Source organism: Anolis sagrei, chromosome 1 (genome assembly GCF_037176765.1).
Source record: "Anolis sagrei isolate rAnoSag1 chromosome 1, rAnoSag1.mat, whole genome shotgun sequence".
Classification (NCBI taxonomy): Eukaryota; Metazoa; Chordata; class Lepidosauria; order Squamata; family Dactyloidae; genus Anolis; species Anolis sagrei.
Window position 1 is genome coordinate 70,620,462 of NC_090021.1, and position 272,811 is coordinate 70,893,272.

Genomic DNA, 272,811 nt, shown 5'->3' on the forward strand with positions numbered 1-272,811 from the left:
CTCCGCAAGCAAGCGTCCAAAAGTGACAGGCTAAAGCTCGGAACCTCAAGCCATGGCTGATATCAAATGAGAGACTCCCCCCTGGGCACACAGAAGACCGGGTGACTTGAAAGGTACTGAACAGACTGTGCTTTGGCACCATGAGGTGCAGAGCCAACCTTAAGAAACGGGACCACAAAGTGGAGTCCATGATATGCGAGTGTGGAGAAGAACAAACCATAGATCACCTGTTACAATGTAGTCTGAGCCCTGCCACATGCACAACGCAGGACCTTCCTATATCAACACCAGAGGCACTCCAAGTGGCCAGCTATTGGTCAAAGGACATTTAATATAATGCCAAGTTTTTAAACTTTGTGTTGTTAAAATACATTACAACTGCACCCTTGGTTCGCTTCTGATACAATAAATAAATAAATCTTCTGAATGATTTTAACAACTTTGTCTGAAGAACAAGCTAGTGGAGCTTTGAAAGCCTGCAAGATGTATTTAGTTGTTTTTGTGGATATGGAATATTGTTGTTGGATTTTGCTATTTAATTCGTAATGGGTACCCCAGATATGCTTTCTCATGCATCATTTGTACTGTAAAGTAAGGGCAATGCAGGCTGTAGCCAGAATGGCAACAACTTTCCTGGCAACTTTAGCATGGCAGAAAATATTAAGTGTTGGCTTTACAGTCTCTTTTTACTTTTCTGTTCTGAATGCAGCCAGAGAGATAAATGATCACAATTTTTGGCACTAGGAAGATTTACTATAAGATTAGTGATTTGACAGCCTTACAATGAATAAGTAGTATTTTATTCTAAAGTTACATTTTTGAAAACTGCAAATTGCAAGAGAATCTGAATCAAAACAACTACATTAATATCCTTTTTGCCAAACCACATGTGGCTTTTTTATATCAAGTAACTGGAGATCTGCATAACAGGCAGTTTGGAGCTCCAAAACAGAGGACTTTCTGGCAAGAATTTACTGCATTTTTGAAAACTAGGCACTTTAGTCACATGCTCTCGCAAATCAAAAGCAGAGTTTTGATTTATGCAGTTTTAGGCACATTCCTATGCAGAAAGTATATACAAAAGTAAGTCTGCCATGGAATTCTTAATGGATTTTTAAAATTCATGTGTGCATCTGTGTTGGGGTGTGTGTGTGTGTGTACGTGCAATATACATTTCTCTCTATGTGTTATACACCATGCAAAAAATTAATAGTTAAATAATTTAAATGACTGTGACTGTTGATATTACCACATGTTTTTTAATTTTAATTTTCAATTACTCTATTTAAAGTGAAAGCTCAATATCTATCCATACTGTTACTTCATATGGCAGCCATCACAAAAATTTCTTAAGTTCAAAATTTACACTACATTCACATATAAAGAAATCTCAGAAATATAACATTAATGAACAGGGAATGGCATAAAATGGACAAACAGCATTTCAGATGCTACTAGACTGGAATTAAAGTTGAAATTGGAGAGTATCTAGGACAGTGGTTCCCAACCTTTGGGCTTCAACTCCTACAAATCCCAGCCAGCTTACCAGCTGTTAGGAACTGTGGCAGCTGAAGTGCAAAACACCTGGAGGTCCAAAGGTTGGGAACCACTGATGTAGGAGAATCCACAAAAGACAGGAGAAATGCAACATATATTGTTATGTGTCCATCTGAAGACTTCTTCGGGGGGCTACAATGAATCAAAGTTCAGACATTTCTGTATCAACAAATTCTCAAACTATGTGTAGCAGAGAAATGAAAAATAAACAAGAATAGTACACATGTGCAGAGTAGACACAGGCCAAAATATGCTGGGTTTCTTTTTAACCAACTAACATTCATCTTTAGATTATCTCGAGATATATCTCTAGTTTCTTCTACTAAATTACAATAGCCAGAATTCATCATTATTAGGTATGCTGGCTACAGGGCAATTATATCACATGGAGGTCTAAAACTACAAGACAGAACCTAAAGGCATAGATGACATTTTATTCTTTTTATACATAACCTGGTGGTACAGTAGGTTAAACTGCTGAGCTCCTGAACTTACTGACTTGCAGTAGTTTGAATCCGGGGAGTGGGGTGAGCTCCTGTTAGCCCCAGCTTCTGCCAACCTAGCAGTTCAAAAATTGCAAATGTAAATAGTTCAATAAGTACTGCTTTGGTGGGAAGTTAACTGTGCTCCATGCAGTCATGCCAGCCACATGACCTTGGAGGCATCTAAGGACAACGCTGGCTCTTCAGCTTAGAAATGGAAATGAGCACCACCCCCCAGAGTCGGACACGACTGGACTTAATGTCAAGGGGAAACCTTTACCTTTTATACATAAATCTGTTTTGATCTTTACTTTGGGGATCTACTGTTCAAGCAAAGACATAAAATCATTTTTTTTATTTTCCAGGTTAATTAATCCATAGAAGGTATTACCTGATTCTGTAATCCATTGCTATGAAAAATTGAATCCAACAGATGCCATTTACATTCAAGGGAAAATAAAAGCACAAGATGACCACTTTACTACAGTCTGCCTCAAGTGATGTACAGTTGTTACCTTGGGTACCCTCCGAACTTTGGGACCCAGAAGATGAAATAAAGGAAATGGCACACGATAGGATAATATTGTAGCCAAGCCATGACAGAAAGTACAGGATTATTAAGCTAATACTTAGCAACGGCACTAACTGATGAATTTTACAATCCGAATGAAGTTATAGCAGTAAGAGAAACTGTGGAACTTCAGTACAGAAAAACTAAAAACACATCACTTTCTTTTTTAAAAAAAGGATAACTCAGTTTCATTAGGCTTGCCACCATGCTACCTAGAAAAACCAATAATGCACATTGCAATGTGCACAAAAGTGTAATGTGTATTATTAGTCTGGCAATGTATATTATCAGTCTTTAAATGTGCATTATTTGTCTTTCAAGGTGACAAACCTTATGAAATGTCACCCCATTCAGGGCTATTGGAAAGCCACCAATTGACTTAGTACAGGCATGGGCAAACTTTGGCCCTCCAGGTGTTTTGGACTTTAACCGATAGGCTGTTAGGAATTGTGGGAATTGAAGTCCAAAACACCTGGAGGGCCAAAGTTTATTCATGTCTGACTTAGTAGGTGTCTGAAGACTCACTTAATTTCCTTCCACCATCCCTTCTGTGGTTAACTAGTACAAGATTCAGAGGCACCCCCCCCCAAAAAAAAATACTTCAATTCTTTGGCAGAACAAAATTGATTATAAAAAGGCATCAATTTGTGTTTACTCTTCTTTCCTCATCTTGGGAGTTAAAAATCACTGACCATATCTCCTCCACTACTTTCTTGTCAAAGCTAATATGTCACTCCTTCCTGCAACACTGCTGATGTGGCCTGGAATGTTACCACTGGTCCAGGCAACAGTTAACCCTGGGCTAAAAAAGAAATGTGGCTCCTGATACATCAATCTCTGTGATCTCTCATGGAAAGTTAAGTTGAAATACACATTTTCACCTATTACAACTGTCTCATAAGCTCCTACTTTATCATTTGACTTAAAATTTTAATTTTAAATGTAATTGGAACAAAATGCCAAAAGTGAATAATAGTGTACAGAATAGGGGTTGGCTGCCCGGAAGAATGAAACTACACACATGCATGCCCTCAACATTTTAAAAATGCAGGTGGGATTAATCATTTAACAAGTATCTTTCATTATATAGAAATATCAGTAAAAAATAGTTTTCTAAGATCTACAGAAACACTCGCTGGAACACCTCAGCAAGCAAGTGTCAGGCTAAAACCCAGAACCTCAATCAATGGCTGGTATCGAATGAGAGACTCCCTCCTGTGTTGGGGTTTATACGAAACGCAAACCCAGCATGCGCACAGTCCTGTCCAAACTTCCCAGCCCTTTATTCATCCACAATGAGTAAATATGAGCCAAGTAAATGGGAAAATCAAAATTTACTCTTAAGTAACCGAGTCAAATCAGCAGCTTCAAAAACACAGCAGCTTCTTGAAATAGCTCAGTCCATCCGCAGAAATAAAACTCACATAAAGTCCTTAGTCTTAAATTCATGCATCTTCTTTGTAGATTTCTTATTCCTTCAATGGGACAAGGATACAAGCATAATAGGCTCTCAGCCTGGAACTTACTCCGTGTAAGTTCTGAAGTAAGTGTTTCAGTAAGTCCCAAAAAACATTACAAAACACCCCCCAAGTTATACCCCATTCAGGGAGTGGTTCAACCTTGTTAACCTTGATTGCTTCAATTACCCAGATATTTTTCCCTTAACACATGCACACTGGAGACGATCCTTACAGAAACTTAGTCATATACATGCATATACCGTAATATCCTGGGCATACAGAAAACTGGGTGACTTGGAAAGCACTGAACAGACTGCGCTCTAGCACCACGAGATGCAAAGCCAACCTTAAGAAATGGGACTATAAAGTGGAATCTATGACATGCGAGTGTGGAGAAGAGCAAACCACTGACCACATATTACAATGCAGTCTGAGCCCTGCCACGTGCACAATGGAGGACATTCTTATAGCAACACCAGAGGCACTTTCTTTGTTAAAAAACTATTTTATAAGAATACAAACAACATCACTGGATCATGCCAAAATTATATCTAAACCAGCCCTGTGATGCTAATAGTGGCCAGTCTGATAGCTTTAGTATGAAGCAAAAATTATAGAATAGTTATATAGTATGCCATAGGAACAATATTCCATCTGAGAAGCTAAATAGTATCGCAAGATATACCCTAGAAGGAAAGAGAAATCAGGAAGCCTCTCTACTTTATTTTAAAAACATGTCATTAATATTATACCAACTTCAGACTGACGTTTCCATCCCATATATAACTAACAGTAAGGAAGTACATTTTCCAGCATTAAGGACTGCATTTTTCCACTGCAAAATTACAAGGCAGAACAGACCAAAAGTAGGGGGAAATTTCTGCATTAGTCATAGCGTGTGTAGTATTACAGACAGGATAGAGAGCTCTACCACAGGAATCTGTCCTATAAGAAAATTCTGTAGTTCTTTTCAGTATTCAGGCTGTACATCAATTGGTGTACAACCTATTCAATAGTTTCAAAATAACCAATTAGCAAATTTAGCAAAGTAGCTAACAAGAATGCACTAAGAAAAAGGCTGCCTGCGTGATCTGTTTGGAAAAGAAAGCCAAACATCAAAGCCAAGAGGAAATAACTGTATGGCCGGCTCAGAACCCCTTCCCAACCTTTGCTTAACTGAGCAGGCTGCAAATCCCACAAAGCTCCTTACCCTGGTTACTGATGCCCAAGCTTCCTTCTTGCAACTGCTTCTGTTCCTCCAAATGTGTCACAAAAGTCTTTTAGCATACGTATGTACATATTCTTTCTTTCCTCTGTTTCTGCTAAGCCAGGAAACTGTGTCTAACCCTCCAAAATGTTCAGGAATTATGCACTAAAAACAGATTCTGTGCTACGCTGGATATATTTTTGTCTTGCAAGTTACACCCTCCTCATGTTCAATTTTTTCCATTGGTGGAACTGGATGATGTAGACTTAACCAGAAAGTGGTTTTCCATGGGCTGCTTGAAATGATTAGCCCAGACAGCTTGCCATAATGCCTCCAAGCCATCAGGGAATACTCCATGACTGGGCTGTTGTTTGACCCTGCATTCCTGAATTACCACCAAAGTGCCACAGCAAAGCTACTAAAAGGCTTGCTGAATAAAAAATAGCCTGCTTAAATGACAGGACTTCAGTGTATTTTTAAAAGTTAATTAGTAATGCATAATTCTTAACAGTCTTCCTTTTCAATATAGCAGTCAGGTAATTCTCCAAACCACAGCAAAGTATTATACACATTAATGTTTTGATTAAATATGTTTGAAAAACTCATTTTATCGTATCAAATAGATAGAGCTGTTTCCTGATTAGTCCACTGACTATATCAACAATAAAAGACAAAAACAAAGATACACAGATAAATAGACACTAATCACTAAAACTCCTGTAATAGTTAACTAAAATAAATTAAAACACAATAAAACTTGATTAAAAATAAGTTTGGTAAAATGGGATTAAACTACAAGATGAATGCAGAGGGCATTGAGTGATGAGTGTACATAACAGAATGTAACAGACTAAATTTGAGAGATACATTTGTTTGTTTTATAAAATAAAATAACATCTGAAATTTTAAAAATAATGTTTCATTGTGCAAATAAGATTCAGCATAATAAAGTTTAATTTCTCACAATTTTTAAAACAACAAAGGTAGCTCTCAATTAGTTTGTTATATGAGCCTGAGACTTCAGAGGGTACACTTATCTAACAGAAAATTGTTTAGCACCAAAACAGCTTCCTTCAAATTAGAAAGAAAGAGAAAGTTGGTTGTGGTTAGCATATTAATACCATCTGACCCATAAACTCCAGATAACCTCTCCCAGTAGTTTTAAGTATATGTTGATAGTGTGGGAGGAGGTGCTGCTCCAGGATGCCCCACCGACCAACAAACACACATTTGGGTCTACCATTTCAAAAAGGATTGAAACCAATGTAAAACAGTGCTCCCAAGTCCTATCCCAAGGATTGCAAGGTCCGGTAGAAGAAACAGAAGAACAGTCACGCACTCATTTTCCAGGCACATCACCTATCAACACAACGAATACCATCTTTGTCCCATAGTAAACTTGAAATGGATCTAGAGCAGGAGTTATCAAAGCTTTTCAGCTGCGGAGCTCTTTTTGAAGCAAAAGGTTCTCTTGGAGCCCCAAGAGATGTTTATATATTATATTATAAATTATATATAATGTATATCAGGCATGTGCCAGGCTACTGGCAGATAGATGGAGAGTGATTGTGTGAACTAATTCACACAGTACAAAAAAAAAAAAAACAACAATTTTAACTAACATGAACTAAAAAGTATTTCAGTGGAAAACCTCTGGAGCCATCCAGTTCAATCCCTTTTTACCATGCAGGAAAAGCATAATCAAAGCAACCCCAACGGATTGTCATTCAGTCTTAATAATAATAACAACAACAACAATAATAATAATAATAATAATAATAGCAGCAGCAGCAGCAGCAGCAGAAACCCCAGAGGCCATCCGGTCCAACCTCGCTTCTGCCATGCAGGAAAAACACAATCAAAGGGGCCTCTGAGTAGTGGGAGGGAAATAGGGTTTTGGAAGCAAAGAAAATGAGAGTGAGTTCTGGGCAGCAAGAAAAAGAGTTTGGGCAGTGAGGGAGGTGGAAGGAAAGAATCTGGGTAGCAAGGAGAAGCGAGGGCAGTGAAAGAGGCGAGGAGAAAGGTCTGTCCCCCAGGAGGAGGATGCTGCTGTTCATTCCAGCATCTCAAAAACTTCAATTTCCCTACATTTCTCAGGAGAAGAAAAGAGGAGGAGGCAGGAGGCAGCATGGTGCCATGGAGCCCTTTACTATCACCCTCTAAGGGCTCTGCGGAGCACAGTTTGAGAACCCCTGATCTAGATTATCCCGGAACCGGTATGCTGTTTTCTTAACATTGCTATATGTTTCTATGCAATATTAAGTTTGTCATCTATCAAACAGAGAGTATCAAACACCAGCCCGGAAACTACACAACACTCCAAAAAGATAATAGCTTTCCTTACATTTTAATCCATCTGCATCCAGAATTAGTAACAAATAAAGAAAGAAACTGTGTTACAAAACTAAAAGTTCTTCAATAATTCCTTTGACTTTGTTGTTTAATAGGCATCCAGTAACACTGTGAGTTTTTGCCTTGATTTTTTCAATTATTTGATTCCTATTGATTAGTTTCCTTAAATACACACATCTCTTTTACACTTCCATTTTCCTACAAATTTTGTACTTCCTTCTTAAGACTTTTTTTTGTACCTGATTATGATTATGTACGTAGTTATGTTCAGAAATACTAACTGCTGTGAGGCAGATTGGAGGGGTACATGTTGCTCGGGCGAGAAGATGGAGGGAAAGTTCTGGGTTCTGGTGAACTAAGAGAAGTCTACTCTGGCAATGTTGGATTTGACTAATAGTTCTCTTTCTGTGGAAAGAGTTTATCGTTTTAATGTACTACAGGCTACAACTTTAAAGTTTTGAAGTATCTACTTGTGCTACCTACCCAAAGATGGAGAATGTAGTGGAATTTACTGTCACAAGAAAAAGTGGCAAAGGTAAATTAATGACACAGACAAGTTCAACATCTGCCATGGCATCTAGTCACCCTCTACCATTTTGTCTCTTGAAGATGCCTTTGTTCAAACTGACAGGTTCTTAATGGCCTGACTTATTCAGTACTTCTCAGAGGACTCTTTCGAATCATTGGGGCGGGGGGGGGGGGATAAAATTGGCACACTGGGACTCTTTTACTCTCTTACAGCGCATCATGCTAATCAAGGGGAATGTCACCATGTGGTCCATTTCAATCATGCAAGTTAAATAGGCAAGAAACTTCTTTTATCCAAATGGGAGGAGGGAGGAGGAGGAGGGAGGAGGAGGAGGGGGAGGAGGAGGGGGAGGGGGAGGGGGAGGGGGGAGGGGGAGGGGGAGGGGGGAGGGGGAGGGGGGGAAGGAGGAAGAAATAGAAAAAGAAAGGAACAGACATTTATTTCAGCAAACATTTCTCTAGCTGAACACATTTATTTTCTGAAACTTCTAAAAAGCAGAGAAATTGTCCATTATATGCAAAAATTCTGTCTGTCTGCTTTTCCATTTGTGTACATGCTATTTTGCAAATCATAAGTGGAGAGATCCCTATTCCAAAATAGCTTATAGCCTAAGATTTGACATGTGGATGGAATGAGGAGGAGGAAGAGGTAAATTGAGATGGAATATGTAACAGATTTTCTTAAACATTTGTTTTTCTGAAGTACAATAGAGCATGTGAATAGGACAAAGGGGATGTGAAGGGTGAAAGACTTCACATGAAAATTACAATTTGCTAGATTTGAAGATGGCACTGCACAAATATTTGGGGAGGTGGCTCCATATATATGGAGCAAGAAGACAGAAAGGGTGAAGATCTCTGAGGTAGAATTTGAGGAAGCAGATGCCCTTTCAATTTTAGAGAACAGTGAACAAAAATGTACAAGAGAGAAAATCATAAGACAAGAATAAAGGTGATGGAATCTCAACATGTGTTACCATATTATAAAAAAACCCGTGGTGCAGTGGGCTAAACCCTTGCGCCAGCAGGACTGATGACGTGAAGGTTGGGTTGCTGACCTGAAGGTTGCCTGTTCAAATCCAACCCAGGGAGAGCGCGGATGAGCTCCCTCTATCAGCTCCAGCTCCATGTGGGGACATGAGAGAAGCCTCCCACAGGGATGGTAAAAACATTTTAAAAAACCAAACATCCAGGCGTCCCCTGGGCAATGTCCTTGCAGATGTCCAATTCTCTCACACCAGAAGCAACTTGTAGTTTCTCAAGTCACTCCTGACATGAAAAAAAATCATATTAAAAGAAAACTGTGTAATATAATAATATTGCTAATGGCGATATTTATTTATTTATTAACATAAAAAGAAGAAATATAAACTCATGGAGTTGAAAAAGATTCCAAGTACCATCGACTCCAACCACATATCAGTGCATGAATCCATAGGCTAACTTATCCTTGACTATTTTAATCAGGGAAGGGTTTAAAAACTTGTGTTTAAAAACTTGTGTTTAAAAACTGCTTGTGTTTAAAAACTTTCAATGAACATTCCCATCAGATGATCCTGCCATGTCACAACCCTTTCCCCATACAGTGTATTCCTAAATACAGTGTAGTATCAAGAAAGCTGCAGATAAGCAGAGGGTTAGAGGAGTCACCATGATTTCTAACAAATCATTGTATTTTATCAGGGATCAGAAACAGCACTGGCAGGCTAGTTTGACCTCTCCTTAGGAAAGGAATGGAGATTCCCAGCCTATGATTGTAGAACAAAGAAATTATAAGATTTGTTCAAACAACTTTCCAAAATTCAAAGGTTATCTTAAGTTATCCTTCAGTGACCACTCAATTTTTTAAAAAAGTACTCCAGAGATTGCATATAACAATGTAAGTATAAATGGTAAGCATGTTAAAAATCACACAAAAGAAACTGCTCATTCTTTAGTTAAAATTCTATGGAGCAAATTAGAAAATAGTTCATTCTATATTTTCCTCATGTTTGTTTATAAATAACTGCATGTGAACTATTCCAGTAACCATTCTGGCTGAAAAGAATCCATTTAAAACACAAGCCAGAGTAGCCAATGAGTAGGCTTTTCCTCCATGAGCCCTGCATACATATATCCAATTTAAATTCCCCTTATAAACATTCTACAAGGGAAGTAAAAATGTTGGTAACATTACAACATAATCTTAAACTGAAATCATCCTCACAACTAAGACTCGCTGTAGACAGTGGCTCATTCTCACGAGAAAAGCGGGAATAGCACTGAAGATAATCTAAGCAAAATGGGTGAAAAATCCCTTTCAAATATTATACAAACAAGATAAAGCCCTGTGTTTACCACCAACAGTTCACATTGTTTTGGATACTACTGAATTGGAAAAAGATGGTATTAATCAATTGTGTAATACTTTTTTTAAGAATATATGTTTTGCCACCAAAATAGTATGAGCCATCAGGCAAGCACATTAAAAAAATATATGAAAAGGGGGGGGGGGGGGGACACAATAGTCATTAACCCAGATCTATAACTATATAATGAACCTAGAGATTTGCAGCTACTACTGTCATTTCTACGTACTCTTTTCAAATACTTCAAGGCTTGCAATTATCAGCACAGGTCTAGGTGAAGTTGGTAACTAACGTGTGAGAGTTTAAAATGCTAGTTAGCTTCAAATATGCTAAAAATATTTCTGGCGATAGAAGATATTTAAAATATATATATTAATAGTTAAAATATTTAGTGTAGAGATCCTTAGACTTCCTCTTGCAGGATGCAGAGGAAAACAGTGCTAGCAAAGGATTACAATCACAAGATATTTCCGAGTTAGTATTCCAAAAGAACCACACTGCTTGTCTAACACTGTATAAAATATAGCATTCTTTCTACCAACTTAGTCAGAAATCCAACATATTGCTCTTAATCCAAAGCATCTGGTAGTTAAAATAATGCTACCTTTGAAGTTGCAGTGCATTATTCCAAAGTGGATAAAGCAGGAAATGGTGACACTGATGGATTTTTTGTCTGGGTCCTCTGAAGTATCAATGAATCCATATAGGCACCTACAGAGAAATAGCATCCGTTTGGGGATATGACACATGTAGACTCTTCTTTGACACAGACCAAAGAAGAATTTACAGTATTTCCCTTCGGTTTGAATGAAAACTGACTGACCTTATGACAACTATAAAACCACACAAAAATGGCCTACGTTTCTACATTTTGATTTTGAATTCTGGACGTCTTCTCTGGGGTATTGACTACTACTCCTAATTTGGTGTCATCTGCAAATTTGCTCAGTATGTCCTCTATTCCATCATCCAAGTAACTGATGAAGATCTTGAATAGCCCTGAGGCCAGGACAGAACCCTGTGGCACTTTGTATGTCCTATCCCTCCAGGATGAAGAGTAGCCATTGGCAAGCATCTTTTGAGGTCAATCAGTCAACCAATTGCGAATCAATCTATTGGTTGCATTGTCTAGCCCACATTTTAACTAGTTTATTTGCAAGAGTATAATGAGGGGGTGGCTTCAAAAGTCTTACTGAAACCAAGATATGCTATATCCACATAATTCCCTTCGTTTACCAAGTATATCAAGCAAGAAAGGGAAAGAAAGGGAAGATTACTAGTCTAGCATGACTTGTGTTAAAGAAATCCATGTTGACCCTTAGTAGTCATTGTATTCCTTTCTAAGTGCTCATTATATAATTATCTCGACTTTTTCCTAGTACTGATGCCAGACTGACCAGAAAGTAATTATTTAGGTTCTCTGGCCACTTTTTATTTTGGAAGATAAGCAACAGTTGCCCTCCTCCAGTCTGTTGGGACTTCTCCTGTTTTCCAGAAATTCTCAAATAATAATGTGAGCAGTTCTGAAATTACTTCAACTGGTTTGTTTAGTAGCCACTTTGTGTCTCTTTGTTGAGAGAAAAAGCAGCAGCAGCAACACCCTTGGGTGTAGTTAAACTGGCCCTGGAGAGGAGTAACCAGGTATTCCTTTACCATCTCTTTACCTTAAATGTATTATAGTCACCCAACTTCATTACAGTATTGATGGGGAGATAAGTGGTTCCAACATAACACTATTTAGGAATGAGCAATAAGCATAGGACAAAACAGGCCATTATGTGGTAGGTAGGTGATTCAATTCAGGTGTGATGTGATGAGATGTCATCAGGGTACTAAAAAGCACACAGAGAGCGTTATTTTATGGAAACAACTTTTCCTTCAGTTTTCAAAGAAGAAAATTAACTCTTATTTTGTTTGGTTTGCTGCTCAAGAGTTTCCGTTTCGAACACTTTCCTAATTTTCTAGGAATGCAACACTTGTGGAATGCTAATAGTACTTTGGGCCAGAAAGAACGGAAACCCCCTCCTACAGAAACACAGATCATTAATCAGTTCATAAAACTGTTGTCAAGCATTGAACATAATTCCCAATCAGAGCAAGTGCATATAGAACATTTCTTACTGGATTTTTTAATAGTTCAGGATGACAAACCTAGTTTTGAAGCCAGATAACTTGATTTATCCTTCTCATCGTTTGGGTTCCCAGTAACTTTTCTCCATTTGTTAACATTTTGGCAACATACAAATACAGCCTTTCATATTCTTGAATCTCCATTACAGGCTAGGCCAATGGTTCTCAACCTGTGGGTCCCCAGGTGTTTTGGCCTACAACTCCCAGAAATCACAGACAGTTTACCGGCTGTTAGGATTTCTGGGAGTTGAAGGCCAAAACATCTGGGAACTCACAGATTAAGAACCACTGGGCTAGATCAAAACACAGTGAAAGTTAGATCCCACTGACTTTAAAATAACTTGTTCCCAGTAAGTGTGGTTAGGGTTAGAATTTATTTACCTGAATACACATACACAACAGTCATAAGTAAGTTAACTTTATTGGTAGGAGTTCTAAGGGCTCTCTTGAACTTTTCCGAGACCTTATATGTTAATTTGATTTGTTATGACATAATGTTTCATACACAAGAGACTACCTTGTTAGATACATCTTGAACTGAACCCAAAAGCTAAATAAAGAACTATTGCGGAGGAGCCAAAACCGTAGTATTATTTTTCTCCAGTGAGTATCATTACCGGATGCAGACTTTTCAAGAGGGAAATGCCCAAGGACAGTGTAATGTTTGTGTAACAGCAGATAATCCTGTTCTGTGTACATTATTAAACTCATCAACATGAATGTCTTCTGTCTAGATTCTGTTCATTTTATCATCATCCATTTAATAGCAATATTCAAGCTTAGACTGACGGTAGACACCAATAGATCTTGCTCAGTGGATAACATACAGAACTCATTTGTTGGCAATAAAAAGAAAGAAAGAAAGAAAGAAAGAAAGAAAGAAAGAAAGAAAGAAAGGGAGGGACCTGGAAACTGAGACTAAATAAACTGAACACTCATTTTCTGATGATTCTATACCAGAACCCTCACATTGATATTATATACAGGATATTTTAAAGAATCTGATTTTTTTCATCTTTTTATCCATATCTGGTTGTTGTTTAGTCTGGCTGGATTATACTTGTTTTTATAATAATAATAATCATCATCATCGTCATCATCATCATCATCTTTATTTATAACCCACCACCATCTCCCCAAAGGGAACTCGGGGCGGCTAACATGAGGTCAAGCCCAAAAATAATACTACATAATTAAACACAAAACAGCAAGGAAAAAAAAACACACACATCATAAGAAAATATACGAAATAGCAAATAAAACAAAACAGTATAACGTAACATAGTATAATCAACACAATGAGGGGCTAGATGTATGGGATAAAATGTTAAAAGGTTAAAACCTTGGGTGTGATAGGAGCACAAAGTGTATTTGTAAGAAGGAGGAGCAGTGGGGTTTAGCCTTCTTAAAGGGATAGCTGCTTTATCATGAGGGCAAACTGTAGGTGGGAACAAACAAAAGGCACACCGGAAGAGCCAGGTTTTTAGCTCTTTCTTGAAGGCCGCTAGGGTAGGGCCTGATGGATCATATCCATTATTAAATAATAGAGTATTTAAAAATATTTCAAAATCATAGAATCATAGAATCATAGAATCAAAGAGTTGGAAGAGACCTCATGGGCCATCCAGTCCAACCCCCTGCCAAGAAGCAGGAATATTGCATTCAAATCACCCCTGACAAATGGCCATCCAGCCTCTGTTTAAAAGCTTCCAAAGAAGGAGCCTCCACCACACTCCGGGGCAGAGAGTTCCACTACTGAACGGCTCTCACAGTCAGGAAGTTCTTCCTAATGTTCAGATGGAATCTCCTCTCTTGTAGTTTGAAGTATTGTTTAAAGTAAAAGTTTTGTATAGATGTGCATGAAAAATGCAGAATGACTTTTATCAACAATGCAATCTAACCCTGGGTTGCCAAAAAGATTTCCAGGCATCCTGAAAGCGTCTTTCTTTCTGAGTCGCCTTCGGGCTGAAATGGCAGGATAAAAATGATGTAAATAAATAAATAAATAAATTATATGCCTACTGGGCCTTTTTACCTGTTTCACAGACCCTTCTCCAGATGCCCCAAACAGACTAGGTGAAGTGAATAGCTACTACATACAGGTCTGTTTCAATTGTGGGGCCCTAGATGCATAAACTTCTGACCTAGAGAGGTGGAGAACACTGGGACCAAGAGCCTCAGGCTTATATATATATATATGGTCTACAACAATATTAACACTGTGCGTTGTTGCCAGCTCATTTTTCTCACACCTCAACCTGCTTAGACTATATAAACTTATTGGAAAAGGAGACAATATAAAAGGGCATGAAATCAACATTTTGTTTCAGATTTCCTTGTGTTCTTACAAGACACTGTCCTCTTTTTTAAATCTCAAGGAGGATCCTGTGGCTTTAAAACTCTGTTGTTGTTGGGTCTTCAAAATATTGATCTCATTTCAATTCTATTTTAAATTATTTTATACTTGTACTTTATTTCACTTAGGTACATGCAAATTATGTAGATGGAATAAATTGCATAAACAATGCAGTGGGGAGAAAGGACAAAGCAAGAAGAACACAAAAGCAGCCATATACCTATCCAATCTCCTAATAAACATGAAAAAGTTACTCATCCATTGAAAAGTAATGCAGGGGATGGAGGGTGGATTGTACATATTTATTCTCATGCTCTCTCTCATACACAAACATATATAGATATATACACAACCTGTTTCAATGTGACAACCAAACTTGGGGGAAAGCTATTTAAAGCACACCTGTGTATAATCAGGGAAGTTAGGAACTGAGATTTATCTAAGATGGGTGGAAAAATGAAGCTGGCAGGCAAAGTTTGGTTCCCAAAGGCTGGTTTGGAGCCTGCCAAACCCCAGCCCCTCCTCCCAATTTTTTAAAGTTTTTTTTAAAAAAATAAATAAAACAAGACCCACACACCTTCTCGAAGATTTGGTGCAATTTCCTCATCCTTGCTTGATCTGTTTCAGGCATGGAATTTTTATACAGAACCACACAAGGGCAAACATGTACAATCCACCCTCCACCCCTGCATTACTTTTCAATGGATGAGTAACGTTTTCATGAAGTAACATACTGAGAGTACAAATTGTTCTCAAAAACAGCTGCACTCCTATTGGAAGTTCCTTTTCACTGGCCTGTTAATATGCTTTCTCCCTTCCTTAGCATACATGCATATCCTATATCTCTTTTATTAAAAAAATGAGAGACAACCCACTGTAGAACTGTTGCACTGAGCCTCTAACTTTCATTGTTCATTTCTAAGCAAGACACAAAGGTACAACTTCTTCAGTTTTAGGAAGTTCACCTCAAAGCAAAAGGAAAAAACTGACTGAAAATCTCCAGTTGCTACTATATAAAATACTTGATTTGTTGCTGCAAAGACTCTACTAGATCTATTAGTCATTTGTGCACCACAGCTCACCCTCCACTCTTCTCTGAATCCACTTTCTAGCTAGAAGGAAGTAGGCAATCAAACTCCTGAAGTAAGTGAGAAGGCATATCTGTGTGTATACCTTGACCCGAAAACATCCCTGGCATGAAAGATCTCTGTCTTTCCAAACAGGAAAGTATATTGTGTGTGTCTTATGGCAAGCTGTTTGCAACAGTGGTTGGTACTTAATACATAATGCGTAATGACATCGGGTTGTTGTAGTTTTTCGGGCTATATGGCCATGGTCTAGAGGCATTCTCTCCTGACGTTTCGCCTGAATCTATGGCAAGCATCCTCAGAGGTAGTGAGGTCAGCATCAGGAAGCACCATAGGTTTTGGTTTGGAAACCTCAAGGCTTGGGATGATCCTGAACTGGCAAGAATTTTGAGAGTGGTAAGACAGCTAAAAAATGAGGGGCCAGTTTTTCCCAAAAAATAAAGGAATGATCTGGTTTGACAGAAGGGCCATCCTATTTCAGTGTAGCCCAACTCTGAACTCATCCTATTTCATATCAAAGGAGACATGCAACACTGAACACAGCAAATAAATAGCCCCAATTGCCTCAAGGCTACTTTTAAGATACGCCTATACCCATTGTTTTATCAATCTGGATTCTGGAAAAAAAATTCCAGGGTTTATCTGTCTTCAGTGTAAACAGAAAGAAGAGGGAGTAGGACAAGCATCCACTTATCTGTTTTGCAACTTCAGTCTTGGGTGAAGCCATTGTGTGCTGCAGTAGCCAAAGTTTAAAAACTGGAGTTGACACACACTCTCTTTTATAGCTAAACAGAGATTACACAAAGCTAGCTTGCCCTTTGGTGAAAAGTTCATCCCACATCAACAAACAGTTGACAAACCAGGGTTACAAAAATAGAAGATACAGAGCATATCTACTATGCATTAGTAGCAGATGCCTGAACAGAGAAGGAAGACAAGAGGTATTAGCAAAGCAGGAACCCCACACAATGTGAATTTTTATAGTGCAGTTATGATGAAGTATGACTAGGACTAGACCTTTCTACTGCCCGTTTTTATCAAATCTCTCTTCACATTATAACTCCTGTGGTGTATTCCTGGCCTTTTGTTTTTTGACATAGGTTTTTGGAGAAGTGTGAGTATTAAAGCAATGTCCTACTGAATGACAGGGAACTATGGTTATAACTGATCTGCTTGTATAACCTTCACACACAGGCCACTGCAAAACTTAACTACATAATACATTGTGGTTAGTGTGTTCTAGACCAGAAGTTAGAACCTTCAAAACTAGAGACTTCTGGTCTAGAACACACTAACCTAAAGCACCTCGACCTAAAATCTCTTAACAATAAATGTTGTTCACATTGTTTTATATAATAATTTGATCTGTTACTTATTTTGTTTTATGTTTATCTACTGTGTTTTTATGACTGTAAGTCGTTTCGAGTGGGGCGGGGTATAAATAAAGTTTATTATTATTATGATTGTTACTTTTAAACATGAAAGACTCATCAAAAAAGGAGCAAAAAGGGTAAGATGGCCTGAAATAACCAGACTCAGCTATGCGTCCACCCAACAATAGAATTCTATTGCATGTTTACTCAGACGTTCAATGGCACTTACTCCCAGGAACAAATGTCTGCGATTGCTGGCTCAATGCTCTCTAAAACTAGCTTTTAAGACTGTCAAAATCAAGTTACTTATAAAAAGGCTGGAAAGGCATACACTTATTCCCCAAAGGCACACATAAAACACATGCCTGAGGAAGAAGCCTCAGCCTAACAGGAAAGCATTCTACTAAAATACCTCATTAAACAATCACAAAAAAGAGCATACCAAGGCTCCTGAAAACCGCTTCCAAATTGTGCCTAAGCCTCTTGAGCCTATTCAGAGGAAACAGACAAAATTACTTCTTCTGACATGTAGGAAATCACTAACAGGAAAGAAGAAAATAAAGCAGGACGCCAAGCTTTATCTGGAGAACTGTTTGAGACTGAGCAGAAGTTGGTATTTTATATAACAGTTTTGTGTCCTTTTCCTGTAACCAAATGCTTATTTTCACTACACTGATCTAGTAATATTTTGAGAAACAATAATGTAGAATGAGGAAGCAGATGAAAATTGAGATAAATGGATTGAAAATTTAATTATTGCGAAAAGTATGTATAGAGATGAACTTTATAAGCTTACTACATTTAGACCATTTAGCACCAGCACAGGACGTCTAACACCAGACGGCCAATGATGACACAAAGAACCAGTTCATGTGCTTTCACCATATTCGGCCACCTGTATGGAATTTGATGTTGCATTGCTGCAAGTGAGCTAAGAATCTATTAGATAGCCCAAACTTGGAACATGACCCCAAATTTGTGGAGAATATTTTTAGATATGGTACTAATTATATAGGCATCTAATACATGCCCTCTGTATATTCTTATCTGATCAAAGTGAATGTTTACTTGGGCTTTTTATATCTATTCACTTTTTATCCACTGAATGTTAGCTTTTGCAATTATTGATGTGCATCTTATATGATTCTACCTGCTGCTAGAAATTCTATTGTTGTTTTATTGTTCATTACTAGGAGTCAAAGAGATAACAGAATCAACTGAGTTGTCACTGTGTTTTCCAGTAAACCTGAGATTGAAAACCTTTCCATATAAAAGGTCACTGAAAATTAATTTAGTGCTGGACAGGACTATAGCCAAAACTAACAAGGATGGAGATGGGTGTGTGAGAGAGAACATCGGCAGGCAAGGGGGAGCATATAAACCCCTTTAAACCCTTTTCCTTCACACCCCATTTTAGGGAGAGGAAGACAATTTCTGAAAAACACGGTACAAAGGGGGATTTTTAATTTTTTTACTTTCTTGGGCATTGCTGAGGAAAGCTGGTCCTTCAGATTTGCAAGTAAATTTCCCAATGATACCAAGTGGATGATTACTATTCAAATTAAGCAGCAGCCTCAGAAGGAACAATTTTAAGACTGAAATGGAGATTTAAAGATGGGCTTAAAGCCAACCTTAAAAACCTGTGGCATAGCCACTGAGAACTGGGAAGCCCTGGCCCTAACTAGAAGTCAGCTTTGACCTGCAGTCCTGCAGAATTCGAAGAGGCACAAATGGAGGGTGAAAGGGAGAAATGTGCCAAGAGGAAGCGTGCGTCAAGCTAATCCTGACCGGGACCTCCTTCCACTTGGAAACCAATGTCCTCACTGTGGGAGAACATGTGGATCAAGAATAGGGCTCCACAGCAACCTATGGACCCACTGCCAAGACACTTCACTTGGAGGACCATCATCCTCGAGCTGCAAGGGATCGCCTAAGGAAGTCAATCTGAAATAAATGAGGAAAGGGTTAAATGTGTCCCTCTGCCTGCCACAATCCTAAGAATTGTGTGCCTTCCTTGCATGGGAGGTAGGATTTAAAAAACCAAAAAAAAATCTCCAAAAAAATTCCTTGAATTTTTTAGAAAACACATGAACATTTAATGTAGCATGTTATTCATAAACAACATATCAAATTTGCCCTGTTGTCAGCAAAGGGCAATAAACATCCTTAATTGTGATGGTAATTATCAGAAAATCTATCAGATTGAATTTAGAGGACCCTACTTACAAATAATTATATTGAAGCTTGGGCTTTAAGCATGGCATCACAGTGTGACATCTCCTGCCATTAGTGTAGCCTATGCCCTTCCTTCTCCATAACAATTCTGACAAATATTCAACACTTGTGCTTGCCTTCAATGAGTATCGCCTACATTCTCCTTGAGAAATTATGTACCTTTCAGTTACTTTGTTCTAAGCATAATATATGACATTCAGTCCAGCTCTTAACCCCTCATTCAGCATACCATCCTCTTTATTATGAACACTGAAACACAGAGACAGCTCAGACTTCGTCTGATTAGTGCATCTTAGCTTAAATCTGCTTGTGCTGATGCAGACTATAAGCAAATTAGCTTTCCAAAAAGCTTTGCACCCAGAAACTCTGCAAACAAAAAAGTCATGCCATGACTCGCCAGCCACCAGGAAGAAAGATACATACGTATGTATTTACAATGAGGTTTGTGAATCAACACTATTTAATTTGTTATTGTTTGGCTTTTAGCTTCTCAGCTAGTTACCCTTAAACAAGATAGATAATCATGCGTGATCCATGGAAAAACTCAGAGGAGACTTAATGCTTCTAACTGCTAGACAGCCAGATGGGTCAACTATCTAACATACACACTCTCTCAAATGTGTGTATACACACACATACACACACACGCACGTGCACACACCCTCCTCCAAGCTTTTCATGACTTATGAATGTCTGAGGAAACAGATCACCTGTTCATCTTTTTGTCTACATTTTGGGATTTGCCTAGCAAAACAAACAGACAAAACGAGCAAACAAGCACAGGAATTCATATAAAAATTAAGATTACTATAGCAAAAGATAAATGATCCAGAGATTTCTTTTCCAGACAGCTTATTTTTCCTAATGAGCTTTTTGGCATGTCTGTTTGTAGAACAGGATGGTTTGAACAGAACTGATGTTTTTAATTCCAGACACCAGACAACAGGGTGAATTGCATTGACATAAACTATTCAGCTCCTATAAAAAAAGAAGTAAATATTTTCCATCTACCAGTATTTAGGTATTTAAGAAGGGAGAGAGACAATTTGAAATAGACTAGGTATGTATGAGGGATCTTAACAGAAAAGTGAATTATGGAAAAACATGGATTAAAGCATTTATATGCCTCAGGCTAAAACCTAGGAATGAAAAACAAATGGAAAGCTCTAATGTTGGAGGGCACTGCAACATTCAAAATCCTGCTGGGCCTCTTTCTGGCCATAATAAAAAAAATACAGCTGGTTTAATTGTGAAGTTCATTTTCTTCTATACAGGAACTGCCCCTAACTTCTTAAATTAAACAGATGGTTAGGCACATCTAAATTAAACTCCAGTCTTTTTTAGGAAGAGGCCGATCCCAAACCACATTCGTTTCACCAACTACTACCCATTTTTGCTAATCTTTAAGGTCAATTTTGCTCCACAAGAAGTGGACCCACTGTTGAAAACATGTTCATAACTGGGAAAGGCCAGGAGATGAAATCAAACATGGAATCTCCCCCTCCAAGGTTAGCGCATCACTGAAAAAATTGGAGATGGAGAGCCACTCCTTCGCAAGGTCCTTCAGATACACTCCTCGAACTAAAAGATTATAGGCCTACATAATTGACTTCTTGGTTAAAAACTGAAGTAATTTTTCTCATCACACATTACTGTAGCTCCACATGAGTTTAAAATACAGTATAACACAAGCATACATAAGTTAACAATGCTGCTGGCAATGAAGCTCATTTTTACAGAGTTTTTTAAAAAAAATGCCTGTCCAGGTCCCTCTTCATCTTGCTCTTTATCTATATGGAAGTTTTTTAATTTGTTTTAGCAAGATTGGCATTGAAAGGATAGTACAAGATGGCTGGACACTGAAAGTAATACAATAAGCTTAAGCAGGGAAAGAATATCTATCTATCCAATGTGACTGTCATTGCGGCTGCCTGCCTGCAACAGGGAATGTAAATAGCAGCAACCTCCATAATCCCTTACTGGGCATGGATGAACAACAAATGAGAGAGAAAAGATGAAAGCAGGTAATCTTCACCAATTACCTCTCAAAATGTTTTTTAATGTGTATGATTCGGATTTCCAAAAAGGAAAGCCAAAAAAAATGCAAGCTGGTCTTGGAAGATGCTATAAGATTCAAAATGGTTTTGTTTACTTAAGTTAGGTTTATCTGACCTGGTTGTTTCCTTTTACATATGCATACTGTGAATTTTGAATAAAATGACTTAGATGAAGGACTAGAAGGCATGATCATCAAGTTTGCAGACGACACCAAATTGGGAGGGATAGCCAATAGTCCAGAGGACAGGAGCAGAATTCTAAACGGTCTTGACAGATTAGAGAGATGGGCCAAAACTAACAAAATGAAGTTCAACAGTGACAAATGCAAGATACTCCACTTTGGCAGAAAAAATGAAATGCATAGATACAGAATGGGTGACGCCTGGCTCGAGAGCAGTACGTGTGAAAAAGATCTTGTTGGACAACAAGTTAAACATGAGCCAACAATGTGATGTGGCGGCAAAAAAAGCCAATGGGATTTTGGCCTGCATCAATAGGAGCATAGTGTCTAGATCTAAGGAAGTAATGCTACCCCTCTATTCTGCTTTGGTTAGACCACATCTGGAATATTGTGTCCAATTCTGGGCACCACAATTCAAGAGAGATATTGACAAGCTGGAATGTGTCCAGAGGAGGGCGACTAAAATGATCAAGGGTCTGGAGAACAAGCCCTATGAGGAGCGGCTTAGGGAACTGGGCATGTTTAGCCTGAAGAAGAGAAGGCTGAGAGGAGATATGATAGCCATGTATAAATATGTGAGAGGAAGCCACAGGGAGGAGGGAGCAAGCTTGTTTTCTGCTTCCTTGGAGACTAGGACGCGGAACAATGGCTTCAAACTACAAGAGAGGAGATTCCATCTGAACATTAGGAAGAACTTCCTGACTGTGAGAGCCGTTCAGCAGTGGAACTCTCTGCCCCGGAGTGTGGTGGAGGCTCCTTCTTTGGAAGCTTTTAAGCAGAGGCTGGATGGCCATTTGACAGGGGTGATTTGAATGCAATATTCCTGCTTCTTGGCAGGGGGTTGGACTGGATGGCCCATGAGGTCTCTTCCAACTCTTTGATTCTATGATTCTATGATTCTATGAAATGTTTTTCCCCATGTTATTTCTGACTCTAGGGCTAAAGAAGTTATGCCTACTAAGTGATGTTTACTTATATATTTAAATCAGGAGGTATTATCTTTTCTAAAGTGCAAATAACATCTATCTAAATACTTGGATAATGGCTTTCTCCTCCACAGGTCCAAACCCACTTACTAAAAATCTTTCTTTGTGAAAGAACAAGCACCTTTAATTAGAATAACAGGGGAAAATACATCTCTGTGTTGATTTGGGGGCAAATATACTTGCCTTGGCATAATTTTTACAAAGCTTCTTTTTATTCCCCATCTCGGCTGCTTATTTAGGAGTAATAGTATACTTGCTAATGAAGTGCCAAGGTGTTTGTAAAAAGGAAATCACATTATTATTATTAAATGGAAATATATATTTTAAATGTCTCCACTTACTGAATGAGATATTCTTTAAGTTTAACCTGTGACGAGGCATGTCTCCCAAACTTTTCATTTCTTTGGGCTCTTCTGAGAAGCCCAGTTTTTGCCATTCAGAAGCCAGTAAAAACAACAATATACAAAACATTTCCCTTTTCTCCCTTTACCCTCTTCTTCCAGCTGGGTTTTTAGATTTAAAGTAAACCAGTGCCAATCAAATCTTGACAGCCAACTGCGCAAATTCAAAATTTGGCAAGGAAAGCTGCCATAATCCTATAAAGAAAGTTAAACTGTAACATAAAAAATAAACTGAAGAATATGGAGAAAGTTGAAAGAAGAGAAGGAAGAAGCCCATTGCTATCATCATCATCATCATCATCTTGGGGCAAATACAGATAAATGTGTGAAAATCACTGTCATATTCTGAGATCACACTCAAATCAGAATTTGGCAATTGTGACCTAAGCTGCTCCAACCTCACTGCTCATGGTGATTGTCTCTTCCATTTCCCACGTAGCTCAAAACAAAATTCAGTACTACAGACAACATGATTTGAGCACATTAGGAAAAGGAAAATAGAACATACTAGAGATGTTTGGGAAGAATTCACGATGATTTATAGGAGTTGTAGATACTGGGATGTACAGTTCATCTGCAATCTAAGAGCACTCTAAATTCCACCAACTTTAAGTACTGATGGGAGTTTTTCAGGGTTAACCTGGCATGATGCAGGATAACCGTATGCATTTTGTACAATTAAAAATGACTTTTTCAAATAACCCAGGTAATGCCAGGTAGCCAAGCTAGTGTGAAATAAAACCACAGTTCACCAAGTGAAAGGTTCAGTGGTAGAACATAAGCAGGGTTTGCTGTATTGATGATCCAGGGCATCTTGCTGAGCAGAGATGCTAGGTATCAGTGATGACACCATTCTTCTGAGCTGAGCCCCAGTCCCACAATAGCTGTTTGTCTTATAGCTGTTTATGTATTAGAAGAACAACAGCACATAACACAGAACACAAGTGCTAAATGTTATCAGTTATTTCAAAAACATATTAAAATCACAACACAGTCCTTTGCATAACCAAGTATCAGGAGAGCTCTCTAATTTGTAAATTTTGTCAGTACTTCCAAATTTTGCAAGCTTTGTTAGATTTTCTACCAATGGAACACAGTTAGAGAAAAAAATCTTTTTGCTAACAAAGTATTAAAATTTTAGCAATCAAGGGGGCTTAAAAATCAACTTTTGGTGGTAAATTTGTTAATTTCAAAGAAACAAGCAAATAATTCAGAAGAACATGAAATGTCACTGAATTTCAAGCAAAATTCCAAAACCAAATTTACTTTTGTGATTATCTCTTCCCAAAATGTAATTACTATAGGACACTTCTAAAACATATGCACTAAAGAAGACTGGCAATGTTACAATTTCTTGATTTAGAAAGCTCTTTCTTGAACAGATGTTGCGCTTGGCCAAAAGATAACCAATGTTTACTATATAAGGCATATTTGGACATCTACAAGCATATTAGTTACAGATGTTAAAACTGATAGCTACTGGTTAATTAGAATTGGGAAGTCCAATTCTGTATTTAATTTTTGCTTTAAACCTATCATTTTTACTTATAAATAACAAAAATGTACACATATGAATTGTTGCTCTCAATGCCTGGATGGCATCAAATAATGTCTTTTTTATTAAGTGAACCTCAGATGAACTTAATCTGCATTGTAGCGTATGTTTCAGTTGTAAATATTGCCATTTAGCTGAAAGAGAATTTTTAAACTGCTTCTGCAAAAGTGAAAAAGGTATCAAACCAAATCCTACTTCAATCATTCATTTGCCATCTGCTACCCAGCAAAAAATAAGCAGAAGAATGAGCAAAATGATGCAGTATTTGAATTATTCTGATTAGAATTGTTTCCTTATTACTTTTAGCCACATCCTGTTTCCTTTTCAGTGAGTAGACCTCCGCTATGGGAGCTTTTGCTATTGTATTCATAGAAGTGCCAGCTCTGGTTTCATCCCAGAAATATCTGCCCACTCTAATAATACACTTTTGAAAATGGCTTCTCTCAGACATCACTTTTAAGTGAAAGTCATGTAAATTACTCTGATGCTTTTTTCATTTAAACATTGTTATTATGAAGTACACATCTCCTCAACTCAGTCTTGTCCACAAAGGGAAAACTGCTTTAGAGTAGTTCATTTGTGAATGGTATTGCATATACGATGACTTTAAATCACACAAATGATAGTCAGCTAATATGACCCTCTGTCTGACTTTAACAAATTACTTCCTTTTTACCTGTATCATTTCTTGAGCTTTTTAGCTTCAAAATGTCATGTAATAACTTTTCAGAGAATGGATTAAAGAAAGAATATGTGTAGAAGACAATTAATGTGTTAAAGCTGGGCAAGGGGTCATGTTAATTGTACTTTCACCCTGTGTGTAATCCCCACCTCTTAAAACATATAGATATCAGTTACCTGCACAATGAAATATTTAATAAGACATGAGACTTTAAAATCTGAGATTGTACAAGCGCCATGTAACTGACTGAATCTTAATGTATCATACACAAACATAGGACATTTGAGTTCTGCGATCATATTTTATTGAAGACTACACATAGAACTAAACCTAAAATGCAGGCAATTCTACTGTATTATCACTTGCCATAGTCATTAATTGTATCCTTAAATTTTAGACATTTGCTTTGTGTGCCCTTTCTCCCTAAAAATAAAAAAGTATGGAAGAAAAATGTGTTGCTATTTGGATTTGTTCTTGCCATTGCAACACATTGGGATGCAATATGTCCTGTATCATTTCCCAATTAATCATAATGCATATAATCTGTGGTTGCCCAGTACATTCAGAGGAAATGAAAATTCCTTCCACTATGGAAGCTGGAGAACGCTAGAGTTTACTGCAGTGATGAAACACACATACACTCTCGTTTATTTATTTATTTATTCATGTCAGGAACGACTTGAGAAACTGCAAGTCGCTTCTGGTGTGAGAGAATTGGCCATCTGCAAAGACATGCCCAGGGGATGCCCGGAGCGACTTCTCTCATGCCCCTGCATGGTGAGCTGGAGCTGACTGAGGGAGCTCAACCAGCTCTCCCCGGATTTGAACACTCAGCAGTCCTGCCGGCACAAGGGTCTAACCCATTGCACCACCAGTGGCTCCATACACTCATGAAAGAATGGAACATTTTATCTTATTATTTATTTTCTAAGCGAGTACTTTCTAGCTTTGTGTATTTGGATGACGTGCATTCAATACTCCATAGAAAATCATTCATTCCTACATTGGTATGTGTATGCCTTGGAAAATATCCTACAGGTTACATAATGCTTGTTTTCTACTGTTAATACTTTGGATTAAAATGAATAAGTTGGCAAATTTCATACCATTCTAAGCAAAGTAATGTTATAACAAAATCAAAACATACTGCATTTGACAAAAATCAAAGGAAGTTATGTAGCTTTGAATATTTGTTTTTAACTATGTATTTTGCCTGAAGTTTTTCTAGTCAACTGAATAAAATAAGCTATAACCTTCATAGCTCCTGATCCTTAATATATCCTTTCATAGATTCCTGAATGTCATTAACACTCAATTCATATCCCAAGAGTAAATTTCTGCTTTAGCATCAGAGATCAAGACTTAGGGGAATGCAAGGACACATAAAACTTACTGAGTTGAACACAAACAGTGAGATTTGAAATATTTCACGATCTTACCTCCCAGTAATATCCTTGCTAGGTAGCTGAGAATGCACTCAGAAACAATGGAGCTCAAAAAGTAGGAGGCCAAACACTTCTAAGGGATACTGTTTATAGTACTCAGAATTATGAAAGGATCCATCATTGCTCAGAAAATTGATGGGATGAGCAAAAAGGTCACTCTCCCTCACCAAGAATTCTTGTATAATTATCTAAACATATAAATGTCAGCTATTAATAAGAAAAACCATAAGAGAAAGCATGAATCACCTAAACTCTCTGGCCATACACTCAACCTAGCTTCTACAAATTACAAAAGACTACCTGAAAATGCTGAGGGAAGGCTGAGCGAAGGAAGATAGATGCTTTTGAACTGTGGTGTTGGAGGAAAGTTCTGAGAGCGCCTTGGACCGCCAGAAGATCCAATCAGTCCATACTTCCGGAAATAAAGCCCGACTGCTCATTGGAGGGAAGGATAGTAAAGGCCAAGATGAAGTACTTTGGCCACATCATGAGAAGAAAGGAAAGCTTAGAGAAGACAATGATGCTGGGGAAAATGGAAGGAAAAAGGAAGAGGGGCCGACCAAGAGCAAGATGGATGGAAGACATCCTTGAAGTGACTGGATTGACTGAAGGAGCTGAGGGTGGTGACTGCTGACAAGGAGCTCTGGCGTGGGCTGGTCCATGAGGTCACGAAGAGTCGTAAATGACTGAACGAATGAACAACAAAACCTGAAAATGCAGTTAAATAAACTTTCTATCTGTGACCTATATATTCTAAAGATACAGATAGAAATGACTTTGCATGGCTCATATTTTGATTAAGGGAAATTTTTTCCCATGCACACTGAAGCTTCAGGAGGTAGGGATACCAAAGAAAAGAGGCAACATATTGCTGATTCCTGATTCAATCCAAATAATTATCATATCCTCTGAAGATCTTATTTGCACTTTTAGAAATGTACAGATTGGAGAAGCAGAGTTACATGTAATGTCAAGTCTGGTTTAGAAATGAAGTTGGATCCTAGTAACACTAAATTTACTCTATGGTAGATACAACAGATGGACATCCATCTGGTTAAATTTATCAGATATACTTTTTTTAAAAAATAGCTAGCAATCAGTCATCTTGTTTTGCTCTACATTTTCAGCATAAAATATATGCATTACTCCTTGGAAAGCATAGATATAATGTGTTCTATCAGTAACCCTCTGAACCTTGAGTTTTAAAGTTATCCTCTGGTGAATACTACATTGTGATGTAGTATCGTACTTTAAAATAGTCTGTTAAACCTGTTTAAAATGTAACAGTTGATATGGTACAGCACAAAACTAAGGCTAGGGAGACAGAGCTTCCATGTCCCACACTTCAGGATGATACATACTAAGTATTTAATCATGAATTTTAAATATGTGTCCTTTGTTTACTCTCTATTTTGTGTATTTTGATATGTATTTTATAGAAACACATTTTAATATGTAGCTTTTATAAGAATGCCTTTTAATATGTGTATCTGTATTGTTTTTGCAATGTTTATGTGTTTTAATTATTCTGTAACCCACCTCGAGCCATGAAGAGAGGCGGATAAGAAACAAAATTATTATTATTATTATTATTATTATTAGTAGTAGTAGTAGTATTACGTGATTTTCGCTGGGATAATCCCTCAGTGTAATTCCTTTTCATAGGGCTGATGGAAAGATTTATTTTGAAAAGGGTACAATAGTGGTAAGGAGAACTGTACAGGCTCTCCTGAACTCCTTGAAGCAAACAAAGGGGGGGGAAATGACCAACCTTAAAATAAAATAATTGTATAAAGAACACTATATCAATGGTTTACAGTACCTGGTTTTTGTTTACAATGCTTCAGTTCTGGGTACTAATAAAAGTAACTCTTTAAAGCCTTTAAAATCGTCAACACTAACTTGGAAACTATACTATAATGGAAAATAAACACAACACACAACACATTTTGATATGTTCTCTCCCACACACTTATAAGACGTTTCTCCTTCATTTTATAATGCCATATTCAGATTATCATTTGAGGTCTCATAAACCCATCGTATATGAATCCAGCAGTTAAACAACTCAAGCACATCTATTATGGTAAACATGTCATTTCAGTCATTTATTCAGTTTTTGAACTAGTCTCTTAGGCAGTATGCAGCACAATTAACTACACCGTATCCTTGAAGAATATATTTCCGGTTGTACAAAATGACCTACAGAACATCCTACAAAATATTCTATTTAAAAGAGTCACTAAATTCCAGCACTCTCACATTTCTAAGACAAGGCCTTCTTGAAGAGGTCTGCTTCTAATTATTACGTATAATAGTTGTGTATTATGAAGAACCTTCTAACATCCTCAAAATCAAAATTGGGAGCTCATATCTACTGCATTACACAATGAACGTCAGGTGCTCAGGAATCCCACAATTCTTTCTGCATTTTTTTCTTGTACTTCTTTTTATAAAGATTAAGTATTCCTTATCTAAAATGCTTGATACCAGAAATGTTTCGCATTTTGATCCCCACTCCCACCCCAGGATTCTGGAATATTTATATATACATATTGAGATATATTGGAGATGAGACCCGACTCTAAACGTTCATTGATGTTTCATATACACACTGCACACATCTGAAGGTAATTTTATACATAATATTTTAATACTTTTGTATTTGAAACAAAATGTGTATTCCTTGAGTCACCAGAAAGCAATGGCATTACTCTCCAAGCTACCAATGTGGATAATTTGAGATTTTGGAATATTTTGGTTTTTGAAATTCTAAATGAAGGAAACTGCATTTCAATCTAAATTTCCACAGTTGGGCAAGGAACAGAATAACAGTTTTGCTTTTAAAAAACTGATCAAGTAAATTTGGGCAACTTATATACATATATTTCTTCCTCTTAGTTTACCCATTTTATTGTATGATTTGCATACCCATGGAATGCCATAATATAAACACATCAAAACAAAATACGAAAACCGAGCAGTAACTGAACAACAAAAACACCAACCAAATAATATATAATGATGCTTACATATTTTTTCCTTTAAGACACTAACAAAATAATAGAAAACTATTGATTATATAAAACAAATAATGAAAAACTAGCTGAAATAGAAAATATATATGATCAATGCCTTTGTATACTACTATTCAATGAAAACTATGATGATGTTACAATATTGGACATGACTGAAGAATTTAATGTCTTATACTATTAGTAGTAATGCCACTGCTTGAGAACATAGTATTAGGGTTACACCTGTTGTAATAAAGCCAAAAAGTTCTACAGCTGCTTAATTCTTTGTGCTGTAGGCTTTCTGCACACACATAAGCGAAATGTAATCAACAATCAAATGCCTTCCAATGCTTCACTGGTCAATTACTTTTTTTCTAAAACGTGAACAGATGGTACTTGTAGGCTCACTATCTTGGAATCCTTTTAATTAGATTAACATTCATGTTTGCCTGCTGGTACAACATGCCTGAAATCCACAAAAGAATTTAGCAACAACAGAACATGGAAATATCATTGAGCAATCTGCTCCACCAAAAACCATGCTTGGTAGAATCATCTCATAACAAAACAATCAAACAAACTTTTATATTTATTAAAAGATGCATATGAAAACCACTTTAGTTTCCAAATTGTAAGCATATCATTGCTATAATTGCATCAAGTATTACCCTTGTATCCAGAAGAAATACATTTCCAGACTTCCTCATGGAAGTTTATCATAAATTGCACTTGGAGAAACACAGACAGGCTCATAAATACTTCAGAAAGGGATATTTTTTGTAGTGTGGGTGAGTGAAATCATGGCTATCAAATCTGTAGATAAAGAGACTGCACTGTAATTCACAAACTTTTTACCTTTCAAATCTTTTAACGTTTTCAAAAGGAGGAGGAGGAGGAGTAAAGGATGGAGATAATATGAGGAACAATGTAATACAGTGGCTTTGCCAGTGATTTATACTGGACTGGGACTTCAGAAAACCATGTTCTAAAGCTAAGTTATGGAACTCAACAGGCAGCCAAAGAACACTTTTTCTCTTTCTCTTTTCCTCTCCCCCCACCAAGCTACAGTGGGCTCCTGTAAAGAGAGAGAACCATGTATTTTATCTGGAATTCACTAGAGAAAATATAGGATAAAACGTAACTAACATATATAAATAAATTCAACATTACGTTCTGGAGAAGCTTCACTGCAAATCCTCTCACTCAGTGGTGTGACAACTGCCTGAGATAGAGCCACAACTCCAAAACATTACTTTTTAAGGAATATATCTCCCAGCACATGACATATAATCTTGATCACTTTGCCAAAAATCAGAAATATTTAGGAGCATCCACTTCATGCAGCTCAGCTATGTACAGCTGAGCAATATAATGGATTCATTATGGTATATCTTCTGATGACCAAGTCATGTGTTACTTCTCAAAGAGAGATATAAGGAAAGAAAGCTACAGTTTGAAAAGGTTATGCTGCTTTACTAGGGAGACTAAAAGGTGGCTAATCAGTGAACACAGACCAAAACACTCAGGTATTTCTCGTAAAGTTGGGTCACTTTACAAACTAATTGCAAGTTTAGTTACTACTCTTCCATTGAACTCAGTTCAGAGCACATTATTTAAGAAAACAATAAAACTCTAATTAACATAACAAAGGAAAATTTTTACAGCTGCAATTCTATTACAACATACATTAGAAAAACATTGTTAAACATCAAAGATCAACTGATATGACATAGCTCGTATCCTTCTATAGTTTTGCATAGTTACACAACCAGACAAAGCAGAATGTGAACATAGAGCCTTCCCTCCAGCTGTGCTATTTGTCAGAGAGCCATTAACGGTCAAGAGAATAAATATCTAAGTTGCGTAACAACCCAACTATCGCTCCAAGTGGCGTTTTTTCTGCTCTTGACATTGCTACTATAATTCAAAGAATTTCCAAAGCTCTTCTTCCCTTCTTATGGCAAACTCTTAGCAATATGATATTTCCAGAGACAGAGAACATGGCAGATCATATTTGTGCTTGATGAGGCAGACACACACGGGAATACCTGGAATACTTCATTCCTGTGTGCATAACTCCAGGGACAAAGTAAAGGAGAAAGGAGGAAAGCATACAGTATAGTCCTTTAAGCCTAAATTGTCCACCTCTGTGCCAAGTTTGAAAGAGCAGTGATTGTCACAATTCGAACCCTCCAACTGGAATTCTCTTTTTCTCCCTCTTTGTGGTTTTTTCTTCCACGCTCTTTCTGCTTTAATTTCTTCCACCAAGGAAAGAAGTTCAACTAGAGCAGTGGTTCTCAACCTGTGGGTCCTCAGATGTTTTGGCCTTCAACTCTCAGAAATCCTAACAGCTGGGAAACTGACTGGTATTTCAGGGAGCTTTAGGCCAAAATACCTGGGGACCCACAGGTTGAGAACCACTGAACTAGGGGCTCAGCTCCTCCAGGAGGAAAAAGGAGGAGCCTTATTCAGACTCCACCAAGCTAGCTTACCTCCAAAATTCAAGAGAAATAAAATACTGTAATGTGATATGTGGTTAAATTTCCATCTAAAGAGAAACTAGAAACATCTTTGCACATGTAATTCCATTATTGTTGCCATGGAATATATAGCTTGGAGAAAAAGAACCACACAAAATGTCAGTTGTGCACAAAAGACATTTTCTTCTTTCAAAGAGCAAAATCTGGAGTTATTAATTCAACCTAGAGAAACAGGTTGTCACATTAAGGAGAAATTATATATATATATATATATATCTCCAATCTGCTATTCATGCTAAAATACCAATGTGGTAAAACATGCACAACCTAGATATGATATAAATACAATACATAAACGTTTTTCATACAACAAAGCCATTAAATATTTAAGCACAAAATAAATAATTTACTTGTCTCTGAGATGAAGAAAACACAGAAATAAGTATTGACTGATTCAAAGTTTAAATATTGTTAAACTGTATCCCACTAAAAATACCAGAGTAAAATCTTTGTTTCAGCAAAACATTTGAACATTAAAAAAAACATTTTTTTAAAAACCAACCTTGATGGTTCTGTTCTACTGGTTTTTTATTTATTTCCAGAACTACTTAAATTGATACTTGTTAGTGTGGTAAGGCCATTGTGCTGTCTTCATCTGTCCAGCAGATAGGGTGCGCTTCTGAAACAAACAAGCCAAATATTTGAATAAGTTGAGAATAAAATCAGAAAATTACTCTCTGATATCTGTAGCTGTTTAGATGAGATTCCAAATCAGCACACAACATCACTAGTTTACAGCAGTAAAGCACACTGCTTTGACATAAGACATGTGAGTCTTCCTAAGAAAGGCTAGTACTGTATAATCACTCCTGAAAGCAACAAATCCTATAAGCAATGCCTTGCTTCTCCAGTTTCTGTGGTATGGGTCTGTATGTGTTTTCAAGTGGCCTGCTGACTTATGGCAATCCCATGAATGTCATAGTTTTCTTGGGCAGGAAGTACTCAGAGGTAGTTTTGGCAGATTCTTCCTTTGAGCTTTGCCTACAGAAGGCCTCTTCAACCTGTGGCCTTCCACATGTTTTGGACTTCAGGTCCCAGAATTCCTGACCATTGAACAAGTTGGCTAGGGCTTCTGGGAGCTGGAAAATCAAACACCTGGAGGTCCGCAGGTTGAAGAGGCCTGGCCTACAGCATCTAGCATTCACTGCCAGTTCCCCATCCAAGTACTAACCAGGGTTGACTCTGATTAGCTTTCAAGGTCAGATGGATCTAGTGCCTTTGGAGGTTTTTTTTTTGTTTTTGGTTTTTTGTTTTTTTTTGAGGTTAGCAGTTGCAGACACTGTCATTCAGTATCTCTCCTAAAACAGTAACAGTCATGAAGATACATCTATTATGATATAGTGCAGGGATCCTCAAACTTTTTAAACAGAGGGCCAGGTCACAGTCCCTCAAACTGTTGGAGGGCCGGATTATAAATTGAAAAAAAAAACATGAATGAATTCCTATGCACACTGCACATATCTTGTTTGTAGTGCAAAAACCAATTTTAACAAATATAAATTTATTCATATTTCAATGGGAAGTGTGGGCCTGCTTTTGACTGACGAGATAAGATTGTTGTTGTTGTTGTTGTTGTTGTTTCTGCTGCTGTTGTTGTGCGCTATCAAGTCATTTCAGACTTAGGTTGACCCTGAGTGAGGGCCGGGTAAAGGACCTTGGAGGGCCGTACCTGGCCCCCGGGCCTTAGTTTGAGGACCCCTGATATAGTGGAAGTAACGTAAGCCAACAAATTATTATTCACCAGTGAGTTTTGTGAAAGGAGTTGTACTCTGAGAAAGATGTACCTGCACAGGTAAACCAATGGTTTACCTGTGTCTTTATTATCTTAAATTACACAGCACGATCTTATTTCATGGCCCTTCCGTTTTCCTAAGAAAGTCAGATAAAACTAATGAAGAGATTATATCAGAGAGGATACCCACCACAGATGTTTTGTATAAATATTCTAGTCACGGGAACAGTACAATTTTTTATAAGGTGGTTCTTTTTAGTGGGAACAGATTTGCGATCTAATGTCCATCCAAGATGTGCTGTGTTACTCACACAATGAGCTGCTTCAACTCCAATGAATATCGTCACCTTTACAAAATGTTACCCTGTGAATGTTATTTATATTTTAAGAATACAGTTGTGTCTAGAACAATATTAAACCTTGTGTTTGCTATCAAGTGTAATTTAACCTTAATAACAAATGGAAACACTCATGATATGGCTCCCCCTCCAACAAAAATATTTCAATTGCAAGGAGAGATTTTGAAAAAAGCATCCATGTCCCATGAGCTCATTCCCAACCGCTGATATTAAATAGTAGTGGGAAAATACATTATAGAAAGTTTATACAACATATAGGTAACATTAGAAGGGACCACTTTCATTAAGAGATACCAGAAATGTTTCGTCAGGTCACCTGGGCCAGTCCACTTGTATTTCTTTTAACAAGAATCACATTTCCTCCACGCTGCATGAGCAACATGATGAGGATTGCAAGAGAGGATATTGAATGACTTCATTCTGTAGAAGGGACAACCCTGTCTGTCTTCTCAGTATATTCCTACATACAGTATGATTTTCTGGGAGGAATGTTATATTCATCTTTGCATCACAGACAGTGCTTGGCCACACAAAGCTTAGCCACATTTCTTATGGTCTGATCATTGTCACCATCATCTCTTCTATAGAAATTCAAGCCTGCAAAACACTCTTTCAGCTTCACATATATTGTATGTATCTGTAAATTATTTCTTCCTAGGAGGCTCTCTCTTTCCTGTGTTCTTTTTCTTTCATTATCTTTGCAAGAAGTAAACTGAAAACATTACTGATTTGATTCACTATCCAAATAAAGCAAGTTAAATAACAAAGCTTTCAATAGCTGAATGGAGTGTTTCAAGCCTTACAGTTGGTCAAACATCTGACAATGTTAGGATTACTGAATATGAAACTGAAATTAACATGCTTTTCAACATTCTCTTACCAAAATTTAGTGCCTTGCTGAAGGAGACCTTTATTTGTGCAGTAGTTTCAGAGTGAAAGATGAATGAATAGTTTTCTTTCAAGGAATGGAGTGTTACATAAATAATTTTAGAGTTGTCAGAATGCTTACTACAGAAAACTGAGAAATAGGAAGCTACTACTTAATATTGGTGATAAAAGCTGCTGCACAACAAAAATAGCAGCACCTAATATTTGAGTGTCAGTGAAAGAAGATACAGAAGATTACTACAATGAGAGTGAAGTCGTAGATTAAAGAAATATGTACTCTGTCATTCCTGTTATAAAGTTATCCAAGTAAAGCCAACATGTCTCTTCAGCTGAAGAACATCACTCTGCCATACTGCCATTAAAATTCAATCTTACTCAAGTTGCTACAACACATCAGTGTCAGATGGAGCTAACTCTAAGACAGGTCAAGATAATAGATATCATAAAACCTGCTAAAATCAATGCGAAGAAACACTATTCCTGCAAATAGGGACAAATAACAGGGGTTCTAAAATAAAACACATTGTGCATCCCACCCATATAACAGCTTCTGTTTCCCACAAGGAAGCATTTTCAAATTGTGGCAGGATGAGCTGTCTTTAAGTTGTCTTTAAACTGTCTTTTGAAGCTCCACACTCTTGCTCTAATCTAGAAAATATGGCCAAACATGGACTATGCAACTAAGGCCCATCCAGACAGGTCCTATATCCAGGGATCTGATCCCAGGTTTTCTGTTTATCCTAGATTATCTGGTAGTGTGGACTCATATAATCCAATTTAAAGAAGAAAACCTGGGATTAGATCCTGGGATACAGGGCCTGTTTGGAAGGGCAGTGAGAACACCTTTTGTTATGATATTAGTTGAGAGTGGTGTGAAGGCTTAGAAGCATATTATCCTACAACTTCAAATAAAAAGTGGCACTCTTGTGATAACATAAGGCAGAACAGAATTAGTACACCAATCACACCCAAAGGAAACATGAGTAATAAGATTTGAGAGAGATTGTTTGTTTCCAGCTATTATAACATAACTGTTTGCATTGCTGTCACATGCTTCCTCAAAAGCAAAACAATTCTCCATTTCACAGTGGAATCTGATCAAATACTCAAGATTTCAACCCTTACAATACTGTAAAAAAAGAAAAAACCCAGGACATTACACCATCTTGAAGAAGATGGCAGATTTATTTGTAAAAATCTAATCAAAGAACATCAAACATTTTCATAAGGATGTATATTTATTATTAGAACTGCTAGGAGAAAGACACATATTTTGCATTTTATAATAGCACAGTTACAACAACACACAGACGATATTTTTGAAGAAGAAAAAATAGCTTAGAATCATAGACTCATAGAGCTGTAAGAGACCTTGTGGGCCATCCAGTCCAACCCCCTGCCACGAAGCAGGAAAATCACATTCAAAGCACCCTAACAGATGGCCATCCAGCCTCTGTTTAAAAGCCTCCAAAGAAGGAGCCTCCACCACACTCAGGGGCAGAGGGTTCCATTGCTGAACTTAGGAAGTTCTTCCTAATGTTCAGGTGGAATCTCCTTTCCTGTAGTTTGGAGCCATTGTTCCACGCCCTAGTCTCCAGGGCAGCAGAAAACAAGCCTGCTCTCTCCTCCCTGTGACTTCCCCTCACATATGTATGCATGGCCATCATGTTTCCTCTCAGTCTTCTCTTCTGCAGACTAAACATGCCTAGCTCTTTATGCCGCTCCTCATAGGGCTTGTTCTCCAGAGCCTCGATCAGTTTAGTTGCCCTTCTCTGGACACTTTCCAGCTTGTCAACATCTCCCTTCAATTGCAGTGCCCAGAACAGGAGACAGTGTAATTCCAGATGTGGCCTGACCAAGGCAGAATAGAGGAGTAGCATGACTTCCCTGGATCTAGACACTATATTCCTATTTATGCAGGCCAGAATCCCATTGGCTTTTTTAGCTGCTGCAATCTTAAAAAAATAAGAGCTGGTCACGTTCTCTGAAAATTATGGTTCATGTCACAAAGACAATTTGACTTTTTTGCAAGTATGCAGAATGAGAATAGCATCCAGCTATGTCTTTCTGACAATGGAACAAGTGCTGCTAGCCCATGTTTTTCATTGTTTTTCTACAGCATCCTCCACTCCTGCCTTCTTATCAAATTATACAAGAAGAGGGAGCACCTTGGACTGCAAGGGGGAAAGATCAATATATGACCAAGGGTCCAACCCACCTAACATTGGTTATCTTGTTATTATCCTGATCGGCTAGATCTCACATTACTGTGTAACCAATAGATATGCTCTTTATTAAAGAAGAGTGCTCGCCAAGGCAGCACACATATCCCATTAGTTTGTAACGGGAAATATGATGTTACATTGTAACAACTAAATCAAACCAGCACACAGAAAAGACAAACTAGTCTAGGAACGGACAGCCGCAAAGTGTTGGCCTAGATTTCACCTAGTCCTAAAGACATTTCTATCTGTCTTTAATAGCTTGTAATAGGGAAACCTATGTTTGAAGTGTAAACATTATCAAGCCCAGTTTTATGCTGCAGTAGTGATAAGAGATCACTGAAAATGAATGCATCATGGATAGACTCATTGAACTTCTTGATTTTTCTTTTCAAGGTGCCAACCCATCCCAGTGCAAAGAGCAAGCTCACTTACAACAAATAGCTACTTAGAAAGCATGATTGTTCAGTGAGAACTATCCAATCTGGTACATTAAAGTCATAAACTAGAATATGCATTCAGCCAGGAATTACTCAAAAGCATCCTATATAGTGATTTGGAACACGAAGTGAAGAAGGAGACTTAAGAAAGAGAAACATAATACACAGTTGGCTGAAACCAATTACCTATCCAAATACTTATTGCAGTTTAATGTGTATCATGTGGCAGATCTTGACTGGATAAGTATCTCCCATCCAGCTCCATGACAGAATAAAAACAGACAGGTTATAAACAAACTATGACAAATATGTTGGTTTCAGTCTTAACCCAGCTGTCTCTTTTTTCTTTTGACAAAAGTTGCTATACAACTTTTGTTGTATAGCCCCCGTATGCTCTACTAGGATATTGTATCACTGTATTCACTAGGATAAGAAGGAGCCCCCAGTGGTGCAATGGGTTTAACCCTTATGCTGGCAGGACTGCTGACCGAAATGTCAGCGGTTCGAATCCAGGGAGTGGGGTGAGCTCCCATCTGTTAGCTTCAGGTTCCCATGATGGGACATGAGAGATACCTCCCACAAGATGGTAAAACATCCGGGTGTCCCCTGGGCAATATCCTTGCAGACAGCCAATTCTCTCACACCAGAAGCGACTTGTAGTTTCTCAAGGCAGTCCTGGCATGGAAAAAAAACTAGGATAAGAGTTCAGCAAGGTAAGAGGACTTCTCTTTGCAAAAGAGGTTTTCCTTGTGCATGCAAAGTGAAGTACCTAAGTTTGTTCAAATATACTTTTCAGGTTCAGAGAACTTTAGCTTTTTTAAAAAAAGGATGAAAGAGATGCCCTTACTCCATCCAAATTCAAGAATTTTGTAGCTGGCTAACAAACATGATGTTAATTGCTTGCTACTGCTATTTTCAAAAGTAGCTAGCATCCTGTACTATTTATTATCCATTTTAACGGTTTTAGTATCCAGTGTGGCTCTATCAACAAATATACACTACTACTAGAAAAAAGGAAAAAATCTGACAGTGGTATTTCTTCCAAAATCATGAATTTGTTTTGAATCACTGATTCCAAGTTCCATAATGGAACTTTATTTTGAGTGATGTTTCCACAGACATGAGCAATGAGCATACAGGGGCAATAACATTTTTTTCCCTTCATTCCTGTAACTAAAATGAGGTCGACTGTTTTAAATATATTAAGAAAAATATTATTAATATGTTCCTCAAATTGAAAAATTATTAATATGTTCCTCAAATTATTAATATGTTCCTCAAATAAGAAAAATATTATTAATATGTTCCTCAAATTGAGGGAGGAGCAGCCCCGCGTGGCCCACTCGCGCGTAAAAGCACCTCGCGAGGTGCTTTACGCGCGAGTAGGCCATGCGGAGCAGCTGCCCTTGGCTGGCTCACGCTATCTGTCAGGCCCGATGGGCAGCGTGAGCCAGCCAAGGGAGGGGCACTGTATGGGGGGCGCTCCTCCTCCGCGGGCTGGATAAGTGTCCTTGGCGGGCCAGAAGTAGCCCACAGGCTGTAGTTTGGGGGGCCCTGGTTTAGGCTAACAGTGCTGATTTTAATATAATGAACATATAAATAAAACGCTGATTATTTGCTTTTGCTTAGGATTTTAGTATAATAGGATCTTGCCTTTGGTTCCAGGAACTCTTGTGGATATCAAAAGCCATGGATGTTCCTGATATAGACAACAGCCCAGTAGAACGGTGTCTCTTATATAAAACAACAACAAAAAGGTTTGTTTTTTTGCATTTTAAAAATTTGTATTTTTGAATGATGAGCATTTGAATATATGGATACAGAGGGTCAACTGTACGTATGAGAATATTATTCTTAATTTTGCTTGATCACTGAATCATATTTCCACAGATTACCTTTACCTGTTCCAGCATGTTAACCCTCAAGTACACCCAGGCCCTCAAGAGCTCTAACTGGAGGTCGGCTATTACCAACAGTGTAATGGATTGTGAAGAGGTATGAACAAAAGGCAAAAAGAGGAAACATGCCAAGAGGAAGGAGTTCCAAGCTAACCCTTATGACCAACTTCCATTTGGAAATCTATGTCCTCATTGTGAAAGGCTATATGGGTCCAGTATAGGTCTTCACAGTCACTTACGAACCCACCACCAAGACTCTACCTCTGGAAGACAATCATATTCAGCTGCAAATGATACCTATGATGATGACACAATCTGTCTTCCATTTTTGGATAACTTGTTTATAGTGTAACATCCATGAATTGTTAGTTTGATCCAATGGGAAGCTGTACTTAACAATTTGATTGCAAAAGATGAGGAAGGTAAGAGGAACGGCAGTTAAGGAATATGCCCTTTTCACCATAAACAGGGTCGTAAGGTTTTCTCTAATTTATTATGTTATGAATTTCATTGGTCTAGAAAATATACTTGTGATTGTATTGGCAATATCAAATTATAGTTGGCCCTATAAAATAATGTAAAACAGCAGAGACCCCAGAAAGTGGTAGATATGTGCAATGTGCATAGGTAGATAGACCCCAGAAAGCAATACAAAAGAGAAAAAACCTTTTGATTCATCTACAGTGCTGAATCCAGGGGTCCTTCCGGGGTCAGCACTGAACCTAGAAGTCCAGGTGTCAGCAGTGGCCAGGAGGGCCTTTACAGAATTAAAACTTGTGTGTCAAGTCTGCACCCATTCCTTGAGAAGGCAGATCTGCCCACAGTGGTACATGCCTTAGTTACATCCCAACTGGAATATTGTAACACACTCTACGTAGAGCTCTCTCTCAAGAGCGCTCAGAAACTTCAGACAGTCCAAAGAGCTGCAGCCAGGTTGCAAAATGAGGCTGACTACAGGGAGTGCACAACTCCCCTGTTCAGTAGCTCCATTGGCTGCCAGTCTGTTTCTGGGCACAATTCAAAGCACTGGTTATGACCTTTAAAGCCCTAGATGGTTCAGGTCCAGGCTATTTGGCTGACCACATCCCCTTGTATGAACCTGCCCGGGTCCTGAGATTTTCAGGAGAGGAGGCCCTTCTCTCAAGCTCAGTAGGTGGGAATGACAAAGAGGGCCTTCTCAGTGGCAGCCCCATGACTCTGATACTCCCTGCCCAGGGAAGCCAGAATGGCCTCCTCCCTGCTGTCCTCCTAGTGGCAAGCTAAAACCTTTTAATTCAGACAAGAAGGTTTATAAGATCAATTCAGGGGGTACTATGGTTTTATATGTTGTTATGGATTTGATCTGAATTATTTTTAATACTAATTATGTTTAATTCTGTTTTAATATTTGTACATTTTAAATTGTATGCTGATGTTTTTATGTTAAGCCAGTTTGAGTCTCCTGTGGGAGAGATAAAGCAGAGTATAAATAAATGTAATAATAATAATAATAATACACACTGTTAGATTCAAGACAAGTGTGGGAACAGTACACAGTCTATTTACAATGTATTATTTACAATTATATACTTTATGATGTTGATATAGACTGGTTCACACTGTCTATACTTCCTAGTTAGCTGGTACAGATCCAGGACTTTCCTTTTAAAAATCATTAATCTGGCTTCATGAAGAAAGAGCACAAGAATTCAAACAGAATTTTAAACTGATGACTTGTTATCAAAATTAAAGACAAATTTCTTTACTAACTACAAATTCTTCTGAGAAACCTAGTAGATAAGCTATCATCACTTTCATTGTCTTTGCTGAAGACATGAAGACAAGCTATCCTCAAAAACAAACTTTATTTCATTTTCAAATGTGGCAATGAAAGTTGTTGGGACGTGAGGAATTATTATCTCAGCTCTCAACACTAAGTAAAAAAATGTCAAGTAAAACTTGTTAAATGGTTCTAACTTATCAAAGAGACTGACTGGTAAACTGACATGTTAGAAACAAGCTGTGTTGAACAAAGTACTACACTGAGGCAGATAAACAGGATTATAGACAAAAATAGCTGGTCACTCACACTTCCAAATGCAAATCACTTTTTCTTTAAAAGTATGCCATGACTTAGGTTACCTCTGCTAATTCAAACATGTCGTATATCCCTCTACATAAATAGCTCAGTTACCAAGAGACACACTTTTTAAAAAAAAGATTTGAAAACATCTTTCCTAGATAAAGAAGGAATATTGTTTTTTTTAGTATTTGAGGACAAAGAAAAATATGAAGATTAGGAGACAAGAACTAACTGTAAGGTGGAAAAGACTTGAATATTTCAATATGTGTGCGAGGGAGAGAGAGAAAGCAACAGAGAGCTAACCATGGAAGTTTCTCCTATCCTTTTCAAATCTGAATCTTGAACAGAATGCTAATATGTCAACAATAACTATAAACAGAGATTTTGAAAAACCAGGGTAGTGGAGTTTGTGCAAGATTTCCTTCGTCCTGCATATAACATAACTGGAAAAAACAAACTAAGTGACTGAGCCTATTTAATCCATATTTGTAAAAACCCATCTGCAAACTCTCTAGATAAAGATGATCTAGGATCAGGACTAGAGAAATACTGGAGATGTGTTTTCCTAATAGAACATGCAGTACAGTACTCCTTTATCTATGGATTTGATATCACAATTTCACTTATCCATGCTTTAAAGTGGTTAATAGTTGTTTGTAGGCCTTGTTAGGGCTTCCAGTGCAATTCTATATTATGCTTCTGAACTAAATATAGTCAAAATATAAGATCCATTATTATCCATGGATTCAGATATCCATGGGAGGTCGTGGAATGTGTCCACTGCTGATATGAGGGCCTTACCGTATGTTTATTTGGCAAAAGACAGTCTCTTTTATTCATGATCACCTGTGGCAAAGGAGTCCATACCTGAGGACCGATCTATGTGAAAGTCCTAACACAATGAATTGAAAATGTTTAATGTAAATCTGAAATAAGAAAAACTGCTTTGTGCCCTGATTTTGTGTCCTAATTCAATTCTATGCATCAGAATGCTAAAAAGACAGCTAGTATTTAAAATATGAATATGTTGGTACTCTAATTATACAGTCTGCATGCCAGCAGAAACATTAGTCATTTGCTTAGTAACAAACCATAATGATACCCTTTGGAATTTGGTTTCCATACAATATCATTTACTTCTATAGCTAGATTTTTCAAAAGGCAAGTTATCTTTAAGACAAAGTTGTGCACAACATTTTAATTTACCACTTTTCCTATATATAGACTTCATGGTACTAAAATAGCAATGCTCAAGCCTATGGCTGAAAAACCAAGAGTGAATAGAAACACTTTAGAAATCTGAATGAATTGTACAAAAGGATTTCACGTACACAAAGCTCAGAATATCAAGCTCAACAGGGACAGATACTCAGCGTCCTTCCATTTTCTACACAGGCAGGATTACCGCCATTTTCAAAGCCAGATGGGCAAAAGACACAATCCCACTAAATCTAAGTTCACCTAGGTCTACAGATTTTGAGGGTAGAAAGCCAAACAAGTACTAGTTTACAATTGAACATACTTACACTGAGTTTGAATACATTTAGAGATGGGAGAGAATTTTGTTTTGTAAATATTTCAATTATATCTTACCAAATTCACACTCACTCAAATAATAACATGCTAATTGACATGATGTTATTTGAGAGTGACACTTCTCAGAATTCTGCAATCAGCTTTTAAAAATAACATATTATTATAATTATATATATATTAAGGAAAACAGGTTGTGGAAAATGTTTCTATTAAGGAAAATATACAAAAGATGCATGTTTGTGCCAATAGGGGATAGAACAAATTTTAGCTAAGACAAAATAGATAATGAAATTGACACATCCGTGCTTGATGAGTTTCCAACAAATTATACCAGAATATAAAATAATGGCTATGGTGAGTTTTCTTGCTTTGTTGTATTAAATTTTGTACATATTTGAAAGCTGAGATAATTTAAACTCGTGATCAAGGTTAGATTAAGGAGCTTGTAGGTCTTGGAGTGATTTTCAAAACTGTATCAGCTGTGTTAATGAGGAGTGGCAAAAAAAATTAACTATTAGAAAAGCAGGGAGTAAAAGGAAAAAAAGGAAGATCATATTACAAGTAGGCTGATTCAATCAAGAAAATCATGGCCATGAGTATGCAAGGGATCCCGGAGGTCTGCCATTGTTCAGGTCACCATTTCGTGAAATCAAGTTGATGCCAAACAACAAAGACACTAAAAAGTTCATATGCAAACCCATTTTCAGTCTTGAAACTTTGATGAAACTGCCCAAACTGACACATTTGCACTCAATTATCCATCTAACACAATAATGTTGTGTTTGAGAGATACATGAAATTACTAGGGAATAAGTGGAAACAGAGTCCACCTTTGCCTCTGTCTTATGAGAGTACTTTAAGGGTAGGAGAAAAATGGTGTGCATGTCGGAGGGTAGATGCTCATTTTGCACTAATGCATTTTTCCCAAACTCTGGGTGTTTTGAGTTCAGCTCCAATCACTGCCCATAACAGCTAAGGCTCCTGGGAGCTGACGTCCAAAACATCTGGAGGACATGGGGTTGGGAATCATCATACAAGCAAAACCATTGATAATGCAGTCCGAGTATGTCCTGCAATAAGATGGAGAAAATTCATTTCAAATAATATTTTTTCCATACGGAGAGCAAAGAACAGTTTTCACAGGCATTAATTCAGAACAAAAACCATTGCAGGCTTTAGTCCCTGTCGGTGCCTAAGGGATATTACTGACTGCTAAATAAGTGTGGCATAATTGCATAATGAACCTAAGGAGTTTACCAGCAGGGCATATGGGAAACAATTTCCTCTTTTAATTTTGGAACTGCTCAAAAAGTTAACATTTCATTTATTTAACTCGGCTAATTAGAATAGGCTGTCATGGACAACAATGGAGTGGAACAGGAAGAAAGGGCACAACCTGGAGAAGATGTCATAGGAGTGACGTGGCAGGTTAAATGGGATTTGGGATATGCACATGGAGAGGCCCTGTAAACAGGATCACAAATTTAGTTTCACCACTCAAAGAAAGATAAGGAAAAAATCAACTACCATACCAATGAAATACAACGGTATCTTTTTAAAGAAGAGTAATAGATCAGAGCAACAACTAGAACTAAATTGGCCAAAAGCAATATTGAACTAGAAAAAAAACTCAACAAACTTTACCAGAAAAAATATGGCATTTCTTCCATATGCAATGAACGTAACAGCTGCAAATATTACTTCTGCCTGACAAATTACAGACGCCTTTCCATATAAGGTGAAAAATGTACTAAGCTGTTCATGCCATACTTTTGCATCTTCCCAGACCGACCATACCATTCTATTAAATATCTACACCTAAATAATTACAGACAAAACATAGCAACATACATAATGAACAAATCTGGTAAGGGGAGATGAGTTCTAACTAAAGTATGACAACACATTGTGTCTTATTAAAATTTAGTAGCAAAACATAGATCTCAGATGAAGGCTCTAACAGCACTACATTTCATAATCTGAGGGACACATTCACCATTAAGGGACCAAAAACGTATCAAAGGAAAGCATGGATAGAAAGGGGAGCTTTATAAACTTTGAACCTAAGAATCACATAGCACACTGAATTATCAGTGTTGTATGATCTCTAAAGCAAAGTCCAGATAGTGCTTTCTCCACCACATTTTGCACTTCAAGAGTGCCCCATATACAGCATGTTACCACAGGGTGAGGGAGACAGGGGAATGAATCACTGTAAACCAGTGGTTCTTAACCTGTGGGTCGCCGACCAGCAGTGGGCTGCGAGGACAGAAATCTGGTCTGCGAGCCTCCTTCCTCTTTATTTATTTTATTTCTGCTCCTTTCATGCCACCTGCCACTCCTTCCCTGTCGCTGACCAGTCCCGCACCCTTGGATAGACCACATCAGCTATAGATTATTAAATGTGATTTTCTATGGGCGAGCAGATGTCAACTACTGGATGGCATATGTTCTCCAGAGCAGATGTGGTCTATTCAATGCAATATTCTGAATCAGCACCCCATATAACCAAAAACTGATTCACAACCCTTTTGGTACTAATGCTGGAGAGTGGTCCCTGGTCAAGTGGTCTGTGGTTAAAAAAAAAAAAGGTTGGGAACCACTGCTGTAAACAAATCCACTTTATTTAAGAAGAGGCAATGGTGCCATAGACAAAGACAGTCTTGCCTGCAGATGTCAGGTGACCAATCTAGAAACAAATGTTTAACCCAAGAACACCTGTGAAAGGTGAACTTGATCTTTAGGATGCATACAGAATTGGCTATTAAGTTCACAGTGGGTTTATTATCTTACTGACTAACTGCAATTCTGTCTTGTCTGGATCAAACTCAATTTATTCAGCCATATTCAATTCACCACAGCACTCAGACAATGATTCAGGGCATGTATACAGGGCATCCTTGGTATTAGTTAAGAGAAAGACATAGAGTTGGATATATATCATCAGTAGGGTCATGATACTGTACATGATCTCACCCAGTGGTTTTTTTTTGGGGGGGGGGGGGAAGCATAGCATTACTATTGGTCTTACTGGGGCAGAGACCAACAGCTATAACCATTTCCTATTTCCACCTTCCACCAACTTTCACCCAAGTAAAATCTTAGCAAACCATGTCCTAAAATCTCACAGCAGCTAAATGAACTAAAATAACACTTTTGTTGTTTATTTGTTCAGTCCCTTCTGACACTTTGTGACCTCATGGACCAACAAAGAACACTACGATAAATTATTATCATCCTGTTGTTGAAGGTTTTCATGGCTGGAAACAATCAACAGCAACCCAATTATCATCCTATTTTCAACACGCTAAATCATTATTTTTGAAGGAAATGTCAACTCTGGAACTCTCTGCCCAGGGAAGTCGAATTTGCCTCCTCCCTGTCATTCTTCCAGAGGCAGTCTAAAACCTTTTTATTCAGGCGGGCTTTTAAAGAACCAAGTTTTAAAGATCAGTCCGGGGGGGGGGGGGGGGAGCTGTGATTTTTAGCTATGAATATGTTTTGAACTTTTAAAAAGTTTTTAACTGTTTTGAGGGTTTTAACTGTTTATCTTTAATACCATAACTATCTTATTTTATTTTTATGTTTGCATATTTTTAGGTTTTAAATTATATTGTATTTTACTGAAAGCCATTTTGAGTCTCTCTTTGTTTAGAAATGAAAAGCGGAGTATAAATAATGAGAACAACAACCCAGAAAATGTGTGAAGTGGAGAAATATATAAACATGAAAATATTTGTATAGTTTATGAATCTGGTTATTAAAAAAGAAATGAGAAAATAATACCTATTAATAAGTTTTGAGATTTATTTAATAGTCAACAATCCATATGGCCGTTACATATGGGCTTTGAGATCAGCACGGACTTTAAGATTGGCAGGGGAGGCCCTTCTCTCATGTTAAGTGCAGTTGGTGGGAACAGGAGAGAGGGCCTTCTCTGTAAATGCTCCCTGGCTCTGGAATATCCTCCCAAAAGATCTCGAAGGAGAAGACGAAGAGGAGGAGGAGGAGGAGGGGAAGGCCTCCATCTACCTGTCGGGCCCGCCGATCTCTATCCTTGAATTAGCCTCTATCCTTGAATTCTTCCATTCCAGCCTAAAAACATGGATTTTTAAGCAGTTCTTTGACCTCAAGTAGGCTGAAATGGGCCTAAATTAGATTGGCACTTTGGCACTTTAGTTGTACATTCATGGTGGCTAGTTTTAACCATTGATAGTAAGTATTTTTAAATTGCACATATTATCTTATTTTATGTGTTGATAGTGGTTGTTTTTGAACTGTAGTGTTGGAGGAAAGTTCTGAGAGTGCCTTGGACTGCCAGAAGATCCAACCAGTCCATACTTCAGGAAATAAAGCTCGGCTGCTCATTGGGGGAAAGGATATTAGAAGCAAAGATGAAGTATTTTGGCCACATCATGAGAAGACAGGAAAGCTTAGAGAAGACAATTATGCTGGGGAAAATGGAAGGAAAAAGGAAGAGGGGCCGACCAAGGGCAAGATGGATGGATGGCATCCTTGAAGTGACTGGAATGACCTTGAAGGAGCTGGGGGTGGTAATGGCTGACAGGGAGCTCTGGCGTGGGCTGGTCCATGAGGTCACAAAGAGTCGGAAGCAACTGAAGGAATGAACAACAAAAGTGGTTGTTTATAACTTTTATGTGATATTGTTTTATATTCATGTTCTGTTGATGTTTATACTGCACTTGCAGTGCTTTGTTAGCAGCCCTGTGTCTCTTTTTGGGAGATGGAGGTGGGATACAAATAAAGTTTATTATTATTTATTATTATTATTAATTCTGTTTGCATCCTAAATTATGTTAAGTACATAATGCTGCTAATGCCAACTAACTTTTCAGGCAGAGGTTGTTTGAAAGTGTTAATAGTAGAGGAAATTTCTGGCATTTTGTTCATCTAAAGCACTGAATGCTGTTCAAATCACTGCTATGCTTTTGTGATTTATATTACTTTTAAAAATATCTGGTTTATTAAAATAACAACATATGAGGCATGGTTCCATTTTCCTTAACCGAAAGCTTACATTTTATTCATAATTGAGCTTTCAGAATCCCGTTTACTTATAGATTTTAATGCATGATCAGAATTTTAAGAAACAGTATGTCTCTGTGTGCTAATAAAACTAAGACCACGTGATGGGTGTGCCAGTAAGCTGGAATTCCTGTATAAACAAGAACCAAACTTTTTAGAATAACTGAAGCAAAATTGGCAAATCCTGTGTGCAGTATTAAATATGCCTGATGATGCTCTGCCAAAATGGTACAATTGTTCAGCAAGCAGTCACATCTCTCATGCACTTCACATCTTTTGTAATCCAGAAGAGTGCACGTATGTCTGTGTGAACATACAAACAAACATGCATGGATATGTTATATGTGCATATTTCTGTGGATGCTTATAAATATTTGTTTGCACACATTTATGAAAAAAGAGTATAGGGACCCCACTTCATCTTTATTATGTGGAGTTTGCTCATCTATGGCATTGGCCTCTAGTAAGGAATAATTTTCTCACACCAAAAAATACTCATCATTCAGAACTATGCAGATACAGTGGAAAGAAAGTACATTTTTGGTGAGTATTACAGAGACCAACTAAAAAAACCCTCATGCCAATGTAAAAGAACAAAAAGATGCTATTATTTGAAGTTCTGTTCTGCATCAATTGAAGGAAATCTATTTTGTCGTTGTCTAAAAATTTCCTCCACTAAGCTCTCTGATATATCAAAAACTTTCAGTAAGTTAGTATTCTTGATATTTGACTTGTCATGTATACATAGGCTATAACTAGGAAATCAAAAGTATCTTCTTCTCAAGGAGACACAATTGAGGCTCACAATGCAAAGCACTGTGAAGTCAGTACTCTCCCCCCATGCCCTGGAAATGTCAATATAATGGCTAGTTCCAAGTTGTACCTTCATTGAGTTTATTGCTTAGCCAGTGGTCAGTAGAGCTTATTAAAAACATACTTTTTATGGACTCTGATCAAAATGGCCTCTTCAGAAGAACAAGAGATAGATGTCTTTTGCAACTCAACATCTTCCACTACCACACTAGAACATTACATTTTTATTTATATATATATATATCCCAATGGTATAAGATATGAAGATGCATTGGGGCCTAAGTCACTCATAGTTTTCATAAAGGAAAGATACTTTGTTATACTTGTTGATGGGAAGCTTCCCACCGGAGTGGAAATCATCTATCGGACAGATGGCAAGCTATTCAACCTCAGCAGACTGAAAGCCAAAACCAAGGTTACAACAACATCTGTTATAGAACTCCAGTATGCTGATGACAATGTCGTCTGTGCGCATTCAGAAGAAGATCTACAAGCCACTCTAAACACCTTCGCAGAAGCATATGAGAAGCTCGGCCTGTCACTGAACATTGAGAAAACCAAGGTGCTGTTCCAGCAGTCGCCAGCCAATCCCTCTCCAATGCCAGTAATACAGCTTAATGGTGTCACATTAGAAAATGTGGACCATTTCCGCTACCTTGGCAGCCACCTCTCCACCAAAGTCAACATCGACGCCGAAATACAACACCGCCTGAGCTCTGCAAGTGCAGCATTTTCCAGAATGAAGCAGAGAGTGTTTGAGGACCGGGACATCCGTAGGGATACCAAGGTGCTTGTTTATAAAGCTATTGTCCTCCCAACCCTGCTATATGCCTGTGAGACGTGGACTGTCTACAGACGTCACATGCAGCTCCTGGAACGTTTCCATCAGCGCTGCCTCCGGAAAATCCTGCAAATCTCCTGGGAAGACAAGCGGACAAACGTCAGTGTGCTGGAAGAAGCAAAGACCACCAGCATTGAAGCAATGGTCCTCCAACATCAACTCCGCTGGGCCGGCCACGTTGTCCGGATGCCTGACCACCGTCTCCCAAAGCAGTTGCTCTACTCCGAACTTAAGAACGGAAAACGGAACGTTGGTGGACAGGAAAAGAGATTTAAAGATGGGCTCAAAGCCAACCTTAAAAACTCTGGCATAGACACTGAGAACTGGGAAGCCCTGGCCCTTGAGCGCTCCAGCTGGAGGACAGCTGTGACCAGCAGTGCTGCAGAATTTGAGGAGGCATGAGTGGAGGGTGAAAGAGAGAAACGTGCCAGGAGGAAGGCGCGTCAAGCCAACCCCGACCGGGACCGCCTTCCACCTGGAAACCAATGCCCTCACTGCGGAAGAAGATGCAGAGCAAGAATAGGGCTCCACAGCCACATACGGACCCACAGGGAAATCCATAATGGAAGACCATCTTACTCGTCCAACGAGGGATCGCCTAAGTAAGTAGACTACAACTGCCTCCATTTCTAGTAAGCATACTTGCTGGGAATGACAGGAACACAATTGGAGGGCATCTTACTGGATAGGTTAAGCAAGATTTAAAAAAAAACACAAAACAAAACAAAAACAGAGCATCCCAAATAATACCTTTATATTACCCAAATTTCCATCTTAACTTATTACTTACAACATTTTTATATATATCTATAAGACTTCAATTATTACTGCTATAAAATCATAATAAGAAAGCAGAAAGATGATCTATTTGAAACGTATCACAGTCTCTCAATACACAGAATCAACCATTTAGAATGCATCACTGAGTGTGTCCTCTGTTAAGATCACCTCTACTGTGTTGCTGTGCAGTCATTATCTCTCTTGAATGATAAAAGGGTTTCTGCATGTCTGTGGCAGCCTTTATTCATTGGGGCATTGTACTGGACACCTTTAATGTGCTTTTGATTGTTGCTCAAGTAACAATGGCAAGTTTCAAACTGAAATTCCAAACTGAGACCTGGGGTGGATTTTCTAGGAGCAAATAAGGGGATATTCACACCTCACTGGGAATTTGTAAAGGGGCTATAAAGTAGAAAGAGGCTCTTTTGAATATTGCTGATAAGATTGCTGAGTTTAGAAGCTGTCAGGAAAATGGAAAAGAGCTCTCACAGGAAAAAAGAGTAAGATTCGTGATGTTAAAAGGAGTGAGAATTGGTTTAAAAGAGTCCCTTTGTAGGTTATTAGATAAGCATTCAGACAAGTTGTATGAGCATCTCGCATTAGAAAGTAACTTAATTCCTACCAACCTAGGAATGGAGTAGGAAGACTATTCTTCACATGGCTGCGGGGCTCTACTGTGGCAAAGTCTGTGGATGGCAATATCAAAAGGTATCACCTCACTAAAAAAAATGGGCACAATGTGTCCAAGTCTTGCTTTACAACTAAATAACTGCATTTTCAGTTGCTCTTTTATGTATCAAACTAATGAAGTCTGAACAACTTAAAAGATATTGCAACCTGTTGTTTTTGTGCAGAGGTAGTGGCTATTGACAACTGGGGAACAGAGGGAGAAAACGTGGAGGCAGTGACAGACTTTGTATTTCTAGGTGCACAGATTACTGCAGATGCAGACGGCAGCCAGGAAATCAGGAGACGCTTACTTCTTGGAAAGAGAGCAATGTCCAATCTCGATAAAATAGTGAAGAGTAGAGACATCACTCTGGCAACGAAGATCCGCACAGTTAAAGCAATGGCATTCCCCATAGTCACCTACGGATGTGAGAGCTGGATCATAGGGAAGGCTGAGCGAAGGAAGATAGATGCTTTTGAACTGTGGTGCTGATGGAAAGTTCTGAGAGTGCCTTGGACTGCAAGAAGATCCAACCAATCCATAATTCAAGAAATAAAGCCCGACTGCTCATTGGAGGGAAGGATATTAGAGACAAAGTTGAAGTACTTTGGCCACATCATGAGGAGACAGGAAAGCTTAGAGAAGACAATTATGCTGGGGGAAAAGGAAGGAAAAAGGAAGAGGGGCTGACCAAGGGCAAGATGGATGGATGGCATCCTTGGTGACTGGCTTGACTCTGAAGGAGCAGGGGGAGGTGACGGCCGACAGGGAGCTCTGGCGTGGGTTGGTCCATCAGGTCACGAAGAGTTGGAAACAACTGAACGAATGAACAACAGCAAAGTGTCTATTCATTAAGAAGTTATAAAGAAAAAAAAGAAATAAGTATTAATAATATTTTTGTACTTGCTTTTAAGCAAATGCCATTTTTGCCAGTTGAAAGATCTATTAGAAAGTAAAGGCACTACTCTCAAACACTGAAATCGCTTGGTCATTGTCTATTTGACAGGAACTGCATTGGCGCCTAAAGTTAGCACAACATGCAATACACATAGAAACTTATCTGTCCCTGGAATTTAGAATCTTAAAGCTCCAGTAAATCTGCATAATGCAAATATAAACATAACAATTTTCCCCCTCCTCATATCCTTGCACAAAAAGAGGACTCTTACTGCTGCCTGAAGCTTGAGTCTTTACAATAAAGCTCTTTGGATTTTGCTGGCTGTTATCATCACTATGGAGCCCCTGATGACACAATGAGTTAAACCCTTGTGCTGGCAGGACATGTTTTGGATGTACATTAAGAGTCTTCCAAAGATTTAAGTGTTATGGAATTACAATACAAAAATTCAGTGATGCACCACAGCACTATAAATCTAAAAATTTAAAAATAAGAGAATAAAGGAGGGAATGCATTTTCCAATATCTCTTGCAATTAAAAAAATAAGATTAAGAGTGTCTTTGTAATTTACACACCATGCATATTTGCCATTCATATCCTAGAGTTGCACTGGCATTCCCTTCAGCAAATACAACATATCAATGAAGTGTTTTTGAGTAAGTATCAGTGAAACACAGAGTAATCAGAATTCTTAGGCATACTAACATAGACATTTTAAAATGTGCCTCTATCAATTACCCTCAGGTGTTCCTTGAAGGAAAACACCTGTAGAAAAGTTGTTTGGTGTACATTAAGATGTTTTGACTAGCACAACTGCTCAGGTATACTGCTGTGACTAAGCTGAGAGGAAACTACACTTAGCAAACAGTCTGAGAATGAGCAAAGCTCAGTAGGGTGGAGGTACAGTCAAACAAAAAAAGGGTCGAGATGAAAAGTACCTCCCAAAGTACATGATCATCATATTCATTATGAAAAGCAGATGACAGATGATGCAAAGAGACTCTTCAGCATGGTTCATGCAGACAGAAATATATTCTATGTACAAGCAAGATGAATTCAAAGCTTTTGTCATGCAAGTATCCAAGAAACGCAGCAATTTGGAACACGTGGCATCCAACAAGCAATAACGTTAGTTTATGTATTTAAAGGTTACTACAACCATCTGGTATAACAAGAATTAAATTCACATGACAATGACAATCACTGGTGCCAACCCCATTCCATTCTGATTTTAATAGAGTTGGGTTGCATAGTATCTACAATTCCTGGTTGATGTTTAAAAGGAGCATATACATTTGGTGCCCTAATCATGTAAACTGACTGAAATAATTAGAAGAAAATGTTCCTTTCTTTGGCTAGTCTCCCTTTCTCTGTAAAACACAATTTTGCACAATTAGTGCATGCAAGAAAAATGATTACTGCAAAGAATGTGGAATACATTTTCGCAAGACAATAAACAGGTCTAACTTCTTTATACTGTGTTTCAGTTATTTTCTATTTTCTAAAGATTTATTCACAAACCAAGAGGTTACAGTCAATAAATCTAAATGGTAAAATTACTAGAATTATAATGTATAGATTATTTATACATTTTCTCTCACCTCCAATAACTTTGCCTTTCTATACCAGTTCATATCTTTCCAAGGGGCAGGCTCTCACTGGGACACCGAGTTGTGCAAGCAAATCATACTTTTTTTCAAGGTTCTGTTAAGAAGGCATCTGGTTACTCCACGTCTAATGCTGGAGCTCAATTCCCTTCTCAGTAAAGCCAAGGCAGCCAATGACTAGGCCGAAGGGTTTTTCCAGGAAGCTCATAGCTGGATGCTGGAACTGTCCACTGTACTACTCTCGGACTGGCAACTTCCATCTCCCCACCGGTCTTCCGCCCTTCAAATCCAGCCTTGTAGCACTCATGCAAGACTTTTACCTCCACTGGTGTTTCAGACCAAGAACTCCACAAAGCATATACAGTAGAAGTAGGTCACTTTTCCTTATACTGTACTGCACTGGGCAAATCCAGGCCCTCCTCTTGGTCCCCTTCATGAAAACTACAGTCCATGCATTAATCATTTCCCTTGGTTTTTCTGGCCATTGTTACCGCATAGCTGCCTCTCATCTCTATTGACAACTCTGCCACTCTCATCATTCAGACCTCATGTAAACCCTAAAACTGGCCTCCTTCCAGTCCATGCTACAGCCTGACGAAGTTCCTTCTGCTTACTTCAAACAGCCACGGTCTTGTCTGCCCACACTGCACTTTCTTCTGAGAGCTCTACCACCTAGTCTCCCAAATGTCACCAAATGCAATTCCTTAAAATTCTTTCTTGACTGGAAGAAGCCTCTTTCCCTTCCAATTCCATTGCAAATCAAATCTCTTTAGTAGAATCTTTGTTTCAGTCCCTCCAAAAATTAAATTTACATAAAATTCAACTAGATATATTTGCCCATATTTGAAAGAACTGCAAGATCAGTTGAACAGGAGTTCTTTTTAAATTATTCTTATGCAATAAAGCTCCATTTTTGTAGGTAGCACAAAGAAACTCATCTTCTTCATCATCACGATCATCATGGGACGTAATGTGATATGACTGTCCAAGGCTACCAATTATTCAGACTTTAATTGTTTTACTCCCTTCCAAACATATGATTTCTGTTGTTAAGGAAGTAGTGTAAGTATGACAACACACAAGGAAAGAACTTTAAAAGAAGTACTGTAAGGTTTATAATTAACTTTTCCGCACAGAAAACACTGCAATCTTTTACTTTGTCAGGAGTATGTATATTTTCTTTTTGTGCATAACATCCATTTCAAAGACATTGTTAGAACAAAGATACTTTTTAATGACAGCACTAGAAAACAAACCATTTTGCAACTGATAAGTGGCTAGCTGCTAATTATTCCTGCTAACATAGTACTTGGAAACAATTTATTGAAGGGAATATGCTATTTTGTAGTTATACAGCATAACAAAGGAGCAGAAGAAGTGGGTAACTTCAACACAAGTGATCTTTTGCCTCAGAGATATTTAACACATAAATAATGCATTTTGTATTAATGCCATTATAGTTTAACTATGCTTTCCAATAACTTTCTATTTTTGATACATCATAATATGGTAAGAATAATAAAGCAGCAAATAGATCTCCAGACCAATGCAGAAATGTAACATGCATGAAGACACAATACAGACTTCTAACACCCTAGTAAAGTAGGTGAAGATTTTCCCTTGACATTAAATCCAGTCGTGTCTGACTCTGGGGGTTGGTACTCTTCTCCATTTCTACGCCGAAGAGCTGGCGTTGTCCTTAGACACCTCCAAGGCCGGCATGACTGCATGGAGCGCTGTTACCTTCTTGCTGGAGTGGTACCTATTGATCTACTCATATTTGAATGTTTTCAAACTGCTAGGTTGGTAGAAGCTGGGGCTAATAGCGGGAGCTCACCCTTATCCCCAGATTCAAACCAGTGACCTTTCGGTCAGCAAGTTCAACAGCTCAATGATTTAACCCACTGCATTACCAGGGGCTGCCTCTAACCCCCTAAGATTCTTGTATATGCCTCCCCTCAAGATCGATAAAAGTCACATCTCCATGTGCTGGGGCCAGAATTTTAACTTAAATAGTTTACTGCTACTAAGTTCAAACACTCCTGTTACAAACTTGTCTATATACTCCTTGTCCTACATTGTTGTTTTTCCAAAAAGTGATATATGGGAGGTGCATATGTCAGATTTAAAGGAAAGGATTTAGAAAAGCAGGTGCCTCTTGTTTTAATAAGTAGGTCACCAGCTGGGGGGAAGGGTGGCTCCATCCACCAAAGAGGAGAGAAGTAGGGTGGCAGACACATCTTATTTATCCATAGCAGACTTAGAACAACATTCAGCTGCCTTCATCATCACAAATGGAGCAGACTCCAAGTGCCTAAGGCTATCAAGACCTCCAGCTGCACAAGCGTTAAGAGCAAGACCTCATATCTTCAGAGAAAGCCCAGTTTCCACTGAACATGTGGTGGAGCCAACAGTAAGGAACTGAATTGCCCCTTTTGTACTTAGCCTTCTTTTGTCCAAAAATCTTCTAAGCTGGTTCTTTGGTTTCTAGCCACATTTCTCCGATCAATAAAAATAGAAATGAGACCAATCTTCTTTTGATGTTTACCTAACTACACAGACTTGCGAAAGCTACATTCCTGTGAGACAGCTGCCTTTAAATCCCCCATGTGTCTGGTTTAATGCTCTGGTTTTCTTTACTGTCTCTTAGGTAAAATTAATTTACTTATACAGGCCAAGTTGCAACACAAGAGAGAGATCAGAGTCTGATTTTAAGATGCTTGAAAATAATTTGAGAGATGCATTGCTTTGGATGGTGCGCAAGGTTATCGTGCTGTGCACTTTTCTTTTGTTCCCCTTTGCTGCTGATCCAAAGCGCAGTCCCATACAAAACCCATTTACCAATGTCAAAAGTGGAATGAAAGGTACACACTATAGGAAGACATTCCTCTTTCACAGTGAACGCCATTCTTTTCGGGGAGAAGGAACTTAAGTACCACCATCTGTCTGCCTCCTTTGTTTAGGGAAAACTCACTAACAAACTTAGAAAGTATTTACAAAACCAACTCATTTCTCTTTGCTGGTACCCCCACAATGTCTGTTACACAAGGGAACCATTACACATTGTAAGAAAAGAAGTATTTATGAGCCAATGTAAACCAGGCTCCCTGTGAATCTGTATTTGTACAGCACAGCCGCCCTGGACTTCCCATCAGTAAAAGTTCAGGAACATTTTCATAACAGCTAACATGCTTATTTTTAGTATCCTCTTGGATACTTTCTGACCAAAGGGCTACAGTGAAACTAACCAGACATACTGTTTGGGAGTGTCTCTCTGTGTGTGTCTCTCTCTTTTTCTCAGACAACACAGCTCACACATACATACACAAAGAGACAATGTGTAACCACCAAAACCAAGGCATTTAAAATCACTGCAGAAACATGCTCTTTTTAAAATGCAAAGGGGTGTGTGGCTGGGCTAATGGACTTTAATGCTACCCATAAAGCCTTGTATTCTAAACTACAACGAGGTATTAAGACTCTGCTTTTTGTGTGTGTCAGGAGCAACTTGAGAAACTGCAAGTCACTTCTGGTGTGAGAGAATTGGCCATCTGCAAGGATGCCAAGATGTTTTGATGTTTTACTATCCTTGTGGGAGGCTTCTCCCATGTCACCACATGGGAGGCTGGAGCTAACAGATGGAGCTCATCCACCCTATCCCTGGATTCGAACTTCCAACCTGTCAGTCTTCAGTCCTGCCAGCACAAGGGTTTAACCCACTGCACCACTAGGGGCACCTTAGTTTCTCTGCTGAAAACCACTAACACAATCTGAGACCTATGGTGAAGGAGAAATCCTCTTCACTATTGGTGTGTCCACACTGTAGAATTAATTTCAGCTCAACTTTAACTGCCATGGCTCAATGCTAGGGAGTTGTAGTTTTACAACATCAGACTTTTCTGCCAAAGAGGGCTGGCACATCACAAAACTATAAATCCCAGGATTCCATAACATTGAACCACAGCCGCTAAGGTGGCATCAAACTTAATTAATTGTACAATGCACCCTAAGATTCAATTGCTCTTATTGAAAATCATTTCAATACTAGACAGTGGTAACTAACTACAAACATGCCACACGAGTCTTGAGGATGGGTAATTTGGGAAGTTCCTGTCTCTTTCCTGGACCAGGAAACGGCACAAAAGAAAGTTACCCCACAGAGGTACTATCCTTGCAGCCTCCCCAAGCAGGGCCTGTGTCAACTGGGGGCTACCAACCAAGTCCTTCCTGAGCAGGCTAGCCATTCGCTGATGCTTGCAAAAGGACATCCAAAGCTCAAAACTCTTCAAACTGACATTTCCAAAAGAATCCCATTAAACAACAGAATAGCTTCTTTGTCTCCTTTGTCCTCTTTGGAACTTGCAGCTTAGTGTAAGGATGATTCCTGAAGATCATCCTGGATCAGACAATGTCAAGAGCACAGCCAAAGTTGGCAGAGGATCCATGTCTTTAGAGCCACCCTTCCAGATCCATTTAAGCCAGGCCTGGGCAAATTTGGGCCCTCCAGGTGTTTTGGACTTTTAACTCCCACCATTCCTAATAGTCTCAGGTCTTTTCCTTTTCCCCCTCAGCCACTTAAGCGAAAAAGGGAAAGAAAAGGAAAGGTCCTGAGGCTGTTAGGAATGGTGGGAGTTGAAGTCCAAAACACCTGGAGGGAGGGCCCAAGTTTGCCCAGGCCTGCTTTAAGCCTTTTTACTTAACAGCTCCCCAATTGATCGGACTTGGAAAATCAATAGGAGTAAGGCCCCATCCATACTGGCATATAATGCAGTTTGAAACTCAATTCTATGGTCACAGACTCATACAATGCAGATTAAAGTAAAGGTGTTCCGCTGACATTAAATATAGTTGTGCTCGACTCTGGAGGTTGGGTGCTCATCTCCATTTCTAAGCTGAAGAGCCAGCGTTGTCCGTAGACATCTCCAAGATCATGTGGCTGGCATGACTACATGTTGCACTGTTACATTCCTGCCAGAGTGGTACCTATTGATCTACTCACATTTGCGAATCAGGGGCTAACAGTGCGAGCTCACCCTGCTCCCTGGATTCGAACCTGCGACCTTTTGGTCAGCAAGTTCAGCAGCTCAGCGGTTTTACCCACTGCACCACCAATGCAAATCAATGCAAAGTCCCCACTGATTGAGGAGAGCCACTTGAGTTGGAATGAGTGATCTGTGCTGGAGTCTAATGTCTCCATTCTTCTTCCATCTTCAAATAGTTCTTGGTCCAACTTCCATGACAAGCCTGTGAGGGCTGCATCTATACCAGGCATGGGCAAATTTCGGTCCTCCTGGTGTTGTGGACTTCAACTCCCACAATTCCTGGCCTCAGGCCCTTTCCTTTTCCCCCTCAGCCACTTAAAGAGGCCAGGAACTGTGGGAGTTGAAGTCCAAAACACCTGGAGGACCGAAGCTTGCCCATGCTTGAGCTACCCTGTCGAAACAATACATTCTGATCCCACTTGAACTGTGATGGAATCTTGGGAGTTGTAGTTTGGAGAGACACCACCGCTCTTCTTTGGCTGAGACTTGGCAAAACTATAATTCCCAAGACCCCACTGCATGGAGCCACGGCAGTTCACGAATTCGACAGTGTGGAGGGAGAAAGGGAAGCGCGGCAGATGTTTGCTTTTTGCCTGGAGAGAAGAAGTTGGGTGGCGGCGGCGGCGCCTGAGCCTCGTGCCCGACTCCTTCCCCGGCTGGCTCGCGCTCTCTCTCTTTCTCTCTCTCTCTCTCTCTGCCCTTGGAAGGACTTACTCACCGAAGGCAGGAGCTTCCCCGGGACCCTGCGTCGGGGCGCTGTGCTTTCCCAGCCCTTCCAAGGCCACGCTTGCCTCTCGAGGGCCGGGCTCCCTCGTCACCTGGAGAGGAGAGGAGAGGAGAGGAGAGGAAAGGCGAGGAGGTCCTGCCTTGCCACCCTGCCAGCACCACAAGTCCCGCCGGCTGCAAGGAGGAGGCGACCGCTCCGAACAAGCCAAGCCTCCCAGGCTCCTCCTCTGGAGGCAGCCACTCTCGTGCACGCGGGCGCGCGCCCGGGCCCTGGAGGGCGGGGGACAAGGCGCTCCCTTCCCGTTGCCTTGGAGCTGAGCCCACCCCCCACCCCTTGAAAACTCGCCTCCCTCCAAACTCGCAAGGAAGGAGGAGGGACTTATGGCCCTCCAGATGTCCTTAAACTAACTACATCAGACCCAGCCAGCACAGCTAATGTTGAGGGACTGCTATACTTAAAAGTCCATTAACATGTGGAGGGCCACACTTCTGCTTTGCTATAGATCAGGCCTGGGCAAACCTGGGCCCTCCAGGTGGTTTGGACTTCAACTCCCACCATTCCTAACTGCCTCAGGCCCTTTTCCTTTTCCCCCTCAGCCGCTTAAGCGGGCCTGAAGCAGTTAGGAATGGTGGGAGTTGAAGTCCCAACCACCTGGAGGGCCCTAAGCGGCTGAGGGGGGAAAGGAAAAGGGCATGAAGCAGTTAGGAATGGTGGGAGTTGAAGTCCCAACCACCTGGAAGGCCCAGGTTTGCCCAGGCCTGTCTTAGGTACTTTCTAAAACATCATAACAGGACGACAGTTTCACCTATAAGAGTAGTAAATTATACGAAAGTATTTTTGTAATTCACAGATACACGTTTGTAACCCCTGAGCTAAATAAAATTGAAATCAAGAGGTTGTTTCACACTCTCATACTGAATAACAAGCACCTGAGGCATCCATAGTACTGTAGAAATAAAGACACTTCTCCCTGCTCTTGTAATATATAGTACCGCCAATCTCCGTGATCGCATTTCCTTCTATGAACCGGCGCGAACTCTAAGATCTTCCTGGAAGGCCCTCCTTTTGCTCCCACCACTGTCACAAGTACAGATTGTGGGAATGAGAGAGGGCTTTCTCGGTGGTGGCCCCCTGCCTCTAGAATGCCCTTCCAAGGGAAATAAGGCAGGCCCCTCTCCTCCATTCATAAGAGCTTGAAAACTAGGTGGTTTCAACAAGCCTTTGAGAATGACTAGTTCTAGCCCAGATCCAAACGTTGTTGAATATGGCCTTATACTTTCTACCTATTATCCAGGCCATCCCTCTAATAGGCCCTAGAAATGAACAACCACAGACCCGTACTTGCTATTGTTGTTAGCCTGTTATAGCACTGTACTTAATTCCCGGTCCCCTCATATTTTGAGTTTGCATTAGCCTCGGCCTGGCTTTTTAATTGCTCTGAACAGGCAGGATTATTTTTATATATGTGTGTGTAATTGTGATAATTTAATGCTTATGTTGTTTTGTTAATTTTGTTATGCTGTTTACTCTGTATGTTTTGGTGATGTGGCTTGGAAACCACCCTGAGCCCCCCTCGGGAAGATGGAACGGTATATAAATAAAGTTTTATTTATGTATTATTATAGGCATGGGCAAACTTTGGCCCTCCAGGTATGTTGGACTTCAACTCCCACCATTTCTAACAGCCTCAGCCTTTCCTTTTCCCCCTCAGCCGCTTAAGAGGCTAAGGGGGTAAAGGAAAGGGCCTGAGGCTATTAGGAATGGTGGGAGTTGAAGTCCAAAACACCTGGAGGGATGGCCCAAGTTTGCCCAGGCTTTCTAAAACAACATAACAAATATTAGAGCTACAGTAGAGTCTCACTTATCCAACATAAATGGGCTGGCAGAACACTGGACAAGAGAAAATGTTGGATAATAAGGAAATATTAAGGAAAAGCCTATTAAATGTCAAATTAAGTTATGATTTTACAAATTAAGCACCAAAACATCACATTACAACAAATTGACAGAAAAAGCATTTCAAAACACAGTAATGTTATGTAGTAAGTACTGTATTTAGCACCAAAATATCACAGCTGTGGATCCAGGTGGGAGACAGACTGCGTTGGACAATACAGAACATCGGATGAGCGAAAGTTGGATAAGAGAGACTCTACTGCATATCTAATGCTACATATATACACAATTGTCTCTAATATCAGATTGGAGTGCTATCAAGATCTGGGTGCTGCTAACATGAAACCTAACAAGATCTGGGTGCTGCTAACAGGAGGACAGTTTCACTTAGAAGAGTAGTAAATTATACGAAAGTATTTTTGTAATTCACAGATACATATTTGCAAGCCCTGAGCTAAACAAACTTGAAATCAAGATGTTGTTGCACACCCTCATACTGAATAACAGGCATTTCAGACCTCAATGTGTTGTCGAGGGTTTTCATGGCTGGAATCACTGGGTTGCTGTGAGTTTTATGGTCTGTATGGCTATATTCCAGAAGCATTCTCTCCTGATGTTTTGCCCACATCTATGGCAGGCATCCTCAGAGGTGGTGAGGTTTATTGCAAGCAAGTCAGGTGGGGTTTATATATCTGTGGAATGTCCAGGATGAGAGAAAGAACTCTTGTTTGCTTGAGGCACGTGTGAATGCTGCAATTAATCATCTTGTTTAGCACTGGATGGCCTTGCAGTTTCAAGGCTTGGCTGCTTCCTTCCTTTGGTGAGAGGTGATTAGCTGGCCCTTATTGTTTCTTGTCTGAATTTCCCCTGTTTTTGAGTTTGAGTGTTGAGTGTACACAGATAAGCCATTGAAATCCACAAGCATGTGGACAATTTCAACAGAAAGGAGGAAACCATGAAAATAAAGAAAATCTGGCTACCAATATTTTTTTAAAAAAACTATAAAATCAGGACAGTAAAAAACAACTCAAAAACAGAGAATTCCAGACAAGAAACAATCAGGGCCAGCTAACCATCCCCCAACAAAGGATTCCCCCAGGCAGGAAGCAGCCAAGCCTTAAAACTGCAAGACCATTCAATGCTAATCAAGATGATCAATAAGGTTTTAGTGGACCGCAATGGACTGATTTGGATGATGATTTGAACTGGTAAACTGTTTTAATGTATATTTATAACTGTTTTTAATGTATGCTAATTGTATTTTATCTTATGTTATTATATTATGTCAGTATTGAATAGTTGCCTGTTGGATGCCGTCCTGAGTCCCTATTTGGAGGTTGAGAAGGATGGGATATAAATGTTCTAAATAAATAAATAAATAAATAAATAAATAAGGGAATTATTCCCACTGAAGAGCAATTATTTGACTACATACACGATTTGTTTTCTTATCTGCTGTCCTACATTGCAGAGGCAATATTATGGCTTGTCTTTGGCTAGCAGAATTTCTGCTGGCTCTTACTAACTAGTTCTATGTTGGTGAAAAAATGACTCTCAATATACTTCCTACAATGACTCTGGCTCAACCAATAGTGTCACCATACTGTAACATCGTGTACCAGGTGGCCTAAGTTAACATTTCTCTTCAAAGGATATGATGTGTAGAAGCTCTGTACTATCACCACAAGCCTATGACATATTTTCATGGTTAATTTGGCTTATTCTGCCAGAATGGTCTTTTTTTGTTGTTGCTAATTTGTTCAGTTGCTTACGAGTCTTCGTGACCTCATGGACCAGCCTACGCCAGAGCTCCCTGTCGGCCTTCACCACCCCCAGCTCCTTCAAGGTCAAGTCAGTCACTTCAAGGATACCATCCATCTATCTTGTCCTTGGTCGGCCCCTCTTCCTTTTTCCTTCCATTTCCCCCCAGCATAATTGTCTTCTCTAATCTTTCCTGTCTTCACATGATGTGGTCAAAATACTTCATCTTTGCCTCTATAAGACCTATAAGAATAGTCTTATAACTTTTTTTAATTGTGTCAGAAGTGACTTGAGAAACTGCAAGTTGCTTCTGCTGTGAGAGAATTGACCATCTGCAAGGGCATTGCCCAGGGAACACAGGATGTTTTACCATCCTGTGGGAGGTATCTCTCATGTTCCCACATGGGAAGTTGGAGCTGACAGATGGGTGTTCACCCCATCTTGTAGATTCGAACCGTCAGCCTTCAGGTCAGCAGTTCAGCTGGAATAAGGGTTTAACTCACTGCACCACCGCAGCTCCTTATAACGGAACTTTTTTTTTTTGTTGTGTCAGGAGTGACTGCAAGTCACTTCTGAACTGAAAGAGATGTTAACCAGTAGTATGATCAATTCATGGTATGTAATATGTGTGTAAAATTGCACAACAAATATAACTGATATGATTCAAAAGGTAGCCAGTTTATGACTCGTTTCCTTGTTGTCAACCTTTAAGTACTTTCTAAATTCAATCAATCACTTCAGGTTCATTCTTACCCTGATGTTTTTGTGCCCCAAGACTAGATGTCACAGTTTCTCCAATGGTTCATGTTGTCCAGAAACAGGAAGACAATGTGTACATTCAGCTCAGTGATGCCAACGAAGTTCTATACTTTGACTTTAGAAGAGCTTAATCCAATGTCATGTTCAAAAACATACTGTTCTTCTCTGTTTGTTTAATGAATTATACATTAAAGAACACTTTCAATGAACACCCATTCAGGAGTTTCCAGCACTGTTACTTCATTTGTATACTTCATCCTGGATGTTCCCACATGACATTTCTAGCTACTCTGTGTACATTAATGTACGCACCTAGCCTTTACCTCACAGACATCCATCTCTGTACAGGAGCAAGGAGAGGAACTGTTTGTTTGTTGACTGAATACTCTCACTAACGTCTCTCCATCAAGTTTCAGACACAAAAGTGCAATAAGTAGCATTGTGTGGGATAAAATAATACCCTAATGGCAAATACTATGAATTATTAGGAACAGTTTTTACTCCACTTATTTTAAATAATTGAAAAAGGATAAGCAGTAAGGTGGAATCTAGAGACACCTTTCTCGAGATCACAGTTTTTGAAACTGCTTCCCTTATTAATGTAGTTCTCAATTAATTCTACAACAAATGTGGCTCTGTGGTACTAAAATAACAAACATCCAACTTATAAACAACTCTTAGTTAAGACAACAAGAATTAAGAAAAATCTGTCCCTCAGAAGGAAAATGCACTCCTGAGAGTTATCATGGGGAAAAAGTGTTTTCACTGATGTTTTACCACCAATCCTTGTTTCCACAACAAGCCATTTTTTTTCAAAATTCAATTATCAGAGGGACAGAAAGTGAGGTGAAATCTTCTGAACCTGGGCACAGACAGCAAAACAAACACCACAGGAGTGTTAATACAGAACCTATCTTGTTCATAACTCGGGGACTATTTCTACTGTGTTTAATATGGATTTCTCACAGATAAGTGTTCATAGGACCGTAGTTTCAGGTAGCACCAGGGGCGGCTCAACCCATTACGCAAAGTAAGCATTCGCAGTATAGTTGATTTTGCCCAGGGGCACTCTTGAGGCGCTCTTGGGGGAAAATAGACCTTGACATATGCAAGTTGTAGTTACTGGGATGTATAGTTCACCTAAAATCAAAGAGCATTCTGAACTCCACCCATGATGGAATTGAACCAAAGATGGCACACAGAACTCCCATGACAAACAGAAAATATATATCAATGATTGGTTGGGGGGGGGGGGACCAAAATACTGTTTGCTTACCGTTGAAAATTACCTAGGGCTGCCTCTGGGTAGCACTAAAACTATTTCCCATTTATTTGGTGATAATATCTCATTACTCAAAGTTGGACTTGTTTCTGAATAGACATGGAAAAATATTCACTCAACCTACCAGAGCAGATATGCTCAAAACCCACCCGAAAAAGCTAGTTTTTTCTTGGCATTGGCTCGAGTTGTAGTGGCATACCTTGAATTTCATCAGAAGCACAAATGACAGGAAATGTGTTTGCATTACAGAGGATCCGCTCCTTTGGTTCCTTGAGATGAGGTGGCAAATGTCACCCTCACACTCAAGGCAAAGTGCACAGCAACCAGAGGGAATCAAGTTATTTTAGCACAGGAAGCAGAAAATCCTATAATTCCCTACTGACAAAAAATATAGTCGCAGATAGTTCCTCACACTAAAACTCTGCTGCCCCGTGCACCATACTCTGAAAAGGCAGTGAAAATTTGCTCCATCTTGTTATCTGGGAAATCATTGCAGACGCCATCCTTTTGTTAGGAGTGGGCTCAGTTTTATGCCCGGCTCTGCAGCTGCTGGGGACTCAAAGACCTGTTGAATAAATGCCTTACAAGGCATTGAAAGAGAAAAATTTGCATGAAGCAAAATAGATGTGAGCTTTGTCACACATTTATGGGGCTTGTATAATAGGCAGGCATGGTTTCAGTGTAGTGCATCAGGAAAATGAAGTGATCCTATGATAAGCTTGTTTAGTTCGTGACCCACTTAGCCAACTACAATTTGCTATCAACGTTTTGTGCCCCTCTAGATGCCTGACAATCTTTGTTTCTACAGTCTTGGGTTTTCAAATATTGCAGGTGGCTGAAATTTACACTGTGCTCACAAACTGTGCAAACAACAGTGCAAACTATTTTCTAGGGTTGTGCAATCCAGGTAAACCTTGACCCGTTTCATGTCCCCGCTTTCGGTGGGGGTACCAACCCATTTTTTGGGAGGCTTTCGAACTCAAGAGGGCAGGTATCTGTTTTCGCTCTGGGGTGCTGAAAGATCCTTTTTCTATTGGCCCATTATTGGGGGGGGGGGGGCTTCCCAGGCTCTCCTTCCTGTCATAGTCATTTAAATGGTTTCTACTCTAGAAGAGAGGTGCTCAGCTGCAGGCAGGTGTGAGTGGTTCTTGGGTTTGCATGCCGCACACTCACTCTCCAAGGCAAGGAAGAAAGTTCTGTTTCTTACTCTAGAGGAGATGCTTGGCTGCAGGCAGGCACATGTACTTTCTGGGCCTGTATGCTACACATACACATTCTTTCCAAAGCAAGGAGGCTGCTCACGAAAAGCAGGCAAGGAATCGGGGTTGGCTCCTGCTTACTTTCATGTCGAGCCGATTTTCATACCGGGCGTTAGCTTCCCGTTACATGCTCTCGAAGGTAACAAAAGAACAGATGTAACAAAGGGAAACGGATCCAAGCACAACTCTAGTATTTTCTGTGTGCATGAATTCATGTGTGCCTGCACACAGAGTGGAACAGGAACAGATGTACCATTTTATAATAAAATGTTACATGTCTTCATTTTTCTAAGTATGAGATGAAAATCAAAGTTAACTACAATCTCCCACTATAGATGTATGGAATAGGTGGGATTTTTTCAAAGGCCATGGATCACATGTTTCATGCATCCTCACAAACACATCTATAAAAACAAAACAGTATGCTAACACTCAACAATTCCTTTGAAAATTAAGTCTGGAAGTCCAGGTAGCCAAGGGGTTAACAAGCAACACTTTCTGTATAAATAGTTATTACACAGTTTAGCCCCATCTAAACTGCCATATAATACAGTTTCATAATGCATTTAAATTGCATTGTTGTTGTTGTTGTTGTTATATTTATTTATATCCCACTCTATCTCTCCCAAAGGAGCCTCAAAGTGACTTAACATAAAAGCACTAGCATACAATTTAAAATATACAAATATGCAATCATTAAACAGAATTAATTATAAACAGTATTTAAACATTCACAGTTAAAATCCATTAAAGCATATTCAAAGTTTTAAACCACAGCACCCTTGACTTGATATTAAAAACCTTCATCTTTAAAAGCCTGTCCGAATAAAAAGATTTCAGCACTGTATGGCAGTGTAGATGGAGCCTTTGTAACATGAGTAGGACCACAGTCTGCTTGCTCACTCCATTTCTGTCACTTTCAGTCACTCACTATCAAATATATACAGTTAAGATCCCAAATGGAAATCAGGCCAACAAAGGAGGTTCCTGGTAAAAAGAGAATTAAAAGAGAGGCTGTTTCTCATTACTGGTTTAACTTATTGGATAAATTTGCTTGGACCAGCTTTTCCTTGTATCCCCCAGCTGATAGAGCCCATGATGGTGGCAAATTCATGAAAATCAATGTGAAAGAGACCAGTAGAAAGAACAAAAAAGTTGCAGACATTGAATAGGAGTGATGAAAGATGCCTTATGTTCTTCATTGCCGGATTTTAGAGAAGATAAATGCCTGGAAATTACCAAATCGTTCTGTTTTGTGAGCACTGAAGTGTAGAGCAAAACATAACCTCTGCTGCTGGATTAGATTAGTATGTCTTTCCTCTTTCTATGACATAATCATGCATGTATGTTTTCATCTTGCTAAACCACTCCTGCCGCTGTGTTGTGTTGAGGGCAAGTCTGTCTCTCCATTTGAATATCTTGGTCTTCAACATAACCACTAAATGATCTAATTTCAATTGAGCCTTTATCAAAAATGTTTCTGGCTGTCACCCCCTCTTGTCTTTTCTTCCACTGTATTATGTGTGTGATTTAGCCATACCACTAAACTGGTGTCCTACATTCTTTGAAAATTACTTGACAGGACAAAAACATTATTATTGTTTCAGTTTTTTCTTTTGCTTTGCAATCATGCCAAAAGTATGAATAGTTGTTAAAAGCTCCTGGATTTGTGCATGGCTGCCATGTGCTATGCCACTGAACTGCAGATGATGGCTTTGTAACAAAAGGCTTCAGGTCCTGCCCATAAATGACTGATATTTAGATTCTCCTCGACAGGAAGGTGTATATGAAGTTTTTTTGTTCAAATGGAAACCCCAGGTTTTCTAGGACTTTGGCACAATCTTGTTCTGTGGTTATTTCTTATGATCCTGTAGGTGGTTTCTTGATCATAATATCCTGGCATGAGCTTTGGTCCAACTTTTAGCAGGTAAATAATACATTTCCTAATTTATTCTTTGCTTCTCATTCATTGTTTGTCCTGAATTGTCCATTCATTGTTTGTCCAGAAATAGCGGCATGGAGGAGGGGAGGTGTTCCACTAGCCGAGGGGCCCCCATAGAGGTCGTGGTGGGAAGGAGGAGATGCGGGAAAAGGAGACCTCAAATTCGGCCAAATTCGGACCACTTATCTATAATCAAAATTCCAAATCGGTCTCCTAAGGTAAATTGGTGTAACCAGGTGAGCGGACCCTCCGGTCTGAAGGTGGTGCTGTTGAACGCCAGATCTGTCAACGGAAAAACGACCTGGATCCAGGACTTAATCCTGGACGAACGGGCAGATCTGGCGTGCATCACGGAGACCTGGTTGGATGAAGCTGGAGGAGTACAGGGTGGCGGTGTGGAGGAGTTGTCCATCTCTCCGTTGCCATGGACCGACCACTTCCTGATCAGATTTAGGCTCACTGCGCCCCCTAACCTCTGCAAAGGTGGAGGACCCATTAAGATGGTCCGCCCCAGGAGACTGATGGATCCGAATGGCTTCCTGACGGCTCTTGGGGATTTTCCCGCCACCTCGGTAGGTGACCATGTCGAAGCCTTGGTGGCTCTCTGGAATGGGGAGATGACCAGGGCTATTGACATGATTGCTCCGGAACGTCCCCTCTCAAGTAGCCGAGCTAAACCAGCCCCTTGGTTTACTGAGGAGCTGGCAGCTATGAAGCGAAGGAAGAGGGAACTAGAGAGCGTGTGGCGTTCGGAACCGAGCGAGTCAAACCGAGCACGGTTTGTGTCCTTTCTTAGGGCATATGCCGCGGCAATAAAGACCGCAAAGAAAACTTTCTTTGCGGCCACTATTGCGTCTGCAAAGAACCGTCCGGCGGAGCTGTTTCGGATTGTCAGAGGTCTTTTAACTCCCGCCTCTGCAGGTGGGAGCCCTGACAATTCGGTCGCGCGCTGTGAAGCATTTGCTCGGTTCTTCGCAGACAAAGTCGCCTTGATCCGTTCTGGGCTGGACGCCGCGTTAGATGCAGACTCTGTGGATGTAACGAGAGCACCTGCTTGTCCTATTTTGTTGGATTCTTTTCAGTTTGTGAAACCCGAGGATGTGGACAAGATACTTGGAGGAATGAGGCCCACCACGTCCATCCTAGACCCCTGCCCATCCTGGCTTCTGAGAGAGGCCAGAGGGGGATTGGCCGAGTGGGTAACAGTGGTGGTGAATGCCTCCCTTCGGGAAGGCAAGATTCCAGCGAGCCTAAAACAGGCTATTATAAAGCCGCTGTTGAAGAAGCCATCACTGGACCCCACTAAATTGGACAACTTTCGGCCTGTTTCCAATCTCCCCTTTTTGGGCAAAGTCATGGAAAGCGTGGTGGCCTCACAACTCCAGGTATTCTTGAGAGACACGGATTATCTGGATCCGGCACAGTCTGGTTTCAGACCGGGGCATGGTACCGAGATGGTCTTGGTCGCCTTAGTGGATGATCTGCGCCGGGAGCTAGACAGGGGGAGTGTGTCCCTGTTGGTGCTCCTGGACCTCTCAGCGGCCTTCGATACCGTCGACCACGGTATCCTTCTGGGGCGCCTTGCGGAAATGGGTCTTGGAGGCATTGCTTTGCGGTGGCTCCGGTCATTTCTGGAGGGTCGCACCCAGAAGGTGTCATTGGGGGACTCCTGTTCCGCACCACAACCTTTGACTTGTGGGGTGCCACAGGGTTCCATACTGTCCCCCATGCTGTTTAACATCTACATGAAGCCGCTGGGTGAGATCATCCGGAGTTTCGGGGTGCGGTGTCATCTGTACGCAGATGATGTCCAACTCTGTCACTCCTTCCCACCTGCTACTAAGGAGGCTGTCGAGGTCCTGAACCGGTGCCTGGCCGCTGTAACGGTCTGGATGAGGGCGAACAAACTGAAACTAAATCCAGACAAGACAGAGGTACTCCTGGTCAGTCGCAAGGCCGAACGGGATATAGGGTTACAGCCTGTGCTGGACGGGGTCGCACTCCCCTTGAAGGCGCAGGTTCGCAGCTTGGGTGTGACCCTGGACTCATCGTTGAGCCTGGACCCCCAGGTGTCAGCGGTGACCAGGGGAGCATTTGCACAGCTCAGGCTCGTGCGCCAGCTGTGCCCGTATCTCGGGAAGTCTGACTTGGCCACGGTGGTACACGCTCTTGTCATATCCCGCCTGGATTACTGCAACGCTCTCTACGTGGGGCTGCCCTTGAAGACGGCCCGGAAGCTTCAGCTGGTCCAGCGTGCGGCAGCCATGTTACTAACTGGAGCGGGTAGCAGGGAGCACACAACGCCCTTGTTGTCCCAGCTTCACTGGCTGCCGATTTGCTACCGGACCCAATTCAAGGTGCTGGTCTTGGCCTACAAAGCCCTAAACGGTTCCGGCCCAAAATACCTTTCTGACCGCATCTTGGCCTACGAGCCCACGAGGACCTTGAGATCGTCTGGGGAGGCCCTTCTCTCGATCCCGCCTGCATCACAGGCACGGCTGGCGGGGACGAGGGAGAGGGCCTTCTCGGTGGTGGCCCCCCGGCTGTGGAACACTCTCCCGGCACACATCAGACAGGCGCCCTCCCTCATGTCCTTTCGAAAAAGCCTTAAGACCTGGCTGTTCGAGAGGGCATTTAATTAAGTGCTAAGCAACAACATTACGGTAATGAGAACTGGAATGGTATAAGGAAAATGAGACTGGCTATGATTCTACTAAGAGACGAAGCGGATTTTTATGTAGTTTGTATTTGTTGTATAGTCATATGTTGTTGATACTGGCCTCTGTTACTGTCTTTTTATGTGTACTGTACACCGCCATGAGTCGCCCGTAAGGGCTGAGAATGGCGGTCAATAAGTGCATCTAATAAATAAATAATAAATAATGAATATAATCGGGCCCAATGATCTTTGGTTCCATATTCCCGATTGACTACAGATGGGCGATCAATGGTCCAGCTTTCATAAAAATATAATCATATCATTTAGTGAGGTACTGGAATTAGTTGTATCTATCTAGATAGAGTATGGAGTTTGCCTGAGTTTTCTGTTCCTGTTGGAAAGGCTCAATACATGACTAATTTAGCTTTTTTCCTGGCATGTACCATAAACATCCCATTCCTTAGTGTCAGAAACTAACCTTTAAACACACGTATTCTTAACAAGTAAAGAAGATGGCACAATTCCTTGTACCAGAAACTTTCAGCTTGAATAGCCTCTGAGTGTAGCATGAATTAAAAGAAATACTAGCTTTATGCTAGTAAGTTTACTCCTTTGGGCTATGGGAAAGTCAGGTGGCAGAGCTTGTAAATGATGAACAGCATAAACACAACTCTGAAAGATAGTTTTGCCATTGCAACCACAATGGGGTGCATCACAAGGCCTGTGTCTTTCAAAGAGTTCCAATAGTTGAGCAATTTCTAAGGACTTTCTACAAAGAAGCTCAACACTGTTTTCTGATAACAAGGCGAAGACTTTTGTGACAGATGCTTGAAAGTCTAGATAAAGAACTTTCTGAAAGAATGGCACCAATAGAGAAGTTATCCCCCTTTCCAGGGATGTAGAGATAGGAAGGCAATCTCAATTGATCAAAACCTTGCTAAAAGTATGAGGGAGTAAAATAGAGGAAGAAACATCTGCTCTATGAACCAATAAAAGTAATTTCAGCAGCTGTATTAGAAGTAGTAAATCCATTTCTCATGTCTCTGCAGAAGCAGCTTGAAAGAAAGTTCTGAAAAAAACCACAACAAGCCCTTCAAATACACAAAACACACCAGATCCTGTTAATCTTAGAAGCTAAGCAAGGTTGACCCTGGTTAGTATTTGGATGGGGGACCATCTACGAATACCACGTGCCCTGTGCTGTATTTTAGAGGGGAAAACTGGCAAAATCACTTCTGAGTATTTCTTGCCTATAGAACCTCTATGACATTTGTGAAGTCTCCATATGTTGACTGGTGACATGAAAGCATATACACACGTCGAGGAGAAGGTATGTATAGTAAGTCAATTGAAGGCACCAAGGTGACACTATATAATTTAGATACTTTCTGGAAATGGTAAACTATCCAAGTTAATATGTGCAAAATATTTCAACAGAAGAACTGAATTGTTAAATACAACACTAATAATCATTATATTGTTTCTGAGGACTCGAGCAAGAAGCAATCTTCAGCACTGTACTTGTTCTATGATGCCGACAAACCTATAAACATTAGCATTGATTCAGCAGCTACATTCTGGAGAAAATTCAACTGTAATGGTGTCGTTCACAATAAATGGAAGTTGCAATCTGGAAGTTGTACCAAAGGAAAAAAAAGAGTGTTCTTTTTAGCTTTTTTAAAGACAATGTTACAGTTATATATGTGCCATCTTAGACTCTTCAGGAATCCCTGGTGATCTATATTTTAAGAAAATGAGGAATAACAATTATTATTATGAAGACTTCTAATCAAAATAAGGAGACCTGGTTTGATAGTCAAAAGTGCTCCAGTAAAAAGGTTTGCTTTAGCAGACACCGTTCCTGAGAGCCCATAGCCCAAACAAGATGCACACGGGCAAGAGGAGAACCGTTTAGCTTTTGTAATATTTAGAACTCTTACATGATAATAAATTAGCATCGCCTAAAGATATTGGCTGTGATTCAGAGATGATTAGAAAGTACTTCATCTGTGGACAACTAAATGAATGTAATGGCTTATTAACCAAAGAGAGTCATGTTGTTGTACCACAGTCTATGAAGAATGAAGTTCCAATTTCTACCCACCCATCAGATAATCAAATGCCATGAGTAAAACATGAGTAAGCATCAGGAAGTTGATAGAACTGGGAATGATTAAAGAATGAGCTCTTATCTTGTGACTACACCAAAAGGAAAAGATTAAGGAATCTTTAACCATCGCTTACCTAGTAGACCTTGAAAAAGGTGAGCAGCTAACCTTTGTGAAATACACAGTATTTGGCTGGCACAGATAATCTAGATATATTGAGGAACTGACCTTATAATCCATAATATAATTGTAGAACTTTGCCTTTATTTTGGAATATCAAGAGCAAGCCATGGATGACAATACAAGCAGCCCTTTGTATCCATGGATCCTGCACCCACTGATTCAATCATCCACGGCTTGAAAAATTGTATATTTTTAAAGAAATTAAAAGAAAACCCTTTGGTCTGCAATTTTATATAAGTCACCATTTTACTATCCCATTGTATATAATGGGACTTGAATAGATAAAGACTTGTAGAACTATAAATGAGAAGAACTCCAAATCTAAACCAAGAGCATAATCTAAAGTGGTCTGTTTGGGGGAAATGGTTACTGCTTCAGATGTTAATTTATAAGTAATATGTCAGCTTTCAAATAGCTGGTACAGTTTGGTTTAAGAACAATCAGATTTAGAACCAGAAGCAAGTACTCGATGAAAAGAATACATGGAACACTTCAGCAAATATACAAAGGAAAAAATTAATGCCCGTGTTTTGGTCTTCCGAATCCTGAAAGGTCTTCCTAACACAGTAAACTACAAGCATCTGATACAAGTACCTAAAACTACCTGTAGGAGAAAGAGAGCTATTACTGCTCAAATATTATCACGAGCTCTGGTTGTATTGTTCAGAAGCTTTGGAAATAGTACACCACCCCAGAGGCCCTGCAGACTTTAAGGAGATAAATAAATGCTTTGAATAAATAACAATAAATTAACCAATAAGAATTAGAGATAAGTGACTGGATTATAATTGGCTGTTTAGGTATTGGGATATTTTTTAGTAAACATGCCAGTTCTGCTCATTTCATCTTCATGTATAAAGAGTTATAAAATATTGACTTTACGACAGAATACTGAATTCAGGGAATGACAAGTGACAACAACAACAAATAATTTGATTTGCTACCTGCCTGTCATCATGACTCCAGGTGAAGAGTAACATAGTTAAAATACATAGATAAAGAACCTAAAATATGTATATGTATTAAAAATATTGAATATAAAGATTAAAATACCAATACCAATAAAATGCCAGAAGAAAGAGGTCTTTAACTGTGTTTTAAATTCTGACAGCTTGTTTAGCTGTTGAATCTCTTCTGGCAGGCTATTCCACAGTCAAGAACCTCTGATGGTTTGGATATAGAGAGGGTCTCTCTCCTTCAGACAAATGTTATAAATTAATGCCCTCAATGTCATGTGTTGGGTTTCATCCCTGACTGCACAAGTCTCCAGCCCTCAATGAGTAGTTACCCTAGATAGATTAGAGTAGGGGATTCCTTCCCCAAATTCCCTATTTATGCCTATCTCAAAAAGGGGCTTAGAAGGGGCATTGTCTTACTCCTCCTGTATGCCACTATCTCCTCCCTTTTTGAATACCTAGCAATATGCTATCTTGAAGGATGTAATTTCCTCTTTTAAAGGTATTTTTATTGCCCTGGGTGGGCCATGCGGCCTACTTCCATTTTGGCATCTCTCTCTCTTGTCTTTGTTCTCCTTGAGTGAGGACGCATCTTGCCATTCTCCAGGCAAGATGTAATTCCATGGATACTATTTTGTTATTTTTCCCTTTTTCCTTTCTTTAGAAAATAGCTCAGTGAAGCTACTTAGCTCCAAGAGTCTTTTCTATCCAGAATGGATTTCTTTTGACTTTAATAAACATATTATTTTTAGAACCGATGAAGTTGTGGCTCTACAATCCTCTCCCATCCTGCTGAATGGAAACTAATCCTTGCTCTCTGCACATAAGCTTCTGCTAGTTATGAATTGTGCTTCTAGCACTCCGCTATATTTTTGTGGAATCACCCCCAAGTGAGGGTTATTTTTGAGCCTAACAGTTCTTGATTCCTAACATCAGGAAATCAAAGGAAGGCACTACACCCATCTATAGCTGATGGCCTGAAAGCACCCGCAAAGTACTTGATTCACTACAGAAGCTGCCTTGCCTAAAAATCATGATGGTTTTGAGCCTGTGGTAGACCAGCTAAAACTCTTTATATACTGCTGTAAATCAGCATAATTTTGTCTGAAATCCACCAGTTTTACAATGGATATCCTCAAAAATTAAGACATGATACTATTAAGGACCTCAGCACATTGATGAGCCCCAGCATTGCAATTTGCGTGCCTCCGTGGTGAATCGACAAGACAGTGGGGTAATCCCAGTGCCCGCCTCACCCGCAGCGCTTCCCCACCACACATGAGGAAACATCACTGCGCAGCTCCCCCCCCCCCCCACACACACACACACTGGCCCCATTGTTCCTTATGGAACCCAGGAAGCATCCCATATTCTGGGTGCAGCATCGTAGGATACTTGCACCACAGTTGTGCTATGGAGTCTTTGCCAGAAGTGACTGTGCATTGTGTGATGGGTGGTGTGGAGCTCCGTAGATCAGCTATGACACTTGCAGTAACCCATGCGATGAAATCATAAGAAAAACAAAACATGTGACATGGTTGAGTCCCAGACTTCATTCCAAACTGGAGGCAATCTAGTTGCAGCAAAGCCACTGGAATGTTATACCAGAATCTCTAAATGCTTCATTGTATTCCCTAAACAGAACCACAATCACAACAGGAAAACTTCCTGGGAGATACACATCACCAGGCAATAGCTTCCTCTTTTGATTGACATTGCCCAATTTATTCAATCTGTAGTATGCTACCCAAGAAATAGGGGATCATAATGCTGCTACTTGTATCCTGTCACTGCTTAAGTTCTTTTCCCCGCAATATCCCAGACAACACAAGCAAAGATTCCATCCTAAAAGCACTATCCATTCAGATGCAGGGAATGTATGTTGCCAGAAGCAATGCGATTATCAGGATGTCCTTATCCCTTTGGCCTTACCATCCTCCTGCAGGGATGATAAATTTATTGTCATGCAGTCAACGGAAGGAAATACAAATGTTCAAATCTTGCACAATAAGTTCAGTTTAGCAATGACAATTCTTTAAATGAATTTAAAGCAAGGATGGTCTTCAGGAAATCCATGAGGATGGAACTGTAATGTGTATCCACACCCCACTGGACACATTCTTGTGAAAGGAAAGCAGTATCATTTTCCCCAATAAATAAAATAGAGTCCAAGGATGGAGAAACTGAACTCTCAAGGTCATTCCTATCTGTGATTTGTAACTATATTGAGAATGAACAATACACAGTGGTGGAATAGGTGTGTGTGTGTTTCCTTCTGGGATGTATTTCAGCAAAAGAGCATAGTATTGGTTTTAGAAAACTTAGCTAAACAATTAATTTATGAGGAACAATTATCATGCCAGAGTTACACTTCAAGCAGTAAGATATGCTAAGGTAAAGGTAAAGGTTTTCCCCTGACATTAAGTCCAGTCATGTCGGACTCTGGGGGTGGGTGCTCATCTCCATTTCTAAGCCAAAGAGCTGGCGTTGTCCTTAGAAAATTCCAAGATAGTGTAGCCGGCATGACTGAACCATTACCTTCCCGCAGAAATGGTACCAATTGATCTACTCACATTTGCATGTTGTCAAAATGCTAGGTTGGCAGAATCTGGGGCTAAGAATAGATTATTCATGTATTTTTGATCAATGTTGAGCTTGGTTAATAATTTAGTGTATGTTTATTTAGGATAGTCACAAATCTTGTCTTATGTGTTAAAAAAAACCCCTAAGTGCACTGATTTTCAGTATTTCACACAAAGTTTCACTTTCCACAGTTGGCAAGAATATTGCCTTTCAGAGAGAAGATTGCATGGAACACAAGGATAATCCATGAGCAACACAGGTCAAGTGCACGTTCTTGCTGAGTTTTAGTATCTGATTTATCTTATTTAAAAAGCAATAATAATATAGCAGATGAGGAGAAAAACTGCTACCCGAGACCTCTGATGGCCACCGAGGCTCGAAGTAGGCAATATTGGGCTAGTTGAGAAAGAGTACCTTATATGAGGCACTTCTGATGCAAATTGAAGTATGCTTCCATACCTCTTAAGCATTTTCTCAAAATCCCAATTTAGCAGATTCAATATATCCTTTGTGGTTGTTCTCTATAACACGATACAAACAGAGCATTCTTTTCCATTAGCTTTTCTTCACAGTTATTTTTCTACTCTGTCACCATCTGAATATTACAGGAAAGTAAACAAACAAAAAACCCCATAGTGTTATTTATAAATGTGACTGTCACAGTGTTCCGTACATATGTTCCTTACTGCTCACATCAGTTTGGGTTCTCTGTGCTCAATATTTTCCCTCTCAACAGGTAGGATGGAAAATTGAGCTCTCTGTTTGCCTTGCAACCACACAGAGAACCTTTCTGAATAGTCACATGGTTGCTGACTCTCAATGAGGAGACTGATCATAGGATGTGCTTCTGGCACTTTGTATCATGAAAAGCATCTGTAAATATCTAAGAGTGAGTGTGGAATGATTCATGGTCACACTTGCACTTTTCCTGCATAATGACTTGTGGCCTAAAAATACCAAAACAGAACATCCTTTGTATTCATTAGGGACAGCTTAGTCAAGTTAGGTGTGAAAATAAGCTGGATCAGAGCCAGTGTTATATTCTAGAGCTGCTTATTCTTGGATTTTTCTGTAATGTTTCTGCTCCATATAAATTCATTTTTTTGTTTGCTTGGTTTTTCAGAGGATGCCAGTCATATAGTTAATACCAATCACACCTTGATTACTTTGGTGACTAATGCTGTTAAAACTGCTCATCTTGTTTCATTGATTTGCGAAGCTGTATTGAAACAAGTGCAACTGACTGACTGATATTATTTAATTTACATGCCTATTTTTGCATGTGAAAGATATTACCGTATTTTCCAGCATATAAGACGACTAGGCCTATAAGATGACCCCCAACTTTTCCAGTTAAAATAGAGTTTGGGATATACTCACTGTATAAGACTACCCCTCTTCTGACACACACCAAATAAAAAATTAAAAAACATCAGATTTGATTTCAATGTGGTAATTTTCCTATTGCTGTACCTCCTTTTCTGCCTCTCAGATCTCACACATGCACGCCTGCACCACTTCACTGCTGTCCTCAGGGGCGAGATCTGAGGCAGAGAAGGAGGTATGGTAATAGGATGCAAGGGCAGGCCAGACGGGTGAAAGAGATGTGTTTTTCTGGGTACAGCGCTGCTCTATCTCTTTTTTCCATATCACGGGCAATCCTGGATGCCTGCAGCTTGCTCTGCCCTTCACTTACACCTTCCCAGTGAGGTGCCCTCTCACCTCGTCATCGGGACCGTGTTAAGTCACTTCTTTCCACGAATCCCGGTAGTGGATTTTCTTCTACCGTACAGTGCCACCCTTGCTGCTTTCATACGGTTGCAGCACATGGCGGGGATGCGGCCACAGCCATTTTTGAGCCCACCACCACCATATGCGGCGACTGCAAATTCTCCAGTCCGGCTCGGAAGTTTCAGCACCCGCCCTATAAGATAACTTCCAACTTTTGAGAAGATTTTCCTGAGTTGAAGTCCAAAGATCATCAGTACAATTAGGAGCCCCCGGTGGTGCAGTGGGTTAAACCCCTGTGCCGGCAGAACTGAAGACCGACAGGTTGCAGGTTCGAATCCGGGGAGAGGCGGATGAGCTTCCTCTATCAGCTCCAGCTCCTCATGCAGGGACATGAGAGAAGCCCTCCCACAAGGATGATAAAACATCAATTCATCTGGGCGCCCCTGGGCAACGTCCTTGTAGACGGCCAATTCTCTCACACCAGAAGCGACTTGCAGTTTCTCAAGTCGCTCCTGACACGACCAAAAAAAAATATCAGTACAATTCAAATTTATTTGCCTTTTTGGAAGGTTTTCAGTTAATTTCCTAATTCGAGTTCATTAACTGGGGAGTGATTTTCATCATTGGCTATGATTTTTCTCTTTCAGGAAAATCTCTTTTATAGTTACTGATCTGGTCCCTACTTGCCCCCATACTGAAAATTATCTTGTCATGAATGAATCAATGTTTTTTTCAGTTTCCTCACCTGATCATTCATAATTCTATCTTATCCCATTTCTGTGCCAATTTGTGTTCTTTGTAATCATTTAAGAGTTTGTATAATTGTAAAAAAGACACAATGTTTATATGTTTATCTTTAAAAGGCAAAATTATAATCAATTTTAAGCCATTTTTAACTGTTGTTAATTTTACCCATCTGTGTGCCCAAGCAACGGGTTGTTCTTAATTCTCATTGCTTGTATACCTTGAGCCTGAAACATGCCAGCACCTTTTGTAGCTTTTTACCCTTGTTTTTAGCCAACACGTATTTTAAGCAGCTTTTAATGTTTGCAAATTTTATCCACTGGATGTTCTTAATCTCATTATTTGTATAACTTGTATGCTACAGTGTAATAAGGGTCTCTGTACCATAATAAAATGCATTTATCTAATCATATACGTGCTATCCATAAACATATTTAAAAGATTAGAACTTCATTTCAAAATTAAGCAAAGGTGAAAACCAAAGGAAACTTGATTCCAATCCCAGTATTAGCCCAATAATCTTTATAGAGGCATCATATGAGAGAGAACACAAGAAAGCAAGGAATACTCAGAAGATGGGCATGTTGACTTAACAAGGAAATGCTGCAGAAATTTTAAAGAAGCAATGGTACTGTCTCAGCCAGACTTACCTTGCAGGAGTGGGGTAAGGACAAAAACACACAATATACTGCCCTAAGTGTTTTGAAGGAAGGAAATAGTATTAATGTGTCACTTAACATTAATGTTTACCTTTTCCCGGTTTTCTTTACTTTGCAGCTACGTTTTATAAAACACATTTTCCTCAGAACTACATCTTTCCATCTTTCCCATACTCTTGAATATCTTTGATTTTCCTCCCTGTTCCCCACAGCTTATTATCAAAACTTCGAAAACCACGAAGAGCTGAATAATACTATTGTTTTTAGGATGCTGTGCACAGCCAGACTGGGGTGTCGAGAACACTCTGCCTTCCTTCGAAGCTTCACACATTGTCATTGTGCCTGCTTCACACATCCCTCCTTTGCATCCCACACCCCTTGCTGAGAGAGGAGCAGTGGTGAAAAAGACGACACTTCATGAATAGAAAAACCCGAAGACGAAGACAGATGCGGGGTGATTGTGTTTTCTCCCCCACGCATTTCTGAAATGTCAGTCATTGGATTCACACTTCACTTAGAATCAAAGAGGCACAATGCCTAATGGGCAGCAACCTTCCCAATTGCTATTAGGCTAATTGCTTAGCTAAGACAGCTGGACAACTGTTGGGCAGAACCTCCACCCTATTGCCACGTGCACCGCTTTGGGGGAGAGGAGTGAAGAAAGCATGCCTTTCTCCCTCCCTTAGACAATTAAGATTTTCTAAAAGCTGTACACAGCCAAAATATCAAATCCCACTAGATGAATCATACATTATCTTCAAGGGCAAGTAAAACCACACAGATCTCCACCAAGGATAAATTCTGTAAGAAAAGTATTATATTTCTCTTTCTTGAAAGAACTGTGCGATAGCAACCTCTCTATATAGCAGTCTAACAACACATTTTTTAAATATGCCCTTATCACACCAATCATCATCATCATCATCATCATCATCATCATCTTTATTTGTATAGCAACCCATCTCCTGGAGTGGACTCAGAGTGGCTCACAACAATGTTAACAGTGCAAACAATAAATAGCAATGGAACTAACAATCAATTTAAAATTAGATCAGCAAAAATAACAATACAAATGGGAGCTTCAGTGTGTGAGCCACTGATCTCGTTTGCGTTGCGGGTTGATGTTTCTGTGAAGATATATTGAAACCCCACTGAGTATTATAACCAAAAGCAAAAATCCATAATAATTTCAGGTAAACTGGAAACTAGTATTTTCAAGTCATGTGTTGGATGATGTTTTGGTATTGTAAGCACACATCCAAAGCTGATCTTATACAGCCATCATATCCTTCGTTAGTTTCCCACTAAAATACATTTGTAAATTCACTGGTACTTAATTCAATTTGCAATGTAACAGCATAATCCAACAGATAAGTGTGCTCAAGCCAAAGCAATCAAATAAGTGGCTTTAAACTAGAGATGATGATCTTTGGACTTCAACTCCCAGAAGCCCCAGTGGACATTAATTAGAAAATTATGGGTGGTATTGTCCAATAATTTGGAGGGACTTTAAAAGTGCATGCATGTCTACTCAGAAGGAAGCCACACTAAGTTTAATGGGATTTTCTTTAATCAGATACTAAAATAAATAAATAAATAAACTTTGTTTTTATCCCACTCCCTCTCCCCAGAGGGACTCAGAGCAGCTCACAACAATATCTTATCCCTCTGTCCTCCAGATGTTTTGATTTCAAATCATAGAAGGCCGTCATTGCTGATAGTAAGGAACTATGGGAGTTGTAGTCCAAAACACCATAAGGCCAAAAGAACCTACCACTTGTTTATCAGAACCTTAAAGTAAACAAACAAGGCTTTCCTAATTATTTCAATGATAGGAGAAAGGTTCACTTGCTGAACTTCTACCTGTTGGGATTCTATTAATGAAAGAAAAATGGAACACATATAAAAATGGGCAACCCTGCGTTTTTAAATTTGCAGCTTTGCAGCCAGTTTGGTATGCATTCAATAACAAGAAGGTGGGCCTACTTTTCCAATCAGTCACACCAGGTTTACACTGGTTGAAGTCACTTGAGGCAAATGAAATTGCACCAGCATAAAAAAATGGTGTAATGGAGTGGAGAATTAGACCCACCGACACTAATTTGTTCTGACAGAATGGGGCAGAGCTATTTTCCTGATGTTTGTTTCTAAATTGTGCTGTTGATGAAATTTGTCAGGGGCAAAAAGCCCCTTTAATTCATGACTTCTTTCTCCTCCATTAACTAATTCTGGAAAGGTAACTGCCGAGCAAGACTCAGCAACTGCTCCATATGTTTTTCTGCACATGTGCTTGTTCCATGAATTGTTATTCATGGCTGACTTAAATTATATTCACAAGCCAGTTATCCCCCACCTCCCAAAGGTTTATGGAGCAAATGTCCTTACCATATACAGAGACCCAAGAATGTATATACAAATTAGAAAGCTTCATGCAAAAAATATTGCATGCATACACTACCCCAAGTTATGAATAAGGTTCTTTAGGTTTGTTCTTAAGTTAAATTTGTATGTATGTCAGACACATTTTAAAGTGAAACTCCAGTCAAATATATATCTATGTATCTATATTTCTAATTTTAGGTTTAGATAGCATAGGGAATGTTAACACCCCTGTGGTTTTCGTTTTGATGTCTGTGCCCCTGTTCAGAAAATTTCATCATAGATTCTGATCCTGTGATAACTGGATTTTGAAAAATGGCTCATTGGGGAAATGACTGGTGAAAAAGTTTCAGTTGAGTCCTTTTTTCCCCATGACAACACAGTCAGAGGTGGATTTTCCTTCCAAGGGGTAGATTTCTCCCACTTCCTGATTTTTCTTTTCCGTATCAGGAGCAACTTGAGAAACTGCAAGTCGCTTCTGGTGTGAGAGAATTGGCCATCTGCAAGGATGTTGCCCCAAGGATGCCTGGATGTTTGATGTTTTACCATCCTTGTGGGATGCTTAACTTGCTCTACAACTCACTTCCTATTGTCTCATCCCCATTCTTAACTATGAGTCATTTGTAAGTTGGATGTTTGTAACCCAAGGACTGCCTGTAAAGTGTAAAAAGACCCTGAGTCTTCTGGGCCACTTGCCTTCTCCACAATCCACTTACAAAGGATAAAACCTTCTTAAAACCTGGCTTCACAGAACTCTTACACTACTCCCTAAGGTAACTACCACAGAAAATTGGTAACAACACCTCAGGGAAAAGTCCGACAGCCCTATCTGGAAAGGCTCCCAGTAGGGTGAGACAAAAACAAACTGCTGCTGCATCCCTTAGTTTGTATCTGAGTTTTCCGTGACATGTTAAAGAGTATGGTTCTGCTATATGGCATGATAATGCTGAAGTTCTCAACAGAAGGGTGAATGCACAGGTTCAAGTTAGGTCAGAAAGCGAATCACCGAAAGAGGATTTCTTCCCTAACCACATCCAGATGGGTTAGAAACCGTATTTAAGTCTTCTAAAAGTGGCTAAAGAAAAGCAACAGGATGAGAGCTTGTCCCCCACATTCCCCTTTCTGTCACAAGGAGAAGACTTCAGAGTATCTGAGGAGGCTTTCCATGTGGCCTTGAGTGCTGATTTTATCCTCCTTTTAAAGGGCTTGTGTAGAGCTAGAGTCCCAATAAAACATCCAGTTATGTGGAAAGGTCCCACCCATGCCCCAAGGCACTCACTGTTTTACTGTAATAATAAAGGGATGTGCTATGATAATAAAGAATTTCAATAACAAAGCAATGGATGTTGGCCTAAAAATAAACCTCAGGATTAAGCTCTTGGGAGTCCTGGATAAAATTAAAACTCTGCAGAGTCTGGTTTTGCTTTCTGAAAGACAGTAAATGTGTTACTTTTACAGACATACTCGTTTTCCTCTCTGTTAAATTCTTAAGAACAAAACAAAAACTGGTTTTTCTGACTGGGAAAAACCAAAACAGTGCTTGTAAAATTAATGCACAAACATTTGAGGAGAACCCTAAAACCGATGTGCTCTGCACTTAAACAAAGTTTAATAGTCTAGAGTTCTGTACTAAGAAAGATCATGTCATCGCACAGACTCATCCTTGTGACACACAATGTGATGTTCTGACATATTTTCTATTATGTATTTGGTTCTTATGTGACAAAAAAACCTGCCCAAACTTATGAATGAGCTCAACTTATACATGAGCATATATACTATATCTTGGTCTTGTGACTCTAAAACTGGTTTGTTGCCAGATCCTTTTCTGCTATCAGTATTGATATAAGATTCAAGAGTCAGTCCTGACAGCTTCCGTACATGAAATTTAGGAAGGGGGAGGTAACATTATGCTCCTTGCCTTACAAAGCAACATTTCTTGGGTCACTTCTGTTCTGCTCCTTACTGAACCACTCCCTTTTCTATGGCCTTTCCACACAAGCACAAAATGCAGTTGGAACCGGCATAAAAATGCTTGGTTTTGAGACACATAAAAGCCACACTAGGCTGCCATTAGTCAAATCCATGGTGGAACAGTGGCCATCAAGTCCAGTTGTGCCAAAGCCAGTTTGGCAGGACTGTCACGGGATGGGTTTCTCATCCTGCCTACACCCCCATTCCCCCCCCCCCCAAAAAAACCCCAATAGAAAATCATCTCTTACCATTGATGCAAGGTCTGCATTTCCTAATTTTCCATCATGCAAGAAGCAACAGTGACTGAGAGGAGCCATCCTGACCCCTCCCCTAAAGCTGTGTTGTTTTCTATATGATGCAAAATCAGAAACTACAGGTCTTGCAGCAAAGATAAGGGATGATTTTTTATTGTTTTGAGAGGGTGAAGTGCCGGGAGGGTAGAAAGGCACTGCCTTCCCACTCACTTCCCTGCATTACCTGAGCCCAGAGAGCATGAGATGATTACAATAACTCCATCTTGGTTTCTGCATGAGAATCTGAGACAGCAGTCCCCACTGCCAAAAACCTGGCAGAATCATGATTTGGACCATTCCCAGTGTTTTCTTTTTTAACCCAGGGTTAATTCAGAATAATTGATTTACCCAGGGTAAATTGCATTTGTCAGTGTGTATTATGTGGATGCACCAGGCTAATTTGATTTCTACACTTTATTATAGATGCAGCCAAAGAGCTTAGTTATCTTATTGTAATGAGAATCTCACAACCCAGCACCCCTCTGCATCAATCATTTTAGTAGGATTGAAGCCAACAATGCTTGGAGAACATTGTTGTTGAGAATTTGGTTTGTTAATAATCCTATTAGCACAGTCACTTTTTAAAGGAGACAAGCAGCTTGCATAAAATTACTGTAGTTTTTTGGACTCCTTAGAAAAACTGTATGAATTCCATCCTAGACTTGTATAAGTAACCTCTAAAATCTCATGAAGAGTGACCAAAAGTGATGTGACCTCACTTCTGGCAGCCCAAAATGGTTGTGATGGGATGGATTCAGCTCTCTGGAGGCTAACACACAAATAATAGGAAATTCAACTGTACTTTTCACCAATACAATTGCAGGCATTGCCCAGTTTGATGTTGATTTCGCTTATGATTAAGATTAAATGGAAGTTTAACTGCAAGCACTTAAGAATTCATTAATTTTGTTTCAACACAGATTTTTCATGCAAAATGGATCAAATCTAGCCTTTTACAGTGAAACAGACAAAATAATCATAGAATCATAGAATCAAAGAGTTAGAAGAGACCTCATGGGCCATCCAGTCCAACCCCCTGCCAAGAAGCAGGAATATTGCATTCAAATCACTCCTGACAAATGGCCATCCAGCCTCTGCTTAAAAGCTTCCAAAGAAGGAGCCTCCACCACACTCCGGGGCAGAGAGTTCCACTGCTGAACGGCTCTCACAGTCAGGAAGTTCTTCCTAATGTTCAGATGGAATCTCCTCTCTTGTAGTTTGAAGCCATTGTTCCGCGTCCTAGTTTCCAAGGAAGCAGAAAACAAGCTTGCTCCCTCCTCCCTGTGGCTTCCTCTCACATATTTATACATGGCTATCATATCTCCTCTCAGCCTTCTCTTCTTCAGGCTAAACATGCCCAGTTCCCTAAGCCGCTCCTCATAGGGCTTGTTCTCCAGACCCTTGATCATTTTAGTCGCCCTCCTTTGGACACATTCCAGCTTGTCAATATCTCTCTTGAATTGTGGTGCCCAGAATTGGACACAGTATTCCAGATGTGGTCTAACCAAAGCAGAATAGAGGGGTAGCATTACTTCCTTAGATCTAGACACTATGCTCCTATTGATGCAGGCCAAAATCCCATTGGCTTTTTTTGCTGCCACATCACATTGTTGGCTCATGTTTAACTTGTTGTCCACGAGGACTCCAAGATCTTTTTCACACGTACTGCTCTCGAGCCAGGCGTCCCCCATTCTGTATCTTTGCATTTCATTTTTTCTGCCAAAGTGGAGTATCTTGCATTTGTCACTGTTGAACTTCATTTTGTTAGTTTTGGCCCATCTCTCTAATCTGTCAAGATCGTTTTGAATTCTGCTCCTGTCCTCTGGACTATTGGCTATCCCTCCCAATTTGGTGTCATCTGCAAACTTGATGATCATGCCTTCTAGCCCTTCATCTAAGTCATTAATAAAGATGTTGAACAGGACCGGGCCCAGGACGGAACCCTGCGGCACTCCGCTCGTCACTTCTTTCCAAGATGAAGAGGAAGCATTAGTGAGCACTCTCTGTGTTCGTCCACTTAACCAATAACAGATCCACCTCACCGTAGTTTTGCCTAGCCCACATTGGACTAGTTTCCTTGCCAGAAGGTCATGGGGGACCTTGTCGAAGGCCTTACTGAAATCCAGGTACGCTACATCCACGGCATTCCCCGCATCTACCCAGCTTGTAGCTCTATCGAAGAAAGAGATCAGATTAGTCTGGCATGACTTGTTTTTGATAAATCCATGTTGACTATTAGCGATGACTGCATTTGTTTCTAAGTGTTTGCAGACCGCTTCCTTAACAATCTTTTCCAGAATCTTGCCCGGTATCGACGTGAGGCTGACCGGACGGTAGTTGTTTGGGTCGTCCTTTTTTCCCTTCTTGAAGATTGGGACCACATTGGCCCTCCTCCAATCTGCTGGAACTTCTCCCGTTCTCCAAGAACTCTCAAAGATGGTTGCCAATGGTGCCGAAATGACTTCCGCTAGTTCCTTCAGTACTCTTGGGTGTAGTTGATCTGGCCCTGGGGACTTGAACTCGTTAAGAGCGGCCAGGTATTCCTGGACGACTTCTTTCCCAATTTGGGGTTGGATGTCCTCCAATCCCTCATCCACTCCATCTTGCTGAGGTTGAAGACTCTCTTTTTGTGAGAAGACCGAGGCAAAGAAGGCATTAAGTAGTTCTGCCTTTTCCCTGTCCCCTGTCAGCATTGCCCCATCTTCTCCTTGAAGAGGTCCTATCGCCTCCTTGTTTTTCCTTTTTCTACTGACATAAGAATAGAAGCCCTTTTTATTGTTTTTAATGTCCCTGGCAAGTCTGAGCTCGTTTTTTGCTTTAGCTTTGCGGACCTTTTCCCTACAGGTGTTGGTTATTTGTTTGAATTCTTCTTTGGTGATTTCTCCCTTTTTCCACTTCTTGTGCATGTCTCTTTTGTGTCTTAGCACAGTTAGAAGTTCTTTGGACATCCATTCTGGCTTCTTTGCACTTGTCCTATTTTTTCTCTTTGTTGGCACGGTTTGCAATTGCGCCTTGAGTATTTCACTCTTGAGAAATTCCCATCCATCCGTAGCTCCCTTGTCTTTTAGTATCTGTGTCCACGGAATGCTGCTCAGCGTTTCCTTCATTTTTTGGAAATCAGCTCTCCTAAAGTCCAAAATGCGGGTTTGACTTGTCTTAGTTTCGGCCTTCCTTTGTACCTCAAATTGCAGGAACACATGGTCACTTGCCCCTAAGGATCCTACCACTTCGACCGCATCGATCAGGTCCTCCGCATTTGTTAGGATGAGATCAAGAGTAGCCAATCCCCTTGTTGCCTCTTCTACCTTCTGGACCATGAAATTGTCTGCAAGGCAAGCGAGGAATTTGTTGGACCTTGTACTCTTGGCCGAGTTTGTTTTCCAGCAAATATCGGGATAGTTGAAATCGCCCATGACTACTACATCTCTTTTCTGTGCCTGTTTGGTCAACTGTTGGCAGAAGACTTCATCAAGATCTTCCTCCTGGCTTGGGGGTCTGTAGTAGACGCCTACAACGACATCTTTTTGAGTCCCAGTTCCCTTGATTCTTATCCAGATGATTTCAAGCTGGTTTCCCAGATTGCTGTCTTGAATTTCTTCTGCAGCATAAGAGTTTTTGACATATAAGGCTACTCCGCCTCCTCTCCCCTTTGTTCGGTTTCTGTGAAAGAGGTTATACCCCTCGATATCTACATTCCAGCGATAGGAGTCATCCCACCAGGTTTCAGTGATGGCTATGATATCATATTTGTGGTGTAGTGCTAGAAGTTGGAGTTCGTCTTGTTTATTTCCCATGCTCTGTGCATTAGTGTAAAGACATGTGAGCCCCTGGGATCTTCCCTTGAGCTGTTTAATTGGGATTATTGTGCTTTTGGTACTTGGTCCTTGTTGTGTTTGTGCAGCCCTCCGTTTAGCCTTCTGGCGATTCCCAGACATTATGGGTAAAGTAGTGTTCGCAAGGCTGTTGTCCCCCTCCCCCGGTGGACCTAGTTTAAAGTGCGTCTAATGAGGTTTGCGAGTCTGTGAGCAAAAAGGTGTTTTCCTACTTGTGTGAGATGCACCCCATCCCTTGCCAGTAGGCCATCCTCCTGGAATAGCAGGCCATGGTCGAGGAAGCCAAAGCGTTCCTCCTGACACCATTTTCTAAGCCAGTCATTGACCTGTACTATTTTTCTGGCTCTTGTGGGTCCGTGTCTTACAACAGGGAGGAGGGATGAAAAGACCACCTGTACATTACATTCTTTTAGCATTGCTCCTAGAGCTCGAAAATCAATTGTGATCTTTTGAGACGTATGCCTTGCAGTATCATTGGTTCCTACATGAATCAACATGAGGGGAGGACGGTGATAGGGCTTGAGGAGCCTGGTGAGCCTCTGAGTGATATGGTGTATTTTTGCCCCCGGTAGGCAGCATATTTCTCGAGCCATCCCATCTGGTCTGGAAATGACAGCTTCCGTTCCTCTAAGGAGGGAGTCGCCTACTACCAAGACCTGTTTACTTTCAGGAATGACAGGGCCCCTTTTGTGCAATGTAGTGTGTAGGTCTCCAGAAAAGTGATCCTGTTGGTGTGAATTGTGTAGGTGAAAAGTGTTGTCCTCCTCCTCGACATCCCCGGTGCATTCGTCAAGGACAATCCATTGAGATTCGTCCAAGAGCCTATGGTTCTCCTGTATGTGTTCCTGTTGCTCCTGGTCTATGGTTGGGGATGGTACCCCTGCACGATTGTGCAAGTGTGAATGTTGTGAAGTGTTGTCCCAGTCAGGGCTATCCCCTGCACACTGATCAAGGATGAGCCACTGATCAGTATCTAAGCCATTCTGGTCTTCCCCAATATGTTGTGTTTCTTGGTCAGGTGCTAGTTGTGTGAGAATTTGGAATCTATTGTGTAACGGCAGCTGAGCGGAAGTATTCTGAGGAGGCTTCCGGGTCCTATGTGTCCTTCTAAGGGTGATATTTCTCCAAGCCTGAGGGTTGTCCACATCTGAGGTGCTGTTCTGTTGAGCCTCCCCGTAATGTTGGTGTGATATGGGCCGCGTGTCTAGGCCAGTGTGGTGTGTGGTGTCTAAGAACAGCTCAAGTTCCTGAATGTCCTTAAGGGTCTTAATACGGTCCTCGAGTTGTCGTATCCTGTGTTCCATGCGAGTGATCTGTGTACACTTGGGGCAGATGTAATTGAGTAATTGTAGTGTGAAAAAGCTGAACATGCCACAGCTTGTGCATGAGATGGGAAGTTTTCGTGTTTGTTCAATCTGGAGGTTGCTAATGACCTCCTCTTGGTGTGTGTTTGATGTTGTTGTCTGTATGCAGGGGTGAAAGTATAGGTTACTGAGTATACGAGTTCACTCAGTGGTTTATATAGGATAACCAGGAAGCCCCGCCTCTCAGACAGAGCAGTTAATTTTTAAACTCAGGAAGCCCCTCCCCTCAAACAGAGCAGTTAATTTTTAAACTCAGGAAGCCCCGCCTCTCAAAGAAAGCAGCGCTGAAAGCTGTTAAATTTAAACAAAGCTTACCCTGAAGCAGAAGGAAACAAAATGGGTTCCTGCTTCCTCAACTTCTGTGGAAAGCCCAGCTGCCCCTTGGGTTCAGACACTGGTTTATATAGGATAACCAGGAAGCCCCGCCTCTCAGACAGAGCAGTTAATTTTTAAACTCAGGAAGCCCCTCCCCTCAAACAGAGCAGTTAATTTTTAAACTCAAGAAGCCCCGCCTCTCAAAGAAAGCAGCGCTGAAAGCTTACCCTGAAGCAGAAGGAAACAAAATGGGTTTCTGCTTCCTCAACTTCTGTGGAAAGCCCAGCTCATGTTGTTGTTGATAGATTCTGAACTTGCATAAAAATTGGTGGGATATCAGCTTTAGTCTAAACACTAAGTTTGGTCAAAACTAGTTTACAAATATGCATTTTAGAGGGAAGGAAGGAAAGAAATCCAAAACATTTGGAAGGGAAATTGAAGTAGTTGACAGATGGAGTCCAATTATTATTATTATTATTATTATTATTATTATTATTATTATTATTATGTTTATTTATATCCAACTTTTTCTCTTCACAAGGAAACTCAAAACTTCAATAAGGTCTTGATCCTAATAAGGGTGCTCACTGCCTGATCAGGTATGTGGCTTTGTACAATAGAACAGACAGACAAACATTTGAAATTATAGTAAAGATATTTTTCCTCCTAAAAATGCTTTCAAATCCCAGCCATTAGCTGCCAAAATAAGGCATTTAAAGAAAAAATGTGACCAAATGATACATTATAAATATAATACATTGCTTTTGAAAAATTGTCACACCTAGGTCTTCTGCAGGAGCTGATACTAATGTGTCAGCACATTGCAGCACATGCAATTTCTCAGGACATTTGCCAGAACATTTTCACAACACATTTTAAAGAAGATGAGAAGAACCATTTCCCATTAACCTCTTGTGCAGTTTCTGCATCTACTTTAAATATGATATACACACACCCCTTTCAAGCTTTCTGGGTTGAGATTTTAATCCATATACTAGTCAGGCATACTTGCACTCCTACTAGTTTGATAAAAGTATTTTTTTAGAACACTAAAGGCCTTCCTAGAGCACTGCAATATGGAAAAAATATTTGTGTGAACATTGAAGAGTAACAAACACAAGTGGCATAACAAATATGAATCTTTAGTTATACATGTTAGGCCCATTGCTCCTTAAATTAATAAAGCAATGTGTGCGTGGGTTTACTCCAGAGAAGGGCACAATATATATGTCATGTTATTGGTTTCATTCAACCATGCAGTGGTAAATTTTGAACACTCATATCTCCATAGCCATGTCTTCAAGTAGAGGCCAAAGCTTCTGGCAGCTCTATTAATCTCCCCCTTTCACCTCTCATAAGGTGGAGAGAACTTTCACTTCATGAGCTTAAACCCATCCCTAAAACTTTTCCATCCCAAATAATGCACAGTGGGAAAAGGAATCCACAATGTCTTCCTAGTTGGGGTTTCCAACATTAGCCATAGCAAAACAACAAGAGCAGCAACTTTGCTGGCTACTTGGGCAACATTTTGCATTCCCCAAACTGTATTCTACTTGGTATAATTCCTGTTCATGGGGGAGAGGTGACAGTAATCATAAAAAAGCACCATGTTATATTGCACAGGACAGTCATTCATATTTCCTCTCTTAAATGCTCGTGTTCTTCTTTTAGTCAGCACGCTTAAGATTAATGGATGTTTAAAGTTCTATTATTCCCAATCTGATATTTCTATTTCCAGATATACTTCTTAAAACAAATATTGTTCCTTCTTTGATATTCCTCCCAAGCACTTGTTTCCACACATAAGAAACACAATCCTGCTGGATCAGGCTATTTCCTACACTGGGAAACCAGTCACTTTTGGGACACTCTCAAGCATAACATGGGTACATCAATCATTGTACTCTCTTGTTCAAGTTCCCCAGAAGCTGCTATGCAGAACTGCACTGAACTCAAGAGGACTTATTCTTGAATAAACATGCTTACAACACCATTATATTTTGTAAACAAAACCTTACAATTGTTTCTATCTTGAGTAATTCCCAAATAGGCAATAACCAAATTGCTCATAAACAGTCAACTCAACCTTTGATGTTACATCTTAGATTGTTATGTTAAGGCCATTAAAAAGTGAGAACAAGACCTCTGGGAATAATAGAACTTTTTACCTCCACTGCTCTTAGGCTTGCTGGGTAAAGGAAGGGCGCGAGCATTTAAGAGAGGAAGTATCAATGGCTCCCCAGTGCAATGTAATAAACATGAAGTACACTGTGAATAGTAGGTTAATATTATGGAGCAAATACTGAGGGATGCAGAAATTCCTTCTACATTTGTTAGAAAGTTAAAAGAGGTTTGATTTTTTCCTGTTATCTAATTAAAGTTTATGGGGTGGAGGGGGTTGCAGTTTTGATTCAATGGCCATAGTTCTCCACTCTCTAATTAGCAGCTTTTAAGAAGAGCCAGAACATTTAATTTCCCATTTCTGCTTCTGCTAGTCAATGAAATTATATAAAAGATGTGCAGAACTACATAAAAATTTAGAAATGAGATCAACATTTTAGTTAATTAATCTCTTTTAAGAAATCCAATACAGTACAACCTCTGAATTGTGGAACTGATATATGCAGTTTTGCATACTGACTTAGTGTAACTTGATGGGAGGACCTTTCTTCTTGGCATGTCCATCAATCATCCCATCAAAAATAACAGGGTTACTGTTATCCACAGTTTCACATAACTACATAAAGTCCAATAATGTGTCCCATACCTGGGGATCATACTTTTGTTCCAAAGTATTATATTTAAAGTCATCCAAATGAAGTGCTTTTAGAAATTTCATTTCACAGAAGGCCATGGTGTCATCAGAATGATGCTCTCCAGGGAACTATTGGGATAGTTCTTCACTCTAGCATTCAGCCAACTTGATATTCCCACAGAAAGCCACATTACTCACCTGAAAGTATCATGGCTTTATAATGACTTTTAAAGCTAGAAATTAGATGGTGGTCAATTACATTACAAGTCTCTATCCTGGCTAGGTCCCCTAGATTTCTGTCACTTTATCCTGGGTTTCATTGTGACACAATATAATCTTCTTAACATGTATCTTTTGGGTTTCAGCATAATACTGGCCATCTCATAATAACTCTATATATAACAATGAAGCAACTACATCTGGAATATTATGCCTAATCCTGGTCATTGCAGATAAAACAGAATGTTTCACAAATGAAAAGAGAATTTAAAAATAGCAACCGAAAGATCAAGGAACTGGAGGAACTGTGCTTTATGGTGCCAGTGTCCTGTCCATCAGAATACTGTTAAACAGCTGCACACCATATCATAATCCAAAGTGGTCTGAGGACATTTAAAATAGTCAGCCAAAATAATGGCAAAACACAAGGGTAGTCCAAAGTTCTTTCCAAAATGTTCAAAGTCAAGTAATCTTGTGCCGAAACCAACAGTTTTTCCCTTAAACATCGTCTGGATGCCTCAGGAGAAAACGCAAGGCAGCACACCTTTTGTGCTCTGTCTGGTTGGGCCTCCAGTGTCAGACTGCTCATGACGTTGATCTATATTTGCCCCTAACTCAGATGCTTGGTGGAGAAACCCTTTCCCTTCCCCCTCAGCACATGCAATAAAGCAGGTTATCCAAAGCAGTGAGTAAAAGTAAGGGCAAAATACATGGGTAGTCCAAAGATCTTTCCAAAACGTTCAAAGCCAAGTAATTTCACCAACACTGAGGCAGCAAACCAAATTATAATCCATATGTCAAGGTCCAGTTGAGTCTACCAGCAGAGATTCAAGCTGTAGCAGTTGCATCGTTGTTGCTTCCAGCACCCAGCTACTATTACTGCTCTGCAGAAATGGGTTCTTCAGTATCAGACTGCTCATGCTCCTGATCTATATTTGCCCCTGACCAGATCCTGGGTGAAGAAACCCTTCCCCCTCATCCTCAGCACAAGCCATGATAAATAAAAGATTACATTTGGGTCTCTGTAGCTTAGAAAAAAGGTATGTCCAGGGATGCATGACAGAAGTGTATATAACTATAAATAGTGTTGAGAAAGTAGATAGTGAGGTTTCCTCTGCCACTTTTACACAGTACCAGAACCACAGTCAACTAATGAAGCTGAGTGGTAACAGATTCAGGACACAGGGCATGCAAAATATGGAATTTATCACCACGGTATGCAGTGAGGGTAGAATCGCCAAGTGAAATAAAGGATAGGTCTCATATCCTTTAACAGGTGGGCAGAAGAGATATTGTGAAACTTACTAAAATTCTCCATTCTACACAATCATTTAAACTGGAACAGGAACATTTTGCTTGGTAACTCTTGACCAGGCATAGGCAAACTTCAGCCCTTCTTGAAATCCCAACCAGTTTACCTGCTGTTAGGAATTGTGGGAGCTGAAGTCTAATACACCTGGAGGTCTGAAGTTTGCCCATGCCTGCTCTAGACTCACTTGAACATCTTCAAAATGGAATTAGACAAATTAGTGGAGAATGGGGTTAGCCAATTATACTAACCATTATGATGATATGTTCACTCCTGAATCAGAGTGATTACACCTTTTAATAGAATTTATTAAGGAATACAGGTGGGAGGATGTTTCCCGCGATTTAAATTTTATTTGTAGGCCCAGCTGACGTAGACCTCTTGAATCAATACAGGCAGTCCTCAAATTACCAACATCCAATTTACAAACTACTCACAGTTAAGAATGGGACAGGGACAACAGGAAGTGCAAGAAATCTACCGCCTGGGACAATTCTGGAGTTATACTTTAAAAGTGCACCTGTTCCAATTTACATACAAATTCAACTTAAGAACAAATTTACAGAACCTATCCTGTTTATAACTTAGGGACTAACTGTAGTTGAGTGGTAAATTAATGCTTATGCAAATCCTATTAATTCAATAAGTTGAGATTGGGTTGTTGTAGGTTTTGTCGGGCTATATGGCCATGTTCTAGAGACATTCTCTCCTGACATTTCACCTACATCTATGGCAAGCATCCTCAGAGGAAGTTGAGATTATTAATAGGCTTCAAACCTTTGTGCTGGGTTTGTTAGATTCCCTGGTTGGCTGCTATCTGGAACAGAATCCCTATCAATATTTCATCTTACAGTTTTTCTTGTGTTCTCAATACTATACCTAGATTGAAGGCCAGTGCCATTCTATATGCATCATTGATAGCAACAGAATTTACTCATAAACTAGTAGGCCTACAGCTGCAGCCAGAAAATTATAAATTTTCAGCTCACATATGTCTGTCACATCCCAGTAAGTAACTTTTTTTAAAAAAAGCAACTGTATTAGTCATGCAATGGATCATACTACCATGCATTTTTCAAAACTTAAAATAAATCGCTTCATATTTATTTATATCTTTTATGTGAGTCAGAAAGAAGACTTGCTGAATGTAAGTCATGTTAGCATGTTAAAATCACTTCAAAAGACAGAATAACAGGAAATAAACAGGCTTAACAAATGGAAACAGTTTCCTAGATAAGTATAAAACAAAGATATTGTTTCACCCCCAGTGAAACTGTATACGATGTGCTAGCCTTAGGATTAGCTATCTTTAAATTTAGATATTTCCACTTTATACAAGTATCCGAAATCAGTTTTTAAATCTTGAATGAACTGTTATTCACTCTTCAGGAAAAATATTTAGGGACAGAAGTGGAAGACTAAAACAATTCATAAATGAAACAACACGTGTTAAGATTGCTGTCATCTTAAAATGTCTATTCCAAATATGACATATTCTTCAAGTGTCTTATTTTCCAGTCTATGTATAAAAAGGTAAATTATGTGCAAAACTAAAATATATGCAAGCAAACTTAACCATATATGCTCCTAAGTTTTTTAATGATTTACTTCATTTATATGGATAGATAGATAGATATAGATATACCATGAAACTCAGATCAGTTGTATACAGTTGGGGGCTGAAAATAAGTAATAGAGCTCTAGGTCTCATGTGAGGCAGTGGCTATGTAGTTTCTCCAAAGGAAAGTGTGATATATTGGAGCCAAATCAAAAATCTCTCTGGGAGGAAGTCATGCTGGAGAATGAGGGGAAGGAAAACATTATTAACTAAATGTGCAGCAAAAATAAATTAATAGCTTTTTTGGAAGAGGAAGTCAGTGCAATACAGCAATGTCTGGAGTCCATTCAATGCATCAGAAATCATAAGGACTTCCAGGCAAGAACTCAAGGATTCCACAGAACTGAAAAAAAATGGTCAAATAAAATGTTGAGACCTGCAAACACACTAGTTCAGTGGTTCTCAACCTGTGAGTCCCCAGGTATTTTGTCCTTCAACTCCCAGAAATCCCAGCCAGTTTACCAGCTGTTAGGATTTCTGGGAGTCGAAGGCCAAAACATCTGGGGACCCATAGGCTAAGAACCACTGCACTAGTTATTCTCACAAATAGATTGCACAGTAGGGATTCAGAATCTTCCCAACCAAGCAGTCACCTCCAACATTTTCCTATGAAGATACATAGGAAATCAGCAAGAAGAAAGGAGTCAAGGTAACCAACAATCACAACAAAAAGAGAAGAAAAGTGCTAATTGTTGGAGACTCATTGTTCAGGGGTATAGAGGCATCTGTGAATCAGCCTGATCAAGTCGCTAGTTTAATGGATAGTGGGAATGCTGTAGATATCGTTTAGCTCTTTTGAACAAAGCACCTGATAAGCATCTGAAAATTATTGGATTAGCATATTGATTAAATGTGGAATAGATGTAAACACTGTCAAATTGATCCATAATTAATTGGAAAGCCATGTTTGGAGAGTTGTTATAACAGGCTGTGCTTGACACTAGAAGGGGGTTCTGAGTGGAGTACCTCAAGGACATTGCTCAACATTTGGATCTGTGACTTAGATGACAGGGTGGAGGAAAACCTTATCATGTCTGAAGATGACACAAAACTGGGAGGGCGTTTAGTACATTTAAGGGTAGAAACTGAATTCAGAAGGAGCTAATAAACTAGAAAATTGGGTAGAAATTAATACAAATAAAATGCAATATACACCAATGTAAAAGTCTAGCTTTAGGACAAACACCAAATGCACTGGTATAGAAGATAATATGACATGTAGTTCTGCTTAGCTAAAGAAATAGGAAAAAAGAATATTAGGAGCTTACATTAAATCTAGCCTGTCAATTTGTTCCCTTTAGCTCAGTTCTGTCTACTAGCTTAGTTGTGCCTTTCCCCATTGTATCCAGAAAACAAGCCTTTCCCACACCAACAAGAAGAAATTGTCCTATCTGGAGTTTGTGGAGAATTGAACTTGGGACTTTTTTCCACAGGCATCTGTTCTACTACTGTGCTATATTTGTATCTATCTCTTTGAAGTCCCCCCCCCCCTTCTTTACATCAATACATTCTGTATGTCACATGAAACCACTTTCCTCCTAAGTTTTAATGGGAGGTTTGGCCTGAGGCCAATGGAGTAAATGAGAACAGCACAAGAAAGTAGTTGTAAGCAGGGATGTCATTGTTCTACTGACAGACATTCAGTTGCCTTTTATCAAATACCAGCATGAAAATGGGTTGGTAATTTATTGATAGTATGCCTTTCTATGGTGCTACTGAGTTGGAGATTACTAAGCACTGTATAAAGTTGGAAATTGCCAAATAATACAGTACATGCATAAAATCATAAAAGGGACAGGACAGATAGAAAACCACAGTTTAAAATCTGAATGGCATACTATTAGCCTGCATTGCATGTATGCCTCTTTATTGAAAAGGTAATGTGTGGTCACCAGTTCATTATAAGGTCCTTCATGAAACTGCCATGTGACACCCCCCCCCCCCCCATAACCAGGGACTGGTGCCTGTAGTTTCACTAACTTGTATCTCATATAATATACCCTTTCTACAAATTTCTAGGTCCTTCAGTGTGACTCTGATAATTTCTGGTGGAAGTCATTCATTTCAATAAGGTTCACTGCTATCCAGTTTCCACAACAAATTCAGGAATGTATCCCCAGTGGATAGGAGGGTAGTACTGTGTTATTATATATATAGTGCATCTTTACAGGAGTTTGATATTATGTTTACTGTCACATTTTTCTCCTATACAATTCTGGAACTTGTCATTTAATAGGTGTTTAGAATTACCTGCAAGGGAGCTGTAGTGCACTCCTATGAACTACAGCACTAAACAATTCCATCTCACCAAACTACATACCTCAGAATTCCACACAATGGAACCACAACAATTAAAGATATATAATGTTGATGCACTGTGGTAAATGGGAAATCAATATGGGTTTGCATCCACAGTTGCCCTCCTGGCCTTCAGGAACAGCAAGCTGCCAAATCCTTGCACATGTGCCCTTTTCACTTGCTCACTCATTTCTTTGATGTGCATTGGGCCACAGGAGCAGAAACAAAAAATGACACTGGCAGTGCCTGTGATAAAGTGGAGAGGCACTATAGCTGGACTACAGCAAACTAGGAAACAGGGACATTGCTGCAAAGAGCAAGTAGAGATGACTGGACTCAAATGATTTTATGTTCCAGACAACTGTTTCATATGTATTGTCGAAGGCTTTCACAGCCGGAATCACTAGAGTGTTGTGTGGTTTGAAGATGCCAGCCACAGATGCAGATGAAATGTCAGGAGAAAATGCTGTTAGAACACATCCATACAGCCCAGAACCCACACAACACTCCAACTGTTTCATATACTTTTCCTCGGATTGTAATGTGAATCACTGCAATTTACTTAGTTCAAAATGTGGTAAGCCAGTCTGCTCTTCATTCAGATTATTTCACCTTAAAGTCCTGACCTGCCATTGGTCTAAAATTATCACTACTCTCTTTAAAGGAAAAGCCCAGCCTTTGCGGAGTTGGTTGGTCAGAGCTCAAAAACAAACAAAGTTGTGAGGATGCTTGCCACAGGGGTTGTGAGGATGCCTGCCACTGATGCAACCTTTGAGGATGCTTGCCATAGATGCAGGCGAAATGTCAGGAGAGAATGCTTCTAGAACATGGCCACACAGCCTAAGAAACCTACAACAACCTAGTGATTCCAGCCATGAAAGCCTTCAACAATACACTTCTCTGTATGCTTTTCAAGTAGGCATTGTGTGTAACTGGTCCTCAAATACAGAAAGTCTCTACAAGTATTCTACCAGTATCCTAAGGCATTGACTTATTAGCGGAGCTTGGAAAGGATCTATAAGTTTCCTGCTCAACAAGTATGGCTGATGAGAATTTTAATTCAAAAAAGGAACTTCTCCAAGCTCTAATCTGTAAAATATAATGTTCCCAATGTTGATTCAATTCTTTATACTGTACAGCCACCCCACCCCTGTGGAAAGGAACTGCAAAAAGCAATAATGTGTGTGGTGAAGTGTTTACAAAGGGGTGCTTTCTATGCCATTTCCTCCAAAGCAATCTGGGCTGCACTTTGTCCTGTATCTGGCCCATATATTAGACTTCTGTGCCAGAAGGAAGTTACACCTATTTAGGCTTGAGCACTGGTTTCCTAAATCAATACAACCAACTCAGCAATGTGTCAAAGGCCAGATCTAAACTCCAGTATCTCACATTTTCAACCTGAAATACTGGATATGTCCTCTTATATTGGGAAGCAGCAGCTTTGGGCTGTGAAATGCAAACATCAGCAGCCTTGCAGGCATTGTACTAATGCTGTGCTTTGAGTAGTCAGAAGAAAATCTGTTTTATGCATGCAGGTTTTCCTCTTGGCAGATAAAATAACAAGCAATAATACTGTATCAGTTAATAACAGACCAACAACACCAACTAGTAGAGGACTGGAGGAAGTGCATATGTACCACACATTTCTCCAGTATGGGAACCAAGGCATCTCAGAGCATAGATTGAAACAAAGTATAGGCAACATCCTAGTTACTATAATAAAAGCAATCTAGATTAAATAAAGATATATAGAAGAGTTTTTAAAGTCCTGAAAACATAAGGAGCACAGCATCCCCTCCCCACTTTAGAAGACCCATCTGCAGCAAGCTGTAAAAAGCTGGTTACATTTTGAAATGGAGCCCCTGATGGGGCAGTGGGTTAAACTGCTGGGCTGCTGAACTTGCTGACCGATAGGTCACCAGTTCAAATCCAGGGAGCGGGATGAGCTCCCGCTGTTAGCCCCAGCTTCTGCCAACCTAGAAGTTGGAAAACATGCAAATGTGAGTAGATCAATAGGTACCGCTCCGGTGGGAAGGTAATGGTGCTCCATACAGTCATGCCAGCCACATGATCTTGGAGGTGTTTATATGGGCAACGCCGACTCTTGGGCTTAGAAATTGAGATGAACAGCAACCCCTAGAGTTAGACACGACTGGACTTAATGTCAGGGGAAATTTTTTACCTTTACCTACACTCTGAAATAACTGATACTGGGTTATTTTTCCCCTTTCTGTCTTAAAATACAAGAAAGAAAGTAGCAGCCTTAAGGCTAAAATATTCCCACCACAATCTACAATCCATCAGCTCCCTATTTTTTTATTTTTTTTTTTGCAACTATCCTCATTGGGTCTAGCACCCTAAACAATGTACCCCAAGTTTGCTGCTCCTTAAAAAACTACTTGAATTCCTAAAATAGGCCTGGTATCGTAAAAGGCAGCATTTTGCTGCTGCATTTTTTTTTAAATAACTGGGGGTTATAAACTGTCCCCAGTCTATTGCAAATCACTCAAGGTGTATCTACACTGTAGAATTAATGAAGTTTGACATCACTTTAACTGCCTTGGCTGAATGCTACCGAATCCTGGGGTTTGTAGCTTGGTGAGACAGCAGTACTCTTGCCAAAATTCTAAATGGCCATGGCTCCCATGATTCCATAGCATTGAGCCATAGCCATTAAAATGGTGTCAATCTGCATTAACTCTACAGTGTAGGTGCACCCTGAGGAAGTTATAAAATTAGTTAAAGTTCCACTGGCAACTGGCATATTCTGAATCCTCACTTTTGTTAATTCAAGCACCAATATCATATTTAATAATTTCCACAAAGGTTAGTGTGTATTAATTTTAAAAAATCTGTTACAATTCTGTCGTACCTCAAAGGCTAATAAATGTATATTTGAGGCTAAGGTCCACTTCAACAGAGATTGTATTTTACCTGTTGATGGTTCACGGCTAAAGTTCACTTCAATAGAGATCATAACTTGCCTATTCTTTAAGATATCTTGTTATGGATACTACCATTCTCTGCAGTTAAGATTTTGATCTGTACAGATTTTGGATAATGCTTCGTTTATTATATAAAGTCCAAAACTAATGTGATGCAGTAGTTTGAATGTTACGTTAGGATCCCAAGAGACCAGGGTTTGAATATCTGCCATGGACATTCCCTGGGAGGTCCTAGAGAAGCCACACTCTCTCAACTCAAGAGGAAAGCAAAAGCAAATCCCTTCTGCATAACTCTTACCAAGAAAACTGTAATAGAGTCTCTGTACTCTGTAGTCCTGAAGGTATGTAACGACAAGGATGTAAAAGTATCAAGGGAAACATGCATTCATACACACTTCCATCAGTGGGGAGGTGCATAAAGATAGCTGCACACTAAGAAAAAAGCTGAAGGAAAAAAGTCCCACAAATCAATATGACATTTGGCCAGGATGCAAGTGCTGGTAGGTATCTGAGGAATGCAAGGCAGATGTCAAATGTTTACATCCTTCTTCATATCATGTTTGGAAAAAAAAGGAGCATTACCCCGGAATATATGAAATGGTATGATCTCATTTGAAAGGCTACCTCTCTCTATATGACTCCATCCACATATTCAGATCTTGTGTGGAGGCTTTGTCCCACCATCCCCATAAGTGCATGTTTTTGGAATAGAGGTGGTCTCCAAGTTACCAACATGATAGGTTCTGTAAGTTTGCCCTTAAGTTCATTTAGTATGTAAGTCAGAAAAGGTACATTTTAAAGTCTAACATCAGCCAAAAATATTTTTCAAAGTTTTGGATAGCACAGAGAAGGGTTACATTCCTGTGTTGTTGATTTTGCTGTCTGTGCCCATGTTCAAAAGATTTCACCTCATTACCTTTCCCTGTGACAATTAAATTTTGAAAAATGTGGGTTGTTGTGGAAACAAGGATTGGTGATAAAGTTTCAATAGAGACACCTTTTTCCCATGATAATAACTCTTCTGGGGTGAATTTCCCTTCCCAGGGGTAGATTTCCTCTTAGTTCCTGTTGTCTCACCTCTATTTATAATTAGGAGTCATATGAAAGTTGGATGTTTGTACCTTGGGGACTGCTTGTACAGGAGAAAACCTTCCTGGTGCATGCGTCCAGATTCTGGAACTCCTTTCTCAGGCTGCTTCCAGACAGCATCAAAACGCGGGATTAATATGCGGGATAAACAAACTCGAGACCTCAGAACAGGTCCCCACAAAGACCTGCCGGTCTCGGGCTTTGTTTCCTCGCCATTCTCATAGCACTTCTGTGTCTCGGGATAAAATGAAGGGCAGATGAGGGACATCCGGCAGAAGTTTTTTTTTTTTAACGATTATCTGCTGATGCTTATATACGCACATGCTAATACCCTAATAGAAACATGGAGAGATTCCTATGTGTGCATATAAGCATCGGCGCATAACAGTGAGATTTTTTAAAAATGCTGCTGGTTTTCTTATTTAATATTATAAAGTTTAAAATAGACACTTTCGGAGACCTCTAATGGCTCTCTACTTCTCCTCTCTTGAAACCAGCTGGAAATCATCCGTCTCTCTGAGCCCGAACAGCTGATCAGACCACATTTGAAACCACGTTTGAAAAAAACATGTGGGGAAAAAACCCCATTATTTTAATCCAGCTTTGGTTAAATTAATAATAAAAGCTGGTTCAACAGAATATATATATATGTGCAGCTTCTAAAGCATATGGAAACAAAATACAGGATCAGAACATATGAATAGAGTATTTCCATTATATAAATTATACTCTTGTTAGAATCTGAATTATTGTGTACAGAATTATGAACGCTCTGCAACAATAGTGTGAAAAGGGTAGTGTGCGCGTATAAAATATATGGATGGAGGAGAGTTCCCCCTTGTGTTAAGAGAAGAAACCACAACTGCACATAATGGACAAACATTTTGCTGATATTGTATTGTGATATTGTATTGTGATATTGTATTGTGAATTTTGCACAGTAAAACTCTATTAATGCTCATTCTCTCTTTATACCACCCAAAAAAGTCTGACTCATTTTCTGTGAGCTGCCCTTCAGATTTTAGAAGACTGCTATTATATTTTTTTTCTTCATCTTCCCTTATTCATACTAACTATATCCAGGTCTTTCTATAATTCCTCATAATTGGGCTTGGCTTCCAAACAATCATCTTACTCTTGTGTGTTTATTCACTGATACATTCATTCACTAAATGAGTGTATCTACTGGCTGTTTTCATTAAGTCAAACTGACTGTAATCTGATCCAACAGAGTAATTCATATGTTCATCTGTGGGACTCCTTGAGCAATTTTTCATCTTAAGCCTAAAATAATACAGTGTTAAAATTATAGCCAACCTTCCTCCATTTTTCTTCTATTCTTTAAAAAAATCATACAGAGGCAGGCCTGCTGTAGGGGAAACAAATGGAGAGAAATCCAAGGACATTTGTGCCCTGTAGAAGGACATTTCTGTGGCTCACCAAAAACTTGTGATGGAAATCTGGATGTTAAAAATAATGAGGAAAAAGACCAGTGCTTGCAACACGACCATATAAAGAAAACACCAAATGGGTGTGATGCAAAGGGGAAAAGGGGAAGCAGGATTTTTGCTCAGTGTCCATTCTGTTTACAATTTGGCACAAGGAGTTCAACAACACACTTCAATCACTATTATTATGGGAAAACATTTGAAGTCATTGAAATTAGTCAATTATCTCCAAAAAATATCTCTGGACTTGTTTACTCCATTTATCTGTGTTAATAGCATATTGTGAAAAAGCTGTGGTGAGGTTGGTCATCTGAGTAGTTTCTTGAAATCTTTTAATTTTCCACTTCTCTTATAGTATATTCCAGTTTTCTACATACTTCCCAGTTAGGTATTGTCTGTTTATTAAAATCAACACTTGGCCACCTCCTGCCAACTGCCATTGATTATTTTTGTCAGAAAATTTGCATTTTGAATTGGGACAGATGGTCTGGGTCATCACAGAAAAAACAGAACACTATCTATGTTATGTTATGTTATGTTATGTTATGTTATGTTATGTTATGTTATGTTTTAACTTTGTTGATTGGGCTTGGCCCCATGTAAGCCACCCCGAGTCCCTTTAGGGAGATGGAGGCAGGGTATAAAAATAAAGTTATTATTCTATTATATTATTATCTGGGATCACATTAAATAGGGAGAGGATTCCTGGATCGCTATCTGCTTTCACAGTGAGAAGGGCTAATGAGATGTTTGCTCAGCAACGAGTACCAATACTGACATATGTTTGCAGTAGTCAATCCTTCTGAAAGTATAATTGGGTTTTTATCTTTGCAAAGTTCTAGCTAGAACCTTGAAGACATTAGACCTAAACACAGGCTGGATCTACACTGCAATAAAATGCAGTTTCGAACTGCATTATATGGCAGTGTAGATCCAGCTACAGAAACAAAACATCAATTTTCTAAACAATTTGGAATCAAGAAGGTGACTTAATTCAGATCAAGTGTAAAATTATGTCAAAACAGATGTTCTTTTTGTTTTGCCAATTAAATAACTTATCAAATGTCACCCATCTTATCGGAATGTGAATGCAATATTGTTTCAATTGTGTAGGTGATGAATTGATTCAACTTGTCAAAGCCAGCTAATATTATGTAGGAAGCAGGCTCTGCCTTGCATCAAAATATCTGAAGGCCTCAGAGGACAATGACATCTAAATGCTTCCCTTTGAAATGTTGGGAAGGAAAAGACAGCAGGCAGATCTAGTAAATATTCATGTACCTTCACAATGATAGGCTTGTCCAGATGCTTAGGAGCAAAGGCTTTTCAAAAGCAGATTTAGCTTGAGAACAAAAACTTCCAAACTATGTCCTTGTTCAAATGCCATGGGATTCAATCTCTTTTTTCGCTCAGCAGATGGAGTCTCCATTTTGCTACTATGGAGAATTGTCCCCTGTTGAAAATCATGACATAATGTGACAGCCGTAGTAAGAACTGGAACAGATATTTCACATATCATATAAATGCAGATAAACAAATGAATAGTGTAAAAAAAAAATCCAACACTGAGTATTATCCAGGCAAAATGAGGCAATTGTAAATCCTTTGGATGATGCACATATTTAAGTCTCTCCAAAAACTTTTGCTGAGCTGTGATCTACATTGCTTGCCAGAAGGGAATTCCTGTAGTCTTATAGCGGCAAGTTTTCACAAGACTTTAACATCCATATTTTGCTTATAGGATTTGACTACACAGTTAATGCAATATTAAGTGTATTAATAGTATTAATGGCTGTGCAGCACTTCTTACTTCTATAATAACTGGGGGATTATATGTGGTCTCCTTCTAATTCCAGGTTACAAACATAGATTTTGCATGTGAATGACAAATCTACTTGCACTATATATGGATTATTTTCTAATTAATAGTTTTTGATACAAAAGCTAAAACCAAGCTGCTTGCAAATATTTGTAAGTAAAAATTCATCGCTCCTGAAACTGGCAACTACAAAGTTTTTATACACAGAAAAAAATGCCAGACAGACACTACACAGAAATAACATGGAAAATTCCAACTGCATTTGGTATAGGGGAATGACATGCGTAAAATGATATAAACTGGAAATCAGATCCCAGTAAATGAAATCAAGGAACATAAAGTTGTACATACAACCTGAATGTTCTTCACTCAAATATTTCTTGTTTGTTCTTTAATTAAAGAACTTCCAAGAAGGAAATGCACCACTAGGGATTGCTCCAAATATATATGATTTTGTATGTGTTATGGGAGACGCAATCAGGTCAGATTTAAAAGGCATAGTGTACAAAACAAAGAGCTCTGCAGAACAAAAAAAAAAAGGCATCAAAGCTTTTCCCCACTTTCTTTTCCATTTATTGTTACACAAGTCCAAAGCTGTAGTCGCCAAGGTCACCATGCAGATACAGCATAAAGGGAATGATCTGATTTCAAGAGATCATAAACCACTACATTCCAAGTGTCTGGCCCTTTACCTTTGAGAGAAAAAATATAAATAGAGGATAGACAGAAATAACCTTTTCATACATGATGCATGGTCATGTTTTTCTCTTTCTCTTCCCTTTGTAGTTGAACTTAAATCCATAAGTTTAAACCTTAAAAGCATAGATTTTCTTTGGAAACTCAGAGAGAATACTGGCTCAATTTAGGAATAAGTAGACTCTTCTCTGCTGATTACAATTGATTTTAATTAACCAATATTATTTTCAACTCTTAGATAATTAGCTTTCTATGCTTTAAAATGGGTGCTGAAGGACACTCTGGCCAAATGACTTGTCTTGAGATTTTCCAGTTCCAATTTTTCTGAAACTCCAAGTTCAGATCTTTCCTAGGCCTCAAAGCCCAACCTCCATCTTCCCGTGCCACAGTTGAAGCACTTAAGAATTGATGTTATTGGCAGATCCGAAGACATGATGTTTTTTCTGGCATTGTATCTCTCTCAAGGGAAATGTCTAGAATTTAGGGCATCAGCCACAATACACAATTTCACGTGTCTTAATCATTGAAAGGAAACAGCTTTTCCACCTATGTCTCTCTTCCCTTGCAACCTGACCTTTTAGAAGATAGGAGTGAGTTTTAGCCATATCTTACAGTCCAGTGTCATCTTCTAGTCGTGCAGAAGAGCCTCTCTCTGTACTGGATGCAAAACTGCTCATTTGAGCAGATCATCCCCCAAATACAGAAAAAATGCATTTAAAAAAAACTCATAGAGTTTATTGCTTTCAATTTATAAAATTAAGCCTGCTCCAGACAGGTAATACTGATAGATGAGTTCATAATCCCTGGGTTTTATCAGATAGCGTGTACTGATATACAATGCCTCCAGTGTGAAATGCCAGATTCCTTCCTTCTAATACTTCACAACCAAGATCCGATGTGACGCCCATTAGAACACTGATGTGGTTCTCATTTAACTCGGCCGAGCCCAGCACATGGTACGTTGCCACAACATCCTTCATTATATTGCCTGTTGACAAAAGGAATAATTACTAGTCATGACTGAACATGTGATCTGAGTTTAAAAATCAATTCCTGAAAGATGAAAATGCCAAAATTCAAATGCAAGCAGAGATAATCTCAAGCTTTCAGAATGTCAGTAACAATTTTGGATGTTTAAACAATTAATTCTGCCATCCAGGATATCTTTGCTTCCTGTCACTAATCAAATTTTGTCTAATATTGAACTACTGGCAACAACTATAGAATTGCTATGCACTTTCCATAGTTTTTCCCCGCTGTTGTATGCACATGATTATAAACGCTACCAGATCAAAATATGTGTACAAGAAACTTCAGTACTGTTCTATTATCTAGTCAAAGGCCAAAAAAGGGTGCTAGAAAAAGAAGAATAGCCCATTTTACAGGGGAGGGGGAGTTGAAGGAGGAAAACTATTTCCCCCATTTTCGCTGGTTATTCTCTCCTCCCTTCTCGTGTCATACACGAGAGTTGCTTCCATGATGGCGAGAAGGGCGTGGGAAATAGTTTTACTCCTTCAAACCTCCTGCCACTTCCTTGTAAAATGGACAATTCTCCTGTTTGGCACCCCCTTTTGGCCTCCGCCCCATAATAAAACAGTATTGGAACTTCTAAACATTCCTAATACATTGTTCCTATACATTCCCACAATTAAGCCATTGCATATTAATGCTTCGTCTAAGCACTGTATTAACTCATTATAAAATATATTGGTTAAAAATTAATGTTATTGCTCTGCCTTATGTACAGAATGCACCCAAAAATAAAATTATAGTTCACGTTGAACAACAAATAATTGTGCTTTTTACTCGTCCTGAAAGTGCTGGGAAGGATTAGCAGGAAGAGTTACAAATAATCAGACTAGCAAATGCATTATTGACTAAGCTCATAGTATTCGAAACCACTCAAGAAATGTCTGCATTTGGGGAGAAGGATTCATGTATTATTCATCTAGCAGATTCACAGCCAAGTTCTACACTATCCATGGCACAATTCGCACTGTCCCAATGCAGTTGAGAGGGAAATCATATTTTCACAGCTAGCGAAGGGATGCAGACATGCCCTCCCTCCCTGAGATTGCTATTAGTGCATTCAATTGTATACTTTAGTGAAAACAGATGAAAGTTTTGTGATAACTCACAAAACTGAGTTTTAGGTCACACGTGTGAATTTCATGAATAGTGATTGTGGGCGCAAGCTTTTGACCATACAAAGGTCATCCAGTGAGAGCAAGCACATTTCAAAGATGTGCACGTTTGTATATATATAAAAGGCTTCATTGTTATATTTCAGGTGAACTAATCATATAATAAATGTTCTCAGCCATACTTTACCATCTATAAATATGTATTTCATAGCGGCATTTCAAACACAGTTCTGGTGGGGCAAAGGAGGGGAAAGGGAATACAAAACTGAAGGTTAATAACTTGCCCATTTGTGGAAATGTGCCAATTTAATCATCAAACTGTGTGTGAGTTGTAGGTTAGCATTCTAGTAATGCATTACTGTAGCACAAGTCTGATTCATGATGTCAGGATTCATTTTTACACTCACCGTATGGACCAGACTTCCCCAAAACTTAGCTTTCAGGCAGTGCAACCCAGCCTTTCTTCTCTCTAGCCATTTCTGTGTTGCTAGAGAGCAAGGAATGACTAGCTATTTAACCTGCTCTTTTACTGTAGCTAGATGCACTATGACAGTCATCCATCCTCAGATGTGCAGTTGTACCAGGATCTTGAGAGTATCTTCAACTATTTGTTCTCACTGTCTCCCATGACTGGAAGAATACTGCAGACATACCATATTTACTGGAATCTAATGGTCACTTTTTGGCTACTTTGCATTGCCAAAATTGATATGTGCGTTAGATTTGATGGCACATTAGAATCGTGCATATAAACCCACTTGTGAAAAGGTCTGGTGGAACCCGGGACCCCAGAGGCTGGACTGGGGGAAGGGATGTGCACTAAGAGACTGTTCCCTGTGGTGATAGCAGCCTCAGGGTTACATGGTGCCTGGAGAAGGATTTGAAGTAGCCACCTAGTAACCAAGTTGATCCTGCCATTTAGCCGTAGATCCTGCCTCCCAGGCTGCCTATGGGGTCTTTAACCCCCCCCCCCCAGTTCCATGTGGTTCCCCCATCCACACAGCCTTCACCCCCCCCCCCCACTCCCATCAGTTTTGAAGGTCTTTTGAAGGAGGCCAATTGGGAATCATGCACAGCCTCAACCTGATGTAGGGGTATGGCTCCCAACATGGCCTCATTCATGCTGCCTGCCTCCTTGATATGCTACATATGCAATGTTGGGTACTTTACATTAGAAGGCAAATCCATTTATTGCAATGTGCATCTTCAAAACTGAGGCGCACATTACATTCAAGGGTGCACTATACTCGAGTAAATGCAGTTATTTCCCTGTGTCTTGGTCTACAACTGTAGCCCCATCCCCCACATACACACAGCATTTCTTAAATCACATACTCTGCTGATTTGATAGGTTACAAAATCCATGGATCAACCTCTGTCTTTTAAAATAATGCAGTTCGAACTCAACCCTCAGAACTGGGCATAGTAAAATGCATCAATATATACATATATCCAGGAACACAGCACTAATACAACTTGGAACGCCTTTAATGTTCAGCCTAAGAGTTTTATTGGTTTAGAGCAAAACAGCCAAGGAAGCATTTTGCAAAAATACTGCAAGACTGAGGAAGAAATAAATGGCGACTGAATCCCCTCAGGAAGTTTAAAGTATAGGAAACCTAATCTAGAGAATATGCTTAAACCAACAGTAATGTGTTGGCTTTCAAAAGAAAATTAAGATCTATTAAAGTCCATGCACTTATAATGCTGAAAAGGAATGCTGCACAGCATATTAAAATATTTTGGTTAATTTCCTGTTCAGAAAAATTGTTCCATAATGACAGCTTACGGTCTTACTTGGCTCAGTATATCCCGCTCTAAAATGCTTGGGTCAGCCCCTTTATTTCTTCATATTTCCATATGTATGGAACTGCTAATTTTAGCAGAGGAGCACCTACTAACATTATAACTTCCCTCTTCTTTCTACCATGATTTTAAAGCTATTCTGATACTCTCTACAGCACCACTGTGGCAGAGATAATTGAATCAGCTCCATTCGTGGTTCAGTGCCTCTGTTGTTTAAAGATTGGGGGGGATGGATTACTGTAATGCACTCTATGTGGGGCAGCCTTTGAAGATGGCCCAGAAATTAAAACTAGTGCAAAGATCGGCAGCCAGGCTACTGACTGGGGCTAGCTATAGGGAGCACACCACACCCTTAGTAAAGCAGCTCCATTGGCTGCCTATAAGTTTCCAGTCCCAATTCAAAGTGCAGGTCATTACCTGCAAAGCTCTATATGGTTCGGGTCCAACTTTTCTACATGACCACATCACCCCTATGAACCTGCACTGGATCTAAAGATCTGTTGGCCCTCCTCTTGGTCCTGCCACCATCTCAAGCACAGTTGGTGGGGTTGAGGGAGAGGGCCTTCTTGGTTGTGGCTCCCCAGCATTGGAATGCCCTCCCCAGGGAAATCAGGCAAGCCCCTGCTATTCAATCCTTTCGGAGGGAGCTGAAGACATGGCTACTCAAGCAGGCCTTTGATAATGGCTTAAGCATCATCTAAATTGGAGGACCTAAACAGAATGAAGTTTTACCCTGTCATTTTAATGTTGATTTTTAACCTAGGTTGTGGCTGGGACGCTATTGGTTTGTACAGCTCATTTTTAACTTCAATGTCTTGTTGTATTGTCACCAGTTATTTTTATTTGAATTCGAGTTGTAGTCTGTCAATTATTGTCAGTTGTTGTTTTATGTTACTTGATGTTGCTCATTGGTTTGGGTAAACTTTTGTTGTATTTTATATGTTCTGTATTGCACTTTTGTTGTTATGTAAGCCACCTGAGTCCCTTCCAGGAGATGGTGGTGAGATATAAATAAAGTTGTTGTTGTTGTTATTATTGTTATTCTTCCATAGAAACATCAAATAATGTAAAATGCATGATTATTTCTTACTTCAGTATGAAAAATTCAAAGAATATACAATACATGACTTATAAAAATATATAGAACTTAAAGGTTACTTTTCCCAATATGCCAAGTGTAGGAGTTTGCAGCTAAAGCATTCCTAAGAGATGGCTATCCAATCTCTGTTTACTAGATTGGTCATTTATTGTAAAATACTATCAAGTTTGTGTTGACCAATAAAGCTGTTATTATCATGTAGCCTAACCAATTAGATAAGCTTTATGGTGTTGTATAGAACTTCCACTTAAAATCACTAGGAGAAAGAGGAAGACATTTATCACAGCTGCAGAATTTGAACAAAAATCCTTGAGGGCCAAATATAGCAGAGATTGGCTCTTCCTGTTTTCTTGTAATCCTTATGTTAAGCTGAGAGCAGATTCTGCATGGTGCTTGTTTTGTAGTAGGCTTAGACATGCTTCACTGCTACTGCTGCTTTTGAGAAACTGACTTCCTTCCTCAACTCTGCATATCTTCCAAGGATGATAACAATCCTTTTGGGAAGTGAGTTTTTTGGTGGTTGATAAGCAGGAAATTACTTTACTAGTGGATTACTTTTCAATTAATTGTTATGCAGGATTATTTTAATATATAGTTCTATTAATCCCTGTTCTGAATTGGTGGTGACTGTGGAACTTGTCATTTCAGTTTATTAACCTAGACCTTACATCAGATAAGAATGCTACTAAAAGGGAAGAAAGTTGAAGCTACTGCATCATATGACAGTGTAGATCCTGCCTAAGATGATTGCAGTTTAAAAGAGGTAAAAGCAAATGCGTTGCAAACATAACTTCTCTACAAATGCATGAGTTAAAGGCATTTCAGCTGATTATGAATTCAATGGTATAAAATATGGGTAAAAAATAGACTACAATTCAAAGCTTATCTTTGAATTCCATCTGCTGATGGACTGTCAGGCTTCATTTGAGATCATACAAATCTCTTTTTTTGATTTTGGTTTTGAGTAATTCTAATTTTTTTCTATTTTTTCCTTTTATTGTTACCCATTTTCCCTGTGTCCCTTCTTACATGTCCCAATTGGAAATTTATCAACTAAGCGTAGGACTATAGGACTGCAGTCTTCAGCACAAATTCTGTGATTTCAAAGCATTACAACATAATATTTTTAAACAATCTGTCAGTTGTGTAAGCGAAGTCTATAATTGTTGGAGAAATTGGTGACAAATATTTAATAGAATTTAAAGTGTAATCATTCGATATTTACTCCAATGTAAGATTTGGAAAATCTGGTTCTACACTGACCATATAATGCAATTTGAATTCCACTGAACTGCATTATATGATTAGTGTGGAACCAGCCTGAATTTTGTTGGAGTTACTTTCATAAAAATATGTTTAGAACCACAGCCTTATTTGGTCAATTTCTGGTTCATTATAAATTACTATTTTAGGCTAATGTGCACTTGCAGTTTCCTGTAGTCCTCTGTCCTGAATAGAACCATTCTTTAAGTAAAATTGAATAGTAGCTCTTGGAGGCTTTGGTGGAGAGATGGCGTTTTTCTCAACAGACCAAGATGCATCAACTTTTGCTCCAGATGGACCAACAAGAGAGAATCATTCTTTATTCATATAGGTTTTCTGTTTGGGGCACAATAGAGTTACAATTCCTTAATAATTAAACCCATATCCTGTTCAACCAACAAATATTAAAAGGGAACAAATTTTAGTCTTCAGGAAGTCACCCATCCAAGCATTAATTAGATATGGCCCATTGGACTTCAGCATCCTGTGCTATCACACCGTAAGTTTCACTATTGTTTTTTAACAGAACAAATGTGCTTAATTGTGGTAAAATTGTTGAAAATGTCATCTGTAGATAACAGGAATATAAATATTTTAATATTAAAAAACAAATAATCAACCACAAAAAGGTATTTTGGAATACTGATATTAATTCTTAAGAACTAGTTGTATGGCAGGCAATCCTCTTGAAAAGAGCTCACTGAGATATGTCATTGCTTCTTAAAGAGTAAAACAGCCCTTCAAGTGTTACCATCAGCTCACTGTCCAACATATTCCCTGTATGTGCAAAATATATTCTTCAGAAGAATCCAATTAGGAAAAAGATGTGAGTGGCTTAAACAACAATACCAAACTAATCCAATAATACCAAATATAAATGTAAAGCCTGTAAATTGCTTTGGCAATAAATGAAATTCGTTGTCATAATGTTGACTTTTATGGAGACTCGTCAATGCTGATTCTCAATTAAATGATTTTATTCACTTTATATTTTGTGGTGGTAAAGCTTAAATAGGTTTTTAATCAGTTTTAACTGCTTATTTTTAACACTGTTAATATTCAATTCTATTTTAACATTTATAATTTTTTGGGTTTTAAATTGTATTGGTTTTACTGAAAGCCATCCCGAGTCTCATTTTTTTGGGAGAAAAAGTGAGGTAATAATGATGATGACAACACATAGCAATATCTCTTTTTTTTTCTATCTGAACAATATCAAGCCCAATATTTGGAAGAAGAAATAGGATGAAAACCAATTAAGTTGAAGGCCAATAAACCAAGACTGAGATTTTGTCATTTAGTATTCTACAGGTTCAGGGAGTCCACTTATACTGGATAGTGTAGCACTTGCCATGTTTTTGATTCCAAGATGACACTAGAACCCAAATGGTAGGAAGCACCTATTGTTGAAAGCTTTCATGGCTGGAATCACTGGGGTGTTGTGTGGTTTCCAGGCTTTATGGCCATGTTCTACTGTGTTCTTTACCACCATCAGATCCTATGAAGTTGCCATACAGCTTGGAAATCACACAACACAGCTATTAGTATCTTTGGCACTTGCAAATTATGGCTGAATCCAGATCAGCATTATTTGATTTCAATTATCTATGCTTTAGTGACATTCCCCAATAGGCTGTAGAATATATGCACCAATCTGCTTCGAAGATACAGAAGCAGTGATAAGAAATCACAATGCTCTAATCCCAAAAGTGTTGGCTTTCTTTGAGGTACTGTACCCAACTGAAAGCTTTGACATTGGCATTTGGATACTAAATGATTTGGGCATTGGTACTCAAGCTTGCTATTCCTCTACTCCAACTTTTCTGGACCATCTACAGAAGAGGCTAGCAAGATCTGTAACAGCACTCTGTTTATGGAACACTCTTCCTGCAGACACTAGTCTTTTCCCACAGCATAGTCATTCAAACTCCACCTGTAAACACTTTCATTTATTTAAGCTTTTGTATCTTAGCACAAGCATGTTTGGTGCAGAGAGATTCAACAGGATTCCAAGGATCTTTATATTTTTATTTAATGGTTGTTTCTTGTTGTTGCCGCCGCCAGTATTATTAGTTGCCTTGTGTTTTTGGGCAGAATATAAGAGGCATAACCAAATAAATGCAAACAAGTATTTAGTGGAGAGAAAATGACGAAAATTGGATGCTGTAGCTGATACGGTTCCATTGAATATAATCTTAGCTCCTGTTTGTCCAGTGTTAATGGATACTTTTCAATTTGTGCAGTCTGAGAAAGTGGACAGGATTCTTGGAGATTATTGCTGCTAAATGTGTTCTAGATCTTTACCTTTCCTGGTTTGTCAGTCAGACCAGAGGCGGACTGGCTGAGTGTGTGAAGGAGGTAGTCAATGCTTTCTTACAACAAGGAAATATTGGAACTTGTCTAAAAGAAGGTAGTTGTGAGACCTCTGTTGGAAAAGCTCCTCTATAATTGGCAATTATCATCCAAACTTCCATTTTGGGGAAAGGTATTGGTGTGTGAGGTGGTCTCCTAACTCCAAGGGTTCCTGATGAAATAGTTTGGCTAGATTATTTTCAAACTGGTTTCTAGCCTTATTATGGAACAGACAAGTTTGGTGACCATGGTGGATGACCTATGCAGAAGACTGGACAGTGGGGGGTGTATTCCTGGCCCCAACTACACTATTTAATGTAGTTTCAAACCAGTGGCGGTTTTGCTGTGCAGATGGTTACACAGGAAACCTTGGAATCAGTGAGAAGCCCAGGTAGTGATTACACAAACCATAGAGCAGCGGGTCACGTTAAGGGCTTTCTTTTGCACCCATTTGCAGGAGTTTGTCGTTGGTCTACATTACATGGTCCGAGGATAGTGGCCAAAGCTAGTTCAGCTGGAAATCTCTTGGCCTTTAACTGTAGTATCTTTCTGAGTTGCCACACTGCAATAAAATTTGGAGGCACTATTCTACTTTAGGGGCGACCGCTGACTGCTTGATTGTTTTTATACTGTTTTATATTGTTTTATACTGTTTTACAATGTTATTATTATATTTCTGTTAAATTTTATATTTATGTTTCTTGATGTGGGCGCCATGGGGTGCCGATTTGTTAGCCGCCCTGAGTCCCTCTGCGGAGGTTGAGATAGGACAGGATATAAAAGCCCAAAATAAATACATAATAAATAAACCCCCTGCCAAGAAGTAGGAAAATTGTATTCAAAGCACCCCCAACAGATGGCCATCCAGCCTCTGTTTAAAAGCTTCCAAAGAAGGAGCCTCCACCACACTGCTGAACGGCTCTCACAGTCAGGAAGTTCTTCCTAATGTTCAGATGGAATCTCCTTTCTTGTAGTTTGAAGCCATTGTTCCGCATCCTAGTCTCCAGGGCAGCAGAAAACAAGCTTGCTCCTTCCTCCCTATGACTTCCTCTCACATACTTATACATGGCTGTCATGTCTCCTCTCAGCCTTCTCTTCTTCAAGCTAAGCATGTCCGGCTCTGTAAGCCACTCCTCATAGGGCTTGTTCTCCAGACCCTTGATCATTTAGTTGCCCTCCTCTGGACACATTCCAGCTTGTCAATATCTCTCTTCAATTGTAGTGCCCAGAATTGGACACAATATTCCAGGTGTGGTCTAACCAAGGCAGAATAGAGGGGTAGCATCACTTCCCTGGATCTAGACACTATACTCCTATTGATGCAGACCAAAATCTCATTGGATCTTTTTGCCGCCTCATCACATGAATATCATATGAATTTTCATATGAATCTTTGTGTATTGAGAATTAACTTTTTAATCTTTTAACAGCAGTTCAATGTGATTGTTCTAAGTGAAGACTGGAATCCTAGGAGTGTCTCAGGTACCACAGAACTGGGATTTTTCTACAGGGCTCTGACCTCAGAGGGAAAGATCCACTCTCAGATCTCACTGCCCCATTAATCTTTTTTGAATTCTTTACCTCACTGAAGAAAAGGGCAGATCAGGGAAACGTAGTTGTCTGGCGGGAAGGCTATAATTGCACCCCCAGCTCTCCAACTCTTCCCTTGGGAAAATGTTAAACTAGGTTACTGCTTACAGTGGAAGGGAAAACAATAAAAATTGAAATAAAAGAAGTAGAAAAAAAGAAAAAGAAAAACTACAAGAACAGTGAATGCTATTCCTTACTTTTGCTCTGGGGATAGGAGTCCAGCATTGCTTCAGGAATTGGCAGGAACTTTGGCCTAGTAAGTTACTCCAGCAAGTGTACCACTAGTTCAGTGCTTCTCAACCTGTGGGTCCGTGGGTGTTTGGCCTACAACTCTCAAAAATCCCAAACAGTTTACCAGTTGTTAGGATTTCTGGGAGTTCAAGGCCAAAACATCTGAGAACCCAGATGTTTTGGCCTTGGAAGAGGTTGAGAACCACTGCACTAGCTGAAGGAAGCAGTGGAATAGGCTGCCTTGGAATGTAGTGGAGTCTCCCTTTTTGCAAGTAATTAAACAGGAGCTGGACAATAATATGATGGGAATGCTTTGTCCTGAGTGCTTTGTCCTTTGGACTGGATGGCCCCTGAAGTCTCTTCCAACTTGTGTGAAGCAGCTGGGATTCAGATGAGTAGTGTTTGTTATGATAACTCATATGATTCTCTCTAAGTTGCTGGACACAAATGCATACTTTCTTGTGACAAAATGATATTTGAAAACAAATAGCTTCTTCCTAAAGATGTGCAGTTTAAAATGTGAGGATAAATGGATCAGCACTTCAAGATGTTTATAACATGTGCAAAATGTGAGTTACCAAGTATTACCATCCCAAGCCTATATGCTGTTTTCTTAATCTATAGTGCCAATACATTGTTGCTGAGCACTGAAGTAAAATTATGCCTATTACGTGTAATATAATTTTTGATAATGTAGTGATAGAACTTCTAGTTGGTGACCACTAAAGTACTTCTACAGAGGTGACTAAGCTTCAACGCAGGGTAATAATATTAGGCCTCTAATCCTATACTTATATTTAGACGTTTGTTAGTGTGATTTATCAAGTAAATTCCTAAAATACTTTAAAGTCCCGGCAGTTTTAAAAGGCATTGCCATTTAGTGCATTATTCAATGGTGAAGAATGCTGGTACTAACTTCCCAACAGCACTTGGAGTAAGCGTCACTAAACAGCGATGAACTTAATAGAAATATGCTTAAAAGTACCAAACAGTATATTTATGCTACAGTACCCTGCTGACTTAATTTGGGAATAAGTCTCAAAGAAATTCATAAAATGTGTGCTTCCACCTATGCATGTTTAATTAGAAATAAATTACACCTTGCTCAATAGGCCTTCTTCCCGAATACGCTGAGTAGGATCAAGCTATTAAGTCAAAAGCAGTAAGTATACTGCAAATGCTGAATTATGAGTAAATATTAATAGTAATAAGTAAAATTGAGAGTTTCTCTTTGAATTGTGTGTCAGGAGCATAATTTTCCACTTCATAATATATTAGAAAGCAACAGATTATCTGTTTCAACATTTGAACTGGAGTTTTATTGAGACAACACACTGGCCATGGAGTTAAAACTTTATTTTTAGGCATGGACTATCATACAGACACTTTACAGAAAGAAATATTACAGTTTCAAGATTAATGTAAAAGGAAAGTAGATGATAAATAGATCCATTCTGTTAAAACTTTTCCAAATGTCCTTACAAAAGAAATTTTGGAAGATTTTATATTTGTTCTTTTAAAAGTCCACTTCTTTATCTCAAAAACTTTCAATTTGATTTGGGCCAATTGTAAATTATTCTGAAAGATATAAGAATCAGAACTAGGATACTTTCCCCAATTACATTTTCAGAGCTACATCAAAGTAAAGACAACACCAAATGCAAGTAGGAAAAAAAGAGACGATATTAGCCCAGTTTTTGAAAAACAACCTTGCTGAAGGGTATTCATTAAAATCTTGGTTGTATAATTAATGTGTGTGTGTGTGGTTGTATAATTATAATGTGTGTGGTTGTATAATTAATGTGTGTGTGTGTTTCTATAGGATAAAACAAGAATGTTGGTTAGAAGCTGAGCTCCGTAGCCTTCTATACTGTCTTGAGCTCCATGATTCTGTCATTTAGTTTTGCAGTGCACCATATATACTCATGTATAAGTTAATGGTCAGTTTTGGGGCCAAAATTATGAATATTTATTTGATCCACCAAGGGTCATTCCACAAAGAAGCGCACACACCCACCAATGGTAGCGCACTATCATTATTTTCCCACTCAGGCAGCTTTGAACTTAGTCCATTCCCCTATCCGATTGTTTACAGTCTGGCTACTTTTACAATAACTTACCACCATTGGTTGATGAGCGTTGTTTTAACTGAGTTTTAAGTTGTTGTTTTATATGCCTATATGTTTTACTTAATTGTATTTTAAATTGTGTTTCATTTTATATTCTTTTTTAGGCACTTTGTGCCATGTGTAAGCCACTCTGAGTCCCTTCAGGGAAATGGTGGCACAATATAAGAATGAAGATGTTATTGTTGCTGTTATTATTATTATCATCATTATTATTATTCAAAGAGATCACAAGTAATACCATGGCAGAGAGAGTAGTGGGGTTCAGTGATTTTTAAAAAATTCTTCCAGGAAGGAAGTATTTCCCTTTCATCTCCCCAGTTTATTCACTTTATTTTGATCTCACCTTTCTCCTGTTACAGGGATTTAAGGTGGCTAATGGAAAATATGACATAATACAATTATAAAAAGAGCACAATCAAAAGGAGAAAAAAGAGAAGGGAATGTTCTTATTAAGTTAAGGTACATTATCCATATAGACCCATGGATAAATTAACCCGGGGGGGGGGGGGGGGGAGGTTGGTTGCTTTTTTGACTAAAATTATTATTATTATTATTATTATTATTATTATTATTATTATGACACAAAAACACAGTATGTCACAGCAAACAAGATCTATATGCTGTATTTCATATCACAAAATCACAAGTCGAACACTTCCCAAGCGTCTACGACTGTGTGATTATTATTATTTAAACAAAAGCACAGTATGTCACAGAAACGAGATCTATATGCTGGATTTCGTATCACAGAATCACAAGTCGAACACTTCCCAAGTGTCTAGGACTGTGTGATGTATTTTCGAATGATGCGCGCAGATCCAAGTAAGGTGACCTTTTGCAGTTGACAGATCATGATTTTGTCGATAATGATGATGATAATTATATAACATTGATAGCTTGTCTACATTTGAGTTAACAATTCCACCATTCGGGATATGAGATTACTCCAGTATTGGAAGGATCCTCAAATTCTAAAAGTGTTGCAATTTTTCATTGTTCTCAAGTCTTGTATCGGAATATTGAAGATGAACTATGTTCACTGCATCTGGAAGTCTTTCTTGAGAAATACTCTGGATTCTTTCAAGACAAATGAACTATTTAAAAAGAGTGGCAAAGTTTTTAATGCACCAGTGTAAAAAAAAAAAGGTGTCCTATGAACATTGCTATTCATATTCTTGAGACATGGTAAGCCCAAATAAATAAAGATTTGAAAAAAATTCTTCTGCCTGCAGATACACGCTGTATTCTCACCTAAGTACAAGCAACCCTCGGTTTATGAACAAAATAGGCTCTGTAGGTTTGTTAAATTTATAGGTATGTCAGAACAGGTACATTTTTTTGAGCTTTGAATAGCATAGTGAAGAATTAATACCCCTGTAAAGTTTGTCTTAATGTATGTGCCCCTGTTCAGAAGATTTTACTTCACTTTCTGTCCCTTTGATGAATGGTTTTTGAAAAAATTGGGTTTTCATGGAAACAAGGATTGGTGGTAAAGATTCCATAGAGATACCTTTTAGGCTTTCATGGCCAGAATCACTGGGAGTTTTTTTTTGGGCTGTATGGCCATGCTCCATTAGCATTCTCTCTTAAGGTTTTGCCTGCATCTGTGACTGGCATCTTCGGAGGACCTGTTTATAGTTAGGCATGTGGAGTGTATATATACCTGTGGAATGTCCAGGGTGGGAGAAAGAACCCTTGTCTGTTTAAAGAAATTATTAACGTTGTAATTCGTAAGCTTGAATTAGCATTTGAGTAGCCATGAAGTTTGCAAAGTCAATCAGCAAAGGTATCTGCATAGAGGTAGCCTGGCCTTTGTTGCCTAGATGCATCCTGTTTGGGAGGTGTTTGCTGGCCCTTGATTGCTTCTTGTCTGGAGCTCTCCTATTTCTGGGATGTGTTCATTAATTACTGTCTTGATTCTGGTGTTTTCTTTAATACTGGTAAGTAGAATTTGTTCATTTTTATGATTTTCTGCTTTCTGTTGAAATTGTCCACATGCTTGTGGATGTGAATGGTTCTCTGTGTAGTCTGACATAATCCCTTCACCATCCTGTGGAAGGATGGCAAGCATGGCACCATTCCATGCTCACTGAGAAGAGAGTTCAAGAATCTGGGAGCATCCACCAAGAAGGTTTTCTCTTGTACAGGTAGTCCTCAAGTTGCAAACATCCAACTTACATACAATTCCTAATTACAAACAGGGGTGAGACAATAGGAAGTGAGAGGAAATCTACTCCTAGGAAGGGAAATTTACTCCTGGATAGAGTTGTTATTATCATGGGAAAAAAGGTGCCTCTATTGAAGCTTTATCATCAATCCGTGTTTCCACAACAAGCTCATTTTTAAAAAAATCCACTTATTATAGGGACAGAATGTGAGGTGAAATCTTCTGAACAGGGGCACAGACAGCAAAACAAACACCACAGGGGGGTTTCCCCATGCTATTTCATTTCTACTACCTAGGCAGCTACTGCTCCTCAAAAGTTGACATTGAATCCAAAACATAACACTGTCTGAGCTCTGTGATGATGGCTGAATTCAGGGTGGCTTAATAAAAATAGAGCCATCATAGGGTTAACAAAATGTAGAGAATACAGGTTAACATAATGATGAACTGGAAAGAGAAACTGGCTACCTGAAAATAAGACATACCCATAAATTAGGCTGAAGCAGGATTTCTAAACATTTGTGCAATATAAGTCATACCCTGAAAATAAGACATAGTGATAAAAGCTGAGGCATAGAAGGAGACATAGAAGGTGAAATGGAAGAACTTTCCGCTGCAGAGACGGAGGCGAGTCCGGGCCTCCCCCCCCCTCACTTTCTGCCTCCTCCTCCTCCTCCTCTTTTTTCTCCTTCTGTTCTTTCTTCCCTTCGGGCCAGGCCAAGCAAGGCTTCATCCCCAAGTGAGGGAGGGAGTGCATCACTGGCTCCAAAAGGGCCGTGGTTGGTGGTGCTGCTTCCCTTCGGCCCATCCTCGGGAAGTCTCCTCAGTGAAGTGAGGAGCAAGACACTCTGCTTTAGGTATTGTGTGTCCTCAGGGGGAAGTAGTAAAGCTGTAGCTGCCATTTTACTCAGCACTATATTTGAAAAATATGCCATAGTGTGTCTTCTTGAGGAAAAATAAAGACAGTGTCTTGTTTTCAGGGAAAGACGGTATTTGGCGGCAGTTACAATAAAAGGAATGGTAGAATGTAAACAAATGCCATTAAGACGGAATCCTATATACCAGTGGTTCCCAACCTGTGGTCCATGGACCACCAGTGGTCCACAAGAACTAAAATATGGTCCACGGCCTCACCATTACTACACCATTGCAATGAGAGCGACTGATGTCACGAAACCTCTTACAGTGCTGAGGATTATTAAATATGGGCGAGCAGATGGCAACTACTGGATGGCATATGTTATGTATCAGAAACTAGCACTGATGTGGTCTATCCAATGCAATTTTCTGAATCAGCACCAAAAATAACCAAACCAAATATAAAGTTGACCAAAAACTGATTTGTAACCCTTTTGGTACAAAAGGGTTACAAATCAGAGTGGTCCCTGGTCAAAGTGGTCCCTGGATAAGTGGTCGCTGGTCAAAAAAAAGGTTGGGAACCAGTGCTATACACATTCATTTAGAAGGAAGTCTCACCAACCACAATTTCTGAGTAGAAATGCATAGGATTACATTGTAAATGTCTGTAACAGTTGCACATACATAGAGCTTATTATAAACATGTGCAAATCTGTATTGAGAATATATATTATCTGTGGTTTGTAATGATGGAATCTGCTTTTACCTGACTTTGCAACTCTTAAACATAAACTAATCACATTAGTAGGAAGGGAGCTTACCTCTTTTGCATTAAAAATAAAGCTTGTGGCTACTGTGTAATGTCTATACAAGTTTCTAATAATGACAAATAGCAAGAAAGCACTAAACTACCTGGAAGCATTTATCTGAAAAGTAATTAAAGAAATCCAAGTTTCACGAAGTGGTGGGATTTACAGTCAAGTCCTTTAATCATTGTTGTTTGTTTTTTTGCCCTTGTAGGGGGACAGCAATGTTACGGGGAAGCATATCAACTTTGGCTTTTTACCTAATGATCATCACTAACACAATTCTGTTGCAACTTAGAGGAACTGCAGGAGGAGTGGTAGTCAAATCCTGAGTGGCTTAACTGTTCCTGCAGTAGATAACATGGCAGCCCTGCCTTGTAGTCTTTTCATAAGATACATTCATCCACTCTCTTTAATCCTTCTATCTCTTGTCAAAAGCCAATGACAATCATAACAAAGTCTTAACGTATTTCTTGGAATATGCTCAGTGTTGAGGTTTTTGGTTAATCTATTTATGAAAGGCAGAGTAGTCTCACGAGAACATGTCTTTTGCTTCTTGCAGCTCCAAATGACACATGGACAGAGTGCTTAAGAGGACACTATGAGTCAAACTTTGAATCCATCTAAACATTGCAGTTTTATAACCACTGCTGCATCTAGATTGATGTAATTTCCTTAAATATAGCAATAAGTAATTTTAACAATTTTCTTCCCTTTGGAGGAAGGTTTTTGAAAACTGGTTGTTTTTTTTACTACTATTCACAATTTGGGATTCTGCGCAAAATTTGCGCATTTTTGTTTTGAGGTGAAAAATATTCTTTTACAAAACACAGTTTTTCTGAACAAAATAAACATATGCTATTCTGCAGAATATTTTGTGTAGAAAATTGCTTTTTCTGTGCAGAACATATTTCTGTGCATATACATTAGTTTCTGTGCAAAAAACATTTCCTGCAAAGAAAATAGCATTTTTATATGCCAAAAAGCTATGAATGAATTTTGTACAGAGGAGGTCCCTGAACTATAAATAATCTTGTTGTATGAATTTCATGCAGCTGGAGTCAAGGTTTCCTGAGATCTATCTAAGGAGAGATGTAATGAGAGTTGTATATAACAAAATCTGTATGCTTAAGAGAGCTTCCTGCATACTATTCAAAACCCCAGCCAGGTAGAACTATGGGTACAAAATGCTCGGTTAGGAGGGCTGCTTAATGGAAATCTAGAATAATAAATAGTATTTTATTGCAGAAGCAAGTCGTTGGGACCGCAGAACTATGGCTAAAATCCTAAAAGGCACTTTGTAGAATGTAAACTTCAATGAACTCCAAGTGAACATGCCTGTGACTGAACTGCAACAAATATACTGCCCTGTGAGATTTTATAAGCAAGAGCCTATTTGCAGTAAGTCACAAAATATCATAATAACCTAATTAAATTTCAAAGCACCACAAACATAGATAACAATTTTGTTACCCAAATGGCAAGTTTTGGGGTTTTACCATTTCTATACAATGCATATGATGGAAAATTTTGGCTTTAACATTCTTTCAAACCGTTACTAACTGTTTTCATAGGCAAAGGTAAGAAGGTAGTAGTAAAACATGTAGTATTTTCAGAATTAGCGGGCATGTTTTTTTAAAAAAGAAAAAATAATGTTGCCATTTTGAGACATCTGTTTTAAGAATATGAACCATAGTTTTTAAAAGTCTCACATGTCAATGTAATTTCACACATCCACAAATAATATGCCCAAGCTTAATGGCTTAAATTAATAAATTATCAATTGGATAATGCACAACATTTTCTTATTACAAAGCTAATTCAGAGTCTCAGTGGGCATTAACAACCCTTACTGCCACATTAAATGCAGTAACAATTCTGAGGGGCTTAATTTGAAACAGATAAAGTAAGAAAAGGAAAAGAATGCCATTATGCCAAGTATTATAATCAAAATACACAAGAGGTAGATCCAAATTATTTTTATCCACAAATATCAGGAATTGAAAAGCCACAAAACTGTGTGTTTATATTAATTCTGACGTATATAGGGATGGGTTTAATTTACTAAGTGAGGTGGAATATCATACGTAAAAGCTAGATGAAGTAAAATATTACATGAAAAAGAATATATTAAGAGTAGGCCTTCATTACTCAGCCAGTATATAAAATTTAGAGGTTAGTGCAAGCTTCCAATGATCTGCTATAACTTCTTATAATGGTTGGGGTGTGGAGGGTTGTGATATATTGTGGTGTGTGTTGGGGAAGGCATTTAATTTCATTGTGCAACAGCACAATGACAATAAAGCTATTATATTCTATTACAATTATGTGTGTGCATGGCTAAAAAGCTATTATCTTACTATCAAATCTGAAGAATTCTGAACCAATGACATCTAATGGTATACATAGTATACACAATGAGGAAATATTTTAATACATGCACCTTCAGAAAAAGGATTTTAACATACATGCACCCTTGAAATCTCAAAGTAGATGTGAGTAAAGCCTCTCTCTGAAATCCTGGATCTGTCCACCACCATGTTAATGATGAGCTACATGGATCAATAGTATGATCTGGGTTCAGGAAAATTCCCTACCACTTATCACAGTTGCCCAATACACATTTTACTCTCTCACTTGAACAACTTCAAACATGACAGCAGAGAAATCTCTAAATTTAATTTTAAGTAGAGTTTTGAGAAGTAGAATGAGCTATAAATGGATGTACAGGTTGATATACAACTCCTGCATATATTTCCCAAAGGAGGATTTTGCCACTTTTAATGCATACTTCAGGTACCCATAAACTGTTAATATTTTAATATTCTCTACATGGGGCTCATCTTGGAAAGTGTTTACAAGTGATAGCAAGTACAAAATGAATCTATCTGATTATATGAGATCACGTATCTATGTTCTTCTGTGTGAGCTTTTGATAACCCATATCATTGGTTGGTCCCAATTGCAGTAGCTTCTTATTTTATATACAACCTGGTATTCTCCTGCAATGGTACTCAAGGGAGCTTACAAAATGTCCCAACAATTTGCTTCAGATTTCAACTCAAAAGTGCTGAATTTGACATACAGAACCATAAATGGCTTGGGTTCATATCTGAAAAATGCCTCTTTTTATACAAGCCTACCTACAATCTGAAATTCTCATGCTAGCGACCTTATCAGATGGGGGAAAAATTGGTGGCATGATCCACTTCATTGCCCCTTTAAGAATGGAGCCCACCGACTCCCATTACACAATGTACTACTACTTCTGGCAGGGCTCTGTGCTTAAAGGGGTGGCAAAGTGGGAGCAACACGGCACACTTCTTGTGCTGCCATGGAGTAATCTGAGGAAGCTGGATGGTTGACACTTCCCCTGTGGGATCGCCCTGTGGTTGGGCGATGCGGAGCATGGGGTGCCCGGTTCCCCATACCCGATGGTGGTCGCCGGATTTGTCATGATGCGTGGCATTTCTGTCAGCTAGTGTGAAGAGATCATAAGTTACTGAATACATAAAACCAAGCTTTCTCTGTAGCTGCACCACAGTTGTAGAAATCCAATATAAGGAAGTCGATTTTGCATGACCTCTATTAAACATCTAGCAAGATGAAAGTACCATATTATTTTTAGTGCTCTTTGGTGCTCTCAAGGGTTTTTTTTTTTAAAAGAACAATTTGGTTCCATTCTTAAACCTTTTTTAAAAAAGTATTGTACCCTGTGTTTGGATATTTTTAAAAAACTGGGCTGAGGGAAAACAAATAGCAATCTTCACTTAATGTTGTATTTAGAAAAGGTGAATTGAAAAAGCCTCTCGAGTGTACAGATAATTGCGTTCAATGTTCTCTTCTTCTACTATTTCACTCACTCACTCACTAACTACTATGATACTACCACGAGCATTAGCACTAGCATTTCCCAGGACTACATTTTGGATCTTCTAATTAGATCTTGGGCCAATTTGATATCCGCCACATCCATATTTGAAGATATCTGTAATAGTAATATAAACTCAGGAAACACTTTCCCCCCTTCTTAGAATCTTCATGAACTGCATCATTTATCTAACATGCAACATGCTTCAATAAGAAACAACAACATGAGGTATTTTAAAACAATGTTTTATTAGAAATGATTCAGACCAGAAAGAATGGGATTAGCTACTGATGAGAAGAGTGAGAAAAATCAGAAGCCATAGTTCGAAAACATGAACTGTAAAAAGAAAAAGGGGGGATATTCTGCTGATGTTTTACAAGGTTTAATGATCACCTGCAGTTAGCTATGTAACTTCATACCAATTTCAATTGCAAAAGTGTAGTTCTCTGTGGAAATATTCTTATCCAAATATTCTTATCTTTTCATAATCATCTTCCAAATTAGAAAAATGGAAGAGCTGAGGTACAGTATATATCACTGTGATAGGCTATAAGAATTTTTGAAATGACATTTATGCAAAAAAACCTGTATCCATTTTTAGGTAGTTATGGCAGGATCAAATTGTCTATTTCCAGCCATACAAGGAGTCATTTCTTTCAATTCCCCTTTTCAGCTGCACCTATAAACTGTTCCAAAAGAACCCAACTCCCCAAAATTTCTTTTTGGGGTCTAGATGAGTACATAAAGCTTATATCTGTGTAACCCAGGGGTGGAAATCACACAGTCCTTCAGATGTTGTACCACAACTCCAATCACTGCTCCTTATTAGCTATATTGGCTGAGGCTGGTGGGAACTGCAGTTCAGCATCTGAAAGACAGCATAATCCCTACTTAAGATCTAATGCAGTGGCTCTCAACCTGGGGTCCCCAGATGTTTTTGGCCTTCAACACCCAGAAATCCTAACAGCTGGTAAACTGGCTGGGATTTCTGGAAGTTGTAGGCCAAAAACATCTGGGGACCCCAGGTTGAGAACCACTGATCTAATGGGACCTGCTGGATGTGGCACTTTCTCTGCCCCCAGAATTGCCAATTTAGATATTCAATGTAAAGTCCCTCCTATTTACAAAGAAAACTACCAGTGGAAGATGAGCACCTCAACAAAGAGAGCACAAATAAGAGGTAAAGCAGCTATCCTTGATATACTGCAGAAATTGGACTGAACCACACATAGTGAATTTTAACTTCAAAAGCTAGATATGCTGTTTTTTAGGGGACTGGGATAAAGGTGTAAATCAATTTGAGGTCCTTTATTTTTCTAATTATTTCCTTTCTGAAGGTAGTTGATCAGGATTTACAGTTAATCACATTCTGAAGAATATTAACCATGACAGTATGTTAATATCCAATATTTCATGTTAGTTTAAACTCAACATTGCAATAGTTGATGCCTAATGGCATGGCAAGACTTACAACAGGATTCTATGTTGTCCAAAGATCCACTCTGGAGTATTTCCTAGCCCCCTCCACCTCCACGATGATGACACAGCAGTAGTTCCATTAGCAGAATGACTAGACTGGATCCAACCCAAAGTGAAAATGTTGCAAGTGTAATTATGTGAAACTTCCAAACATAGCTGCAGTTAGCATTGCCTTAACATTATATAGTAGCTGGTGTGTACTATAAACCTAGTTTGTTAATAACTTATTAACACTGTCAATACTTTGGAGGGACACACAACTATTTTGACCTTTTTGCCATTCATAGGGAGCTCAAATGCAGTAGTTTTCAGATTATGATTTGATTTATCAAAAGTACGTATTATTCATTGTTGTATGTCTTTTGATTTATGGAACCCTTAACGCTAACTCATAAAGTTTTCTTGACAAGAATTCTTGTGTGTGTGTGTGTGGCGGGGGGGGGGGGGGGGCTTACTCTCAGACCCTCCTTCAGAGTCTGAGAGTAAGTAATTTAAATTCTGGCCTCCAGTGGTCAAATCACTACACCATGCTGGCTTTCTAAAAATAAGATATTTTTACTAGATTTTATATGTTCAACCATGAAGATTATTTTCTTTTTGAAAGAAAAACATAAATACCATATTCCATGAAGGTGAAATTATATTATGGAGAATAGCATTTCTGTATTTTAAAACAACTAGGATATAAATATCTCTGTTGTTTTCTGCAATCAAACATAGTTTTACTCTTTGTTTTTTTAAACCCTGTATTGCTTCTCAGTATTTATTGTAGGATGATCTCTATTTCAGCATACCAAAATAGGCTATAGTAAAGACTTTCTGTATATATTTCAGATTTCAATATTAATGTCAAAAATACGTAGTATTATTTTACATAGGATTCCATTTTTTGCAATGTAAAAAGTGCTGGAGGTGTATGTGTGTACATTTTTCTGTTCACTGATATTGATGTAATTTATTGCCATTTGTTTTCTTTATCTGCTACTGCAGCATTTTTAACTTCTTAAAATGATCCTAGTCAATTGGGGATCATGTAATAAACTCCTATATAGATGTTTTTGACTAACTGCGTACACAGCATCATGATGTGAACAAATAAAAGTGAGGATAGTCACTTGGGTGAACCCAGTGAACCAGAGATCAAATAGTGAAATGGTGACATCACCAAGGCAAAATGAACTGGATTTAAGGCAATGTTTCCTGAAGAAATGAGCACATCAGTTGCCTTTTCTATTGTTGCCTCTGTAGGACTTTTCAATTGCTGATGAAAATGTTTGCCAACTGCTGTACTTTCGTTCAGTTCCAATGACTAAATACATTGATTACTGAAAATGATAGCAAATGTTTTGCAAATGGAGACAGATAGGACATGTTCCAGTAAAAGAATTATCAGAAACAAAGACTACCCTTGATATCACTGCAGATTCACACATCTGTCTGAAATGCGGCATATAAAGAAATAAAGGGAATTTATAAGTACACTAGCCGTCCCCTGCCACGCGTTGCTGTGGCCCAGTCTGGTGACCTGGAAAATAAAGTAATGGGAAATGTTGGTTTCTAATCTGTGAAATTTTTTTATGCTTGTGGGTAAACATCATTTCTTGTTGTTTCTTTGTCAGTGTTGATGTAGAGATTGCTTGGTTTGCCTACTCTGGAACATGCAACATATAATTTTCCTTCTTTAGGGGTCCCTTTCAAATCTATAATACAGGGTGAGGCAGCATAACTTCCTTTTTTCAAAACTTAATAAAACCCATTATATGAATCAGAATTTTTATTTATTTATAATGTAGGCTCATACCTAAAGTTTTGTTTTACGTAGTTTTGAAGATCAAATTAGGTACGTGACGTCCCCCATTCTCCATACACTGAGTAAACTGATTTCTGGCGTTTGTCATGACTCTTGCCAGTATAGCAGGCGTTATGTTGGCAATTTCTTCCTGGATGTTGGTCTTCAAATCTTGTAGGGTCCTTGGACGGTTCACATAAACATGGGATTTCAAAAAACCCCATAGAAAAAAATCACAAGGGCCAAATCTGGAGAGCGGACCGGCCACTCCAAATCCGCTCGAAAAGTAGGCCTCAATGGAAAAAGCACGCTCCTCACTGTTCCAACACATGATGGCGACTGAACTGTGTCTGGACAAAACTTTATACTCCCGCCTCTCGAACGAGACCACTAGTGCTCCGCTACGTCTTCAATTGACTGAATGGCGCACATTTTAAAAAAGGAAGTTATGCTGCCTCACCCTGTACTATATCTGTCATATACATATATATGTGTGTGTGTGTGTGTGTGTGTGTGTGAATCCTATGTCTATCTATCTATATAGCTGGATGCGAGTTGGACTGGATGGCCTTAAGGCAGAATTTATCAACCTGGGGGTCGGTACCGCTGGGGAGGGGGTGCCAGAACACAGTATTTTCTGTTGCTCATGGGGGTTCTGTGTGGGAAGTTTGGCCCAATTCTATCATTGGTGGGGTCCAGAATGCTCTTTGATTGTAGATGAACTATAAATTCCAGCAGCTACAACTTCCAAATGTCAAGGTCTAGTTTCTCCAAACTTCATCTGTGTTCATATTTGGGCATATGGAGTATTTGTGCCAAGTTTGGTCCAGATCCATCATTGTTTGAGTCCACAGTGCTCTTTGGATGTAGGTGAATTACAACTCCAGAACTCAAAGTCAATGCCCACCAAACCCTTCTAGTGTTTTCTGTTGGTCACGGGAGTCCTGTGTGCCAAGTTTGGTTCAATTCCATTGTTGGTGGAGTTCAGAATGCTCTTTGATAGTAGGTTATCTATAAATTCGAGCAGCTACAACTCACAAATGACAAAATCAAATTTTTTTGAGTGATGATCGCTCCTTGAGTTAGCAGGTGTCTTGTGGCCAAATTTGGTGTCAATTCGTCCAGCAGAATATGAGTTATGAAGTCACTCAAAACGCACAGAGCATTTAGATAGATAGATAGATAGATAGATATTGTGAAATTACTAATGACGCAATTAATATTATCAATCCATTTTTGTAACATGTACATCCAACTTTCCAACAATTTGGACAAATCTTATTAGCAATTCGTCATGGTCAGATACTGGAATAGATGGTACAATTTCCCTACATGTGAAAAGATTTTCCTGAATCATGCTTGAATCACTATTCCACATTTCTTGGCAACCTAGAGGCAATGGCAAATCCTCCATAATGCATTTTCCCTACATGTGAGAAGATAAACATTTCCCAAGCCTCTGAAAGCTAAGGCACATTTAAAAGACTCTTTTTTAGATTTTCAAAAAGTCCAAGACATGTAGTTCTGTATATTTCACAGGTGCATATTGAAGAGTTGTGCATCAGTAAAGCACAATCACTGCAAGCAAAAAGAATCTTGTTCCGTTCTTGAAGTCTCAAAACTAAATTCCAAGACAGACTATCATGGGAAGCATACCTATGTGGAAAGCTACTGAGAGTCAAGGCGGACCAGTACTTCCCTATATTTCTACCACTGGCTACATTTTTTCCTCCCTCCCTTTCTTTCCTTCCTTCTTCCTTTCCTGGAAACCTCCTTGGGACACTCACAGTGGCAGTGGTTCATAGAACAGCACATATTGCCTGTCAATAGCAATACTATTGACAGACAATATTGGGCTTAGATCAGTTTTCTTGATTCACTATGAAGTACTTTCCTCAATTCCAACTGGCTGATCAGGAAACAAGGCCACAGCAATGGTTTGCAAATGTGCAACAAACTACCCTCCTTGGAAGACAGGTTTCTATGCTGAATGTTTATGTTAGAAGTGACTGAATAATCCAGTCACAAACATCTGAAAAGGGATAGAAATACCCTCCCACTGAAAAGGATGACTGCACAGAAATTGTTGGAAGACTGAATTTTGCAGACAGAGATAATGTTCTTTAGGCAATACTAATTTGGATTCGAATATGCCTTTTGATTATTGTGTTATTTTCCTCAGCACCCTAGCACTTCTCTAACAGCACAGCATTTGGAAATTCACATGCATTTCACTGCAATGTTATCCCCCCCTCCCCACCAAACAGGTCATACAAAGTCTACAAATGGAGAGGCTTTAATTAAAAGTAATTCAATTATCTTATTATCTCTCAAATTGAAGTTGGGTGGTCTAATGCCTAAATAAAACCACAAGAAAAATAAAATAGTCCTTTCCACCTTCTTGGGCAGATTTACTAGGTAGAAAGAAGTGCATCTATTTGCAGATGGTAAGCTTTAAAAAACAATGCTAAGTTTCAAAGGTCCAGACAGTGCTGTCACAAAGATAAGAAACTACTAAACAACCCTTATTGTACACAAGGTCACTTCACAGGTCATAGGGCAGGAATGCTGGTCTTTGTTACCATCCTTCATTTGTTACCACAGAAAGGAACATAGACTTATGCCTCATCACAGCTATATATACCAAAATGTGGATATCTTAATTATTGTTATGGGTCCAAAAAAAGAAAGAATAGAATCTAAAAAACTAAAAGCTAAACTAACAATGTGAACCTAGCAATTAAATAGGTTGTAGATGAACTATGCAACTTTAACAGCATAGTGTTAACACAGAGGTTCTCAACCTGAGGGTCACGACTCCTTTGGAGTTTGAACAACCCTCTCACAGAGGTCGCCTAAGATAATAGAAAAACACATATTTCTGATGGACTTAGGAACCGAGACACTGCTCCTCTATCCGTATCCAGATCTCTTACAAGTCGGCATGGAGCAAAATGGCATGGAGCAAGTCCCACCAGGGATCTCTCCAGATTACAAGCCCGATCCCCCGTTTGATCCAAGAAGAGGCAGCAGGGCGTGAGGCGAGGTACAACTTCCTGCCGGGAGTCAGGGAAGGCAGGAGGGGGCTCCAGAGACGGGCCACTCACTGGAATGGCTGCACCTCCCGCCAAGCCCCCAGGAAGCCCTCTGTCCACCTAAAACCGAGGTATTCCTTGGCTGGTCTCTCGCATGGGCTTCAGGTGGCGGTCCCTGAGCCACTCCTCACTCAGGGCCCCCTCCCTCTCCTGGTCTCTCCTTTGGGACATGTATGAAAGAGTCGGCGGGAAGGAAGGAAGGAAGGAAGGAAGGAAGGAAGGAAGGAAAGAAGGAAGGAAGGAGGGAAGAGGCTGCTTTGCAGCAGCTGTTGCTGGCGTTAGAGGCAGATAGCTCTGCTCAGTGCATGCTTCCTGCTTTTTTCCTCCCTCCCTCCCTTTCTCTCTCTCTTTCCTTCCTTTACCTTTCTTCCTTCCTTTCTCTCCTAGCTTTCTTTCTCCTTCCTTCCTTTCTCTCTCTCTCTCTTTCTCTTTTCTGCCCCAAGAATTTCTGATCTAGTGAGAAAGAAGCAATCTAAAGCTTTGAACTGACATTGGCTTTTTACACATACTATCTCAAAATGTAGCAATGTAGTTTACTGTTGTTATAGTAAGTTACCCATGCTACACCTTGTTTCAAGACAAAATTTCATTTATTTGTAATTAGAAATAAATATTTCACAATATATAATTACATATTGTTTTTGTGATTAATCACTATACTTTAATTATGTTCAATTTGTAACAATAAAAATACATCCTGCAAATCAGATATTTACATTACGATTCGTAACAGTAGCAAAATTAGTTATGAAGTAGTAACGAAAATAATTTTATGGCTGGGAGTCACCATGACATGAGGAACTGTACTAAAGGGTCACAGCATTAGGAAGGTTGAGAACCTCTGTGTTAACATGTGATCAACATGAGTAGAAAGACAGGCAGCATGATGTTGTATTATCCCATTCCAAATGATATGGCATGAATGCAAAGAAGAATTATTGTAGGAAGGCAAGAAACAAGATCCTTTGTGAACCCTCAATAATGCTATCAGGTTCCAGTTTGGAACCCTATATAAACTACAGAACCCTCTAAAACTTGAGTCAGCCCCTCTCTTAAGTACTGTATTCTATTACATGAACCTAACAAATTTCAAAAAGCAAGGGAAGGCTTTCCCTCCCTGTTGTTCTTCCATTGATAGGCAAGGACCATTTTAACAGGAAAACTTTTAGCAAATGGTTGATTGCTGATGAAACAAATTTTGCACTACATACACAAGAGCAAAGGTAAAGAAAATACCTATCTTTCCATCTGAAATCAACTCCACTCATTTGCAAATCTAAGTTCTAATTCTACACTGCTTACAGTTGTCTCTGTTAAGGACTGGAGATACCCTGAAACTGGGGAAAGTGGTGGATTCCTACTTGTCTTTTCATAAAGTAAAAATTGCAGACAGATATTAATAGTGCAACTGAGAAACAAAAAAAATAGATGACAGTAATCCCTGGTGGCTTTAAGATACATTCCTCTATTCACTTACTTCAGTGTAAGCTTCAATGGAACTAAATTATAATTAGGCATACATAGGCATACATGATAAATTTAAGCAACTAGAAGGACATGTTCTTTGTACATGTTAAAGGAGTATGCGTTAAGAGGCTACATATTTCTAATTCACAGGAATTCACTTAAAATTCAACTTTAAAAAAAAAAGAGCCACTCTCTATGAACTACGTTTCATGAAAAGGTATAGGTAACAGAAAGTTTGGATTTCTATGTTTTTAACTTTTTTACCCATTCGTGCACAGAGTGCCTCAACATGACACTGATCACACATTTCATTTTCAGACTCACATTGCTTTCCAATGGTTATGAACATGTTTATCAAAAATAGGTCTTCAAACCAGTGAAAAACATATTAAACTCCGAGAAGGCAATAAACACTTTTTGGAGATATGTAGAAGCAAGTCTATCGATGGTGATGGGAGATAAAAGGGTTGTGCCAATTGTAAGGTGGAGACATAGAAAGGGGAAACGAGGTTGACATCTGAAGTAATGTGGAACAGAAGTGTATGTTTTCAATTTCAGTTAACTGGGGCACAACCTTTCTTGGACTTGTTTAGAATAATCTTCTCGTCTCCACCCCACTTATATGTTTATATATTAACAAGACTTTTTTTAGGGATTACTACATTATTTTGCAACAATTTTGACTAAGTTGTTTTGAGAGGGGGTCATGCCTCTTGTATTCTTTGAAATGTGGCTTTGGTCATTGTCGCACCTTAATTTTTTTTCTTGCAGTCTCCGAAAATAATTCATATATAGGCAGTCCCCAAGTTACAAACAAGATAGGTTCTGTAGGTTTGTTCATAAGATGAATCTGTATATAAGTCAGAACAGATGTTTTTAAAGTGTGACTCCAGCCAAATATATTATATATATATATATTTCTTAGCTTTTGATAGCATAAGGAAGTATTGTCGAAGGCTTTCATGGCCAGAATCACTGGGTGATTGTATGTTTTTCAGGCTGTATGGCTATGTTCTAGAAGCATTCTCTCCTGACGTTTCGCCTGCATCTGTGGCAGGCATCCTCAGAGGTTGTGAGCATAGGGAAGAGTTAACACCCCTGTAGAGTTTGTTTAGCTATTTGTGCCCCTGTTCAGAAGATTTCACCATACTTTCTGTCCCTGTGATAATTGGATTTTGAAAAATTTGACTTATTGAGGGAACAAGGATTGGTGACAAACCTTCAACAGAGATCCCTTTTCCCCATAACTCTTCCAGGAGTGAATTTCCCTTCCTAGGGGTAGATTTCTCTCACTTTTTGTGATCTCAACATTGTTCTTAACTATGAGTCATGTGTAAGTTGAATGTTTGTAACTACCAGTATTTGCTGTCCCTTGTTAACTCTGCATTTTTCTTTGGATGCTTGAACTGTATTTTGAAACGCTCAAGTTTTAAATGGCAAAACTAAAGTTTAAATGACTACAAATTTGGGGACTGAAACAAAATTATATGCAGAGAGATGGGAACTCGAAATGGCTTCATTTTGTGTTTCCCTTAACTACACACCTAGTACATCAGGAAGCACAAATGTACATTATCTTTGAAGCAAGTAATGAGTTCACCATTTTAACAAACATCTCAAAACTGTTCTTCAGAATAAGATTTTGTGTACCCTTCCACTGAAGTCTTCCTTGTCATGCTGAAAGCACAAAGGTATAAAGTGAATAGTACTGTGCAAAAGGTCCGGTGTCTTACACATTAAATTTTTTTAAGGAAAATCAAGAAATTTGATCACTACATTATTTCCATTAGCTTTTAGTACTAAAACTTTTGGTAACAGCAAGAATATTCCAGACTATTTTTGAAAACATATTCTAAATGTTTGGGTCAAATTTTTAGAGCTACTGCAACTGACAAACTGATTTCTCTAGTCCAAATCTAGTAATAGCTACTGATCCAGAATGTACTTCATAATATCAGCATTTAACACAATGAACTCAAGAACTTATTTTTTAAGATTTTGCTTTCAAAAATGCAATAACTGATAGTTTGTCAAAAGCAAAACAAGTTTCAAAAGCAAAATAATGTGCATTATATTAAAAGATAATGCATATATTTTAATATAAACTGTTAACTATTTTTCCCTTTCCCTATATGGATCTGCAACATACTCGACATTGGGCTACCCTTGTACTAAGTTCGGAAACTCCAGCTGGTTCAAAATACAGCAGCCAGGATGGTTACGGGAACATCTAGGAGTGATCATATTGATCCTAAAGTCACTCCACTAGCTGCCAATTAGTTTCCAGGCAAAATAGAAGGTCTTGGTTTTGACCTTTAAAGCTCTACATGATTTGGATCCAGGTTACCTAAAGGATCGCCTTCTCCCATACAATCCGCCCCCCACACATAGGTCCTCTGGAGGACAGTTACTCCAACTAGCCAAAACTTGACTGGCAACCACCACCCAGAGGACCTTTTCATCAGCCGCACCACAACTGCGGAACTACCTGCCAGTAGAGCTCCAACAGCTGGTTGAGCTGTCAGAATTTAAGATACAAATGAAGACCTCTCTCTTCTGGAAGGCATACCCAGACAGTTTTAATAGTAAATTTTAAACAGCACTGTATGCCTTGTTTTTGTTTTGTGTATTTTGTTATGTATTTTATGGAGGTATGTTTTCATGTGTTTATTTTATAGAGTGCTTTAAAATGATTATTTTTTGTTTATATTTTAGTAATGCTGTAACCTGCCTCGAGCCGTGAGGAGAGGCGGGCAAGGAATAAAACTATTGTTGTTGTTGTTACTATTATTATAACAGAACATTTAATTTTCTATTTCTTTGCCATGCAATAATACATTTCTCAGATTAGAAATAAAATGTATATGTTCTCGCCTTATCAAACCCATCTTTTAATGCTCCTCCCTTTCAGTTGATAAATGATAGTTAAATGCAGAGAGAATGAAGTCTCTTTGCAGATACATTCAATTTACGACAATACTATTGCATTATAGTTGATGACAGAAATGTTTCTCCAGGTTATTAGAAAGGTTAGTAAAACATCAGATCACAGCAGCCCTTATTCATTCAGTATTCCAAATTCTCATCATGTGCAGCCTTGTGTGGTGGAAGCAACATGTCTCGGCTTCAGTACACAAATCCCCTGGAAATGCTCCACCAGGGAAAGGACCATCAGCATGAATTTCTAACAATCTAGTATCAGGTGATCCAAAGAACGTGTTGCACTGTTCCTCTCCATGTCCTCCTGCCATGTCACCCTCCCTGCCATATGTTCAGATGTTTGACTGTTCTAAACATTCCTTGTAGCCAAAGTAGACAGGAAGTGAAATGCAAAGCATGGCATTAATATGTTGAGACCAGTTTTAATTCTAGCATTGTACTGTGACAATTTCATCCATCCATGATACAGGAAGATTCCAATCTCAAGTCTTGTAGTAGGACATACAAACTGAAGAGTGACAAGAAAAACCAAGTACAGACAGTCATAGGATGTTTGACACCAATATGAGAATGTTGTCATGTTAGATCCTTTCCACTTTTAATTCTTCCATGGTTGGACATAACTTACAACACTTGGTTGTACAACACTTATATAATTATGCTAAATGATTTGACTAAGTTAATTAAGGGGGAGGGAGGAGAATGCAAGATTCACATTTTGTTAAGTGAAATATTCAGAGATCTTAAACGCATGTATTAAACTTCTTAGCACTGAATCTATAAGATTATACAGATAATATAGCTCTTGTATTTTAAACTTTTTAGAGCACACAGTAAGGATATAGTTAAAGAAAGTAAACAAGACTAAATTAGAAAAAGGTAAAGCAGAATAACATAACTTTTAAAAAATCACAAGTAATGGAGTGTCAGGGATTAGCCAATTGCAGTTCTCCTCACTTGAAAAATGGCACATTTATATTTACAGCAGAATATCATTTTAAAACTTTCTGGACACATTCATTTTAGAGAATCACTTAAATAGCTGCAAAAACTTGTCAAGAGCTCGTAATAATCAAAACAAAGGTGGTTTGGTTAAAACGCAAATGAGCACAATTTCTGTGCTCAAAGTTCATTGTATTTCAAAGCTGTATATCTATATATGTCTTGATGAACTCACTGGATTCATATTTAAATAATTCTGCATAAACAATGAGATCTGTGAACCAATCAATTTAGTGTCCTAAAAGAAAATACATATTTTTTTAAGATCAATTTAAAATTGATTTCAGATTTTCACAGTAAAACATTCATTTTGAAAATCTGTATTATTCAGAAAAGTATTTACAAGTATGAATTATAGGAAATCTACACTGTCGCTTCTGATAATTTACAACTTTATGTTCAGCAGTTTAATCAAAACTGACAATAAGATGCCAGAAAAAAATGGCTTGGGGGGGGGGGGGCGCTGTCCCCCCCCCCCCCTTTTTCAGGCCTTCCCATCTCTAGTTAGAATATTTCTAAGATAATTTCAATTATCAATTCAGTTGCTAAGGAAATGCAGAGTATTTCATACACAATTCACATCCATGGTCATCAGTTAGGTTTTCTTGAGCATGCTAATAAAACATAACATTTAATGTATCTTCAGGTAGGGCTACCATTATGCTGAATTAACAGCACAATAATTTATGAATTAAGCTTGTATAGGATATTAGTTTAAAATTTGGGAATCTGTTATGTATTTGTTATGATAGATCAATATAGCCCAACCAAAATATACTATGTTACCTAATCTGGGCGTAATTTCCACCATATATACCTCATGTATAAGTTGACCTTAGATATAAATGGAAGACAAGTTTGGGGCCACAATTATGGATTTTGATATGACCTGTGTGGATAAGTCAAGGGTCATTCCCGCAGAGACAAAACTACCAATTCTATCTTAGGGGCTTAGCCAATCATCACATTTCCCAGACCTGGCATTCAGAAAGGCCAGAAATGATTCCATGCCAGTAAGAGTAGAGGAAGTTGGTGCTTCTTTTAGATTTTTCTAGGACAGATTTCATGATTTTGCTCAGAGAAGGAGAGGATTCTTTTCTTTTGTGAAGGTACAGTACTCAAATTGACTCGCGGATAAGCTGACATCGTTTTTCTGAGTAACTTATTTGACTAAAATTCTTTAGACTTATACATGAATGCATAAGCTTGTTTGCTACTCAAATTGTGATTGAATTATCAATTCTTCCTATTATCAATTCCAGCGGAATAAAATACATGTTGGCAGGAGGTGCAGCAGACTCTGATCCTACATTGTCAATCCAGCTTTAAGAGTGTACAACAATCCAGCTTCATTTGACCCGTATGAAAGCATGCTTTATGGTGAAGGAAATTGAAGATCGTAATCTAGCCTTTTCTAAGAGGAATGGAGTACCTACGGGTTAACCAACTCATGCCATTTAAGGGTGTCATTCTTACTATCCCAGAAAGGGTAATGATAATGTATTGTCGAAGGCTTTCATGGCCGGAATCACTCAGTTCTTGTGGGTTTTTTCGGGCTATATGGCCATGTTCTAGAGGCATTTCTCCTGACGTTTCGCCTGCATCTATGGCAAGCATCCTCAGAGGGTCTGGTTGCAATTAGTACAATGGGTTTATATATCTGTGGAATGGTTGGGGTGGGGCAAGGAGCTCTTCCCTGCTGCAGTTAGGTGTGAATGTTAGCTAATCACCTTCATTAGCATTTGAAGGCCTGCCTGAGTCTGGGAAAATCTGTTGCTGGGAGTTGTTAATCTGTGCCTGGTTTCTTCCTCTCTGATGTTTAGCTGTTAAAATTTTAGAGTTTTTTAAAACTGGTAGCCAGATTTTGTTCATTTTCATGGTCTCTTCCTTTCTGTTGAAATTGTCCACATGCTTGTGGATTTCAATGGCTTCTCTGTGTAGTCTGACATGGTGGTTGTTGGTGTGGTCCAGCATTTCTGTGTTCTCAAATAATATGCTGTGTCCAGGCTGGTTCATCAGGTGCTCTGCTATGGCTGACTTCTCTGGTTGAAGTAGTCTGCAGTGCCTTTCATGTTCCTTGATGCGTGTCTGGGCGCTGCGTTTGGTGGTCCCTATGTAGACTTGTCCACAGCTGCATGGTATACGGTAGACTCCTGCAGAGGTGAGAGGATCCCTCTTGTCCTTTGCTGAACGTAGCATTTGTTGGATTTTCTTGGTGGGTTTGTAGATTGTTTGTATGTTGTGTTTCCTCATCAGCTTCCCTATGCGGTCAGTGGTTCCCTTGATGTATGGCAGGAACACTTTTCCTCGGGGTGGATCTTCATCTTTACTCTCGTGGTTTGTTCTTGGTCTTGTAGCTCTTCTGATGTCTGAGGTGGAGTATCCATTGGCCTGGAGAGCCCAGTTGAGGTGGTTCAGTTCACCCCACCTCCTCCAAGATGAACTGAACCACCTCAACTGGGCTCTCCAGGCCAATGGATACTCCACCTCAGACATCAGAAGAGCTACAAGACCAAGAACAAACCACGAGAGTAAAGATGAAGATCCACCCCGAGGAAAAGTGTTCCTGCCATACATCAAGGGAACCACTGACCGCATAGGGAAGCTGATGAGGAAACACAACATACAAACAATCTACAAACCCACCAAGAAAATCCAACAAATGCTACGTTCAGCAAAGGACAAGAGGGATCCTCTCACCTCTGCAGGAGTCTACCGTATACCATGCAGCTGTGGACAAGTCTACATAGGGACCACCAAACGCAGCGCCCAGACACGCATCAAGGAACATGAAAGGCACTGCAGACTACTTCAACCAGAGAAGTCAGCCATAGCAGAGCACCTGATGAACCAGCCTGGACACAGCATATTATTTGAGAACACAGAAATGCTGGACCACACCAACAACCACCATGTCAGACTACACAGAGAAGCCATTGAAATCCACAAGCATGTGGACAATTTCAACAGAAAGGAAGAGACCATGAAAATGAACAAAATCTGGCTACCAGTTTTAAAAAACTCTAAAATTTTAACAGCTAAACATCAGAGAGGAAGAAACCAGGCACAGATTAACAACTCCCAGCAACAGATTTTCCCAGACTCAGGCAGGCCTTCAAATGCTAATGAAGGTGATTAGCTAACATTCACACCTAACTGCAGCAGGGAAGAGCTCCTTGCCCCACCCCAACCATTCCACAGATATATAAACCCATTGTACTAATTGCAACCAGACCCTCTGAGGATGCTTGCCATAGATGCAGGCGAAACGTCAGGAGAAATGCCTCTAGAACATGGCCATATAGCCCGAAAAAACCCACAAGAACTGGGTAATGATAATAGCAGCACTTGAATGACAGAGCTGGGATACTGCTGCATTTACAATGCCCATCTCACCACCACCTTAAAGTGGAATATACAAGGATTCGTTCATATCCAAAATATTCTATAATTTATGAAATGATATAGAATGGCTCTTCCATAAAATAATGATTCCAGCAGGCATTATCTTAAGTGCTGCAGAAGTTGAAGACTTGCAGAACTGTTTAACACAGCTACTTTAACCAAACTTTTTTACCAGCAATGCAACTAAACACAAATATTTTAATAGATCTAAAGAACATTACTTCTATTTGAATTATGTAACCCCCCTCTCTTTCAAATTGGGCTATTCAAATATATTCAGCCTATTACATTGCATACAGTAAGTCCACTTTAAATACAAGTGTGACTGTGTCTTACTGAAAAATACAGAGCAGCGATATGACTCAGTTACTCTGCTATAATTTAAGATGATCTATTTATCTGAATCCCCTTAAACAGTCATCGTTATTATAATTTGCTTCATATTTTTTAACCTGACCAATAGGCAATAATGCACCAGAAACTATTCAAGAATGAAGTAAACGAAAATCAAACAAATCAAGGAGTAAGGTAATTGCAAAGTGGGACTTCCTTTCAAACACTCATTACTAAATTTCTCTGCAGTATGAAGTACCTTGATATTGCTGGGTATATACACAGTTGAACATGGACTCTCTGGGACTCTTCAAATATTTCAACTTCGAAAGAAATTAACTTTAAACCTAACAGACCTGTGGTTTTTGAAGTAAAGTACCAGTATATACTTTTCTTTCAATCACAAAAGATATTCCTAAATAATGTTACTTTTCAGAGCATATTCTCTACTATTATTTGATTCTTTTTCCAGCTTGCATTAAGAAAAAAATGCATCAAGAACTTTTTCTTTTGAAAAAGAAAGGTCCAAATGACAGAACGATGCCAACAAGTCAAATAGGACCTCAGGTTTTATCACAAAGGGCCAAGATTAACTAGCTCTACCAATTTTTAATAAACTAAACCACACAACACAAAATTATGAATCCCAAGATGCCAGCACCCAAAATAGGGGCTTTGGCAACTGGTTTTCTCAAACATGTTTCAATAAAGGTATGAAACAAGTCAAAAATCAAAACAGATCAATCAGAATTGTGTTAATTGTACAACCAATTCATTTATATAACAAAGGAACCCTATGCGTGTATACGCTGAAATAACTATCACTGAGCTCAATGGAACTTACGTCCAGTAAGCAAGTACCAAGTACTGTAAAATTCTGACCATTTTAATGGTCAGTTGTTAGTTTTAAGGCAAAATATTTTGTTGATCAAATGACTCAATATAGTTTGGACAGTAACTATGGACCAGATATTCACTGCAAGCAAATAATCACAAAGTATTTTAATGCTACCACTTTCTATTCAGAACACCAGAAGTATTACAAAAAAAGAATAGTTCAAACATTTGCTTCAATTTTCACTTCATACATATTCACACTTAAAAAAACCGACAGCTCTAAAGCCTTACTGTATACTCTTTAGAGCATACAAGACCCCACCTTCTACAACAGCATGAATTCAGAAAGGCAAATATTAATTTGATTTAACCATTCATATTAACCTCTAGTTAACTTGCTGCCTGAAGAAGGTGAATGACAAAATTTCATTTTATAACCTAATTCCATTCCAACTTTATTTAACTGTCTACATTATTCTGTGAGTGTGTGCACATACACCATCACACACAGAAACAGTGGTATCTACATACAGTTTTACACAAATATTTACATACATGTCATACATAAACTAACGTGATTCCATGATTTTTTTTCTCATTTTAATAGAAAGGCATATGCTTTTGTAGCATATTTTAATTGTTGCACTGGTCTTACAAGAGTACTATAAACCTTTTGCAACAATTAGCTAAAGCACAGTTCGTCCAGGATTTTATAGATTGTATATAAAAAATACAATACCTAGAATGCTTATCAAACAAATAATGTTTTATTGGCATCTAAAAAAACATTAAAACGTATTGTTAATTTTCATTTTTTTAACCCACTGCAGTACGAGGAACAAATCACAGACACTTACTTTTGAAAAACAGAGACTATAATGCAGAAATTTCAAGAAAAACACCATCTCTGTATTATTTATGCTCCTTTTTCCCATTTTGAATTGGTTTTGGTCATTGGCCAAACTGCAGGGACATACAGGATCACAACTCTACCTATGCTTTAAAACTTTGCAGCAGCCTAAAAATCTGGACAAGATACACCAGCACCTTTCTTCAAGTATTTCTATGGCCAACCTAATAGCAAGTTCTAAAATTTCCATTTCTTCCATAGGAAGTTTTTGTTTGACAAGCTGTTATTTATCCTTCTGAAATAAAAGCAAGTGGGGTAGGTTTGTCAGAAAAAAATTAAAAGAAAAGAAAAGAAAGGTTACCTACCATGTTCAAATTAAGAACAATATTCTATACAAGTCAGTTGTACAGCTATTTAAGTGAAAGATGAACATCAGATTAACTTAATTCTGGCAGACAAAAGTGAACTACTAAGGTCCAGTCAGCCATTCATCTATTACAGAGAGAGATGACAACTTTACAAAAGGTATCTTTTTACCTACTGAGTGATGATTATGTCCCCTCAGTTTCTGTGCTTTCTACCACTGGTTCACTTTCTAATTCAGCTTCTGTGTCACTCTTCTCTTTGTTTGTGTCACCTGAAGGTGTCAGCTTTTCAAACAGTTCCGATTCATCCTGTACTTCCACGCCAGATGGCTGACTTTCTGTCTCTGTGTTTTCACCATTAATTTGGGGCATACTGTCAGCTTTTTCTTGAGAAGTGCCACCTTCAAAATATTCAAATACTCTTGGATGCGGAGGGGGTATCCAGTTGTTCTGTATTCTTTCTCTTCCAAACCTATTTCCATTAATTTCTCTACCAAAATTAAAATCTCTATCATCTCTGTCTCTTTGTCTTTCCCATGGTCTGCGGCGGTCATCAAAGTCTCTGTGAGTATCTTGTTCAAGTCCTCTGTTCCAGCTAGGACCACCACGAGGTTCAAATCGAAAATTGGTTTGTCGAAACCTCTCTCTGTCTTCCTGGAAAGGTTTAAGACCACCATATGCAGGAAAAACACGACACTCTCTTTCATCATAATCTCCTCTTTGTCCCCAATGCTTATCTGAATTGAAAGCAAAATAGTCCCTCCTACTGAAGTTATCCATGCCGGGTCTTCCAAAGTTCTCTCTTAAATCTAGGTTTGGCCTGGCAAGATGTTCTCTTCCATCTACGGAAGGTCTTCCAAGACCCTCTCTGGGATCTAATGGTGGCCTGCCAACAGACTCTCTAATATCTCCTTGGGATGACCGATTAAGGTTCTCTCTATTTTCCACTGGAGGAAAGCGGTAATCTCTATCTCCCTCTTGTTGAATGCTGTCATCTCCAAGTGGCAATCTTTTATCTGGATTAGAAAGGTTGTCAATTGTTTGCCTACCACAATTGCCAAATGGTCTCTCTGTTTGAGTAAAAAGGTCTCCTGAAAGGAAAGAACCTCTGGGTGGAGGAAGCGATGGGTCAAGGATAGCTGGAGGAGGAATGCTACGCTGTGGTGGTATTCCAGGCTGTAGCAATGGAAATCTTGGCCCAGGTGGCTGTGCCATTAGTCCTGAGCGGATATCAACTAGAGGCATTCCAGGCAACCGTTGACTAGCAAGTGTTAAATGGGGCATAGTTTGAATTCCAGCGGGTGGCTGCAGCCCTAATAGTCCTGAACCACTGGCAATATTTGGTGGTGGTAATCCTAGCAGTCCAGAACCACTTGAGACAATTGGTGGTGGCAATCCCAGAAGGCCAGAGTTGCTTGATACAATAGGTGGTTGAAGTGCTGTCAAAAGCCCAGAAGTACTTGACACCATCGGAGGCTGGCCTCCTGACAAAATTCCAGAGTTACTTGACACTATTGGTGGCTGAAGTCCCATTAGAAGGCTGGAGCTGCTTGAGACACTCATGGGCTGGAGTCCTGCTAACATCCCAGAGCTGCTTGACACACTTGGAGGCTGAACACCAGTCAGAAGCCCGGAACTGTTTGATGCAACGGATGGCTGCAGTCTTGTCAGAAGCCCAGAGCTGCTTGAGACACTGGGCGGCTGTACGAGCCCAGAACTACTTGAGACACTTGATGACCGGATTCCTCCTCCAAGTCCAGAAGTGGTTGAAACACAAGGCGGCTGAGCTCCTCCAATGAGTCCAGAACTACTTGAAACATCATCTTGCACTGAAATGCAAATACAAAAACATAAAATTAAAAATCAGTCTATTTATTATGAAACAAATAAGTTTCCCTTCATAGTATGCTTTGGATTCTAACACAAATCTTTCAGTTCTGATCAAGAGTATAATTAAATTAAACCTATACAGGTTGAACTCTAATTAAAATCTATAATATTATCTGTTCACACTAAGCCTTAGGAATTCTTCTACTAAAATGCAGATAATCTATGTCTATCTTATTTTACTGCACCAGCTACACTGCACTCAGCTTGATACAAATACCAAATATTTCCTACAATTCATTCACTGTATGACATCTCATTTTTTAAAAAATCTGGTACACAATTTAGCTTCCTCCTTTGCTCTGTTTCTGAATGAGAAGGAGGTTAATATATATGCAGTATTCAAACATGTCGGTCCAGCAACAGACACATAATGTATATCTGCTGAAACTGACTTTAACTTTTAATATCAACACAGCATTTCTTTTCAGCTAGATTGTGTGTGTGTGGATTCTAATATCTATTCTCTCAAAATAATCACAAAAGACTGGGACACTGCTTTATACACGTGTTTTGAGCATCCACATTGGCGTTATTACTTTAACAGTACAACCATAAGTATGCTTTAGTCAGATGTAATTTTCACTGGGCTTATTTTCAGATAAGTGCATGGAGGCAAATAATCTTACTGTACTACTTACTGGCTCTGTTTTCACTAGATGAGATCTGAACGTCTGCAAGGTGAGAGCCTTTTTCATCCACATCAGAGCAACTACTTGAAAGAGGAGTGAAGACACTTCCAGCAGATAATGTTGAGGTGGTAAGACTACTTGAAACAGTACCCACTGGTAGAACAAGGCTGTTGAAATCTTTCAGTGACTCTTGAGCAATTGGTAGTGAAGGCTGTACAAGAGCTGAAAAACAAGCAATGCATAATTTACAATCAAATAAGAGCTTCCTACACAACAATTCTATGCAACCTACTCAAATGAAAATAGGTAGTAACAGCTGGTCAAAACATATCTTTTTATTTACTAATTAATTAAATATTTATGAATTACCTATGATCTATTAAAATTCACAAACAGAAAAATGTGGTGAATGTATTATAAAAACCAGCAGCTAAATCTAATCTTTCCATGTTGCTGGTAGTTGCCCATTTCACCAGCAAAATAGGGGAAAGCCATTTAAAATAATGATGGAATCCTGTTGGAGATGTATATATAGAAGTATGGATTTTTCATACATTACAACTAAACAATCACTTATTCCTTGCAAGTACTTACACATGAACACGTTATTTGTATAGCATATGGAAACAACTAAGGATATAAAATTATATCTACCTCTAGTTCAATGAAAACAGAATAAATACTGGTCACCACTTCCCAGCCTTTTTTACCTTAATAAACCACACAGCAAGTATACATATCGTCTTCACATCTTAAACAAACCTCTTGGAAACAATACATAACAATGCTATTTACTGAGAAAGTCCATAATGTCTAAAACTCTTCACAAGTAGGTGAAAGGTAACTGCTGTGCTTCTTATAATTCTATAGTGCAATCCTGCCACTGTTCATGAGTAAGCATCAACAATCTAAGTTTGATTAGTGAAGTCCTGGATTCATTTGTAGAAAGAAAATCCTGGTCAAACCTGCTCGTCATGAACAAAATAAGGTGTAAGCCTACTAAGAACAAAACCCCAAAGTTTAGTTTCTGTAAAATGGCCACAGACAGATCATGTGTAAAAGGGGGAAAAAAACTTACATGTTGGAACTACAGGTGGAGGACCAGGTGGTGGAACCGGAGGAGGCATATAACCTAGACAAACCAAATGGTAACAATAAACAACAATCCAATAAAAGTGATATCAAAAGAAGTTGACTATATGTTTTGTATACATCAAACTATATGAAGACAAAAAATCAGCAAGTACTGAAGTGATGACTGAATTATAAATATGATAAAGCAGCAGCCTTCCAGCAAGATAAACATTATATTTAACTAAACAGTGCTCGGATGCTGTAACAATCCTATATAAGGTATGTTTAAGGCTTCCAAAGTCATTGGGCAGTTATGGCACTTTTTTTCCCCCTCTTCTACTTTCACAGCCTCGCAAAGCATGTTCTGTCCTCAAACGCTTTAGAGCAAGTTTTCAGAGAACAAAAGAAATTACAAAAGGGACATGAGTCACCAGCAGAAACACTATCCAATTTATACTCCATTATGCAAGGACTATAACCTAAACCAGGCCTGTCCTACTGTACCCCCCAAGTGTTTGGGACTCCCAACTCCCAGAAGCCTTAGCCAACTTATCTAGTTGTCAGAAATTTTGAGAGCCAAAGTTCAAACACCCAGAGAGTTGCAGGTTGTGTAGGTCTGGCCTAAACTAAACTTTAAAATGGCATGCAAGGAAAATAAGCATATTACTTAAACAGATATTTAACAAATAATGACATTAATACAATAATAACAATACTTTCATATTTTAAATTAAAAAAGCAACTTACCAGGAGGTGGCTGTGAAGGGTTGAAGCTTGCTCTCAAGAAGGGCGGGGGCGGAATTGAACTATAGCCAGGAGGAGGTACGGGCATTGCAACAGGAAACGCTGGTGGAACTAAACTCACAGCTGGCACAGCTGGTGCTACAGGAATCTGTTGAGAGGGAGAATAAAAAAGAAAGCATGTTCAGTGACCTACAACAGTTTACAGACGGAAGGCATTAACTAGATCAGAAAAATTAGATTTCCTTGGAAATAATTCAACTAGATTTATTCTGAAGCCATGCCGTCTGCTATAAAAGCATGTAAGATAATTCATTTAATCTCTGAGGTAGTTAACAGAAAGAAATACTAACCTGTAGCATAGCGACAGACTGTGTGTATGTTTCTGTTTGTGTTGTTACAACAGAGGTCTTTTCAACAGTTGTACTCTGCGTTATCGGCACAGGTTCTTTTACAGTCTCTGAGCTTTTTGTTGTTTCCCATTCTAAGGAAACAGAATGACAACAAGTTATCATTATTTTGTAATAAGCACTTTAAGACTACTATACTGGAAACATAAATATTCACAAAGATTGAAAAGTGAGGAAACACATTCAGAAATTTCTAACTATCCATAAGCAGATAATCACAAATCCTTTTATGCATGTATGGAAAGAAAAAAAGCTCTACTACATTTGGGTAACCATGTTATACTTTATTTATAGCATGCAATAAATCTAAAAGCTACTTATGACAAAGGTTTGTACATGTCAATTACAGAACATTATTTGGCATGATGGTTATCAAACTTTTTCATGTATTTTAATGTTGCAACAAATGTTTTTAATGGTTATGTATGCATATAATGAATTCATGTCCCGGCATTGAATGTTTGCCGTTAGTATGTTGTGCTCCGCTCTGAGTCCCTTTAAGGGCAAGAATGTTTTAAATAAATAAATAATAATAAATGATTTTTCTTTGTCAGGGCCCCCCATTTCTGACTTCCCAATACCACAAAGATCTTGCTTGTCCATACCCAATTCCAATTCTGTTATTACTCAATGCTGTTATTATAATTTTGGTAGAGTATGAAAAAAAGTTTTATGAACAGTATTATCTAGTATTCCTAATTTTAACAAGCCTACAATGTCTACATGGGAAGAATTACAGAGCAATTAAAAGGAATATTACGAGATGGCATTTACTATATGATATATATCACACATATATAAATACACATATTCATGTACAGTATAAGTCTAGATTTAAGGCAAAAAATAGACATGAGTTGAATTATTCAGTGCGCCTTAACTCTTATTTTAAAAATGGAACCATCCCCCCTACTCTGAGTGAGAAAAGGTGAGAACATATTCCATCTTGGGAGAACCAAAAAGAAACACTGATCCACCTCCATTCTCTCTACCGCAGCACTGCTTTTGGCTTTTTTGAATGCCTGAGCAGGAAAATAGTGGCAGGGGCAGCCAGGGGCAGCTGACCCTCTGAAGCTGACATTGGTGCAGTTTCTCTCTTTGCAGAACATCCCTCAACTTATCCATGGATCATAGCAAAATCCTTAAGTCTGGTAATGGATAAGCCATTGACTTCTACATGAGGTTGGCTTCTACACAAGTATGTATGTTACCTCCCAGTGAATGAGTTCACAACAATAGGTGGCCTGGCAAAAACGACTAAAGCTAGAGATTTTTTACAAATCTCACCCAGAAACTGCAACTTCATCATTTAACTTGACTGCCAACATAATGCTATTTTTTAATTTGTTTGAAAAGAGATCACCTGTTATTATCATTCTGATGATCACATTTCATACCATTGAAAGACATTCTTCAGCAACACACACAAAAATGAAAATAAACTGAATTTTACAGTCATTCTTACCATTATTTACTGTTTCCTGATCAATCATGCCTCCTTCTGCAAAGCCCTCCAAATCATCCAATTTAACTTTTTCCCAAGGTATGTATGAAACTCCAAGATCCACATCCCAAAACTGTTTATATTCTGTTTTCACTCCTTTATTTAATGCCCATGCAATCTGAAAATAAAATAAAATGCAGTGGTAGTAAGATATATCACTTAGAACATATCAATCTATCAATCAGCCTCATATATTTTTCTCCACTTTCAGAAATGCCAACTAGTACTCTAGCAAAAAAAATCACTAGTCAACAATGCTACAAAATAGACATGGGAAAAAATTAATTTTTCAATAATGGATTGGGCAAAACATCAGGAGACTGCTTCTGGAAGATGGCCATACAGCCCGGAAAACTCACAGCAACCCAGCAATCAAATTGTTTTGTACTTCTCTAAAAGTTGGTTATATAGCAGTAATTCTCTACTACTAAATAGTGACATCTAGATAGATAATTTTTAGTTCTGAAATATTCTGAGAACAGGTGTTCAAATGTATACTTCTACTTCTCATAATTACATCCATTCTAATTACCATAAGCATGCAGAAAGCATTCAGATTTTCTCCAATTTCAGTTAAATTACTGTGCCTTATGTGCTGAACAGAACAGATACACGGCATCCACAGGAATAGTGTAAGTACTGGCTTATTCAGCAACTGATTCGACAAGCATACACTAATCAGAATGATCAACTGGATTTTGGTCTGTGTTTCAACTATTAAATGCCTGACTACCTTTCAAAATATCCAAATAGTTAAGAATTGCATCCCCTATACACATTAGATAAGTTCTCACAAATCTGACATATGTGAGAAGAAAGGAGGTGGGGGTGGGAGATTTAAGGGGAAACTAACTGATCTATATTGAAGTACAAACTGAATATGTAACTTATTTACAAAAATTGTAAACAGTAATCTATACTGATTTATAGAATATCAATGTTTGTAGTGTAATCCATGTTATCTGTATGATTTTCATAAATAAAAGCATTAAAAATGAAAAAAGTTTTTAAGACATATCTGACATATACTTTTAGTCTCTCCCATCATTAGAATGTGGCCTCGGAGATCCTCTTCAAATTGGAGACTAAAATACATTCATAGTTCTGAACCTAAAAGTCTGCCATTTATGGGCAATAGTCATAAGCATTAAAAGAGTCCACATCACTAACAGTGATTGCCTTTATAGATGAGATTACTTTAATGGACAATCACTAGTTTTATTTTAGTCCTCATAACAAACTTGCTATTTTCCTATGTTCAACTATTTTAATATTCCCCCCAATGTTGATATTTACAACATTTGAATCTAATTACTGCCAAGAAAGGACAATTCTTTCATAGGATTATCGTTTAAAAACTTTCCCTCAACATCCAAGTCTTCAATATTCATAATATTCTCCTAAAATATGAAAGTGTACAGTTAAATATTATTAAAATTACTTATATTGAAGATGAGCAGTACCTTGATAATTTTAGATCCGATCTTGTAGGATCCAGAGCTTAGTTTCTGAAGAGCACGGTAGGCATCTTGTCTATGAACCATGCAGACATAAGCACAACCTCTGGGAGGGATCATCTATATATGGTGGAGATTAAGAAACAAATAAAATGATAACTGATTAACTCTGATTCATAGAGCTTCTTGCATGAACAGTAAGTCTTATTCCCTTTTAATTTATGCCACACCTTACCCCATACAATTGTAAAAGGCCATTAGCTATCAAAAATAGCATTTTGAGAGGTGAAGCAAGCAAAGCTGGTTTTTGCAAGGAAATCTCTACTCCCACTTCTTCAAATCCAAGAAAATTACATTTCACAATTTTAATACTTTTAATATAATTGTAGTGTATAAATGAACTTTTATGTAACATGTATATATCCATTTCAAAAAGTATTTTTAAAAGGCAGAGTATTTCACTTACATTAATAGACTCGATTTGTCCAAATTCTTCAAATAAATTGGTTAAATCCTGCTGTGTTGCTTTTTTGTCCACCTGACCAACCCAAAGTGTGGTACTGCAGACTGTTAAGATAAATTACATAAATGAAATAGGAGGTTACTGTATTCTAAACCTATATTTGCCCATCAGGAGAGTTAAGAGGGAACTGTCTATCAAATGATCTAGGGACTGTGATGAAATGAGGCCTATTAAGAATACTTCTGTTAACTAGGAGACGGAGAACAAAACATGCCCAGTGCAATTAACTAGGAAAGGAGACAAAAGGCTGCAGCAACTCATAAAACAACTTTGGCCTGTACAGCTCTGTGTGAAGTAATAGTCTTTAAGGAACAGAAGTTGCATTACTATACATGAGAGGTGGTAACAATGTGGCTCTTCAAAATTGGGCACTAGGTCCTGCCTGTCTCCTCAATGGCAAGCAATGCTGTAAACTTCAGTTCAACATTATTTGGAGGATCTTAAACATTGCTGTTATGATGTAGACTAGAGATGGGAATCATGTGGCCCTCTAGAGCTAGCTGAGATACAAGAATCAGGAGCCCTAAACAAAGTCAAAAGCAAGAGATGCGGAAATTTCCAGTCCAACACGTGGAAGGTTTCATGATTCTCATGATTGCTTTACATCACGCATGGGCAAACTTCGGCCCTCCAGGTGTTTTGGACTTCAACTCCCAGAAACCCCAGCCAGCTTACCTGCTGTTAGGAATTGTGGGAATTGAAACACCTGGAGGGCCAAAATTTGCCCATGCCTGCTCTACACTGGCTGGGACAATCGGCTGTCCCAAGGTTAGCTTATTAGTTTCTTCCACCAGGACTGCAGCAGCCGCCACAGCCCTCAAGCATGGAGGCCATCCACAGGCCATTGTCTAACTGCTTTGACAAATAAGCTACCAGTCGAGGCCAACTCCCCACCAGTTGGGTCAGCACTCCAACTGCCACTCCCTTCCTTTCTCCTACATACACCGTCACCCTGTGTAGATACGAGTTTTGCATCAACAGATTCAACTAATCATGGTTCCGTCAATCCTATTTCACAGATCATCACTCCCTCTAGCACTCGTTGTGAATTTTTCAGCATTTTATAAGAGGGAATTCATCTTACAATGCTTTTGTATATAATGGGACTTGAGAATCCACTGATCCCATGGATCCCAGAACCAAACCACCGAAGATACTGAGGGCACTGTATTAAGGAGGTAATGTACGGATATCAATGTTCCCCAGAATAGTACAAACATTTATGAAGGGGGAGAAGGAGGCAAAGTCCCAAAACAAGCAAGTACTTTCTATTTTCACAACAGAATGTAGCCTGAAGAGCCCATACATTTCCTTGCAGTCTCTATGCTATAAGAATCCTCATCCACACAAAGCCCTTTTTAAAAGCCCATTAAATATATATTAAGCTAGTGTTCAAACTGTTTCTTTTGTATTTAGTTCTTGGAAACTATAAACTGCAAGGAGCTGGTACTTACCACTTAGTGTTTTGGATCGAATAGGAGGTAATCCTTTTTTCTGTCGTTCTTTTTCCCTCTCTCTAGCTCTTCTTTCACTTGAGTATGATCTTGAGGACTTCCTTTTTCTTTCCCTTGATCTAGAGCGTGAACGCTTCCTATGCTTACGCTTTCGAGATCCAGAACGTGATCTGGATCTTCTTTTCCTTGGAGATCTGTAAAACAAATAAATTAATACAGCTGTCAAGAAGACCATATAGGTCCATAAAAATTCACCTAATTTAAACTTAAGTTTAAAAATCAAAAGGGGTTTTGAGGGTTTTTTTCTTGGTTGTATGTTTTTTGTTATGCTTTTTCTTTACTTTCTTATGAATTCATAGGGAAGCAAAGAAGAAGCATAACAAAAAACATACAACCAAGAAAAAAACTCAAAACTCCTTTTGATTTTTAAACACAAAATATTAACTGAAATCAAAGTTATGAAACCTTGAACGAGATCTTGAACGTGTTCTTGATCTTGAAATGACTGCTGCTTTCTTCTCCTCTTGCTCAAAAACTTCCTGTTCAACAACTTCTTGGCCTTCATCTATGTCCATATCCTGAATAGAGAAAATGAAACATTCATGTAAAGATGTAGAAAAATAGTTCTTCTAATCTAGCAAAAGAAAAAAAAATGACAGCACATACATGACTTCTATTTTTGATGCTGCAATACACAGAAAAGAAGATACATAACATCAGCACTGTGCCTGCTACATTCCAAGAAATCCTGACTGTTATTACTGATGTGCATCATTTACATATCATTCAGTGACTGAAAGAGAAATCCTAGGCTAAGCACAGCACCACTCATGAGGACCCTGATCTAGAGTACTATAACCAATGAGTTCATCCTTCATTAATTACATCATAAATTCTAGTTTTCACCTGTTGTTGAACATCCATTGTACTATCAAGATTTGGTTGAACTTCTAAAAACTGCTGATGGCTGCTGTCTTGTGAAGGGGATGCTGAATGCTCTGAACCAAAAGTTTCTTCTTGTGTTTCCTCAGGGCTAGCCTGGAAAGCAAAAATATAGCAAAATTACTCCAAACCCCTAGATAAAAGACAGCGTAAGTGGTAGTGTAATTGGGCATAGTTGTCTATCATTTGCAACATTTTATTAGGCATATTTTACATGTTTGTAATCTAATTTAACCTACTGTGGCACTGCTTTTAAAAACTAGTCTGAACTTTCCTTTTTCTAAGTTTTTCACAGAATTCAGACATCCACTGAATAAATGCTATTAGTAAGCTGTCAAGTATTCCAAATGAAAGATACAGCTGGTCCTTCACATTTGTAGATTTGACTTCTGTGGCTGTGATCATTGACAAATTTGATTAATATGTTGCTCAAAGAATCTCTAGATCCCCCCAGTACAATGCTATTGTCGGTTTTAGGTGGAAGTTGACCATAAGGTTAGTTGTGCAGAAAAATCAGTAATTTTACATGCACATAAAACTGAATTAACGATTTACGACCAAACTCACCAACACTGCATTTTATTGATATTTTTAATTTATCTCATTATAGATTTTCATCAAATCAGAACTGGTGAAAGACAAGTGTGAAGATAAGAATATCATAGCTATATTAAACTGTAAAAGTAATCTGACAAATTATGACCAACTTTAATTTTTTATTGCAAAACAACAGCATGGATATAGAGGTCTTTAGGGACATACTCAAGTGTTAGAATGAAACAGTACTTGAAATGGGAGGTTCTGCATTTAAAAAAATATTAATGAAGAAAATCTATTCATGTGAAAAATTGACTATTATTCTGTTTGCTGAATTAACTAAATAATTATTACATTCCTTTTGTATGTAGAAAAAGCCTAGATTGATGCCACTGTACAACTATCTTTAAACAGAAATGCTTGAGGGACATCTAGTGGTCTTATGCAGCTTTTGCCTCAAGAAAGGTCTTTTGAAGTTATACAGTCATTTCAGAATGCAGGTACGTGTATGCAAAACTACTTATTCATAGTACTATCCTATGCATTTAATCTGATTTTCTGTCCTTTCATTGAAAAGTTTGCAGTGCCATTTTTCAGTTTGGTTGAATGTGCAGTTCTAATGCATAATTTTGCTAATTAGCCATGCTGTATATTACCTAATTTCAGCTTTATGGTTTTTTCCTACCAGAATCTTGTGTTGAAACTGTTACATATTTTTCATCAATACACAACTGCTGGGGGGGGGGGGGGTGCGTGTGTGTATCCCATCTTTCTCCCAATATAGATTCACTTTCCTCAAGAACAAATTAATTTACTTTTGAAGGGAATTTACTCTTTAAAAAACAATTATGCTCCTGATGTTACAAAGAGAAGTATCTACAACATCTGTTCTCATCAAGCAAATAAGGTGGGGGGTTTTTTTGCATTCTTTTTTTTCCTATTGGGCTGACCTGAAGTATGGGGAAGGCATTTTGTGAACACTTTGCATTGACAACAAGTCTCCTATCATTGAATGATTTGGAGGCAACAGCTTTGAAAGGAGTCAGAAGTGCTTGTCTATGTGGAAAAAGGGCAGTTTCTCCTCATATAGTTTATCCTCAGCAATGTGTTCAAAACACAATGGAGCCAACTAAAAAGCTCTAAGATATTAATTAATAAATAAAAATGTCTGGGTTAAAGAAGTGAAAGAAAACAATGGCAACAAACTGAATAAACATCCTGACAAAAATGGGCACAAGGTGTGGGAATAATATTTCTGCACTTCTGAAAACATGATTCCATCTAAAACTCAAAACAAGAATGTTCACTAAGGTGAGCTGCTTTTCAGTTTAGCTATTTCCAATTTCGATATTTAAACAGATTGAAATCACTGTTGTGTATATCTCATGTTTCCATTATCCACAACACTTGTTATCTAAAAAGCATCATACTTTTGTTGGCTGCTGCTCCAGAAGCTGCTGGCGAAGATGTTCCAGGTTCTGCTGCTGTAATTGTTCAGCTAGCTGATGAAAAAGTGAGTTGTTCACAGATTCAGGTACAAGGGGCCTGAAATATATAATCGGAACAGTCACATTCATTTTTGATTTTACAGTAACAACCTTGTTCAGCAAAAATATACATTCTGCACTAAGGTACAAGTTGTTGAGACATTCTGCAGGTTGAGAGAAAAGTCTGGATTCAATCTGTCACGAGCAGAAGAAACTTCACTTCACAGAAAGGTAGTCCCGAAAATTTCATTCTCATAGCAACTTCCCTAATCCAGATCTCATATTATTCTCAATAGTTCCCAAATTCTCTAGGGGAAAGAAAAATACCGTATGCAACATTTGACATACAATCCACTCAAATAGGCACTCTTTCTACATACAGTGTTCCCTTGCTATTTCACGTGTGTATATAAATAAATAATTTAAATAGCAAGGGGACATTGTAGTGAGGAGGGAAGAAGAGACGCCCTCTTTGCCTTCCTCTTCCTCGTCGCTGTCTGGGCCTCTTGCCACTGCTTGGGCCCTGCGACATCTCCGCCGCCTCCTCAATTGCAGGGCCCAAACATCGACGAGGAGGAGGAAGAGGAAGGTAAAGAGGGTGAGGAAGGAAGGTGAGGGGGTGTCCCTACTTTGCAGTTTTTCACTTATTGCGGGTGGTCCTGGGACATAACCTCGCAATAAGTGAGGGAACACTGTATATACAAAACTACACTGAAAAGTAGAAGCACAGCTTTTGGGAGGCACATGAGATATTTGACGTTTTTGAAGACTTGCAATTGTGCTAATCATATATATAAGAACTGTTTCAATTAAGAAAATCCTTATTAAATTATCTAAATAACAGTATATCTATTTATAGGAGAGCACATTTTCCAAATATTATCTTTCATAATTGATTTTATATTACATTATAAGTAATTAAGAAGAAAGGGAGGCATTATTTATTTATTTACTTCCCTTGTATACTGCTTTTCTCACCCCAGGGGGGACTCAAAGTGGTTTCCAACATATTTACAGCAAAATTTAATGTCTTACATACATATAAAACCTAACATAAAACAACAATAACCTATAGCTATCACTTAGATCATAAAAATGTAACAATATTTAAACATAAAAACATGGAGTTAAAAGCATATTAATATAAACATTAAAATTACATAATCCAAAAATCATGGTCTAAGGTCGTTCCAAATATTAGAATATTAGAAGTCTCATTTTTGGTCTATTTTCCATTACAACTCCTCATACTGTCTATATGCCCACGACAGGGGGAGGCATTCATCATACCCAAGTGCATCCCCTTAACACTTCATTACTCTTTCATTTATTTATTATTTGAATTATTCATAGTGCACCTATCCAAATCAGTTTTTTAGATCCTGGTTATGATGCACATAACTGTTGTAGAAAACTGTTCTCTTGCCATGGAATCTGTATCTGAAATGCTATGGCTAGACTTCTGCAAGCAAACATGTAACTTCTTTCTTACAACAGCTTCACTAGCTAATGATATGCTTTGAGGCAAAATTCAAAATCCTGGCTACAACCTATAAAGTCTTACAGAGTTTGAGATCAGGTCCTTCTGAAGTCTGTATATATTTCCAGGTTTTAGGACCTGTCTTTTGATCGACTGGAGATATGTGGATCTGACTGCTAATCTCAAATTAGATACTTCATTTTTGTCCATTCACAGATAAAACATGTTTTATTCAGACAGACCTTATTTCGATTGGCCTGTGGATGAAATAAATTTGAACTGCCTTGAATAATGATTACCGTATTTTCCGGCATACAAGGTGACTGGGGTATACGACGACCCCCCCCCCCAACTTTTCAACACAAAAGACAGAGTTTAAGACAACTCCACATTCCATGGAGACCAGTTGGGGGTGATGGCCTGCTGGGCTGCCCCTGCAGCCCCCGCCGCTCTACAAACTCTACTTTCAAGGACCTCCTCCACCCTGGCGCTCACCTCCTCCAAAGGCCACTGGGCTCACCTTAGGCCCAAGGAAGTGCACCCAGAAGATGACTCCCAGCAGCCCAGAGCAGCGGTGTGCCTGGGATGTGCTCGCAGAGGCATTCTGAGAACCATAGAAATCAGGAAACTCCAAGAATGACTCAGCGAGTACATCCCAGGTACGCTGCCACCACGGCTGCTGGGAGTCGTCTGAAGGTGCTTCCTTGGGCCTAGACGAGCCCAGTGGCCTTCAAAGGAGGTGGGAGACAGGGGCAGAGGAGGGCCATGAAAGTAGAGCAGGGAGAGCGGCGGGGGCCACGGGGACAGCCCAGCGGGCGATCACCCCCAGCCGGTCTCCATGACAATACAGCCTGCCACTCCTCCTCCCCATGCCCTCCCTCCGCCCTCTTCCGCCCTCCCTCCCTCCTAAGGTAGTTGGATTTTATTCTTTTCTTTTAATTGTTATTATTTTAATTTTATACCCGGCGTACTAGACAACCTCCAACTTTTCATAATATTTTCCAGACCTAAAAAGCCATCTAGTATGCTGGAAAATATGGTAGTTCTTATTACTGTAATGGTAGTTTTAAGTTATTTGGTATATTTTATTGATATTATATTAGATTTTTATTTTATTTTTGTGACCCAGCTAAAGTACCACTTTTGGTAGAAAGCGGACACACCCACACACATATATAAACAAAAAAACTTGGGTTGTTGTAGGTTTTTCGGGCTATATGGCCATGTTCTAGAAGCATTCTCTCCTGATGTTTCATCTGCATCTATGGCAGGCATCCTCAGGGGTTGTGAGGATGCCTGTCATAGATGCAGGCGAAACTTCAGGAGAGAATGCTTCTAGAACATGGCCATATAGCCTGAAAAACTTACAACCCAGTGATTCCGGCCATGAAAGCCTTTGACAATACAAAAACACTTTATATAAGAAGCAAATCAGTTTCTCAAACAAATTACAGTTATAGAAATCTTTGAAGAAAAAAATATTATACATAACAATAAGACTTTATTTGTATTCTGCTCTATCTCTACAAAGGGACTCATGTGTAAATTACTATAAAAAAGAGGTTTAGGGACCAAACTGATGGATTTTTATATGATCTATGGATATGTCAAGGGTCATTCTGCACAGATGGGAAAGTGCCAATATTGATACCCCTGTCAATCATTTCCATATTCAGGCATTTAAAAGTGGTACTGCATTAGGAAAGGGTATACAGCAGGGGTCCTCAAACTTTTTAAACAGAGGGCCAGGTCACAGTCCCTTAAACTGTTGGAGGGCCGGATTACAATTTGAAAAAAAAAAAAAGAATTCGTATGCACACTGCACATATCTTATTTGTAGTGCAAAAACCACTTAAAAACAATACAAAAAGTAAAATGAAGAACAATTTTAACATATATAAACGTATTAATATTTCAATGGGAAGTGTGGGCCTGCTTTTGGCTGATTAGATAGGATTGTTGTTGTTGTTGTTGTTGTGTGCTTTCAAGTCATTTCAAACTTAGGATGATCCTGAGCAAGGGCCAGGTAAATGACCTTGGAGGGTCATATCCAGCCCCCGGGCCTTAGTTTGAGGACCCCTGGTATACAGGGTTGCTACTTCTTATATGTCCTCCTGCGGCAAATTAAGTGCCCAACTTTCACAACTCTACTCAAAGGATAAGTCTAGAAATGCTGAATAAAATGCTTTTAATTAAAAACAAACCAAGTCTTACAGTTTAGAAGTTGCAGTTTCTTTTTTAGGTTCTTCGTTAATATCAGTATCCTCTCTAAAATCCCCAAACCTATCCATCAGCTTCTAGGAGAAATGAAAACTTGTGTTAGCAATGCACCAGATATACACCACTGAAGTAATTCTTTCAAAGTCAAGATCAATAACAAAGAGAAGACACACTTGCTGGATATATCTGAGCAAGAAACAATACTTTTAATGATTCATATATATAGTGTGTGTGTGCGTGTATTCAGTGAGCCAATTATTAGGATGTAAAAAAAAAACCCCAAGAAATGATGGTGCTCTCCAGCAGTTGTCAGATTTGGTAGCATGTATAGCACTTATTTAGAAAGGTAATAAAATAAGCCTATATTCCATAGCATGCACACTTCTTTACCTATCATATTGTATTTGGCTCACTTGTTTCATGATTGAAAATAAAAACATGTGTTGAACTTACAAATTTGACTGCTCAGGCCCTTATCTTTTAGGAAATCCTGTTATTACCAAAATTACCTAAAGGAATTTACATTCCCCTTGATGTCTAATCTGTATATCAATGTTTGCAAATTAACACAAGTAGCATAATGAAATTTTCGTGAGCCATAAAGCCATTTGTGCAAGCAAAATCAAAGTATCTGATAGTTGCATGAAGATGAAAATTCTATTTTGACAAGTGGTTTTGTGTTTTGTGAATGATGCCACTGTATGGAAACCACTTCATGTTTCTGATATGTTTTAAACATTCAGAATGATTTAAAAAAAATCAAAAAACGATTACAATTCAGTCAGCCCTTCACATTTACACATTTGACATTCGCAGCTTTGATTATTCACAAATTTCAGTGGCTTGCTCTAAGAACCTTTACATCCTCCAGTGTGACTATTTTCATCTTTGTCAGAAGCCAACAACTGAATTAGGCTGGAGAAGCTACAGATTCCTAGAGAGGACACTTCATTAGGAATTTATAATCCTTCAGTATACGGTCAACTTCCAGTAAAGTTGACCACAGACTTGTGCTGGAGGACCTATAGATTCATAGAGAGCTGTTCTTTCAGATTTCAGTTTTTTAATTTGCATTTTTTTTTACTTATGAAGAGATCTTTTGTTTCTAATCCTTCCGAATGTGGATGGTTGACTGTAGTGTCTTCTAGATGCTCTCCTACTCCAATGTATGTAAAAATAGAAAGAAGACCAAACCTGTTAACAATATGTAATTTATTCAATGGTGCCTGTACATGTTCCATGTTTTTCTGGTACTAATGCACAGGCACCATTGAATCAATTTAAATATGGTACCAAACACATGTAACCTTCTGTAGGAAGAACTGTATTATGTGTCTTGATTTTGGGTTTGAGCAAATCTTATAAGATGGTCTACCTGGATCAAATGATAAAACTCTCAAGGATGCAAGAAAAAAAAACCCTTGTAATACAGTCTGTTAACTAAAATAAGAAGACAGGATTTGAGGTTAATTAATCCAACTATCCAGCACTCAGGGCTGGGCAGATCCCAACAATGGATCAAGTACTGCAATTGAAGATGAATAACCCAAAACCTGGCGTTGATACTGATAATCTCCTTGTGGGTTTGTTGTGACAAAATCCATGAAAATATACATTGCATTTTCTGATTAGAAATTAAATTAAATCTTGTCTTCAAGTTTGACAAAGGAAATTCTACCTTATTAAAAGAGACACTCTGTTCTAGCGGATTAAGGGTATTGGCGGTGGCGGCAGCTGTAAGTTGCGCAGTGAGGGCTTGCAACTGAACAACAAGTCCAGCATCCAGTGCCTGAAGCAGTGATGGCTGTGGTTTCTGCTGCTGCATTTGTAATGTTTGTATTAACTGCTGAAGCTGGAATGGGCAAAAGGGAGAAAAGAAGAAAAAACATTTTTTAAATGTAATATACACTTATTTGAGCTTAAAAATAAATTCTGATAGTGATATCAAGATTGAGTCAAGTATGCCACATATTCATGTTGAAACAAAACACAGGTTCATATGTGCTTCTGGACATATCTGTGAGAAAGGGGAGAAGGTGAAAATTATTTCTATTCAATTTTCATCTTACAAATCAACCTCTGGTAATCCAAGTATAAAAACCAGTTCTAAAAAGAGAATAAATATTTATATTTTGATTTATCTTATTTCTTATGTTGATGAATTTAAACTACTTGTATCACTAAAACAGCATGGTTATTTAACATGGGATTACAGGAGAGCTGAACCTGTTTTACCTGTTGGCCTTGTGGACTCTGTAGGATCTGTGCTACTGCAGTAAGAGTATCTGTATTAGTTATCTGAGACACCCAAGGATCAGGTAAACTCTGGATCACATTGGCAGGTGTAGCCGGCGTCACTGGAGTTCCTGAAAATAAGAGTAAAGCAGAAAAGTCTCTTTCCATACTTATTGTCAGACAACAGCAGCAAATGGTAACAAGGCAATTAAACCAAAATCATTTACATCTTTTTCAGAAAAAAATTTCAACAAAGCATGTAAAATCCAGAATCCTCATCAGTTTGGTTGACAGAATAATTTAGATGGGACCCATACTAAGATTACTGAAAATGATAACAAACAACAGAGGAACATATTCTCTATTCTAATATTCCTCCACAACCAGAAAGCCAACAGACATAAAGAGCATTTCACCAACGTAAGTCACTGAATGCTTAACAAGTATAAAATATGTATACTATTAGTACATATTTCTTGCGTGCATTAAAGCACATATACTAGTCTTCCTAAAGTTATATATGGACAATCAGTGGGCCGGGGCCATATTCCACACCTGGGACAACTTTTCTAGGACCTTCCACAGGTGCCCAAACTACTCCTATTGCTAATCCCCACCACCACCACGTGTAACCTTTGTGGTCACAATTCTGCTGGAGAGGACAAAGAAGAAGCACAATGAAAACCAAGTGTATTATTCTAGCATAAGCAGAAGAATATCTAATTTTCCAAGAAAATCTAACACTCATGTATTATGTTCTTCTCAAAAAGAATGATAGTTCTCTTATTTTGCAATATACAGTGAAGCTGCAATCTCAGAACAGAATTCCAATTCACAAATAACACTGTATTGTAATAAAGGCAAAGTGAATGCTTAAAATCACACCATCCCCAAATATGCTTTCAAACACATGAATAAACTGAAACCAATATTAGGAATTAAATCCCCTCCAAGTGCCAGGAAAACCGCCTACCTAAATAACGATATTGTTTGGAAGCTGAACATAACAGTGTGTAGAGATTCCAAAATACATCATATAATTAGAGGTTTTTTTTAAGAAAAACAAAAACCCAAGTCTTGAGGATTAAGAATCTTGACTGAGACATAGCATATGATTATTTTTTCTCTTGCTTTATTATTATCATCATCATTATAATAACAAATCATAATAATATATCAAAATACCAAGAGTAAAATATTATAATATTAGACAAAGACTTTCAAGTGTTTAGCTTCTGTAAAAGAGGTAGGTGTCAACCTGGATGTACCAGGATTTAATGAACAACTGCAATAAAAAATATTCAGCAGAAGTCACACATCTTCCCTTATTAAATACAGGTCATGGCTTTCAACACAAAGTTATGGAATTTTCTATCACCTGGAGTATTGTTACTCATAGTAGCTGTTGTCCCAGGCAAGACAGGTGTCACAACTGGAGGAGGAATTCCTGCTGCCATATCAAGTAGAGGCTGGATAATTTCACTTTTGAACACACTATTCTTTTGCCATAAATTCAGCACTCGAACAATTTTACTCTAAAGGGAAAAAAATATAAAACCATTTTATCACCGGCTTTATACAAATCTCTATTATTGTCAATTAAACAGATTGCTGCAAGATTTAATCCGGCCTGATTTGAATGACTTTCTAAAACATCTGGATGATGGGGAATATGGAGTAAACCTTTCACGTTACACTTCTTATGCACATGAGTATCAATTTCCTTCTGCATTTCTAGACTTCTTTCATTATCTGCCACAACCTCTGTATCAGCCAATATGGTTAATCTCAACACTATCATTTTAAAAACCCACTTCAAATCAAGAATTGAAGTAAAACAACTCTCTGAATACAGAAGGGAATATTAGTTGCCTACCACAATTGAGAGGGAAGCATTGTTCCTGTACTTCCACTCAATCGTGTTTTTTTTAAATAGCAAAATGTCCCTTGTACTGAGGACTGAATGGACATGCGAAATATTATCAGGTTCTGCCTCTGAATATGCTTATAGTCAAGGATGGACCTTTCCCAGAATTTCCAGAATCCCAACTCTGAGGATTCCTAGAATGGAGCTGTAGAAGTTAAAATGAGATCAAACTGCCATAATTGTGCAGTGCCATACTCTCTTAAGACCATGTGGCACAGTTAAAGGACTACTCAATTTAGACCATAATACCTCAGTTTAATCCCATGACTCAAAAGGATTTCAATTCATATCCATTCTCTCTCCCTGTAATGTAATGACATAGGTCCACAAAGTTGCTATCAACTTAGATAAAGAACAAAAACTAAAACCAAGAATGCTATCCTCTTTGCTTTACCATACTGCTTAAATTGCACTAAAACAGAAATCCAAAATTGTTTAGATTTTTTTGAGATTAGCTCAGATACAATACGTAATATTCCACCTCTTCCCTAAAATAGGTGTATAATGTTTTATTTTCTTGGGAATATTACTATAACTGCTGAAATGTTACTAAAATTAATGCTATTTAAATGCTGTGCAATTAGCATAAGCATATTACTATAAACAACTATGTTTATAAAATAACGAAGTGTCTAAATCAGGGGTCCTCAAACTTTTTAAGCAGAAGGCCAGTTTACAGTTCCTCAGACCGCTGGGGGGCTGGACTATAGTTTGAAAAAAAAATGAATGAATTCCTATGCGCACTGCACATATCTTTTTTGTAGTGCAAAAACATGATAGACCATTTTAACCAACATAAATTTACCAGTATTTCAAGTGTGGGCCTGATTTTGGCTGATGAGATAATCAAGTTAATTAGGATTGTTGTTGTTGTTGTGTGCCTTCAAGCCATTTCAGACATAGGGTGAACCTAAGTCTAAAGTTTAGGGTGGGAGCTGAATAAATGACATTGGAGGGCTGCAGGTCTTAGCTTTGGGAGGCCCTGGTATAAATATATAAATAAGGTATACACCTATGTTTAAAACATCTACAAATTATATTCCATGTATGCCTACATCTGTGTGCTACTATATTCAAGAAAAGTAAAATAAACAGATAATTGTTTACATTTGAGGAAAATAAATAGAAGATACCATACCTTGTCATCCCCAGGGCAGCGATATAAGTTCTGAAAAGTGCTAATGATGTTATTGCTAAATCTAGGTGCAAACACATCCTTTTCTTGCCCAAATTGATGTCGAGACTGTCGAACAATAGAGTCAATGACATACAAACCAGGAACCTTGTATTCTGGTTTACACTATGAAGGAATAAAAAAGATAGCATGAACGATTGTAGTTTAAGCCTTCCAACAAATCTAATCATCATTCAATATGATATATTTTTTACTGACTGTAGTATAAATGACTAGACAAAAGACAACAATTACAATGCAAAATGATCCACACCAGAAAAAAGGCAAATCATGGACCCAAGGTCTACAATTATTTCAGCCTCTCCTGCTGGAAACAGGATAAAGCAGCCAGAACACTCTTATCCAAAATAAACTTACATTCTCCTGAATTCCAGTTTGTGACAAATTCAAGCATTTATTTATTATACAGGGTGAAATATGGGGTGAAATCTATTTATAGCTATGAAATCTGAACGCCAACAGAACAAACACTACCTTTCAAATGTTGTGCAATCTGCTACAAAACGGCTTCCCACAACAGATTTGGCAAGATGTAGGAGAGAGATATGTGGACTAAAGGTACCTCACATAATATTGTACTTTAACACAATGCACAATGATAATGCCAGAAGTCAAACTGAGAAGGCTGTATTCGAAAAGTGGTACATATACATTTAGTATTAACAAATAAAGCTTTATTTCACTCAAGAATATTATGAAAAAATTTCTTAGTTGTCATGACAATTGAATATTTTAGATTAAAAAGCACAAAGCAAGGGGGGGGGGGGTACAGCAGTACTTTTAAAGATAACTGTTTTTTATTTTAGCATGATTTTTTGTGGACATAAACCTATTTCTTCAGTTACAGTATGGGTTGATATCCAGGTCTCAGGATATAAATCATAGTCACAAGGAACTGAAATGGCAGGTAACAGGACTTTAGGTCATTACGCTACTAGACATATTCTATGAATGAATTCAACATTCATTCAATGCATTTGTTTGAATATTTACATATCTAGATTTATATGCACTTAAAATATGAAAGCTGCAATCCTGCATTTATATTTTTTCATAACGTACCTTTTGAATGAATTTCTCAACACTCTGTACCACATGTTTGTAGAACTGAAAGAAAGAAAGAGGAATTTTTACATTTAATATAGCAGAAACAAATGATATTCCCATTATAATTTCCATATAAACATGCTAGCCTCAGTTCATTCAAGTATGTATACAGTGCTGTGCTGTGAGGTAGCCTCCTATTTACAAGGCTCAACATAAGTGCATTTTATTCCTTTCTACATTCTTCACATATTAAAATGAATCCAGGGGATTCAGAGAAACAACCTAAGGATAACAATATATGTAAATTGATTATGTTCGTAATACTTGCAATGTCCCCTTGTGTTACTTAAAAACATCCTCATATTTATGTGTGTGGTCAGTGAGAAAAGAGAAGAAAAAAAAAGGAAAACAGGCAACAATTTTGTTTCTCTCTCAAAACAATTGTCCAATGAATGAACAAACTAGGGGTGCTAGGCTCCATGAATATGCATAGTGTTTTATAAATTTCCAAATGCCGTTCAAGTTTTTTTGTGTCTGGAATTTCAGTAAATGAGGTTGCAGAATGTTAAACTGCATGTCTTCAACTCATTCCTGAATTATGGTGGGGTTTTCTTGGCAAGATTTGTTCGTAGCCTTTTTTTTTTTTTTTTTTGCCAATGCCCTACTTTAAACATGAGAATGAAACTTGCCCAAGATCACCCAGTGCTTCCAAACAGAAATCCAGACCCACTTCTACATCATGCTGGTTCTCTTAATTTATCCGTAATATTTAATGAATTTTACACAGTATTTAGAATTGTTTGGTTCTGACATTATTAAAGTTTGAAACTGAGGTCAAGATCAGGAAATTATATACACTACATTGCATTAACAAGAACTACCAAGTATTTTTTTTTATAAATACACACAGAGAGAGACACACACATTACATAGTGTTTTTTAAAGTACTCAGCTTCCTACCTTGATGGCCTTGATTGCTGCCTTCGTAATCTGTGTCATTTTTGCCTTTGAAATAGGAGGTTTGTAGTCATTCAACGAGTACAACTGAAAGAATAGGGAAAAGATTACTATGACCAAGGATGGAAATGTATTTCAGCATTTAAACAGAATATTTATGCAGCTTTTCTTAGGCAATGCAGAGCATGGATCAATTGCCAGTGAGTAAGTTAGCTAGGACAGGAATATATGCACTACACGGTTTTCTACCAGAAGACCAACAATTTGATATTTAGCAAATTGAGTTTTCAAGTGCTAAATACTTGAGATGGAAAACGTGTTAGGAATTGTTTATCTGAAAAATAATACCAATTACTGCTCTTACTGCTACTGTCCATCTCACCAATGCATACTGGACTTCCTGACAATCCACAATATTCTTGCCCACCAACACCTGCATGTTAAGACATGTTGGTGGACTTTACCACTGATCAGTTATAACTTGCATAAAAAGGAATAAAAAGCAAAAGTGGTATCTTTATTATGACCAATTAAAATGTCAAAAACATGCAAGCCTTTCAGTTCCTCTGGGCTCTTAATCAGTCTAAGCAGTATAAAGGTTAGAGAAGATAGAGAAGTTTCAGAAATTCAGTTTAGCTGCTGTAGCCATAACTTCTGCATTTATATTCAGTTCCGAAATGAAATCTGAATACTGGTAGGCATAGAGATATGACATCAAATTTAAGAATGCATGTTTACACGAAGAGACAATGTTCCAGCAAGTCTTCTGTATTCCAAAATGGAAATCTAGCACCTTAAACAGTCAATGTTTTCCCCATAATTTTCCCTTACAATAATATATGTATTCAATGACATTTAGATTCAATCTATCATATGCCCTGTGAAAATTCCAATAGGATCCATGGAGAACAATGCATCAATTATACAGACAGATTTAGGGTACAGCAGGAGGGTTTTTCTACAATCTTTAACTCTCTCCCCTCCAGCCAGGAAACATATAACCTACAAGGTGAAGTAGCTCACAGACCTTCCTTTTGACAAACAAAATAAAAGCAGTCAAAACGATATTTTCAAAACAAAAACAAAAAAATACAAGTATTATGATATAACTCCACCCATCTCCAAAATGAAACGGACATAAATAGTTGTGTTTCAATATTTGATTATCCTTTCCAGGTAGGATCAAGAACATGCTCCCTCCCACCTTTGAGACCAAAACTACCCACATGAAACAATGTAAATGACTGGCAGAAGGAATTCCCCCCTCCTCACTATTTTTTGTTAAAAACAAGAGCAACAACTGAAAATTTCAGAAGGGTGAAATGGACAAACCTCTTCAGAGACCAAAACTGTCCAATGCCCTGTATGTAGATATAGCTCCTAGTGCACTGTACAAAAAACCACACTTCTTCGATACTAATTTTTCTCCTTTGGTAAGATGAGGGTAAGCATTATTAATGTTTAAATGTTTTAAATACTCTGCATTTGAAATGTATGTGCCCAGATTAAGGAAGATAAGAACAAGATCTATCATCAAGATCTATCAAGCAACTTGAATTCTGTGCTTCCTCTGAAACCTGGGTCTATAGTGGAGTTAAATCCATCCCTTTCCAGCCAAAATAATAATAATAATAGCAGCAGCAGCAGCAGCAGGGTACATGGTTAAAATAGGGAAATAAAACACCACACTATTAAAATATATATAAGATACAAATAAGACAAAAAGTGATAAAATACAGATTAAAATTCCTAAGTTAGAAGTTAATAGGTACACCTGCCATAAGAGATAAGCCTCCAGTTGTGTATTAAATTCTGATAGCCATCAAATCTCTTCCTGCAAGTCATTCCACAGTCTTGGGAGTGGCTGATTTGGCTGAAGTGTGAAATTCGGTTAGTGCTATCATTGCAGGTGCAAATGCAGAATCCTTCGACTCTCTAGTCTGAAATGAATTTGTTTCTGCATCTGAGGTGTACAGAAAAAAGGTAGAGAGATACAAAGATAGGGCAAGAAGATGTACCTTCCCATCCAGTTATATGTTCAAGGGATGTAGCAGAAGACACTGAGCTTACTTCTGTATCTGACATGCTTTTTAAGTGTCTTGTAAGAATCAAACCATGTCAAGATTTTTGTTCCCAGCACCATAAGCTTTCAAGAAACAAGGGCTTGTTTTCATATTGTATTGAATCCTCTCCAAGCACAGTGGGGGATTAGGTTTCATTTCAAAGATGCAATATAGTTTCAAGTGCTTTGATTGTGTTTTTCCTGCATGGCAGGGGTTGAACTGGATGGCCCACATGGTCTCTTCCAACTCTACTGTTCTATGATTCTATGAAAATGTCTACATAGACAGCTCCCTGCTGCTATATAGTCTAGATCAGACTTGAACAACCTGCAGATCTCCAGGTGTGTTGGATGTCTGTTCCTGGCATTGGACAAGCTGACTAGGGCTTCTGGAGTGGAGGCCCAAACATCTGGAAGGCCTCAGGTTGTATAGCCCTTGTCTGGATAATGAACTATGTTCATCATATCTAATTGAGCCTTCTGCACCTGTATTCCAGTGCCTTCTCCCAAAATCACCAACAAACCAAAATATAATACAAGATAAAAGCAGCCGATCAGGTTTATTACTAGCAGGAGAAGATACCTGGAAGTATTCATGTCTACATCCTTTCCCAACCAGGGATGTGAAAGAGCATGAATAAGTAGGGTGGGGATAGATTAACTTTCTTTTTTTGAGCTGAACATATATTTTTATGCAGGTATTCCTTATAACCTAAACATTATGATTAAGTTTTTCTTAAGGAAATGAAAATTGAGAAAGGCTGCTGTAGAAAATAGGGGCAATAACTGATTCCTAGAATGAAGTTATGAATAGTAAAAAATCACTATTTTCAGTTGTGAATTTTAATATGTATTTCATCAGATTTAACTCGTATTTTAACTCTGTATCTTGTTGTATGTCTTTAAAAAATATTTTTATTATTTTATCATGGTTTAATATTTTTGTTATACATTGTTTTACAGCAGTTACATATTATTCAATACAATCTAACATACTTTTGGCATCTAGTGTTATTTTTCTGCTTATACATATTTTCTATCCCTCACCATTGTGCTCCCCTCCCCCCCTCTCAAGCCACAGCTTTTACATGTCATCTGTCCAAAATTTCAATTCTTCTTGTGGAGGTAACTTTCCTTCTTTATTTTTGAATCCTTTTTCAATAAATTTTCTCCATACATCATCAGAATCACTTTGTTTCCATATACCTCTTTTAACTTTTAATATACATGTCAGCTTATCATTTATTGCCAATTTCCATACTTCCTTATACCACTCCTCTATTTGTATATTTATTTCTTTTTTCCAGTTCCTTGCTATAAGCAGTCTTGTTATTGTTAATAAATTTGTTATCGCTTCTTTATCCTCTGTTTTCAATTGTTTATTATTATATAATGATAATAAAGCTATACTAGGACTTCTTTCTATTTTAATGTTAATTATATCTTCTATTTCTCTAAATACTTTCCCCCAAAAATTATTTACATATTTACATTGCCACCACATATGTATATATGTTCCTGGTTCTTGACATCCTCTCCAACAATTTTTTGAATAGTTTTTATTTATATGTGCTATTCTTACTGGTGTTAGGTACCATTTCCATATTAACTTATAATAATTTTCTTTAACTCGTATTGATACATTTTTAGATGTCTATGTCTCCATAATTGTTGCCACTCTGTTTCATTTATTTTTATCCCTAAATCTTCTTCCCAGACCTCCTTGAGGGTGCTATTTTTTGTTTTTCCTTTCTTTATTTCAATTATTATCCTATATTATACTAGTTATTCCTTTCAAAATTTCATGCTCCTCTACAACCCTTCCATTTTGTATTATTTGTTCAAATTGGTTAAGCTTACTTCCGTTGTCCTCCCCCCCCCCAAATTTTTAAACCATTGTTCTAATTGTATACAATGGAACCATGTCAATTTTATTTCTCTAAATTCTTCCATAATTGTTTCCTTCTTCATTCCAACCTTTATCCAATCCCCTATTTTGTCTAATTTTTTCCCTTAACTTTTTATCCATTACTTTTTTTAAAAAAATGGAAATTTCTTTTCCATTACAATTGGGGTTATTACTGAACCATCCGTTATTAACATTATCCTATATTTGTTCCATACTTCTAATATATTGCTCAACATTGGGTTTCTAATTTCCCTAGTTTCTTTTCTCGTAAACTGTTTTAAAAAAATATTCCAAATTTCTTCCCCCACTTCTTCCAAATCCTTACTTAGCCATTCTACTCCCTCTTTTTTATCATTCCTTCTATAACCAATCTTAATCTACTCGCTTCATAATATTTTTTGATATTAGGGAGTGCTAATCCTCCCTCTTTTTGCAATCTGTACCATAACTGTTTGTTTAATCTATTTCTTTTACTACCATTACAATATTTATCATTTGTTGCCATCTATTTAGCTCTTCTTCTGTAATTTGAAGTGTCAGCATCCTAAATATAAAATATTTGGAAGTTGTATGTCTTTTAATGGTGTTTTACCTATTGATTTAATGATGTTGTATTGCACCTTGAGCCACAGGCAGAGGCTGGTAATACATTTATTATTGTTGTTGTTCTTATCCTTTATAATTGAATCTCCCCTACATGCAAAGTATGTCTGAAATCTCTAATGAGATAAAACATACATTTTAACTCTTGAAAACTGCAATCTATAAAACAATGTTATACCAAACTGCCTATATCTGGCAGCATTTGCTCAAAATAACCAATAAATAGTGATGTTTTTAGAAATATAAATTTAAAGAAAAGTCAGCCGAGGAACATAATAGTAGCAAATGGCTATCCCAAGGGATCTGAATGTGTAAACTAAGCCAAGGAAAATCCCAGGATGAGTTGACTTGGGGATGTAAAATTCTAACAAGACTGCCATTCATTCCACATCAACAGTAAAATAACTTTTTTACCATATGAGTGAATGGCAGTGATTTATTGTATTAGTCAATAAAAGGGTGCAATATGACTTTCTCTCAATGATCTAGGTAGCTTGGTTCACCAACAGTTTTGGACGTCAGCTCCAAGATTCTATTTCCAAATTAAAACAAAAATGCATTATTGTGAACCCCCAGACATATTGTCCAGAGGAAAACAACCACAACTAATCAATACGAACGGATGCCCTTAATCACTAGTTTTGAAATAACAGTGATTTGGATGGCACTTTTGCAGGCACTGTTATTTCAAAGAGTCAATATAAACACTGATATATAAATACACCAAAACAATGTTTTGTTAGAATGAAGTTTTGGCCCAAGATCCTATATGACTGATAGAGTCTACACAATGTCTTCCCCACTATTTGAAGGCTACCCACCCTGTCATGGCCATGTAGTGGCTGATAGAGAGCAGGGGTGCGCAAGAAGCATCTAGCTATGTCTCTTTGCCAGATGAATGAGAGTGAAGGCATCCTCCTGGATCTCCCAGGGATTCTCCCAAAGTTTGATAATGATGTCATCATTACGCATTTGAATATAAGGTCACTCCCTGACACTTCCTAGACATCCCCATTTATCACCAGACACTTATGGGCATAGAGCCCCCGGTGGCACAGTGGTTTAAACCCCTGTGCTGGCAGGACTGAAGACAGACAGGTTGCAGGTTCGAATCCGGGGAGAGGTGGATGAGCTCCCTCTATCAGCTCCAGCTCCTCATGCGGGGACATGAGAGAAGCTTCCCACAAGGATGATAAAAACATCAAAATCATCCAGGCGTCCCCTGAGCAACGTCCTTGCAGATGGCCAATTCTCTCACACCAGAAGGGACTTGCAGTTTCTCAAGTCGCTTCTGACACAACAAAAAACAAAACAAAACGTATGGGCATGTTGGGGGGGGGGGTGGATACAAGAAAAAACAGTGTTTATAGATGTTTTGATCACTGAATGATGGAAGAGGAGGTTTCCAATTTATGCAGCAACCAAACATGTAAGTTAAGCAGACATGCATTGGATTTACATCTCTTTAACTCACTAAGCGAATGTCAGTCATAAGCACCACTAGAAGTAATGCTTAGGGTATGCTGCCACATTTGCCACATTATCTCTAGTCAATCCTAATAGAAAAGCACAGAGAGTAGTTTATACAACATTTGTGTACAAAAATCTATTAACATGTGTACTAATGCTATATTTATAGAGAACAATTAATGCTGATATTCTGACTTGGCAAACTACCATTTGAATGAAGTGCATAGAAGTGATCTTATCCAGCTTTACTGCTTGAACAAGAGCTGAACAAATAATCAGAAATAGCTTGGCATGACATTTAAACCCATGATTATGACTTACTGTGTTGAAATGAACAAGGTTTCATATGCCAATGAAACCTCTGATTTATAAAAATTGTTTTCTTTTCACCATAATCCCTGGTTCAGGTATCCTATGAAGCTATGCTTACTTAATTTGTTTACATAAAAGCAGGAGATGTAAACTGTCAATGTCCATCAGCATAAATATCACAAAAGCATACAAATCTACCGAGACAGAAAGGGCACAAAATAAAATAAGCCAATTAATACAAATTGAAAATATAACAATTTTGTAAATTAGCTTTGCATATTTCATAAAATCCATTGTTAGATAGCAGACGCTTCCACAGTAGCTACATAATCATTCCCATTCCATCTTCATGAAGCATGAATGGGACTTATTTGTACATGGAATATGAAATGAGTAGTTTCATTAACTGTCAATATCACACACACTAAGAATCTAGTTGGTATCACAGACCAAGCTTCAAAGCTAGAGGAGGCATAACCACGTATGCCTGAAATAACACCACCTGACACAGTGTTGTTATTCAGCAATCAAACTATATTTAGGCGAGTGGACTACCCCCTCTCAAACTGAGCAACAAACAAGAGCAAGATAGGCTGAGGGCAGTATCATTGCGTTTATCAATTGCCAGTGTTCTGTTATGCTAAGACATTGTCAAAAATAGTGAAAAATTAACTTTCTACTTTTCCATTCTGCATAAAGGGATGTGTAAAACTGAAAAGCTTGATAATACCTGCTAAGAATACACTACAGTTTACACATGATCAGAAAAAACCGGGAAGAACTGATGACTAGTTAACCACGTCCCCAGTGCACAAGCATTATTGTTTATTAATTTTATACATATTAGCAATATAATCTATTAGTCAAATAGATTATATTAGACAAATCCTATCTGTGTTCAATGTAGATGTTTTAATATTCTCTGACAGGAACTAAGGTGATTTAGAAGATGGAAACGGAAGTGAGTTTGCAGTTGTCTCTCCTTAATGTCAAGTACATCCATAATTTTCTTATGTGAGAACTAAAGATATATATATATATATATATATATATATAGTAAATTCAAATCCTATGCATGCTCATTTGGAATAAAGTGAATGAAATAGAATGAATTTTAAACACACACCACCTCTGGTAACCATGGATTCTGTATCTACGGAATCAACTAACAACTCCAAAATATTCAGAAAAAGTAAACAATAAATTCATGCGTGTGAGAGCATCCACAGATTTTGTAATCCATAGGGGGCCCTTGAAGCAAATCTCACTGGATGATGAAGGCTCACTATACTTCTCAGTAAACATGAACAGAGTTATTTTATGTAAACTGTTTTGGGGAAGTTTTCACCCTAAAGATTGTTTACAAAACATTTTAATATTCATTTTTTCATAAGTTTCTACAAAAGTACAATTTTAGATGCTAATTATATCCTAAATAATGCATTTTGAGCTTGAGAGAAATACAAGTTTTGATTAAGTACTGCATACATATCAATCTTATTTCTGCGAATTAGTTTATTTTCATTCAAATAATAGAAAAACATAGGAATGCCTTCCGTGGCATCTCCATTTCAGGCTCCATCTATACTGCCATACAATCCAGTTTATGAATCCAGATAATCTACTTTGAACGGGATTATATGGCAGTGTGGACTCATATAATCCAATTCAAAGCAGATAACAGGATTCAGAAACTCGACTCTATGGCAGTGTAGATCCAAGCAATCTTCACAAACTATATTGTATTATTATCAAATCTGGAGAAAAAAATTATTCTAGTAAATGGAAATGTGAAAAGTATTTTTGAATATGTTGTTGCATTGTACAGAAGCAGCAAGGAGAATGGATGAGAATGATTAACAGAAGGAAAGTTTCATTACACTTCCATTTCTTATGTCGTGTATCCCAGATACACTTAAAATTATCTGGATACAACATTCACAGCTTCATGCTAAATCCTATCTACCCCAAAATACTGAATAAACCCGCATTGAGAAAAAATGAATATATCACCTGCATATCTTTGGTACTGAACTACAATTATTTGCTCCGCACTATGTTAATTTAACATTTCTTTCATTTCTTTGGAACAGAGGACAATTATCAATCATACTCAAATTATCAGAATTCCTATCAAAAATACTAATGGCAAAATAGCCCATATCAGAGCCTTATACATATATGTTAGAAAAACACATAGATAGAAGGCGGTCCCAGTCAGGGCTGGCTTGACACGCCTTCCTCTTAATGGATTTCTCCTATTTTGCCCTCCATTCGTGTCTCTTTGAATTCCATAGCATTGTTTTGTACTACCAGGTTAGCAGAAGAATCATTCAATTCCATTGTGTGATACTGAAGGAAGGTCCTTAGTCTTACCACTCTTAGAGGCTTGGCTGCGAGAGATGCAGTAGGGCCTTTTAAATAGCTGCTTTAAAACTTTGTTAGTCTCTTCTAGGGAGGTTAAACTGGCTTTCCTTTGTGTCCTTTTTTTTGTTAAATATGCTTTGGGGAGCTGTTTACAAGGAAAGATGTAGTGTACTGGTTTTATTTCTTGCTTTTTAATGAATATTTTTGGACTTGTTCTTAGTTCTATTTAACTATATTTTAATTTTGTATGTTTTCACTGATATGCCTTATTATCTGTATCTGTTCTAATTTTTAAAAGCCATTTTGATTCCCAGGGAAAATGATGGATTTTTACAGTTTCCTCTATAATGTAAAGTGAGAACAGCCCAGTAGTCAACGACCACAGGAAATGAATGAAGACAAATGAGCATGATAGCTGAGGAAAGATGAATGCTGTTCCCAGTCTGGATTTATCACTGAAGCCAAGCAAGCCACATAAATAAAGAAGACTCTTCCTCTTTAGCCAGCATGAACCAAAAAGCAATAAGCTGCTACAAAAAAAAGCGCAAAGTTCTCAATTTTTGCTGTCACCCACCAGCACACTAGTAAACACTGTTGTGAACTAGTAATTTTATATAGCTCAATTGTACTGCCAAGACTTTTAAAAAATACAACTGCAGCACAACACACTGACCACTTTTGGGCAGCCATTTTTGGACTACTAAATTAAAATTATTTATTCTGAAGTAAATAGTATGGCTGATTTTATATCTATCTACCAATAAACAGCAGAAAACCTGTTGTATTTATCCACATACTAACCTTCTTGTATAATTAGCAATCTACCTGTTTTCAATCTTTGAACAACATATGTACAAGTCTCAGTACCAACATATATAATCATGTAACCATCATATGCTCTGAACTTCCATAATCTCTTATGAAAGTCAATGTTGATTTTTAGATGGATAAGAATTGGTATCAAAAAATCTGGATAGCACCAAGTTACTGTATTGCTGTGTGCCATCAAGTTATTTCTAACTTATGGTGATACTAACAGAAATCTATCACAGGGTTTTCTTGGCAAAACCTGTTCAGAGTAGGTTTGCTTCGACCCTCCTCTAAGGCTGACAGAGTATGACTTGCCCACGATCACCCAGTGGATTTCTACAATGGAGAAGGGAGTTGTAGTCCAATGCTCAAATCACTACATCATCCTGGCTCTCACTCCATTCTATAGCTGTACCAACACATCTTAAAATCAACATTGACTAAAAGCAACATGTGAATTATTTTTTTAAAAGATTAGAATCAAAATATGATTATAACTAGAATTGCTTGTTTCTAATGCATCTTTGTCTTACCAAATGTCATTTAATGTATTTGTGAATTTCAAACAGACACTTTCAGATTAAGATGCATGAGGTACATTCTTGTTATGCATTCATTCATACATTTTCTGAGGACTTTAACGCATCTCTGTAAATGCTCTATTGAACCAGAATTTTTTTCAGTTAGCCCTTCACACTTGTTTCAGTTTTGTAGAATTGATGATGGATGGATGTGATCAATATGGTCTTTCAAAGAATTTCTAGGTCCTCCAGCACAAATCTATAGTTAACTGATTGACATTAATCATAGAGGCAAATTGGAGAACCTAGAGATTGCTAGAAAGCTGTTCCATCAAGTAATTTTTTTTAATTTTTGTGGAGATCTTTTGCTCTTGACTCCAGTGAAGGCTGATTGTATTATCCTCCTTAGAGAAACCCTGTAAAGTAAACAATTATGAATATCACTGTAGCATAAGTCCACACATAATAGGGTGAGAATGCAGGCTGTCCAATGCCTCAAAGTTTACAGCAATTCTTGCTATCCCATATCCTCAAGTCATTTCCGATTTTTATGGTAATCTCTAGGCAAACCTATCTCAGATTTTCTTGAAATATTTGTTCAGAGAGGGGTTTTCCTTTTTCTTTCCTCTGAAGATGAGAAAATGTAAAGCGGCTCAGGTCATGACTGAGTGGGGATTCAAATTCTCGTCTCCAGAGTCTTTGCTCAATGCTCAAACCATTAAACCATGCTGGGTCTCACCCAGTTCCTTATTCCTACTCTATAGTTGTGCCAATATATCAAGCAGCAACATGTGAATGGTCTCTGAAAATTTCAATTTCAATCTTTCTAATGCATAAATCATTTTGGTCTTGATTTACTACATTCTTCTTAAAGTATTTGTTAATTTCAAAGAGGCATTTTAAAATTAAGCACTATCTCTTTATACACACATATATGAATTCTAAATTTTGGAACTTTAGATCTGAGGTGTAAATATCTCTGTAAAGGCTTTCATGCCAAAATAGAAATCTTTGTCTCTGACTTAACCATATATGGTTTAGAAATACGCTTACATTTTGGTACATTTCTGTTTGCTCCATCTATAGTGTTGCCCCTATGATACACTTTCCCCCATCCTAAACTGAAAGCCTTACCCCACTGTTTTATCTTTCTTGGGCTCCCCTCACATATTTTCTATTCCTACCTCACCCAGGGTTTTATTTTATCTCATCCATTTGGTCTGCCCATCCTGTTCGATTTTATATTGTGTTAATTTACTTTATTTTATTTTGCTACTGTAACTATTTTCTGATGTAATTTTTGTTCTGTATTTTATTGTGCTGTTTTGTATTTTTGGGCTTGGCCTCATGTTAGCTGCCCCGAGACCCCATTGGGGAGATGGTGGTGGGGTATAAATAAATAAATAAATAAATAATAATATTACATGGAACAACCTTATAAGATAGGCAATTATTAATAACACTGTAGTGTATGTTGACACATGAGTGTGACCACGCAGACCAAGGAAGGCCTCAAAGAGTTTACAGCAGTTGTTTTGTGCCTTCAAGTCATGTCCAATTTATAGTGAATCAAAGCAGTTTTCTTGGCAAGATCTATGGGGAATGGTAGTGCTTTTGTCTTCTTCAAAGGCTGATGAAAGAGTGTGAATTGCTCAATGTCACCCAGTGGGTTGCCAAGGCTGAGCGGGTATTCAAACTTTGATTTCCCAAGTTGTAGTTCAATATTCAAATCACAATACCAAGATAGTTCACATTATCAGGAAAGGTAAGAAACACATTCAGTTAGTCAAACCCATGCATCTTATGCAGTTGTAATCCCACTAGTTTCAATGAGGCTTTTGCCTTAATGAGGTGCAATCATAGACATGTTTTCTGGGAAGTAAATACCATTCTGTTTAATGGTACTTACTTCCAAGTTACAATCCTTAAAAAGCTGAAGCTCAATTTCTAGAGTATTACAAATGTAGAGGGCCCTAAGATGCATGCTTACTTGGAATTGATTCCTGTGGAATATAATGGATTTTATTTTTGGGTAGACATGATCTCAACTACATTCTTACTTATTTATGTAGTTTATTTACATACAGACTTCCTCTATGTATAGGATGAATTCATGTTAAGCATTTTCAACACTTGAAGCATATGCATAATTAGAATTCTAGATCATAGTATGCCAACATTAAATTAATCAAGAAACGAATTATGTCTTGTTCTGAGAACTAAGGGAATCCTCATTCAGGGGGAAAAAAACTACTGAAGAATTTAATTTCTGCCATTTGTGAACCTTTATGGTCAAAGCTTAATTCAAATGAAATTTATGCTTTCTGGGAAATATAACTAGGTAATAATCACTGCAACAGATATGATTACTTTTTAGAGGTTTCCTCTGGAAAACCAGCAGCATATTCCTTAGTTCACTAGCAACTGTGCTTTGTTTTCTTTCTTATTGTAACACAAAAAAATCATTACTTTCTTTACTTGAGAAATTGGTTTGCAATTAGAAAGAAAGTAATGTATTTCTTTTGTATTTCAAGTTACAAAGCACAACCCCGATATTTACTGGGAATATGTTTCAAGACCCTTGAGGATACCTGAAAACCTGAAGATAATAGCAAACCTTTTTTTTTTTACTATGTGGGGGGCCAGAAGCATACCACAGAAAAGGACTGGAGGACTGAAAGATACCCACGAATGCTTTTGAACGGGGATAAATTTTGAAGTCTGTGTAGGTGAGGCTGTGGCTATCAAATCCTAAAATAAGGGAGTCATAATGTTTATTTTATTTATCATATTCCGTACTGCTTTGTATAGAAGAACAGTACAACCATCTCCAAATTTGGAAGGGATCGTTCTCAATTTAATGAGGATATTGTAGCCATGCAGCTTCCCAGTGAGCTGCTATATTGTACATCAGTTGCGCCTGTACCTTGGGAAGTCAAGATTTGGCCATAGTGGTCCACGCTCGTTACATTGAGAATAATTACTGCAATGCGCTCCACGTGGGGTTGCTTTTGAAGACTGTTCAGAAGCTTCAAATGGTCCAATGGGCAACAGCCAGATTGCTCACCAGAGCGGCCTACAGAGAGCGCCCAACTCCCGTTATGTCAGATCCACTGGCTGCCAGTCTGCTTCTGAGCAAAATTCAAAGTGCTGGCTTTAGCCTATGAAGCCCTAAACCAGTGGTTCTCAACCTGTGGTTCCCCAGGTGTTTTGGCCTACAACTCCCTGAAATCCCAGCCAGTTTACCAACTGTTAGGATTTATGGGAGTTGAAGGCCAAAACATCTGGGGACCCACAGGTTGAGAACCACTGCCCTAAACAGTTCCAGTCCAGCTTACCTGTCCAAACGGATCTCCCTCTACGACCCATCTCTGGGATTAAGATAACCAGGGAAGGCCCTGCTCTCGTCTCCACCCCCCTTGCAAACACAAATGGTGGGGATGAGAGACAGGGCCTTTTCAGTGGTGGCCACCTCGCCTATGGAACTCCCTCCCCAGTGAAATTAGATCTGCCCCATCCCTCTTGACCTTCGGGAAAAGACTAAAAACATGGCTCTGGGATTAGGCTTTTGGCCAGTAACGGGAGTAGTGCAATATGAGACCGGACCTGGAATATGATTTGGATCATGTGATTTTACTTGATGTTTTAATGCTGTTTTAAATGGGTATGGTTTTAATGTTTTTATTTACCTATGTATTAATATATGCCATTGAATTGTTTCCTCTGTAAGGCCGCCCTGCGTCCCCCGTGGGGTTGAGAAGGGCGGGATATAAATGGGGTAAATCAACAAATATATCTTCTCTTTCCCACACCAGGTATTTTTCAACGTGACAGGAGACAACCCAAGCTCCGCTGGCCCTCCGAGACACAGGTGGTTCCTTTGTCATTGGCAATATTGGTACTGTGGTCTCCCGGGATAAGGTACCCTCTCCTGAGCGGGATGCTGTGGTGTTAACAGATAAACGGAGCCGCAGCCTTGCAATGAGGCCTCTTCCACCATCCGCAGTGTGGCTGCTTCCGAGATCCCAAATGCAAACCTAAGAGGCAAAGACTGGCACAGGGGATTTTAGTTTTCGCTGCAGCAGGAAAGAACATACCGAAGAGGTAGAGGAGGAGGAAGAGGGATGGGGGAGGAGGAGGGGGGCGATCTCAAACGTTTTCCCCAATAATGAAGGCCGGGAAGGAGGAAGAGGAAGCGAGGCGAAGGCTGTATTTAAAAAGGAGCGAAGGCGAGAAGGTGAAAAGAGGGCGAGCAGACCAAGCAGGAAGCAAGAGAAGGAGCCTGCGTGGCCCAGGAAGGAAAGCAACCAAGGTTTCCTCGCCTCCCCGGTATTTATTTCGCGGGGGGGAGAGAGAGAGAGAGGAGAGCCCCCTCCTGCGCTTCTCCTCCTCTCTTCCACAAGAAGGCCTCTCCTCCTCCCCCCCCCCCGAAGGCCCCTCTGTCCCCGCCACAAACCTCGCCGTTGAAGGCTTTCACGGCCTCCATGTTGCGGCCGAGGGGGCGGCGGGCGGGCGCGGCGCGGAGGTGCCTCGGGGCCTGGCCGGCTTCCCTACTGCGACGAGGGCCTCGGGCTTCCTTCAGGGCCAGTCCAGGCGCCTCGTCGCCATGGCGGGCGGGGCGGGGAGGGCTGCGCCGTTGCCAAAGGCGCAAGAGCTTCTGCTGCGGCGCGAGCTCCAATATGGCGGCGGGCGGGCCGCGGCAGCAGCAGCAGCAGCAACAGCGCAGTTCCCTCGCATCGCCGCCGAGACGTCGGCTAGAGCGGCCCCTAGCGGGACAACCAACGAACGGACCAGCAGGCGACAGGAACCGCGGCGCCCCGAGAGGACAGAGCGTCCGCCGGAATCAGAGAGAGAGAGAGCAAGCGGGAGTTCTGGGAACGGGCTCCCCTCGCAGGAGGGAGGGTCGTACTGCAATGAGCCGCCCCTGGCAGTCATCAAGGCATGCGCTCGTTCCAAACGAACACAGTTCTGCGCAGGACAGAAAGAGCGTCAGGAGTAGTGGGCAGGTTGGGCATGCCTTCTTCAAGGCCCCGTCTACACTGCCGTATAATGCAGTTTGCATCTGTGTTATATGGTCAGTATATGCCAGGTATGGGAAAACCTAGGCGCAGCTCGTTGAGTGTCAGCTGCATTAAGATCACTTCTGACCTGGGTCATGAGTTCAAAGCCAGCCCAGGTCAGAGTGAGCATCCGACCAATTGTGTCGCTTGTTGTCGACCTTTGCAACCCGAAAGACAGTTGCATCTGTCAAGTAGGAAAATTAGGTACCACCTATGTGTGGGGAGGCTAATTTAACTAATTTACGAGGCCATAAAAAGACTCCAGCAAAGCACTCCAGCAAAAGCATGCGGGGAATGCGGAAGTACTTCACCAGTATCGCAGATGGATGATGAAAGCGACAGCTCCCCTGGCGGCCAGAAAAGTTAAATAGCCTCTGACTGTCTGTCTATGTCATGTGTCTTTGGCATTGAATGCTTGCCATATATGTGTACATTGCAATCTGCCCTGAGTCCCCTGCGGGGTGAGAAGGGCAGAATATAAATACTGTAAATAAACTGTAAATAAATCCATCTCTCCCTGTGGCTTGAGATGGATACAACATTGTTAAAACAAGAAATAAAACACTTAAAACATACCACAGAACACACAGAGTTAAAGTACAAGTTAAAACTCACAGATGAAATGCAGATGAAAATACACAAGTTAAAATTGGCTAGGCCTGCTGGAAGAGACAGTTGTGTCTTACAATCTGACAGGAAGTCATTCCACAGTCTTGGAGCAGTTGATGAAAACGTTGCCAGTTGGGTTCTGGCAGGCTGGAGTAGCTAGCCACCCCCCAGAGGACCTCAGTGTTCGGGCCAGAGAAGGCGGTCCTGTAGATAACCTGGACACAAACCATACAGGGTTTTAAACGGCAAAACCAACACTTTGTAATTTGTCCAGAAACTCTCACTTCTAGATGTTCCTGCAACTACTTTGGCTGCCATGTGTTGAACTAATTGAAATTTCCGAATTTGGTACGAAAGTAGCCCAATGTAAAGTGCATTGCAAAAGTCCAACCTTGAGATTACCATCACATGCACTACAATCTTTAGGTCCCAAGCTGCCAATACAGACTTGTGTATTGAGTGTAACCCTCTTTTGCCTCTTTTGTTGCCTCCTTCATGCGTTCATTCAGAGGAGACACACTATCCCTAGCTAAAGTTTTTTAAGGTAAAATTCATTTTATGTTTCATTTTCACTTGCCTAGTTTCCAACAGACCTCACAACCTCTGCGAATGCCTTCCATAGATGTGGGTGAAATGTTCAAACCAACCCCTTATAAGAGATATAGACAGATATAAAAATTGTAATAGGCAAATGTATGAGGACACAACATATCTCAGAAACCACTCATATTTTTAAAAAAATATACGACTTGTAAGATAACATACATTTCCAAGATTTTTGTCATTTATCGCTACGTTCACGTTTGCTTATCACACCTAGACACTGAAGCCAGCACACTAATGTCTCACGGCACACAGTTTGGAAAACTCTGGTCTACATGGTACCTGCTTGGACCATTAGCTCTCCCAAACCTGAAGCTTTGTCTTTTTTAAAATTTAGATTTCTAATGCTTATGACTAGATGGCAGAAAATACAGCTTGTTTTGTGAAGAAAGCGCTTACTTCAGACTTTTAGTGTTTTGTTAATGAATGATGCCTCTCTGTAAAATTGGTATTTAAATTGACCCTCTGTTGGGTTACTGTTACAATTTAAGCATAGGTTGCTTGCAAAGACACAGGTGAGCTCTTACAGAGGCACAGAATACAGTGGAAAGAAAATGGCAGAACCAAATAATATGTTTTCACGGCACCAAGGAATCTTCATTTGTGGCAACCACCATGCCAATCATTACTGGTTTTCCAGAAAACAAATGTTAAGTTTGATTTTATTTTCCCCAAAACTTTGATTTTATTTTCCCCAAATAGGGTGGCCCCATCTAGAAAGGAAGAAATGAGAGAAAGCAAGAGGAGAGGATGGATGGATAGATGAACAAACAGGTAAGGTAGATGTTTCCTGTGAGTCTTAGGGCCCTTCCACACAGCCATATAATCCAGAATATTAAAGCAGAAAATCCCACAATATCTGCTTTGACTGGGTTATCTGAGTCCACACTGCCATATATTCCAGTTCAAAGAAAAAATGTGGGATTTTATTCAGCTGTGTGGAAGGGGCCTTCGATTTCTGCCAAGCAGTTTCAGATAACAAAGGAATTCCATCTTTCCTTGCTTTGGGTATATTGCATAATCTTTTGAAGTCTATTGTTTGTGACTCTACATGAATTTGAACTTACATTTCTCTTTGCACTCTTAACTATTAAACTGTACTGGCTCTCTCAAATTAATGTTTCTTGTATAAATACATCAATAAAACATAGAAATGCTCAGTGTTTTTCCTGGTTACAATAGAATCACAAAGACGCACTGATGGAAAAACTATGCTAAATCATCAGGATAATAGCACCATCTAGTGAAAAAATCCTGTAAGTAACAAAGCAAGTGTTGCTGTGATGTATCATATGGATCAGGCGAATATAAACTCAAAATAATCTAAATCCCTTTCATGTGAAAGAACCATTTGCATAATTGCTTACACAAGTGAAACAGATCACAGTTTACTGTATTGTCGGAGGCTTTCATGGCCAGAATCACTGGGATGTTATAGGTTTTTCGGGCTACATGGCCATGTTCTAGAAGCATTCTCTCCTGACATTTCGCCTGCATCTATGGCAAGCATCCTCAGAGGTTGTGAGGTCACAACCTGAGCATGTTTGTCATAGATGCAGGCGGAACATCAGGAGAGAAAGTTTTAGAACATGGCCATATAGCCCAAAAAACCTACAACAACCCAGATCACAATTTGTGAGTTAGTGCTTTATCTAGCATCTGTCTGTCTCAGATTATTTTTTTCTCAATGTCATCTGCTTTAGAGAATGAGTAACAGACTCCTACACTGCCATATCAAATCCAGATTGCATTGGAGTATATGGTAGTGTAGATTCATATAATCCATTTCCAAGCAGACAATTTGAATTATCTGATTTGATAATCTGGATTATATGGCAGTGTAGAATCATAGAATAAGAGAGTTGGAAGAGACCACATGAGCCATCCAGTCCACTTTTTGGAACCACAGCATTCCTTTCTGGAAGGGGCCACAGATCATTTTCATGGCACGACTACAAGATAATGCCTGGACCTTCAGTGCTTATGTAGAAGAAGCCATTTTGGCAAATACAGTTTAAGGAGAAACAAATCAGTTTTTAGAGATACACTTTCTGTGTTTTTGTCTCCCTAAGCATAAGAGTGCTTCAGGAGCTTTGAGATTCTGTTAATTTCAAATATTGGCTTTAATTCAAAGACATGCCATTCAATTCTGGATACAGGATATATTTGAAGCACTGCTTTCATTTATAAATTTGTATTTAATAATATGCACAGATATGCTAATTGGCATGCACATAACTGGGATAACAATACTCCTTTTAGCTCTGTGCCAAACCATGCAGACCAGAAAATTCTGGGAGTTGTAGTTCATAAAAGATATTTTCTATGTGCCCAGATAAATAGGAAACTGCTTTATTATGCATCAGAGGATTGACTGAGGCCCCTTGTATACTGCAATATAATCCAGATTACAAAACCAGATATTCCACATTATCCGCTTTGAACTGGATTGTATGAGTCTACACTGCCATATACTCCAGTTCAAAACAGATAATCTGGATTTTATATGGCAGTGTAGAAGGGGCCTGGCTGACTGGCAGTGACATTCTGGGATTTCATGCAAACACTTCAGAGAGGAAAACTGGGACATATATGGCCGATATGATGGGCATTATTAATGAGGAACAACCTGAGAGCTAGGAGAGGTTGCAGCAGATTGGTTTTTTTTCCTGATCCTGCTGGCTCCTTTAACCACTGCTGAATTATCTGAACACAAAATCCTTTTAAACTTTAGATTCAATTTGCCTCTTTTGAAGCAAGACAAGACAAAAGAGGGAAAGTGGAAGGAGGAAAGAGACTGATGATTTTAAAAAACATTTTAAAAGTGGAAGAAGATTTATTGGGATTGTCCCTGCCAAATCAGGACATTTAGAAGGTTTAGGATTTCAGATTTCCCCCCAATCCTACCTAGAAATGTTTATGGATTGAAATTGTAAGCATATAAATATATAAACCATAAACTGTGTGCTCTAAAATTAAGTTATGGCTTCTAAGATATCTAGAACTGCAGCCTTGTCTACATTGCACTCTACATTTCAGTGCCATCTTTTAAGTAAAACCCTTGTTAACAGCTGCTTTCACTGTAGGTTTCCAGGTTAAAAAGCTACAGAGCATGTGGGAATGATTATATCTCAGAATTATTCAATATCATTTCTGACAAGCACAAGCTGGTAGTCGTTGTGGTTGTCTGCTGTGAAAAAATGGAGTTGATTTGGTAAGTGGTTGTGCTTATTATGTAATTTCCTGAACAGATTCTAACCAGGATAAAAGTTAAGTTCCACAGTGCAAGAAACGTGTTGGTCCTTTCCTGGATCTCTGTTCAAGGCAGAAAGCAATTTAACTTGGCTACTAGCATAGGCTTGGAGAGAATGCATCAGAAAAATCAAACTGCACCTTTGGGAAGGTATATATTTCTGCTCAGTGCTACCCTAATTGGTCAGAAATATTTTCAGAATCCATATTATTCTGATTGAATAAAGATGGAACAAAAGAGGTGTGCAACTCATCCAATATCTCAGTAAATTGGACAATTTAGCCATATGATTTAATTTCTATTTGCTAATACCCAGCTAAACCTGCCTGAACTACTTGCTGCAGTTCTAGTGTGGACCATATAGTGCTATTGAAAGGGTTTTTGAAATACATAAAAATGCTATGAACATTCAGATATCTGTGTGTGATAGCTGCCATAGGTATCTGATTCAAAGTGTCATAGAAAGGAATGGGGGGAAAAACAGTTATGAAATTAGGCTCTTGAGGCCAAAGATTTCACAATTAACCCATTAACAGTATATAAACAGCTGCATTAAAATCAACCCATTTAAAAACATAAACATTAAAACATTGGAACATCAGTTAAAATCACAAAATCCAGATCGTATTCAATAAAGTTTTATATAGGTTAATATCCTATCATTCTTTCCCAAAGCAGGATGCACAGAAGCAAGACCTAATGGCCGAGAAAAGAGCTGAACCTATATTTGCTGGATCATGCTTATATTATGCTATATCTCAGTGGTCCTCAGCCTGTGGATCCTGAGGTGTTTTGGCCTACAACTCCCAGAAATCCCAACCAGTTTACCAGCTGTTAGGATTTTTGGGAGTTTTTTTCTTATTGAATTTTAATATTACAATAGTAAAAAGAGGACAGACATACACAAGAGATATGACAATAACATGACCACAACACACATGAGTGTACACAATAATCTATAAACTTCAACACATCCTAACATCGATATGACTTACATAACACACTAACTACAAATACATTTAAAAACGAGTGCCCGCAACGGCATTAGACCTCCATCTCTCTCATCTACGGTGTTTCATTGTCTATTACCGCACTTCTATATTTCTATACCTTTAAATCTCTTTCTTCTTCCTATCTTGCCCTATCTTTCAGTCTACTGTTTATTCTTAACAACATATACATCATTATTTGTTTACAAAGAGTAATCCTTATATTCCTATTTATCCAGACATCATCTATTCCTATTCCTTGGCTCTCTTGCGCCATCTTCTTCTTTAATTTCTAACCTTTCTCCTACTTGCTTATACCGCTCCTACCGAAAATCCTAAACCATCCTATATTACTAGACCTTCCCCTTGGATATTATCCTCTCATCTTTTCTATTAGAGGGTTAGGCTATCATCCATTTTATATTGTTTTCCCTGAGCCATTCTTTGACCGGTGTCCAGTTTGTTGGGAGTACAGGCATGTTTCTTGAGGCTGACAGGATGAACGTTAGATGATCCGCGTTCATCAACTCTATTATTTTCTCTGTCCACTCTTCCTCCATTGGTAGAGTTTTTTGCTTCCAGACCTTAGCCAACAATAAACGTGCTGCCATAATCAGGTATATAAAAAGTTTGTCCGCCTCTTTATCCCATAACCCTTCCGTTAGACCTAAAAGAAAACACTCTGGCTTTAGGGGAATGCTTTTTTAAAGTATTTTTTGGCACCTCTCTTGGATTAATTTTCAGAACGTTCTTACCCTCTTGCAGGACCACCACATATGCTTGTACGTCCCTTCCTCTTCCCCACACTTCCAGCACTTATTGCACATATGTTTGGAAAATTTAGCTATCATGGTCGGTGTTAAGTACCATTGATGTGTCATTTTCACCCAGTGTTCTTTAACATTGGATTTTTGGGAGTTGAAGGCTGAAACATCTGGGGACCCACAGGTTGAGAACCACTGATATCTACTTTTCTCCTGTCCATTAGATCTATGAAGGAGATAGAATATGCTTGAGGGAGATGGGCAGATGATTTGAGACAGGCAACAATGGCCTTATTGTAAAAGTGCATGGATAAGTGAGTGGTGCAGCATTTGGTGGGCCTATTGGAAAGCCCTATAGCTGGAGGGCCAAACATATGACAGCTCTGGTATAAACAGGATCAATAATCTGATTCCATGCAAAGCAAATTTCTGTGTTTGTCTGAATTAATAGCCCAGTATGATATTGGTAGTACAATCATTTCTATGTCTACCAACCCACCGGGTTTCACAAAGAAGGGGGAAAGTTAGTATTTGCAAAACATAAAAGTATCTTTACTTACAAAAATGTTTTCATATTCAAGCACTTTCTCTAATGTGCTTGAATATGTCTAATGGAGAAGAGGGAAATGGCTTACACGAAGTCTCCATAAATACAATATATACTATACATACTAGCAATGAGTGGGTTTGTGTGTGTGTGTCAGGAATGACTTGAGAAACTGCAAGTCGCTTCTGATGTGAGAGAATTGGCTGTCTGCAAGGACATTGCCCAGAGAACGCCCTGATGTTCTAATGTTTTACCATCCTTGTGGGAAGCTTCTCTCATGTTGCCGCATGGGAGCTGGAGCTGACAGAAGAAGCGGAACCTGTTCTTCCCAGATTCGAGCAGCTGACCTGTTAGTCAGCAGACCTGCTGGCACAAGAGTTTATTTATTTATTTATTTATTTACTTCGCTTATATACTGCAATTCTCAGCCTAACGGCGACTCATTGCGGTGTACAACATGGAAAACAGGTGCAAAATACAACATAAAATAAAATAATCCACAGTACATCCTTATCAAAACATCTCATCAAAAACATCAACATTACTACAAGCCATTCCGAGTCGTCTCATCGTCAAATTCACAATCCGATACCATTTCCGTTGTTCCATTCCTATGGTCGAGTTACCAGTCATTGCACTTCTATTCAAATGCCTTCTTAAACAACCAGGTCTTTAGCTTCCTGCGGAATATCAACAGGGAGGGGGCTAGCCTGATGTCTACGGGGTGTTCCACAGCCGAGGAGCCACCACCGAGAAGGCCCTATCTCTCGTCCCCGCCAGCCGTGCCTGTGACGCAGGCGGGATCGAGAGCAGGGCCTCCCCGGAAGATCTCAAAGTCCTCGTGGGCTCATAGTTTAGCCCACTGCTCCATCAGGGACTCCAATGAGTGGGTAATATTGCTTACTGTAACAGTCACAAAGGTAGCAGAGGTTTAGATATAAAGCGATAGCATATGTATAGAATCATACATTGGGAAAGTTGCCTTTTTGGACTACATGTCTCAGAATTCCTGAGTCATTGCCAATAGCTAATTTCTTCTTAGAACTCTCTGTTTTGTACATAATTATTATTATTCTTGTTATATTGCAAACCTAGAACAGAATTAATACTGTGGCTTGTAGCCTGTGTCCTAACAACAACTGCTGTGATGTGATAGTAATTTGAAAAGGTCTTCTGACATCATAGGTCGAATCCGCTGGGTACTATCCCAGAGAACAGAACATGGCCTTTTAAGCCTCCCTGAATGTGCTTATTGATTTTTTGGCAGGAAACACCGCTGAGATAACCAAAGAATGAACAACATGGCAAGCTCAAGAAATTTGCTACTGATGTCCTCTTCTTGCTACCTCCTTTTCCAGTCAGCTTGACCTGCCTTCAGTCAAAGCACCCCTGGCAGATGGGAGAGAGTTTCACTGTTGAACAGTTCCCCAAAATAACTTTTCCAAGCTCTGCTTTAACTTTCCTATATAACCTTCCAGATTTTTGGAAGGACTCTTTCAGAAGTTTCTTACACACTGCTTATTTAACATTCCAGATTCCTCTTGTATTTGAACACATTATGCAAACTTGTTTAGAACATTGAAAGACAAAGAAAACTATGCTCTAGGACAGTGATGCTCACCCTGTGGGTCCCCAGATGTTTTGGCCTTCAACTCCCAGAAATCCTAACAGCTGATAAACTGTATGAGATTTCTGGGAGTTGAAGACCAAAACACCTAAGAACCCACAGGTTGAGAACCACTGCTCTAGGAGAATCAACTACTTCAGACTTGACCAGTCAAGTCATGGACAGGCACATCTATACCTCTTTTATTCAGCTCTTCTCTCTCAGTTCTCCAGCACAGACCTGACATGCAGTTGCTTGGGATGCTTATTTTATGATGAATCGGATGGTTTGGATTTATCATACAGTTTTAAATGGCCATATAAAAGCCAAGGCCACTTGGAGCTGCAAGCAACTTATCCTAACAGGATGTAGAGACTAGTGTATTGATGGCAAGTTCCAATTTTCACTCAAAGGGCTGCATTGACAAGAGTTTTTTTTCCCCAAACTGGAAGTTGTGTTCATAACGTACAATATAGAGTTGGAAGGTAATGATAATAGAGTTGCTGATAGGCCTTGGCTGAAGCACTGCCTGGATTCAAGAACTTCTACAGAAGCTGAAAAGTTAAATGGAAGGAGATTCAAACAGATAAAAAAGTGAAGTGGCACTGACCCCCAAATTAGGATGGTTGCAGAAAGGAGTTGGAAAAAGAAGCTAGGATTTAAGGGAAGATTATAGGAAAACCAAAGAACGATTGCAGGCGGAGCTGTAATAAAAGTGATTTTTTATTGCAGGCAGGACTGCAATAAAGGCCTTTTTGGTGTCTAAAATTTAAGAAAAGTTTTATTTCCATGTTACCGTACATTAGGAGGCTAAGGAAGAATTGAGGGCAGACTGCAAGACTGGTTAACAGGATGGATGAAGAAAAGCACCGAGATTGCATTAATGCTGGTTTATCACATACTGTTGTTTTAGTTGAATTTCTGGTGTATTTATTATGTGTCATGTATTTTTAATCTGATATTGTTTTATGTTGAATGGCATTGAATTGTTGCCGACTGTTTCCCGCTCTGAGTCCCTTAATGAGGGAGAGAAGGCGGGATATGAAACAAAATAAATAAAATAAAATGTAATTGCTTAGAAAACAAAGTAGGCTGAAATAAGGAGTTGAAGAATAGAAAAGCAAAAAAAATATATATGAGGAAATTGTTATCCAAGGTCTAGGACATTCCATATACTGTTACTCTGAAAGGGTGTTGATTTTGCTTATTTAGGGCACTTCCACACAGCCATACAACCCAAGGCCGTTCCACATGGCTGAATAAAATTCCACATTTTCTGCTTTGAACTGGGATATATGGCAGTGTGGACTCAGATAACCCAGTTCAAAGCAGATATTGTGGGATTTTCTGCCTTTATATTCTGGGGTATATGACTGTGTGGAAGGGTCCTTGGTCTTCCTTCCAAGCATAGTTGGTTATTTATCTGTTAGAAAAGCTTGTTCAAATTCTTTATAAGAATCTATTCTTCTTCGTGGTATTTATAATTTTAAAATGGTGCTAAGAATCTACACTGTATGTACACACATACACGCAACTCCTTTTAAACTTTAAGATGTACAATCAAACAAGCGAGTCAGGCTAAAATAGAGATGGGCAACTTTTGGTCCTCCAGATGCTGTTAGATTTTATCTCAAGTGTTCCTTCACTGTTGCCTTTCTTGGCCAACGCCACATGTGTCTAACTCAAGCCCTTGGGCCATATCCACCCTACTACGTCATTTTATGTGGCCCTCCAGATGCTGGACTACAACTCCTGTATTCCCTTATACTTAGGCATCATAATGAACTGATGGAAATTGTGATATAGTAGCATCTGGAAGGCTGCAATTTGTTCTGCTGGGTTTCAATTTATATACAAGGCTTATGGATATGTTGTCTAACTTTTAAATGCCCTTTACATTTCCCCAGCCTCAGAGCCACAAGTGCTATTGTGTTGCAATCCCCATGGCCCCAATCTGCATAGTGGACAATAAAAAAAGATGGGAGTTGTCATTCAATAAGATCTAGGGACCCAAACTTGGTAAAAACTCAAGAGCACTGACCACTATGTAAAAAATATATACTTGGCCCTCTGCATCCACAGATTTTTCATCCATTGATTCAACAGTCCTTTGAAGGCAGCCATAAGGCTCATGTGGCGCTAGATGAAAATGAGTTTGACACCCCTGGCCTATAGAGTCCACTTGTGATCAGTTGCCAGATTAAATGACAAAGAACAGCATTCTGTCTGAAATCCCTCAGTCTCTTATTATAGACTATGCACTAGATGGCAGTATAAGAACTGAAATATGCAACAAGCAAAGTTAATGGCTATGAATAGTATAGGTAAACAATTCTGCTGGTTCAGTTGAAGATTGATATCTAGGGTTCATAGAGTCAGCCGGATACATTCATTGTAAGATTATTGTGTGTGGAGGGGTTTATAACCCCTTGACATTAAGAAGTGCCCAAGATTTTCACTGGATGCCAGTGATGAATGAGAAGATTCTCCAATAGTACTGTTCAGTTCTACATTATTATTAACAGCTCCACCACCTTTTAAATAATATCATCTATTATTTCTATAATATAACCATCTATCCAATTTGAAGTGCTTGAAGAAACTCACAAAAGAGGGCTGAAAACCATAAGATATACAAATGTTTAAAGACAGCTAAGAGATTATGAAATTCTTAAAAAGCTAAAAGAGCAAAAAGAAAGGAAAGGGTCATCTGAAATAAAAAGGAGATAATTCCAGAAGATTGATGCCACAACGGACATGACCCTACTGTGTTTCCTAAGTTCAGAAATGAGAATGATAGTCTATCAAAGTGTTCTGTGTGGCATCTCAGATACCCTATCATTGAAATAATTTTAATTTTAAGGATGGTCAAAGGTTATAGTTAAGAAGAATTCAGAAGAAGACTAGGACTTAGAAGAGCAGCTATGAAGGAATGAAGCGTAAGAATAGATAATTGAATTCTAAAGAAATACATGCTACTGCATTTCTAATTTCTATGCATGATTGTGAAATCTGGGCTGTGAAGAAAGAGACTGACACCACACACCACACTGTCCTAGACACGCGGCCCATATCACACCAACATTACGGGGAGGCTCAACAGAACAGCACCTCAGATGTGGACAACCCTCAGGCTTGGAGAAATGTCACCCTTAGAAGGACACATAGGACCCAGAAGCCTCCTCAGAATACTTCCGCTCAGCTGCAGTTACACAATAGATTCCAAATTCTCACACAACTAGCACCTGACCAAGAAACACAACATATTGGGGAAGACCAGAATGGCTTAGATACTGATCAGTGGCTCATCCTTGATCAGTGTGCGGGGGATAGCCCTGACTGGGACAACACTTCACAACATTCACACTTGCACAATCGTGCAGGGGTACCATCCCCAACCATAGACCAGGAGCAACAGGAACACATACAGGAGAACCATAGGCTCTTGGACGAATCTCAATGGATTGTCCTTGACGAATGCACCGGGGTTGTCGAGGAGGAGGACAACACTTTTCACCTACACAATTCACACCAACAGGATCACTTTTCTGGAGACCTACACACTACATTGCACAAAAGGGACCCTGTCATTCCTGAAAGTAAACAGGTCTTGGTAGTAGGCGACTCCCTCCTTAGAGGAACGGAAGCTGTCATTTCCAGACCGGATGGGATGGCTCGAGAAATATGCTGCCTACCGGGGGCAAAAATACACCATATCACTCAGAGGCTCACCAGGCTCCTCAAGCCCTATCACCGTCCTCCCCTCATGTTGATTCATGTAGGAACCAATGATACTGCAAGGCATACGTTTCAAAAGATCACAAATGATTTTCGAGCTCTAGGAGCAATGCTAAAAGAATGTAATGTACAGGTGGTCTTTTCATCCCTCCTCCCTGTTGTAAGACACGGACCCACAAGAGCCAGAAAAATAGTACAGGTCAATGACTGGCTTAGAAAATGGTGTCAGGAGGAACGCTTTGGCTTCCTCGACCATGGCCTGCTATTCCAGGAGGATGGCCTACTGGCAAGGGATGGGGTGCATCTCACACAAGTAGGAAAACACCTTTTTGCTCACAGACTCGCAAACCTCATTAGACGCACTTTAAACTAGGTCCACCGGGGGAGGGGGACAACAGCCTTGCGAACACTACTTTACCCATAATGTCTGGGAATCGCCAGAAGGCTAAACGGAGGGCTGCACAAACACAACAAGGACCAAGTACCAAAAGCACAATAATCCCAATTAAACAGCTCAAGGGAAGATCCCAGGGGCTCACATGTCTTTACACTAATGCACAGAGCATGGGAAATAAACAAGACGAACTCCAACTTCTAGCACTACACCACAAATATGATATCATAGCCATCACTGAAACCTGGTGGGATGACTCCTATCGCTGGAATGTAGATATCGAGGGGTATAACCTCTTTCACAGAAACCGAACAAAGGGGAGGGGAGGCGGAGTAGCCTTATGTGTCAAAAACTCTTATGCGGCAGAAGAAATTCAAGACAGCAATCTGGGAAACCAGCTTGAAATCATCTGGATAAGAATCAAGGGAACTGGGACTCAAAAAGATGTCGTTGTAGGCATCTACTACAGACCCCCAAGCCAGGAGGAAGATCTTGATGAAGTCTTCTGCCAACAGTTGACCAAACAGGCACAGAAAAGAGATGTAGTAGTCATGGGCGATTTCAACTATCCCGATATTTGCTGGAAAACAAACTCGGCCAAGAGTACAAGGTCCAACAAATTCCTCGCTTGCCTTGCAGACAATTTCATGGTCCAAAAGGTAGAAGAGGCAACAAGGGGATTGGCTACTCTTGATCTCATCCTAACAAATGCGGAGGACCTGATCGATGCGGTCGAAGTGGTAGGATCCTTAGGGGCAAGTGACCATGTGCTCCTGCAATTTGAGGTACAAAGGAAGGCCGAAACTAAGACAAGTCAAACCCGCATTTTGGACTTTAGGAGAGCTGACTTCCAAAAAATGAAGGAAACGCTGAGCAGCATTCAGTGGACACAGATACTAAAAGACAAGGGAGCTACGGATGGATGGGAATTTCTCAAGAGTGAAATACTCAAGGCGCAATTGCAAACCGTGCCAACAAAAAGAAAAAATAGGACAAGTGCAAAGAAGCCAGAATGGATGTCCAAAGAACTTCTAACTGTGCTAAGACACAAAAGAGACATGCACAAGAAGTGGAAAAAGGGAGAAATCACCAAAGAAGAATTCAAACAAATAGCCAACACCTGTAGGGAAAAGGTCCGCAAAGCTAAAGCAAAAAACGAGCTCAGACTTGCCAGGGACATTAAAAACAATAAAAAGGGCTTCTATTCTTATGTCAGTAGAAAAAGGAAAAACAAGGAGGCGATAGGACCTCTTCGAGGAGAAGATGGGGCAATGCTGACAGGGGACAGGGAAAAGGCAGAACTACTTAATGCCTTCTTTGCCTCGGTCTTCTCACAAAAAGAGAGTCTTCAACCTCAGCAAGATGGAGTGGATGAGGGATTGGAGGACATCCAACCCCAAATTGGGAAAGAAGTCGTCCAGGAAAACCTGGCCGCTCTTAATGAGTTCAAGTCCCCAGGGCCAGATCAACTACACCCAAGAGTACTGAAGGAACTAGCGGAAGTCATTTCGGAACCATTGGCAACCATCTTTGAGAGTTCTTGGAGAACGGGAGAAGTTCCAGCAGATTGGAGGAGGGCCAATGTGGTCCCAATCTTCAAGAAGGGAAAAAAGGACGACCCAAACAACTACCGTCCGGTCAGCCTCATGTCGATACCGGGCAAGATTCTGGAAAAGATTGTTAAGGAAGCGGTCTGCAAACACTTAGAAACAAATGCAGTCATCGCTAATAGTCAACATGGATTTATCAAAAACAAGTCATGCCAGACTAATCTGATCTCTTTCTTCGATAGAGCTACAAGCTGGGTAGATGCGGGGAATGCCGTGGATGTGGCGTACCTGGATTTCAGTAAGGCCTTCGACAAGGTCCCCCATGACCTTCTGGCAAGGAAACTAGTCCAATGTGGGCTAGGCAAAACTACGGTGAGGTGGATCTATAATTGGTTAAGTGGACGAACACAGAGAGTGCTCACTAATGCTTCCTCTTCATCTTGGAAAGAAGTGACAAGTGGAGTGCCGCAGGGTTCCGTCCTGGGCCCGGTCCTGTTCAACATCTTTATTAATGACTTAGATGAAGGGCTAGAAGGCATGATCATCAAGTTTGCAGACGACACCAAATTGGGAGGGATAGCCAATAGTCCAGAGGACAGGAGCAGAATTCAAAACGATCTTGACAGATTAGAGAGATGGGCCAAAACTAACAAAATGAAGTTCAACAGTGACAAATGCAAGATACTCCACTTTGGCAGAAAAAATGAAATGCAAAGATACAGAATGGGGGACGCCTGGCTCGAGAGCAGTACGTGTGAAAAAGATCTTGGAGTCCTCGTGGACAACAAGTTAAACATGTGCCAACAATGTGATGTGGCGGCAAAAAAAGCCAATGGGATTTTGGCCTGCATCAATAGGAGCATAGTGTCTAGATCTAAGGAAGTAATGCTACCCCTCTATTCTGCTTTGGTTAGACCACATCTGGAATATTGTGTCCAATTCTGGGCACCACAATTCAAGAGAGATATTGACAAGCTGGAATGTGTCCAGAGGAGGGCGACTAAAATGATCAAGGGTCTGGAGAACAAGCCCTATGAGGAGCGGCTTAGGGAACTGGGCATGTTTAGCCTGAAGAAGAGAAGGCTGAGAGGAGATATGATAGCCATGTATAAATATGTGAGAGGAAGCCACAGGGAGGAGGGAGCAAGCTTGTTTTCTGGTTCCTTGGAGACTAGGACGCGGAACAATGGCTTCAAACTACAAGAGAGGAGATTCCATCTGAACATTAGGAAGAACTTCCTGACTGTGAGAGCCGTTCAGCAGTGGAACTCTCTGCCCCGGAGTGTGGTGGAGGCTCCTTCTTTGGAAGCTTTTAAGCAGAGGCTGGATGGCCATTTGTCAGGGGTGATTTGAATGCAATATTCCTGCTTCTTGGCAGGGGGTTGGACTGGATGGCCCATGAGGTCTCTTCCAACTCTTTGATTCTATGATTCTATGATTCTATGAAAAAAATCAACTCTTCTGAACTGTGATGCTGGCGGTATCATGGACTGCTAAGAAGACAAATAAATGGTTCCTGGACAAAATTAAGCCTGAACTCTCCTTAGAAGCCTGCATGACTACATTGAAACTGTCATGCTTTGGACATACCATGAGAAGTCATTACTCACAAAAAAGTCAATAATGCTTGGCAAGGGAGAAAGCAGAAGGAAAAGAAGATTCTCTCAAATATGCATAGAGTCAATCAAAGAAGCCGCGGCCCTGAATTTGTAGGATCTGCACAGAGCAGGCACCCTCAAACTTCGGCCCTCCAACTGTTTGGGCCTCCAACTCTCAGAATCCCTGACCAGTGAAGAAGCTGGCTAGGGCTTCTGGGATTTGGAAGCCAAAACAGCTGGCAGGCTGCAGTTTGAGGGTGCCTGTGATAGTGATTTGAAGGTATCTCATTCATAGGACCCCCAGAAATTGAAGCCAGTTGATGGCAGTTAACAACAACCATACTGCCCAGCAGAAATCATATGTGTTCATCACTAGATGTATCTGATTATCCCAGCTAAAACAACTGAAGTCTAATTTTTGCAAACATATAATAGTTTTAAAACCATACATTTCAATTTTGCTTTAGATTATCACCAGTTTTGGACCAGTCTGGGGGATTGCATCAGTTATGGTCCATCCTTTCAGGTCATCCTTTTAAACCAGAAAGTCTTTTATCTTTTATACCCTTAATATGTGTGCTCTCCCATCAAATAACATTATACTGTGAAACCTTCTTAGGATGACATGATCAGTTTGGGGCCAAACTCATAGAACTACTAAACTAAGAAACATTTCCCATCTTGACTGGTAGCTGAGAGCCTCTCTTGTTTATAAAGATCCCACATCACTTTACGCAATGTGCGTGATGGCTTCACCTCATTATTTAAGAGATCAGAGCCATTACTAATATGTGCCAATCCCTTTTCTTTTTTAAAAGTAGAAGCTTACCCAAGGAGTTGTGTGTACTTTCTTCTGAACTTTCATTTCTGATTTTTTCCTCAGCCCATCAAAGATCAAATGATGCAGACACTGGTTGCTGTTGCTTCTGTGCTTCAGAGCCTCCTAACCACATATTATTCAGCATATAAACGAAACAGATGAATCACTGTTGTCTCTTCAGAGGACAATAAGGATGGCTCAAATGTTGATCATCCCTATAACAGGAAATACAAGAGCACTTCAAAGCTTGTTTGGGTTTATTTTCATTTGTGTCTTATTTTGGCAGGGCTAGAAATTACAAGGTTTGCTTTTGAATTAAAGAACTCAATTTATGTGGTTACAAAATTCAGAAATAACAGCACTACTAAACTGAGAAATGTTTCCCATCTCATCCTGTCGCTGAAAGGCAGACTAGAATGTAAGGTCAATTGTGTGAATGTCATTGACATGCTTATTTTTCAATACTTGCCCTGGAGAAGGGGATTCAAATTGAAACTGAGCCACGTGTTATAATGGGAACTAGTTCAATATTTTCCTTACAATAAAATCTCAAGAAATTTATTTGGGGATTGAAGTTATTGGCATCACCATGTAGGAGACAGATAGTTTGTCAACAGTAATAAAAATTATCTGGGCAGAAAGAGTATATTGCCTCGGAGCAGCCTCAAATTCACCCTCTTGTGACACATCACTGGCAATAAAACTATTTGAAGTAGTCTTGTCCACACAGTTCCACTGTCCAAATCTAAATTGCCAGCTCTTTGTTATGTCGTTCTTCCCATGGCAAAACACCTTCTTGGAAAAGCACCTCTCTAGAGCTCCTAAAGCTGTGGTTCTCAACCTGTGGGTCCCCAACTGTTTGGCCTACAACTCCCTGAAATCCCAGCCAGTTTACTAGCTGTTAGGATTTCTGGGAGTTGAAGAACAAAACATCTGGGGACTCACAGGTTGAGAGCCACTACTCTGGAACCAGTTTGCAGCATGACTTGCTCTGGCATCAGACCAGTACCATCTCCCCCGCCCATCATTGATAACATAGTAGAGCTCCTCATTCTGACCTCAGAGCAAACAACTTCACCAGAGCAGCTGTCCAGGGTGATGCTTTGCCAGGAAGGCAGCATGAGCAGCACTCACAAGGAGGAACCAAAAGTTTTATTTTCATCTTTTCACCACACGTTGAAGACAATGGGGCAGCTTGTTCCCTACCAATCTTAAAAACATCAATGTGCTGTAGTTCTGACTGGGTCCTATAGAATAGTAACTTGCAGAAATAAATGCATTAAATATACTCATAGTGGAAACATCACGCTTTTAATATCAGTTCTTATTTTCTAATTATATACATGTAAAAGAATGTCTACCTCTGCCCTGAATTAACTGGATAATGTTAGTTACACAGAAGCTCGACAATTTCAATAGCCCTAAGGTAGATGCATTGGATATTGCGAGTTGGAAGTCTGGATTCTGAATTAGTGTAATATTGAACCTTTGCAGTAGAAAACTATTAGTTTTGAGAATCATTTCTATTTTCTTGCTTGCTTTTTAAGTAGCTTTTTTGGTGCCTCTGGAAGAACAGGTTTTCCCTCCCTCTCCAATAAGATATAAGCATGATAAACAGGTAATATAAGTTTTGAACCTGCAGCTGATAGAAACAGTAGCAAATTCCTATCTCTAGACCAGGAACTATTGCATAGGCAGTGGATCAAACATCAATCAACTCGCACAACAAATGGGTCTGGCATTTTAAAGCTTTAGATCTCTAAAATTATCTTACCACTCTTGAAAATGCCCATGACAAGATCAAGTTGGTAAAGGAACACCCTGCTGTCCCTCATTTCTGTAGAAGAAATAAAATTTAGAATGGTTTACTAGCACAAAGAAAGTATTATGTGGAGATGTTTTATAAGTAAGCCTTCTCCAAAATTGTGCTCATGTTGTGCACCAACCATCACCTCTTTTAAAAGACACATTCACTCCAGCATATATTCAATGTGTCTGGTTAAATTTGGTTCCTTATCTATTACTGTGTTGAGGTATTAGTTTTGCCAGTTTAGGATGGTCCCAGACCATTAGGCTTATGGACCAGAATCCAAGACTTTGGGACAGCCCCAATGATGTCACTGAGTATTATGTTTCATGTATCAAGGGCCTCCTGGTGGTGCAGCGGGTTAAACCACTGAGCTGACTAGCTTGCTGACTGAAACGTTGGCGGTTCGAATCCAGGGAGCAGGGTGAGCTCCCGCTTATAGGCCCAGCTTCTGCCAACCTAGCAGTTCGAAAACATGTAAATGTGAGTAGATCAATAGGTACTGCTTCTGTGGGAAGGTAACGGTGCTCTATGCAGTCATGTTGGCCGCATGACCTTGGAGTTGTCTATGGACAACATTGGCTCTTTGGCCTAGAAATTGAGATGAGCACTACCCCCCAGAGTCGGACACTACTAAACTTAATGTAAGGGGAAAACTTTATCTTAACTTCAGATATCAACAAGGAGCCCCTGGTGGTGCAATGGGTTAAACCCTTGTGCCGGCAGGACTGAAGACTGACAGGTCGGAGGTTCGAATCCGGGGAGAGTGGGTTGAGCTCCCTCTGTCAGCTCCAGTTCCTCATGTGGGGACATGAAAGAAGCCTCCCACATGGACGGTAAAAACATCAAAACATCCGAGTGTCCCCTGGGCAACGTCCTTGCCATGTCTCTCACACCAGAAGCAACTTGCAATTTCTCAAGTAGCTCCTGACAGGAAAAAAGGTATCAACCACATTCCTCACAACTTGTCAACTTTGTTCTTTGCATGCAAAATATTTTCCTGCTTAGAAATTTGGAAATTAAGAAAGAAATAGTTGAAAGGGCTGTTCCAAGATCCCTGCTAATTGAATGGATTATCCCTTCTCACTTGCTTAAGGAGACAGGATATGGGACATTTAACTTGGCCTGCTTGCTTCTAGCTCAGAGGCAAATTTAGTACAAAATGGCACCAAAATAACTGGAAGAGAAAAAGAAAACTAGTTCTACATACTTCCTTTGGATAATCCTTGCAAGTTGCAGCAGCCATGCAATTTAGTGTATCATATTTATATCAAGCTCCTGCTCTACTAGCAGACTTTTAGATTTGTGCATATCTTTCCTCTTGCCTGGAATAGAAATAACCAAACTTGAATAATTTGCAACCTAGTTCCTGCCTGGAGATGACCCTTGAAAATGAGAAACTCTATGCGGGCTTTAATTTTTTAAAGAATTATAAGTTTTAGATTGTAGTTATTTCCTTGATCTTGATTGTTAGAAAAGTAACAGGAAAAAAAAGAAAAGTACAAGCCTCCAAAGGTTTATGATTCAGAGCTGTATTTGCTTAGCAAGGATCCAAAATGCCTTTGTAAAAAACTAAATGCTTTGTTCCCACAGCATTTCAGTTCATAGGGCATCTCAAACAATCTGGGAAATTCAGATCACTCCCATGTGTGCACATGTGAGCACGCATGCACAAACCCCATCTGAAGCCATGGATAAAGGAAAAACTCTTCTTGTAATCTTTTTGAAAAATTTAAAATTCCTGCTTACACTGGTTGGCAGGAAATCATATGTTGTTTGTTTTAGAGCCAACATCAGGATTGAACTCTAGCCAATGTTAGAAAGCTATAATTTATAATCTTAGAACAGTATATACACAGGTTTTCTGAATCTTTTGCTAATGTATGGAGATGATGACCTCATTGGGTTACATGCTCTACATCTGACACCTGTGTGAGATCAGAGTCCTCCCAAAGGAAAATGAATGATACAATCAAAGAGGCTGTTGAAAACAGCAAAGACGGGGATTTTCTGGCTTTAGAAAAGTGGTACTTGTTTGATTACATTGACAAACCTTCAGACTCCAGCCAATTTCCATTGTAAGGATCAACACAAAAATGAAAACAGAGCATATGTGAGAGGCACAGAAAGGGACAAAGCAAAGGCTGAAGTGTAACAGAAGAATATAAAAGGGGGGGGGGGGGTATACTCTCAGTGCACTCAGAAGGAATATAAAAACCAGAGGGGGGGAAAACATCCTCAGACACACCAGGGGCCTCCCCAAATAAAAATACAATATGCAGTGGCCTCCTCAAATAAAAATACAATATGCAAATTATATTGTGTATATTAAGATTATCCATTTCAAGTGCTAAAAAGCGAAAACAGTAATGGAACCTTCTGGTTGCTTCTGGTGTGAGAGAATCAGCCATCTACAAAGATGTTCCCAGGGGACGCCTGGATGTGTTGCAATTCTGTGAGGACACTTCTCTCATCTCCCCCAATAATGAAAGGACCAAGGCAGTGACATCTCCAGCCCATCCCCTGTTCGGATATCAGTCAGCATGCCAATGCCTTAAATAAAAAAAGAATTTTCTAAGATCTACAGAGATACTCGCAGGAACACCTCAGCAAGTGAGAGTACAAAAGTGGCAGGCTAAAATCCAAAGCCTCAAGCCGTGGCTGATAAGAAATCAGAAACTCCCCTTGGGCACACAAAAGACTGGGTAACTTGGAAGGAGATGAACAGACTGCGCTCTGGCACCACGAAATACAGAGCCAACCTTAAGAAATGGGGCCACAAAGTGGAGTCCCTGACATGTGAGTGTGGAGAAGAGCAAATCACAGACCGCCCTGTTACAATGCAGTCTGAGTCCTGCCACATGCACAATGGAGGACCTTCTTATAGCAACACCAGAGGCACTCCAAGTGGCCAGCTTTTGGTTAAATGACATTTAGTATAATGCCAAGTTTTTAAAGCTTTGTGTTTTTTAAATACATTACAACTGTAACCTCAGTTTGCTTCTGATACGATAAATAAATAAATAGTAAATGAACTCTCTCTCTATTGTGATAGAATCCAGGAGTCCATACAGTTCCAAATCTTTGGGCTTCTATCTGTTATCCTTCACGTTGCCCTTCTGCCCTTAAGATTCATCTCCATATTTGATTCTTGGGCCCCAATGTTTTCCCTGCACTTGGAAAGCAGGTATGTTGGGTATTGGGTGGAGTTCAGTATAGCTTGACGATTTCCACTGATTAATTAATAAGTGAAGATATATCCAGATAGAAAACTAGGAAATAAAGAAGTGCAGATTTATTGTAACACATAATTTAAACATCTAGGGTTATGCTGGCTCCAAACATGATGACAATATAGCATTTTAATTACAGCAGAGTAACACCTTTCTCAGAATTCTTTCCATGTTTTATCTCACATTAAATCCAAGTTCCTGACTGGTCCCCATCAGCCTCATTTCTGTGGCTAGATTTACACAGCCATATAATTCTGTTTCAGAATGCAGATTAACTGCTTGAACTGGGTTATATGGAAGTGTAACCTCAGATAATCAAGTTCAATGCAATTAATCTACATTCTGAAACTGCATTATATGGCAATGTCAATCCAGCCTATCTCTAATCATCCTTCACTAGATTTAATTTATCCTATCTGCCTGCAACTACCCACCAAACATGTGCCTTACTAAGCAGAACTGTCAAGATGGGTGAAGGTATACTTTGCTAAATACAACAAGGAGAATGGCAAAAGTAGATTCTGTGCACAAGGCATGCTTGAGGATAATTTCTGGCAAGTTCATAGGTGTTTGAGTCAAAGGAACTGCAATCAAACATTGTAAATCACCTTCAACAAAATTTGGAAATATTAGGCTTTTGGACTATAACTCCCCAAATGTTCCAGTTCTCCTAAGTATTTGCTTTTTTGGAGTCCACAATCTAGTCTGAATAAAAATGACAAATTGTAAATCCTGCCTTCCCTCCAATGGGCTCAAGATGGCAATCATCAACAATGATGAGGAAAGCTTTCTTAGATATAAAAGAAATTCTGAGGAATCCCAGTCCAAAAGGAATTGCTAGTGTTTTAATTCACGTATCTTAGCTTTAGCAGCCAAACATGTTTTATTTGTACTTGGCTATCATGGCTCCATAGCGTATTGTTTTCTGAACTACCTGCTGAATGACTTGGAAATGCTGAATTACCTTGAGTTGGCATTGTTCAGCATTTGCTTGAGACCTTGTTCTCCCCTTATTTTGGCACTGTTGCTGCGCCTTCCCTGATTTCATCTTTGAAACTTGTATAAGCTTATAATCTGTATCAATTTTTAATATTCTTAGTCTTACTAAGGAGTTAAGTTTCAATTGCATTGTCTAGTACAGGGGTTCTATCTCAGGCATGGGTAAACTTTTTGACCAACATAAACTTAACAGTATTTCCGTGGAAGACCCAAGAGGCCATCCAGGCCAACCCCTTTCTACCATGCAGGAAAAGCACAATCAAAGCACCTCCAACAGATAGCCATCCAGCCTTTATAATAATAATAATAATAATAATAATAATAATAATAATAACAACCAGCTGTCAGCTGCAGAAGGCCACCTTACTGGGATCTGCACACATTATTTGCCAATACATCACACAGTCCTAGACACTTGGGAAGTGTCCGATGTGTGATCCAATATAATGTCCAGCAGAGTGTCTACTGTGGACTCATTGTGATAATAATAATAATAATAATAATAATAATAATCTACTACGACTACTACTACTATCTGGGACTTCCGAATTCAGACTGACAGAGTTTTGGAGCACAATACTCCTGACCTCATGACTGTGGGGGGGGGGGGGGGGGAATCAAAGTATGGATCATCGATGTTGCAATCCCAGGTGACAGCAGAATTGATGAGAAGCAACTGGAAAAGCTTACACGATATGAGGATTTAAAGATCAAACTGCAAATACTTTGGCACAAGCCAGTAAAGGTGGTCCCAGTGGTGATCAGCACACTGGGAACAGTGCCTAAAGACCCTGGCCTGCACTTAAAAACAACCAGTGCTGACAAAATTACCATCTCTCAGCTGCTAAAGGCCATCCTCCTCAGATCTGCATGCATTATTCGCTGATACATCACACAGTCCTAGACATTTTGAAAGTGTCTGATGTGTGATTGAATACAAAAGCCAGCATAATGATCTTGCTTGCTGTATACTAACCTTGTTGTGTATCAAATAATAATAACGAAAACAATAATAGCAGAGACTCCAGGGGGCATCCAGTCCAACCCCCTTCTGCCACTCAGGAAAAGCAAAATCAAAGCACCCCCAACAGATGGTCATCCTGCCTTTGTAATAATAACAATAACAGAAACCCCAGGGGCCATATGGAGCCTTTTTGTATGTTTCATGGAATGAGAAAGGCTCCCGGAGAACCTCTGGTCAAGTATAATGGATGAAGGTTTACTCTTTGTAATATTCATTGGTTTCAACCTATCTATATTGCCATGCCTTTAAGAGCCTTATTGCCTCATACAAACCAAACTTGTTCTTCTTCAGTAAGCAAACAGAAACTTTTTCAGTTCCTTTGATGATATTCAGCGGCTCTACAAATCTAATCTGGCAACACAGATCCTCCTGACCAGGCCTGTAGCCAGGATTTTGATTCGGGGAGGGGGGGGGGGGCTGAGGATCTACTCTAGCAAACCTTTTGTATCATTATCCCAATACCCCCATGCATATGGGATATATTGAGCATGGTGATCAGATCATGATATGAATAAACATAACAGTTAAATAGTATACCAGTAGGGCCTTCTTGCGGACCACCGTGATAATTTCAAGGGGGGGGGGGAGCCTGCTCCTGACTTATCTGCACTGTCCCTTCATGTGTAATTTTATTGCAAAATCAGTTTTAAAGCCAGTTACATTTGATAGAAACTTCTTTACCTGGAGTAAATCCTGACCAGCCACCAAACAGCATTTTAATTGTATAATATGCGCCAGTATGCTAATCTCCATCAGAATTTAGTTCATCACCTGATTCAGAGTAAGGTAGGCTCCAATTTTTTGCCATCATGTCTTCCAAGACAATCACAGAGTTTCTGCCTACCCATTTGCACAAAACAATGAATAAAATCCTTTTTACTTCCTCCTGGTTTATAAAGTATGAGTTTGTGAGTGATCCTGCCACAACTCTTTCCCTCTTTAAAGAAAAAAAAACCTTCAGTTGGTAAGGGAATTCAATCAAACTATTGATCTCTTAGCTGTTTTCAAATGAGAATAGCTCTAAGGTTGCAGTGTTATGTGTCATATGACCATAATTTCTGTTTATTTCAACTTGAAAGTCCAGCTTTTGATATCAGCTAATGTATACAAATAAACAAAAGGTGGCCATGCAACTGGATGAATCACAGTCCTTTTTTTGCACTGTAATTCCAGGTTTCTCCAGCTAACATAGTCATTTGCTATTGGCAATGCTGACTGGGAGATTATGGGAATTGTACTGTAGTAAAAAAAAATTCTCTATACCCTGATAATAAGTAGTCTAGTTCTGTCTATATTAAGGAATCCACATTTATAGAAGCTGATAGCTTTTGCTAGTGTTCCACATGCAGACATTTATCTCCCATACCTTTATAGCTCTTTCATAGGCTTTCTCTGAAATGCACTCTGTTGCCCCAGAACTCTCTAGTCTTAATTGGAGAAATTCTAATAAGAGGATGGGGTTCGGGGAAACATGTTTACACACTGCCAAACAATTGGAGAAAGAGCAGGACGTCAGCTGATGGGGTGATGAATTAATACAAGAGGATTTTGTTTTGTTCTGGAAGTAGATGAATTAGCTGATGCCCCAGTTGAGCCTGCCTAGTGGGGCAGAAGGCGATAATAGGACAACTGTCATGTTATTGTTCTCTATGACTGCTGACTCTATTTCCAGTCTTTTTGTACAGTAAATACAGCTCCCATGATTTGCAGAGGGAAAGGAAAAGCATCCTTAAGGGGAGAGCTTCGTTCAAGGGAGCAAAGAGTGAGTACACTTGAGGCTCACCAAGACTGAACTAAACACAAAGGTAACTGCATAGATGTTGTTAATATGCAGATGCTTTTTTAAATACAAAATTTCAGCAAAATGGTAAAAAGGTAGAGAGGTAATACGGCAGTTAGATACACAATAACCATTGGGAAACATCATTGGGAAACATCATCGCAGATGACGTTCAACTCCTTCATTCCTTTCCTGAGGAGGCTGTTCAGGTCCTGAACTGGTTCTTGGCAGCTGTGATGGTCTGGATGAGGGCGAACAATTTGAAATTGAATCCAGACAAGACAGATGTACTCCTGGTCAGTCACAAGGCCAAACAGAGTATATAGATATAGCCTGTGTTGGACGGGGTTACACTCCCCTTGAAGGTGCAGGTTTGCAGCTTGGGAGTTCTTCTGGATTCATTGCTGAGCATAATACCTCAAGTTTTGGTGTTGGCCAGGGGAGCATTTGTACAATTAAAACTTGTGCACCAGTTGCGCCTGTACCTTGGGAAGTCAGACTTGGCCACGGTAGTCCATGTGCTGGGTACATTCCGTATAGACGACTAAAACGTGCTCTGTGTGGGGTTGCCTTTGAAGACTGTTCGGAAGTTTCAAATGGTCTAACAGGCAGCAGCCAGATTGCTCACCAGAGCAACATTCAGGGAGCATACAACCCCCCTGTGACGTCAGCTCCACTGGCTGCCAGTCTGCTACTGAGCACAATTCAAAGTGCTGGCTTAAGCCTATAAAGCCCTAAATGGTTCCAGCCCAGCTTACCTGTCCAAATGGATCTTTCCCTATGAACCATCACAGAATTTAAAATAGTTGGGGGATGCCTTACTCTCAGTCCTTTCTTCTTCACAGGCATGTTTGGTGGGGACAAGTGAAAGGGCCTCCTCAGTGGTGGCCCCTCAACTATGGATTTTTCTCACCAGGGATATTAGATCAGCCTCCTCCCTCCTGAACTTCCGTAAGAGAATGAAAATGTGGCTCTGTGACCAAGCCTTTGGAGAACTTGTGCAATAGATAGATATGGAATGATGTGCAGTGACTATTGGAACGGCCCTATGCTTGAGGATTACATGATTAATTGTGAAGATATTGTCTTAAATGTTTTTTAATTGTTTTAATGTATTTTATAATTCCATTTAAATGTTTATTTTAATTGTACATTGTTTTATGACATCAAATAGTTGCTTATAGGTAAGCCTCCTTGAGTCCCCTCCAGGGTGGAGAAAGGTGGGGGGCTGAAATGTCATAAATAAATAAATAGGAAGAACTTCTGCCTCATAAAAGGTGTACAGAGAAGGGCAATTCAACAAGTGTAGTTTGCAAGACAAATCCCCTCTGGAATTAAACTCTTTAAGGTGCAAGAGGCTCTATTCAGTTTTGCAAATGACTATTCAAATTCAGAAATGTAAATCCAGCATCACATTAATAGATACCCTACTGCAGGTACTAGATTATTTCCTCCTCTTCCCCCTCTGTAAGATTTCCCAAGTACAAGGGAGAGATTCAGGGCTTTTGCTGATCAAACCAGTTGGGTCAGTAGAACCCTCACATACTGTACCACCCTCTATAGCCTGGGTGTCATTTGCCTCCTTAAAACTGGTATTTGTACCAGGTGGAAGGCCTCTGCTGGACCATAGTGGAGAGCAAGGGAAGGGTGAACTCTTCCACTTCAAGTTCTCACTCCCTCCCCAATGCTGCTGTTGGTGATTTAAAAAAAGTTCAGTGTTACTGACATTGTTTTTGCTTACCATTATATCCTGTGTCACATTGCATCCATAAGTTGATAACCCAAAATGGCCTACAAAAAAGCGCTCTTGTTTTAGCAATATATTAGTCTAGAGATGGGGAGAAAATGTACACTCCTTCCAAGTATGATACATGTTGCTGACCTTACAACACCCTCAGATGTAACACAACTCAGAGAAAGACTGCCAATCTCCCTATAATTTATCTGTCTATTGAAGATGTAACAAGAGCACCTGCTTGTCCTGTTTTAATTGATTCATTTCAATTTGTGCAATCCAAGGACATTGACAAGATTTTTGGAGAGGCAAGGGCGACCACATGCATCCTGGACCCCTGCTTATCCTGGCTGATAAAGGAAGCCAGAGGGGGTTTGGCAGAGTGGGTAAAGGTAATGGTTAATGCTTCCCTTCAAAAAGACAAAATTCCAGCAAGCTTAAAAGAAGCTGTGATAAAAACGCTTTTGAAAAAACCATCACTAGACCGCACTGATTTGAGCAACTTTTGGTCAGTTTCCAATCTCTGCTTTTTAGGCAAAGTCTTGGAACGTGTGGTTGCCTCGCAGCTCCAGGGGTTCTTGGATAAAGCTGACTATCTGGATTTCAGACTGTGTCATGGGACTGAGACAGCCTTGGTCGCCTTAGTGGATGATCTCCACAGAGAGCTCGAGAGGAGGAGTGTGTTCCTGTTGGTTCTTCTGGACCTCTCAGCAGCCTTCAATACCATAGACCATTGTATCTTTCTGGGTCGCCTCACGGGGATGGGTCTTGGAGGTACTGTTTTGCAATGGCTCCAGTCCTTCCTGGAGGGTCATATCCAGAAGGTGTTGCTGGGAGACTCCTGCTCGATTCCTCATCCATTGTCCTGTGGTGTCCCACAGAGCTCGGTATTGTCCCACATGTTGTTTAACATCTACATGAAGCCGTTGGGTGAGATCATCCAGAGTTTTGGAGTTTGATGCCATCTGTATGCAGATGATGTCCTACTCTATTACTCCTTTTCACCAGATGCTAAGGAGGCTGTTCAAGTCTTAAACCAGTGCCTGGCTGCTGTGACGGTCTGGATGAGAGTGAGCAAACTGAAGTTGAATCTAGACAATACAGAGGTCCTCCTGGTCAGTTGCAAGGCCAAACAGGGTATAGGGTTACAGCTTGTGCTGGATGGGGTTACAGTTTCCTTGAAGGTGAAGGTTTGCAGCTTGGGAGTCCTCCTGAAATCTCAGGTTGCAGTGGTGGCTAAGAGGGCTTTCACACAATTAAAACTTGTGCATCCAGTTATGCCCATACCTTGGGAAGTCAGACTTGGCTACAGTGGTCCACACTTTGGTACATCTAAGATAGACTACTACAATGTGCTCAACATTGAGGACTGTTCAGAAGCTTCAAATAATCCAATGAGAGGCAGCCAGATTAATAACTGAAGCAGCATAGAGGGAGCACACAACTCCTATGTTATGTCAGCTCCACTTTTTGCCATTTTGCTACCGAGCACAAGTCAATGTGCTGGCTTTGACCTATAAAGCCCTAAACAGCCCCAGCCCAATCAACCTGTCAGAACGCATCTCCCTCTATGAACCACCGTGGAGATGAAGATCTTCCGAGGAGGCCTTGCTCTCTGTCTCACCATTGTCACAGGCACGACTGGTGAAGACAAGAAAAAGGGCCTTCTCAGTGATTGCCTCTCAGCTATGGAACTCCCTTCCTGATGAGATTAGATCAGCCCTCTCCCTCCTGTCCTCCAGAAAGATGGTAAAAACTTAGCTGTGGGACCAAGCCTTTGGGACAGTGCAATAAGGCAGCAATAGGAAACCTTACCCTGCTAACCGGATTTGATGTGGATGATTGGAGATGGTTTTAAACAGCGGATTTTAACATTGAGATAACTGATTTTAGTATTTATGTATGTTTATAGATTATTTTATGTCTCGGCACTGAATATTTGCCGTTTATATGTTGTGCTCCACCCTGAGTTCCCTTCCGGATGAGAAGGGTTGAATATAAATGTTTTAAATAAATAAATAAATAAATAAATATTTATATCTTGCACTATATGTGAAAATCTGAGAGAGAGAAAGTGCTGTATTAAAACCTTCAAGATTACTTGCTGAGGAAACAAAACTGGTTTGGATGATTTCATTCCATATAGGCTTGGAAGCACTTTTTCAATTTTTCTTTTCCTATGCATTACATCGTGCTATGAACAAATCTAATATTTTCTTTTTACATTCCTGAGAAGGAGAGTGCCTCTTTAAAAGGATAAAGTCCCATTATTAGGTTCATGCATTCTCTTCTATTGTAGCATTCAAACCGTCCTGGGAATGCTAGCAGGAATGAAGCTTGTCCTTTGCTCTGCTCATCGCCATTGGTTCTCCCAAGGAGGTTATTCACTATACTTGGAAGCTGGCACTGGCTGCAGGAAATCATGGTTGTATTGGTGATGTTCTGCTGCCAGTATTTTATGAAAGGGTCCCACAAATACTCTCCTCTGTACGTGAGAGAGTCCAAGTACACCATGTACACTTACACAGATAAAAGAAAGCCATCATTGCAAAGAAAAGGAAACCACTATTAAAGCTTTTCTCTTTGCCTCATTTTGATTTTAGTGAAAATATTAAATAACATTTTAAATATTTTAAGTAAAATAAATTTTCAATTAAAAGCCTGCAAATATAGTCTCACTCTAATCTTAACCTGTTGTTTGTATGCATACAATTGGAACTTTGTCACAAAAGTGTGTCACAATTTCTGAATGCCCCCTTTAAAAACATGTCACACGCTTGGCTCCATTTTAGCCAGTTGGCTAAATGAAAAAAAACAGGACAGAGTTCCTGAATATTTGAATGGTTGTGTAGAAGATGAATTTTCAGATGGTGCAACTTGCAGGACAAGTAACATCTGTTGTAACTCCCTTTTCAGGAACTCAGTCCTCTTCTGCATCTGGCCACCCAGCCAAAAGCTATTTTTCCCTTTCTGTGGGATTGCCACCAGAGAATGCTTTGCTTTTTAAAAATCCACATGGCTGCAGGAGAAAATGGCCCCGTGATTTCTTTTTCTTTGTGTTGTTCTTTATTTTCTGACCTAATTGTAGGGTTGTTTAAAAATACTGGTAGCCAGATTTTGTTCATTTTCATTGTTTCCTCCTTTCTGTTGAAATTGTCCACATGCTTATGGATTTCAATGGCTTCTCTGTGTAGCCTGACATGGTGGTTGTTAGCATGGTCCATCATTTCTTTGTTCTCGAATGAGTCGCCTTCAGGCTGAGAAAGATAGCATAGAAATGCAGTAAATAAATAACTCTTAAATAAATAATATGCTGTGTCCAGGTTGGTTCATCGGGTGCTCTGCTATGGCTGACTTCTCAGGTTGAATTAGTCGGCAGTGCCTTTCATGTTCCTTGATTTGTGTTTGGGCCTTGTTGCATTTAGTAGTCCCTATGTAGACTTGTCCACAGCTGTATGGTATACGGTAGACTCCTGCAGAGGTGAGAGGTTCCCTCCTGTCCTTTGTTGAATGTAGCATTTGCTGGAATTTCTTAGTGGGTCTGTAAATAATGTGTATGTTGTGTTTCTTCATCAGATAGAATATTCATTATTTTTTTTCTACACTGCAAAGTGGGTTTCCTACCTGGTAATATTGTTCAGAAAACTAATAAAACGGCAGGGGATTTGAACAATTTTCTCTTGTTATTTACATTTTATGGAAAAAATATTCTTGGACAAGAAATACTTTTTTGTGTGTGCAGCCTATCCAGTTTTCTTTGTAAAAAATGACTATTTTTATTTTTGCATATAAACCCACGTATTTTTCTCCAGAGAGAAGCATTTCACTTCACTTTGCAGGATTTGAATACTGAGATTATATTGAAGGAATACTGCAAGTCAGTTTCTCAAGTCACTTCTGACATGGAAAAAAATTGAAGGAATATTTGTTTTTTTCCTGCAGCAGGGGGAAAAAAACTGCCATAAGTATTTATTTTGGCATTCAAGGACAAACCAGAACTGACATTCCTAAGAGCAAGGAATTGTGGGGGTGGGTTTTTTTCTTTTTTGTTTCAGGAGCAACTTGAGAAACTGCAAGTTGCTCCTGGTGTGAGAGAATTGACCGTCTGCAAGGACATTGCCCAAGGGATGGCCGGATGTTTTGATGTTTTACCATCCTTTGGGGGAGGCTTCTCTCATGTCCCTGCATGGAGAGCCGGAGCTGACAGAGGGAGCTCAGCCACACTCTTCCTGGATCCGAACCTGCGACCTGTCGGTCTTCAGTCCTGCCGGCACGAGGGTTTAACCCACTGTGCCCCTGGAGGCTCCTATTGGGGGTGGGGGCACTTAGGGGGCAAAGTTTCCTTAAACTTGTTTAAAGGGGGTTTTTTGGTCTGGGGTTACCATAGCATTAACAAAAACAAATGTGAACTAGATTGCTGTAACTGTCTTTCATTTTAAATAAAAGGTTAATATTTTGACCGTTTTATTTTGTTGTAGGAATCTATTGCCATGGGTGTTGGCTAAAAACAATGAAACTCCTCTGGTTTCAGGCAATATACTGCCGTATTTAAAGCTAAAGAGCCAACTTGTATTTCATCAACACACCAGGAATGGCAGGGGAACTCTTAAGAGTTAATTTGTTTGTATATATGTGCCTCCTTCTAGTTAACTAGTCTTAAAATGCCTTCAACACACAGAGTTTGGTTTAGTCTGTGACAGACTGTCTGCTCTATAAACTCTTAAAAGAAAATGCCTGAGGCTTTTGACAAACCCATCCCTCTCTTGATACAGACACAGTAGAAACATATGTTTAACACTCTTCATTCCCACTAGAGCTGTTACTGTACGCCTTGACCTTTTGAAGAATCCAAGCTATGTGTGTTTATTGCAACTAGTATTCTACTTTCTCCCTTTTTTGTTCCACCACTCCTAGAATAATTCATTCAGAATGGCTATTTTTAAGGAAGCAAAATAGGCAGAGAACAGATGTAAAGCACTTTCCAAATTTTCCTTCAATGCTGACTGAAACTAAGCTCCTCATCATCACCATCACCACCATTTTTGTCTAGCACCATCAAATGTACATAGTAAAACAACCAAAAACAGTAGATCTTGCCCCAGCCTGTTCTGTAGGGAACAGAATTGCATACCCTTATGATTAAAACCCAAAAATAAGGAAAAAGAGTCCATAAAACATCTACTCTGTGCCTCACAGTTCAAAGGGTCCTGAGCAAAGCATGAATAGCCTCCACAATGTAATGTATATTTATGTTAATAGAGTATGACAAAAACCCTGTTTGGCATATGACTATAAACAAAAGTGTGTCTAGTATGAATGCCTGTAGTAAAGTAAAATGAAAAACCTATATGTATTATCTTAGGAAAGACATCAATGATAGTTTCTAGTTGTTGAAACTACCTTGTAACTACCTCAGTTTGACATAAGCCCCTTCTATACTGCAATATAAGCCAGTTCAAAGCAGACAATGTGGATTATCTGATTTGATAACCTGGATTATATGGCAGTGTAGAATGGGTGTCTTGGTCTCCATGAACGAGAGAGTTACAAGTCTACAGTCCTGCTCAAGTCTTGCTGACTCAGGGCTATGGCTTCTTTGAGTGAGTCTTATTGGTATTGATAAGACCATGAGGCTGTAGTCTCAGCGAATATGGTACATTGTGCTATATTTCTTCCATATGCCATTTTGTATCTTTATCAGAAAATCATCTGCAAGTACTGGGCTAAAGAAACTTCTGCCAAACCTTTTCCCACAACACCAATGTATCTCAACTACAGGGACCCTTCCACACAGCTGAATAAAATCCCACATTATCTGCTTTGTACTGGGTTATATGGCAGTGTGGACTCAGATAACCCAGTTCAAAGCAGATATTGTGGGATTTTCTGCCCTATCTCCCCAAGTCCCCTCGGGGAGGTAAAGTTTTATCTCCCCGGGGAATTAAATAAATAAAGTTTTATTATTTTTATTACAAAGATATTCTGGGTTATATGACTGTGTGGAAGGGCCCTCGGATTGCACAAGCAATGAATTTCCACATTGTTTTCTACTATAAACTAGGTGTGTATGTATGTGTGTGGAGTGGGGGGGGGGGGGGAAGCACACGGAGGGCTATATGCCAAAGAGCACACTAAGCATCTGCTGCAGGTTTCAATACAAATCCACATAACCTGTATCTTTCATGTTTTTGAAACATTTGGCCTAGAATCAGGTATGAAGGACTAAGGCTTGGTTATCCAAAACTCTGAATCACTTTCATATTAATCTGTTTGGTCTTGGCTGACCATCAGTAAGGGAAAATACTTTGAATGTGTGTCTCTGTGTGTGTCTGTAAAGAATACAAAACATAGTTCACAAAGAAAAGAAGGTGATTTTGAATGTATGTGAAGCCTAGTATAGTTGCTATGAGAACAGATAACAAACACAAGCCTCTATCCTGTCATCTCTTTTCAGAAATGAGACCCTCTTTAGCTTTAGGGAAGTGAGTGTACAGTTGCAATTGCAAACTTCGCAGTTCCATGTCCCCATCAGCAAATAGCCCTGGCAAGCCCGTCCTTCAGTAATTTGTTTAAACTAGTTTCATCTTTGACACAATGTCTTCCAGCACAGTCTAACAAGACTGCCATTTGCAAAAGATCCCAAAGAATACTCTGCTTTTTCATTTCTTGTTATAGTTGCTCGTGTATTAATGCTAATTTTGGTTGAGGAAATTCCTGGAGACATTTTCCTCTAAATAGATCTAATTTCTACTTGTTGCTTTACCTGTTTAAATTTGCAGAATCAACTTTGCTTTTCAAATTTGACTTTTAATATTCAAATCCAGACTTGGAGTGCATTTATTTATTTATTTACTTTGCTTATATACCGCTGTTCTCAGCCCAGGGGCGACTCACAGCGGTGTACAACATAGGAACCACAAAATTCAAGACACAGTATAAAAACAATTCACAGTACAGCATTATACAAAAACATCGTCATTACTACGAAAACCATTCAGCGTTGTCTCATCATCCAGGCCACAATCCAGTATCATTTCCGTTGTTCCATTCCTATAGTCATTACCAATCATTGCACTTCTTGTTCGAACGCCTTCTTGAACAACCAAGTCTTTAATTTCCTGCGGAATATCATCAGGGAAGGAGCCAGTCTAATGTCCGCAGGAAGAGTGTTCCACAGCCGAGGAGCCACCACCGAGAAGGCCCTATCTCTCGTCCCCGCCAGCCGTGCTTGTGAAGCAGGCGGGATCGAGAGCAGGGCCTCCCCGGAAGATCTCAAAGTCCTGGTGGGCTCGTAGGTCGAGATGCGGTCGGATAGGTATCTTGGGCCGGAACCGTTTAGGGCTTTATAGGCCAACGCCAGCACCTTGAATTGAGCCCGGTAGCAGATCGGCAGCCAGTGGAGCTGGTACAACAAGGGGGTTGTATGCTCCCTGCGTCCCGCTCCTGTTAGTATCATGGCTGCCGCACGTTGGACCAATTGAAGCTTCTGGGCCGTCTTCAAAGGCAACCCCACGTAGAGAGCGTTGCAGTAGTCTAAACGGGATGTAACCAGAGCATGGACTACCGTGGCCAAGTCAGACTTCCCAAGGTACGGGCGCAGCTGGCGCACGAGCCTTAGCTGTGCAAATGTACTGTAAAATTAATTCTGTTTGACACCACTTTAACTACCACGTCTCAATGCACAGGTCCATTTCAGTTTAAAGAAATCTAGAAACTGTGCACAGGCCAGTATAACCTGAAGCTGGGGGGGGGGGGTATTATTTCTAAACCAGATTACTTGTTTAGAAATATCATTTTCCACTCTCCCTTCCTTTGCCTTTGCTCTCTCTCTCTCTCTGTTGGATTCTTGTCTCCCACAAGAGAGTGAAGGAATATCTCTTCAAAGTCAAGAGATGAGAAAAGAGCAAATTAAATCCTCAGGAACTCTCCACGAAGGGCCTTTCCACACAGGCCCATAACCTGCAATGGGCCATGTCTTTACCTGAGGCCTCCAAATGATGCCTCAGGTAAACCCAAATTAATCTGGAGTTAAACTGGGATTTCCCAGTTTACTCTGGATTAATTTGACACCTGAATGATCCAGATTCTGAATGGTCCAGATCTTTCCAGGTGTGGGCCTGTAATGACCCAGAAGGGTCGATCTTTCCAGGTGTGTACATATCTAATGGATTAATCCCCATTGCTATCTCAGTTCTTTGGGCTGAATTAGCTGAGTCCAAATTTCCATATCATCGAGTTCAATGTGCATTTTATACAACTGTGTGAAAGGGGCCTAAATCCTGGAAGGGACTGGGACTAAATATCCCAGTTCCTCCCAGGATTTAGCCCTGTCTGGATGGGCCCTAAATTGCTTAGTCACATGGGGTGAATCAGTGGGTGTTGGTGACTATATATAATTTAGGAGTCTCCTACCCTAATCAAGAGCAGAAGGCAAAGCCACCAAAATTTTAGAGACAAGGGATCAAATACTGTTGGATCTCATGCTGCTTAGAATTGAAATCTAACAAAATGTGAAGGTTTACATAATTCCTTTTGTGACTGTATTCAGCATTCCATATTAGCTGTGGATATGAGTGCCAGATTCTCACAGAAGTAGAAAAACGGTGAATAAAAATGACCATCTCTTTAGGAATCTCTTAAGTTCTATGTCAGGACCCTATGGTCAATTTCTGCTGGAAGTTGCACTGGAAGTAGGCCTAGATATTCCCGGAGAGACTTCATCAATCAAATCCGTGAATAATCACATCCACAAAGGTGGGAGGCTGGCTGCAGTCCCAACTATAGTAGACCCATTATATCCATAGACCTATGTAAGACAGGTTTGCCAAACTGCCATTGATTCAGTGAATCTACTCTCTCTGGAACTAGAAATTCAGTTTAGGTCAGCATGCAATATAATTTTACCATATGTATTTTGCAAAAAGGAACTAATATAAGTAACAAGTAGAGACTAGTTTCTTCCAAGTTGTGATAGACAATCTATAGCTTGCAGTTATCTTTAGTGGTATCAAATTTTTTAGCCAAAATATATGTTCTGAAAAATTATAATTTCATTTTGTCTTTCAACACCTCATGCTAATCAGTTAAATTGGCTAACCTCTGAGTTCTAAAATATGTAAATATTCGAGCTTCCATAATGCTTTCTACTATATTTTCTGGAATAGAAGTTAGGCTTTGTTACCAGATTCATTTTGATAAAATAGAGGTGTTAGAGCAATTGTCATTTAGGCTGCTAATTTGATGGTTATACTGGTTGTTGTAGGATTTTTTTAAAAGGCTCACATCTTTTCATATCAAATCGTGCTGCAAAAATATATAAAACAACATTTGTCACCAACAGAAACTTTGGTTGCTGAGTAGCTACAAACCAAAATCTCTCAGCTGTGTGTCTTTACCCTATTTATGCTTCATATGCAAACTCTTCACCATGAATTTGCTTATACCTAGCAACTCATTGCAGTTGTGTTTGTTTTTCATTTTGTCTGTTTGTGCTCAGTTTGCTGTGTATTTGCAGGCAATTTTGGTATCATCTTCAAACTTCATTTAATGAGATGTTTTGTTTGAAATTTAATTATTGATTATTGACAGAATCTGGCAGGAAGAAGACTTATGGCCTCAGTACAAATAATGTGGTAATATTGAAGGACATGGCTGGTATTGTAAATACTATTTGGATAGGTGAATTTTGATAACATTGCAGGGAACCTTATTTAACAAAATCTCACAGGGATATACAATATACTCTGGCTAAGGAGGTATGAGTGCTTTAGCTCTGCTCTTATGGAGGACAAGTAAAAAAACCCTTTGTTGTCTTTTTAACAGCAAGTGAATACCCTTTTGTTCCAGGGAACCTTAAGAAATTGATTGTTTCTGCCCACTATTCTCCTAAGTAATCAAAAATGCTTCGGCAACTAGGTCAACAAGCCTTACAATGAGGATTAATTAATACCATCATCTTCATAGGACTGGCCCTGGCATGCAGCAGGGAGAAGCTTTAGGTGACATGTGGCACTATTGTTGTTGTTTTTGTTGTTATATATTGGTGAAGCAAGACATGCCAGGTTTTTGGCTTTCTCAAAATTGGTCCCACTTGAGTTGTGCTTTGGAGGGGAGGTGCGCTGTGCCAAATCTGTATCTCCATGTCGATGGGTGCATAGCAGAGGAATATCAGCACTGATGCCCTCAGTGATTTCAAGGTTCATCCTCTTAATTTCTATGAACAGATGGCTTCAAACAGAATCTAGTGTCTTAGCCAACATAAGAAAAATTCCCTTGGAAAAAAAGGCACAAGAAGTTGAATACTTCTATATCAATTGCTGGAACCCTGCCCATAGCACTTGCATCTCATTTAGGTGCATGATATGTGGTGGAGCTACATGATCTGTAGTTCCTTATGTCTGTAAATTGTAATGATTTACGAGCACATCCAGTCTCTGTGCTAGGAATGAGACATGTGTTGCTTTCCAGATCTTGATGGGTTGCAACTCCCATCAGCTCTCACCACTGGTCATATCATCTGGAGTTCAAAAGAGTTATAGTCCAATAACATATTTGGAAGGCCATGCATTTCAGCAAATGTCTCTTATAAGGAATAGGTAGATGGACTTCATATACTTGTTGTATACACTAGCAGGAGAACCACACTTTCTGGACACAAACTATAGCCATCTCTCCATATTTGTAGTTTTGACTTCTGTGGATTTGTTTATTCATGAATTTTAGTAAATATGTACTTCTATTAATATTTATGACCTCTACTGTGACTCTATGATTAACTTAGAATCATAGAATCATAGAATCATAGAATCAAAGAGTTGGAAGAGGCCTCATGGGCCATCCAGTCCAACCCCCTGCCAAGAAGCAGGAATATTGCATTCAAATCACCCCTGACAAATGGCCATCCAGCCTCTGCTTAAAAGCTTCCAAAGAAGGAGCCTCCACCACACTCCGGGGCAGAGAGTTCCATTGCTGAACGGCTCTCACAGTCAGGAAGTTCTTCCTAATGTTCAGATGGAATCTCCTCTCTTGTAGTTTGAAGCCATTGTTCCGCGTCCTAGTCTCCAAGGAAGCAGAAAACAAGCTTGCTCCCTCCTCCCTGTGGCTTCCTCTCACATATTTATACATGGCTATCATATCTCCTCTCAGCCTTCTCTTCTTCAGGCTAAACATGCCCAGTTCCCTAAGCCGCTCCTCATAGGGCTTGTTCTCCAGACCCTTGATCATTTTAGTCGCCCTCCTCTGGACACATTCCAGCTTGTCAATATCTCTCTTGAATTCTGGTGCCCAGAATTGGACACAGTATTCCAGATGTGGTCTAACCAAAGCAGAATAGAGGGGTAGCATTACTTCCTTAGATCTAGACACTATGCTCCTATTGATGCAGGCCAAAATCCCATTGGCTTTTTTTGCCGCCACATCACATTGTTGGCTCATGTTTAACTTGTTGTCCACGAGGACTCCAAGATCTTTTTCACACGTACTGCTCTCGAGCCAGGCGTCCCCCATTCTGTATCTTTGCATTTCATTTTTTCTGCCAAAGTGGAGTATCTTGCATTTGTCACTGTTGAACTTCATTTTGTTAGTTTTGGCCCATCTCTCTAATCTGTCAAGATCGTTTTGAATTCTGCTCCTGTCCTCTGGACTATTGGCTATCCCTCCCAATTTGGTGTCATCTGCAAACTTGATGATCATGCCTTCTAGCCCTTCATCTAAGTCATTAATAAAGATGTTGAACAGGACCGGGCGCAGGACGGAACAATGCGGCACTCCGCTCGTCACTTCTTTCCAAGATGAAGAGGAAGCATTAGTGAGCACTCTCTGTGTTCGTCCACTTAACCAATTACTGATCCACCTCACCGTAGTTTTGCCTAGCCCACATTGGACTAGTTTCCTTGCCAGAAGGTCATGGGGGACCTTGTCGAAGGCCTTACTGAAATCCAGGTACGCTACATCCACGGCATTCCCCGCATCTACCCAGCTTGTAGCTCTATCGAAGAAAGAGATCAGATTAGTCTGGCATGACTTGTTTTTGATAAATCCATGTTGACTATTAGCGATGACTGCATTTGTTTCTAAGTGTTTGCAGACCGCTTCCTTAACAATCTTTTCCAGAATCTTGCCCGGTATCGACGTGAGGCTGACCGGACGGTAGTTGTTTGGGTCGTCCTTTTTTCCCTTCTTGAAGATTGGGACCACATTGGCCCTCCTCCAATCTGCTGGAACTTCTCCCGTTCTCCAAGAACTCTCAAAGATGGTTGCCAATGGTTCCGAAATGACTTCCGCTAGTTCCTTCAGTACTCTTGGGTGTAGTTGATCTGGCCCTGGGGACTTGAACTCATTAAGAGCGGCCAGGTATTCCTGGACGACTTCTTTCTCAATTTGGGGTTGGATGTCCTCCAATCCCTCATCCACTCCATCTTGCTGAGGTTGAAGACTCTCTTTTTGTGAGAAGACCGAGGCAAAGAAGGCATTAAGTAGTTCTGCCTTTTCCCTGTCCCCTGTCAGCATTGCCCCATCTTCTCCTCGAAGAGGTCCTATTGCCTCCTTGTTTTTCCTTTTTCTACTGACATAAGAATAGAAGCCCTTTTTATTGTTTTTAATGTCCCTGGCAAGTCTGAGCTCGTTTTTTGCTTTAGCTTTGCGGACCTTTTCCCTACAGGTGTTGGCTATTTGTTTGAATTCTTCTTTGGTGATTTCTCCCTTTTTCCACATCTTGTGCATGTCTCTTTTGTGTCTTAGCACAGTTAGAAGTTCTTTGGACATCCATTCTGGCTTCTTTGCACTTGTCCTATTTTTTCTCTTTGTTGGCACAGTTTGCAATTGCGCCTTGAGTATTTCACTCTTGAGAAATTCCCATCCATCCGTAGCTCCCTTGTCTTTTAGTATCTGTGTCCACGGAATGCTGCTCAGCGTTTCCTTCATTTTTTGGAAATCAGCTCTCCTAAAGTCCAAAATGCGGGTTTGACTTGTCTTAGTTTCGGCCTTCCTTTGTACCTCAAATTGCAGGAGCACATGGTCACTTGCCCCTAAGGATCCTACCACTTCGACCGCATCGATCAGGTCCTCCGCATTTGTTAGGATGAGATCAAGAGTAGCCAATCCCCTTGTTGCCTCTTCTACCTTTTGGACCATGAAATTGTCTGCAAGGCAAGCGAGGAATTTGTTGGACCTTGTACTCTTGGCCGAGTTTGTTTTCCAGCAAATATCGGGATAGTTGAAATCGCCCATGACTACTACATCTCTTTTCTGTGCCTGTTTGGTCAACTGTTGGCAGAAGACTTCATCAAGAACTTCCTCCAGTCGTAGTCAAGGACTTAGATATTTCTGGAGAAAATCTCTCTCTAGGAATCTCTAGGTAATCCAGTGCAATTCTGTGGTCAGTTTCCAGCAGAAATTGACAATAGATGGGCGGTTGTAGGATTTTCGGACTGTATGGCCCTGCCCACTGTGTTCAATTTTCTGTGTTTAAATATTGTGATTTTATATTGTTTGATGCGTTTATTTATACTGGTGCTTGTATTTTATTTTTATCTTCTTTATATTTTACTGTTGTGTTTTTTTGTTGTATATTGCTTTACTGTATTGTTGGGCTTGGCCTCATGTAAGCCCCCCAAGTCCCCTTGGGGAGATGGTGGCGGGGTATAAAGAAAGTTATTATTATTATTATTATTATTATTATTATTATTATTCTCTCCTGACATTTAAGCTGCATCTATGGCAGGAATCCTCAGAGATTGTGAAGAAACTAGAAAAATTGGGTTTATATATCTGTGGAAAGAATTCTTGTCTGTTGGAGCTAGGTGTGAATGTTTCAATTGGCCAACTTAATTAGCATTTGATGGCCTGACAGTTTTTAGGTGTTACTTGTTAATGCCTGGGAGAATACTTTGTTGAGAGTTGATTAGGTGTTCCTGATTGTTTCTTGTCTGGAGTTCTCCTGTGTTTGAGTTTTGTTCTTTATTCACTGTTATAATTTTAGAGCTTTTAAATACTGGTAGCCAGATTTTGTTCATTTTCATGGTTTCTTCCTTTCCGTTGAAATTATCCGCATGCTTGTGGATTTCAATGGCTTCTCTATGTAGCCTGACATGGTAGTTGTTTCATTGCTGGAACCCAGTGATTCCGGCCATGAACGCCTTCAAAAATACATTGACAATAGAGCTGTGCTTGAATATGTAGACATTCCTAAAGAGTTGTTCTCTGAGGTAAAAAAAGTTTTTATCTTCACTCGTTCATTTTCAGGAGTGCCCTATGCCCTTCCAGTGGTTCTCAACCTGGGGGTCCCCAGGTATTTTGACCCACAACTCCGAGAAATCCCAGCCAGTTTACCAGCTGTTAGGATTTCTGGGAGTTGAAAGCCAAAACATCTGGGGCCCCACAGGTTGAGAATCACTGCAAGCCCTGTGGATGTGGAGGGGTGACTGTACTTTCAAAAAGGCAGAAGCATTAAACCTGGGCTAGAATCCAAGTGTTCAGCAGGGGGGTTGCAGAGTTTTGGGTTGGGCACATACTTAGCATAGGCCCTGGGAAGAAATATGTACTTCTTGACTAGAAAAATATAGTGCTTACAGTAAGCACCACTGAAAGAAAAGAAATTAAAGCATACAATATTATAGTCATTAAAGGAAAACATTCCTGAGAGGGGATGGTGTTTTTCTTCACAAGAAGAAATAAGATTGGAAAGATTACAGAGGTACCACTAATCTCTGGTTGGAAGACTCCAGCATCTTACCCTGCAAGGCGTTGGCAGAGCAAAAAACAAACGTTAACTACAAAGGAATGAAAGTTTAGTTATGTATGGAACCAAATAGTGCTGGTGCCTCAATAAACTATAACTCCTTTGATTTCATAAGGCTGAGCCATGGCAGTTCAAGTGGTGGCAAACTGCATTAATTCTACTTTGTAGATGCATTCATAGACAAGAAATCCCATTTGTTCACTGTCCCTATAAAGCAGTGGTTCTCAACCTTTTTTTGACCAGGGACCACTTTGACCAGGGACTACTCTCCAACATTAGAACCAAAAGTGTTATGAATCTGTTTTTGGTCAACTTTAGAATCGGTTAGGTTATTTGGGGTGCTGATTCAGAAAATTGCATTGAGTAGACCACATTAGCTCTAGTTTCTGATACAGAATATATGCCATCCAGTAGTCGCCATCTGCTTGCCCACAGAAAACCATATTTAATATTTATTGCTACTATAAGAGGTTTTCGTGAGACCCGTCACTCTTGCAACGGTGTAGTAATGGTGAGGCTGCGGACCGTATTTTCTTGCAGACCACTGGTGGTCCACGGACCACAGGTTGCAAAGCACTGCTATAAAGTATGACCAGCAACCTCAATAACAGATGTATCTGTATCCCTGATTTTCTCAAATATCTAGGAAACAACATGCAAACATATCGTTTGGAGGAAATATACTTTGCATGATGCACTTTAGACCTAAAATACTTTCTCCCTCTTGCAGATTCTCTCCCCCCCCTCCCCCCCCCCCCACACACATTTAAAAAACCATGCCAGTGATATGATATTCAATCCTGAAATTTCTAGCATTGCATACTGCAAATTATTCATAGTTAGTAGTCATGTTTTTATTTTTGTATTTCCCTGATAAACTTGCTCACTAATTTCTGGGGGAGAATTCCTAAACTATATTTATAAATGCTCAACGGAAGTGTTAAGCTACAACAATGCTATAAATTTAGGGACTGAAAAAAAATCATTGGCCCTCTTCATCCTTCCTTTGTAGCTATAAGCCTAATCATGCTTATGGCATGAGTAGTAATCACATATCAAGCTTTTTATCCCGTGTGCAATTTAATTTTTAATATATCCTTTAACATTTTATTTTACTTTGGGAAAGAGCATAAAACAGACATTTTAAATAAGTACATTTAGGCTACTTATTCTTATTTTTAAATCTCACAGTGTTATGCTAATGCTTTTGTATTAGCAGAAGTTATTCATGCATGCCCTTGCTTTTCACTAGTTCGTTTTTTTCTACTGTATTTTTTAAATTTGCATGTCATCTACAAAGTTTGCAAAGTGGCTAAAAGATCAACACTATCAAAATACAGTAATAAAACCACATTCCTGTACAATAAAAGCCCTGTGAAACCAATAGGGGGGAAATCCAATTTTCCCCCTCAGACATTGATATGTATTGGGGCAATTCTGACATATAGAGTCACCTGTTTAAAAAGAAAAAGTTAAACAAGCTAGCACAAATCCTTTGACACTCTGGATCAAATTGAGTATGACAGGTTTTTCTTTCACAAAGACCAAGCTCATAGCCCCTCCAAATTCAATCAAATGCTGAAGGGTGAGTGAGCTTTAACTCTTTCATTCAATGGGACACAAAGAGCAAAGGAGAGAGGAAGACAGTGGAACCACATTGTCATGCAGAGGACTCACACTCTTCTACCTCTACCACAATCTGTCTCAGAACCCCAAAACAGCTCTCTATGAAAGAAAGAAAGAAAGAAAGAAAGAAAGAAAGAAAGAAAGAAAGAAAATAACAGGCCACACATGTACAAGCCTTGTGACCATTTGTAAGTTTTCATGCTTTCCAACATTTCACAAATGAAAACCATGACACATGTGGCCAAACAATATTAGAGTGTTGTTAGCCACATGGCAAGTTGGTAAAAACTATTAATGTAGAAAGGCAGACAAGTTCAACAGCAGTTTGTTTTTACCCAAGCCTACTGGGAAAGACAAGATTCCTCTGCTCTCCCTCCTGCAGAACTTTCACTTTCATCTCAATTTGAAGCAATTTATGTAATCTGAGGACAAAAGAGGAAAGAGAAACTAGTGACCTCATCACAGTGAAATGGGAAAGCGTGTGTGACTGTCCCATGAAGGTAGAGAATCAACTCGCTTATATCGTCAGCAGTCCCTCCCCATCACACTCACAGTAGAAACTTGAACTCTGGCAATACATTCATCAAAAGGTCAGCATTACTTTTTTGTTTTTAATCAAGAGAAACAACAATATCCAAAAACCAAGAGATCCCTTTCCCTTTCCAGAGCCCCTTACATTAAAGGAGACTGACACGTCATTTTCCCATGGGAAAGATGTTCTGCATTAAAACCCCAGAGGATACCAGAAAGAGCGATTCCGGTTAAAACCACTGCTTTCCATGGGATTCTCTTGATCTGCATTGAACCTCAGAGGACATATGAGGCAGTGATCCAGGTTAAAACCATTGCTTTTGATGTGATCCTATTTATCTGCCTTGAACCCTAGATGATACAAGAGGCAATGATCCAGCTTAAAGGCATTGCTTTCCATAGGATCCTCTTGATCTGCATCAAACCTCACAGCATATAAGAGGCAGTTATCCAGGTTAAAACCACTACTTTGTTTGGGATCCTCTTGATCTGTGTAGAACCCCAGAGGATACAAGAGACTGCTGATAGCTGGGCAATGAAATAGGATGGGAAACTTTGATGGTTCCCATCACATCTGTTTTTCTGTTGTAAAGATGTGAGTGAATGAGTGAAGCAGGCATGTAGCGGGGGGGGGGGGCTTGAGGGGCTTCAGCCCCTCCCCCCCGAAATTCTCATGGTGGTTCGCGAAAAGGCCTTACTGGTGCATTATTTAAATTGTTATGTTTATTCATATCATGATCTGATCACAATACTCAATATATCCCATATGCATTGGAGTAATGATACAAAAGGTTTGCTAGGGTAGACCCTCTTTCACTCAGACTCAGCCCCCCCTGAAACAAACTCATCTCCCCCCCCCCCCCCCCGGAATTGAAATCCTGGCTACGGGCCTGGAGTGAAGTGTGATAAGAGGTAGGAGCTCTGAACACGATTGCTAGCCCATGCTCAGAGTTCCCTCCTTTCAGAACATTTCAGTCTCTTTTCAACCCTGGTTCCATGTGATCAGCTCCGTGCCTCTCCATGCTAGAAAAGAGGCTGAAGCATCCAATGAGGGGGAAATTTCTCAATGTGATTAGGTTGATTGCTGGAATTCCCTCCTTTCATGACACTTCTGCCTCTTTCAACCATGGAGGGCTATGCATGACTGTCAGAAGTAGTTTAACTCATGTGATGAACTCAGTGCCTCTCCATGTTTGAATAGAGGCTGAAGTACCCTACAACTGGGAAATTTCTCAATATGATCAGGTGGTAGGACATTTTAAACATTTTAAATGGGGAGTGACAAAGAATGAAGTGGTACTATCCTTGGAAATTGAACAGTTGAAGAGTAAGGGTTTGTCCTATGACACTCTTGGATTCCCAACCTCTCCTTTAGTTCTTTGGTTCCCAGAAGAATATGTATGAAGACATTAACCTGTGAATGTGTCATATTGTAAGCTATATGAGTAAGGAAAGGTATGTGCTCACATAGCTCACTCAGATGATGGTTATCTGCAGACACTTGGGAAGTAAGTTGGCATATATACACTCAGTATGTCCTTAGGCCTTTGAAGGCTCTTGTGATGATAGAGGCTGATACCAGCTTCCTGCTTAATAGAAAGTGATAGGTTCAGCAAGTAACATATTATGAATCTGATAAGCTGACAAGCACACTGAATAATTATGAATGAAATATAGTCTACCAAATGAAAGGTGTGTACATTTTATTCTGTTCCACAGAGCCAGTGTGGTGTAGTGATTTGAGTGTTGGATACAACTCTGGAGACCTGGATTCAAACTCCTGTTTGGTGATGGGTGAGGAAGGCAAACACAGCCCCCCTCTGTACAATCTTGCCAAGAAAACTACATGACAAGTTTCCCTAAGCATCACAATAATGATTTGAATACCAGCATATATACCAATTAGTTTGGTGCTGGCTAAGCAACATAGGCCTGTGTGCACAATAACTTGCATAGAAAGCAACACTTAAAAGAAATGGAATATGCCAACTCTAGAAGTTTTCAGCAGGATCTGAATCTGGCCTTGGTGGTATGTCTTTGAAATGAATATGTGGTGCAAGAGTTAATGGATCAGGAAGAGGAGACAGGAAGAAACCTTGGCCCACTAACGGATGTTTTGAAAGTTGGCAGAATCTCCATCTCTTGTGCCACAAAACTGAGGGAAATGCAAACATGGATCCTTGATATTTAAAATGTTGGATTTGGAACAGTAAGACCCAAGTGCAGATTCCTGCTTGTTCACAGAAATTTTTGTGTGCCCTTTTGTCACCACTACTTCTCACTTTTACAATGTTGTTGTGGTAATTAATAAGGAAGGGGACATATAACATGAGTTATGCATTTCTAGTGTGGAGGAATTAAAAGAAGACTATTAAAATTTTGACAGGCACTTCCTGTAGGATTTTAATCTGATAACTTTTTTCACTGATAAAAAAAGTTAAAGATCAACGAAAACACCACAGGAGGCCAAGGCTGACTGCTATATAATTCGTTTAAGGTGCAGGGGAAAGTAAGTAGTTACTCAAAGTAAATTGCATAGTGTGATTTCCTTCAAAAATTCACATTAAACTTTTTAAAAATAATTTTTAAAACAATATTGTTTAATGCTCAGTTATTTGAGTTTCACCACAATGTGCATGCTAAACAGCTCAACTTTATTTCTTGGGGAGCAAAGAAATAAAAGAGTGCCTCTGCTTTTTTGCCCCTAATCTGGCTCCTCCATGGACCACATAATTTGGTCTAGATTATTGTCCAGACAGGCCCCAGGTGGCAAGCCTATACTTTGGGTAAACCTGACCAACTATCTTGAAAGCAATTCTAATCCCTGAAAAATTAAATTACCTGCACATTGGAGCTTAAAGAGTAGGTAAAGAGTGTATACCCCACTTGAAATTCTGTGGAGGCCTCCTGCAAAATTCTGGCATTTGTAGTTTAGGGAGAGACCTTTAAAATGCTCAGCCAGAGAGGTCCTTGTTCTCACTAAACTACAAACTTGAGAATTCTGCAGGAAGCAGCCATAGAAGTTCAAGTGGAATCTACACTCTTTACCTATTCTTTCCAAATGGTGTGTCATGACACATTATTGTGTTGGCTGCAATGTGTAAGTGTGTTGCACAAACATAATGAGAAACTTTTTTTAAAAGGGAGGGGGGTTGAGAAGGGTAGGGTACAAATATCCTAAATAAATAAATAAATATAGTCTATGTGAAATAAGCACACACACACACACACATATATATATGTACGATTTTCATGTGATATGTAGTATTCCCATATGTTTTGTTATTACAATTTATGTATGTGTCTGTACATCTTGCAACCTCATCAGGTTTTTTCTCTGTCCTAGTGTGCTGCTGGGACAGAGTCCACCAGAGCCCATCTTATGATACAAGACTACTTTTGGTGGGACTCCATTGGGCTTTGTTTCAGAAGCATGCCAGCAGTGTCCTAAGAGGGAGCCCTGAAGATACGGGTGACTACTCATATCCTCACTGAAAAAGCATAGAAGGAAGCCAGTGACAGCAGGGAAACATTGTGGGATGGCCATGTACAGCCAACTATGGTAAGGAAACGAAGCTGGGTACTGCCCACTGTTCCATGTGATTAGGTCCTTAAAAGGGATTGGTTTAATCTTTAGTTTGCTAGTAAAATTGAATTACAGTGTTTCAAAATGATGTGTGTCATCAACATGAAATGTTTATAAAGTTCTGCTCTAGTGTGATAACTGTTTTTCAGCCAGAAACCCAGTGTTCATGGGATTTGGATCCATGTTCTGCAGAATAGTTGTGATGGCAGGTTTCTGGTTTTCCTCTCATAAATATTTTCTTAATTCCATCCTTAAAAAGTAGACATGGTATTTCCTATAAAAGTAGCTGTAGAGATAAGATTACTGTGTGAAAGCAAGGATTGAAATGATTCCAGAAGAAACTGTCTTAGACTCTCTAGCTTGGCATGATTTACTCAAGTCTTTTCCAATTTGGTGTTCCTCTTGACAAGCTCTATCACCACCAGCTGATACCAAATGAGAAACTCCCCCCTGGGCACACAGAGGACTGGGCGACTTGGAAGGCACTGAACAGACTGCGCTCTGGCACCACGAGATGCAGAGCCAACCTTCAGAAATGGGGCTACAAAGTGGAATCCTCGACATGCGAGTGCGGAGAGGAGCAAACCACTGACCACCTGCTGCAATGCAACCTGAGCCCTGCCACATGCACAATGGAGGACCTTCTTGCAGCAACACCAGAAGCACTCCAAGTGGCCAGATACTGGTCAAAGGACATTTAATCAACTACCAAACTCACACATTTTGTATTTTCTCTGTTTGTTTGTTTGCTTTGTTCTGTTAGAAATGTAATATAACTGACTGGCTGCCCTGACACGAGAAATAAATAAAAACCACCAGCTCAATTGATCTAGGGAGTTGGAGAAGAATTGTAGCCTAACACATCTAGGGAGTACCAGGTTAGGAAAGGCTAGATGATTAAACTGGCAGTGGATTTTCAGAGCATCAAATTGAAATCTCTCTCAGCAAATCAAGCCAAGAATTGTGTTCAGAGCATATGTCCTATTATTGAGCTACAGCTCTTCATCCATTTTAGGTAACATTTGCTGTCTAAGAAATAGGAATTTAATGTACTAAACCATATAAAAGTAGGGGTAGGATGATCTGGAATACACCCATTTTAAAGCTGTTGTAACTATATTTATACATTTGTCCGTCCAGTTGAGCAAAATGTTAATAGTCCTTTGTTGAGTGATAGATCTTATCATCCCTCACCTTGGGCTTGTCTGGTTGGGGTAATTGGGAGCTGGAGTCCAACAATATCTATTAAAAATGATAAAATATCTGACTAACTGGACACACCCCATTGTAGAGAACAGGGCATCCTTGTGTGAAATCAGAGAGTATAGAGTGAGTCTCATGAATATATCGTCTGTTGCAATTACTATCAGATGAAGAAATTTCTTCTGTTGCAATTGGTAATTATACTTTCCCGACAAATTTGGGAAAGTGCATTTTCACACAAAATGGAGGGGAAACAAACCTCTATGCCAGCATTAGGCGTTGCCTTCTAAGTTATTATTTTAACTCCATGAATGTAGTCCATTTGGGGGTGGGTTTTTCAGGAACAATTTCAACCTCATCATACAGGCTGATTTGCCGGTCATATGCCACTTAACCGCCCCTTTTGCTGCAGAACCCATACATGACACACATGTACTTCTGGCCAGGCTCCATGGTGAAAGGGGCAAGGAAGTATGTATCTGTTAGGATTTCTGGGAGTTGAAGGCCAAAAACATCTGGGGACCACAGGTTGAGAACCACTGGCTTAATGTGATTGCCCATTGAAAGAGCAATTTAATACTGAGTTTCATAACTAAATTGTTGTTCAGATGCCATCATAGTTAAACATTGAAAAAAGGCAACCAGATCATAGACTGCTTATCCATTTAAATGAAACCAGTTGTTAAGTGGTGATTTTAAATTGCTACTTCAGCTTCTCGACTAGATTTGCCAACCCAGTTCTTATAGTATGATATGATATCTTGATTAATATTGTCAAATGAGAATGGAAGAAGAAGCAATGAGGTTCAGGGCAGCTCTTTGCTCTCACGTATTCATTTCTCACACCCACACAGGTGCTGTATTGGCCAATGCATGTTAATTAATTCAACAACTATCCCATACATTTGAAAATGAAACTTGTAATTTGTGGTAAATATATCTGCATCACATAACACTAACAAACACACAGGCTTCAATTGTATTAGATTCATTTCAAAACTCAACAATATGCATACATTAAAGTGAATGGAAAGATTTGGTGCATTACATATTTACCGGTCTAGTTTGTCAAGTTGCCATTATGGATGACTCCTCTGTCTGACTCATTTCCCTGACTCAGGTTGTACTACGAGATGGCAATTGAAAGGAATAAGGATGACACAAACAATTCTTTGCATCATAATGTCTCCCATAACTTCAGATTGTGTGAACATTTGGGTGTCACTTGTGGCCTTATGACTTCCTGACTGTCCTGTTAATTCACTTCCTTATAAAGGCCATATTAAAAATGCATCTTGATCCCTACGATGACATGGTCTGACATACACTCTGTAGCAGAGGCAGAGACTTGTTCTTTACTTAATCTACTGTATGTATCTACTGTATATAAATCTGAAATTCTGAATAACAATGTATGCATTTCATTGGGTGGACTATTGCCCACAAAACCACACACCATGGCACATTAAAGACTCCCAGTTTAATAAGCACTTGCAAGTTCTTTTTTTCTTTTTCTTTTTTCTTTTGGGTGACAACTCAGAATCCATCAGCCAGGCCCGTAGCCAGGATTTCGTTTCGAGGGGGGGGGGCTCATTTTTTTTCAGGGTGGGTTTCGGGGGGGGGGGCTGAGTTTCAGGGGGGGCTGAGTTTCAGGGGGGGCTCAGTGCTCCATGCAGTCATGCCGGCCACATGACCTTCGGACAATGCCAACTCTTCAGCTTAGAAATTGAGATGAGCACCACGCCCCAGAGTCGGTCATGACTGGACTTTATGTCAGGGGAAAACCTAATAATTACTAGTTACATTAAGTTCTACATATCTCATACATTTATTTCACCACCAGATTTTCCATTGGCAAGGGGTCACACAAGGGTGTATTTTATCACTGCCCTCATTTAATATATACTCAGGACGTATACAGAAAATGGGATAAGACTTGGAGAAAGGAGGTGTAACACCATGTTATGAGCTGGAAATAGCAACGTTTAGAATGGACTATAGATGGAAGTTAAGTAAGAAAATGCAAATACAGGTTTGTTGTTAACTGCCATGACTAACGTCCGTTTATGATAATCCTATGAATAAGAAACTCCAAGTCACCCTGCTCAATAGCCCGGCTCAGATCTTGCAAACTCAGGGCTGAAGCCTGAAGGTTAAAAATTAATATTAAGAAGACAGAAACAATAACTATAGATGTGTAACCAATTATGTTGATTTTATTTCAAATTGTATTCTGTTAATTATTACAAGTTGTTATTTTATGTTAATTGGTGCTGCTCATCGATTTGGCAAACTTTTGTGTATTTTATATGCTTTGTATTGCACTTTTGTTACCAGGTAAACCACCCCGAGTCCCTTCTTGGGAGATGGTAGTGGGATATAAATAAAGGTATTATTATTATTATTATTATTAGCTATAAAGTGGATGGTGGATTTTTATACTGGTCACTAACCAAATTGAATGTGTAGCCAATAAATCAGAAAATGGGCTATGCTATGAAAAAAGGCCCTCACTTTGAGATATTAATCACTGAATTATCAGGACAATCCATGATATAATATTTCTGACTGCTGCATATGGAGGGAAAAGTTGAAGAAAGCTGAAAGGAAGATAATTAATTAAGTTGAAATATACTTGAGGAGAGTTTTGTAGGTACCATAGACCACTAAAAAGATGAAAATAACTAAACGGATATTTTTGTCAGTTGGGCATATCTTGAGATACCATGACTAGTTGAAAAAGGCAATAATGTTCAGCAAAGCTGAAAGCAGTAGGAAAAGGGGGATATGAAATTTTAAGTGGATCAATTCAATAAAGAAAGCCATGGCTGCCTGACTTGAACAGGACAGATCTTTTTGAGGTCTTTTATTTATAGTAATCATAAGATGGCCAATTTGACAACACACACACACACACACACACACACACACACGCAAAACAAATAATGACCACCAATATGCAGGTCGCTTCCAAATAATGCAAAAGGCTTTATAATTATCAGTTATAATCAGTTTTGGAATATAATCAGTTTTGGAACTGCAGCCACATCTAGTTCTTTCATCTGCACTGTACTGACACATTGTAGCCTACCTGGCATCCTTGTGTACTTTGCTGAAAGCTGGCACACATGACTGTGAATACCTTTACGAACTAGTAAAGTGGCACAATATATTTTCTTCCTGATGGTGCTTGCTGTGCAGAAGTTAACTGGACAGGCAGGGACAATAGGTTGACATCCTTCACTCAAAACAAGACAGGCTACATATCATATATAGCTCTGTTTTCCAACAGATCTGACTGGGTGGCTCAGAAAAAACTGCTGAGGGAATGGAGCCACTGCCCTTCAATGTCTGCCTCCTGAGGTGGCTCCCTAAGGATAGAGTAGACCTGGTTGACTTAAAACAATATGGGGATTGCTTACATGAAAAATTTTGCAATTGCAAATGGGGTGGATATAGCAAATTATTTTAATTGTTGATTAATCATTTGAATTTATTTTCTGAGGAGACAAAAGGGGACAGGCACATGACAGAACCACATCTGCTGAAATTATCTTTTGCACGAGGATATTCTGTAGAACAGGAGCATATGTAGAATGTTCAGGCAGTGTAGCATTAGATGTGTTTATCTTGTATATACAGGCGGTCCCCAATTTACAAGCAAGATAGGTTCTGTAGGGTTGTTCTTAAGTTGAATTTGTTTGTAAGTCAGAACAGGTATATTTTTAAGTGTAACACCAGATATATTTGAATGCGATTTTCCTGTTTCTTGGCAAGGGGTTGGACTGGATGGCCCATGAGGTCTCTTCTCTCTCTCTCTCTCTTTCTGCTTTGGATAGAATAGAGAAGGGTTTACACCCCAGTGATGTTTGTTTTGCTGCTTGTGCCCCATTCAGAAGCTTTCACCTCACTTTCTGTCCCTGTGATGATTGGATTTTGAAAAAAACAACCCGGCTTGTTGTGGAAACAAGAATTGGTGATAACGCTTCAGTGAAGACAGCTTTTCCCCCATGATAACTCTTTCAGGAGTGGATTTCCCTTCCAAGGGTTAGATTTCACTTCCTGTTGTCTTACCCCCATTCTTAACTATGCATCTTTTGCAAGTTAGATATTTGTAACTTGGGGACTGCCTGTACTCGTCTTTTCTGCACCCATGAGGTTAAATGTTTATAATGTTTTTATGTCTGGAGATTGCTCCAGGTCTTTTTATTCTAGGCAAGAAGCTGTAGTTCCTCCCACCCCTTTTCTGCTGATGGAAAACTCCTTTGAAGTGAGCTATCTTCTCCCAAAATCATTGTGCCTCACAGTAAAGAGTTTTCAGCAGTAAAAGCAGAAGACAGATGTTTTCTAATGAACAACACACGCCCTTGCCAAGTCCATGTGAACAATGTAAATAAAGGCCTTTTGAAAACAATGCTTGTGCATTTTGTGGATGGTGACAAGTGGCACAGTCATCAAAAGCAAACAGTTTTCTGGCTCAGCTTGGACGTGACAGCTGCTGGGACAAATGTATCCAATGTTTAACTGACTTCATGTGACTCATTAAAAAAAAGACCACCCAAACATATAAAACAGAAAACAAAAAGAAAAGAAACAAAAAGAAATGCCTTTGAAAGGATCTGTAACAAATACAGTGCTATTTTTAAACATCTAAATTGTATCGCATTGTTGGTTGCGAGAGTGACGTTTGACATGAGACACTGGTCAGCCAAGAAAATAAATGTGGCTTGGGAAATCCATGCTCAGCTTCAATACATCAAGGAACAGGGCTGTTGAGACCAGCCATGCAAGGAAGTCCCAAGTAAACTATATCATCCAACTTGCTTGGAATTTGGTGGGTTGATTAGCTTTTAAATGACATTTTAATTGTATTTTAGCTGTAATGTAACAAAATTTTCCAGCATAATTCTGTGTCCAACTTTCACCAGATGTTGATAGAGCCATGCTGGAAGACCTAGAAATTCCTAGAAAAAACCTTTTAATCTAATCTGTAAATAATCAAATCTGCAAAAGACAAACTCACAAATGTGAGGGCCAATTGTATGCTTAGAAGTCAGTCCCTGGACAGAGGTACTCCTGGTCAGTCACAAGGCCAAACAGGGCATAGGGTTACAGTCTGTGTTGGATGGGGTTACACTCCCCCTGAAGATGCAGTTTCGCAGCTTGGGTGTGATCCTGGACTTATCGCTGAGCCTGGAACCTCAGGTCTCGGCGGTGACCAGGGGAGCATTTGCACAGTTAAAACTTGTGCGCCAGCTGCGCCCATACCTTGAGAAGTCTGACTTGGCCATGGTAGTCCATGCTCTAGTTACATCCCGTATAGACTACTGCAATTCTCTCTACGTGGGATTGCCTTTGAAGACGGTCTGGAAGCTTCAACTGGTCCAATGATCAGCAGCCAGGTTGTTAACAGGAGCGGTGCTCAGGGAGCATACAACCCCTTGTTGCGCCAGCTCCACTAGCTGCCAGTTTGCTACCGGGCCCAATTCAAAGTGCTGGCTTTGGCCTATAAAACCCTAAACGGTTCTGGCCCAACTTACCTGTCTGAACGTATCTCCCCTTATGAACCACTGAGGACTTTAAGATCATCTGGGGAGGGCCTGCTCTCGGTCCCGCCTTTGTCACAAGCACGTTTGGTGGGGACGAGAGACAGGGCCTTCTCAGTGGTGGCCCCTCGGCTATGGAATGCCCTCCCTAGGGAAATCAGATCTGCTCCCTCCCTCTTGACGTTTCGGAGGCAAGTTAAAACATGGCTATTTGAGCAAGCATTTACAAATACAGAGTAGCTAATATAGGAAATCGAATGACCTGACAATGGAATTGGACAATACTTGAGAGTAATGAGACACTCATGATGTTGCTTTTATTGTTTTTGTGATGTCTTATACTGTTAATGTTTTTTTTATCTATTATGTTTTATGTATACTGATTTGTTGGAAACCGCCTTGAGTTGCCAATTGGCTGAGAAAGGCTGTATACAAATACAGAAAATAAATAAATAAATAAATAATAAACAGTAACTTAGTACATGTCTAGGGCCACATTTGATGCTTTCCGGACATATAGAAACTGCCAGACTTTGAGAACCGGAACTGGCTCTATATGACAATGGATTGGTAGAGGCAAACTTTGTAGAGTTTAATAAATATAAAAAGATTTTAAGGGGCAGAAGATTAAAATAAATCAAATAAACACGGAGTACTACAAATGGTTCACCAAACTGCTAAGTACTACCTGATAAACATCCATTGTCTGATTAGTTCAAATGTATCTCCTTTAATTGGTGCCAGCCCGTTCAGATTACGAAGCATCTGTATTTCATTATAACAGGAACTATTTCAAACAGAGTTTTATGTATTCTTTTATTTTTGCATCCACTGCCTTTTGTTGTGGGAGAGGGGCTGAGTAAAGGACTGGCTCTACTTTGACATATATTCCTGCTAACAATTTAGGTTTGGCTGCTTTTGATGGGTAAGGATTTCTTTTTCATTAACTGCACCAGGTCCAGCTGGCTTGTTACAACACTTATGTATTAAGGTGGTAGCTCTTTGGAGGTACCAGATCTGAAAGCAGCTTTCCCCATTATTCCCCCTTCCCCATTTATGATGAGAGTTATAGGCGGATGCATCTGGAACATACAAAATTGGATAAGCCTCTTTTTTAACACTATGGGTGAGTGCAGCCCATTTAGCACAAAGACTATGGGTCAGTGACTAAATGTGAAAATAAAGTCATACCGCCTTTTCACATGGGGCATTTTTGCCCTGTTTTGCTGCTTTGCTTCACTGCAATGATGGGGCCTGCCATGCACCATCACACGATGCATGGCAGGCCCTACCCACTTTCCTCCCAAAGTTGGGGGACGTACAGAAAGGCACTTCCTCCACGACAATAAGAAAGTGTAGTTTGGAAAGCTCCAATGGAGTTACTTACACTTTCATCTCCATTTCCCTGTGTGATGGCAAAAAGGATGGTGGGGCAGTGTGTGTCGCTGCCCTTTCTGCCATCTGATGGGGGAGGGAAAGGGTGTCAGAGCACCCTCTCCTGTCTTCTCCATGTGATGATGGGAGGAAGGAGGGTGTATGGGGAGCCATGAGCTGCCCCACACACCTTCCCTTTTGCTGACAATAGCTGGTGCAACAGCACAACCTGAAAGGTATGTATGACGAAGTCTGTAGTTTCAATTTGGGTATCTCCAGGTGAAACATCTCAGCTAGTATTGATCAGACATGAATTTATGTTCAGTTTTCCCCCCTTCTATACTTTCTAGTCATTTCTGACTATAATGGGGTTTCTTTTTTTCTCTCTCCTCCTCTGCCCCCAAAGCCTGGGTCATCATAATGGGAGATATAAACAGTCCTTCAGTTTATTCAGTTTAACAGGATGAAAATGCTCCCTCAAATAGTCTAGAGCAGAGCTTTCCAAACATTTTATGTTGGTGACACATTGTTTTGTGATACAGTAATTTAGTGTCACAACACAGAGTTTGGAAAGCTCTGATCTAGAGGCATGTAGAAAATGGTTGCAGCATGGGAATGCTAGAGCCCCAGGTCTTTGTGGCCTCTGTTATTCTATGGCAACATGCCAAGATGAGTGCCCCCACTATTGCTCCCTTCAGCACTCACACAACTGCATTGATTCACCCATCCATGTTTCCATGGTTATACTTCCACATAGCCACATCTCTGTTTTCCTGCATGCTTGCTGCTTTATAATGTTTTTACAATTCTAGTTAAGGTTATTTCAAAAATACAAATAAAACTTCAAATCAAAGTGTTACTCCCTCGGGGGCAGAGAGGACAGTCCCAGCCTTTGACATCACTTCAGTGCCAGCATGTTAGCAGAGAAGTGGAATGGTTGCATCACACCAAATAAGTCGGTCATGGTTGCTTCTGGTGTGAGACAATCAGTCGTCTAAAAGACGTTGCTTGGGGATACCCGGATGTGTTGCAATCCTGCGGGAAGGCTTCTCCCATGCCGCCCGCCCCCCTACCCATGGAGGATCTCTTTACAGCAACACCAAAGGCACTCCAAGTGGCCAGCTAGTGGTCAAAAGACATTTACTATAATGCCAAGTTTTAAAACGTTGTATTTTTAAAATACACTACAATTGTACCCTAGATTTGCTTCTGATACGATAAATAAATATCAAATAAGTAACGGGAGTGTGGGTTGGTCTGTGGCAATTGATGGGTTTTCTTGTCAATAGTGGAGAATGGGCTTATCAAGAAGAGGAGAGAATCTGCTAATGGATGCGCACAATGCCACACAACAGAGACCATCACTAAGGTCCATCATTAATTCCAGTTTGCCTCCTTCATGCAAGAAAGTCCCTAACCCCTCAGAAAACTCTTAGATAGAATCAGGAAAAAACTGTGTGCGCTCCTTTCCTTTTCTCCAGAAGTTGAGTAATCTTCAAGGTAATCCAAGGAAAAATTTGTGAGCAGAGGGAGACTCGGATTGTACCTAATTGATTTTGATGATTAATTCATATGGCTGTTTCAGAGGAAATGTGTGGCAACTTCCACTCATTATGCCTTTGTTCTTTTGTTGCCACTTTGGCTATGGGAGGAGTTGTTCATACTAATGTTTTCTTTCCTTATTTTCCTTTGTTGCTAAGCTACCTGATAGATCCTGATGGATGAGGAAGCAATTCTGATCTTTTAAATAGTCATGCAGTAACTTATCCAGTGCTAACACTGTACATGCAAATGAAGCAACCCAGTATGAAGGTGACATTAGGCAAGTGGGATGCTTCCCTTCCTTGAAAATGCAAACCCTTATTCCTTAACAGACTTCTACAAAATGTACTGATTTGTCCAGGTCTTCCTCAACTATCCCTGCTCCCTTAACTTTGCCTGCACTACCATTCAATCCAAATTCTTTGCCATGCCAAGATCAGACATCACTATTATATAAAAAGAACGAGGACTAGATATTTTGTGTTCCCTCTTGAAAATTTTAAGAACTTTCGCCATTTTCTATTTCTTACTTTCCTAATTTTGAGAACAACAGATCCCTGTTGGTCTATTGATGACCCTGCCTCTCCAAGCTGATCACTTTCTGCTATTTTTTTATTTGTTTGTCTGTAACTGACAAACAATTTGGATGCTATCCAAAGATCAGGTAATTTATCTCATTGTGTCGAACATTTCTTTGTGTTTCTCAAATTCAGACAGGCGGTGGTTTGTTTGCTTGGGTTTCCCTCTATATATACTATTTTATCATTCATTTATAAATCATGGCATCTGTGCTCTTCAACTGCTTTGATCTATTTACTAGCTTTAAATGCCAGCCTCATAAAGAACAGACAGCACCCATTCGTGTGTCAATGGGCCTATTTTAATGTAGATCCTCTCATTGTGGGTGCCAGCTTTTCCCTTCTCCCTCAGGGTCAATTCAGATCAAGATGATTCTGTGTGAAGTTAAAATGTGAACCCATCCTTTCCCATAAAGAAGAGGAGACAATCCATTATCACAGCAACAGCTGCCCAGCAAACAACCAGTGAAAATCTTCATTAGGGATGCATTGACTCCAGCGTGTTTTGAGGAGAAATTCTTCTTTCCCAACACAAAAGCCCAAGTATGTAGAGTCACTGTGAAGAAATTGAATCCAGCTGTTACAAAGAATGTGAAGGATTGATTTGGGAGGGGGGGGGGGGGTCCCACATAGAGACAAAGCTTCAGCACATCCACTCTTAAAAACGCTAATTTGTTCTGCCACCCCTGCCTCCTATCCATTCTGCTTCCATCACATGCTCACACTGCATAGAAACCTTGACTAGATACGTGAACACCAATATTTTAAATGTATTAAATGTAACCAATGAAGCACTGCTCAATTTGAGAACTGCATTCCATGATCCCCCATAAGACCATAAAGAATGATGATGGGTTGTACCAGAAAGTTGCCATGAAGTATAACACCTAATTTATTACAGCTCCTGTAGCTATAACAATAGTGACTGTCTATCATTGTGTGTGTGTGCCTTCAAGTTGGCTATTGGCTTAAGGTGATTCCATGCACCGGGACTGTGGTGCAGCTGTCTGAGTGTCAGCTGCATTAAGATAACTTCTGACCACAAGGTCATGAGTTTGAAGCCAGCCCGGGTCGGAGTGAGCTTCCGACCAATTGTGTAGCTTGTTGTCGACCTTTGCAACCTGAAAGACAGTTGCATCTGTCAAGTAGGAAAATTAGGTACCACCTATGTGTGGGGAGGCTAATTTAACAAAATGTATAAGGCCATAAAAAAGAGTCCAGCAAAGCACTCCAAGAAAAGCATGCGGGGAATGCGGAAGTACTTCAGCAGTGTCGCAGATGGACAATGAAAGCGACAGCTCCCCTGGCAGCCAGAAAAAGTTAAATAGCCTCTGACTGTTTGTCTATATTTGTTGTGTGTCTTTGGCATTGAATGTTTGCCATATATGTGTACGTTGTAATCCGCCCTGAGTCCCCTGTGGGGTGAGAAGGGCGGAATATAAATACTGTAAATAAATAAATAATAAATAAATGAACTTTATTAGGGTGTCTTAAGCAAGAAACGTTCAGAAATTATTCTGCCAGTTCCTTGCTCTGAAATATAGCTTTGATGTGCATTGGTGATCTCCCATCAAGTAATAAACAGGTCTGATCCTACTTAGCTTCCAAGACCAGATGGGATCTGGTCCCTTTAGAGCAATGGTTCTTAATCTGTGGTCCGTGGACCACCAGTGGACCATGAGGATGAAAATCTGGTCCATGAGCCTCCTTCCTCTTTATTTATTTATTTGTTTTATTTCTGTTCCTTTTGCACCACCTATCATTCCTTCCATGTCACTGACCATGGCATATGTTCTGTATCAGAAACTAGAGCTGATGTGGTCTGTCCAATGCAATTTTCTGAATCAGCACCCCAAACTGAATCTAGTTGACCAAAAACTGATTCGTAACCTTTTTGATACTAATGTTCGAGAGTGGTCCCTAGGCAAAGTTGTCCTTGGTCAACAAAAAGTTGGGAACCACTGCTTTGGAGTATTTAGATCCTCCTATCATTGTCACCAGAAACTGAATATAAACATGCACATTACACTGGTAAAAATCAAAACATAAAAATAAAAAACAATCAACTAACAAGAAACCTCCTAATGGAATATCACAGTTAATGTATATATTCATGTATAAGTATAGAAATATTGTCAAAATGGCACTCCAAAAAACTGTTATCAATGTAAATACTGCACACTAACATATTAAAATGGGAATTATCTCATTCTTTGAGTAGTGTGGCAAAAGACAAAAGGAAGAACCTACACTGACTCTTTCTACTATCTCTGCCACTTCTAGACCTTTTGAATGACTGGGTGGGAAATAGAAATGTGTTATTGACCCCCAATGAGCAGCATTGGTACTTTCTGCTCTCCACAGAATGACCCTCAAGTTATCCACAGGTTTTATCAAAAGCCATAATTTTGGACCAAAACCTGCCTTTGAGTTATATATGGCAGATTTACAGGTAGTGACTACAATCTAAAAACTGCTTTAAACCCAGTGGTGCTTCTGATGCTGTAGAATCATTTTGTATAACATCCTGAGCTATAATAACAGGAAAAAAAATCAAATTATTGAAATATAGACTTCAGTTTTTAATCACATTCTTATGTGATTAAAACTCTTTTAAACCAATTGACATTTTTTAACTCTTCCTCCTCACCCTGCTATCAGCTATTACAGGGGGCATATAATATGTAAGTTGAAAATTTTTTGATTAAGGTTAATGTTCAAATGAATATATCACCAGAACTCTATATGGAACTTTACTAATGCCTTATCTGCACCAACAGTTTCCATTAAGGATCCTTCAGTTTCACTGAGATGCTGGTATAAGAGCAGATATGACATTCAGTTCTCAAAACATCCAAAGTTTTAAATGCAAGAAACATTAATTAGGAATGGAGACTGGAATATCTGCTATGGTGTTCTTAGCAAAGAGTAAATAAAGTTCTGAAATATATGCTGCGTTGTTCACCAGGTGGGTATTTCATAAGAGAATCAGAACTACGGTAGGTACACATACACTTAATGCTGCAAATATACATTTTTATTTGCAGTCGTTTCAAAAAGCCTTCTGAGATTCCCAGATCATGACATTTGGATACACATTGAGATTATCTTAAGTCTTCCAGTAGTTCTGAGGTTACATATTACACTGATCCTGGGAGAAATAAACTTTGTAAGATAATGTATTTTATGTAATATTAGTTCCATCCTTTAGCCTCTCATTTTAGCTTCTAAATTTAATTAGTAAGTCAAATTAATCATAGATTTTAATGGGAATTTTTGGTTTGTGAATGGTTTTTTGTTTTTGTTTTTTGAAACCAAATGGAATAAAATAACATATTTTCTTCTTTCTCAGAAACAGAACCCACACCTATATGATTTGACTCGACAGTAGAAATGGCAGCTGACCTGACCTATGGCACTGAGGTGGAATGGTCTAATGCTTTAATCCCTTTAAACTACTATGTCAGCTTAGCGCTCTCTTTTCAAAAAACAGCGATGCAAAGAGCAGTTCCCCCTCCTAATTTCATGTGACAAGCAAATAGATTTTCGCCCTCTGCCTACCCTCTCAGACTTTGATGTGTTTGCACTTATGAATGTCTCATGATTGAATGAAATGATGTTAGAACTGCACTAAATGAATGCAGCACTGATATTTGGAGGTCGAATATTACCCTATATAGAAATACGAGTTCGGATGAGTACTGGATTTTTTCTAGTTAAATGATTTGTCTCTCCTTAGCAGTCCCTCTGCCTTTTGAAAAAATTGTAGCAAAAGAACTAAGCAACCTTTGAAGTATATTGGTGAATCTTTCATTTCTTTGGTTTTCTGATCTTTAGAAAGATTATACACAACTTCACAAGCATTTATTATGATCTTCTTTACTGGAAAATATTACAGCTGATTCATACAGATGAGTATTTATTTATTATTTATTTATTTACTGAATTTCTATGCCGCCTTTCTCAGCCCGAAGGAAACTCAAGGCGGCTTACATGGGCACGATTTGATGCCACAATGAACATTAAAAAAATTAAAACAAAATTAAAAATGATTAACACACATTATAAAACCCTGTAAAAAGCATTAAAAGCATAAAACACTAGTAGCTTCCTATTAGCTTGTTATTTCCAAAGAGTACTTGTGTTTTTCACTCTAGCAGGAACAAGGCAAAGTTGTATATTCTATGGGTGCTAAATTCATAAGTACAGTAATTACTACATTACCATGTATTGTACTGCTATTTCTGTCGATTTGTTGTAAAACATGATGCTTTTGGTGTTTAATTTGTAAAATCATAATGTAATTTGACATTTAATAGGCTTTTCCCTAGTCCCTCTTTATAATCCAACATTTTCGCTTATCCAATGTTCCGCTGGCCCGTTTATGTTGGATTAGTGAATCTCTACTGTATAATGCTTATTGTAGGACCAGGACTTGGGAGATTCAGGTTTTAGGTCAAACTTGGACTACCGTGTCTTAGCCTGAATTATCTAGCAAGTTATTATGAGAACAAAAAGGGCAAAGTGCAGTGCTATGCTACAGCTCTTTTCAAGAAAGGCAGGATGAGGAGGAGGATGGTTTAATGTTATTATTGATGTTGATAATGCACATGTAAAAATGAAGCCATGATTAATTTTTCCCTAACAATATGTCATGCCTGTTTTTTCCTAAATACATGCCCCTTCTGAAGCCCCACAGAAAAGGCAGAAGACAATGCAAGTAAGATGAACTGTGATCTTAAATTCAAGGTTTAGTTATCCTATATACTCACGTATAAATCTAGAAATCAACCTGGGTCAACTTATTCACAGTTCAATACAAATACTGAATCGTAGCTCTTATCAAAAAAGTAACCACTCCCTTTCTCTGAGTTGAATGCTGAACCTAAAAGAACCTAAAAGAAACACTGCCCCCATCTAGTCTCTTTGCCTTTTTGTATGCCAGAGCAGGCAGAGAAATAGTCAGCCAGGGATGGCTGTGTGCTGGCAGTGCAGAGAAACAGAGCCCAGAAGAAGCTGGGGAGGAAGCAGGGGACAGTGGGGAAACATCATGGGAAGGGATCCCACGACGGTAAGGGAACAACGTATTACACTACCCCACAGTTCCTTCACTGCCCTCCCCCCACCCCAGATTCTCACCTTAATGTGATGAAGTCCTTAGTGACCTAACCTGGACATGAAAACGTTCTTCTCTCAGATCATAAGTGGTAGGTCGGCTCTTGTTTATAGCCTGGAGAACAGTTACTTGTCTTCCACATCATGTCATGTAAGAGAGACAAAAATAGAAGGACATGATTATGCTAACAGGCCCAATGCCAACTGTTTCCTTATGTTTCTAGTCAACACTATTATAGGACCAGGTAACAGTCACAGCCCATTTTTCAAAATTGCATATGCTGCCTCTGCCAGCAGTGCTCTTCTGCTTTCAACTCTGAACAAACAGTCCAGATAAGTGCAAACCTAACAGAGAAACAGCAAGTAGAAACAGTTTGGAGATCAGTTCCACCTTCCAGTTCTCTTTGTTGCTGATCCCAACAGGCTCCACTGAACTTCACTCATGGCCTGAATTAGGGCAACAGATTTCTTTCTCACTATAGATTGTAATAAACTGATAAAATAATTAACTGCCCAACACCTAATTGTTTATGTTATTATGAACAATTGCCAGTGCAATTAGCCTACATGTTTCAATGCAATTATCACTGCTTCATCTAACCTTACATTTACACAAACATATATAAAACCATGAGTATATTCATCTGCTTACCAATACATTCTAGTCAATGTCACTTATACCATATTGAAATTGTTAGTCCCTTAGGTACAATTAAAGACTTATTGCTTCTTTCTGCTCAGTCACTACCCCTTATAAATACCAATAGCTTTTTAAAACAGATTTGCATTTTTCCCATGAAAATATACATTTAAAATTTCTCAAGTTTGGCAACAAAAGGAAAAACCATATTGTCTTAGTAATGTATACATTTCTGAGACTTGTAGTACATTTTAGTAAGGAGAAAACTCTTTGAAACTACCAATGTGTGTATTTGAACACACACACACACACACACATTCCCAAATTCATATGAATTTCCTTGCAAGAATGAAAAAAAAATCTCACAATGCCATATGGAACAAGGATAGAACTATAACATTGAAAAATGCAATGAAAGAATGACTAGCCAGTTTTCACATCCTTTGGAAGTTATCTCTGGCAATCCTAAAACAGCTGGAAGGAAGCAGCATAAGAAGAAAAACAGGCAATGTATGTATTTGGCAATCCCCTTCCATCTGCTGCTTCTCTACTTTAGGTAATTCCTACATTTGCTTTCTAAGCACTGTAAGCACTGAAAATTTGAGAATTTGTACTGTAACACCACCACACACAGTTAGTAGGGCTGGGCGGTTTCATTCGTTAATTTCGTAATTCGTTATTAATTTGTTATTTTTTTGATAACGAAGCGATATTGAACCATTCAGGAGCAACTAAAAATCGAAACGAATTTTTAAAATTTATTTCGTAATTGTTTCGTAATTGTTTCAAAATTGTTTCGTTATTATTTCGTTATTATTTCCGTATGTTTGGTGCAAGTTTTATGGTTGTTGTTTGTTTTATCAGTGATAAAAAATAAATTATCACACCAACAGTCAACAACAGAGGGAGAGGGAAGCTTCAGAAGTTCCCCCTGTCCCATTTGGAGGTTTTTTTTTAGCGTATTGCGCAATCGCGTCCGCCATTAACGAATCGATTCGTTATTGTTTCGAAATTGTTTCATAATTTCCGAAATTTCGTAAATATCGAACTTTTTTAAAGAAAAATTTCGGAATTCTTTTAAAAAACAAAACACAAAAACCCTCTAAAAACCAATCGAGTTTAGAAACAAATTTTTCCGTGGTTGCCCAGCCCTAACAGTTAGACCTGGAGTCAAGTAAAAGTATCCAAATTGTATTTATCTTTGTTAAAGTATCTGTCCCAAAATAGAGGTGGTGGAAATTCATTTTCTAAAATTACAGCTCCTGGGACCCCATAGTCAGTATTCACTCTGATCACATTTAGCAAGGTTGTCTTAAAATACTCAACGATAAATCCAGGATCACCCTCAATTATTATAGATGATATGGAGCCCGCAGCAACACAGTGGGTTAAACCTCTGTGCTGGCAGGACTGAAGACCGACAGGTCACAGGTTCAAATCAGGGGAGAGCGCGGATGAGCTCCCTCTATCAGCTCCAGCTTCTCATGCGGGGACATGAGAGGAGCCTCCCCCAAGGATGATAAAACATCAAAACATCCTGGCATCCCCTGGGCAACGTCCTTGCAGACGGCCAATTTTCTCACACCAGAAGCAACTTACAGTTTCTCAAGTCGCTCCTGACATGACAAAAAAATTATAGATAATTATAATAATCTATATTATAGATATAGATTATTATAAATTCAACTCAGTCCTCTCCATCTGGATGCCAGCTGACAATATAAAGGAAAAGTGGAATGCCAAAGACATAAGATATAAGCATATACTGTTTATAACATTATACAATATTGTTTCAAATTACAAAGTGTGCCTGAAAAATTCCCCAACTTTGTGGAGAGTGAACCAACATGAGTAAGCCTTGTTTCTGCTACTCAAGCGAAAGGCTTTTTGTCTCTGAGAATGTATGGAATTGAATTCACTTTCCTATTAATAAAACTGTTCATAAGACAGTCTTACTGACTGGGAGAACAATTTCAAACAATTCATTTTTTGCCCTACAGCATATTGTGCCCCCCGACAGCCTGCTTTTGAGACATTGAAGGATCTTTCAAAAGTCCAAGGGCCTTCTGTAACATTGCATGCCAAGAAGCAATTGCACAAACATATCCCCTCACTTTATTTAGTAGGAATCTGCTAGATCTCAGTTCCTTCTGTGAATGGAAGGAGCCCCTAGAGTCGACCCATATCCGAATCAATTGACTTTACAGCTGTTTTTTGCTTTGCCATATTAGTTCCCCTTCCAGCAGAAAATGTAAGGCGATGTGTTCTAGAAAAGGGTTTAGAATAACAATGGTCTCACTTCAAAATGATATGTGCAACAAATATGTTTCCTTTTTATGAGATGTGGACTACAAAATGAGTGTCTTTTATGGTAAACTAAGAAGGATGTGTGTGGAGCTTTAGTTGCTCAACATCCATTAGTGTAAAAGACTCCAGACTTCAGCTGGAGATTTTTATCTCTCAAATAGTAACTAGAGCTCTGTTAGAACATTTGGAATGATAATAATATGCAGTGCACACAAAATCTCCTTTTCAAGTGGAATCCATAAAGAAAACACTGAAACATTTAACTGGCCATGTGGGAGACAAAGTAATATGGAAGGAGCAGTTGAAGGACAGAGGAAGAAGCAGACTGTGTGTCCAATTAGTGCCTATTGCTGAAATGACTTAATGCTGAACTGCTAAAATGGAATAGGGATTGGGGAAGCCAAGAAACTGAGATGATGTTATTCCAAGGAAGAGCTGGATAGATCTACACACTACAGATCTCCTGCTGTTTCAGGCCACTAACTATCATGGCTTCTCCTTAAGAATACCCAGGAAATTCAATTTGCTCAAGGTGCTAAGAAGTCAGTTTCTGATCTCTTCCTAGCCTTGGAGATCATTCGTCTCCAAGGACCTCAGCGGATGGCAAAGGACTCTTATGATGGATGAAATAATGTATGTTTTTCAAGAAAATAACTTGCAGTAGGGAGGAATGAGGGCATCCCTCCCCCCAGATATTCTGTCTTCCAATTTTAATTTTCTTTAGTTCCAAAATTTGTAGCATTTCAGCAACGTAAACTTCAGTTAAGCACTTATACATATAGTCTAGTCATCCAAGGAAATGAGACAGATAAATGTCCCAAGGAAATGCAAACACAGCATATGTCAAGATGAAGAATTATCAGTGTCTGCAACTTCAGAAATTTTGGTGGGAAAATTTCACTTGGGGAACACAATTCTGTTTTGGGGACACTGTTCTTGTTTTGCCCCTGTTTTCTGGAGCTACACCTTAATGCATTTGTAGTGGTGTGTAAATGTTTCTGATATGTTCATTCCTTTTAGTGCCAGATTAAGACATGCCCCAGTCCTAAAGTAGGCCAGCTTTGATAGGCTGCATAGCTATACCGAAAAAGTATTCTGATGGAAGGAAGTGATGGTGATAATGATAATATTTAGAAACCCTCACAATTTACTTTGCTGGAATCCCAGTTATAGTACCACTATTTCTCTAATTGCCATGTTTAAGTTGCATGGAGCCCTGGTGTTTGATGACACACTATTATTTATTTATTTAGAGCATTTTTACCCCCCCCCCCCTTCTCAACTCCCCCCCCCCCCCCCTCGGACACTCAGAGCAGCTAACGAAGCAAAACCACTAGATCTCTCTGGCTGAGAATCCAAAATGCTCCTCTTTAAAATATCAATCCAAGACCCCCATAGGAGGAAACATGACAGTGACATCATAATCTAATTATATAATGTTAATTGATCCCTGGTGCATAAATCTGGCACAATTTATTTACAGTTACTGCAATATGATTTTAAAGCTCTTGAATAAAATGACAGTTTCTAAGGGTTGCAGTAGTTGGAGTAATAAAACAGGATATTTGGACTGTAGTCTAGCAGTTAAAACCTTGAATGGTATGTGAAAGGAGAAAAACACAGACCATTTCATGTCTTATTGATGATGATAAACAGTGTGGAAGCTTCCCAAATAGGGCATATGTTTGGTTTATGTTCAGAAAAACTTGTGAAAATATGGAGACTATTTACTCCAGGCCTGCACAATATGCAGCCCAGGGGCTGCATGCAGTCCGCATAGGAAGTTGGTGCAACCTGCAAAGAGAAGAAGCATACAACAGCAATCCTAATAGATCATTAATTCTACTTTGACTTGGAAAGTGAGGTTCTAAAAACATATCTGCAGCCCCAAGAGTCTTAGCCTGTTTAATTTTGGTCCTTTACTACTGCCAAATTGTACAGGCCTGATTTACTCAATTTCCAGAAGCACTCACACTTCCGAAATCTGCTCTTATTTAAACAGATACCATATTTCCTACTGAAATATGTAGAAACAAACTTTCCAATTGCATCTCATAGTTGCAGCAGCTTTTTCCTTTCATTCCCTCTGTATGTGTGTAGGGCACAGAAATGAAGGGAGGAATGTCAACTTAGACAGAAATGTGCTATAATCGCAGGGCACAATTACATTATTTGTATATAAAATTTTCCATTTTCTGTCATATTTTGTGCCACAAGGTAAAATTAGATCTCCAGGACCAAGTGACTAGAACAATGTTGTATATAATGCCATTGTTGCTGTTCCATGCCTGAAATTGGTATTGATTTATGAATACCCTGGTCTGCCAAGATGGAGTCAGAGTTGGTTTGCCAATTGCCATTGCCTTCCTCTTACGTTGAGAGAGTGTGACTGGGAAGCCCTGGCCCTTGAGCGCTCCAGTTGGAGGACAGCTGTGACCAGCAGTGCTGCAGAATTTGAGGAGGCACGAGTGGAGGGTGAAAGAGAGAAACGTGCCAGGAGGAAGGCGCGTCAAGCCAACCCCGACCGGGACCGCCTTCCACCTGGAAACCAATGCCCCCACTGCGGAAGAAGATGCAGAGCAAGAATAGCGCTCCACAGCCACATACGGACCCACAAGGAAATCCATAATGGAAGACCATCTTACTCGTCCAACGAGGGATCGCCTAAGTAAGTAAGACTGCCTTAAAGCTACCTAGAGGTTTCTGTGGCTGAGTAGGGATTTAACCCCGTCCCTCAGAGTCTAGTATTAAAACCACTGTCTCTTACTGATCGTAATTATACTGCAGGGCTATTTTACATGGATGCTGAAGAAGTCCATTTGGATTGCATTTAATCCATATGTCCTGGATTAGAGCGAAATCAAATATTCTACTAGCACTGCTTGTGCATTCTAGGGAAAGTTGTGTATAATAATGTTGTATGTATCAGAAACAGATGCATGTGATAATCTGTGTATAATTATAAAGAATTGCAGAATGATGCAGAAATTGACTAGAAGAAACAAATAAAAACATATGAAACCCACATGGATGGTCATGTATTCTTACTATCTCACAGGTTGTTGCTCTCATATTTATCAGAGGATTGTTCCTAAGAAAAACCAAATGCAACCAGTGTATCGCCCCTTTTTATAGATCTATAAAGAAATCTGGCATGAATACTAAACTGCAATCCCTATGTTTCTGGCAATGGGCTGGAGACCAAAAGAGCCCGAATGCCGGAGCAGGGCGTGAATATACAGTATCAGCAATATGTATGAATATCAGTTTTAAAATTAAATAAAAACACTAGCTCTTAGAAGTGGTGTCACAAAGATTATGGAAGCCCTAAGGAAGATAATTATGATTGCACTCCCATTTAATTGGGAGCAAGCTCTGTTGAATTTAGTGGAGCAATAAAAGTAGACAGCTTTAGAACTATGAATGACTACGAGACACACTCATTATATATTATAAACACTACACATGATGATAGATATTAGGATACTATCTCAATCCCTAACTGTCATGTTAATACCTTGTACATTTACATTTACATTTTGGACGTGTATATTTAATGGATAGTTTCATTTGGCTTTTTTATATTGGCTTAACATTTTAAAATTATGTGTGAAAAGCTATACTCATGCTAAAGTCATAAAACCAAAACTCTTGATGCAATTGAATGTTTTACTCATTCACCTTGCTGCACATTAAGGCAGCAGACAAGAGACAAGTACAGGAGGAGTCTGCAATTGAAAACAGCATAATTAAACACCATCTGGCAAAACTGCCTTCAGCAAAACTGTTGGTGAAGCTCTTATTTATTTAATGCTTGAACACAGCATCACACCTCCCGAAACTCAGTTGGCAATGAATCAAGCAAGCAAGATCTTGTATATTTGGAGCTCTTGGCTCACCTGCTATGGTAGTTTAATGCCACAGGCCATGGAATTTTTGGACAATTGAGCTAACTATTGTTACACACAACTTGTTACATGTTAACAATAGATTAAGTGGCCAAATTAGACCTGATGTTAAGGGACATATGCATTTTCGTTCATTCAAATGAGAGCTCTAGACAGGCCCGTAGCCAGGATTTCGATTCGGGGGGGGGGGGGGTGTGAGTTCTTTTCAGGGGGGGTTTCGGGGGGGGCTGAGTTTCGGGGGGGGGCTGAGTCTGAGTGAAAGAGGGTCTACCCTAGCAAACCTTTTGTATCATTACCCCAATACCCCCATGCATATGAGATATATTGAGTATGGTGATCAGATCATGATATGAATAAACATAACAGTTTAAATAATGCACCAGTAAGGCCTTTTCGCGAACCACCATGAGAATTTCAGGGGGGGGGGGGCTGAAGCCCCTCAAGCCCCCCCCCCCCCCCCCCGGCTACATGCCTGGCTCTAGATCACTACTGTGCTGCTGGTGCATTAGGACCTGTCATGGAATAGGACTGGGACTTTGGCATTTATTTTTATTTCACAAAAAGACAAAGATTAAGATTGGGACTCTGGTGTCTATGAGAGAAACTTCAAGATCTGAAATGTACTCTGAAATGTTGCTGAAGAAAAATGGTGCCATTGCATCTTTGGATGGATTTTCTTGAGGGGCCCTTCCAGACAGGCCTTTAATGTGAGACCTGTCTCACTTTTACCAGAGGTGTCCAAACGATGTCTCCAGAAAAAACGAATTAATGTGGAGTAAACTGGGTTTTATCAGTTTATTCCACATTAATTAAATACCTGGTAGGATATGGACCTTAAACTATGGTCCAAATCTTACCAGCTGTTGGCCATGTGTGGTCTGACTCTCAGGACCACGTCAGGTGATCTTGGGGGTCAATCTACACATCTCAGAGTTTTGGGCTCCTGGAGCCTAAAGCTGCAAGAGGGCGCCTGCTCCCTTTGCCCTAGTCCCCCATTTGGGCCCCAAAACTTACCAGAGACGGACTGGCAGCCACGTAGCCTCTTCGGAGAGTCCCCTTGAGTTGAGGAAATGGCACATCAGGAGAGAGGGATAAGGGAGGAGGGATTTGGGGGCCGAAATGGGGGTCTAGATGGCATTGTAGGTCAACCTTTATTTGAGCAGGAATGCTATTTAGCCACACACACCTAAGGGAAAGCCCTGGGTTTGGATTGGGGGTGGGGACACCAAACTGAGAAGAAGTGGATTATTTTTACCTGTTTCCGCTCATTTTTTCTACATGTCTGGAAGTGATCTAGGTCTCTGGTTGGTTTGACAGAGCAGATTTCTTCAACATCAATGGGCTGCTGACTCAAATATCTGACATTCTCTGTTCAAGGGATCTCAGTTCTCCAGAAATACTGCCAATCAGTTTTTTTATTTCTTTAATGTATTAAAACATTTATATTCTGTCCTATTGCCAAGGATTTTAGGGCACTATAGCAAAATTAATTCAAACAGTTTAAAACAATTTAGAATGTAAAACACTAAAGAGGAATTTGCTATGTTATTTAGATTGTAAATTATCTAACAAATTAAAGCAAGACAAAACAACTTGCTTGTGTAAAATTGGAGGAAATCGTGAGGCTTCAAAAACTTTACTAAAAAGCAATGTTTTAACTTTTTATCCTTTGGTCATAGAAAATTCCATAATTTTGGATCTATCCTTGATTTACCCATGAGATGGACTTACAGTTGAGTATATGTAGTACATAGGAGTATGTACTATATACTCCTATGTTAATTTAAAAAAAAATGTCATTAGGTTAGCCTAGTTATGTCTTTACTGTTAAACACAATATTTAATAGTCACATTCTATATTCAAGTATTACTAAGTAAGTAAGTAACGTATCTCTAACCTTCACAAAATAATTATATTCAGCAGAAATGAAGTGTTCCTTGTAGTACACAATTTTCTGAAAAAATATAAAAAGATTTTTTGGACCAATTATGTTGAAATAAGTAAAGCCTCAGGGTTATATTTTTTTTGGGTCTTTTGCTTTCTCAGAAATCAAGCACACTATTTACAATAGGGTCTTGATAGCTTTGAGCAGCTAAAAAATCTTAGATCAAAAATAAACAATTATTTTTCTTTCTCATGAGTGGTCAAAATCTCACCCGCACTGAAGTCTGGGAAAAAACAGATCAAGCTGGAACTTGATTAAAAACTACTGGTCATAATACTAAACTTTTGTATTGAATATGCTGTATCCATTGAATTGGTGGAATTTGCACAAATGATGATCTACCAAGTTTCCAGTGATTCAATAATTTTACTCTAGTTGGAACCGAAAGATGAGTTTAGGTTATATAGTTATAATCCTTAGACTATCCCAATACTGAAGGCAATATAATCAGAGAACTATAGAATTCAAGAGCTGTAATACAATCAGTTCTTTGTATCCTCAGATTCAACATCCACAAATTCCACCATCTGCAGCTTGAAAAATATTTTTAAAAATCCAAAAGACAAACCTTGATCTTGGCATTTTATACCAGAAAAATTATTTTGCTATGGTTTTGTACATAAAAGGACTTGAGCATCCATGGATTTTGGTACCCAAGGGGATCTTGAAACCAAAACCCAGTGGATAGCAAGGCTCCACTATACATTTTGGGAGTCATTCAGTCCAGGCTCTTATATTTTGGATGTCATCCTGTTCTTCACCAGGATGCTGTATCTCTGTTGCAACAGTCTGTTCCAAATTTGAACAGATCACTCTCAGATTTTACCTGAAATTTGCTTTCCTGCTGTTACATTCATTGATTTTAATGCTATTCTTGAAACCGACAGAGAACAAATCTGTTCCAATTCCTACAGTAAACACTTCAGTTATTCATTTATGTACTTTATTTCTAGCCTGTTTTTCTCTCACTCTAGCGATGCAAGGTGGTTAACTCCAAATATGACAGAATACTATTCAGAGATGGCTAACATGTCACCACTCTTTTCCAAATGAAACATATAAAGATTTCCTAACCATCTCATCCTTATAGAGAAGGGTAATGGCTTTGATCCCTGGGCCCAATTCTCATCCCTCTTGTCCTGAGTGTGATTGGAGATTTTCCATGTGCCACCTGTCTTCTCAATTGTTATACTGGATTTGAAATAGTAGTAAATAACAGGGTAATGACCCTTCCCATCTTGTTTCTAAATGGAAAATTAAGTTGTGTGAGAATTTGGGGAGTCCTGGGCAGTGAAGGTTTTAATAGGGACACCCTTAGATTCTCACTAGTAGGCTTCACAGGCCAGGAGGTTCTTCTCTCTATTGTAGGACTTGGTTTCCAGATTCATGAGCATTCTTTGGATATGCCCCAGATTTCAATCACTAGAGATAAAACACAGGGCAACCTCTTTGCCTAATGATTTAATATTCAAGTTTTCACTTACCTGCACTCCAAAAGATAACTCCCTAGAAGTGTTTTTCTCCAGTGTGGTTCCATGGTTTGATTCCAACCCAAGTATAGTCAAAATATAGAATCCACTATTGTCTGTGGTTTCAGGTATTCATGGTAGGTCCTGGAACATAACCTCTGCAGATACAAGGACTGTACCATACTCAAATATTCAGTGGTTTAATGAATTAATCGATACGTCAGCTAATAAAACAAATGGCTTAGTTTTGTGAAATGAACAGATTAGATCTCATGATTTAACCTTAATTGTTCGTACTACCACCAATGTTGCTCATTTCTGGACAGAGCCAATTTTTTGTTTATTTACAATATTTCTAAGGGTTCCAAAGCACATACAGAATGAGTTGTGCTTAGCAACTTTCCTGATCCATTCTATGTTGGGAAAGACTCCTGTTCCATGCTCTTTCCCCATGGGAAGAAGACTGCTGCGGTCTAAAAAAAACTTTGATCTTTGCCCTCGTGTTGTCATTGCATCCCTAATCCCCAAGGGTCCGTAAGGAAACTGTAAACATTAAAACAAAGATGCCTGTCACTGTTCAAAAAGCAAGAATGAAAGTGCATTGTCTGGTCTGTGGTATAATAATACAAACCAGTGGTGGATTATGTGAAGATCCCTTACCTTGCCAGCCGGGGGTGGCAGGGCCCAGGAAGAGACAGGCTAGGTAGTTTTCAGCTTAGAAGGCCTGGCAGAGAACTGCAAGAGCCATCTTAGTTTAGGGAAGCCTCCAGTTCAGAGTGGGGAGTGGCCTAGGCCTGAGCCAGCCCAGCAACAGCCAGGATTGGTTGGTAAAAGGGGGGCGGAGTTAGCCAGTTGGAGGGAAAGAGATCAGATTATTTTGACAGTTCAGTTCAGTTCTGGGGGATGTTAGAGGAGGATTAGAGTTTTAGGAGTCTCTGTTAGGAATAGGCAGCTTGCCTGTAGTTTGCACAGCAAAGTAGGCTGTGGCAGACTGGTTACAGCTATTTTAGAAAAGACATAGCTGAGATTTGGTTAGGAAATTGTAACAAAGAATAGTGCCATTCTCTCAAGCAACCGCTACGTTTCTAAGAACCAGGAACACTTTAATTGTAACAGCTAAGCCTCTGAACCTGCATTCACTTTTATTCTGTAACTTGTATTCAATAAACCTTTCTTGTTATTCTTTACAATCTAAGCCTGAGTCAAGTGCCATTTTTGGTTTGAGTCCTTTTCAGTGTATTCAACCTCAACCTGTTTCCCCTCAAAGAAGCCCTTGTTAATATACAGTATTTGGTGGAGTAAAAAAGCCTTTTACTATTTTAAACAGTCTTTTAGCATTCTAAATAGCTAGAGGGTTCGTGATTCTTCAGTTTATGGTGGCAGCGAAGGTTTTAAATAAAGAGACATCCCCTCAAACGCTATAAGAGCCAAAGTGGTGTGAATTCCTTATTGAAGGAGGGACAGTGGTGGGATTTCTTGCCCCCTGCCCAATTGGACATCGAGCGTATCTTTATAGATTACATGGCAAAAGAGCTGAAGACTTCAGAACCTGTTGTATCCTTGTGGCCTCCAGCATAAACAAAATACATTGGATGCTGTTGCTCTAATTCCTGCTATTGGCTTTCCCATTATGAAGCCATATTTGTGTTTCTTTCTAATACAATGTTCAGGGAGGAATAGGTCACCAAAGTAGTTTCTGCATGAAGGGATAGCCAAGCTCCTGGCATGACTTGGATCCAATTCCTGCCAATTTGGGTGAATTTCTTGATGACTGACAATCATTTTCCAATTATATTTTGAAACAGTTCCTTGTAATTTAAAAGAAATGCACATATTTGTGGATGTATCTTTTATTTAAAAAGATGTGGAACAGCCAGATTTCTGTTAAGAATATTCCTATCCCAGAGGGAATTACTTAGTCTATTTTTGGAAGTTTTGAGAAAATATTACATCAGATAATTGTTCTACCTTTTAAATACATTTTGCAGGTTCTTGTGAAAAATAAACCATTGCGGCTTTCGCTGCCATTAAGGCTTCAATTGACAATTTTGTCTTCCTTTGCAAAAGTCCAGACTGTTGTTTAAAAGGGCAAGTTCATGTAACCAAGAGAAAATGATCCCTCAATCCTCCTATGAATTCACTCTTCCAGAATCACGATCTAACTGATTCAGAGAGAATGAGAGGAAAAGGAGGGAGATTAATTATTTTTCCTTATAGTTCAGGGAAAGCTATTAAGAAAGGTGAAAGAAAGCATTGTGTAACCAATGGATAAATTTAAGTTTTTTCTCATTTATATATATAAACGTACACTATAATAGCAACAATCACAAACAGAAAATGTATTAGCAGAGTGCTACAATTATTTAAATGAGAAAACTGTTATAAAACTTTACATTAATATTCTTTTGGCTGCCTAACATTCTAAGAGGAGGGATACTACATCTTCCTTGTCAACATGTATCCATGGGCAAAGTACACGTTTGCTCCTGGAAGCATGTGGCCAAACCATCTCAGAGTGATCCAGATGGCAAAAGTTATTAATAAGGAAGAACAAAAAGCAAGGAGAGGCTGCAGCACTATGCTTTTGCCTGACCCTATTGGGAAGGGCAAGAGTCTGCCTCTTCTTTTACTCTCCTCTCTCAAGCGAGTTCATTAAATGCTGGAGAATTGACCTCGACTTCTCATTTTGAACTGGGACAGTTGGAGGGTAGACCAAAAGTAAGGCTATCACAAATATAAGTCAACTTGATAGTAAATAGTACCAATGCAGTCTAGCTCTGGAACTAGAAATAGTAGATGGGGCTTTGCCATTTTACTGTAAATTTGTTACTTTCAAGTATGTTAAAGTAAAGGTAAAGGTTTCCCCTTGACATTAAGTCTAGTCATGTCTGACTCTGGGTGGTGGTGCTTATCTCCATTTCTAAGCCAAACAGTCAGTGTTCTCCATAAACACCTCCAAGATCATGTGGCTGGCATGACTGCATGGAGCGCTGTTACCTTCCTGCTGAAGAGGTATCTATTGATCTACTCACATTTGCACGTTTTCGAACTGCTAGGTTGGCAGAAGCAGGGCCTAATAGCGGGAGTTCACCCCGCTCCCCAGATTTGGACAGCCAACCTTTCGGTCAGCAAATTCGCTCTCCTCTGGTCACATTCCAGCTTGTCAACATCTCCCTTCAATTGCGGTGCCCAGAATTGGACACAGTATTTCAGGTGTGGTCTGACCAAGGCAGAATAGAAGGGTAGCATGACTTCCCTGGATCTAGACACTATACTCCTATTTATGCAGAGCAAAACCCATTGGCTTTTTTTGCTACCGCATGACATTGTTGGCTCATGTTTAACTTGTTGTCCACAAGGACTCCAGGATCCTTTTCACACATACTGTATCTTTGCATTTCATTTTTTCTGCCTAAGTGGAGTATCTTGCATTTGTCACTGTTGAACTTCATTTTGGTCTATCTCTTTAATCTGTTAAGATCATTTTGAATTCTGCTCCTGTCTTCTGGGTACTGTAGAGGATGCTATCAAATGAACAAACAGTAAGGTATTGGGGAATGGTGTCAGCAAAGGACAATACAATTAGTAAAATGTTTGTTTCATTGAACTCATACATAAATTTTACATATATACATTTTACATTTGCCTGTCTCTAGCATCTGGCATTGTCTATTATAACTATAAGAATTAGATCACAGATCAGTCCTAAAACCATGACCCATTTATTACAAAAGGTTGCTTATAGTAGGAATATTTGAATGCACTTATTGTATTATATTTTAATCCAGATTTGAGGTAGGAAATCTCTTTCAAAGCAGCTCACAATTAAAACACAATAATTATTTATGTTGATTTCTTTATACCACAGTTCACAATGCACATCTGGACATTGCTTGTCAAATACATGGATGACAACAGGATAAAGCTCCTATCAGATGGTGTACAACTAAAACACTAGGATAGTAGGATAATTGTGGACAAAAACAGAGGAATGAGACATCATAGACTACGTTCAGACATTTTGGAAAAGAACTGAGTCAGGTGATTTTTCCTTAATTCCTTTTACCCAACAGTCATGGACACATCATGTCAGTGTGTAATCCATTTTTTTTTTTGCACCAAACTTGTTAAACTTATTTGGGTCTACCAATCTTTTGAATGTGTGCTTGTGGTGCTGTATGTTTATATATCATGTCTTTTTCTTTTAAGGGTGTAGCCAGCATGATAGGGTTTAAGTGTTGCACCAGGATTATGGAGACCAGGATTCAAATCCTGTCTTGGGCATGAAAACTTGCAGGCTGACTTTTGGCTTCAGAGAAACGCAAAGGCAAATCCCCATGAAACAAATCTTGGCAAGAAAAGCCATTAGGGTCAGCAAATGTTGAAAATGATTTGAAGGCACACAACAGGCCACCAGCTCTATTTCATTAGATTTGGCATGACAAGGTAGTCTTCTCCCTTTATTCTCCTGATTGTGGGGCTCCAGCTAGCTTTTGAACCTAGACCACTGCATAAAAAGTTTGAATTTTTCTAATTCTATATGATCTGGCAGCTGCCATGTCTCTGCGGCAGTGAATCCAGATTTCAGCCTGAACATTATATGTGGTGTCCAAGGGGCTTTGTTTCTATTGAGAATCAGGATCAGCCTTTTGGATAGTACCTGAAATAGTAAAACCTGAAATGACTTTGCCTCCCCAGTCTCCAAATAACGTTGAAGCCTCTGTGTTCTACTATTCTATTCTGGTCTATTTGGGTTAAATCGCTGAGCTGCTGAACTTACTGACTGAAAGGTTGGCGGTTCGAATCCGGGGAACGGGATGAGCTCCTGCTGTTAGCCCCAGCTTCTGCCAACCTAGCAGTCTGAAAACATGGAAATGTGAGTAGACCAATAGGTACCTGAGTCCCCCTCGGGGTGAGAAGGGTGGAATATAAATGTTTTAAACAAATAAATAAACAATACCGCTATCATGCAGTCATGCTGGCCACATGACCTTGGAGGTGTCTACGGACAATTCCGGCTCTTCGGCTTAGAAATGGAGATAAGTACTACTCCCAAGAGTCAGACATGACTAGACTTAATGTCAGGGGAAACCTTTACCTTTACATTTTTATTCTGGTCTGATATGGCCGTGCTTCTGAGATTGAAAATGGGAGTAGGGGTAGCAGATTAAGGCCCATGATATGTGGTATGTGCAGTATGGGTTTGAAACCTATCAGTTTTATTGCTTTTGCTCCCAATATAATTTTACATCCTCCTAATCAATATTAGCTGGCGGACTGTTTGTGCTTTCTGCAGGTTCATTGACTGGGCAGATACGAGGGTGTTGTGCTGTGTGTCTTCTCCTACATTCCATTTATGTGACTTGTGATTAATGAATCACTGAAGCAATGAGGCAACAGTGAGGAAGTTGCTTCTCATTCCCTTAAGGATGATGAAATAAAGTTCTTTGGCACTGTCTTATTTGCTATATGCATGACAATGACCTGCTTTTGTCACTATGAGTTGGATTCTCCTGTGTATGGCTAAAATATAGACAATTCCACCAGTTTCTGGTTAGTGGAATATGCCAATGTTTTCAAGGATGAACATGAGATGTCTTTCATTGTTTCAAGATAGTTTTAACGAACTGTTTGAACTGATGACTATGGACTAACTTGGAGGATGACATGAAATGGCGAATTGTTTTAATGTATTTATATCTGTTTTTAATGTAGGTTAATTGTATTTTATGATGTGTATTGTCTGGCACCGAACGGTGTCTGCTGGTAGCCGTCCTGAGTCCCTCTTCAGAGCCGAGAAGAACTGGATAGAAATGCTCTTAATAAATAAATAAATTCTGCACATTTCCAAATGTTTTGGCATTGGCTTTTTCTGTCTCTTCCCAGAAGATGTGGTGGTTCTTCTGCTGATGTCGCATCCTGGTGTAATGTGAACATACAATTGTTTGATATATTACTTCGAACTGAAGTAGGCAAATTGTAGCCCCCATCGGAGCTTGAAAAACTGCTTTTTTGAATGGCTATGCTCAGAATCTCAGAGGCAACATGACTAATGGCCAATTTGATTAAGAAATTCTGAGAGTTTTAATTTTTTTTACAAAACCCAGCTCTATATGACGTAATTAAAAAACTCCCATTAATCTCCTAGGCTATGTTACCTAGGGCTAATAAGATCTGCAGCTCAACAATATCTGGAGGGCTAAAAGTTACTTACTTTCTCCTGACCTGGAATATGGGACTCAGGGTCCTTCCATACAGCCCTATATCACAGAATATCCAGGCAGAAAATCCCACAATATCTGCTTTGAACTGGGTTATCAGAGTCCATACTGTCATATATTCCAGTTCAAAGTGGATTATGTGGGATTTTCTTCCTGGTTATTCTGGGATATAGGGCTGTGTGGAAGGGCCCTCATTGTATAAAGAGAAGATGCAACCAGGTTGCAGAAGCTAGAATCCAAAAACTCTGAAGTGAATTTTGCTTTCAATAACTGTGTGGTTAGATCTACACTGCCATATAATCCAATTTCTGAATCCAGATTATTTGCTTTGAACTGGATTATATGAGTCTACACTGCCATATAATCCAGTTCAAAGCACTTACTGGATTATATGGCTGTGTAGATCCAGCTAGAGTCACCGTATCTCTCTGTCATAACCCCCTTGGAAAACTGTCCCATTTACCCTTTCCTGTGTCATCATTATAAATGAGAAGGTGCTAATTTGGGCTAGATTATATTTGTGTATACTGTATTTCTGATTTTACAGGAATATTCACTTTGAATAGGAATAGGGTAGGAAATGCCTATACACGCTGAGCACAGCGTTTCTCTTTCCCAAAAGTGGTCTTTATAATGGTAGCCAGAAAGAGACAATCAGGGTCAGGATCTTCTAATGAAGTGCTACAGTTCTCGAAAACCCATAGCAATCACACAAAAATCAGCTGAGTTTTATCTAAAGATGTTGATTATACTTATATAAGAATAATACTTACATAACAAATATTTTTGATGCACAGTTGCCAGCATTTGAAGCCAACCCAGAGTGCTGTGGTTAAGTATATAAGCTGTAAAAACATACCAAGTAATAAAATCAGACTTGGTTAAATACTGGTATGTGCTTGAAATAAACCTGATGACAATAAGAGAAATGTAGCAAATCATACATTGAAACATTAGGAAGCCACTTTTGTGCTTGGTGTTTATATATTCTTGTTGTGTACCTCCAAGTAATTTCTAATTTATGGTTTTATGTGTGTGTCAGAAGTGACTTGATAAACATAAAGTCATTCCTGGTGAGAGAAAATTGGCCGTCTGCAAGGATGTTGCCCAGGGGATGCCTGGATGTTTTACTATCCTGTGGGAGGCTTCTCCCATGACCTCAGATGGGAAGCTGGAGCTGACAGATGGGAGCTCACCCTGTCTCACGGATTCAAACTGCCAACCTTCAGGTCAGCAGTTCAGCTGGCACAAGGGATGAACCATTGCACTACTACAATGGTGACCCTAAGGGAACTTACATGGTTTTTTGGGGCTGAGAGTATGTGACTCGGACTATGTCACCCGGTAGGTTTCTATGGTCTCCAGAATCATAGTCCAGTGCTCAAACCACTGCTGATGTTATCCCCCAAACAGGTCCATCTCTCATGTAAAGTTTGGACTAAAACCCAGAAATGATTCCAACAGCATCACAGCCACCAGTTGCCACAGGCTATCATTCAATAGATCCCACCATTATACCACAAAGAAAACAAAAGATAGAGCTGACAGCAAAAGTTGTGATGACCTTGTCATTTTCTACACTGGGAGTTTTCTTTGTTAAAGGTTTAATATTCTTTGCTTTTGAATCTGGGAACTCTGCTTGGCATAGAGTTCTGGCATTATTGGTATGTTTTCATACGTAGCCTTTATGTTTATCTGGGTAACTATTTGCATTAAATACTAGCTTGCCTTTTGTAAATAATGAGCTTTCCAAACTGGACAAAGTTGTAGGGAGCTCACAGTGACTTCATGTGTATTCCATAGTATGATTTAGTTGCCCCGCCCTGTCCCTAAAATAAGATTTTCACCTTTAACTAGCTTCAACCTCAGTGTGTAAGAAAAGCCATAGATAATACAAATATTTTTGGTAAATGAGAACAGGAAGAAGTTAGCAAACAATTTCTAGAATCTAGTACATGCAAATTAAAGAAGAAGAGGAAGGCGGGTGGTATTCTGCCCTGCTTGGCAGTAATTCAGTTATGTTAGTCTACATGTTGGCAATGAAATATGTCAACAAGAAACGGGGCCTGAGGTATTTGAAGGATATGCCAGGTTTCGGTTTTAGATTTAGAGAAAGTAGTGATTGACATTCTTTTGTTGATTAAAAGAGGCCACAGAGCATTTTCCAGACTTAGATCTTACTCTCCACATTTTAAAAGAAACACGCCTAAACAAGTATCTGTGGTATCATTACCTAAGGCAACTTATAATGATACCACAGATACTTGTTGCTGGACTGTAGCTCCCATCATGCCTACCAACACAGCCAAATGCAATCCAACATTTGAAGCACCCCTGGCCTAAGGAAAATTGGATATTTATAAGTGGCTGAGTCTACAGTTCTATATATACTTAGGCCCCTTCCACACAGCTGTCTAAAATCCACATTGAACTGGATTATATGGCAGTGTGGACTCATATAATCCAGTTGAAAGCAGATATTGTGGATTATCTGCCTTGATATCCTGATTTATATGGCTGTGTGGAAGGGCCCTTAGAAGGACTTAAGGCCCATTGATCCATACTCAGACTTATTTCTGAACAAACATACATAGCACTGCACAACTGCATTCACAAAAGCATGAAATGCAAAACTTCACAACAGGTATCTCCAGATTTAGGCTGGTATCCTGAATACATTTATCTAGGACAGTGGTTTTCAACCAGTGGGTCCTAAGGTGTTGTCGCCTACAGCTCCCAGAAATCCCAGCCAGTTTACCAGCTGTTAGGATTTCTGGGAGTTGAAGACCAAAACATCTGGGGACCCATAGGTTGAGGACCACTGCTCTAGGAGTAAGCCACATTGATAGAGCTGGCATGTTGTAGGGATATCAGCATTGGATTATGACTCTGGAGACCAGGATTTGAATCCACAGTCAGCCATGACTACCCACTGGGTGACCTTGGGCAAGTCACTCTTTCTCAGCTTCAGAGGAAGTCAAGGCAAACATTAGGCATGGGCGAGTTCGTTCGGAAGTTGGGGATGTCAGCACTAAAGTTGGAAGTTTCATACTTCCGAACTGGGTTCCGAAGCGTACTTGCGAGTCGGAAGTCCTCTGTAGTTTCGATTTCAATGGCTCGGAAGTCAATTCGTAAGTATGAAAAAGCCTTTTTGATTAAAGTAAGCCTGCTGAGAGGCGCAGCTTAAAGTGCTTGCCTCCCAGCCAACCAGGGATTATGTTTTGTAAAGGGGAGGGTTTATCCAGCATCTGGCAGCCATTGCTGCTTATAAACCCAAGCACATGGCTGGAAGGCTCATTCCAGCCAGGGAAGGGATGAGGGTGGTTGGGATGTTTTTTGCTTCTGCTGCTGGTGCTGAGTGGGTGGGTGGAAGGGTAGGCAGGTAAAGGCATTGGAGCAATAGGGGTTTTGGAGAAGGGAAGAAGGAGAAGGAAGAAAAGATTTTGAGAGAGGAGGGAGAGAGAGAGAGAGAAGAGAAAGAAGAAAGGAGGAAAAGTTTGGAAAGGAGGGAGGGAGAGAAATTAATAAAGTGACTGTGTGAAACCTGAGAGAAAGCCTTTAAGTTCTGGGGGTTTTTTTTGGGTCACTTTTATCTATTCTCTCCAAAAACTCCTGTCCTGAACCTCAGCCCCCAGGTGCCTTCTCTAAGTCAGGGGAAAGACACCACAGTTATTTTTTCTTGGGGTTCAACTGCCTCCTTTCTGTTTTGGGTTGTGTTTTCAACATTATAACACTATTGCTCTACAATACTTCATAAATCTACTGAACCCCAATACCCAGATGTCAGGGGAAAGGCATCAAAGTTATTTGGGGGGGGGGGGGATTCAACTGCCTCCCTTCTGTTTGAAGGCAGAGAGAAGCCTCTGAAGTTCCCTCAGTGTCAGTATTGTTTTGCCCTACTGCACATACACACCCACCATTAATGAATTGATTCAGAAGTTTTGGAAGTTTTGTAAAGTGTTGATTTTTTTTCCGGAAAAATTTGGAAGTGACTTTAGAATAAAAAAACCAGTGCCCCCTACTTCTGAACATAGTTTAGAACCATTTATTTTTTGGATCACCCATGCCTAGCAAACATCCTTTGAATTAATTTTACCAGAAAAAAACCCCCTCTGTATTAGGGTTGCTATAAGTCTTGAAGGCATATGACAACAGGGACAACAACAGCAACCACATTTAATTCAGTGGGTAGATACTTTAGGTATGTATAGCACTGCCCTGTTAAAACTCCACTCAGCACCAAATAAATCTTTCTTCTTTGTACAGTTTCGATTCTCAGAGGATTTTTCCCCTGTAGATCACTGAAAATTGCTGGAAAGTTCAGCGAAGTGCACATAGTAAATCTTTTCTTTTGGTATTTCAATAGAAAAAATACATATAACTCATGTTTGAATAACATTTCAGCACCATCAAAACCAGTGTTGTATAATGAAAATCATGAATCTGATAACAGGCACTCATAAGGAATTTTTCTGACCAGCAGTTTTTAAAGAGAAAAATGAAGAAACTGAAAAAGTGCTTTATTGTGGAACCACTATTTTTTGGTTGAGGGCATCTTAACTTCTTTGATAATATGTCCCATATCTAAAAGGCCGTGATCTCTGTCCTTGGTGGTGGTGGCAAGAGTCATGGGCAGGGCCAAATTAGGATATTGTTGACATCTACAGAGATTTTTTGACTGACTTGTACCTCTGTAGAAAGTGGAATAGAGAACTTGTATTTCATAGGAATTCAATTCAAAGTACTGCTTCTGCCATGCTGTAGTTGGTTCATACCAACCTATTGCAGTGAAGGATAGTTACATTCAATTTTGTTGACATAGTTCAGTTTTTGTCTGTGGGTATTTGTGATCCTACAAGCTTCAGCAGTCACTTCAAGTATAGGTAGGCACCTTCTGAACTAATCCAATAATCCTTTGGGTGGCCTACACAGAGGGTCTTTTAGGGGACAAATACTTCAGTCAATCAGCTGTAGGCTGCAACTTAACCAAAGGACTTCTTCATCAGCACCCCCGCTCAAATTATGAATGACCTGACAGAAGAGATTTGACAGCTGGATATGCTGGTTTGAAACAGAATTAAAGATCATTATCTTCTGTTAGACCTTTTTGGATCACTTGTAAATTATAAGTTTTTAAATTATGCATTGATTGCTTTTAGTAGGCCTTAAACCTCGTGTTAATACAGGCAGTCCTCAAGTTACGAACAAGATAGGTTCTGTAGGTTTGTTTATTCTTAAGTTGAATTTGTTTGTAAGTTGGGACGTGTGTGTGTCTGCATGCTTTGGGTAGCACAGGCAAGGGTTAATACCCCTGTCGTGCTTGTTTTGCTGTCTGTACCCTGTTCAGAAGATTTCACCTCACTTTCACCCTGTGATAATTGGATTTTGAAAACAAAATGGCTTGTTGTGGAAACAAGGATTATTTATAATTTATTTATTTATTTACCATATTTATATGCCACTTTTCTTACCCGGGGGGGGGGGGACGGGGACTCAAAGCGGTTTACACACACACACACAAAGGCCAAGTTCAATGCCTTACATACATAAACCAAAACTCAAATCAACAACATGTAACTAGCATAAAATCAATAGAACAATTCACCATAAGATAAGATAAAAGGACATTCAAAACATGAAATATAAGAATTAAAATACCCAATTAAAGCATTAAAATCACATTATCCAACTTGTAGACTGGGCCATCCCAAATCTCGATTGCACATATCAACACTGGTGAGAAAGCTTCAGTGGAGACACCTTTTCCCTGTGATAACTCCTCCAGGAGTGAACTTTCCTTCCAAGGGATAGATTTCTCTCACTTCCTGTTGTCTCACCCTGTTCTTAACTATGAGTTGTTTGTAAGTCAGATGTTTGTAATTTGGGGATTGCATTGTTGTAGGCTTTCATGGCCGGAATCACTGAGTTGTTGTAGTTTTTTCGGGCTATATGGCCAGGTTCTAGAGGCATTCTCTCCTGATGTTTCGCCTGCATCTATGGCAAGCCTCTTCAGAGGTATCGCCTGCACCTATAGCAAGCATCCTCACTGTCTTTGAGGATGCTTGCCATAGATGCTGGCGAAATGTCAGGAGAGAATGCCTCTAGAACATGGCCATATAGCCCGAAAAAAACTACAACAATTTGGGGGTTGTCTGTACTCTTTTAACTAATTTTGTGTGTTTAATTGGTGTTCATGTTTTAACTGTGTTATGTGTTTATTTGGAGCTGTGTTTTAACTTGTTGTTCTATAAGAAGAGATGGATAAGAAATAATAATGATAATGATGATAATAATGATAATGATGTATGTGCCTTCAAGTTGTCTGATGACGTATGGCACCATTAATGTCATAAGTTTTTTTTTCTTTTTGGCAAGGAATATTCAGAGGTGGTTTTCTGTTGCCTTCCTCTGAAATATAGCCTACAGCAGCTGGTTGATTTACATGAGCAGACGCAAATAGATAAATAATAGCTATGGTTGAAGTGGGATGGTAATACATCTCAGCGTAGTCAGAAAGACTGTGACCAAGTGATTTATCTGCCTGTTTAGTGGCTCCGGAGTGAAGAGTGTCCTCTTGCTTCATGGATTTGGGTGCAGGACGCATGACTATTTTTACAGAAGAGCAAACTGAATTCAAAAGGGAGAAGTAATTTCACTCAACAATTCAACTAGAGGGAAAGTACAGGAGGGGGCAGAATTACGTCCTTCTCTGTAGACTCAGGCAGAAGCAAACTTCTTTCCTAACTTGTGTATTCATTCTCATTAAAACATTCTGTCATCTTGATGTTGCTTTGCTAAAGGGATGTTGCTTGGTTACACGTGTTCCAGTTTGCATCTATGAGATGTTGAAGGGCATGCAAAATATACATGGAAGTTGTGTCTCCAAATTAATTCTAACTACAAGAAATGTCAATGCCCTGAAATTGAAAAGTCCAGTTTTAAAGCAAACAAAAAGGCAATGTGCATATTTAAACATAATATGTGGAATAAAATTCTATAGAACTGTCTAAACTTTTGCAGGCCACTTGCTGGAATAAATTCAAGAGTACAGAGACTATAATAGGTCTTGGGCCATGGAGCAAGCTCTCTTTAAACCTTAGAACAAGCAATTCCCATAGGATTATATAGTGTCTGGATTAGATAATAATAATAATAATAATAATAATAATAATAACCACAAGGAAGCTGATGAAACCACTGATCATATTCTCAACTGCTTCAAGAAAATCGCACAGACGAACTACAAACAGAGGCATAACTCTGTGGCCCAAATGATTCATTGGAATTTATGTCACAATTACCACCTGCCAGAACTGATGGGATCATAAACCTGCAAAGGTTGTGGAAAATGAACACACAAAAATACTGTGGGACTTTTGAATCCAGACTGACAACGTTTTGGAACACAATACACCAGACATCATGATTATTGAAAAGAAAAAAAGTTTAGATTATTGATGTTGCCATACCTGGTGACAATTGAATTGATAAAAAAACAACAGGAAAAACTCAGCTGTTATCAGGAACTCAAAATTGAACTGCAAAGGCTCTGGCATAAACCAGTACAGGTGGTCCCAGTGGTAATCAGAACACTGGGTACTGTGCCAAAAGGTCTCAGCCAGCATTTGAAAACAATAAACATTGACAAAATCACGATCTGTCAACTGCAAAAGGCCACCTTACTTGGATCTGCGCACATCATTCAAAATACATCTCACAGTCTTAAATGCTTTGGAAGCAAGCACCCTCACAACCTCTGCGGATGCTTGCTATACATGCAGGCGAAATGTCAGGAGAGAATGCCTCTAGAACATGGCCAAGAAACCTACAACAACCCTGCTTGGGAAATGTTCAACTTGTGATTTTATATCTCGTTTGCTGTGCCATACTGTATTTTTGTATCAGTAAAATAATAACAATTTTTATTATTTTGTGTCAGGAGCCACTTGCAAAACTGCAAGTCACTGCTGGTTTGAGAGAATTAGCTGTCTGCAAGGGCGTTGCCCAGAGGATGGCTGGAAGTTTTACCATCCTGTAGGAGGCAGTCAAACAGTACTTGTATTAAGTCAACTCTCTTGCGTCAAAGGGCAGACCATAATGTTTTTTTTAGCTCCAGCTTCCAAACTGTCTTCAAGAAGACATGAACTCTACAGTAAACAACAATTGGAGCTCCCCATTGTACCAATATTTTGTTTAGGGAAAATAGTGATGTTGCCAGATCTTTCCATTCAAATACATATATTATCATTACAATGTGTTGGTACTGCACTAGGCAGGCGTCACTAGTTAGTCACTTACTATACAGTTTTAATTTGGTGTGTGGCCTTCCTAAATTAGCAGAAATTACTTTCCCCTATTGAGATGACAGTGCTTTGTTACTGACTTCTGTTTGACCTTCCAGTTGTGCTTAAGATAGTCGCCACTGCCGGCAGCCAGGCACCTGGCCCTTCTTATGTAGTTGTAGCACAGAGAATGTATAAACAGTGGGTGGCAGGTTATGGTAAAAATTCACCCACTACATATGAATCCACATTGAAATATATTGATGAAGAAATGTATGTCAATTGGGTTTAATTAAATAAAACAAATAGATCAAAGTAGTTTAAAAAACCAGATGCCATGAATAAGAGGATGCGGAACAATGGCTTCAAATGACAGGAAAGAAGATTCCACCTGAAAATGAGGAAGAACTTCCTAACTGTGAGAGCTGTTCAGCAGGAACTCTCTGCCCCAGAGTGTGGTGGAGGCTCCTCCTTTGGAGGCTTTGAATCAGAGGCTGGATGTCCATTTGTCAGGAGTGCTTTGAATGTTATTTTCCTGCCTCTTGGTAGGGGGTTGGACTGAATGGCCCACAAGGTCTCTTCCAACTCTATGATTTGATGATTCGATGATGTACAAAATGGAGAGAGAAAAGGATGAAGCAAACAGGACGGGAAACAATTGAGACAACAAAAAGTACTGCAAATCTTTACACACTGAAACCAAAATTCTGAGAATATTATGGATGAAAAGAATTGCCTGAAAATAAATAAATTGGGTGAATCTTGACACTATGTGATTCCTTATACTCTAAGAGAACTGGCTTGCTGTAGATCTCTATCAGAAAGAATTTGCAGACTAACTACATCTGAAAAACCACATACATCCCATTACTGCTGTAGTACAGACCACTAAAAAACTTTTGAAAATGTCTTTGGCTCCATCTACACTACTATATAATGCAGTTTGACACTCATATAAACTGCCTTATATGACTCTACACTGACCATATAATGAAGATTTAAACTGCATTATATGGTCTTTGAGCCTTTGAAAAACAAAACATTACCAGGTTAGAGATAAATTTTCTTTGCCATTCAGTTACTAATTCTAATTGTGGCCTGATGTTTGTGTGTGTTTGACCATGTCTGGATGGATTCAATGGCAGTTTTAGGGGACACTAGTACTGATTCCTTATCCAATTCCTTCCACAAAGCTTCCTCCTATTTCCACGAGGCCTTCCAAACTTCCTTGTCAATAATGGGAAGCTTTAGTTCTGCGCACCACAATTGAAGGGAGCTGTTGACAAGCTGGAATGTGTCCAGAGGAGAGTGACTAAAATGATCAAGGGTCTGGAGAACAAGCCCTATCAGGAGTGGCTTAAAGAGCTGGGCATGTTTAGCCTGCAGAAGAGAAGACTGAGAGGAGACATGATGGCCATGTATAAATATGTGAGGGGAAGTCACAGGGAGGAGGGAGCAAGC

At 39.2% G+C, this 272,811-nt stretch overlaps 1 protein-coding gene and 1 long non-coding RNA gene across 5 annotated transcripts; one reads left to right on the top strand and one right to left on the bottom strand.

Moving 5' to 3' along the window:
- Positions 1-33,107: 33,107 nt before the first annotated feature.
- Positions 33,108-183,464, bottom strand: SCAF8 (SR-related CTD associated factor 8). Of its 4 annotated transcripts, none has more exons than XM_067465917.1 (21): positions 183,087-183,464; positions 168,580-168,663; positions 167,635-167,679; positions 166,516-166,677; positions 164,829-164,985; positions 163,451-163,581; positions 162,894-163,067; positions 161,210-161,292; positions 157,459-157,573; positions 155,456-155,587; positions 155,015-155,127; positions 154,550-154,743; positions 153,039-153,139; positions 152,579-152,692; positions 151,077-151,233; positions 149,555-149,685; positions 149,208-149,352; positions 148,465-148,518; positions 147,396-147,608; positions 145,040-146,696; positions 33,108-33,171 (listed from the first exon to the last, which is right to left on the bottom strand). In XM_067465917.1, the coding sequence occupies exons 1-20, from the start codon at positions 183,114-183,116 to the stop codon at positions 145,054-145,056; spliced, it is 3,978 nt and encodes a 1,325-aa protein (XP_067322018.1). In that variant the 5' UTR covers positions 183,117-183,464; the 3' UTR covers positions 33,108-33,171; positions 145,040-145,053. The 4 variants fall into 4 exon arrangements, with proteins under 4 accessions (XP_067322018.1, XP_067322024.1, XP_067322015.1 ...); XM_067465923.1 differs by lacking the exon at positions 33,108-33,171 and adding an exon at positions 106,844-107,977 and having other exon boundaries at positions 161,210-161,289; XM_067465914.1 differs by lacking the exon at positions 33,108-33,171 and adding an exon at positions 106,844-107,977.
- On the top strand, positions 183,454-191,826 carry LOC132762074 (uncharacterized). Its single transcript, XR_009630079.2, has 3 exons — positions 183,454-183,719; positions 185,605-185,676; positions 191,723-191,826. It is a non-coding gene; the product is annotated as an uncharacterized lncRNA (long non-coding RNA).
- Positions 191,827-272,811: the final 80,985 nt, after the last annotated feature.

Bases quoted from the DNA above. Each gene is read 5' to 3' on its own strand.
- SCAF8 (XM_067465917.1), bottom strand. From the start codon at position 183,116: ATGGAGGCCGTGAAAGCCTTCAACGGCGAG. The intron at 168,664-183,086 runs GTTTGTGGCGGG...CTATTCTTTCAG, and splicing joins TGAAAGCCTTCAACGGCGAG to TTGTACTCGTTGAATGACTA. The intron at 166,678-167,634 runs GTACGTTATGAA...ATTCCTTCATAG, and splicing joins TTGAGAAATTCATTCAAAAG to TGTAAACCAGAATACAAGGT.